A 275,355-nucleotide genomic window follows, 5' to 3' on the forward strand; every position below is an offset into this window, starting at 1 on the left:
CCCCTGAGCTCTTTACCCCAATCAACTTTGCCCAACTACACCCCAGGGGCTGAGAGGCCCTGGGCCTCTCATCTCCCTGGTATGTCTCCTGTGCACGCAGGGAGGAAACTCTGTGGAGGAGAGACTTCAGGCTCCTGAGGCAGGCACTCTGGGGCCCTAATTTCAACTCGGGCGCTCCCTAGTTGTGTAGTTTCTTTGGGTTTCATCTGTAAAACGGAAGCCACAGTACCTACCACCCCGGGTGAGGACGGAGGGAGAACGTGGCTCTGTGCCATTGCTGTCGGAGAGAGCACAGGAAACATTGGGCCACTCTCACCTGGGTATTCTCAGGCACCAGCGACTCCCCCAGCGCCCATTTCCAAGGAAAAACCTATGGCAAACCGAGCCCACATCATGGGTCAGGGGCGCCACTGGCCACCACACCCTTCCTCATCCCTTCTTCCCCTTTTCTCCCATTCACTCACCACTTCTCCTCAGGCAGGCCAGGGTGGGGCAAGGCCAGCCTGGCTCAGCACAACTTCCCCAGGCCCAGGAGCCTGGACAGGTCAGAGCCCTGAGGAGCAGCAGCAGCCACTCTCCTTGCTGCACCACATCCTTTCCTGGCAACCCTGGAGGATGCGAGTGCTGAGTGCCAGACTACCCAGGGGGAAACTGAGGCCCAGAGAAGGGAAGTGACTTGCCCTGGAATGGCGGATCTGGAATTGGACTCCGTCCCCACTCCCTGCCACCTCCTGTCTCAGCCCCAGCTCTATGGGTTAACATCTAGTGGGGCAAGAGAGGGCCAGGAAGAACTGTAGGGCACAGAGATGGGGGGTCCAGAGCCACAGCATCCCTGATGGAGGGGTGCCAGTGCCTCCTGCAAGGGCAGAGGAGGGCTATGTGGGCCCCCATGGCTGCTTGGGAGCACTTCGGCTAGTGCTCCTTATGGGGGGAGTTCAGGTCAATTCTCTCCTGTAGTACAGGCCTGCCTTCCAGGAGCTACAGGATGGAAGGGGAGAGGTCTAGACATAAACGGGCAGCGTGCACTGGACAGGGGATCAGGGCAGCTGGTGTTTAGGGATAACCAATCTCAGCAGGCAGAGACTGCAGGCGGGAGCAGGAGCAGATACCAGGCAGAGGAAACAGCAAAGCAAGAAGCAGGAGTGTGAAGGGGTGTGGGGAAAATAAAAGTCTGAAAAAGCAGAGGGTGGAGGTGAGGGGGAGGCCATGGGGGAGGCTGAAGAGGTTCATTAGTCAGGCCCCAGCAGAGCTTCAGCTGTAACCCAGCAACTGCTCTGCCTCCCAGATGGAGTGGGACCAGAAGAGGACCTGGGAGCCAGCCCCATCTAAAGACACAATCCATCCAACAAGATGTAAAGAACAAAACAAACAGAAGTGTAAGCCAGCCCAGGTCCCTCTGCCTTCTCTGGCGTCCTGGCTCGCCCATGAGCATCCTGCTACTCTGCCACCCCACCCCTCCAACCAGGGGAGAGTGCAGTGGAGAGCACTGAGCAAGGGAGAGGCTGAGTCCAGGTTGGAGGGTGGGCCAGAGAGAGGCCGCTGGGTGTTTGGTGTGGGAGGAGGGAGGGCCAGATGACCACTGTGGATGAGGAGGGGAAAGTCAGGCTGGTTCCTGGAGACCTGACCTGGTGACCAAGGCTGGAAACAGCCACAGAGCAGCCTGGGGAGGAAGAACTCGGGGCAGGCAGGTGTCCGCGAGGGCACGAGTCTGTGCTCGTTTCAGCTGGGTCTGACTCTTTGTTATCCTATGGACTGTAGCCTGCCAGGCTCCTCTGTCTATGGGATTCTCCAGGCAAGAATACTGGAGTGGGTTGCCATGCCCTCCTCCAGAGGATCTTCCCCACCCAGGGATTGAACTCGTGTCTCTTAGGTCTCCTGCACTGGTAGGCGATTTCTTTACCACTAGTGCCTAGAAAGGCCAGCTGGCAGAGTCGTCCGAGGTGCAGACCCTGAAGGAGCAGGACTGGGAGCGCGCGCAGCAAGCCAGCCTGCTGGCCGACGTGGCCCAGGCGTTGGAGAGTGACGAGGGCGTGTCTGACAGCAAGGGCGACAGGGTCACCCTCTTCAGCTCGGCCACTCAGCTGTCGCCCAGTGGGCAGGCTGATGCCGAGAGTCTGACTGTGATGCTGCAGGAGCAGCTGGACGCCATCAACGAAGAGATCCGGTTGATCAAAAAAGAGAAGGAAAACACGGAGCAGCCAGCTGAGGAGACTGAGAGCAGGGAGGGCAGGGGGAGCTTAGACAGCCTCCATTGTTTTAAATCAGTGAGCTCCCTCAACCTGCATCCTGCCTCCTCACGTGCTGACTCCTGCCCTCCCCGCAGTGGGCACTCCAAGCCCCGAAGGAGGCAGCACAGCCCAGCCCAGGAGGGAGACCGGCTGGGCATCATGACTCTGTTACAGGAGAAAGCAATGGCAACCCACTCCAGTACTCTTGCCTGGAAAATCCCATGGACGGAGGAGCCTGGACTGAAGCGACTTAGCAGCAGTGCCACCTGGGAAGCCCCGCCCATGAGGGCAGCTGCCAGGAAAGGGGAAGAACAGCTGGAAGGAATCTTGAGCTTCAGCTTGTCCCCTTCACACCCCCCAGGAGTTTGTCCTGCAGCCCCAGGGGAGAATTCTGATAAAGTTGTCAGATGGGAGAGCGCAGAGGCAGCTGGGCGAGGGCTGGGGCGGCCAGGTGAGGGCGCACGGCTTGGTTCCATGCCCCCTTCCCTCTGCTTTCCTTCCTCCTCATCAATGTCTTATCCCCACACTCCAGCTTGGAGACAGGCTCAGGGAGGGACCAAGGTGGTAAAACTAGAAGACAGGGCTAGGATTTGAATCTGGGTCCAACAGACCCAGTACCTGTGCTTTTCCCTCTCCAGCAGGGCTTGGCAAAGCTGAAAGCTGAAGCAGGGTCAGATACCAATATAGTGCAACAACGATAATAGTTTTGTTCCTTGAATATTTACCACATGCCAGGTGGTGCTCTGAGTTCTCTCTATGCATATTTAATTTCTTTAATTACAGCAAGCCTTTGAAGTCAGGATCATTATTTGACCCGTCTGGTGGCACTAGTGGTAAAGAACCTACCTGCCCCACAGGAGATTTAAGACACAAGGGTTCAATCCCTGGGTCTGGAAGATACCCTAGAGGAGGGCATGACAACCCACTCCAGCATTCTTGCCTGAAGAGTCCCATGGACAGAGGAGCCTGGCGGGCTACAGTCCGTGGGGTCACACAGAGTTGGACACAACTGAGCGAATTAGCGCGTACAGAGAATACAAGGGACAGAGGGGTGAAGTATCTGCCCAAGGTCACAAAGCACAAATTGGAACTCAGGTTGTCTGGGACCTGCTTCCGTAAATAACAGAAATGCATCAAACTGGCCCCAGAGTCCTCTGAGGAGAGTGTGAACTCCTTCTAGAGGAACCAGTTGTTGCTCAGGAATAGCCAGGGTTGCCATGCTGGGAAGAAGCTCAGGGTAGCCGGGGCAGAAACCAGGTGTCATGTAAAATGCCTAACTCTTCAATGTGGGAAACCCCTTTTAAGTTAAAAAAAAAGCCATTCTGATATTAATAACATCCTACCTGTTTGCAGGCCAGCTCTGGCCCACAGATGTGTGACCTGGGTGCTCCCAGGTAGAAGTGGGGGACAGAGAGGGATTTTCCAGCCAGGAGGGCAGGGGGAGGCTTCCTGGGAAGAAGACATCTGCAGACTTGTTTCCAGCAGGGATAGAGTGAAGGGACGGGTGGTGAAAGCTCCTGTAACAGGACCTGGTGAAAATGCTGCAGGGCCGAGGCAGGAAGGAACTGGGGATCAGTCAAACCCCAGTGATGGGAGGAAAACCAGACGCAGAGAAGCTGGCTCCCAGCCCTGCACTGATGGCAGCAGGAAGTGGCTTCCATTTAGGACTGGCTGAGCTGGAAGGGCTTACGGGGCATTTGGGTGGAGATGTCAGCAGGAAGTTGGCTATATGTGTGTTTGAAGCTGGGGAGATGTGGGAGGGAGAAAGGGCCCAGAACAGAGTCAGATAAGGGTAAAGACCGCCTTACATGTATAGATAATGAGGAAGCTGGAGGAGCTGCTAGGAAGGTAGGAAGACCAAGGGAAACCACTGCAAGAGTCATTTTGAAAGGAGGGTTTTTCTGTTTCACTAATGGTTGGGATTCCCAGAGAAGTCAGAATTGTGCACCCAGGGTGGGGAGTGAGGGAGGGGACACAGAGGATGGGATTGAACTCTGTAGCTACTCCCAGTGAGGCTCATAACCATCCACACCAACACCTCCTGGGAGAACCTGAAGCTCCATAGGTGCCCCCCCATCATTCTAATACACACGAAAATTTGAGAACCACTTCTCTGTACTATAAAATAGAACCCCATGCCCTGTCCAAGGTAGGGTGTTTCCAAGAAGAAACAGTTAACAATAAGGAGATCATCAGTTGCACAGGTAATCTCTCCTTTCTCAAAGAAAACAGCCAACATCGATATATCATTTGCCACATGCTGGTCCCTGTTGTAGACGCTGGAAATATATTAAGCTGATTTGACCCACATGGCAGGCACAGGAAGTAAGTCACTATTATTATCATTCCCCCCTCACTTACAGATGGAGACAAACAAGTAACTTGCCCAAAGTCACACAGCTAGTAAGTAACAGAAACAAGATTCAAACTTTATGCTCCTACCCACCATGCTCAACATCCAGGCTCACCCAGTGGGAGCTAGGGGTCTACTGGGAGTGACTGGAGGGTATCTGGCATAAGTCCTAGCACACAAGGTGGTTGGCACATGGTGGAAGGGGAGCCCAGGGCAGCCTGAGCAAAACCATGAGCAGGCAGTGACCCGGCTGAGGATGCCCAGCGTGGCCCTCCAGGCAGATGAGAACACAGCTCTAGTCCCAGGGGCTGGGCCTCAAACTGTCCCTTGAGAATCCCCCCAGGGCTCTACTCTGACTTTCTGCCTTGGGTTTCTTGTAGGTTCTGGCTGTCTCTGATGGAGGTAAGTGTCAAGTATAGAGAGAAGGCCTGGCTGGATTTGGGGGTGGGGGTTGAGGGGGGGTATATGTGGAGAAAAGTTGGGGATACCCCTGCCATTTGCTGTCTTTCCAGGGAAAGTACCTGAGATGGGATTGGGCCAGCGGCTGGGGAAGGCCGCAAGGCTCACCTGTCCCTGTCCATCCCCCTGCAGAGCTGAGCAGCACGACTGGGCCCCAGGGCCAGGGCGAGGGCCGAGGCAGCTCCCTCAGCATCCACAGCCTCCCCAGTGGCCCCAGCAGCCCCTTCCCCACCGAGGAGCAGCCTGTGGCCAGCTGGGGCCTGTCCTTCGAGCGGCTGCTACAGGACCCACTGGGCCTGGCTTACTTCACTGTAAGCCCTGGGGTGGGATAGGGAGGGTGGATGGCAGTGGCCACCATGGGGGGAAGGGCGGGGGGACATGGGAGAGGGCATGGCTGGAGTTCCAGGCTGGCCAGACTTGAACTCCTCTGTCGGCTTCCTCATCCAGCCTTTCTTTGGCGCTCATTGCTCTTCTCCCAACTGGGAAGTTTCCTTCTCTCTGCCTCTTTTTTTCCTCTATGTGCCTCTGGATCTGATCCCATCTGTCTGTTTGGCTTAGCCTCTGGGCCCTCTTTCTATCCCAATCTCTTTGACCACACCCCCTGACTAGGTCTCTGGGTCTCCACCTGCCTCCTCCTTCTCCCCATCCCCAGGAGTTCCTGAAGAAGGAGTTCAGTGCTGAGAATGTGACTTTCTGGAAGGCCTGCGAGCGCTTCCAGAAAATCCCGGCCAGCGACACCCAGCAGGTGGGGTGAAGGGGGAGCTGAGGCTGCGAGAGATGGGACCAAGCCCTGAGCTATGCCCCTGACCTTCTCCTGTCCGTCCCTGCCCCAGTTAGCTCAGGAGGCCCGTAACATCTACCAAGAGTTCCTGTCCAGCCAGGCGCTCAGCCCCGTGAACATCGACCGGCAGGCCTGGCTCGGCGAGGAAGTGCTGGCAGAGCCGCGACCGGACATGTTCCGGGCCCAGCAGCTTCAGGTAAACTCCAGGGGGCGGAGCTCTGAAGGGAGCTGGACGGAGCAGAGGCGGGGCCAGACCCAGGGGCGGAGCCTGAGCGGCAGAGATGGTGGGGGTGGGGTAGGGAAGAGAGCAAATCTGGATGCTGGGACTCCGCTAAAGGTAGCGGCAGGGCGCGGGTCAGAGGAAAGACGAGAGTCTACTGTGAAGGAGGGGCTGGGAGGCGGCGCCTGGGGCAAGGAGGGGCTCGGGGCTCGCCCCCAAAGTTGGGGATGCACCCAAGCCCCAGGGCCGGGTCTGGACCCTTGGCGGCTCGCTGAGCGCTCTTGGCGGCTAGCTGAGCGCTCTCCGCAGCTCACCGCCCGGTGCCGCCTCCGCAGATCTTCAACTTGATGAAGTTCGACAGCTATGCTCGCTTCGTCAAATCCCCTCTGTACCGCGAGTGCCTCCTGGCGGAGGCCGAGGGTCGCCCCCTGCGGGAACCTGGCTCCTGGCGCCCTGGCAGCCCCGACACCACGAGAAAGGTGCGCACGCGGGGCTGTGGGGGGCGGTGTCCCGGTACATATCTGCGGGGGTCGCTCACGGTCGGCCTGCGGGCTGGCGCCCCGCCCAGTGCCATTGCCTTCCGTGTGTCTTGCAGAAGCCGAAGCTGAAGCCCGGGAAGTCGCTGCCGCTGGGCGTGGAGGACCTGGGGCAGCTGCCACCTGCTGAGGGCCGCCCGCTCCGCAAGTCCTTCCGCAGGGGTGAGGGCAGAAGCGGGCCGCAGAGATAGCGAGGGCAGGAATCTGGGCAATTCTGGAGAATGCCCCCTTCCTCCTACTGGTCTTGCAGTCTAAGTCAGTGAAAATCGAAATGCAGGGCCCTGTGGACCCCCCCCACCCCCACTTCCACCCCGCCACGTTCCCCTGGTGGTTCCTAGAGCCCAGAAGTTTGGGAAGCCCTCGTCAATAGCGAAGCCTCCCGGAACCCAAACACCATCAGACCCCTGAAAAAGGGCTCCAGCAGAGTCCGCATGAGTGCGGAAAGGCCTCAGCAGAGGGGTGAGGAGAGGGGCCCTGTCCGGCTCAGTCTTCCTCTCCTCTAGAACTAGCCGGCGGGGCCGCCAACTCAGCCTTGCGCCGTGAGTCCCAGGGATCACTCAACTCCTCAGCCAGTCTGGACCTGGGCTACCTTGCCTTTGCCAGCAGCAAATCTGAGGTAAGCCAACTTTTAGGGGAGACGAGGTGTGGGCCCAGGTCACTGACTCTTACCCCTTTGAGTGGCCATCATCATTCATTGAAGTGGGACCACCAGCCCCACTTCATCCCCTACTTGATCCATATGGCCAATAACTCAGCCTCCTTACTTTCTTCCTGTCCTCACTGCTTTGGGCCCCATGCATATTATGGGTGAACTCTTCAGCCTGTGTGTGCATGTTTGGGTGACCAGGTGTATAGAGCGTGTGCGTAGCAGTCGGTGGGTAGACCGGTCCCTGGGGTGCCCATAGGCTTGGGTGAGTATACATGTATTCCCATGGGAGGATGTATCCTGCCTGCCTGCAAGTGTGCCCTTGGGCACGTGTGTGCCTGTGTGTGTCCCAGTGAGCTTACCTGTGTACCTGTCTTTGTGTCCTTGCATGTGTACACTTCCCTTGATATCTGCTCTGGATCAGAGCCACCGGAAGAGCCTTGGGAGCTCAGAAGGTGAGAATGAAAGCCGACCAGGGAAGTACTGCTGCGTATACTTGCCTGATGGCACAGCCTCCTTGGCCCTGGCCCGACCCGGCCTCACCATCCGTGACATGCTGGCAGGCATCTGTGAAAAACGAGGCCTCTCTCTACCTGACATCAAGGTCTACCTGGTGGGCAATGAGCAGGTGTGAACCTGGCCTGGTCTCCAACTCTAAATCCCTTCCTGATCCTGAACTGCGCCTGCCCCCCCCATTCCTGTCTCTGCTCAGCTGTGACCAGAACACCAATTCTATCTCTAACTTTAACCCATCCCCCATTCCTACCCCCTTCCTGACTCCAGCCCTCACTACAACCTTCAGCCCCATGCCCAACTTCAAATCAATCCAGCACCAATTCCTCACTCAAATTCAGATATCTACTCTTATCCCACAAAAATCCTGTCCCCATCCCATACCCATCCTGGTTTCCAGCTTCATTCATATCCAGAGACTGTGATATGAATGTGATATGAAGAGACTCCACTGCTGGAGCTGGGTTTTTCCCTGTCACCCCCAGACTTCAGACTGCCCCTTCCTGAAATGGCCATTTGGAGACCCCTCATTCCCTCCAGGAAAGCCCAACTTCATCCAGCTTATGAAAAATTTTCCTTTAGGTACAAACTAGCATAGCTTTAAACTTAAAGTAATCCATCTAATAAGGGGGAATCTAAAGGAAGGATGCTATATCCCAGGGAGAACTGTCAGAATATCATTCACCCAGTAGACAGTCCTAAGGCCCTGCCAGGTGTGTGAGCAGAGGGACCCAGGGTCCTCCAGGTCCAAAGATGGGAGGTGAGCCAGGCAGAATGTGATCAGGGAGGAGGAGCTGACCCTCCAAAGAGTTTCTGGGGCAAGATAGGCATTTCTAGGTGGTCCCAGGAGGCTTCAGGGAACAGGTGGTGGTTAATGAGGAAGAGTTTGCCTGACAGAGCTGTGAGGGGAGGACATTCAGGCAGAGGGGGATCTAAGAAGTGCTGGGCACATTCAGAGGCCTGGAGCACAGGAGTGTGAGGGCCACAGTGGGAGAAACTCTGCCCATTGTCTTGGCCACCCAGGCAGCCTCCACAACCCAGATGGGTTCTCATGTCTGCTAAATATAACTTCCCCACCCACACTCCACCTGTCCCTGCAGACAACACAGGCCTATTCCCTCCTTGGCTGGTGCAGGTCACTGGGTGGTGATCACTACCACTACTTTTATGTACCTACTGTGTGTCAGGCACTGGGTAAGATACTCCACATCCTTCTGGCTTCACAGGTGTCTTGGAGGGAAGAGCTCTTTTTTTGTTTGTTTGTTTTTTGCAGTGAGGAAACAAGAAGTGTTCTTAGTAGGTGGGAATGGAGAGAAGTGGACAAGTGTAAAAAAATAAAGACAAGGCCTGGGTGGCTGACCAAAGGTGGGTAGTGAGGGAGGAAATGCGTCCAGCTGGCCCGGTTAAGTTTCACATGCCTGAGGGACAAAGGGCAGCTGTCCAGGGGGCAGATCCTCACCTGGCTCAGGAAGAGGTAGTTTCTTCCAGCCCTTAAGCTGGCCCTTTTAACCAAGCAGCCCCATGACTATATCCTGCTTACCTCACCTCCATGTTTCCCATAACTCTGCTCCTTTTCCAAGTCTTTCCAGCATTCTTGCCACCCTTCTCCCTGGTCTGGGCCACTCTAGGCTCTGATCCAGCCTGATCTCTTACTCTGTCCGCATCTCTATGGCACACCCGACCATCAGCCCTTCCCTCTGACCCTTAGGGAGCCTCCATAGTGATCATGGAAGGACGTGAGAATGACCTGGGAGTGGGGGAGGGGGAAGGAGAAGGAATTCTGCGACTCTGCCCTTCTCCGTTTGCAGAAGGCCCTAGTCCTGGATCAGGACTGCACCGTGCTGGCAGACCAGGAAGTGCGGCTGGAGAACAGAATCACCCTCGAGTAAGTGGATCACCCTCGAGTAATCACACCTCAGCCGAGGGTCCCAGCACTCACTGGGGTCCCAGTTCGGGCTGCTGTTGTCCTGCCAAGTCCGGCCCCTGTACTAACCCCGCCTCCTAGGCTAAGGCCCCACCTCCTCCCATCGGTCCCACCGCCCCAGTGCAGGCTCCACCCCCTCTCGGGCCAGTCCCTGGTGGGTTGGGGGAGAGGCGCGGCGGGCTCTCCACCCTTCCGCAGCGCTAGGGTCCCTCGCAGGCTCGAGGTGTCGGCGCTGGAGCGCCTGGTGCGGATCTCGGCCAAGCCCACCAAGCGGCTGCAGGAGGCGCTGCAGCCCATCCTCACAAAGCACGGCCTGAGCCCGCAGCAGGTGGCGTTACGCCTGGTAAGCCGTGGGGCCGAGGGACCGGGGCGCAGCGGGGAGGGCTGCCTGTCCCGCGGGCTACTGACCTGTGCCTTCAGCCAGGCGAGAAGCAGCCGCTGGATCTGGAGAAACTAGTGAGTTCGGTGGCCTCCCAGAGGTTGGTTTTGGACACTCTCCCAGGTAAGGGATGTTGGCCCCGTGGCTTGGTTCTCCAGAATACCTCTGGCCCAAGAGGAAGGGGGTCCAGGCAGGAGGCAAACAGGAATTGTGGCGCTTTCTGCTGCAGGTGTGAAGATCCCTGAGGCTGGCGACATACCCCCCTGCCACAGCCAGGTGAGCCAGGGGCTGGGTGCCCTCCATAACCAGTCTCCCCTCCTGGTTATGGCTCCAACCTCACGTTCTCACAGGGTGGACCGCCTAGAATCCAGGACAAGGCCACCAACCTCCCTCCATCGTCCCTGAACTCGCTGGCCCAAGTGCCCAGTAGTATCACTGGAAAGCGGCAGACCTGTGACATTGAAGGTACGTTGGGCATGGTGGCGGCTAGGGACCAGAATGGCTGAGGACCATTGAGGGAGGGTGGCCTCAGAGAGCCTGGAGCTGAGGCAGGGGCCTGGATGTCACTGGGTTGGAACAGTGACCCCTGGGATTGAGGGACCAGAAGGGCAGGAAGGGAGCATTAGTGCTGGGTTTAGGGAGGCTGTGCCCATAGTAAGCCCAGTGGGTCTGTGGTGGGCCAGCATAAGTAGGTCTGCACCCATGGGCCCCTTGACTCTGCCACCACCCCCAGGCCTGGTGGAGCTGCTGAACCGAGTGCAGAGCTGTGGAGCCCATGATCAGAGGGGCCTTCTGCGCAAAGAGGACCTAGTGCTTCCAGAATTTCTGCAGCTGCCTGCCCAAGGACCCAACTCCCAGCAGCCTCCACCACAAGTGGAATCAGCAGCCCAGCCCAAGGGGAGCGCCTCGGACTCTGCCCTCTGACAGCAACCCAACAGTCCAGGCTGGCTGCATGGCACCTGGCGGGCCAAGCATGCCATGGGCCCGCTCTGCATGCCGTCTGTGCCATGAGTGTCCCTGGCCCCTTCCCGCCACGGGCAGGCCCGCAGGAAGAGGTGGGAGGGGTAGAGCGGAGACTCAGAGGAGTGACACCGCATAGCTGCCACCACTTGGTCCCTTAAGGGGCTTGCTCATCCATCCCTCGCTGCCAGGCCATCAGGGGGAGGTGGGCCTAGCCCCCAGTGCAGATGTGCCCAGTGCAGAGGGGTGGCATTGGCAGTGCCAGCCTCCCCACCGCATTCCAGGCCTCAGCAGGGATCAGGAGGAGGGGCTGGCCCTTCTTCCAGTAGTTGGTCTGAGTAAGGCCTGAGGGTGCAGGCAGGCAGCCCCTCCCTCTACCCAGAGACTTGGACTGTGCAGTTGGCTTGGGGCAGCTGGGTTTGTCCTGGATGTATGATATTGTTATTATAATAATTATTATTATTCTGCCATGAGGTGTCTTCCTTGTGTACCAGTCTACACTGTGCGCCGCCCCCACCCCAAAATTGCATTGCCTTTGTCACTAAGGTCAGTGCCAGGAAGTTCTTGGGGGCCTCAGGATGTACCCCCTGACTTCCTGTTGTCAGAGCCTCTCTTCCTGATTGCACTGAGCGTAGGGTGTGAGTGTGAGAGGCAGAGACAGCCAGAGAGAGGGAGGGAGGGACAGAGGAAGTGGGGGAGGGAGGAAAGGGAGAGAGGGGAAAGGGGAGGGAGGGGTAGGCCCTCTGGGGAGCTGTGCCTCTGCCGGGGTCCTTGTGCTGTTCCTAGGTCTCTGAATCTGAGTACAGTGTCTGGTCACTCAACTCCTTTCTAGCGGAGACTGAGCATGTCTCTGTAGACGTGGCAGTGGGCTCCTTTGGATTCCCTGAAGCTGTGGTGGCAAGGGCAGGTTCTGGCCCTACCTGCTTTGGCTCTTTGGTCTTCCCTGTCTCCAGGCAGCCGGGGAAGCCCAGAGCCCACCCAGGAGGAGAAGCAATGATCCCTTTTAACATTCTGTGATTCTTTTGGGGAGAAACACACTCTTTTTTAATTGAAGTATGGTTGATTGATAATATTATATTAGTTTCAGGTATACAGGAAAGTGATTCTGTTTTAAGTTTAAGGTATAGCAAACATAACAGAAGAGAAGTCATGACTATATAACTTGAATTATCATGAAGAGAACACAAACCAAGAGTGATTCCGTTTTGTTTTGTTTCAGATTATGAGATAAATTATGAGAATGGGATTAACAGGTAGAAGCTACTTAAGATAGATAAGCAACAAAGATTTACTGTATAACACAGGGAACTATATTCAAACCTTATAATAATATATAATGGAGAATAATCTGAGATTGATTGTTATATATTTATCTCGTATACAGCCAAGTTCTCTTATTAATTCTGGGTGGGGTTGTTTCTATTTGTTTTTGTTTTTAACTGGGTCCTCTTAGGGCTTTATAGACATTCGATATCATCTGCAAATAAAGGGAATCCTGTCTCTTTTTCCACTGGCATACTTTAATTTGACTTCTTATTAAAGCAATTTCAAATTTGTAAAAAGTTACTAAAATAAAAATAGTACAAGGAGCATCCATATACCTGCTTGTTCTAACATTTGCTCTGAGTGTGTATCCATGTGTGTGTGAGTGCTTGTTTGTTTTTTTAGCACTTTTGAGGGTAAGTTATGTCCAAAACTCTAGTGTGTACTTCTGAAGAATAAGGATATTCTCTTACTTGCCACAGTAGTTATCAACATGAAATTGACAGATACTTTTATCTAATCTACATTCTGTATTCCAGTTTATAAGATGAACTAATAAGGTCTCTTACAGCATTTTCCCCTCTAATATAGGGTTTTGTCTAGGGCCAGGTATCATATTTAATCATCATGTCTGTTTAGCCTCCTATAATTTGGAATCAGGGAGAACCCAGGAAGGAGAGCCCCAGCCTTCAGGCAGAGAAGCCAGACTCAATCCCAGTGTCTGTGATAGAGAAACAAGGAGACAAAGGAGCCTTGAAAAGGCACCAGGAGGAGCAAGGCGCACTCCTGACTACCTCAGAAAGGCTGAGCTCTCTTCCCCGCTCCAGTTCTTTACCCTCTGCCAGGGGGTCCCCATACCTGCCCCCTATCTTGTAACTGACTTTTTACTCTTGAAATTCCTGGGAGAGATGAGTGGGGTTTGCTGGCCTTTCTCTAGAAGTTGGATGCCATGATCTTAGTTTTTTGAATGTTGAGTTTTAAAACAGTATTTTCACTCTCCTCTTTCACCTTCATCAAGAGGCTCTTCAGTTCCTCTTCACTTTCCAGTAGTCATATATGGATGTGAAAGTTGGACCATGAAGAAGTCTGAGTGCTGAAGAATTGATGCTTTTGAACTGTTGGATAAGACTCTTGAGAATCCCTTCGATGCAAGGAGATCAAACCAGTCAATCCTAAAGGAAAGCAACCCGGCATATTCATTGGGAGGACTGATGCTGAAGGTGAAGCTCCAATACTTTGGCTACCTGATGTGAAGGACTGACTCACTGGAAAAGACCCTGATGCTGGGAAAGATTGAAGGAAGGAGGAGAAGAGGACAGAGGACAAGATGGCTGGATGGCATAAAGACTCAATGGACGTGAGTTTGAGCAAACTCTGGGAGATGGTGAAGGACAGGGAAGCCCGGTGTGCTGCAGTGCATGAGTTGGATATGACTGAGTGACTGAACCACAGCTCTAGAAGGTGGGTGCAGGCCTTCCTCTTGGGGCCTTTAGCCCTCTGCCCCCTCAGCCCATTTTGTTTGGCTGCTGGGGTCATCTCATGAGCCAGGCTTGGCTACTGAGTATGGTTCAGAAATGATCCTCTGACCCCAATCAGAATCCCAATCCTGGTCATTTTCTACTGTCCTTTGGGGGATTTGCAGAAAAGACATTCAGGGAGAGAACATGCGTGCAAATGAAACCAGCACAAGAAAGCAGGTCTGATGGATGGCAATTCTCGATGAAAAGGATCTAAACTCCTAAATTCACCCATCCACTCCTAGACTTGCTCATTAGGCAAGCCAATGCTCGTGTGTGTGCTCATGACTCTGAGTGAATTTCTAAGACTTACAACCATAGATGTCCCTCTTCACTGTAGGTCTCAGCTTACACACCTCAGAAGAGGTTTCCTGACCCCATTGTGCTATGGTCTAAACATTTATGTCTCCCTGAATTCATGTGTTGAAATCCCAGTCCCCAAGGTGACGGTATGTGGAGGTGGGGTTTTGGGAGGCGATTAGGTCATGAGAATGGAGTCCTCGTGAGTGAGATTAGTGCCCTTGTGCTCTTACAGTGCGATCCCAGAGAGCTCCCTGACCCCTTCCACCATACGAGGACACAGAAATTGGCTGTCTCCGACCTGGAAGAGGTCCTCGCCAGAAAACCACCATATTTGCACCCTGATCTTGGACTTCCGACCTCTAGAACTGTGAGAAATAAATGTTTGTGGTTTACAAGCCCCCCAGTTGCTGGGATTTTTTGTTAGAGCTGCCTGAACAGACTGAGAGTCTATATGAAGTGCTTCCCAACTGTGTGTGTGTGTGTGTGTGTGTGTTTCCTTTTTGGCTGCACCAGGTCTTAGTTGTGGCATGTGGGATCTGGTTCCCTGATCAGGGGTTGAACCCCGGGCCCCATGCATTGGGAGCACAGAGTCTTAACCACCAGACCAGCAGAGAAGTCCCACGTGCTTCCCAACTTTGTTCTCTACCAATTTATCCACTTTCCTTCCCTCACAGCACTCAGCCCACTCTGTAATGACCTTGTTTACTTATTTATACTTTGCTGACAGAATGATATATGTCAGCAGGAATCTTGTCCATCTTCATCACTGCTGTGTCTGCTTGGCCTAGTGGGCTGACAGATAATGCCGCAGCCCACAGATCTAGTCCCAGTGAGGAAGTCAGGGCAGCAGGGCAGTGGGGGTGCTGGGCAGGGGACCACATAGCACCAGGCTCACAGTCTGTGGCCAGACATGGAGGCAGGGAGGCAAGCTTTGTCCCTTCCCTGATCAGCTGCAGAACCTTGCTCATACTTCCCAGGGTCTGGAGCTTCTCCCTTGTGGCATTCTTCCACGTGCCCTGGGATAGAGAGGTGGGGACACCAGGTGAGAGATGGGATATCTTCCCAAAGTTGGAATATCCTGCAAGCCAAACCCACTCTCCTACAGACGTCCATCCCCACTCCCAGGGATGATGCCTCTTACTCTTAGGGACCAACAAGATTATCCCTTTAGAAAGGGGATCATGGCCCAGGCAGGAAAGCCTCCATAAAGGTCAGTCCCTGCAGGAGGAAGACTTCACATCTACCAAGGTCCCCAAGTTAGAGCTGCCCCATCCTTTATCTCATTTTGTCCTCACAACAAAACAGACTGGTGTGGATGACATCAGGGCTGCAGGAGGCCAGGTGACTAGTCCAAGGATCACACAGGGAATTGTCGCTGAAGTACTCAGTCTGTCTGATTCAGGGACAGACACCAGGGAGGGCCTGGATACCGTAGAACCCCGTTGGGGAGCCTGGGCTTTCTCAGAAGAGGACACGTTGTTATGGCTACTTTGGGGGGCATTTTGAGAATTTCTGTTAAAAACACGCAGTGTGTGACTCAGCAACACCCCTAGAGAATCCCTCACTTATGGACACAAAGGAGCCCATCCCTGCAGGATGGTCTATTGCCTGAAAACTGGGAAAAGTGGATGGGGTGGGGTTGGGGTTACACAACACGTGCGCTCCAATACCACACAGCAGATATAGACTTGGGTACAGCCTGTCCTGCTACAGAAAGTTCTCCAAGACATGTTATTGTTTGGTTAAAAAAAATGAAAAAGCAGAGCAATGAACATGGCACAATACCTTCATATAAACCACAAACACGCTAGGCACTTACAAGTGTACAGAAAGGAGAGGAATGTTCTGGAAGGATGCATATCAAACTCACAAAGAGATGGGAGGAAGACCAGGATGGAATAGCAGTCAAAGCAGACTTTCACCTTTAATTTGTTTTTAAAGAACACAATTAAAAATAATTATACTATCACGAAGCACTCCTCAAGACCACTTCTTTGTCACTGCTGGCCTGCCATCTCTTTCTCAAAAAGTGGTACCAAACTCTTCCTTTAGAATCTTCAGCCCAGGGGTCTTCTGCCCCCTCAGCCCATTTTAACCAGCTGGGTGTGTCCCTCTGCCACAGTCCCCTCATGCTCCCCTCCCCATCACACCCCTAGAGGCAGCCCTGAGCCCTCATTGCTCATCTCAGCCTGGCCAAGCCTCATCTACAGAGATGGGGGCAAGGAGCACCCACTGGTCAATCCCTGGGACCGTGTTTCAAAACCACTGCACAGACTCCTGGGTGGGTAACGCAGCAGAGCTGTTTGTCCTCATGTTACCAGAGGGGCAGCCCTGGGGGCAGTCAGCCTGTTCACCCAGTGCCCAGGGTGAAGGAAGGGAGAGAGTTCACGTTGGACCACTCTGCAGCCTCCACCACCCCCATCCGACAACCTTCACAGGCTGAGAGAGCAGATGTGACTTCAGGGATACGCAGGGTCCCTGGCCCATGGGCTCCAAGCCTCTAAGAGAGAATCTGTCTCTTGTCCCCTACTTGCCTGAACAGGCTTGGAGTATGGGATGGAAGCAGGGACCTTGGTTCTGAGCCAGGGTGGGGGCAGGGTAGAGGTGCTGGCTGCTCACCTGGAGCTGGGCTGCAAGTGCTGAGCTGGCTGCTGGCTAGTGCTCCAGGGATAGCCACCCCACCCCCAAGGGCAGTGCAGGGTACACCCATCAGGAGGCCTGGCCTGGTGGTCAGGTGACTCGGACTTCTGGGGAATTAAAGGCTGGAGTTCAGCTTCCACAGGGAAACGAAGACCCGGATAGGGAAGAACACACATGGTTGGTTACACTGAATCAAATGCAGCCAGATCTGGACACAGGCCCCTACCCCTGCACAACTGCAGGGGGTGCCGTTCATGTCCACCATGGTTCTGAGGGTCCAAGAAGAAGGGGCGTGGACATGTATATGTGTCCAGAGACTCCTGCAGGGACTAAGTGAGGAGTGCTCTGTGACAGTCTCAGCTCGTTCTCCAGAGAACTGGCTTGTGTGTAGAGAGGGACAGAAAGCCAAGGAGAAGCCCCACTGAGCGTCCGACCTCCAGGCTGGCCCGAAGTGCCAGCTGCCAGGAGGAAGAAGCCAACCAAGGTGGATGGATCGAGGTAACTCCACCAGCCGAGGAGGAGGCCACCATTTTCCTGCCTCATTACTGAGACGCTGAGGAACACAGAAGCTAGACCCCAAACCTAATGCTTGGAAGGTGGAACTAGAACTTGGGATCTGGAGCACAAAGCCTGGATCTGGGAACTGAAGCTCCGACCCAGAACACGGAGCCAAGAGCGGAAAGCTGAACCTGGCATTTGGATCTGAAATTGGAGATGAGGACTCAGAACCTGGAGTCCAGCGCCAAGAACTAGAGCCCGAAGCTTGATATCTGATGCTTAGAACTGGAGCCAGAGACCAGAACTCAGATCCCAGAGCCCACTTGGAGGCCAGAACCAGAGTGGGGACCCCAGAAACTGGAGATAAGCTCCACGTCCAGACCGTGGAGGCCAGGACCCAAAATCTGAAGCCAACCTCCGAGTTTCAGGTCTGGAAGCCAGAAGCCAGAGGCTGGGACCACCAGCTGTGAGTTCACAGCCTCCCATTCAGGCCTGTTCCTGAGGCCAGGAGGAAGGGCATTGGGCTAGGGACACATAACGAACAGAGCTGCAGGGGAAGAAGTAATTTCTGAGAAAAGCCCAAAGCGGCCTCAGCTCTTTTGGCCATAGACTTTGGCCTTGTCAGTCAATGAATGACTGGTGACTGGGCCACCAGGATTAATCATTATACGAGGCACAAATCCCCCAAACAAGGACACGGCATCCTCAGGCCAGCCACCCCTGCCCTGGACACAAAGGGTCTAATGCAGTCTTGGCCCAACTCTGGAAAGTGAGGCTCAGATGGAACAACATCTCTGGGCTCTGCCTGCTCTGTGCCAGGCAGCTCAGATCAAAATCCAGCTCTCTATGAGAGGCCAGTCAAGAGGGCCCGGGAGGGAGGGAACACTCTGTTCCCAGAAGGAGGTGACAGGTGACACCCTGCTGGTAAGAGTGGCTGCCTTGACCACAGATACAGAAATGAGGCATCCACGTGTGCGATGCACACTCATGCTGGGTCAGTGTGCAGTCTGGCTGGCCACACACTGGGTCGGAATGTTGACGCCCATATTTCCAGTGTACAGCTCTGTGCTGCCTCCATGGGGCTTACATGTTGGTTGAATGAATAAATGTAGAGGAGAAGAGGCACAAGTTCCCCAAACTGCTGATGGGAAACCCTGTTGTGGTCATTGAGATCCCCTCAAAAAGTCCGGTTCAGGGCTTCCCCGGTGGCTCAGTGGTAAAGAATCCTCCTGCCAATGCAGGAGACACGGTTCGATCCCTGATCTGGGTAGATCCCACATGCCTTGGAGCAACTAAGCCAGTGTATCGTGACTACTGAGCCTGTGCTCTTGAGCCTGGGAGCCGCAACTACTGAGCCTCTGTGCCCCAAAGCCCGTGCTCCACAGCAAGAGAAGCCGCTACAGTGAGAAGTCAGTCCACAGCAATGAGCAAGTAACCCCGCTTGCCGCAACGAGAGAAAAGCCTGAGCAATGAAGACCCAGGGTGGTGCGGTGCTCAGCCTGTCAGTCGTGTCCGACTCTCTGCGACCCCATGGACTGGAATGTTAGTTGTTCCTCCTTTGATTGTTGTCAAACTTTAGGTCCCGCAGAAAACTCACGTGAAGCAAACGGTGTGTATTTAAGGAGAAAATGAATCTCAACAGAGAACTGCAGAAACAGAGCTGGTTGCGCCGGATCCCAAGGCTCACACGCTTTCTGATCCACACACTGGCTCTTGGTACCACTCTCCACTCCATTCAGCAATTCGGCCACTCCTAGATAGACCTTTGTCATCCGTGTGATGAAATTCCGAGACTGTCACCTGTCCTATTCACGTTAGCTGCACTGTCTCTGCTCCTACCTCCTGCTCCTTCCCCTGCCCAGCACTGCCCGGGTCAGCTCTCCCAGGTCACTCAGTCTGCTCTGTTCTCACATTTCCTGACAGCTCAGCAGTATTTGATCATGCTGACCAGGGTGTCTCTTTCAAAACGGGGGTGATCCTGGCTTCTGAGGCACCTGCTTTTCTGCTCTTCCTCCTGGTCCCTACTGTACCTGTGTTCTCCCTCAAATGTGGGTAATCAGCTGGGTCTCTCCTCACTGTGCCCACTCTTCCTGAGGGCACCTTCATCTGAGGCCGTGCAGGCAGTAAGTCAAGTCACACCGGGCCCCGAGCTGTGGCCAGATGCTGATCTAAAGGCTAGCAGGGACAGGATTTAAAAGCAACAGGGGTGACGTGGTGAGACTGGCCTTTTGAAAAGTGGCTGGCAGTTTTTCTGCAGATTGGATTCGGGGGGAGCCATCAGACAGAAAGGCTTTTGCACTAAGCCAGCTGAGAAATGGTGGCCAGGACAGGGAGGTGGCAGAAGGATTAGGGAGCTCCCAGAAAAGGAAAATTGGGAAAATAGGGGGATGGATCTGAGACCAGGAGGTGGAGGTGAACACGTGTCAAAGATGCCTGCTCCAGGTCTGGGTCTGTGTCTGGCCCATGTGCTGCTCACTGAGGTCAGAACATGCTGGGGGCCCCATGTGGGGGTAGGAGCACGCCGTGTGCTTCAGACCCGCAGCTCCAACTGCTTGCACCAGAAACATCTCAGACACAGTACAGTTCAGAACAGACAGATCTTGGCATCTTCCCTCCAAAACTGCTCCTCCTGGGTGCCTCTCCTCAGTGTGAGACACCGACAACCACCCAGGCTCCAGGTCCAAAGGTCTAGGGAAGGCCGTGGCCGGAGTAGAGGTGAGCAGACAGGGTGAGACTCACCATTCAGGGGACACACAGAGTCTGTCACAGACAGGGAGGAGGCAGGCTGTGAGCAGCAGCTGAGATGAGCAGAGGGGCTGAGATGCTTGGGGGCTGGGGTGTGGCCACCTTCTCCACTGCTCTCAAGAGTCCCAAAGGCAGTTCTGATCACCTCTATGCTTTTGCTAGGGCTGTGGGAGCCCCATGCATGCATGCTCAGCCACTTCAGTCGTGTCTGGCTCTTTGTGAGCACATGGACTGTAGCCCACCAGGCTCCTCTGTCTATGGGATTCTCCAGGCAAGAATCCTGGAGTGGGTTACCATGCCATCCTCCAGAAGATCTTCCCAACCCAGGGATCGAACCCATGTCTCCTACATCTCCTGCACTGGCAGGCAGATTCTTCAGTGCTGAGCCACTGGGGAAGACCCAAGGAGCCCCACTCCCCCCAAAATATTTTTGGAATTGGTGAATGTCCACAGCATTTTGTAACTGTATCTCCTATAAGGCATTTCATTAGTAACTGCCTCCCCCTGCTAAACCCTGAGCTGAGGGCAGGGGAGATAGGCTTCAAAACTGTCAAAGGTCCAAACCTTTTTAAAAAGGAGATGTGCCTCCAGTTCATAAGGAGCACCTCGGATACCACTGCTCCTGCCTGGAGCCTGACTGGAGCAGGCAGGAGAGAGGACCACGCCTGTGGGTGGGGGTCCCTGGAACCCATGTGGGTGGGGATGTTTGTACCCAGACAACCTCCAAACCCATCAGGGCCTCTGAGCTTCAGGATGAATCCAACAGAATTCAGTAATAACTGTGTTTCCCTGGATAAGCAACACCCCTTCCATTCGTGCATGAATCCCAATCTTACCCAAATCACTTCCTCCAAGTAAGAGAGGTTCTAGAACACCCATAGGTTCAACATGTAAATTAGAGTTCATGACTGAATGTGATGCAGTTACTGAAAACAATATGTGTGCTGGGTGTAAAGACAGAGGAAAAGGCTCAGGACTTCCCTGGTGGCGCAGACAGTTAAGCGTCTGTCTACAATGCAGGAGACCTGGGTTCGATCCCTGGGTCGGGAAGATCCCCTGGAGAAGGAAATGGCAATCCACTCCAGGACTATTGCCTGGAAAATCCCATGGACAGAGGAGCCTGGTAGGCTACAGTCCATGGGGTCGCAAAGAGTCGGACACGACTGAGCGACTTCACTTCACTTCACTTTAGAATGTTAGATGAAAGGAAGCAAGATGCAGTCTTCTAGAGACAATCATTCCAAAATCAGCACAGGGAAAAAGACGAAAGGCAGTGTCTTAGACACCACAGTGAGGTTTCTGGGCAGCAGGACTGCTTTTATTTTCCTTTTGCTCTGAATGGAGACCCTTCTAGTAAGCACCTGGTGGCTGATTCCCTGCCTTAGTTCCTCAGAATCTTCCAGAACAAGCCATATGGCTTACCCTCCAAACCAGGGTACTTTGCAAAATGAAAGGGGACTGTGGGCCAACAATCATAACCCAGATGTGGCTGGGCAAACTGGGACTCATGATCACTCTACTCAAAACCAATCCCAGCCACGCCTCCATCCCCCTCACCCTCGTGGGTTCTCTGGCCTGAACTACCATGGCTGCAGTGTGGTGGTGCTGGGATCCAAAGGCAGGTTGGCCTGTTTCCTTGCTCTTGGTCACTTCAACAGTCTATTGTGAACTCTACGCAGTGGATGATCCCACAGCGCTCTGCAAATTAAGCACTAATATTAAAGAGGGAAGTGGACAAAAATGTCCCTCCTCCTTGAAGGAAAGCGCTGGGTCTGTGTCACCCTAAGATGTGTAAGATGTTGAGCAATCAGAGGGCTGTTGAGCCAAGAGCTGTTGACCTGGAACAGGGCTTAGAATCTGGAGAAGTTGGGGCCACTTCTTTGGCAGGGACACTTCAACCATCCTAGAAACAGTGAAAGAGGCATGAGAGCGTGAAGAGAGCAAACATGCTGAGCTCCTTTGTTCAAGGCACTAAGATGGGTCATTTAGCTCATTGGGTCCTACAGCTCCCAGACAAATCCATACTCCTTGCCATTTTCTAAATCCCTTAGAAGGGAATGACATGTCTCTATGTGATTATGGGCTCTCAACTCAGGCTTCCAGGTCCTATAAAAGGGAAAGAAACTTTCAAAGACTCCCTGCATTTCAGGGACCCCTCAACAGACCTCAGGTCATCATCAGCTTCTTGATCCAGAAACCCAGCTGTGATACACCTCCTCTCCCTCCCACCCCCCAAACACCAGCTGTTCTGCCCAAGCAGCTGTTCTGCTTGGGCAGACGATAAAGAATCTGCCTGCAATGCGGGAGACCTGAGCTAGATCCCTGGGTAGTGAAGATTCCCTGGAGGACGGAATGGCTACCCACTTAAGTATTCTTGCCTGGAGAATTCCATGGACTGTATATTCCATGGGGTCGCAAAGAACACAACTAAGGCCTAACTATTTCAGATTTCAATAAAAAGCATCCCAGGAGCACACATTCTCCTCTCGGTTCCTTTTCTTCCCACTTAGATTCAGACCTCATCCTTCATCACCTGGGCCATCTCATCACCCTCTTACCTGGTCTGTCTGCTTCCAGACTCACTCCCCTTGACTCATGCCATCCCTCCCACACCCAGAACCTCTCTCAAATGCAGGCCAGGCCCTGCCCCATTCAGGTAGGGGCTTCACGTTCTCTGGGGTCATATCTCAGATCTGGGGTCGTGGACCTCCCACGGTTGAGCACTACACAGCCGCTTTGAGGTTGTCTTCTGTTGTCTCCTCCATCACACACTCTCGCCCTTCAAACATCCCTAAGGATACCCAGAGGCAAAGCAAGTATACAGTGAGTTTAGGTTACCTCCTAGGGAGTACAGTCAGGCCAAGAATGAGGGAAAGAGGCCAGAGCCATGGCATCTCTGGGGACTCTGGGAATGAGGTGCCTGAGTGGCATCAGGGTCTCTGCCTAGGGACACGGGACCATCTGTGCCCTCCTTGCTGGTTCTGAGTCACAGCTCAGGCTGGGTATCTGTGTGGGAGAGGAAAGAGCCTATCCACAGACTCCCCCTGCAGAGCTGACGATTAGCAATTAACCAGGAGGAATCTCCAGGATGAAGTTAATTGGGGAAGAGGGGAGAGAAGCTAGGATTCTAGGGACTTTGCCCTTGACCCAAAGGTATAAAGCCAGGTTCTCCTCAGGCTCCTAGGGCTTTCCTGAGCTGCTGGGCAGGAGCTGAAACACAGAACACCAAGGTGAGTCCAGAGTCCCCACATCCCAATCCCATCCCTATCTTAGCAGAAAATGGGCCCATTGCCCCTGTCCTTACTGTGCTCCCATTTCCCATCCCCTCTAACATCTCAGTCCCAGCCCAGCCTGGCTCACTGCCTCAGAGTCTGCAGAATGGACTCATGCTCTTCCAAGGCTTGGAATTCAGCTCTGCATGGTCTCCAACCCCAACAGTCAGGACCCTTGGAATAAGGTTGGGGGTGGGGGGTGGGGGTGCTGAAGTAGATGGGGGTACTCCCACCCCAACAGCCACCAAGAACTCCTGGGGCAGTTCAAGGGGTCCTAAAGCAAATTGGAGACTTCCCAGACTTGGGGTCAGGGTGGGGACCCTCCTTAACTCAACCAGTCCTGGTTTGAGCCTCATACATGGCAGAAAGTCCCATCAGTGTTTGTTTATTGCTGGGGCGGGGCCGGGAAGGATACGGATGGATAGGGAAAGAAGTTCACTTGTGAGGGTGTACCTCTGGGACACCTCTGGTGGTACCTTCCCCTGTCATTAGAATGCTTGTTCCTGTTGCCACATTCCATCGATCTGAGGGATTATTTCATTGACATCTGTTTCTCTGCTAGACTTTGAGCTTCCTGGGGGCAGAAGCTGTATCTGTATTTAGCTAGCTGTACTCCAGCATCGAGCTCAGTGCCTGAGAAAGAGTAGATGCTCAATAAATACTTGCTGAATGAATGAATGAATCTCAAAATCTGTGCTGAGCACCTGTGTGCCTCTTTGGGTGTGTGTGGTGGTGGAGGGTGTGCTTCGCTGGGGGTGTGTTCGGGATCACACACCATGGGCGTTTGTGCAAGTGAGTATATGGGTGTGGATGTAGGGGGATGAGTGTGTGAGTGTGTGTCAGTTTCCAGGACACAGCAGTTGTCACTCAGTGTTGCTATGCCTCTGATGCGCAGGCCCACAGTGTGCACTTGAGATGATATCTTACGGAGAGAATCTGGGGGGCCGGGCTGTCTCCCCACTCCCAGTCCGTGGGGGGCACATGATGCATGGAGCGGCCTTTGCCTACGTGCCCAGCCCACAGGGTGAGTGCTACTCCCACCCCTGGACCCTGTTTGTCCTCTGTTGCATATGGTCCCACCCCGGAGGGAGGCCTCTAGCCCTCTGCCCAACCTCTCCAACCCTCCCTGGGACATGAGGCCTCAGGGAAATCCTGATCAGCCTCGTTCCCCAGTCTTGCACAGGATTCCAGGGACCTCGGCCTATGGCTTCCCGAGCGTGGGCCCCATGGCCCTCCCAGAGCATGGCTGCCCCTACGGGGAGGTTGTGGAGCACCATGACCCACTGCCTGCCAAGCTGGCCCTGGAGGATGAGCGGAAGCCAGGTGGGCCTGGGTTGGGGTGGCGGGGGTGTTGGCAGTCATTGGCAGAACTCTCTAGCCCCTGCACTCATGACGGACCATCTCCAGAACCTGGATTGATCCAGAAGCTGCGCCGGGCTGGTGTGACACTCCTCAAGGTGCCACTGATGCTTTCCTTCCTCTACCTCTTCGTCTGCTCCCTGGACGTGCTCAGCTCAGCCTTCCAGCTGGCTGGAGGTAGGGCAGAGGGGAGGGGGCCAGGGAAGGGGCCCGAAGCGTCTCGGCAATGCTGGCTTATGTTCCGCAGGGAAGGTGGCTGGCGACATCTTCAAGGACAACGCCATCCTGTCCAACCCGGTGGCGGGCCTGGTGGTGGGGATCCTGGTGACTGTGCTGGTACAGAGCTCAAGCACCTCCACGTCCATTGTGGTCAGCATGGTCTCCTCCGGCCGTGAGTTGGCCCCCCAGGGTCGCGGGCGGTGGTCGATGCTGGACCTGGGGCTCTGGGTGGGAAGAGCAGGAGATGGGGCAGAGGACAATGGGCAGTGCTGGCATCTCCCACTCTACTCTCCAAAGCGTGGCCTTGAGTTTCAGCCAGGAGGGGTGCCCAGGAGCCGGGAAGGGTGGCAAGTGGGGAGCACAGGCCCAGGAAGGCTCACCTCCATGTCGCCACACAGTCACTCGTTCCATCAGTTGGGAGAACAGAACCAGAGGAATCAGAGAAACAGAACCTGCAGGAGATACAGAGACATCTACGATTTATCGCAAGGAACTGACTGTCTGATTGCGAGGCAGGCTGGGCAGGCCAGAACTCAAGGCAAAAGCCGATACCGCAGGGCACAGGTGGAATTTCCTCCCCAGGGAAGCCTCAGTTTTGCTGTTGGGGCCTTTCATCTCACTGGATGAGGCCCACCCAGAATACTGAGATTAATTTCATTTCCTAAGGTCAACTGATTGTTGATGGAAATCACAGCAACATCTAGATCAGAGCTGCATTGAGTAACTGGGTACTAGCCAAGCTGACATGAAACTGACGTCACACTCGTGTACATATGTGCACACACAAGCACAGAGGCACAATTGCACATAGGACCCGTGCCCTAATAGACACGCACCCACACATAGTCACATATCCGCAGGGGCAGTACGCATATGTGAACGTCAGTTCACACACATGCACACAGCACATGGCCCTCGTGCCTGTGATGCCAAGGCTGAGCAGAGTCAGCAGCGTGGCAGGAATGCCTGCTGAGGCAGGGATGTGGGCAGCGGGTCTGACAGGAGGAACTGTCAGGGCAGGAGTTGGGTGGCCGCCCCTCCCAGCTCCTGCCTCCTTCTACCAGTGCTGGAGGTGAGCTCTGCCATCCCCATCATCATGGGCTCCAACATCGGCACCTCTGTCACCAACACTATCGTGGCCTTGATGCAGGCGGGAGACAGAACTGACTTCCGGCGGTGAGGGGGGAGTGGTGAGGGGCCTGTCCTTGTTGGGGGAGGGTGGTCCCTCATGCCAGGAGCCCCTAGTCTGAGCGTCCCCTGGCTCCAGCCTGCCCTGCAACCTGCCCTCCCTGCCCAGGGCCTTTGCGGGGGCCACCGTACACGACTGCTTTAACTGGCTGTCAGTTCTGGTGCTGCTGCCCCTAGAGGCTGCCACGGGGTACCTGCACCACATCACTCGACTTGTGGTGGCTTCCTTCAACATCCGTGGTGGCCGCGACGCCCCTGACCTGCTCAAGATCATCACGGAGCCCTTCACTAAGCTCATCATCCAGGTAGAGGCACAGCGGGTGTGGGGTAGGGGCCCGGGGGATTGTAGGACCTCACCCTCACACCCACTGCTCACACTGCCCACAGCTGGACAAGTCTGTGATTACCAGCCTTGCCTCGGGGGACGAGTCCCTGAGAAATCACAGCCTCATCCGGGTTTGGTGTTACCCAGACCCCACAGAGGTGAGTACTGGGTCCAGCCTTGGTGAGAAGACTCCCTCTTCAGACAGCTGACTGCTAGCATCATGGTCTGTTTAAAAGCTCCGTAGAGACCTTGGCCAGAGAAGGCAATGGCACCCCACTCCAGTACTATTGCCTGGAAAATCCCATGGACGGAGGAGCCTGGTAGGCTGCAGTCCATGGGGTCGCGAAGAGTCAAACACAACTGAGCAACTTCACTTTCACTTATCACTTTCATGCATTAGAGAAGGAAATGGCAACCCACTCCAGTGTTCTTGCCTGGAGAATCCCAGGGACAGGGGAGCCTGATGGGCTGCCATCTATGGGGTCGCACAGAGTTGGACACGACTGAAGCAACTTAGCAGCAGTAGAGACCTTGGCATCCTTTAGCTTGGGAGGACAAGTAGGGGGCACTTTTGCTGTGATACTGCACCTGTGGCAGATATTACTACACCTTCCCAGCCTCACACCGGCTTCAGACAGCCCTTGCTAATCAGAGTTAGCATGTCATTTGAATTAGCCTAAAGATCAGTTCTCAAAGTGTGGGCCAACGGCACACCTACCACCTGGGAACTCGCTAGAGAGGCAAAGTATCTGGCCCTTTCCTGCTACTGATGCTAAGTCACTTCAGTCGTGTCCGACTCCGACCCCATAGACGGCAGCCCACGAGGCTCCCCCATCCCTGGGATTCTCCAGGCAAGAACACTGGAGTGGGTTGCCATTTCCTTCTCCAGCCCTTTCCTAGACCCACTAAATTAGAAAAAAGAAATCTGGTGGAGTCCAGCAGTCTACATTTCAACAAGCCCACTAGTTGAAGAACCACTGATCTGGCTCAACCCTGCGGTTTCACAGGTAAAGAAATAGGCTCCAAGAGGCTAAGAAACCCTTTAGAGCTTGTTCTACTGCTTCAGGGCCCTGAGCATAGGTCTTGCAGTCTAGGGCTTCTCTTCCCATCGGGATCTAGGGAGTTGTTTAGTGACAGCTCTGTTGTGTTTGAGGGCCGAGGTAATGTGCAGAGGAGGTCAGGGAGAGAGTGCTAGAAGGATGTCTGGGAAAACCAGGACCAACAGGGAACCGGCCCAGGAGCAGGACAAGCAGGCCATGGAGACCTCACTGGAGACACACAGCCACTCGTACTGATACTGGGCTCCGTGTGCTGGAGACTGTAGCAGGCCTGTGTCTCCTTGTTCTGTGTGTTCTTCCTGCTGTTTCCTGGCTTGTCACGCCTGGGATGAGGCTCCGTTTGGATCAGTTGGACACTCATTGACTAGCCATCACACCAGGCTAACAAGGAAGCAGGCAATTACTGCACTTTCTCATTCAGCCATCAAAAAAGGAAAATGATTCATCAAAACCATAATCCATAGTATCTACTTCCCCTTGATTATGACATACAAGAAGTAACACCATCGAGAAAGAAAGACGAGGAAACAGCACAGCTCCTTCACTCCCTACTTGATGTTCCCGGACTTTATCCCAGCATGAACAGAGAACATTCTTTCAACCAGCCCTGCAAGCTTCCTTTGCATCTGAGTGGCACACAGCTCCAGCTCAGTGCTGAGTGTTCAAGGCAGTTCGATATCAAAAAGCCCATGCGGACAGCTTTTGCAGTGGCTTTATGACCCCACTAACACATCTCTCCTTCTCACAAGCACTCTGGGCACTCTCCAAGCTCTCTGAATCACTAAAATCCCCTCTGCTTCACTGCAAACACTGAAAGACCAGAGTCACACACTTTGATCAAAAAGCGAGCTGTGGAAAGGAGATCCTCGCTCACTGAAATCCCTGCCACCCACCTGCAGCCGCGTTCGGCCAGTCTCCCTTTGCAGGATGCAGACGGGGCCCTCACGCGATGGAACTCCCAGTGATGCTGGTGAGGCGGGCATGGTCCACCTAGAACCTGAGGTCCAGCGACCTAAGCGAGCTGCCCGGTTCCCTGTCTTCACACGTTCCTCCACGGCTCCCGCTACCACTCGCCCGTGCACTGGTTTCTCATCCCAGCCCTCCTGGGGAAACCTTTCCTCGGCAGCAGGGTCCAGATAGAATTTCCTTGGCCTGGAGAGTGGCGGGGGGTGGGAGGTAAGCTCCTGGTCCCGGCCCTCTCTCTGGGACAGTCCCCTCAAGAAAGTGGTTCACAATCATGAGCCATGGCAGCCCCTTCTACACATTTTTCCTTTGGCCACTGAGTCTCCCTGTGGCCCCTCCTGACCTGTTCTCACTGCCTCCAGCTTTCACCAAGCCAGGCCCAACCTCGCCTGAGCCAGCCTCCAGGGCACCTATGTGATCGGCAGTCTGGGATTTTCCAGATGGTGAAAGAAAAAGCCAGAGTTGGTATTCCAACAACTCTTGATGCTCAGGGGGTCCTGCCACTGTCCTGGGAATTACCTTCCTGTTTGGTCACCCTGTGGGTTGTCAACCCTACATGCATGGATGAAAGAAGTTTCTTCCAAAGACTTGCAACCTGGGAGGCAGGGATTATCACAACCCCATTTTAAAAAATGTATTTTCTTTTGGCTGCGGTGGGTCTTTGTTGCTGCACGTGGGCTCTCTCGAGTTGCGGTGAGTGGGGGCTACTCTCTAATTGTGGCCTGTGGGCTGCTCACTGTGGTGGCTTCTCCTGTTGCAGGGCATGGCCTCTAGGTGCACCGGGCTTCAGTAGTTGTAACTCGAGAGCTCAGTAGTTGTAGCTCAAGAGCTCAGTAGTTGTGATGCAGAAGCTTAGTTGCTTTGCAGCACATGGGATCTTAGTTCCAGGACCAGGGACCCAACCTGTGTCCCCTACCTTGGCAGGTAGATTCTTAACCACTGGACCAGGAAAGTCCCTCACAACCCCATTTTAAACAGGCTCAGACAGGTTTGTCCAAGGCTACGCAACTGAGGGGGGACCAAAGTCCTGGCGTAAACTACACCCCACACCCCTGAATCTCCATTTCAACTTCTCTTTCAGACGTATATCCTACCATATGTGTCCATTGCCCACTCTGCCTGTTGGGCATGAATGCCAGCAGGTGACCACAGCCACTTGGAGACCCTCCAGGGGTGATAGGTAGGGCTGTAGAAATGAATTCTCCTCTTTGCCACCAGATGGTGCCACTAGCACAGCACTCACGCTCTGCTTCCGGGAAAACAAAGACCCTGCTGCTGCTGCTGCTGCTGCTAAGTCACTTCAGTCGTGTCCGACTCTGTGCGACCCCATAGACAGCAGCCCACCACGCTCCTCCTTCCCTGGGATTCTCCAGGCAAGAACACTGGAGTGGGTTGCCATTTCCTTCTCCAAAGAAAGACCCTAGAACACCCCTTCTCCTGGAGGAGAGGCTACAGTACAGGCCAAACACTGCGGCTATTTCCCTGCCCGCCCCCCGCCAGGGTGGTGGGGGAGAATTCTTGGAGCTCACATCCCTCTGTGAACCTAATCTGGTGGCTCAGATGGCGAAAAGTCTGCCTGCAATGCGGGAGACCTGGGTTCAATCCCTGGCTTGGGAAGATCCTCTGGAGAAGGAAACAGCAACCCACTCCAGTATTCTTGCCTGGAGAATCCCATGGACAGAGGAGCCTGGCGGGCTACCATCCATGAGCTCACAAAGAGTCGGACATGACTGAGCAGCTAACACTTTCACATTTTCAGTTGCCAGAGGTCTCCTTAGTTCGGGTTGTCTCTTCAGGCACATGAATTCCACACTTTATTTTTCCAGATTTCTCACAACTAGCCCCTGGGGAGAAGTGGGCTGCATTATGGACTGCACGCTGCAGGCAAGGAAACCGAGGCTCAGAGAGGTTTCGTGTTTGGTCCAGTGTCACACAGCAGGGAGTGCTCAGCTGGTGTTTGAGCGCAGTTCTTTTCTTATCCTGCTTTAGAGAAAACAGGCTCAGTGAGGTGGCATGACCTGCGCAAGATAGTTAGGATAAAAAGCAGGACTGAACTCAGATCTGCCTGGTAGCAAACACCTGGCTCCCTCCCAGTTACCATCGCTTTTCCAGCCAGCTTTTGCAATCAAGCCCATCAGAGACCATTTTCTCTGATTTCTCAGCCTCTGGTTATGGCCGAGGCTTGGAGGTGACGCAGGGCTCTGGTATGGGTGCACAAATGAGTGTGCTGTCCCACTCAAGGGAGTACATGCCACTAAAATAAGCCCCGATTTAAAGTCATGTGCCATGAACAGTTCTTATCTCTAACAAGCGTGTGTTAGTCACTCAGTCTTGTCTGACTCTTTGCAAACCGCATGGGCTCTAGCCCACCAGGCTCTTCTGTTCATGGAATTCTCCAGACAAGAATACTGGATTGGGTTGCCAATTCCTTCTCTAAGGGATCTTTCTAACCCAGGGATCAAACCCTGATGTCCCATACTGCAGGCAGATTCTTTATCATCTGAGCCACCAGGGAAGACCATCTCTAACATACATCTTTTAAAATTACACAATTTAGAATAAAACACAAAGGAGCTGTAAATCCAAGTGCCATATCCCACTTGAGGCCCTCCCCCCTGCACCCAGGGAGGTCAGAGAGGGGTGAGCTGCTGACCCCCTAGGGAGAATGGGACCAGGGTCTATATCAGCTCCCACAGGTGGCAGAATGTGGTGACAGACGCTGTGGTTCTTGCATTTTGCTGGGGGCCCAAGGAGTTACCACCCCTTTCCAGGACCCAAGTCGTCCTTCGTGACATGGCTTTTCTGCAGCCAAGCCTGGCCCACTTTCTCCTTTCACTGACAGGACGCTGGGGGAAAGGTAAGGAGCCTCAGGTTGCATTTTTTAAAAAGAACTCCTTAGGGAATTCCCTGGCAGTCCAAGGGTTAGAACTCCACACTTGCACTGCTGAGGGCTTGGGTTCGCTTTCTGGTCAGGGAACTAAGATCCTACAAGCTGTGCCAAGAGAAAAAAAATTCCTAACTCAAGCAGGCTACAAAGGAGTGGTTCCCAGGTCAGACTGGCCTTCACAGAATTAAGTACATCTTGAAGCAGTTGCCAACATTTACAGATTGGGAGATTTTATCTAAATGTTCAGAGCTGTGGTTTCTCTTCTAAAAGCAGGCCCTTTGGCTGAGCTGGGCTGCATCTCTGGATGGTGACAGTGGCCTGGAGCTCAGCAGCTGCTGCCCCGTTAGGCCCAAGATGCTTCCCAACACCTCCACACACAGCCTGAGCCCCTCATCTAGGCTACCTGCCTGGCCCTGGGCCCTCTGAGTTAAGGGACCTTCCCAGGAACCCTCTCCTCTTCACTGACATTAGGTGGGGTAGGAAAGAAATATAGGGCCTGGGCCCTCTGCTCCATCCTCTCTGGATAAGGAATTGAAAACTCCAAAACTTGGGCTAGATGCCTGAGGGGATAGGATGGGGCAAGGGTAGCAGGGAAGAGGCGGGCACTGAGGCAGGGATTGACAATAAAAGATGGGAAAGGGAGAGTTTTCAGAAGAAGTGGGCCATGGCCAGCAGCATCTGGGGCCAAGGAGAGGTGGGAGAAGCATGGACAAGACACCATCTGATCAGGAGGCCCCTGCAGTCCCCAGTGAGAGCCAGATCAGTGAGTTGATGGAGTATACTGAGGGCGGACTTCAGCCAGATTCTCCTGTGGCAGGTGTTTTCACCCCCATTTCATCACTAGAGGAAACAGAGGGCAAGCAAAGCACCCAGGGGCATGCAGTCACAAGGACCACCTGTATCCTCTCCATCCCCCATCTCTCCCTAAACCCCATTTTAGCCCCAGTCCCAGAATGCATGTTCCTAAATTTGCTATGTCAATCTCAGCCATGAAATTAAGATGCTTGCTCCTTGGAAGAAAAGCTATGACCAACCTAGTCAGCATATTAAAAAGCAGAGACATTAGTTTGCTGACAAAGGTTCACCTAGTCAAAGTTATGGTTTGTCCAGTAGTCATGTATGGATGTGAGAGTTGGGCCATAAAGAAAGCTGAGCGCCGAAGAATTGATGCTTTTGAACTGAGATGTTGGAGAAGACTCTTGAGAGTCCCTTGGACTGCAAGGAGATCAAACTAGTCGATCCTAAAGGAAATCAGTCCTGAATATTCATCGGAAGGATTGATGCAGAAGCTGAAGCTCCAATATTTTGGCCATCTGATTTGAAGAACTGATTCATTAGAAAATACTCTGATGCTGGGAAAGATTGAAAGCAGGAGGAGAAGAGGATGACAGAGAATGAGAGGATTGGATGGCATCACCAACTTGATGGACATGAGTTTGAGCAAGCTCTGGGAGTCAGTGATGGACAGAGAAGCCTGGTGTGCTGCAGTCCATGGGGTTGCAAAGAGTCAGACACGACTGAGCAACTGAACTGAACTGACCTCTCCTCTTAATCTAGGTTCCTACTCCTATGCCCAGGGCAGAGGCCAACACCAGCCGGATGCTCAGAAATGCCACCCTGGAGAAATGTGAGTACCCGCAGTATGGGAGATGTCCAGCCCAGCAGGGAAGAGCCTGGCAGAGGCAAGGCCATCTTCCACCTGGCCACTGCTGCTTCCAGCCCAGAAGGACAGCTGTTGGCCAGCATAGCTCCTGGGCTGGGGTCAGGCTCTCATGTAGAGGTCGAAGGAACACGAGGCTGTGAGTTGAAGAGGGTGGCAAAGGTTGGGGGCTGGGAGCTGGATTGAGGGGGCAGCAGCTTGATACCACTCCCCCACCCCACAGGCAACCACATCTTTGTGGACACGGGGCTGCCTGACCTAGCTGTGGGGCTCATCCTGCTGGCTGGCTCCCTGGCACTCCTGTGCACCTGTCTCATCCTCCTTGTCAAGATGCTCAACTCTCTGCTCAAGGGCCAGGTGGCCAAGGTCATTCAGAAGGTTATCAACACTGGTGAGCCCCGAGCAGTGGGTGGGCAGGCCTCAGGACGGGCCTTCTGGATCTTGTTAATCCTTCCTCTGACTTACTGTGTGATCTGGGTAAAGCCCTACCATCTCTGAGCCTCAGTTTCCACATGTGAACAAAGAAGAGGTTGGACTGGGTGATATATGAGGTCCCTGAGATGCTGACAAGCTGGGAATCTGTGGCTGCTTCTGTTCTAGCAGGTGGCTCCAAAGGGATTCCCAGAGGCCATTGTTTGATTCAATTAACAAATGGTCATTAAGTCCCCTCTGTGTGCCAAGCACAGAGTGGTGTGAGGGATACAGAGGTGAGCCTCACAGAGATGGCTCTTGCCCTCAGGGGGCTCACACCACACATGGAAAGACAGAAAAAAAAAAAAAAAAAAAAGATCAAGGGGGGGATAAATTTAGATAAAAGAGAACAGTTACTGCCAAACAGAAAGCAAAAACAGCAAATAGAGTATGGAAGAGTTGCTTTTGATAGGTGGTCAGTGGCTTCTGTGCAGAGGTGACATTTGAGCAGGGACCTGCCTGTGAAGCAGTCAGACATGGCCAAAGAGCTTTTTGAGTGGAGGGAACAGTACATGCAAAGGCTCTGAGGCAGGACTTGGCTGGGCAGGCTTGTGGCACAGAAAGGTGGCCAGCCCTGTGGTGGTAGCTTGGTGAGTGAGGTGGACAGAGGCAGGGAGAGGTCAGCGAGGTAACAGGGCCCTGCAGGCTGCACTTAGAGCCCGGACTTTATCCAGGGCTATGGGGGCACTTGGGGGGTTGGGCAGTGACACCATCTGACTTTCATTTAAGCCTCATGTTGAGCTTTAGGGACCCCACCTGGCATGGGCAGAGGCCATACGACAAATGCTGGAATAAGGGGCATTTGTGGATCTTTGAGAGTTCAGAGGAAGGAGAAGCAAAGTCTGCATTGGGACTGGGGTCAGGGAGGGCTCTCCAGCGGCAGTGATATCCATGCTGAGTCCTGAGCATGAATATTTAGGAGTGAGGAAGCTATCCCAGGCAGAGGGAACAATGGAGCAAAAGTATGACGGAAGCAGGCTAAGAAGGGTCTTTAATCCAAGATCAAGGAGGACCAGGAGAAGCTGCCGCAGTTGAGGAGGAGACTGACAAGGTGCCACTTGGAAGCTGGCATCAGAGACCTCCTCCCCAAGAAACGTCCCCACCCCTCTCAATCCCCTCCCACTGATCCTACTCGACGGTTTCCTCGCAGACTTTCCCACCCCCTTCACCTGGGCCACAGGCTACTTTGCCATGGTGGTAGGGGCCAGCATGACCTTTGTCGTCCAGAGCAGTTCCGTGTTCACCTCAGCCATCACCCCGCTCATCGGTGAGTCCTCACACTGAGGCAGGGTTGGGTGGGGAGGGGCCGGCAGGGAAAGGACTGAAGGAGGGAGCTGGGGAGCCCATGTCCTCTCCTCTGCCCCCAGGCCTCGGTGTGATCAGCATTGAGCGTGCCTACCCGCTCACACTGGGCTCCAACATCGGTACCACCACCACAGCCATACTGGCTGCCCTGGCCAGCCCTCGGGAGAAGCTGTCCAGCGCTTTCCAGGTAAGCTTGGGAGAGGAGCCCTGCCAGAGGGAGGACAGGGCTAAGACTGGCACCTGAAGCCTGACCCAATGTAGACAGTGTGTACCAAACAGTTTTTGACTGCCTAGTAGGGGGCACCTGCTATGCCAGACTCTATGGAAAATCATATGGGCAAAGTATACCTGGTGCCACCGTCAAGACCTTAGAGTCTAGTAAGGGAGACATCACTGAGAACACAGTCAGACATGACTGAGCGAGTGTGCGCATGCACACATGCCAATCAATGAACAAGAGTCGGTGGGATTCACACTCTAGGGAAGGGGTGCTGTTAAGAGGGGGCCTGGCTTCATCTGGGGGATCAAGGACTGGGAGGCAGACAGCAAAGGGGTTGCTGCTCTAGGAGCAAAGGAGTAACTGATAAGCCAGGATGTTGCCCACTCAGGAGGCCAGGGCTTCTGAACCAGAAATCAGTATGAATCTTTCAGCTCCTGGATATGGATGGGATCTGCTGGGGAATTCCTGAGAAAGGGCTTAGTGGGAAGAAATGTGGAGAGTTTAGGGCCGTTTAGGGCAGTTATGTACCCACTGGTCCGGAAGTGTACCAGTGTTTCACTGGGGGCATGCTAGCCCTGAGTGCTGACTTTCCTGCTGCCCAGAGCTGGTGGTCCCGTCATCTAATCCTGACTCAGGAGCTAGGGCCATGCCTGCCTCCGCCCCTCTGCCTTCTCTCTCCCCTGCAGATTGCCCTCTGCCACTTCTTCTTCAACATCTCTGGCATCCTGCTGTGGTACCCCGTGCCCTGCACGCGCCTGCCTATCCGCATGGCCAAGGCGTTGGGCAAACGCACGGCCAAGTATCGCTGGTTCGCCGTCCTCTACCTCCTCCTGTGCTTCCTGCTGCTGCCCTCGATGGTGTTTGGGCTCTCCATGGCAGGCTGGCGGGCTATGGTAGGTGTGGGCGCACCCTTCGGGGCCCTGCTGGCCTTCGTGGTACTTGTCAGTGCACTGCAGCATCACAGCCCCGGGTGCCTGCCCAAGTGGCTGCAGACGTGGGACTTCCTGCCCCTATGGGTGCACTCCCTGAAGCCCCTAGACCGCCTCATCACCCGCGCCACCCTGTGCTGCGCCAGGCCTGAGCCACGCTCACCCCCACTGCCCACCAGGGTCTTCCTGGAGGAACTGCCCCCCGCCACACCCTCCCCCCGCCTTGCCATGCCCCATCACCACGATGCCACCCGTCTCTAGGCTCCAGCCCAGATGGCTGCCTGGAGCCAGAAGGAGCCTGTGTCTGAGATGCCCAGGGTGGAAGGGCAGAGGGGTGCGTCTGGGCATGTGCCGGTGCTTGTACAGGTCCTGGGAGGTCTCGGCTTGTGCGGCTGAGAGTGAGTGTATGTGCGCATGTGGGGGGGCCGCATGCCAACTGCAAGGTATCTGGGTATGATTGTGAGTCCTTTGCAGATGTATTTGGAAGCCTGCACTTGTGTCCCTGTGTACACACAACTCTGACTATGCTGGGTGGGAGTGAGGGTGAGTCTGTGTATGTGACCTACAGCTGTTTGCTAGGGCACAGATGTCGGTGCCTGATTTATTGCTTGAATTCTCACCCCCTCCCTGCCACCTTCCTTCCTCCATGGTACCATTCTCCTCATCCTCACCCAGGGTTTCTGCATCTCCGCTACAAGGCCCTTCCTAACACTGCCTGATTAAAAAGAAAAGAAAGAAATGAAACTCTCATTGTGCACTTGGAAATCTGCTTGTTCTCCATCTGGAGAGGAGGAACAGATCATGGTTTGGGGCTCAGCAGTACTGTCTCCCCTCCGAAAGAGACCCTGCTGTGCCCTGGGAAAGCCAGCCAACAAGCTCTCCCCAACAATCCTCCTGACCCTGCCTAATGAATCCAATCCACAATTCAAACTCCCTGGAGGCCCCTTGAGGGCTACCTTAAGGCAAGTGGAAGGAGGGCTCTGTGCACCTCTATCTCCCAACCCCAGCAGGCTGACCTCTGCTCTCTACCTGTCTCGCTCCCCTACTCTGAGATAAAATCAGTTCTCTAGAAACCAAGTGACAGGTGGGGGTGCCCATCAGGGCTACTGAAGGAAGGAGAGGGAGGGTAGAGACGGGCAAGAAATGCCATGCCCTGGGCCCCAGTGTGCAGCGGGCAGAGACCAGTCACTTTCTCTCCCATCTTTATACTCTGCCTTTGGGCAGTAAACCAGGCTTCATTTAAGCCCACCAAAGTTTTTCAATTCCTCCTCCCCCACAGGGCCCCCTGAACAGAGCTCTGCAGAAGGAGAGGTAAAGAGTGGGCAATGCCAAAGCTCCTCCCTCTAGTCCAGGGACATCTCTGGGGCCTTTGGACCCCAAAGGGGCAGGAAGACTGTAGGGCCCCACATCTAGTTGTGATGGTCTACAACACTTGCCTCCCCACCCCCACATCCACCCGCTTTGAAGTGTTGTCGAGGGATGCAAGGGCCTGGAAGCCAGAGAGCTGTTTTCCAAGCTACCAACCCCATCATGTTACCCATCCACAGCCCTTGCTAGTGCTTCCTGCTGGTGGAGGTGAGAAGTACATTGGCCCCAGCTTAGGGAGTGGTGCGGGAGGGTGGGGAGGGGACTTCCTTTAGAGTTTGTCTCACACAGACTTGTGGAAGTTTTGTGGGAAAGGATACTCAGGTCTGAGTTGCAGGGTTTGAGGAGGCTACCCGCTTATCAGCTTGGGTGTCCCTAGGGACCCTGGGGAGGCACCAAGGCCCTGGGACTCTGGCCTAGGGAGTTAGTCCAGAGGCAGGGCACCCATGGGAGGTCCTGAGATAGATAGAGCCTAGGAGACTGGGAAGCGTCTGGACTCATAATAAGAATCTCACCAGACACCCTTCTGCAAGGATCTAGTAAAGTACCTTCCTCATCGGCAATTCCCCCCACACCCTCTCACAACTCGAGTGTGAGTCTGCCACGCCCAGGTCAGACTTTATTCTGGACTGGCTAGCTGTCCCGCTAGGTGCCCTGCACGCGCAGCCCATGGATCAGCTCGTGCATCGTCTTGTTGAGAATGCCCCCATGCACGCCCCGCCGGCCCATGAGCACGAGCAGCGCCCGAGGCGTGTGGCCCACGCAGATGGCGCGCCCGTCCAGACCCTTCGTGCGCGCGTCCAGCACTCCGTCTCCCTCGGCCAGCAGGTGGTCTCGGATGACGCAGCAACGGCGGCCCGCCACGCACAGCCCCGCCTGCAGGAAGGTGCTCCGGTCTGGCCCGGTGAGCACACCCACCTCCTGCGGTGAGATGGCCGCCAGCAGGCCCCCAGGCCGCGAGGCCCACACGCAACGATTGTCCGAGTGGCCCACGATGGCCACGTCATCGATGCGCTGGTCCCGAAGCACTGCACTGATGTAACCTTTCCAGTCGCCCATTCCGGCTCAGAGTGCGCCCCTCGCTTCGCACTATCCTGCGTTGTCCAGCTGCGCCATGCGCCTAGAATGCCCAGGACACTATGACGTATTCAGGGGTGTGGTTATGACGTTGAGGTAACCGTGATGCCACACAGGGGTTGCCTACGCTGGAGAACAGGATGGGGGTGGGGCCGCGTTTGTACCTATCGCCGGATGCGGTTTTAAAGTTGGCCTGAAGCAATTGCACAGCAGTCAAAATAACTCTAAAACAACAACGAAAACAAAGCTCTTACTTAAATGGTCCATCAAGCACAGCATGCTGCTGCTGCTAAGTTGCTTCAGCCGTGTCCGACTCTGTGCGACCCCACTGACGGCAGCCACCAGGCTCCCCTGACCCTGGGATTCTCCAGGCAAGAATACTGGAGTGGGTTGCCAGTTCCTTCTCCAATGAGTGAAAGTGAAAAGTGAAAGTGAAGTCGCTAGCGACCCCATGGACTGGAGCCTACCAGGCTCCTCCGTCCATGGGATTTTCCAGGCAAGAGTACTGGAGTGGGGTGCCATTGCCTTCTCTGGTGAGTTTAAAAACAAAAAGAAAAGTGCCCTGTCTGGACAGCCAGACCGCTCAGGCCTGATAACCATTCAACCCTCAGAATGTGGTTCTCAGACATGAGGAGTATCAGAATCTCCTAGAAAGCTGTTAAATAGATTGCTGGGTCCCAACTCAGAGTTTCTTTCATCCTGTACTGTGGGATGTAGCCAGAGAAAATGCGTGTCTAACAAGTTCCCTGCTGAGGGTCCAGGAACCACACTTCGAGATCCACTGCCCTAGTGAGAATTAGGGCAGGGGTAAGGGGCTTCTACGGAGAAGGCAATGGCAGTACTCTTTGCCTGGAAAATCCCATGGACGGCAGAGCCATGTAGGCTGCAGTCCATATGGTTGCTAAGAGTAGAACACGACTGAGCAACTTCACTTTCACTTTTCACTGACTTCACTTTCACTTTTCACTTTCATGCATTGTAGAATGAAATGGCAACCCACTCCAGTGTTCTTGCCTGGAGAATCCCAGGGACGGGGGAGCCTGGTGGGCTTGTGTCTGTGGAGTCACGCAGAGTCAGACACGACTGAAGTGACTTAGCAGAAGCAGCAGCATCAAGGGGCTTCCAAGCCAGCAGCCTTAAGAGCCCACACCACTGTTTTAATGTTGAGTCCTTTTTTTTTTGTTTTTAATCTTTTGGTAGCGGCATGTAGGATCTTAGTTCCCCCACCAGGGAATGCACCCCCTATATTGGAAGCATGGAGTCTCAACCACTGGACTGCCAGGGAAGTCCCTAATGTTAAGTACCTCTAACCATGGTTCTCAACCTCCACTGCAGATAGAATCACCTGGGGAATTTTAAAAACACCCGGCCACCCACCCCCATCCCTAGAAATATTGATTTAGTTGACCTGAGGTGGATGTTGGGCATAGGTTCAAAAAGCTCCCCAAGGTGATTTGATGTACAGTCGAGGTTGAGAACTCCTGTTCTGTAAACTTAAAATATTAGTTTCATATTCATGGAATCACCTCGCACTGGTTTGGTATACAGTGTGGCTTAGTAAATGTCAGCTGGACGTGAATTTAAATATTGCATCAGATCTCAATAGATTCTCTTCTCTGACTGGGTCTGAAGAAGTTGAGTACCAGTATACTATTTTGGGTAAAGAATCTGCCTGGGTTCGATCCCTGGGTTGGGAAAATATCCTGGAGGAGGGCATGGCAATGCACTCCAGTATTCTTGCCTGGAGAATCTCCAAGGACAGAGGACCCTGACAGGCTACAGTCCATGGGGTTGCAAAAGAGTCGGACACAACTGAGTGACTAAGCACACAGCACATACTGTCTTGGCATTTCCCAACAGGACCTTGAAGAGCTGAACGTTTCAAGCAGCTTCAAAAGCACTTTATTGAGTGCCTATGCCATGCCTGGCCCCGGGCTGGCAGCGCTGGGGGGAATAGAACAATCCTTCCTATCCATAACCCCCTATCAGACATTCCAGAACTGCTGAGAAGGGAAAGACAGTCGCCGGGCCGTCACGAAGCGGTGTGCTCCCGAATCCAGGCTAGGTAGTTGGCCACGTCGGTGTACACACCCGGCTTGAAGCGGTTGCCGCAACCTGAGCCCCAGCTGACTATGCCTCGCAGGATGAGCTGGCGCTCAGGGGTCTCATCCTCACACACCAGAGGGCCTCCGGAGTCACCCTGGGTTAGCGACACGCGGCTCAGGGGCCTTGGCTGGGAGTCCGCCCTTGACTGGGTTGGGGAAGGGCGCCAAGCGGGGCCCCAGGCTCACCTGGCATGCGTCGGTGCCGCCCTCGAGAAAGCCAGCGCAGAGCATGCCGCTGGTAAAGGCTGCTCCATGCACGTCGGGGGCGGAACAGCGCTCCGGGTCAATGAGCGGTACCTGAGCCTCCTGCAGGAAGCTGGAATATTCCCCACCTGCGAACCGAGAGCACCTTCCTCACACCCCTCCAGAGTCCGCTTGACGCCCAGGACATGGACCTGGCTTTACCAGGCTCTTTCAAACCCGCTATAATCTCCTGTCTCCCTCGCAGCAAGCCCGGGAGGGACTGAGTTGCCTTTAACACAGGGAATGAGTTGCCTTTAACACCTATCTCATAGACAGGAAGCCAGAGAGGAACTGTGATGTGAATGAACCAGGAGGAAAGAGGACTGCTTCTGAACCCCACCCTCACTTCCCATCCAGTGGCTCAAAACCTTGCTCCCCATCCAACCCACCTGCGGCTCCATCGCGGGCCAGCGTTTTACTAGCCCTTGCAGCGCACTGCCCAGAGGGAATCCAGAGAAGATGCGGCTCTCCCGCTTCGCCACAGGAGTTCTGGGGACTCCCCCACTCCCCCGACAGTGAATTTCAAGCCGATGGAGCAGACTGCAGAGGCAGGGGCCCTGCGCGTCCCCACAACCCACCAGATCGGCCCCACCTGTCCACCTGCAGGCTTGTCTTGCCTACCCCGGTGGCCAGAGGCCTCCTTCCAACGGCTGCTTCCAGCCGTCCTGCCTACCCTCGAACTGGTGACCCCAGCCGGCCACCTCGCAGACTGCGGCTTCGGATTCGGCTGGGCGGGCGGCGCTACTCGGCAGGCACACTGGCTGAACGAAAGGCGACGGGTGCGCGCAGCAGCCGTCCGCGCTCTCCTGCAGGCGCACCAGAGCTAACCCGGGCGGGGAGAAGCGTGAGACCGGGACGCCCGGACTTCGAGCCCTGCCCACCCTTTCCCCTGATCACCGCGGGGGCTCCTCCACGCACCCAGGTCGTGCTGGTAGGTGACGGGCGAGAAGGCCTCATGCAGGCGGTAGTCCCGCACTGCCAGCGTCTGGCACTGCTCACAGCTCTGGTTGTGGCGGTCCTGGCCGAGCACCACGGTCAGCTCCTTCGGCTCGGGTCTGGGGACAGGGTCGGGAAAAGGAAGCGCGCTCAGAGCGGGCCACAGGCATCCTGTGGGAGTTCCCTTCTTCCGAACCCCCAAATAGGTTTCGGCTTCCTCCTGGGAAGCTCTGAAAGGGAGAAGGGGGCAAAGGTGGGCGGGGACGCAGAGAGGTAGGGCACGAGTTCGGGTGTTGCGGGAAGCTGAGCGCATAGGAGAGAGGCGCTAGACGGGTTCCGGGCGGGGAGCTGAGCTCGAGGACACTCGCCGGTTCTGCAGGCAGTGAGCCGCAGTCAGCACCCAACAGGGGGCGATGAGGCTGCCGGCGCAGAAATGTTGGCCCCAGTACAGCGCGGCGATGTAGGGGTGCGCCCCGGGGAGCGCCACCAGTCCTCCGACGACGCGGTTCCGCGAGGACAGCCATTTGCGGAGCCGCTGTCCACAGCCCCCGGGGCCTGCGCTGGCCAGAGGAGTCGGCTGTTCGGGCGGCGAGCACCAGCCTGTGGGAGGAGCCCAGGCTGAGGACCTGGAGACCCACGGTCGATCGGTTGGAATGCAGCTCGTCCTACGCCCTCTCCGCTCGACCCTTCCCAACTACCTGAAGTCAGGGATGGAAGCGGGGTCTGGGTCGTGGACTCAGGTTTCTGCACAGCCGACGGCGAGGGCAAGGGGAAATGCCCGTGCTTAGCTGCGTCCTGGCACGGTGCCAGGCGGCAGTAATTCCAGCTCAGTCGGTCGCCTTTCCAAATGAAGCACCACGGGCGGGTGTCGTTGTCCGGGTTCCTGTAACCACGAGGTGGGTAGGAGGCGCTATTTTGAACGTGAGAAGCCCTCGAAGGGCCCTGGAGCGAAAGGGGACCTCCAGTCGCGTCCCACGCGCGCACCGGCAGAAAGCGTGGTCGCCCAGTCCCCAGTTCAGCACTTGCTCTGCGGTCACATTCCAGTAGGTGGCCTCGGAGGCCCACGACTGACAGGGTGCGCCGGACAGCGTAGTGCCGGCCATGCCGCGGTAGCTGAGTCCGCGATCGCGGTGGTCGTAGCAACTCGCCCTGAGGTCTGGGGAGAGAGGAGGCTCCCCGCCGCTAGGTGATGATTTGGTCCCTCCCCGCCGCCCCCAGCCGCCCTCTCACCCACGGCGCCACTCCCCCTCCTCCCTCTCTGCAAGTCCTTCCCGCGTGGGGGTGGGGCTTCTGCTTCCTAGAGACCTTAACTCACCTACATCGCACAAACGTCCCGCGAAGCTAGGCGGGCATCGGCAAAGGCGGTGGCCCTCCGCCTGTAGACAGCTGCCCCCGTTGAGACACGGGTTGGTGCGGCAGACTGGGAGAAGGAGCACTCTGAGTCACCCCTAGGCCCAGAGACGGCCCAGAGAGCTCCCTCTTCCACTGGCAACCCACCCGGCCTCCGGCCAGCCTTTCTTCCTCACCTTCCGCTCTGGTCCCTGCCCAGCTGCCTACCAATCTACTCACCCTGGCTGGCCAGTGGCTTGCACTGGGCATGCGGACCCTTGCACTGGCACTTGACCACACCTGCTGGCTCAAGCCTATGCCATATTTCATCCTCGTGGAAGAACCGGAAAAACTGGGGCTCAAAGCACTTCTCTAAGGACAAAAGGAGAAGAGGGACCATGCCAAGTCTCCGGGAATCCACAGGACTTCTTCAGTGGGTCTGAGGCTGCCCCTGTTCCCCAGTGCCCCCATCCCTGGCCTCAGCATCTCCTCACCTTTCTGGCAGTGCTTCCCAGTGAAGTGATCTGCACAGATGCAGCGTGGGCCATCCGGCATGTTCACACAGGTCCCTCCCTTCTGGCAGGGATTGTGTTTGCTGCAGTGGTCTGAGACATGGACACAGAGGGAGAAAGAGCAGGGAGCCGGAGTCAGACAGATGGGGCCAAGTACCTACCCAAATGTGCTTGTCTTTTGACCTTGGCCCTCCAAGTTTCTAAGCCTTAGTTTACCCACCTGCAAAATGAGGCTACCCACTCTTAGAACTTCTCCCTCTGGGGGCGAGGGAGATAGGTGGGCCCAGAATCCCATGTATTTTGGGTCTGATGATACCCAGGAGAGGAGCTAGGGGTGGGGAGAGGGCCCTGGGTCACTCCAAAGGTTGTATGGCACCTTTCACTTTCTTGGGCTCCAGGCAGTATGCCCATCGTTGGTCCTTCTCAAAGTTGGGGGTAGTAGCACACCTGCAGAAAGAGACAAAGCTTAAGATGTGGAAGCGACCCAAGTGCCCATCGACAGACGAGCGGTTGAAGAGGGGGTGGCGCATACACGGTGGGATATGACTCAGCCATAGCAGAAGAATGAAGTGCTGCCATTTGCAGCAACATGGATGGGCCTGGGGAGTTAATATACTAAGTGAAGTGAGTCAGATAAAGATAAATATTATATGATATCACTTACATGTGGAAGCTAAACAAGAATACAGGTGAATCTATATACAAAATAGAAACAGACTCAGACATAGAAAACAAACTTACAGTTACCAAAGTGGAAAGGGAGGGGCTAAATTAGGAATATGAGATTAATGGAGAGAAACTACTATACATGAAATAGATAAGCAACAAGGATTTACTGTATAACACCAGTAATTATTTTCAATGTCTTATAATAACATATATACACATACACACACACACACATATTCTCCAGGCCAGAATACTGGAGTGGGTAGCCTTTCCCTTCTCCAGGGGATCTTCCCAACCCAAGGATCAAACCCAGGCTCCCACATTGCAGGGGAATTCTTTGCCAGCTAAGCCACTAGGGAAGCCCATGTATACATACATATATATATATATATATAAATGAATCATTTTGCAGTACACCTGGAACCAACACAATATTGTAAATCAACTATACTTCAATAAATGAAAGAGATGAGGTTTCCCTGCTTTGCCCAAGGGGCTAAGCTCACCTCCCCTGTCACAACCCCCTCTCTTCAAGCAGGGTTCCCTGGACAGAAGGGTGGGCAGAGTCCACAGAAGACCCCTGCTCCAACCCTTCCTGGGTAGTCTTACCAAGGTCGGGGGCCTGGCCGGCCTCTGTGGATGCATTTATGATACAGCTGCCGGTGGTACTGGAAGGGGAAGTGGCAGGGTTCCCCGGTGACAGTGAGAACTGCAGGGATAACACACTCTTTAATGCCTTTCCCCGTGCCCCCATTGACCAGGAACCACCCTCACAGTCTGGTTGGAAAAAAGATAGACCTTTGAAAAGACCTTCAAGACCGTGCGTGCATGCTATGGGGATTACCCAGGCAGGAATACTGGAGTGGGATGCCATGCCCTTCTCCAGAGGATCCAGGGATTGAACCTGTATCTCTTACGTCTCCTGTATTGGCAAGCGGGTTCTTTACCACTAGTGCCACCTGGGAAGCCCTACCTTCAAGACCACACCCTGCTTAAGAGTTGGGTTCTGGAGTCTGACAGCTGGAGTGGACTCCTGACTCCACCAACTACTAACTGGGTGACTTTGGACAAGTCTGCAGACCTCAGGCCTAGAAGACTGCTTGCCATAAAGCAGGCACTTAGTAAATACTTGCTGAATGTTGAAGTTACTTGACCATTCTGAGCCTTACTTGCCTCATCTCTAAAATGGCAAAAATAATACATAGTAAAGATGAAGGGTTTAGGTTTTGCAAGATGAAAAGAACTGTAGATGGATAGTGGTAAGGACTGCACAGCAGTATCATCATATTTAATACCACTGAACTGGACTTCAAAATGGTTGAGGAGGGACTTCCCTGGTGATCTAGTGGTTAGGAGTCCACCTTCCAATGCAGGGGATATGGGTTTGATCCCCAACCAGGGAACTAAGATCAAGATCCCACAAGCTGTGGGGCAATTAAGTCCTGAGTGCTGCAACTAGTGAACCTGTGCTCTAGATCACAAGTTCTGCAACTAGGGAGGCCCCGGTGAGCCTCAACAAAGAGCCAGTGCAGCCAAATAAATAAATAAATGGTTGAGGTAGAGCATTTTGGGTTATGTGTATTTTACCACAATGAAAAAAAAAAATAATGATACAGGTCTATTTGCACAGAAAGATATTCATAATTTTAAATAAAGTCAGTCAAAAACAGCATGTCCTATTTTTTTTAACAAGTATTTTTACATATGCATAAAAAAATAAATCTAGAAGGATATCGCCAAAATTTCTAAAAGTGGTTTTTGGAAGATAGTGGATTGTGGGTAACTTTTCCTTCTCTTCTATTTCTGTACCTTCTGGAGTTTTTACAGTAAAAATATTGCTATCATAATTTTTAAAAAATAGTACAATTGAGCTTCATTATTCAGATTCTGTGTTTGCTTATCTGCACGTCTCACTAAAATTTATCTGTAACCTCAAACCAATACTCAAGGTGCTTTCACGATCATTTGTGGATATGCACAGAGTGGTGAAAAATTTGAGTCACCTGAAGCGCACATTCCCAGCTAAGGTCAAATGAAGTGATACTCTGCTTCTTGTTCAGCTCCTACTGTAAACAAGTGTCCTTTTCACACTCTATTTAGTGCCACATTTTCAAATTTTGTGTTTTTGGTGAATGGTTTTGCTTGAAAATGGTTGCCAAGTGGAGTGCTAGAGTGTGGTCCAGTGTTCCTATGCACAAGAGGGCTGTGATTTATATTATAGAGGACAATTTCAGACTAGGTAAGTTTCATCCAGGTGTGAGCTAATAGTGCCACTGGCCATGAGTTCAATATTAATGAATCAACAACATCTATTAAGGAAAGTATCTTTAAACAAAATCACACATAAGGCAAGGTTATATATTGATGGTGATGTGAAAATGTAACCAGAGCTCACAGGAACCTAACCCTATATTTCCTCTAGAAGTAATGGCACGGTTTTTGCTAATTCAGTGTTCATGGTGACTTTATAGAATATGACTGCTAGGAATAATGAGAACTCACTGTGTATACTTCAGAGGAGTGTTGTGAAACTTAAATGAGATTGTCTGTAAAACACTGAGAGTCTGGCACATAGTCTGTGTTTGAAATACATTAGCTTATATTGTTAAAGGCATAGTGGCACTTGTGCTGAGGGCCAAATCACGGACAGGATAGTAAAGAAAGAGGGAGAGGCATCTGAGATAGACCTTTAAGATGCAAATGGAATGGGGAAAAAAAGCAAGCGAAAATTGCTCAGTTGCATTCAACTCTTTTCGACTGTATAGTCTATGGAATTCTCCATGCCAGAATACTGGAGTGGGTAGGCTTTCCCTTCTCCAGGGGATCTTCCCAACTCAGGGATTGAACCCAGATCTCCCACATTGCAGGTAGATTCTTTACCAGCTGAGCCACAAGGGAAGCCCAAATGGAATGGAGGACCTTAAGTTGGTGACTAGGCAAGGACAGAGCAGCTAAGTTGGGTCAGGCTAGAGGAAGAAGAGCTATTTGGCTGGGTGTGAAGTGCTGAAGAGAGGAGATGAGGTAGTCAGGGCTGGCTGGGCTGGGCCTCAGGGCCATGCTGAGGGACTGTCTCATCCCGCCAGGCCAGGCTTACCAGAGCAAGCTCTAGTTTGCAACTCTAGGTAAATATTTAGTGTCTAGAAGAATAAAGACAATAGGGAGCTAGGGGGAGATGGCAGATATCCCTCACCTAAAAGGAAACTTGATAATAAAAGTCAATATATTTTAAGCATTTACCGTGCACCAAAATGTGGGCTGAATGTCTCACCAGGATAAATGACTCATTTCTCCTTCTCAGCAACCTTAAGAGTTTTACCATTACCAGCTTGGTTTTACAGGTGGGGAAATTTAAGCTAGAAGAAGTCAAGTCACTGACCCAGAGCCACCCAGCCCATGAGTGATGAGGCTGGGATTCAGAAGCAATTGGGCTCTAAAGCCCTGCTCTCAATCCTTCCTTGTCCATCAGGGGCCCTGGCCTTTGTGTGGCATGCCTGATGCCTGTGAGATACATCGAGAAGAGGTAAGGATGACACAGGCCTGGGAAGCTGAGGAAGAAGAGCAGGTGCTGGGCCAGGCACTCAGATACAGCCCCAACCTGTCCTCAGGGAGCACACAGCTCACCATCACTCTGGGTCTGCAACACCCACTTGCACCAGACCCGACACTTGGCAGGCACCCAGGTCTGAATGCCAGCCGGACAACTCCGGGGGTAAGAGTGAAGACTGCCCAGGATTCTCCCTCCCACTCCAAGGGCCAAAGACTAACAATCTGCACACCGTCTCATGACTCATCCCTGTCCGAGGCTCTCTCTGGAGGTGGTCCCAGGCTACTTACCCACTGTGTGATCACTCTCTGTGAGCTTATGCTTCTTGGGGCCTTTCCAAGGTGGAGTCTATGGGGGAGAGAAGAAGACAGGGAATTTTGCCAGAAAGTCATTGCCTGCTCCTGTCCCATGCTAGTCCCCAGCTTCCTCTCACAGCCCTGAAACGCAGAGATTTCCTCCAAAGGCCCAGCCCCCTCTCTACTCCTCCTGTTGTCTCCTCAATTTCCCTCTCCCCCAGAAATGCAGGCCACATCCTCGTAGCCACCAGTCTGTCTATTCTCTCTCTCCTCTACTTGGGCTTTATGGGCTTGCCTCTTCTTTCCAAACAGGACTTCCAATCTCCTGGGCCGAAAGGTCATGGTCGGAGGCCAAAGCTGTGATAGGGACCCACAAGGACCATCCCATTGTAACCCTCCTGGTTCCCACAGTCCTCACCGAAACCGTTGACTCCAGGCTCACCAGCAGGGCCCCCAGGAGCAGCAGTGCCCTCATGGCGTCTGTCTGTTGGTCCAAGCACTTGACCAGGAGTCCAGATCAATAGAACTGGTCAAAGGTCCCTGAGGCCTGGGGAGCAGAGGTTGGTTGAGCTGCCCTTTTAGGCTGTTTATGGAAAGTCAAGCAGAGTTTCCTTGATGAACCCCTAAGGATGGGAAAGCTGGGAGCTGGTGGGTGGGAGTAGAATAATAAGGAGTGGGGCTCCCCCCCATCTTTCCCAGATAGTAGAACTGGAAGCAGGAAGAGGGGTTGCCTCATTTCCAGTCTTACTGGGGATGAGGAGGGTAAGGAAATCCAAGAGAAGCTCCCTACTTTGGGAATCTGAGAGTCCATGGGGAAGTATCTTGTTGTTTAGTTGCTAAGTCATGTTCGACTCTTTTGCAACCCCATGGACTGTAGCCCACCAGGTTCCCCTGTCCATGGGATAGCCCAGGCAAGAATACTGGAGTGCGTTGCCATTTCCTTCTCCAATGGGGAAGTGTGAGTATGATTTCAGAAAACTAGTCAATCTAATCACACTAGGACCACAGCCTTGTCTAACTCAATGAAACCAAGCCATGCCTGCAGGGCAACCCAAGACAGGCGGGTCATGGTGGAGAGGTCTGACAGAACGTGGTCCACTGGAGAAGGGAATGGCAAGCCACTTCAGTATTCTTGCCTTGAGAACCCCATGGACAGCATGAAAAGGCAAAATGATAGGATACTGAAAGAGGAACTCTCCAGGTCAGTAGATGCCCAATATGCTACTGGAGATCAGTGGAGAAGTAACTCCAGAAAGAATGAAGGGATGGAGCCAAAGCAAAAACAATACCCAGTTGTGCATGTGACTGGTGATAGAAGCAAGATCCGATGCTGTAAAGAGCAATAGTGCATAGGAACCTGGAATGTCAGGTCCATGAATCAAGGCAAATTGGAAGTGGTCAAACAAGAGATGGCAAGAGTGAACGTCGACATTCTAGGAATCAGCGAACTAAAATGGACTGGAATGGGTGAATTTAACTCAGATGACCATTGTATCTACTACAGAGGGTAGGAATCCCTCAGAAGAAATGGAGTAGCCATCATGGTCAACAAAAGAGTCTGAAATGCAGTACTTGGATGCAATCTAAAAAACGACAGAATGATCTCTGTTCATCTCCAAGGCAAACCATTCAATATCACAGTTATCCAAGTCTATGCCCCAACCAGTAATGCTGAAGAAGCTGAAGTTGAACGGTTTTATGAAGACCTACAATACCTTTTAGAACTAACACCCAAAAAAGATGTCCTTTTCATTATAGGGGACTGGAATGCAAAAGTAGGAAGTCAAGAAACACCTGGAGTAACAGGCAAATTTGGCCTTGGAATGCGGAATGAAGCAGGGCAAAGACTAATAGAGTTTTGCCAAGAAAACGCACTGGTCATAGCAAATACCCTCATCCAACAACACAAGAGAAGACTCTACACATGGACATCACCAGATGGTCAACACCGAAATCAGACTGATTATATTCTATGCAGCCAAAGATGGAGAAGCTCTATACAGTCAACAAAAAGAAGACCAGGAGCTGACTGTGGCTCAGATCATGAACTCCTTATTACCAAATTCAGACTGAAATTGAAGAGAGTAGGGGAAACCGCTAGACCATTCAGGTATGACCTAAATCAAATCCCTTATGATTATACAGTGGAAGTGAGAAATAGATTTAAGGGCCTAGATCTGATAGATAGAGTGCCTGATGAACTATGGAATGAAGTTCGCGACACTGTACAGGAGACAGGGATCAAGACCATCCCCATGGAAAAGAAATGCAAAAATGTAAAATGGCTGTCTGGGGAGGTCTTTTAAATAGCTGTGAAAAGGAGAGAGGCAAAAAGCAAAGGAGAAAAGGAAAGATAAAAGCATCTGAATGCAGAGTTCCAAAGAATAGCAAGAAGGGATAAGAAAGCCTTCTTCAGCGATCAATGCAAAAAAATCGAGGAAAACAACAGAATGAGGAAGACTAGAGATCTCTTCAAGAAAATTAGAGATACCAAGGGAACATTTCATGCAAAGATGGGCTCGATAAAGGACAGAAATGGTATGAACCTAACAGAAGCAGAAGATATTAAGAAGAGGTGGCAAGAATACACGGAAGAACTGTACAAAAAAGATCTTCACGACCCAGATAATCATGATGATGTGATCACTCATCTAGAGCCAGACATCCTGGAATGTGAAGTCAAGTGGGCCTTAGACAGCATCACTATGGACAAAGCCAGTGGAGGAAATGGAATTCCAGTTGAGCTATTTCAAATCCTGAAAGATGATGCTGTGAAAGTGCTGCACTCAATATGCCAACAAATTTGGAAAACTCAGCAGTGGCCACAGGACTGGAAAAGGTCAGTTTTCCTTCCAATCCCAAAGAAAGGCAACGCCAAAGAATGCTCAAACTACTGCACAATTGCACTCATCTCACACGCTAGTAAAGTAATGCTCAAAATTCTCCAAGCCAGGCTTCAGCAATATGTGAACCGTGAACTTCCAGATGTTCAAGCTGGCTTTAGAAAAGGCAGAGGAACCAGAGATCAAATTGCCAACATCCGCTGGATCATGGAAAAAGCAAGAGAGTTCCAGAAAAACATCTATTCTGCTTTATTGACTATGCCAAAGCCTTTGACTGTGTGGATCACAATCAACTGTGGAAAATTCTTCAAGAGATGGGAATACCAGACCACCTGACCTGCCTCCTGAGAAATCTGTATGCAGGTCAGGAAGCAACAGTTAGAACTGGACATGGAACAACAGACTGGTTCCAAATAGGAAAAGGAGTACGTCAAGGCTGTATATTGTCACCCTGCTTATTTAACTTATATGCTGAGTACATCATGAGAAACGCTGGACTGGAAGAAACACAAGCTGGAATCAAGATTGCTGGGAGAAATATCAATAACCTCAGATATGCAGATGACACCACCCTTATGGCAGAAAGTGAAGAGGAGCTAAAAAGCCTCTTGATGAAAGTGAAAGAGGAGAGTGAAAAAGTTGGCTTAAAGCTCAACATTCAGAAAACGAAGATCATGGCATCCTGTCCCATCACTTCATGGGAAATAGATGGGGAAACAATGGAAACAGTGTCAGACTTTATTTTTTTGGGCTCCAAAATCACTGCAGATGGTGACTCTAGCCATGAAATTAAAAGACGCTTACTCCTTGGAAGAAAAGTTATGACAAACCTAGATAGCATATTCAAAAGCAGAGACATTACTTTGCTGACTAAGGTCCGTCTAGTCAAGGCTATGGTTTTTCCTCTGGTCATGTATGGATGTGAGAGTTGGACTGTGAAGAAGGCTGAGCACTGAAGAATTGATGCTTTTGAACTGTGGTGTTGGAGAAGACTCTTGAGAGTCCCTTGGACTGCAAGGAGATCCAACCAGTCCATTCTGAAGGAGATCAACCCTGGGGTTTCTTTGGAGGGAATGATGCTAAAGCTGAAACTCCAGTACTTTGCCCACCTCATGCAAAGAGTTGACTCATTGGAAAAGACTCTGATGCTGGGAGGGATTGGGGGCAGGAGGAGAAAGGGACGACCGAGGATGAGATGGCTGGATGGCACCACGGACTTGATGGACATGAGTCTGAGTGAACTCCGAGAGATGGTGATGAACAGGGAGGCCTGGCGTGCTGTGATTCATGGGGTCGCAAAGAGTGGGACACGACTGAGCGACTGAACTGAACTGATGGGGAAGTGTATTCATTTTCTATTGCTGTCTAAAATTAACCACAAACTTTGCAGATTAAAATAATACCATAGTCAGTTCACAAATCTCTGGGTCTAAAGTCCTACACTGCGTGATTCAGTTTTCTGCTGTTTCACAAAGCTGAGTTCAAGGCTAAGTTCTCTGGAGGCTCTGGGGGAAAAAATTCCCTCCAAGGTCATTCAGGTCATTGGCAGAATTCAGGTTTTTTTTTTACATTTGTAGTAAGTGAGGTCCCTGTTTCCTTGCAAGCCATCAGCTAGGGGCTGCCCTCAACTGCTAGAAGCTTCCTGCATTTCTTGCCATAGAGTCCCTTCCATTTCCCAAGCCAACAACAGAGAATTTCTGCCATGTTGACTCTTTCTCACCCTTTGAATTTCCTCTGTTAGGAAGAACCCTGTCCCTTTTAAGGATTCATCTGATTAGGTCAGGCCCACTAAGGAAAATCTCCCTCTCTTAAGGTCAGCTGATTTAGGACCTTACTTACATATTCACAGCATTCTTCTACAGAAGTCTGTAGATTAGCATTTGATTAAATAACTGGGAGAAGGTATGTTTACACCGGGGTCTTGAGGGCCATCTTAGAGTTCTACCTACAAAGTAAGTAAATGATCCCATGGAAAAAATTACAAAAACTACTAAACCAAGAAGTGCTAAAATATGCAATTGGAGCACAAGGAAGGGAGATGTGTTCGGCATGTATTATTTTTCCTTCCTAACAGCTATTTATCTTGGTTCAGTAAGGATACCCTGATTTTTCCTTTGAAAACTATTCTTCCTTCATCCCCTCCATGAGTCTCTAGTGCTGCCCACTCTACCCTCAGTTCTAGGGCTGGGAGGTGTGGCCTAAGTCTGGCCAATTAGAGTATGGTATTTCTAGACCACAGGGATTGGTTCAGGGATAAACCATACACAAGTGTGGCCAATCGGAGTCAGCCCTGGGACTTTTCACCAGAACTTTTAGGATAAAGGTACTTTCTTCCTCTTGGAGTCCCTAAGAATGCAATCCTGGAGATGTTGATGGCCATCTCTGTCACGGCCTAGGGAGGTCCTGCCTGGGAATGAAGCAAATGTTTGACTTCTGAGCCCAGGTCATAAAAGGGATCACAGTTTCAGGCTTGGTCTCATGGATCACTCACTCTGGGGGAGGCCAGCTGCCATGCTGTGAGGACACTCAAGCAGCCCTTCAGAGATGCCCATGAGGGAAGAAAGTAAAGTCTTCAGCCAACAATCAGCACAAATTGGACAGCCATGTAGCCATGTGCATGAACACTTTTGACACGGGTATTGCAGCCCCAACCAGCATCTGACCTGCAACCTCATTAGAAACCTCAAGCCAGACCATCCAGCTAAGCAGCTCCTAAATTCTTGAACCTCTAAAGTTGTGAAAATCCTAGTTGATTTTTGTTGTTTTAAGCCATAAATTTTTGGATTATTTGCTACCCAGCATTTGATAACTAACACAGGTAGAGTGATTATTGATTATTTTATTTGAGAATCTGGATCCTAAAACTAGAGATAGCCTCAAGAATTCTCAGTTACAGGTACCAATTAAAACCAGTTTGAATGGACTTCCATCATTTTCAATCAAAGAAGTCCTGACTGATCCAAAGTAATTTGTGGGAAATGAAGTGAAGACAGAATGTAGCAAATTCTTGATTCTGATGGAAGAGAGGCAGGTCATGGAAGACTTCCTAGGACAGAAACACAGGGCAGGAATAAAGGCACCACTTCAACAATTGTTTTCAAAAGTGGAAGTAATGGCTAATAAGACCATGATGAAAGTGAAATCATGAGAGGTATAGACAAGCTCATTAAGGCGAAAGCACCTTCATCAGGTCTTGATTTCAGTTCCTGAATACAGTCTGTGACCCAGAACTGGTCCCCTACTGGCTCCTTCCATCTGATGAGAAACCAGCTCTCTCTTCAAATGGAAGGGGCCTTTTAAACACATCTTCACAAAGAATAGGGAGTCGCAGGTGGGAAAAGGAGAGAAGGGCTTCCAGGCAGAGCAAGTAAGACAACTTCACAGAAGCCTGGATGTGGCATGTCAGGTGAAGAATATGGTAAGTGCAGGCTGCTTTATATGGAATATGAGATGAGACAACCAGTCTGCTGGGACCAGAGATGGATATTCATGGGTATATGGATGTTCAGCATCTGTTCCCCCCTCCTCTTCCTCTTGTCTGCCAGTTTCTATTTGGGGTTGTGTGTGCATGCTAAGTTGCTTCAGGTGTGTCTGACTCTTTGCAACCCCATGGACTGTAGCTCACCAGACTCCTCTGTCCATGGGATTCTCCAGACAAGAATACCAGAGTGGGTTGCCATGCCCTCCTCCAGGGGATCTTCCCAACCCAAGGACTGAACCCACGTCTCTTAAATTTCCTGCACTGGCAGGCAGGTTCTTCACCACTAGTGCCATCTTGGAAGCTCATATTTAGGGTCACCCCACCCTATTGCCATCTACTCTTCCCCAGTATATATAGGATACATTTCTACCTGGGAGGTTTATCTTCCAGCATCATGTCTTTTTTGCCTTTTCATACTGTTCGTGGGGTTACCCAGGCAAGAATACTGGGGTGGTTTGCCATTCTCTCCTCCAGTAGACCACATTTTGTCAGAACTCTTCAGTATGATACATCCATCTTGGGTGGCCCTGCACAGCATGGCTCATAGCTTCAATGAGTTACACAAGCCCCTTTGCCATGACAAGCCTGTGATCCAATATGCTATTGGGGAAGAGCAGAGGGCAATTAATAGCTCTAGTAAGAGTGAAGCATCTGGGCTAAAGTAGAGACGATGCTCAGTTGTGGATGTGTCTGGTGGTGAAAGTACAGTCTGATTCTGTAAAGAACAATATTGCATATGAACCTGGAATGTTAGGTCCATGAATAGAGGTAAATTGGATGTGGTCAGGCAGATGGCAAGACTGAACATTGACATCTGAGGAATCAGTGAACTAAAATGGACAGGAATGGTCAAATTTAATTCAGATGATCATTATATCTACTACTGTGGACAACAGTCCCTTACAAGAAATGGAATAGCCCTCATAGTCAACAAAAGTGCCATACTTGGGGGCAGTCTCAAAAACGACAGAATAATCTCAGCTCCTTTCCAAGGCAAACCATTCAACATCACATTAATCCAAGTCTATGCCCCAACTACTGGTGCTGAAGAAGCTGAAGTTGACTGGTTCTATGTAGACCTATGATACCTTGTAGATCTAACACACACACACCAAAAAAAAAAAATGTCTTTTTCATCATAGAGGATTGGGATGCAAAAGTAGGAAGTCAAGAGATACCTGGAAAAAAAGGCAAGTTTGGCCTTGGAGTACACAATGAAGCAGGGCACACTGGTCATAGCAAACACCCTCTTCCAACAACACAAGAGATGACTCTACACACGGGCATGGACATCACCAGAGAGTCACTGAAATCAGATTGATTATGCTGTTTGCGGCCAAAGATGGAGGAGAAGCACTATACAGTCAGGAAAAACAAGACCTGGAGATGACTGTGGCTTAGATCGTGAGCTCCTTATTGCAAAATTAAGGCTTACATTAAAGAAAGTAGGGAAAACCACTAGGCCATTCAGATATGACCTACATCAAATCTCTTATGATTATACAGTGGAGGTGATGAATAGATTCAAGGGATTAGATATGCTAGACAGAGTGCCTGAAGAACTATGGCTGGAAGTTCATAGTGCTGTACAAGAGGCAGTGACCAAAAGCATATGAAAGAAATAGGAAGGCAAGAAGGCTAAGTGGTTGTCTGAGAAGGCTTTAAAAATAGCTGAGGAAAGAAGAGAAGCAAAAGGCAAGGGAGAAAGGGAAAGATATACCCAACTGAATGCAGGGTTCCAGAGAACAGCAAGAAGAGATAAGAAGGCCTTCTTAAATGAACAATGCAAAGAAATAGAGGAAAACAATAGAATGGGAAAGGCAGATCTCTTCAACAAAATGGGATATATCAAGGGAACATTTCATGCAAGGATGGGCACAGTAAAGGACAAAAACCACAAGGACCTGACAGAAGCAGAAGAGATTAAGATGGGGTGGCAAGAATACACAGAAGAACTATGCAAGAAAGGTCTTAGTGACCTGGATAACCACGAGGGTGTGGTTACTCACCTAAAGCCAGATATCCTGGAGTGTAAAGTCAACTGGGCCTTAGGAAGCATTACCACAAACAAAGCTAGTGAAGGTGATGGAATTCCAGCTGCACTATTTCAAGTCATAAAAGATGATGCTGTTAAAGTGCTGCACTCAATATGCCAGCAAATTTGGAAAACCCAAATGAAAAGGTCAGTTTTCATTCCAGTCCCAAAGAAGGGCAATGCCAAAGAACATTCAAACTACTGCACAACTGTGCTCATTTTACATGCTAGCAATGTTATGCTCAAAATCCTTCAAGCTAGGCTTTAGCCTAGTATGTGAGCCAAGAACTTCCAGATGTACAAGCTGGGTTTTGAAGAGGCAGAGGAACCAGAGATCAAATTGCCAACATTCGTTGAATCACGGAGAAAACAAGGGAGGTCTAGAAAAACTCTGTTTCATTGACCATGCTAAAGCCTTTGACTGTGTGGATGACAACAAACAATGGAAAATTCTTAGAGATGAGAGTACTGACTACCTTACCTGTCTCCCGAGAAACCTATACTTGGGTCTAGAAGCAATAGTCAGAACAGGACATGGAACAACAGACTGTTTCAAAATTGGGGGAGTACAACAAGGCTGTATATTGTCACTCTGTTTAATTCACTTCTATGCAGAGGACATCATGGAAAATGCCAGGCTGGATGAATCACAAGCTGGAATCAAGATTTCTAGAAGAAATGTCAACATCCTTAGATATGCAGATGATACCACTCTAATGGCAGAAGATGAAGAGGAACTAAAGAGCCTCTTGATGAGGGTGAGAGAAGAGAGCAAAAAGACTGGCTCTCTTTCACTCAGCATTCAAAAACCTAAGATCATGACATCTGGTCCCATCACTTCATGGCAAATAGATGGGGAAACAGTGGAAACAGTGACAGATTTTATTTTCTTGGGCTCCAAAATCACTGCAGATGGTAACTGCAGCCATGAAATTAAAAGGTGCTTGCTCCTTGAAAGGAAAGCTATAACAAACCTAGACAGCATATTAAAAAGCAAAGAAATCACTTTGCCAACAAAGGTCCATATAGTGAGAGCTATGATTTTTCTAGTAGTCATGTATGAATGTGTGAGCTGAACCATAAAGAAGGCTGGTTGCTAAAGAATGGATACTTTCAAATTGTGGTGTTGGAGAAGACTCTTGAGAGTCACTTGGATTGCAAGATCAAACCAGTCAGTCCTAAAGGAAATCAACCCTGATTATTCATTGGAAGAACTGTTGCTGAAGCTCTAATACTTTGGCCACCTGCAAGGAGCCAACTCATTGGAAAAGACCCTGCTTCTAGGTAAGATTGAAGGCAAAAGGAGATGAGGGCGGCAGAGGATGCGATGGCTAGATAGCATCACCAACTCAATGGACATTAGTTTCAGCAAACTCCAGGAGACAGTGGAGGAAAGAGGAGCCCATAGAGTTGCAAAGAGTCAGAATCCTGGGAGAGAGCACCCACTGACTGAGTTTAGGTCGTTAGTGTAGGGAGAGGGTGATCTAGTCCATTAGGCTTCCATAGTGGGAGGCGGTCACTGGAAATTACCCTTCCCTTACACAATAAGGGAGTTGTTCTTCACAACTTAGCAACTGAACAACAACTTCCCTATTGTGTGGGGGAAGGGTAATTTCCAGTGACCACTTCCTACTATGGAAGCCTAACGGACTAGATCACCCTCTCCCTACATTAAGGTAATCAGAGAGACCTAAACGGGGCCAACAGGCTCTCACTCCCAGGATTCTGAATCCTGAACAGCACACACAAGCAAGGATGGTGAAAAGTGCTGGGGTTGGAGGTCTGCCATTTCACCAACTGTACCCTGGCCAGATTGTCCCTGCTCCATGGTATAAGTCAGGATGCCTTCCAAAACCCAAGCTTACGTAGCAAGGAAATTTAAATTTATCATTTCATATCACAAGAGATCTAAAGTGGAGGGGCTCCAGGAACAGTGCTTTCAGTGGTTTAACAATGCCATCAAGAATCTGTGTTCTTGGCTGATTCACACTGTTGTGCAGCAGAAACTAACCCAACATTGTAAAGCAATTATACTCAAAAAAAAACAAAAAACAAAACCAAGTTCTTTTTTCTTTTGTTTACTATGGCCTTCAGTGTGCATACCTTCAAGCTGACTCCCTCATGGCCATCAAATGGCTACCACAGCTCCAAGAATCATGTCTAAACTCCAGCGAAGAAGGACCTTTCCTTCCATTAGATCATTCTTAGAAATGAGGAAAGTTTCCTCCCCAAAATTCCCAAGCAGACCTCCTCTCGTGGCTCAGTGGCCACAACTGGGTTATCTGCTACTCCTAACCAATCTCTAGCAAGGGTAAGGGGTTCTCTATGACTGGCTTAGGCCAATCGACCCTGGAGCCAAGTCAGGGGCATGCAGGTCAAGTGGCCTCAGGAACAGAATTGGGACTCTGCAAAAGAGTAAGAAATAGATATTAGGTCGACAACCACAATTGTAATTCCTACATTCTGGTCCTCTAGTGGTCCTTTATTCCTACTTATTTCCAAGTGTATTCCTTCTAGCTGATGCTATGGACCGTTGAAGGCATTCCCATAATGTAAATTCCCTTTTGTATAAGTAGCTAGAGTCATATTCCAATGCTTCTAGCCAAGAACTTTCACTCTCCTTTATCCCTCAAGTCTAACCAGCCTTCAAGTTCTGTTCGTTACACTGCCCACATATTTCTCAAAACTCTCCACTTCTCTCCATTCCTATTGTCTCTTTCTTTGACTTCCAGAAAAATCAAGGTATCAACTCTACTGGAACATAATTTGAGAACCTCTGGTGGACATCTGTCATTTCCCTTCTTTAGCATCCATTCTCCCTTTATCTAGCAAGAGCCCTCAATGTTCCTTTGGGGAGGGACCCATTCCCCCTTCCATCAAGTGGACAGAAGAAAGCTTACCCTTTCCCTCAGCTGAGGGTGGAGTGGACATGTGATCCAGGCCTGGCCAGTTAGAACACTGCCTCTTTTGGAAATCTCAGGATGCTTAGATCCTTAATTCAAGGAGGAATGTTTCTCATGTTTATTCATTCTAGTTTATTTTCATTTAAAATCTTTTTGGTTAAATTTAAGCTCTTTAGAAGTTACTTTTAGAAATTGAGACACATTACTAATACTGTAGGAATTGGCGAGGCCTTGATTTAAAATTTTCTTTGTACTGAGATTTCCTTTCAGGTGTATTTTGTAAAATGAAACATTAAATTTTTTGTTAACTTAATTTTTTTCTCAAAATAAAGACTTTTTCACAATTTAAAAAAAGGAACTACCTCTTTCTGTCCTCAGTGATTTGTTCAAAAGGAACACCTGACCCAAATCAAACAAATGAGAGGCAGTCCCAGGATTTTTTGAATTTTTTGATTTTTAGAATCAAGATAGAGTCTTTCTCTTTCTATAAAAGTGGCCCTGTTGGTAGGAAGTGAGCTTGAAGCTGCTGGCAGCCATTAACATCTCAAGAATGGGCTGAGATAAAGATAACACTTTAAAAGCTGAGTCAGAATATAGGAAAGACAAATTTTGAGTGATGCAATTTGAGATCTGAGATGCAATAACACTTGTAATCAGAACCAAGACTTGTACTTTTAAATTACTTAAATCAATAAATTTCATTTTTTTTAACCTTAGCCAGTTTTAGTTGCAATCAAAAACTCCTGATTCAAACAGGAGGTCATACGTTTTACCATCAAGTTCCTAAAACAAAAGAAAACAAAACCCCTAGTGATCAGCTCTGTAAGTCAGTACCCTAAAGAACAGAAGAACAATGACCTTGGAAGTAGGGACTGGAGGGAAAAAACAGCAATGAACTTGAATCGGGAAAACTTCAAATCCCATCTTGGCCACTGACCCCCAGTGTGATCACTGAGTCAGGAGCTCAGCTTTTCAGAACCTTGATTGCCAAACCTCTTTAGGGAGGGAATGGCACTCAGACCACCAAGCATGGCTTGTTGAGATGCTTGAATGGGGATTCATGTGAAAGGGCCAAGCCTGGTATTTTGATTGGGACTCAGTCTATAGGAGTTTACAAAGAAACTAGAAAGACTATAAAAAATAAACATAAAAAAGAGAAAAATTTTAAAGGAAGAAAAAAAGAAACTTTCCCATGTGGACACCTCTACCCCCACTTCAGCAGTTTCTACACACATGCCAGTTCCTCCTGAACATCTGGGTCCCTTATCAACTGCTTTGGATCAGAGCAGAAAGGTACTCAGGTCTCTATTTTCCCACAGCTGGAGCATCTATGGGATCAGAAGGGAGAAACTATTGAGTTCCTGCTCACAAGTGCTTGGATCCACACAGACGCACACAGACAGCGCTTCTTCATAGCAGGGACTTGGAAGGAAGATTTCAAGAGGTGGCAGAACTGCCTATTCAAAGACAAGTTTAGGGGGTCAGAAGGTACCCAGCCCACCATCCTTCATTCCTCCTTACTTAGTGGCATCATTTTTCTCCCAAGTGTTTAGGCTCTCACTGTGGAACCTTTGTACAAATGTTAGCCTCTCCTTCCTCCAGATGAGTGTGGCCTGTCAGAACTTCTGTGATGATGGAAATATTCTCTAGCCATTAGTCATGTGTGGCTACTGAGCACTTGAAAACTGGCTAGTGTGACTGAGGAATTGGATTTTTTTTTTTTAGTTAATTTAAATTTAAATAGCACATGTGGCCAGCGACTACTGTATTGGACAGCACAGCTCCACAGTGTGATAAGAGGGAGAGGTGTATGAAATATTGCTGGAGAGCTACATCGGCCCAGATCAAGTTGGGCCCTAATAGGCCATGCGAAACAGTTTGTGTTTTATTTATAAGTGTAATGGGAAGTGAATTAGTTATTTACTGCAGCTAATAAGAGATGACAAATTGCTCCCAAATTTAGCAACTTACATTACAAACATTTACAGGCATACTTCACTTTATGGCACTTCAAAGACAGTGCAACTGGGGGAGGATCTACTTCCAAGTTCATTCATAAAGCTATTGACTTCATTCTTCTTGATGGTTGGCCAGTTCCCAACCATGTAGGCCTTGCCATAGGTCAGCTTACTTGAGGGTGGCATTTCGTTGCCTTTCATCACTTTTACTGCTTTTGTTTTTCCTTTTGGGGGGCTGTGCTGGGTCTTTGTTATTACATGCAGGCTTTCTCTAGTTGCCACAAGCAAGGGCTACGCTTTGTTGCAGTGTGTGTGCTTATCATCATGGGGGCTTCTCTTGTTGTGGAGCACGGGCTCTAGGCAAACAGGCTTCAGTGATTGTGGTATTCGGGCTCAATAGTTGCGTTTAGGGCTTAGTTGCTTCATGGCATGTGGGAGCTTAGTTCTCTGACCAGGGATTGAACCTGACTCCCCTGCATTGCAAGGCAAATTCTTAACCACTGGATCACTAGGGAAGTCCCCTGATCTCCATTTTTAAAAAGATCATTTTGAAAAAAAAAATAAATAAAAAGATCATTTTGGCCATAGGTAGAGAATGGGTTGAAGAGTCAGATTCTGGGAATTGTGTGAGATATCTTCCCATCCTTATCCCATATCAGTCGCCAAGTCTTATTCGTCCCATCTCCATGATAGCTCTCAATCTGGTCACTTCTCTGCACCCCCTGGCCACCTCCCCAGCACAGGGTATCATTCCTCTCTCTAATGGTTCCTCTTAAAAGGACCTCCTGCCTGTCTTACTCAGGATGGTGGTGGTGGTTTAGCTGCTAAGTCATGTCCGACTCTTGCAACCCCATGGACTGCAGCCCACCAGGCTCCTCTGTCCATGAGATTTTCCAGGCAAGAATACTGGAGTGGATTGCCATTTTCTTCTCCAGGGGATCTTCATAACCCAGGAATCGAAGCCAGGTCTCCTGCATTGCAAGCAGATTCTTTACCGACTGAGCTATAAGGGAAGACCTTACTCAGGATACATGGTTCTCAACAATGAAACCAATTCTGGGTAACTTAGGCAGACAAGGAACTGACTGGGTGCTTGTTAAATCCACCTACCCTCCTAAGGCCGGGCTCAGTCTCCTCCCCCTCTTCTTCTACTGTCACCATAACGAACCCTCAGTTCAGTTCAGTTCAGTTCAGTTGCTTAGTCGTGTCCGACTCTTTGCGACCCCATGAATTACAGCATGCCAGGCCTCCCTGTCCATCACCAACTCCCGGAGTTCACTCAGATTCACGTCCATTGAGTCAGTGATGCCATCCAGCCATCTCATCCTGGGTCATCCCCTTCTCCTCCTGCCCCCAATCCCTCCCACCATCAGAGTCTTTTCCAATGAGTCAACTCTTCACATGAGGTGGCCAAAGTACTGGAGTTTCAGCTTTAGCATCATTCCTTCCAAAGAACACCCAGGGCTGATCTCCTTTAGAATGGACTGGTTGGATCTCCTTGCAGTCCAAGGGACTCTCAAGAGTCTTCTCCAACACCACAGTTCAAACACATCAATTCTTCGGTGCTCAGCCTTCTTCACAGTCCAACTCTCACATCCATACATAACTACTGGAAAAATCATAGCCTTGACTAGACAGACCTTAGTCGGCAAAGTAATGTCTCTGCTTTTGAATATGCTATCTAGGTTGGTCATAACTTTTCTTCCAAGGAGTAAGCGTCTTTTAATTTCATGGCTGCAGTCACCATCTGCAGTGATTTTGGAGCCCCCCCCCAAAAAAAGTCTGACACTGTTTCCACTGTTTCCCCATCTATTTGCCATGAAGTGATGGGACCAGATGCCATGATCTTCGTTTTCTGAATGTTGAGCTTTAAGCCAACTTTTTCATTCTCCTCTTTTACTTTCATCAAGAGGCTTTTGAGTTCCTCTTCACTTTCTGCCATAAGGGTGGTGTCATCTGCATATCTGAGGTTATTGATATTTCTCCCAGCAATCTTGATTCCAGCTTGTGTTTCTTCCAGTCCAGCGTTTCTCATGATGTACTCAGCATATAAGTTAAATAAGCAGGGTGACGATATACAGCCTTGACGCACTCCTTTTCCTATTTGGAACCAGTCTGTTGTTCCATGTCCAGTTCTAACTGTTGCTTCCTGACCTGCATACAGATTTCTCAAGAGGCAGGTCAGGTGGTCTGGTATTCCCATCTCTTGAAGAATTTTCCACAGTTGATTGTGATCCATACAGTCAAAGGCTTTGGCATAGTCAATAAAGCAGAAGTAGATGTTCTTCTGGAACTCTCTTGCTTTTTCCATGATTCAGCGGATGTTGGCAATTTGATCTCTGGTCCTCTAATGTCTGATGTGAATCACTTGCTTTGGATTTCAATGACCTGTTTGCAAACGTTGGAAACATGCTCCAGGCACTAGGGAACTTGGAGAGGAAATTTTGCCTCCTCTGATTTCCCTAATGGAGAGCAGGGCCTGCCTCTGCATTTTATAGGTTTCCTCCTAAAGTGGAGGGGCATTCAGAAGCTGGGCACCAAAATAATAGGTGTTTACATGACAGCCTAAGCCTCTCTCTTCTGACCCTTCACCCCACCCCTAGTATGGCACACAGTAAGCAAATATGATCAAACTACTTCCTGGTTTAACACACGCTGGACAGCTCCCCACTACCGTCAAAATGAAGTCTACACTCCTTGCCTAGCTTCCAAGGAGCTCCCTAATTCAGGCCTCTTTTGAAGGCCTGAGCATCATTTCTTACCCCCACCCCTCACCAAGCACACCCCAATGTGCACCTGAAACTCTAGTTCAGTGCTCTGCCCTAAGGTCCCAAATGTATAAGCCCTCACCACCTTCCTCAATAGAACTCTGAACGTGACCTGCCTCTTGCCAGAGCTCTTTCCTTCCCACACCAGTTACCTCTGAAAACTGCACATTCTCACTTAACTCTCAGGTCTCACTTGGACATGACAGCCTCCAGTGGGTGAGGTACCTGTCCTTTGTCCTACTGGCCACTGGTTTTCCTTCTTTCAAGGTACTTATCTTTATTCCCCAAAGTATCCTAGATCCATGCATTTCCCTGCATCTCCACTGCCACCTTCTCAGTCCATGTCATCATCCCGTCTCCTGGAATTCTATAGCCTCCCAACTGCTTGTTCTGCCTCCATTCTTGGCCCCTTGAAAGTCTACTAGCTAATCTTTTAAAAGGCTTTCAAAGGCTTTGAAATCTTTCAAAGGCTTCACATTTCATTTAAGAAAAACAAACTCTTCTCCATGGTTTGCAAAGCCTTCCAGGATTTAGTTAAATCCCTGCTCTTTCATTTCATATCAGACTTTTGGGCTCAGAAGCTACACAGGCCTTCTTCCTGTTCCCTGAACATAGCAAACTTACTCTAGGCTCAGAGCTTTGCACTTGTTATTGCCTCTGCTTGAAACTCTGTTCCTCTAGATCTTTGTGTGGTTGGATCTGCTCAAATGTCACACCCTGAGACCAATTCCCTTCACTATTTTGTCTTACTGTCTTAATAGCATTTATCATTCTCTCAGACCACCCCAATTATTTGTTTACTCATAGGATTACCATCTTGATCCTTCTTCTTGCAGGTAGGCAGAGAGACTGACTATCTTGCTGGCACTACTGTATTCCCCAGCTCCTGGCTCGGTGCCTGGCACGAAGTATGTGCTCTGCATTTTTGGATGAATGAATGGACAGGAACCAGAGAAGCCTAGTTGAATCTGTCTTGCTTTACTTGCAAGTGTGGGCAAGCCTCCGTTTCCTGGTGTGCGAAGTGAGGGTGGAGGGAGTAGGATGTTGAACTAGAAGTTGTTGATTAGCTGTAAAATTGCAACCTTGCTTTCTTCCTAGTCTTAGGCCTGAAGCCAGCCACTGGACCCCAGCTCCCCACCTGTATAATGGGTGTGAGCTCATTCCTGCGGCTTGGGGTGGTAGCGCTGCCTTATAAGGCAGCAGAGGCCGAGGGCGGGCGAAGCCGTGTGGGTGGAGAGAAATCACAACATCCGGCTGTGGGGGCAGGGCGGGGGCGCCAGCAGTGGGCAGGCCGGAGGCCGGGTCGCAACTAGCGAGGCCGCCAGCCTTCTCTAGGCCTCTCCCTGCCTCCGATGTGCGCCCTCGAGGAAGGGCCGACCCAAAAGCATACGGACGATATACAGACTTGTTTGAGGCCGCACTGCAGAAGGCCTAGGATGCCAGACGCATCCCCTTTAAACCCTGGAAAAGCCAGGGTGAACCAAAGGGACCACACCCACACCTAGTGGTCCAATCAGAGTGCAGTGCTGAGAATGACTGACCTTCGTTCCTCCAATCAAATACCCGGTATCTGGGGCGTGATCCAGAGATCCCACCTCCGTTGTCCCCGAGGAGGGCTCGACCCTAATTGGCAGTTCGGTATCCTACGAAGGTGCAGAAATTCGAACGTAGGGGCTGAACCCCGCCGCAGACCAACCAGGAAGAGGTGACGTTTTAGGTCCTGCCCGCCCTGTTCCTTTGAACGAATCCCTAGCTCCGGGGGCGGGGGATGATTAAGGGCTCGTCTAATGGGAAGACGGCGCGGGGAGCGCTCGCCCAGTTATTGGCCAAGTAAAGTAAACAGAAGGCGGGCCGGGGCGGGGCGTGCCGGAGCCCGGGTGGCCCCCGGGAGGGGGCGGAGAGTGAGCGGCGGGCGGCGGCGGCGGCCCGGGAGGCCCCGGAGGCCGCGGTGCGGTCACTGCGAGCCGATCCGAGCCTCGCCGATCGCCATCCGGCCCCGGCCGCCTCGCGCAGTCCTAGCCGGCGGCGCGGCCCGGCGGGCCCGGCGGCGCCGCAGCCCATGGAGCTCGAGAACATCGTAGCGAACACGGTGCTACTCAAGGCCCGGGAAGGTGAGGTTGTCGGGTGCAGAGAAAGCGGGCGCGCGGCCTCCGAGGTCGGCGGGGCGTCTCAGCCGCCCTATCCCCTAGAGCAGCTAGCTCCATGCCCCGCACCTCTCGCGGACACGAGCCCTTCCGGCCTGTGGTCCTTTTCCTCCGCACCTGCCCTCCGGGAGCCAGAGCCCAGGAAGGGGCGGGAGTCCGGCCGCCGCCCTCGCGGCGAGTAGGGTGGTGGTGGTGGTGAAGGGGCTATGAGAAGGAGACAGGAAGGAAGCGGGAAGGGTGGGACCTCAGCCCCGGGAGAGCCGCTTTGAGGCCTCTCCCAGGTGAGACGTTAAGAAGCTGCCTCAGGAAGGGGAGGGGGCAGCCAGCCTACCCCACGTGCCCGGGCCCAGATTCAACCTGGGTTGCGCCCAGCCTGGGCCGGCGCAAAGTTGGTGCAGGGTAGAAGGTTTGGAGAATGAATTAACCTAGGCTCTGCCAGAGCACAGCCCACCCGAAGTGGGGAAACTGCTGGTCATTTATGCTACGCGCATGACTGCCACTTACTCGGAACTTCAGGACACTGGGGACAGAAGGGAATGGGTAACAGTTTTTGCCCTTAGGACTAGTGGGGCAGATGGGCACAGAAATAACTGGAAGCTGAGTTTTGAAGGAAGGGAGCATGCCAGGCTGGTAGGACTGTTAAGTGCAAGGCCTGGCAGAGGGGGCCTGTCTGGTGAATGTGTCACTGAGTGCTTCACGTTACCAGACACCTGCTCTATGAGGGTCCTGGGGATGCGTAAGGACCAGACCCGGTCTGCCCTTCACCTGCCATTGTTCACCTCAGTAACATAATCACCGAACACCTACTCTGTACCCTGTCCTGTCCAGGGTGCTGGGGACCAGTATAAGAAGAAGACATTTCTCTTTGAAACACTAGGACAGGGAGGTCAGGACTCTTTGCTGGGCTTTCAGGCAGGTAGCGCCATCTGCATTGCCTCTCTGACTTCTTTTACTAGTGGGAAACTGAGGCTCAGATCAGGAACTAGCCCCCAGGACCCTGCAAGACGGATTGACTCAGGTCTAGGACACAGCATGTCCCCAGTGCAGCCTGTAGGAAACAGATGCTTTCTGGCACATCATCTGGTGCCCCCTGCCTGCCCTGTGCATGTTGACCTGGGGAGGTACTGCCTGGAAATGGGCATGGTAGGCTGGGTCCTCAGTGCCCAGAGCCTTCTTTATCTCCTGTCCCTTATCGAGTCCTGGGGCTAGGCCTTCCTCCCAGCCTCTGGGGGCATCTGCCGATTCTGTTCTGCCTCGTCATCCAGCCAGCCAGGGAGGAGGGGAGGGGAGAGCCTGGACAGGCCTCCCTCCCTAGGGCTGTAGCCAGTTCAGGCTTCAAGCCTGCTGAGAACACTGCCTTGCCTGGCCAGAGAATGTAGGCCCCTTCTGACAGGCTTCCTTACGCCATGGGCGAGGCATAGGAGATTATGACCAGACTAGGACCAGTTCCTTCACTGGAGAATCCTCACTCCAGCCTGGCCCTGGCCCTCCCACCTGTGTGACTCTAGACAAGTCTCCTCTCTCTGAACTTCAGTAACTCTTTTTGTGGCATGGTTGAGGATGGGACATTGAAAACTAAAGGGGAGGTGCTGACTCAGTTGTCACTGAGTTCTGGACCCTGGTCTATAGACTGAGTGCACTGGAATCTCTTCATAAGCTAATTGACAGCTTGGGCCTAGGCTTTTGCCAGTTTCTCAAGTGATCTGAGGCCCTGAGTGATTTGGGATTGCGTGTATTCAGTTGACACCTGATAGATGCCGGGCATGTTTGGGTTTGGAAAAGAGTTTGGCCGGGGGTCCTAGGGAGCTGGGTTCAAATCCTACCTCTGGGACCTCCAGGCTTTGTAACCTTGGACAAATTGATTCCCCATTTCAGGGCCTCAGCTTTCTCATAAAATTGAGCCAGGTCTGTCAGAGTTGTTGTGAGGATGAAGTGGGACAGCACTGGGGGGTGTGCACCCTCACTTAATCCTCCTTCCTTTCCCAGGCCCCCAGAGACATGGGAAAGGGTCCAGGCTTGGGTGGGGTGGGGAGGAGCCCCACTGACTCTGGTGGCACTTCCAGGACAGGATATTTGCATGTGACTCTTTGCTGCTGCCTTGATGTGGCTGAGAGGAGGGGGAGGAGGAAGTAACTGGTGGGGGTAGCAGGCGGATGGAGGGTTGGGTGAGGGACTTGCGGGGGTGGGGGAGGAGTTCCCCTTCTGGGGAGGCCTTGCCCTGGGTTGAGGGTGGGGGTCTGTTGCTCACTCACAGTGGAGCAATGACTGTGAGATGTGCTGGGTTCAGGCTGCGGGAGGGCTGCTACCAGGTTTCCCAATGGGGTACCCTGCAACACTTCCTCCTCTAGGCAGCTTAGGTCAGGGAGCCCACTGGAGGACCCAGCCTTGCCCCTTCCCTGCAAGGCGGCCCCTCCTACACCGCCTTCCTTCAACCAGGCTAGATAGAAACAAAGCTGCATAAACCATAGGGGAAACTGAGGCCAGGCAAGGGAAAGTGGTGGCTGGAGGTTGCCACTGACTTGTTGGAGCTGGGCCCCACCCCTTGCCACAGCTTTACTGAGTACTGGACACAGACTCTGTTAGTCATCCTCACAATACTTCTGGAGGACCTGAAGTACACATGGAGAAACTGAGGTTCCTAGAGAGCAAGCTAGGGACTTCTCTGGTGGCTCATATAGTAAAGAATCTGCCTGCAGTGCAGGAGACCTCGGTTTGATTCCTGGGTTGGGAAGATCTCCTGGAGAAGGGAATAACAACCCACTGTAGTAGTCTTGCCTAGAGAAATCCATGGACAGACCACGGGGTCACAAAGAGTCGGACACAACTGAGTGACTAACACAGAAGAGAGCAAGTTAGTCTGAAGTGTAAAGGGGCGATTCAAACCCAAATCTGTAAGATGCCAAGACTCGGGTCCCTTCAACCATGTTCAACCTCATGACCCACAGGCCACACCTGTCTAGCTCTCTAACGTGTTTTATGTATTTGGCTGCAGTGGTTTTTTTTTTATATATAATATAGGAACTATTATTTCGTGTCACAGTCCAGATTCCCAGCTGACTTTTAAAAGTCTGAAGAGTTGGCCACGCCGAGCTGGCATTCCTGCCTAGTCAGAGTCAAGCAGTCAGCTGCGGTTGTGCTGCAGCTGTCTCCGTTAGAGGGGTCCAGTTCCCACACTCCCCACCGCTCCCTGTTGTTTCCCATCTGGTCCATATTTACTGCACCTGTCTGATTCTGTAGGCATTTGAGCTGCTGCCCAGCGGCTACAGATGAGAGATCAGCTAGGTAAAATGAGGTGCCAGGACCAAGAAAGTAGGGGTAAGAATTCTGAGTGCCAGGCCTCCTGCCACCACTTCTTTTGCCTCTGATGCAGGGTCCCATCATAGGGGCCTGGAGCCTCCCTGGTGACTCAGCTGCCCTCTGCCATCTCTCAGGCATGTCCCGCACATCCCAGGACGTCTCCCTTCTGGGCCTGGACTTAACACAGTTTCCCCCACTATCATGTCCTTCTCTTCACTTGGGAGGGAAACTCCTACCTGGTTGGAAGCAGCTGAGGCTTGCTGAAGCTAACTGGAAACCCCACCTCCCACCCATGGCCTGGCCTCATACCCTTCTTGATTCTTCCATCCCTTCTTGGCTCTCCAGCCTATGAGCCCCTAGCAGGAGGGCCTGGGGTCCATGTGTATCCTGAAGCCCAGCAAGAGCATGTTGCATGCAGAAGGAAGGCCCAAGGGGCCTCTCAGAGTGGACTGGGCCTAGGCTGGACCCTGAAGGCCTCTGGACCACGCTGAGGGTGGCAGGGAGGCCAGCAATGGCAGGACTCAAGAACTAGCGCCTGTTTGCTTCCACAGGTGGCGGCGGGAATCGTAAAGGCAAAAGCAAGAAATGGCGGCAGATGCTGCAGTTCCCCCATATCAGCCAGTGCGAAGAGCTGCGGCTCAGCCTCGGTGAGGCCTTGGTTGAGACTGCGGAGTCGGGTGGGGTGCAGAGGCGAGGGAGTCCTGGTGTGCCAGGGGAGCCTCCCCTGAGACCTTGTCTTGGGCCAGAGGGTTGTGGGGGTTTCACGGAGCAGAGAGATGGAGGCTGCACCACCCAGCTGAGTTTCAGTTCCTGGGTCCAGGCTGGGTGGAGGGCAGAGAGCACACAGGACAGCAGCCGGTGGTGGGGGTAGGTGTGGGGAGGAGCCCCAAGTCAGATATGGGAGCAGTCTGAGGGAAGCTGCGGAAGAGGGGACCAGGCCTCAGGTGAGCAGGGCTCGGAGGACACAGCAGAATGTGCAGGGGGGCTGGAGTCAGCTCACACACTGACTGTCTGGGGCGGTGGGGGTGGTGGAACCCAGGCCTGTGCGCAGCCTTACCCAGCCTGGCCCTGAGGGTGCCCAACAAAGCCTTGACCAGCAGGGCCCAAGCCCCCTCTGACGGCCTGCACGTGGGCCAGGAGTACACCATGGCTGCTTCCACCGCTGGGAAGGAGGCCTAGCCTCGAACTCGCCGGAAGCCACAGCTTCCTCCCACACTTTCGCCAGGCAGGCAGCAGGTGTGGGCTGGGCCAGAGCCGGGCCGGAACCGCACAGACCACACCCAGCCCCAACCATGACGTATGTACAAGTAGTGTGAACTGGAAGTCAGCGGCCGGAAGTGAGGACCCGGCTCTGGAGCCACACTCCAGCTTGTGTGACCTTGGGGCTAATCACTCAGCCACCCTGGGCCCTGGCGTCCCAGGGCTACGATGGCAGTAACAGTGGTGTCGCCTCAGTGCTGTGGCGAGGGTTCTAAAGGAGACAGTGGCTGCCATACTGCAGGGCCGAAAGCTGTTGGCGGGGGCTCCGGGCCTGGCGGTGTGGACAGGAGTGCCTTGCCGGCAGGCTCCAAATCCAGGAATCCAGCAGCTCCCACCTCTGCCTGCAGAGCGTGACTACCACAGCCTGTGTGAGCGGCAGCCCATTGGGCGCTTGCTGTTCCGAGAGTTCTGCGCCACGAGGCCTGAGCTGACTCGCTGCATTGCCTTCCTGGATGGGGTGGTGAGTGCGGCCCAGCCCCACACTGAGGGTGGGCAGAGGTCCTGGGCCACATGTGTGTCCCGTCTCCTCACACCTGTTACTCCATCCAAACCCCAAGCCTTCTCTGCCTCCACCCCCACCCCCGCAGGCCGAGTATGAAGTGACCCCTGATGAGAAGCGGAAGGCGTGTGGGCTGCGGCTCATGCAGAATTTTCTGAGCCACACGGTGAGTTAGCGCTGGTGTAGGGATGAGGGTAGTGGACAGAGCTCAGTGATGGTGAGAAGAATGACTACTGCCTGTGCAGAGAGTGCCCCTGGAGCTACTCCAGGCTCACCAGGCGGCACCGTGGGCAGGGAGCCCAGGAGGGTGGGCTGGGGCACTGGGCCCAGCAGCTCTGCTTCACCATGCCTCAAGAAAAGCGGCAGAAAATTCAGCCACTAAGCAGGCTGTGCACCCCTGGCCACCCATCTCAAACCCGAGATCTCTGCCCTGGAGGTGGGCAGGTCCTGTGCTGACCTGTCTGTGGCATGTCCCCAGGGTCCCGACCTCATCCCCGAGGTCCCCCGGCAACTGGTGACGAACTGTGCCCAGAGGCTGGAGGAGGGACCCTGCAAAGACCTCTTCCAGGAGCTTACTCGGTAAGACTCTCCTTGCCCTCAGGCTGAGAACTGTGTCCTGAGGAGGGGGCTTCTGCAGACCCAGAGGGCTATGAACAGTGCAGCAGGTGGTGAGCAAGCTCAGTCTCTCACCCCAGCCTTGCCCTTGCTCTGTGACCCTGATCAGGTTGCCTCCCCTCTCTAGCATCCTGGGCTTTAGCATTGGATATCCATCTCCCCCGCAGGTGCGCCAGCAGGAGGGTTGGCCAAGGATTCTGCCTTTCAGGCTGAGCATATACATAACAGGGGGCCTGGCCCATCGAGGGGAGAATGGGGGGTGTCAGGTGCTGACCAGAGGCTGGGTCTTCTCGACAGGTTGACCCATGAGTACCTGAGCGTGGCCCCTTTTGCCGACTACCTCGACAGCATCTACTTCAACCGTTTTCTGCAGTGGAAGTGGCTGGAAAGGTGAGCTCCTTGAAGGCTGGCCCCCGGGTTGAAGGGGTTCTCATGGGTCTCAGGCCCCTGCTCAGCTAGTGTTTGCTTCTCCAACCCCTTGTCCACAGGCAGCCAGTGACCAAAAACACCTTCAGGCAGTACCGAGTCCTGGGCAAAGGCGGCTTTGGGGAGGTGAGTGGCCAGGCCAGACCCCAGCAGAGTGTAGAGGTGGGGTAGAAGGGACCCTGACCATCCCCTTACCCTCTCTGAGCCTATAACCCTCAGGAAGGCTGCAGCTGGTCCCCACTTGCCCCATCTATCCTGGCTACAGGTATGCGCCTGCCAGGTGCGGGCCACAGGCAAGATGTATGCCTGCAAGAAGCTGGAGAAGAAGCGGATCAAGAAGCGGAAAGGGGAAGCCATGGCACTCAATGAGAAGCAGATCCTGGAGAAAGTGAACAGTAGGTTTGTAGTAAGTACAGACAGGAGACCCCTCCTTTCCCCCATGGCCACACCGGCCCTCCCCACTCACTGGACTAAGACCTCTTCCCTCCCTGACCCGCCCCCTCCAGGCACCACTACCTCTCCCGCCCTCAGAGATGCCTGGGAGGGGCGGCTTTGGGATGTTGACGCCTGGCCTGGGAAGCAGGGTGGCCCCAGGGAGTGGCGCTAAGGATAGCTTTTGGGTGGCTGGCGCTTGCCCCGCCACCAGGCGTCCCACGGCCTCTGCTTCAGGGCTCATGTCCCCTTGGTCACAGGTGAGCTTGGCCTATGCCTATGAGACCAAGGATGCGCTGTGCCTGGTGCTGACGCTGATGAACGGAGGCGACCTCAAGTTCCACATCTACCACATGGGCCAGGCTGGCTTCCCTGAGGCTCGGGCTATCTTCTACGCAGCAGAGATCTGCTGTGGCCTGGAGGACCTGCACCGGGAGCGTATTGTGTACAGGTGCAGGGGCATGGTCCTCCCGGCCAGGGGCCGTGGCTCGGCTGGGGTAGAGGCTGCAGAGGGATGTTGGTGTGCTGGCACCGTCGTTGGGGACACAAGTCTGTTGGACCTTAGCTCGGGCTCCACACTCATCCACGCTCACTAGGCTACTAGGCTCAGCGTGGCTCAGAACCCAGACTCTGGGGTCTGGTTGACCCATGTGTGAATCCTGGCCCTGTTACCCCTATGTGGCCCTGGCCAGTCAACTCCCTGCTCACAACACCATTTTTTTCCCCTGGGAAGCAAAGATTTTAATTCCTGCCTTGCAGCTTGTTGTAGAGAATGAATGAGATAATGCTGGAAAGTACACAGAACACGGCAGTGGGGAGCTCTGCTTAGTACTATTACTAGTAATGGTTTTGGGCTTCCCTGGTAGCTCATCTGGTAAAGAATCCGCCTGCAATGAGGGAGACCTGGGTTCAACCCCTGGATTGGGACGATCCCCTGGAGGAGGGCATGGCAACCCACTCCAGTATTCTTGCCTGGAGAATCCCATGGACAGAAGAGCCTGGCGGGCTACAGTCCATGGGGTCACAAAGACTCAGAAATGACTGAGCGACTAAGCACACCAGGAGGGGGTGGCCCCTTTGGCTGTCTGGCCAGCTGAGCAGCATCTAACCCTGCCGTTCTCTCCTTGCAGGGACCTAAAGCCAGAGAACATCCTACTAGATGACCATGGTGGGTGCGGGGCCCCTAGGGGCAGGGGAAGGATGGGAGAGGTGTGCCCATCTGCCTAATGGGCCTCCCTGCGTCTCCACCCACATTCAGGTCACATCCGCATCTCTGACCTGGGGCTGGCTGTGCACGTACCCGAAGGCCAGACGATCAAAGGCCGTGTGGGCACCGTGGGCTACATGGGTGAGTCCGCCTGCCCCCGACCCACCAGCCTCCTGGGTCCTCTTGCTGTCATGTGTCCAGTCCCACCACTTCTGTTGGGAAATCTGTACCGCACGGAACAGAAAGAGCTGACGTTCCTCTTTTATATGTGAGGAGACCAAGACTCAGCCAGGGCTCCACACACTGTGAATCCACAGCGTTCACTCGCTTGCATAGTCATTGGGCCCCTCCTACTGACTGGGCCTGAAGGTGGCTACCGGTGAAAGACGAGGGCCTCACGCCCGTTTTCCGTAGCCCTGGTTCCTGCACTGCCCCACCTGCCCATGCTAGGAGTGGGAGTGCCCATCTGTGGTAGGGGCCGTGGCGAGGCCCCGAGTTCCCCTTGAGAGCGCGTGACACAGTAGACAGAGCTCCAGGTATGCGCTCCACCACCTCCTCATACGTCCAAGGGCCAGACATTCTGCTTCTCTCAGCCTCACTTTCCCTGGCTGAAGCCTGCTCCCAGGGTTGCCTTCAACCTGAAAGGAGGCGCTAGAGGCAAAACTCCCTACCTGCCCGCTCTAGCAGGCAGTCGACACCCAGCAAATGAGTTGCCATCTTCTTTCCTCTCTTTGACATTGAAGCTAGAGATTGCAAACTGATAGCCACACTGGGTCTAATTTGGCCTCCATCTGTGTTTAAATCAAATTGTCTTTGAAACAATTTGAAGTGGTCATCAGCATTTGATAACCCAGACAGCTTCATGTTAAAAATATGATTTCTGACTTCTCTTGAACGATCAGAAGACCTGACCCCCCCACCCCCACCCCACCCTGCAGGGCCATACCAGCTCCTTCTGGTGGGCTGTGAGCTCCGCTACTCCCTGTGGTCCCCACCAGGCTGCTGATGGTGCCTGCCTGGCACTGGCTGGTGCCAGTGGGTGTTTGAACTGATCCCTGGCCTTGACATGCGAGCTGGCCATTCCCAACGCCCCAGGGCTCAATTCTGCCTCCCGCCCAGTCTTAATTCCTGCTGTCCTTCCCAGCCCCAGAGGTGGTAAAAAACGAACGGTACACCTTTAGCCCAGACTGGTGGGCGCTTGGCTGCCTCCTGTATGAGATGATCGCAGGCCAGTCACCCTTCCAGCAGAGGAAAAAGAAGATCAAGAGGGAGGAAGTGGAGCGGCTGGTGAAGGAGGTGCCTGAGGAGTACTCCGAGCACTTCTCCCCACAGGCCCGCTCACTCTGCTCCCAGGTACAGCCGCCAGCAGGAGGCCCAACCAGCTGGGGCTGGGGCTGGGGGTACCTCTCTCAAGGATACCCTAACCGCCCCTGCCCTGATGCAGCTCCTCTGCAAGGACCCCTCTGAACGCCTGGGGTGTGGTGGGGGCGGCGCCCAAGAGGTGAAGGAGCACCCCCTCTTCAAGAAGCTGAACTTCAAGCGGCTGGGAGCTGGCATGCTGGAACCACCCTTCAAGCCTGATGTGAGTGCCACCCACTCCTGCTGAAGGCAGGGCCAAGCCCAAGCGGAGCTAGGGGCTCTTGGAGCATTGATTGGGACCTGCTCAGTGCAAGCATTAGAAAACTCAAGTGGGTTAACCAACCAAACAGTTCACCGGGCTCCTAAAAATGAAAGGCCCCAGAACAGGCCTGGCTTTTGGCACACTGGATCTGGGGCTTCAGCAGTACTGTGAGAATTCTGTCTTCCTCCTCCTCCCCACTACCTGCTTCCCTCTGGGCAGCTGTCCTCAGGGTATCAGGCCTTCATCCTAATAACTCGGCCACCCTGGCAGACAGAGAGTGCCTCTTTACTCATTGCCTGATTACTCGGATGCCCCTCAGCAGCCACATCAGGACCACATGCCCACCATGCCACTCAAGTGGGGAAGATTGGTCTCCCAAAGGGAAACCAAGATTCCTTGCCAGCAGGGGGAAGGGCCATTGGACTGGCAAAACATCCACTGCCCCCTGCACCTGGCAACGCTGACCTCCCATCTGTGAGCAGAACACTCCCCTCTGCAGAGTCTCACTCATTGACTGAGCTCCTCAGTGGGTCAGGCATCTGCTGGCAGAAACATCCTGGAGTCATCAGATTCTCAGTGCGAGAAGTCCAACTCAAACTTAGGCCCAACATGGAGGTTTGGGGTTCATTTAGCCAGAAAGTCCCAGAGTAGGACCAGCGTCAGTGTTTCACACTGTGTTGCCAGGACTCCACCTCTTGTCTCTGCTTGTCACCTGTTGACTGTTCTCCCATTGAATTCAAGCTTCTCAGTATAATGTCATAGGGAAGGTTCTGACTGGCCTAAATTAGGTCATGTGCTTGCCCTCACCTCATGTGTAAGAGGACTGAGTCCTGTGATTGACAGTTCACCAGGAACACAGGGGAAGAAGGAAGGTGATGATGGGCAGGCCAGATTGGTGGCTGTCAATCATGCATGTGATTACACATTCAACAAAGTATCTGAATGCCAGTATGTGCCAGATCTCAGAGTTCATAGTGTCAGTAGGACGCAGTCCTACCTTCATGGTCTAGTGGGAAGACATAGAAAAATAAGCCAGTAAGTGAAAAAGGAGTGGTGGAGGGGTGGGAGTATTTTTGGACAGGATGGCCTCTGAGTAGCTGATGGATGAGTATCAGTAGAAACCTAAAGTATGTGAAGGAGAGAGTTGTGCCAAGATTTGGGGCATGAGCATTCCAGGGAGAAGGAGCAGCCAGGCATTGAGGTCCTAGTCCAGGGACCAACCTTGAGAGGTGGAGCAAAAGTGGAGGCCAGTGTGGGCAGGGAAAGGGAATGTGGAGCAGGAGTGTTGAGGGGTGGGGACAGGTGGGGGCCCACAGAGCTGGGAGATGGGAGTGGGAGGCCCCTGCCTCCACAGGACTGCATCTTGTAGGTGGGGCTACCAGCGCCCAGAGGTGCTGGCCTTGCCATCGGCAGTTGAACTGCAAGCCTGACTTCTGCAGCCTGCCTTAGAGCTGGCTGTCCCACTCAGCTTGACTCCAGCTTCCCTGCACATGATCTCAGTTAATCTTGAAAATCACTGCCCTGGAGTTTAACTTTTTTAGAAGCAGATGAAAAGTGTGCTTGATGGTGATACAGGTTTTAGCAGCTTTATTGAGTTCACATACCATACAACTCACTTCTTTTAAGCATATAATTAAATGACTTTTAGCATAAAGATGCAACCATCACCAAAATCAATTTTAGAACATTTTCATCACCCCTCCCCCCCAAACACCCCCTACTCATTAGCAGTCATTCCTCATTCCCCTTCCCCTTGGCAGCCACTAATCTGCTTTATGTCTGTCTATATTAGCCTGTTCTGGACCTAATGTTAACGGGATTGTATCATATGTGGTGCCTTGTGACTGGCTTCTTGCAGTTTGCGTGTTTTCCAGGTTCACCCGTGTTGTAGTTCTTACTGGTTCTGCATTCCTTTTTTATGACTGGATAATATTCCATTCTATGAATATTGCATATTCTGTTTATTCATCCATCTACGGACATTAGTGTTGTTTTTGTTATGGGGCTCTGATGGATAATGCTGCTTTGAACATTCACATACAAGTTCTTGTGGGGACGTATGTTTTCATTTCTCTGGGACGTATACCTAGGAGTTGAATGCTGGCTCATATGGTAACATGTTTACGCTTTGGGAGAGCTGCTGACTTTTCTGAAAAGCAGCTGTATGATTTTACATGATGACGTTTTGACATCCTTAACAGTATGATTTAGAAAACAATGTAAAGATGAAAAAGGAAGTGGCCTTCTGGAGTGAGGTGCGCTCCTAGCAGGGGGCTAGGGGCACAGGGACTGTTGACTGTGAAGCAGGAGATGGAGTATGCCATTGGACATCCCAGGACAGAGGGACCCATCAGCTCCAAGCTCTGCATGGGGTGTCCAGCTGAAGGGGCCAGCTGAGATTCAGCCTGCTCTCCCCTTACCAGTTGCCCCCAGACAGCTGTGTACAGGCAGGGAGGTGGGGGGGCTCCCCATTACTGATTCCATACGGCACTGTGGAGACTGATGGACTGTCATGGGTCAGCTATGCAGCCTCCTCAGTCCGTGAGCAGTGAGGGGTGATCCCCAGTTTAGAGGGAAACTTGGGCCTCAGAAGTGACTGTCATGCTCAGGAAGTGCATGGGGCACTTTGATTTTTGAAGTAAAGTTGATTTATAGTGTTGTGTGTTAGTTTCTGCTGTACAGCAAGGTGATTCAGATAAGATATATATATGTGTTTATGTACATGTGTATACATACTTTTTTCAGATTCTCTCCATTGTAGTTTATTACAAGGTATTGAATATAGTTCCTCACACTATAGAGTATGACTGTGTTGTTTATTTATGTAATATATAGTCATATGTATCTGCTAATCCCAAACTCCTTATTTATCTTCTCCCCTTCCTCTTTGGTAACTGTAAGTTGTTTTCGATGTCTGTGAGTCTCTTTCTGTTTTGTAAATTAAGTTCATTTGAATCTATTTTTCTAGATTCCACATGTGATATCACTATATTTGTCTTTGTATGACTTACTTCACTTAGTGTGATGAACTGTAGGTCCATCGATGTTGCTGCAAATAGCATTATTTCATTCCTTTTTATAGCTCAGTAATATTCCATTATAAATATATATATACCAAACATACCACGTCTTCCTTATCCATTCATCTATGGATGGATATTTAGACTGCGTCCATATGTTATCTATTGTAAATAGTGCTGCTGTGAACACTGGGGGCACCAGGAAGCTGCAAGGGTCAGGGCACACCCAGCCCCAGCTCAGGGCTGAGTTGGTCTCCTGTGGGGTCTTCCTGTCTGACCACTGTCTCTGTTCCCCCAGCCCCAGGCCATTTACTGCAAAGATGTTCTGGATATTGAACAGTTCTCAACAGTTAAGGGTGTGGAGCTAGAGCCCACTGACCAGGACTTCTACCAGAAATTTGCCACGGGCAGTGTGCCTATCCCTTGGCAGAACGAGGTGGGGACCTGCCCAGCCGGTGGGTGGGGGGTGACCTCAGGGGCAGCACTCACAGCTGCCTGTTCTGTGGCAGATGGTGGAGACCGAGTGCTTCCAGGAGCTGAACGTCTTCGGGCTGGATGGCTCGGTTCCCCCAGACCTAGACTGGAAGGGCCAGCCACCAGCACCCCCCAAAAAGGGACTGCTGCAGAGACTCTTCAGTCGCCAGGTAATCCCCAGGAGTGTCCTACCTCAGCCCCCAGCCCAGCTCCTGGGATGGCAGGTGGGAGGCAGAGCTGGTGTCCGTATGCGGGGGAGTGGGCATCTTCCGGTCGTGTCAGCAGTGCCCAGGGTCTCTGGCCCCATTCCCACCTGTCCCCCACCCATGGCTGGGCTCATGGCCTCTTTTCTCTTTCCAGAGGTGAGCAGTGTGGGCTTCCTGTGGGTTGGCCTTGCTGCCCAGCCCCGGGGAGCCACAGGCAGCCCTTCCATGGCAGAGGCGAGATGTGGGCGAAAGAAGTCTGGTGCCCGCTCCCTACCCATCCTTCCCCTCCCCTGCCGTGCCCTGCACCTGGCACCTGCAAGCAGCGAGCCTTGCTTAGCCGTCTTGTCTCCCCATGCCCTGCATCCACCAGCCCCAGAATAGAGGGCCCTGGCAGAGCCTGGGGTCCACCTGGTCCCTCTTACCTCCAGCCTATTGCCAGCAGCCTCTGCACTGGTGCCCACACATGTCTGGCCTGAGCTGCTGCTCTGGGCCCCTCGTGGGGCATCCCCTCCTTGGAGCACAGCCCTGGTCGGCCCTGGCAGGGCCGGGCCAGGTAAAGGCCCTGGTGGCTAACTGCGCGCGCTCTGCCTCTCTCCCTCCATGTCTCCCCTGCCCTGCAGGACTGCTGTGGAAACTGCAGCGACAGTGAGGAAGAGCTTCCCGCCCGCCTCGAGCTCCCCACCCGCCTCTAGCCCCCAGACTGGGGCCCCCCCGGGCGGTTGGCGGTAGCAGCTACTGCGAACGCTGTTTACAGTTTTGCACAGTGGTCTTCCCCATTGTCCACTCAAGTCGTGGCCTGGGAGACACAGCCGGAGCTGTCCCCAGTGCCCTCTGCCCTGGAGCCCCTGGTCTGGCTGAGTGGTCAAGGCTTGGGCTGTCCCCTGGGACAAAGGTGCGTCCCTTCAGCTCTTGTCTGTGGAGCTCGGGGCTTTCTGTATTTATGTCTTTGTATGAATGTATATAGCAACCAGAACATTCTTAAGACTCACCCTGGAGCCGGCAGAGGGGCTGCTGCCGCACACTCCAGACACCTCAGGCCCGGCTTGGATGGGCAAAGTTGGGCCAGGCCAGGCCCCTGGGCCCTCAGCACTGTGCTTGCCACCGCCGACCTCTGAGTGAGACTCGTGCCTGCCGCTGCCGCCCTGGGTTTCGGCCTCCACCTCTGGGGCCCAATACTGGCCATTCTCAGCACCTGTCAGAGCTGGACCTGGGAACACTGGGTCCCCTAGGCCTGTGCCAAAGTGTGACTGGAGACTGGGCTGCCCCTGGGACCCCTCAGTCCACTGCCCAGGCTGTCCCGGACGGGTCTGCCTCTGCCTTCCAGCTCCCGGGACACCTCGTCCCCTGTGCTGGGCCCTGTCCTGGAGTCACCTCTTGCAGAACACCCCAGCCTGGGCCATAGGAAGGGAAGGGGTAGGGGTGTCACTGACCAACCCTCAAACATTCCAGACTCCCCTTGAAATACACACATGTGCCCAGCAATAATCTGCCCCTCCCTGTGTGTGTGTGTGTGTGTGTGTGTGTGTGTGTGTGAATGAATGAATGAAAGAGAGAGAGAGAGAGAAGGGGGCAGGCTGAGGCTGTGTGCCTGCATCCCAGCCCCAGCCCTTCCCAGACTGATGGCCCTCTTGGTCCCAGTGTTAACGGTAGTGTGGGATACAGGGCCCCAGGTTTTCCATATTTAAGGCCAATTTTTATTACTCGTTTTGTCCAATGTAAGCTGCCACATGTCTCTGTGAATACAGTCCGAGCACAAACCTGGCTAGCTGCCCCTGCCTGCCTCTTTCTTGGCCCTGGTGGTCCAGGGATGTCCTTGCTTCCCTGGCCCTGCTGGAAGTGGGAAGGGGTTGGAAGTGGGGCTGGTGGAGGCTGCCCTTCCACCAAGGCCTAAGGGCCTCAGGACTGATCTTAGGGTAACCTCTCCAAGCTCTGGTGGCCTTTGGGCTCCACCAGTTTCCTCAATGGGATGAGGCCTGAGGAGAGAAGCCTCGGGTCTCCACTAGGGTATGGGTCTGACTCCGCTTGTGCTGAAGAGGCAGGCTCAGCTGGCAGTATCCTCCAAGACCAAGGCGGCCTGCCCACCAGTTGTGGGTTTGGAGCCGCCTGTTGGGAACACCTGCTCAATCTGTCTTGTCTGGATACCTCCATGATTTGCCCAGGGCCCGTACACATGTATTAGAGCCATTCCTCTGCTCTGCTTCTGAACCAGGAAATGTGGCCAGGCAGAAATGCACACTGGTGATGCTGCAAGTTAGGTCATGGCAGAGGCAGGTGCAGACCAGCCATGTGGGCATCAGGGAGAATTCTCTGAAGGTAGCAGTTGAGCTGGGCCTAGAAGGAGACCTGTGCAGAGACGAGAGTGACAGCCTGTTGACCACAAGTATGTCCCAGGCTACACAAACTTGTTCCTGTAGCCTTCCAATGACTTCAGCCCCTGCTATAACCACCATAGTGGTTTGTTCCTGGCCTTTGGGCCAGGTACCAGTGCCACAGAGGCCACATGAGCTTTGCAGTTGGACAGCTCTGGGTTCAAGTCCCAGCCTGGCCACTTATCAAACGGTATTGCATAGACCCTACCCTTGTCTGGAAAGATTGGTGTGATTTCCCATTGCCTCACAGCATCTATGAAAGTTCCCGTAAATAGCCAGTCACCCTCCTGAGCCCTTGGGTCATCGGCAGCCCAGCTCTTGAGAGCGTGTGCCGCGTGCACCGCTGCTTCTGTTGATGTGAGGGGAATGGGGTAGGGAGAGGGCTTTGCTTAGCTAGGTCTTCCAGCTGGTGAGTGGCCATTGCAGGGTTGAGAGGAAGCGATTAAAGATGAGGAAACTGGAGGTGAGAGACAGGGGCCTGAGGCACAGCAAATTCTGTTGTGGGGGTTGAGGACTGGGTAGATAGGTATTAGTGTACAGAGGCCGCAGCCCAGCTCTGGGCAGGTGTGTGAGGGTGAATGAATGCCAGGTAGATGGGTAGGTCCATACCTCCTGATGGCGCTAGTGGTAAGGAATCTGCCTGCCAATGCAGGAGATGCTGGTTTGATCCCTGGGTCAGGAAGATCCCCTGGAGAAGAGAATGGCAACCCACTCCAGTATTCTTGCCTGGGAAATCCCATGGACAGAAGAGCCTGGAGTGCTAGTAGTCCAAGGGGTTGCTAAGAGTCAGACACAACTGAGCATGCATGCATGCAAACCTCCCACCAGACTCCCCTTAGGTAGGTAGGCACCTGGGGAACTTCTTGGCAAGGGTTCAACCCACCTTAAAGTTCTTACCACAGTGGATCCTTGGCAGAGGAAACTTCCAGAATCCCCTTACTAACAAGTCTTCGCTAAGTTCATCTCCCCATCCAGCTCTGTGATCAGAGCTGGGAACCCAGATGGAGATGAGGTCCCCCCTGCCAGCTTGGAACTCAGTCTGGTAGGCAAGCAGACGGGGGAACAGTGGGACCCAGTGTGATCAGCACTGTAGCAAAGATGACTCTAGAACTGCTGGGGCTAGGGCTGAGACTGAGGGTCAACACAAAGCAAGGGAGGAGGCCCCTCGTCACAAAGTTGTCCAGTTAGGACCCTCCAGGGTACAGAATCAGATGTTCCCGGACAAGGAGTCAGATGGGTGATCTAGAGCCTCTAGTGGGGCAATGGCTGGAGCCAAGTTCAAGGAGACTGCTACGCTGGGTTTTGAAAGCTGTGCTAGGATGTGGGGTCTCATCCGGAACGTGGGGGCAGTCCTGAAGGATTTTAGGTGGTTGTGTTAGGGTGTCTGCCTAACATGTGCAAAAGCACCCCATGTTTCCTTTGGGCAAACTCTGCTTAGTCTTCGTGGTTCAGATGGGACTGGGCTGGCATTTGCTGTATACACATAGACTTACAGCATGTGACCCAGGGGGCACTGTCAGGGATCTTTGGTTGCAAGTGACAGCTGTCCTAAAGCTAACTTAGAATGTGTTAAAATGGTATGAAGGAGCTGAGAGCACCAGGACTTAGGTAGCTCATCAGGTAGCACAACCCCCAGAAGCAAGATGCTACAGCCATGTTTATGTCTTTGGACTACTGAGCTTCAAATCCAAGGAGTCCAAATGACCAGGCTGGGAACTTGCCCACTGTACATCAGGGGCACCTTATGGGGGTGTGGTGAGTCCCACAGTGAAATAAGGGTACCCAAAGAAAAGGGAATGGATACTGGGTGACTGAACACATGCCCCTTCGCCTATACCTGGGTTGGTTCACCTCTGTACACTTGGCCAATACAAATCCAAAAGGAGCCTGGGGGGTTGCCTGCACTACTGACGGACAGTCAGTGTTCTCGGTTCCTCTAGCAATGGATGGCTTGTGTCTAGAGCTGTGGGGTCAACCTCACCACTACGTGGAGGCAGATTTACCTGAAAATGATGGAAACAGAAGAAAGCTGAGTGGAGAGAACAGATAAATGCCTCATTGCATTGCTAGAACACCTGGAACCAATTGTGACCATAGCTTAAAATCCCCTGGACATTCTAGTTACAGGGAAACTTACATACACAAATAGGCCTCAAGCCCATTTGTTTTGAGGTTTTGTCACTTGCAACCCAAAATGTTCTGGCCAACATAAGAGTAGAGGATGTTTTTTGGAAGACCACCCTAAGTGTGGAGGAGAATTTGGACTGGAAACAAACCCAGTTAAGAGGCTGGTGGACAGTCAGGATCAGACTCAGCCTAGGCAGTGGAGGCCCTGACTCAGCTCTGTTCCCTGAAGATGAACAGAGTCTTGAACAGAGTCCCTGGAGGCCAGGTGTACAGATCTAGCATGAGGTACTCTGTGTGCTACTTCTTACTAGACATGTGGTAGTGTGTGCTGGGAACACAGTGGGGAGGGCTGTGAGTTGGGTTGTTGTTCAGCTGCTCAGTTGTGTCTGACTCTGCAACCCCGTGGACTGCAGCATGCCAGGCTTCCTTGTCCTTCATCATCTCCCTGAGTTTGCTGAAACTCGTGTCCATTGAGTCAGTGATGCCATCAACCTCTTGTCCTCTGTTGTCCCCTTCTCCTGCCTTCAATCTTTCCCAGCATCAGGGTCTTTTTCAATGAGTCAGTTCTTCGCATCAGGTGGCCAAAGTATTGGAGCTTCAGCTTCAACATCAGTCCTTCCAATGAATATTCAGGCTTGATTCACTGGAAGGACTGATGTGAGTTCGGAGTGGACCATATATTTGTAAGTTGGAGATTCAGTGGGGTGCCTGCCTGGTCCAACTCTTGCCCAATGCGTGTGGTGTGTGCAGTGCCTGTCAGGATGTGACCGGGGCCAGGACATGTGTGTGTGAGGGTTCTCCATCTCAGCTGTGTGTGTGTCAGGGTTTTCCATCTCAGCTGCTTGTCTCAGCATACGGTGTGTTCGGCGGACGACGGCCTGCACGGAGTCTGCCAGCATGTGCCAGGTCCGGACAGCCTGTTGCCAGTTGTGTCTTGTGGTGTCAGCATTCCCTGTGCAGGGTGAGCCTGGCGCCCTTCCTGCTGAGTCTCGGATGCGGCAGGTGGGTTTCAGGTCCTCCGCCTTTCGCGCCCGGACAGCCTCCTCGGCAGCGAGTGACTGGGGGTGGGGGCACTCTGCTGGCTGCCGCGCGCGCGCACGCCGGACTCGGTACGCGCCGTGTACGCGCCCGTGCGCGCGCCCCGCGGCTCCAGCCCAGCGCTCGGAGCCGCCTTCGCTGCCACAGTCAGCTCCCTGGGGCCGCCGCCTCCCCCGGGTCTGGGGCTCTATCCGCGGGGCCCGCGCCGCTCGCCCTGAGCCAGGAGGACGAGCTCAAGGAGGATGCCTGGGCCCGTGAGTACCGCGGCGGCGGGCCGATCGGGTTTGGAGCGCGGGCAAAGGATGGTCCCGGGGCTGAGCCCCTCCCCGCGGGCGGCTCCGCTCCCTGGCCCAGGGTCGCCGCCTCGGACCCCCGCCTCGGCCAGCCCCTCCCCCAGCCCACAGCGGAGGGAGGGAGGGAGGGAGGGGAGAGGGAGGGCGCCAGTGAGCCGAGGAGCGGGGCGAGAGCCGCCGCCGGTTCGCTTGGAAACGGTTGCCACAGCAACGGGGTTGCGCTCCCCGGCAACGCGGCTGCAGGGCGGCGACGCCCCCTCCCCCACCTCACGAGGGGCCGCATCCCAGGGGAGCAGCGAGAGGGGGACTCGGCCTCTCGCGGTGGGGGTAACTTCGCCCCTCTGGCCTTGTCAGGATGTGCCTGCCTCCACAGCCGTCGAGGGTGGAGGTGGGGGGCGATCGGCCCCGTGGGCACGAGCTGGCTCCCACGTGGCTACAGTCGTCGCAGCAGGGCTCCTAGGGTGGCAGCAAACGTGGGGGCGGCCCAGCCACTGGTCCTGCCATGGGAGGAGGAGGCAAGGGTACGGGGTCCGTACCCCGCCACACCAATCCACCATCCCCTCCCCAACCCCCCGCCTCCCACCTCACCCTACTGCACCCACCGCCAGCGAAATGGCCTGCCACGAGTTGGGTGCTTCAGAGGCGACGGTCCCTACCAGGGGAGAGGAAACACGCTCACCTCCCTCCTCCTCATGGCCAGAGCATGTGCCAAACGGTAGCGGTAGCTTGGGCCCACGGTGGGTCTCCCTGCTCCTCTTCTCAAGCCACATTCTCCAGGGAGGGGTAGGAGCAGTGTGGGCAGGAGCAAAGGACACAGCTGATCCAGGGAAGCTGAAGCCCAGGCCAAATGGGAGCACCCAGCCCATTGTCTGGATCACAAGTGTCCCTTTCTTGTCTGAGCACAAAGCCCAGACTGTGCTGGGTGGCATGCAGGTTGGCCAGCAGGCAGGCCAGCGCCACATGGAGATGCCCTGTCCTCCAGGGGAGCTCCTCTGAGGGCAGAATGGCTGCTGAGTCAGAGGAAATGACCTCTGGCTCCCCTCCCAATCTCCCCTCCGTGGGCAGCTTGCTGGGGGAGAGAAAGGGCCCTCCTGCCAGCTCTCCCAGGCCTGACTCAGCAGATGCCAGCCCCGACCGCAGGCCTTGGACCCAATATCCCAGTGATCACAACCACCCTGGGGTCTCCTTTCCCATCCAGGGAGGTGTCCTGGGTGTCACAGGTGACCATTAGCTAGGCATTTGAGGCAAAGGTGCCCTGAGATGGGTGGTGTCCTAAGTCAGGCCTGAATCTCCCACAGGCAGAAGTGCCTTTGGAATTACTCACAGGCTCCTTTCATTCTGTTCCTGCTTTGTCGGAGACCTGTGTTGAGCGCTCTGCATCCATGATCTCCTTAGTCCTTACAACATTGTGCAAGGTAAGTTTATGATCCCCACTTTAGAGATGATGACTCCAAGGCTCAGGGAAGTGAAGTGACTTGTCCAAGGCTGAGCAACCAGTAAGTGGTGGAGCTAGTTTTCCAGTGTTCGTTTCTCTGCTGGCATGGCCCCTCTCTGCTGTGGTATTGCTTCATACATCTCTTGTGACCCAGGCAGAAAAGAACTGTAGAGCCTTCTAGAAGGGCTTTATTAACCTTCTTTCACATTCCTCCAGTGAGGATATTCCCTATGTTTTAGGTCTTGGTACCCCTTTCCTTTTTCCGGCAATAGCAGCCAGATTCTTGCTCCTCCAGATGCTCTAAAGCTACTGCCAGGCTGCCTCCTTCCCTCCCTCTCTCTAGTAGAAGTTGAGCAGTGAGGGCTACCTCAGTCCTCTGGAAATCCCTGAGGCTCCATTCCTTGGTTTGTGGGCTCTGTGGCCTGGTCAGCTTGTAACCTTGGTGGTAGCAGAAGGAATTTAGCAATAATAGGCCCATGCACTGCTGGGCCCTGTGGGTGCTCAGTCTAGCTCAGGGGTTGGAAACCCAAATGGCTCCAGGGCCCAGGTGGACTAGGGCACTAATCAGCTGCAGTCTACGTCACCATGTGAGAATGTGGATTTGGTATGACCAAGTTGTCCAATTTTCAAGGTGAACCAGAAATCCAGACATTTATGATAAAGTCTCCTGGTTTTTAAATGTTGACAACTAAGCATAATATTTTTTTAAAAAATGATTATGAGTCAACAAACCATGTCCATGAACAGTGTCCAGCCTGAGTCACAAGGCTGAGACCTCTGACGCATGGGAAGGTGATGGCAGTTTTTGCTGGACTACCTCTAGGCTTGTGTAGATGTGGCACCATGGCCAGTTAACACATTTGAACCTCTTAAGGCTGCAAGGTGCTGGCAGTTTCATTTATCAAGTGCAGCTCTGTATGCTGGTCTTGAAGTATTTTCACATCCCACATCAATTCTGCTCCTCCCTTGGCACTGCCAGGCTGGTCTCATCATTTCTGTCTTATAGGTGAAGAAAATTCAGTTCAGGCATGGGAATAGCTGGGATGGCTTTACACAGCTGGGCAGAAGGAGGATTTGAACCCAGGGCTCCCTGCTTGGTGTTCTGTGTGTTCACCAGGCAGCCCCTCAAAGAAGGGTATAATCCCCTCTGCTTTCCCCCTACTCCCCAACCCCGAGCTGTAGCCACCTCCCTTGGAGGGGCAGATCTGAGTAGACACCAACCCACTAGGGCCCCCATCTCTTGTCCCATTTGCAGTTTCCCAAGCTCCAGGTTCCTGGCCTGGTGCCAAGGCTGGATCACAGAGATGCTGCCTGCAGGTGAAGGTGTCAAGCCAGTACCTTGGCCTCACTGGGAATAACGTTCTGGCCAGCTCCATGCCTGGCTGATGGTGGCAGCTGGGATGGTTCCTGTCACTTCTTTCTGGTTTCAGTTCATTTGTCTTGGTGTGAGAGGAGTGTAACAATGTCACCAGTGCTTCCCTGAAATGACCTTCCTGCCAGGTTCTACAGTTCCCTGGATTTCATAAGCCCACAGGCTACGTGGGCCTGAAGTGGCCCCAGCTCCCTGCCTGTAGAGTGGGGATGACAGCAACTCCCTCCTGCCTTGGAGAAGGAAATGGCAACTGACTCCAGTATTCTTGCCTGGAAAATCCCATGGACAAAGGAGCCTGGCGGGCTACAGTCCATGGGGTCACAAAGAGTCAGACAGGACTGAAGCGACTTAGCATGCATGCACACAACCTTTACCTCCCAAGGTATGTAGTGGTAAAGAATCTGCCTGCCAATGCAGGAGACTCGGATTTGATCCCTGGCCCAGGAAAGATCCCCTGGAGTGGGAAATGGCTACCCACTTTAGTATTCTTGCCAGGAAAATTCTATGGACAGAGGAAAGTTAAGTGGACAGAGGCTGCAGTCCATGGGGTTGCAAAGAGTCAGACACGACTGAGTGACTGAGCACCCTCCTGCCTGAGGCAATGAATGTAAAGAGGTTAGCAGGGGACTTGGCATACGCAGGGAGGGCACGCAGGACAGGTGAGTGGTCGCCTTTCCTACCCCACCCTCATTCTATACACCACACTCTCCTCCCTCTCTCCTCTATCCCCTGGCCTAAATTCCTATTCCTTCACAGGACTAGCAGCTCTGGCCTCGTGTCCAGGACTTCCCCTTGTGACCCAGAGCCCCTTGCCTCTTTCTACCTCAGAGCCCTTGGTACACGTCTTAATCTCCTGTAGACTTTTCCATTTATTCGTGTAGATGTATGTATCCTCAGCTTGTTTATAAACCTCCCTGTGAGGGCTGAGAGCTGGTGATAGCATGGTTATCAGTGATGTTTTGGTGAATGGGCAGCATGTCCCAGGAATGAACTGGATGCAGACCTAGCTCTTGAGATGTTCCTTGTCAGACAGGTAAAAGACCAAACAGGTAACTGAACACCTCCAGTTACTCCTTCAACAAGTGGTTTTTGAGCTACCATATCCCACATGATGAAGACAGACATAGCCCTCGTGTTAAACACAGGCGACCACAGAACAGTGTAATCAATATCACTGGACTTCTCAGCCATCCCTGGGGGGTGAGGGAGCTGGAAGCTGACACATCCAGGGAGGTGACAGGTGAGACCAAGAGGCTGAGGAGCAAGTGCTGGGGCGAGAGCAGTGCGGCTGTGTTGCAGGTGGGTTCATAGAAGGCCTGGGGGAAACAGGCAGTGTGGAGAACGGCAGGCCAAGCAGGAGCACTGTAGGGAAGCAGAAAAAGTGGTGGCAATGGTAACGGAACCTCAGGTGAGAGAGGACAGTGGCTTGGCCAAGCCAGCAGTGACAGGGGGACAAAAGGGAGTGGACAGATGAAGACACCCAACAGTGAAAACAACAGGACTTGGCAGATGGTGTAAATGGTGGGCTCTTTGCGGAGATAAAAGACCCAGCAGCAGATCTTTGGGGTCTAAGGTTAGGGTGATGGAATTCTTTATGCAGAGGAACAGTGTGGGAGGTACACACAGCAGTGTGCCAGGCCCCAGAGACCATTAATCTGTCTGAGCAAAGTGTTCTCATCTGTCAAATGGGCAGAATGCTCACCCAGTTTATAAGGTGACTGAGAGGAAACTCTGCGGCATCCAGCCCTGGGGCACACACCTCTGTACCCCCCAGCTCTGAAGCTGTGGGCAGCAGTGCTCATGTTTGGGGGTGTCTCTAAGCCCTTTGCCTGGATTAGCTCACTATTCTCCACTGATGAGGAAACTGACACAACGTGGCACCCCCCGCCCCCCAGGCTCACTCTCATCCCCCCGCCGTGCTCCCAGTGAGAGTACGGCCTAAGAAAACCCTACAAAGCAATATACTCAGAAACCCCACAAAGAAATCAAGGTGGAATCCTGAAAAATGTCTAAATAACCCACAAGAAGGTAAGTAAAGACAATGAGGAGGAAACAAACAGAAAGCAAATCATAAAACGCAGACTGAAGGATGAGCCTGGCTGAAGGCTCTGCTCCCAGCACACAGTCGGAGTTGGGGATTTACTAAGGACCAGGCATGTGTCTGCAGGGGATGGAGAAGGTGAGCTGCTGTGAGCAACAGGCAGAGGGTCTGCATCTGAAGGGCTTCCCAGACCCACCAGGAGCATGCACAAGGCATGAAGGGATAAAGGAATAACCCTTTGGAAAGGCTTTGAGAAACCTGGCTTAGGAAAAGCCCTTGGAAAAGTCTGAATGAATCCTTTGACATTTATATAGTGGGCACCTACTGTGAATTAGATGAGATGTTACTGTGCAACTCCCTCTAGACCAGGAGGGACGTTCAGGCAGGATTCCTGCCGTCTGGGCCTGCTGGACCACCAGGATGAAGCAGCAGCCCGAGGCATCTGTCATTGCTCCCCTCCACACTGGGCACTGGAGTCAGTGTGAGGTCAGAGGGCCAGCTCAGCTGAGACTGTACACAGACTTTCTCTCTCAGAACCACAGTAGCCAAGTCTGTAAAATTCAGCGATAGTTCTGTCACCTGGCTGGTATTTAACTAAATAGAAGTAAAAATACCCGCCAAGGCCTGCCTACTGTGTGTCAGGGCCTTGTTCTATGCCTCTTTTACGATCTTACACGATCATACGTGATGGTCACGTCTTACATGATCTTCAGCACCACCTTCTCGCTGGGGGTCATATTCATTTGATAGATAGGCAACAGTGGCACCCAGCAGGTCTTGGGTTTGGCCTGTCTGTCCCCCTAATGCCCAATGAGCTGAGCTAGACCCCCTCAGGGCACAGTCCCTGTCCTTTGTTCCTTATTAACCCTAGAGCTGCCATTCCACCTCTCCTTCACCCTATAGCCTTTTCCCACTCTTGAACTGAGGGCTGGTTGGCAGAACTACAAGTTTTGGTGAGAAGGTACAAGAAGGTGCATTTTGACTACAGGCTGGCCAGCCTGGCCAGTGTCTCCACAGGTACCAAATCTCCTTACTGAGTGCTCATACATACTTATTTACATTTCACTCATCATTTAGGGGAAAGTGTTTCAACACAGACTTTGGATTCAGAGTCAGGCTAAATCCTAGCTATAGCTGTGTGACCTCGGGCAAGTCATTTCCTTTTCTAAGCCTGTCTCATCCATCAGATGGGCATGACCCCCACAGTAGGAAGGTGGTATTGATTATGTAAGATTATTCTGCATGGAAGAAGTCTAAAATGAGGCTAAACACAGCAGACAGTCCTTGGCATGTATTTCTAATTCAGCTAAACTCCATCACCTCCAGCCCCAGAAGTGCTTCTGTGACCCAGAGCTGTTCCTGCCCTGCAAGCCAAGGAGGCACCTAGTTAGTGCCAGCTTCCTCAGAGCATTCCTGAAAATTCCTGTGGGCTCAGGAAAAGGAGAACAGATCTAATTAACCCCCAATGACTGGCAGCATCCTGTTTTTATCTGGGCTTCGTCACCATGGCAGCCTCATGGTGGGGTTGTGAAGGGGGCGGGTGGAGCTATTGTTCCTGCCGTCGTCTGTTCTGGAATGGAGGCCCAAGAGAAAGGGACTGGCACGGGCACCAAGGGGCACATGGCACAAAGCAGCCATGGAGTCAGACAGGAGCCATCTGGGGAGAAGGGTGGGGTATACTGGGCGGCCTGGCTCCCCGCCCCCCCCCGCCCCCCCCCCCCCCCCCCCGCCCACACACCGCCCCGGCTTGCCCTCAGACCAGTCTAAGTTTAATGTGGGGTCCTCAGCTTGGGGCTTAGGCCCACTGTGACACCCAGAGCTGAATACATGTGTGCCTTCGCTGGGCATGCTGAGGATGGGGGGCGGGGAGTCCAAAGAGACCCACAAAATAGCTCAGGAGGCAGCGCTCTTAACACCCCAGGCTAGGGTTTTGTGGCCAGTCTTGGATTTAAATTATGGAACCATCACCTGCCATCCACACAGCTCCTAATTGTGTAAAATATGTAAAACAGGAATTTTTCGTTACCCCAAAAGGAAGAGCTCATTCCTGTTCTGAGGCGGTGGTGAACAGTTGCCTGCCACTGTCCCTCCAAAGTCAGGGCTCCCCTCCTACATACCTCTTACAATGCGAGGTTCCCCTCTCAACCCTGGCTGTGGAGAGGAGGTGGAACTGGAAGTGCCCATCTGGAGTGATGTGGGCCCAGGCGGTACCGATTACTTGAGCTAGTTTTCCTACCCTCTGCAGAGAGGGAAAGGAATTGGGGGAAGGGACATGGCGGCCTAGAGCTAGAAGGGCAGGGCCAAGTCGGGCTGCGCATGGGTAGGAGGCTCGGGAAGTGGAGACGGGGATGGGATTCAGCGAGCGGAGGCGCTTAGAGAAAAGGAAAAGAGGGAACGGCCCACGCTCGGCGGCATGTTCGGCTCAGACAAAGACAAGCTGGTAGCACGCAGTAGGCACTAAGAACCGTCTGCCTGATCCCCCCTACAAGAGCTGAGACAACCAGGAGGCCGCGGTGCAGGCCGGAATGTTCCAAGCTCTGGGCAGCCAGGTTTGGGAGCGGGAACAAGGTCTAGGACGCCAGACGTTGCCAGGTGCGTATGCACAGGCTGAAGCTGGGCCCCGGCGGGTTGCTCGTGGGGCCTAGGAGGTGAACCACCTTTTCCGCGCCGCAAAGCAATCGCGCAGTGGCTCCCCTTCCGCGCCCTGGGTGCCTGCCTATGGGCAGACTGAAGCCCTTTCGGAGCTGGGGTATCCTGCACCCGCGAGATGCGAATGGCGAATCTCTCAGGAACACTGAAGCCGAACCTGGCCTTCGCGCGCCCCCTGCTGACCAGCCTGGAATCACCTCGGATGGGAGGCGGCGGCTGCGGCGGCCCGGTCTCAGATACGGGAAAGCCCTACCGGGGAAACCTCGGGCGTGACGTCATCCCTGGTGACGTCACCGGGCCCCCGCGGAATGCGGGGGTTCCGCAGAGGAGGCTTCCCCGGGATTGCGCAGGGCACCCGCGAGAGCAGGGAAGTCGTCGGGGGCTGTAGCGTTCCTTCACCGCGCCCTGTGTCTGTCCTACAGGTTCCACGCGGTCCCGGGTGAGGCCCGCCAGCGCGCCTGCCGGCGCCATGGGAAGAAACCGGAGTCGCTGCTGCTGCTGCTCCCCGCCGGCGCGCGCACGACTTGAGCCCAGCTGCGGGCAGCCCCCGGCCGCGGGTCCTCGAGTGACGCTGGCGGCGTCTGGGAGCTTGGCGCGGGCCCGGGGCCACGTCGAGGAACCCATTGTCCAGTGAAGCAGCCGAGGACCCGCCGCCCGCGCCGCCGCCATGGTTATGTCCCAGGGCACCTACACGTTCCTCACGTGCTTTGCCGGTTTCTGGCTCATCTGGGGTCTCATCGTCCTACTCTGCTGCTTTTGCAGCTTCCTGCGCCGCCGCCTCAAACGGCGCCAGGAGGAGCGGCTGCGTGAGCAGAACCTGCGCGCCCTTGAGCTGGAGCCCCTTGAGCTTGAGGGCAGCCTGGCAGGGAGCCCCCCGGGCCTGGCGCCCCCGCCACCCCCTCACCGCGGCCGTCTTGAGGCGCCGGCGCACGCCCACCAGCACGTGCACGTGCACCCGCTGCTGCACCACGGGCCCGCGCAGCCACACGCGCACCCGCACGCACACCACCACGCGCTTCCGCACCCGCCGCCGCCGCACCTATCCGTGCCGCCCCGGCCCTGGAGCTACCCCCGCCAAGGTAAGTACCGCGTGCGCCAGGGGGCGGCCGGGCTCACTAGGGTGGGCGAGGCCTCGGCAGTGGGAGGGCTCGCTGCTGTTCCGAGGGGCTTCCACGGGACAGCCTCTCCAGCGAACCTAGGAAGAGGGAGCGGGCTGGGTCTGGGGTTGGCCGAGGCTTCTGCGGGAGGCTGAGTTGGCCTCACACCCGTGGATTACTTCCCACTCCACAGCGGAATCGGACATGTCCAAGCCACCGTGCTACGAAGAAGCGGTGATGATGGCCGAGCCGCCGCCGCCCTACAGCGAGGTGCTCACGGACACGCGCGGCCTCTACCGCAAGATCGTCACGCCCTTTCTGAGCCGCCGCGACAGCGCGGAGAAACAGGAGCAGCCGCCGCCCAGCTACAAGCCGCTCTTCTTAGACCGGGGCTACACGTCGGCTCTGCATCTGCCAAGTGCCCCACGGCCCGCGCCGCCCTGCCCTGCGCTCTGTCTGCAGGCGGACCGCGGCCGCCGGGTCTTCCCCAGCTGGACCGACTCAGAGCTCAGCAGCCGAGAGCCACTGGAGCACGGAGCTTGGCGCCTGCCGGTCTCCATCCCCTTGTTCGGGAGGACTACAGCCGTATAGAGGGCGCCCGGCGTCCCGAGCCCCACCCGCGGACTCCTGGCCTGATTGCGGGGCTTTTTAAATGCTTCTCTTGGACTGCGGGGGGTGTGGGGGTGGGGCGGGAGGGAGGGATTTCTTACCCCGTTTGTTACATTTTGAGGATAATAAAGGTGTGTGATCTGGTTTGGTACAAGCGGAGGGGGCACCCACTGCTTGCGGCCAAGGTTCTGGTGGCCAGGTGTGGCCGGCCTCATCGGCCCCAAACTAACAAGCTGTAGAGCTAAAGCTGAGGTCAGCCTGCTCCAAACCTTTGGTTGGTTCCCCGAAGAGCCTCATACCCCCACTTTCCTTGGGGCCTTAGTGAGGGCGTCCTCTTAGCTTTGAAGGTAGTAAGAGTTGGGAATGGGATCGGGGCAGGCAGCCCACCACAGATCAGCCCCTGGAGGCCCGGAGCAGCAGGCCTGAAGGGATCTGGATTTCTTTATTAACAGACATGAGCACGACCTGTTACAGAAGTTTGTGCTTTCCAAAAAACAGTTACTGAACGTGAAAAAGGAACCCAAGCAAAGAGGGAGGAGTTGGAGAGGGGCCACCCATAGCCCTGACCTGAATCACGCCTAGGGCCTCCAGCCTGGGACCTGCCCAGCAGGAGGGGGCAGGAAAGGGCCGGGAAGCTGAGAGGCCCCAGCTAGGCCTGCTTCTCTTCCTTTGGGCCAGGTGGGGAAGGGTCAAGAGAAGGGTGGGGAGGGGTGTCCCAGGGAGCCAGAGCCCACGAGCCATTTATTGCCATGTTTTAAAATTCGTGCAAAATATCTGAAGCCCTGGACAGAGAATACAAAGTGATATTTTTTCCAAGAAACAGAAAACTAGGAAAAGAGGTGGGGGGAACATTTTCCCACCAGAACTTCCCCCCCCCCACGCCAGGCCCCAAGCAAGGTGAGGCCTCCACCCCGGCCAGGTGAGTGAGCAGGGAGGACTAAGAGCTACAATCTGGACCGGGTGGGAAGGGGGTGGCATTTGCAACAGCGTCTCAACTACCAACGGGAGGAAAACCAGTCAACTGTACAAGTCTCCTATCAACTTAAAAAAAAAAAAAAGAAAAGCTGTAAAAGAAGGGCCCTGTGGGTAGGGATGCGGCCAAGTTCCCAGCCAGGGCCAGAATCCAGAGTGGGTGCCAGGCGGAGCTGCTGCGAGTGCAGGCACTGTGGACCATCTGGCCAGAGACGGGGGCAGGTGGGCGGCCTTGGCGAGGGCAGCCTAAGAGCAGGCACCACTGCTAGTCACCACCCTCGAAGCCCTCCTCCTCTTCCGGTACTGGGTCTGCATCCCAACAGGTGATGTCGATTTCTATGATGTGGGGAAGGGAAAGGAGTTAGGATGGCTCAGCAGATCATGCCTGTATCCATCCCAAACCCAGCGAGCTGTCCCAGCTGTGTATGGGGGAAGGACTGCCTGGCCACACTTGAACGCAGCACCCCCACCCGAACTCCTCTCCATCATCCATCCCAGCACTACCTGGAGGCTTGTTGTAGAACACAGGAGGCGGAGCCTTTGCACATAGCTCTTCTGATTGGACAAACTCCTCCTCCTGTGATTGGCTGAAGTACCCCTCACTGGCCTGAAGGAGAAAAGCTCCAAGTCACTGGGCCCCACCCAGCAGGACTAGGGCTGACCTACCAGGCCTGAGCTCGTTTCCCCAGCAACCAGTGAGTCCATCAGTGGTTGCCAGGGAAACACAGATGGCTACCCTGGGAATAAAAGCAGAGCTGGCCCATGGAGGGGAAATGAAACAGCTTCCCCCCAACAATGTGGGCCACAGAGAAAGGGGGCAGGGTATTGTTGCAAGCCTGAGGAACCAAGGGTCAGCCCCCTGCTCCAGCCCTGACTACTTCCCCTCCCGTCAGGTAGCCCCAGCCCCACCTGGGTCCCCTCCTTCTGGGTGGTCTCGCCATTGGTCAGCAGGTGGGGCTCTGGTTCCAGCTCTGGCTCCAGCTTCTGATCCAGCTCTTCTAGAGCTGAGGGCAGAGTTGGAGCCTGGGGGGCAGCCAGGGGCTCCCCTTCTACTTCCTCCCCTGGGTCACAGAAGGTGGCTGGCGGCTCAGGCAGCTCATCAAAACTGAGAAGATTGGCACTGCCTTCTCCTGCTGGCAGCAGTGGCTCCTGAGCCACCTCATCCAGCAGGGGCACCTCTGCCAGCATGACTTCGGCACCTGAAGGTGGTGTGGGGGCCTGAGGCTCAGCCTGGGGTGCAGAGGCCCCTTCCCCATTGCCTGGCCACAGGTCAATGAGGCTGGCAGCGGCAGGGGTGATGGTGTTAGCAACAGCAGTATCAGCAGCGGCAGTGTCGGTTTCAATGGCATCAGCTGCTGGGCTGTCGGCTGCAGAGGCTCCAGCCATGGCAGGCTCTAGAGAGGCAGCCAGGTCTGCCTGCTCTGTAGATGCCATGAACATCAAGTCCTCCTCCATGGGGCTGCCTTGGCCCTCGGGAGGCTCCGAGGCCTGAGGGGACTCCTCCAGGGGGCCAGCTCTGGCCTGAGGGGCTCCTGCTCTGGCTTCCTTGCTGGTCTCTTCACTATCCAGGCTGAGGCTGGGCTCCTGGGTCTCTGTTGAAGCAAAGACAGAGGAGACGTGTGATCAGCTTCCAGGAAAGGATGCAGGCCCTGGGCAGCCACCAGACAGTATCCTGCTTACCCACTGATGAGTTCAGAAAAGAAGGCCTCCACTAAGACTTCCATGAAGACTGCCTTCTAACGCCCACTGGCCCCTGCTGCCCCTTTACCCGCAGTCTTTAAACTGCTCAGCAGCCCTGGAAGGAAGGCCGTCCCCACTCCAGGGAGACCCTGAGGTCCAGAGAAGGCAGGTCTGACCAGCGCTTGTCCCTGCCCCAGCCACTTTCAGGGCCATAAAGGGGCCACTTGGAGTTCCCAGTCCAGGGGCTAGGGACCCTCACATACCTTGGGCTGCTGGGGGTGGCGGCGGCAGTGGTGGAGGCTGCGAGGACGTGACCTCATCCAGGGCCCGCTCGATCTGCTCAGCAACAGGGGTGGAGGCCGTGCTGGAGTCAGAGGGGCTCCGGGCAGGGAGAGGGGTAGGTATCATCCTCCGGTGGCTGTCCAGGTGGCTGCCTGTGGGACAGAAAACCCCAAGCTGATCAGTGAGGGCCAAGGAGCCAGACAGAAACAGGACTGTCCAACTTGGGGCCTGGCCAGCCCCTCCTCTCTGGAGTCTGGGTGGGGGCTGGGAGCTCCCCAGGCCCCCAGGGGCTAGACCACAGCTCTAGACCTTGCAAGCCAGGCCCCCGGAGGGCCAGTGCCCCTTCAGGGCCAGGGGAAAGAAGCAGGCAGTACCTGCTCTGGGGATAAGCGCCAGAGATCAGTGGATCAGGCTGGGGGAGGGCAGGGGGGCTGCTGGGAAGCGGGGCCCTCCGTACCCCCTCCCGCAGAGGCCTGGGACTGCTACCTACATGGGAGGGAGGAAGAGAGGTTTGGGGTGCGGTGACAGGTGATATAGGGAAAGGGAGTCCGTGGAGGGGAGGAAGAGGAAGAGGAGGAGGAGGAAGGCCCACTGTCCGATGCCTTTATGAAAGGGCAGTACGGACGACCTGCCAAGAGAGACAGACAGAGAGAGAGAGACAGAGGACAAGAGAGGGTCAGTCTCCCCCACCCCCATCCTGAGGCCTCACCCACCCCCAGGCTGGCCCTGGATGTCCAAGCTGCCTTCAGCCAGGGCGCACATTCAGCCAAGCGGGACCAGAGCCTCAGGCCATCAGACCACTGCCACCAGCACCAGCCACACATAGCAAAGAGCCTGATACATCACGATGCGGCCAGCCTCCCAGAGTCTGGGCAGCCCAAGCCCAGGAACAGCCTGCCCCACCCCTAGAGCCCTAGCACTTGAGCCAAGCACACAGAAGGGGCAAGCAGGCCAGCAGACAGGGAGCAGAAAGGTGCTTCAAGGAGAGGTGGAAGCCATACAGGGAGAATCCAAACAGGGAACCTGGAGTACAGCTCCAGGCTGCTCAATCTCAGGACAGGACGAGGCCCCACTCCCCATGCACCTGCAGTTCTTCAGATAAGACAAGTTCAGTCCCAGGAGGGCCGCTCACTGCAGCCAGGGGGTTCCCTCAGCCCCAGATGGCCTCTAGCACCACCCACTGCTCAGACCAGGCCCTGCTCAAGCCCTTCTCGGCCCTGCCACCTGGAGGCGGTGGGTGGAAGCACATGTGATGCTTGGCCTTGCCTTCTCCAAGGGGCCCTCGGGCAAGGAAGATCCCAAAGAGGCTCAAGACCAAAACCTGAGGAGTGGGGGTTGGGTAAGGGTGTGGGAGCTGGGACTACCTGGTCGGTGGTTGAAGGGTGAGGGCACATCGCAGCTGCCTGCGGAGGCCGAAGCGACTCTTTCCTGCTGCTTAAAGAACTCCCGTGGATTATCAGGTCGCTGGGCAATAATGGCTGCTGCCTCCTGGGGGCACATGGACAGTCAGGCCAGGCGGGGCCTGACTGAGGCACCCAGGCCAAACTCAGATGCCTGGTCCCCCCCACAGTGCTCACCTCTACCTCTGACTCTGACTTCTTCATCTGGGTCTCTTCCTCCTCATCCCGCTGGTCACCCTGGAAACCAAAGGGATGGTGTTCTGAGCACCCCGCCCCCACAGGAGCTCTGGGCTTTCTTACAGCCCACTTCTTTCACTACCAAAAACCACTTTCACGACCCAGTCCCACAGCACCTTCTATCTGCAAGGTCCTCAGCTGCCTCATCTCCAGTCCAGACAGGCCCCTGGGCACCCAGGGCCATCCAGGAACACCCCCACCTTTGTAGCTAACTTTTCTCGAACCTCTTAACCCAGTACCTGGCTAGCCACACCCCCATCCGTGCAGCCTGAATCTTGGTATCATGACTGAGGCTTCACTAGTCCCCTGCCTCCTTGCTCTTTCCCTCTATTTCTTTCTCTATAGACCCTGAAATTATCTTTTCAAAACATTAATTGCCATCACTTAAAAATCATGAATCTGCCTGCAATGCAGGAGACCTCTGTTCAATCCCTAGGTCGGGAAGATCCCCTGGAGAAGGAAATGGCAACCCACTCCAGTAGTCTTGCCTGGAGAATTTCATGAACAAAGGAACCTGGCAGGCTTCAGTCCGCGGGGAAGCAAACAGTCGGACATGACTAACTATTACTCACTCACTCAAAAACCAAGTTTCTTACTGAAATCAGGCTCTTCAGTTTCTTTTGAAAATGCCAACAGCCCTGGCAACACAGGCCTGTGTGCCCCAAAGCAGCTTTCAACTAGAGTTGCAGTGCAGCAGCCTCAGTTTGCCACAGTCCCCACCACTCCCTACTACCCTTCACTTGCTGTTTTGGGACTGCAGCCCCAGGAGTAAAGATAGGTGTGTGAGTCCTTGGTTGGGCCTCCCCTCTCCCTGCCTGATCCAGCCCATCATCTCTCCCAACATTCCCCTCCTGCCCTGACTCCCACACCCCCTGTGAAATGCAGACATCAAGCCCTCAGCACAATGGAGTTGTAGGTCCTGTAACATGTGTACAACTTCCCAACTCTCTGCCTTGGCAGAGGAAATGAATCTCTCTCCCCATGTGCCTGACCCCCACCCTGGGTCCAGCTCTTCCTGCTTCCGGCCTCAGCTTCGGCACAGCCTCCTGGGGAAGGGGCCCTTGGCCCATTCAGGTCATTTCCTTCCCTGGGCCCCCATGAGGTGTTCCAGCCATATACCGATCACACTGTGTCATAATTTCCTGTTTCTGGATCATCTCCCCACCCTCTGTGGGTGACACAGGATGAAAACTTATGTATGTGGGTGAGTGGTCAGCCTGACGTTCAGTGGTACCTGTTTCCTCAGTTGACCTCACCACGCCAAAAGCCTCAAGAGGGTTGTCACCCTAACCACCACTTCTTGTCTCCCAGAATGAAGTCTAAACTCCTCTTCTGACCTCGCTCTCTCCTCCCAAATTTCCAAGGGACTCCAGTCAAGCTCTGTCTTTCCTCAAAACATACATCCCAGCAGCCTCTGCTGCTATGCCACCCCTGCCTAGTGCCACAGGACTAGGTTCTCAGCCTCATTCAAAAAAAGCACCAGAGGCAGCTTACCACAAAAACCTTAACTACCAATACTGTGAGAAGCACGGAAACAAATCAGAGCTGGGGGTAGGAGAGACATCACCACAGTAATCGGAAAGGTCAATGGTGCTGCTGTGCTTCAGCACCTTCAGATAAATAAACTCCTAGTATCCCAGGCAAAAACGGAACCCACATAAGGAAGGCAATTCTTATCAGAAGGGAGAAAGCAGAGTACCTTGTAAGTCAAAAGAAAGCATTTTACGGTTGTAAATTCCAAAGTTTCTTGCGGGAGACCTTCCTCAGGGGACCTGAAGTTGCAAGGTCACCACAGTGACCTGTTAAAATGCCTACTGTCACAGTTACAGGAGCCATGCTTGGAGGGCCAGATGAGACTATAAAATAATGGTGTGACGCTGTAAATCCTTGCCTGGAACACTGGTAACTGGTGAAGATAAGCGATCAAGTCAAGGGTCACTAAACTATTGTTTCTACTTTTGTGTGCACGTGTATGTGAGATTTCCCGTAAGTTTTTTTTCCCAAAAGACTTTGCTCTGAATGGATCAACAAAATCTGGTATACATGTACTATGGAATACTAATAGTTTTCAAAAGGAAAGACATTCTGACACATAGATGAAGCCTGAAGATGCTATGCTAAGTGAAATAAGCCAGTCATAAATGGTAAAATAACTGCGTGATTCCCCTCATACGAGGTACTTAGTCACATCACAGACACAGAAAGCAGTTGCCAGGGGCTGAGAAAGGTGACGATGGGGAGTTAGTGCTTAACGGATTCGAGGTTCAGTATGGGAGGATGAAGAAAATTCTGGAGACAAACAGAGGTGACAGCTGTACAAAATAAATACACTTAACGCCATGGAACGATACACTTAAAAATGGTAAAGATGGTACCTTTTGTGTTATGTACCTTTTGCTGCAGTTAATTCATCAGCTAATTGTATAAGAGCCTTGCTCATCTTGCTCTCCACCATATTTCCAACACCAGCACGTGGCAGGTAGCAAGTTTGCTGAATGAATGACTTTGGAGCTTACTACCCACACATTCTTTCCACCCTCTAGAGGCTAATGAGTGGAATGATCTATAACAGCCATTAATGCCAGTGCCTGAAGGACTGTCCTGCCACCTCCCTCCCAGCCTCCTGTGGGTGTGAGTTTGAAGTCTGCTTGAGTCCCCATGGCCCAACAGCTACCCACCAGTCTCAGTCCAGACGACTACTGCCTACCTCCTGTCCCAAACTGTACCATGCTCAGCAATTAATGATCTTTGCTATTTCTCAAATGTAAAATTCAATTCAAAGCGTGAAGATCTGTCTCCACTGTGGTTGTGAAAGGGTCAATCCATGATGATCCTAGGGCCATCCCAATGTTTGGAGGGTCACCCAAGTACCCCTGGAATTAATGCCTGCCCTAAAGGAGACACTACACATACTTGTATACAGATGTTCAGAGCACCAGCCCAGATTCTTTCAGTGGCTCTATAGCATTACTACAATGGGGACCAGGCCTCAAGTCCCATTAAGTACAGGAAGCATGGCTAATGTACCTTGAGCCCCTCAAGTCCTGCTGGAAGTAGGCAGGAGGAGCCTGGTCAATGAGGGTTTGGGTCAACATAGATTTTCTCTTTTAGTCTAAACTTCTCCAAAGAGATCTCTTCCCACAGCCAGGGGACAGAACCCCACATGATCAGGGGTCAGGCCTGACATGGCAGGACATCCCATGCTGATGCAAGGGTACCCTGAATGCACAGCACTGTCCCCAAGACTCTGACTATCCCCCAAGGGACCCAGTAACTCAGGTACCATCCCCACTTCCCTGACCAGGAAAGAGAAACTGTGGACTAAGAACTTACAAAGATAGATTGCTCCTTCAACCGCCTCTTGGCCTCCTCAGCCTCTAAAGTCTGTTGTTTCCTCCTGGAATGAAAGTTGCAGGCGAGCCCTTAGGACTGGCCGACGTGGGGCCGTGGAGGTGGGGGTGGGGGTGGAGCTGGGGTCACACCTGTGTTCCTCAATCTGCTGCTCTCGCTCCCGATATCGGCGCTCCCGCTCCTCCTGCTCCTGCCGCTCCTGCTCCATCCGCTCTTGCTCAAATCTGAGTCTCTCATCCAGGGCCTTCTTCCGCTCCTCCTCCTTCCTCAGTTCTTCCTCCTTCTGCAGCCCCCCAGTGCCAAGGCAGTGCAGGCCCTGAGCTTGTGGCCCGGCCCACCCCACCCACATCCCTGACCCAGGCTTCTGTGAATTCAGGGGCTTTCAGTGTGGGGAGCACATGGGACAGGCCCTGCTGTTGAAGGGAGGGACTTTAGGAGAGGAGCCAGAGCAGCCCTGTGGGGTCAAGACAGGGAGGAGCCACCCAGCCAGCAGGCCAGGGTCGGGGTCTGCACCTTGGCCTGCTCCCAGAATTGCTCGCGGTTAAGCCGCTTCATCTCCACAGCGGCATCAGTCTTCTGATAGGTGGTGCCCTGCAGAGTTCAAGGGGCCTGGTGTGAGTGCAGCCCACAGGCCAAGTGCTGGGGAGCACCCCTCTGCCCCCCCCACAAAACACTGAGGACCGAGAGGGGACTGGCCAGTGGAGCGCCAGGCAGGGCCAGCCCACCAGAGGTGCACACTGACCACCGGCTCTGCATTCTCGTCCTCACGGAGCCGTAGTCGGTGCAGCACAGGGCTGGAGAGCCGCGCCAGCCCATTGGAGAGCCGCTGCCCAATGGCGCCTGCATCGATGTCCTCCACGCTACTGGCATTCACGATCACGTCGACGCCCTGCCGTAGGAAGAAGGCAGGTTCAGGCAGCCAGTCCCCGTGCCTGTCGCCAACCCCCACAAGCCCTGACCCCACACGCACCTGGAAGAACTCGGCCACCTTAGCCACATGGCTGGCACAAGCACATTTGCGGGCATCAGGTACATCCTCACCAACCTGCAAAGTCACAGCAAAGGAGATAGGGAAAGGACAAGAGTTAGGGGCAGGCTGAGGCCTGGAGCTCTCTTCCCGCAGCATCAGTGAGTGGAGAGGGTTGAAGGAGAACAGTTCTGGGGCCCTCAGCTCCCCTCCCCAGCCCACCAGTGCATACCCAGTTGATGAGCACGTATTTCGGCAGAGCGGCCTGGGAGTCCTTGACACTGCAGAAGCCATACATCACCCTCTGGTTCTCAAAGTGGCCGGAGAGCTCCTGCAAGCCCCCATCTGGGGGAATCAGGAGGGTTGTCAGGCCCAATCTCCTGAACCCCTCCCCCACAAAGGGCCTGGAATCCAAAGCAAGGACTCCTCTCATGGGCTCTGCAGACACCCCCAGAGATCTACAAGTCCCACAGTTCTGTGCTGGTGTGAAAGAGACAGCAGGCAAGTACGAGTTTTGCCTTTTAATCCCCCAGGACCTTGGAGAACTGAGGATGTGTTCTTCACACATCAAGTCTCACGCGGTGCTAGCACCCACTGAGGTAAATTAAAACCTTTTTGGGCTCTGGAGAAAGTGGGGTGATCCGGGCCATCCCTGTCAGGCCCCTTCCCACCTAGCTGTGTGACTCTGGGCAAGTCACACTCCTTCTCTGAGGCTCGGTCTTTTCATAATCAAACAGGAAACCAGTCTCCCTCCCTCCCCACCCTAGGGATCTTAGGGATGATTGCAGGAAGGACACTTGCCAGACAAATAATGGTCTGCTGGACGCAGGCAAGCAAGCCTAGAAGTGGCCTGGAGCCAGACGGGTGGGGAAGAAAACAACCCAACCGGAGGAGGGGGCGGGAGGAAGACAAAGGAATGGCTGGAATTCTTACCTCCTGATGCTGCAAGCTTGAGGTCATCTGAGCCATCCTCATAAGTGTACAGAGCCCTGGGGAGAGGGAGGGGTGGCTCGAAGAACTGTCAGGGCCCAGGCAGCCAATTTTGGGTGGAGATGGCTCTGGGAGGGTAGGAGGGACACAGAGGGGGCAGGACAGGAGGGGGGATTCCAGCCTAGCACTTAAGCCTTATCACCATGACAACAGAGCTAAGCACCATTTCAGGCTGGAACTCAGTGGGGGACAGTTTAGGATTTGATGGAGGGAGGCTCGGATCAGGTGGAAAGCAGGCAGTGGGGAAGGAATTGCTGGCCAGTGGCTCGCTTTCAGTAAGTCAGTGTGCTGTGTCCTCGGAGCCCTGGCCCTAGCAGCCTGCAACCCAGCCAGTGGTGTGAGATGGAGATTCCAAGGCGACGGGTTCCTTGGTTACCGTTCCCTGGCTACAGCTCCTCATCCCCCATTGGTGGTTGCCAGGAACCTACCTGGCGCGTGCCTCGGTACCCACTGCCCCCTCCCCCCACAACAGGGGGGGCAGGGAGAGAGAACCTGGCGCTGTTCAGCTCTGGGCATCCCCCTGGTAACCACGGCAACCCAGCAATTGGCACGCGACTGGCCCACCCAGCTGCATTCTCCTGAACACAAAGGACCCTGGGGACACACCCTCATCCTCAACCTCAGACTCTCTGAAATGGGATGAGGTCACCATGGCCACTCTTGCCTGGACTCTGGCCTTTGGGCGGTGGCGCTTTCTTGGCCTTCCAGACCTAGGCTGCCTCTGCCCTAGCTGAGGTTCTCGTCTCCGGGGACTGCTGGCCTTTCCTTCCCTCTCAGCTCCGGCAGAGAGCTGACCCAGCGGCCTTCCTCCTCCCTAGCTTTTTCTCCACAGGTAGGAGTGGCTCAACATCCATTTTACACAAGAGAAGAGAGAAATGTCTCCTTCCCGGGACCCACTTGGAGGAAGACCGGCTTGGGGCCAGGAAGAAAGGCCGGAGGGGCAAAGAGGCTCAGCCCCTCCTTCAAGCTCCCTTTCCCTGACCGCCAAGGCAGGGTGCTGGGAGGAGACCAGCGAGATGCAGAAGAGAAAGCGAGCTAGGAGAGGAGGCAGAAACGGAAGACAAGGGAAGGGAGGGACGCGAAGGGATGGAGAGAAAATGAAGGCGCGGGGAGGAGAAAGGGGTGGGAAGGAAAGAGGGAGGAGGGAAGAGGGCGAGAGGGAGGAGAGAAGAGGGCGGGAGAGAGGGAGGTGGGAGGAGGCCGGAAGGCCTGGTCCAGGCCCAGCCCCATGAGGTCAGCACAAGTCACTGCCAAATGGGCCCCAGCCCCTCCCTGCTTCTCAGGATCCCTTCCCTCCTAAAAGGGACACAGGTGGGCTGTGGGGCCAGAAACTCCCCGTCCAACTGTTGCCTGGGCCCCAACCCTGGCAGCTGCCTTCTCCACACAGCTGTCCCACCACCTGTCTGGCTGCCCTAAGCTGCCACTGCGAACAAAAGGCCCTCAGAGACGAAGGATCTGCCCCTTTGCATCCCGCAGCTGGGAAACTGAGGCAGGACTCCACGACTCTGGTTCCCAGACACTGCACTAGCCATCAAGTCACACTTCCCCGGCGTGACCTGTCAGACTCTCCCAGGCTCTCTGTGGCTCTTCCCAAGAACAAGTGTCCTCCCCTTCCATTCTTTACTCCTTGTCTACCCACCTTCAGTCACCTTTCTGTGCTGCAGCCCTGGCCCTTACCTGGTGAAAACCATAGCTAAGTTCAAAGATTTCAGCAGGCCTTCATCCCTGAGCTCCACCCGACCTGCCTTTCCAGCCAGACCTCCGTATCCAAACCATACACTTGGATCACACTGGATGGGTCCCTGATGTCCAGCACAGTTCTGGGCATTTCCCACCCTAGGGCCTTTGCATATGAGTCTCCCTTCACAGGAAGGCCAAATCTGCTTCTCCATCCCATGTCCACCCCTGACTGAAATCCCTCAGGGACCCAATGCCAGCTCCCCAGGAAGCCTTGCCCTGCACCTCCCTCCCCAGGGTGCTTACCACACCCCAGCAAGGATGGGAAGAGGCACCTGAAGCTGCCTGGGATCTCACTAGACCTGTGCTTTGGGTGGGTTGGAGCTGGTGAAACCGAAAGGGGGTGGGAGGGAGGGAGGCAGGAATCTCCACCTCCAACCCCTGGAGATAGACACTGTTCCAAACCGTAAGCTTCGTGAAGGTGGGACATTTAACTCAGACTTTCAAGACAGCACAGAGCAGCTCTAGTTGGTATTTGCCATCTAAAAACCATCTCAGCCAGAGAAAGTGGACCGGGGTGAGTGGAAGATGGAATGTAGCAGATCCAGGAAGATTCTGGGTTGAGCTGAGGATGGGGGCTGCAGGGTAGGTGGATTCCTCAGGACAATTACACTCTCAGGATATCAGAACTGGAAGGGCCTTGAGCATCCCGGGTATGGCAGAGCCCAACTCCCTCTCCTGCTTGTCAACAGGAGCAGGGACTCGTGTGGTCATACAGTGAGTCAGGTCACGTCCAGGGTAACACCAGTTCTCACTACATAATCTGCCTTTCCATGGTCCCCTGCTCCCAGCCTCAGGCAGCAGTCTACTCCAGAGTAAGCCACCTGGGTGTGACCTCCCCGACCCTTACTCCCTACTCAGAGGAGGGCAGTGCCAAGCCCCCTTTTGCCCAGATGGTGATTTTATCCAGCACACCCTCCTCCAGCCTCAGTGCAGGGTCTGCTCCTGAGTCTGGAGACCCCACTGTACTCTGGCTCTGTGCTGGGTGCTAGGGGCCCTCATGTCCCTGAAGACTCTCACATTCTTTCTACCAAATGTTTATCTGGGCCCTTGGGAGTGAGCAAATGTGTGTATGTGCGAGGGTGCGTGTGTACATCTGTGAGTGTACCACACACAACCCAGATCGGGGCGGGGGGTGGGGGGTGACGCACGCCAGTGATGAATAATAACTCGCTTGAGCCACATGGATGCTGCTGGGTGGTGGGAGCCCAGGCCTCCGCTGAGCAGGATGCGGGCCAGCAGTGGTTGTGGGAGCTCCGCTTTTTGGAAGGTGGGGGGAAATGGGGTGGAGATAGGCAGCACCCCCAGACTGAAGAGCATTCTGAGGTGGGTTGCGCCTCTCTCCAGGCACGGCCCATATCCCATGGCCGGCTCCTCCACCAGGCCAAGCCAGCCACTTGCCCTCAACTCCTCCCATGATCTCAGCCCCCCTGGGACAGGGCTGGGACAGAGGGTGGGCTGCTTGCCTGCTTAGCCCATCTTGGCCTCTCCTGTGACTGACCCGCAAGACACGAGCGCTTGCTTGTCTCCCTCGTCCATGCCTCCAGGCCTGGCTGCCCGCCAGTGCTGCAGTACTGTGGCATGGATGCCTGGCCATCTTGTCCCCTCCTCCAGCCCCCAGGTCAGTGTCTTCCCAGCATGAGGGTGAGGCCAGCCCAAGTGTGGTCCCTCAGATCTTCCTTCACTTTGTGTTTCCTGCTTGCCAAGGGGAGAAAAGGCCTAGGGAAGAGAATGGGCACTTGCCCCAGGAGAAGAGTATTCCAGGGAGATGACGGTTCCTGAATGGGGCAGCATGGACCCCCTTGGCTTTTCTGCCACTCTGGGGACTCCGGCCCCAGAGCAGGTGGTCCGTCCCCACCCACCACCTAGGGGGAGACAACAGCTGGGGAGGGGAGAGAGGGCAGCCCAGCTCCTCCCCATCCCCGCAGTAGCTGAGAGCCCCTTGCCACTGGGCCACCAGGCCAGGGGCTCCGTGGATCTCCTCACCCCCTCATTCTTCTCAGAAAACTCCCTCCACTCTCTCCACAATGGTCCGCCTGGGGGCTCCCTCCCAGGGACCCCACTTGGCACTCTGGACAAGCAGTTCAGTTCCTTTGGCACGTCCCAGCCTGGGTGCCTAGTCCCTGCACGCAGGGACTAGGGGAGAAGACTCAGCCCTGCCTCCTCGACCCCCAAGGGGCACAGGAGGCACTTGGCGGCGGTGGCCGTGTGGCAGTGAACGTCTTTCCATCACACCCCAACTCGGAGAGGCCCCCCGGTGGGCGGGGCGCCCCGGCCCCAGCCCGCTCCGCTCCGCTCCTCCCCCGCCCTAGCTTTTCCTTTGTGCGGTGGCCGGCTGGGCTGGGCCGGGTAGACAGCTCTGGATCTGCCGGTTCGGTCCCCGCCCGCTCGAAGGTGTCGAAGGTGCCCTTGGCCTCCCGGTGCACACCTGTCCCACCCCGGGGCCCAAGGCGAAGAGGAGGGGGTGGAGGAGCAGTTCTGCAAGGCCAGGAAGCCCCAGGCCACACATCTGGACCCTGCGTCTCTCCAGCCTGCGTCCAGCCACCAGCGTTCCCACCGCGCGGCTGGGGCCGCCTCCGGGTGCTTGGGGACCGCGGGTGCCCCGCCTGGCCCGGCCCGGCCCCTCCCCCGGCGCGCACAAAGGCAGCTCCTCCCTGGCCCTCGCGGGCCGCTGCAGCATTTCGGGGTCTCCTCCTCCCTCCCGGCTACGGGGCGGCGGGGCCGGGTGGAAACAAAGGCGCGGCGGCGGCGGCGCGGGGACAAAGGGGCTGAGGGGCGGGGGCGGGGGGCTCACCAGTCGGCCGCGCTCTCCTCCCGAATCACCTCTTCGTACGCCGCCAGCAGCTCCAGGCGGTGGCCACTGAAGCTCACGCCGGCCATGCTGCGGGCCGGACCGAGGCCGAACGGACAGACGCACGGACGGACGGACGGAGAAGGAGGGAGGGAAAGACGGAGTCGCCGCGCCGCCGCCTCGGAGCCTCTGCAGCGTTGCAAGCCGAGCGAGCCAGCGGCCGGGGGAGGGGAGCCGGCCGGCGGGGGGCGGGGGGCGCTGGCTCCGCCCGGCTAGCTCCCTCCGCGCGCTCGGTCCTAGCGCCGCCCCGGCCGGGCCCTGGGGGAGGCCCGCCCCCCCTTCCCGGCCTGCCCCGGGGCGCCCTCACGCCCCTCGCCCCCAGCCCATGCGCGCCGCGCCCAGGCGGCTCTACCACTCGGCACCCAGGGGCCGTTCTTCCCACGTCCCAGTTCTCCCATGTGGGGTCCCCAGCCACAAACCTTAGGGCCTCGGTTCCCGCCCCCCGCCTTGATCCCCTTCTCCCCATCCCCACCTCACCAAGCCCTATCCAGGCCCAACTTCAGCTCTCTTCTTTCCAACTCCCTGTCCCAATCGCAAATCCATTCCATTCCAATCCGGCCCAGCCCCACTCTGTCCTTCATTGATCTCCCTCCACCCTAGCCTCACCGCCATCCCTGGTCCATCCCAACCTATGTCCCCAACCCCTGGCCCATCTGTAGCCCATCCTCATTTCTTTCCCCTCCCAGCACCAGCCCCACTCCCAACCGACCGTATGCTTGGTGCAAACCCCTACCCATTCGTCAGACCCCAGCTCTACCTGCACCTTCCTTATTCCAGCCTAAGCTGTTCTTCTTCTGATCTTTGTTCCAACCACACCCCTCCACCCCTGCCTCCTAGACCATTCTCGGCTTCCTACTCAGACATTCCCAACCTGTAACTCATCTCCACCCCACTCTATACTGAACACCCCTCCCCCACCAGCTGCCCCCCCCCCCCCCCCCGCCCCGCCCGGAGCCCTCTTAAGTGAGGCCAGCCTGGGAAATCCTTTGCCTTCTCTCCCAAGCCTCAGGTCTCCCAGAGGAATCCCAAGTAGAGTTCTGGAAGCAGCATCTAACCCCAGACTCCCAGGGCAGGGCTTCTCCAAGGACTCTCTAGGGCCAGTCCCCTGGCACCTTTAGTTCCCAAAGCTCTGAGCACAGAAAACACTGGGGCCTCAGAGGAGTCTCTTGCAGGGAAGTGGGCACCACTGTCAGGGCCTCCTGCAGCAGCTCTGCTCCTGTCTAAGCTGGGCTCCTGAAACCCTCTGCAGCTCTCAGAAGCCTTGATCACCACCTGCAAAGCCTCCCACCCCTGTCTTCCCAGAGGAGGTGGCAGAACCTGAGCAAACTTTTTCTGGTCCAATCTGGGGGGTGGGGCTGGGCCTCAGAATTCTGAGCTGTGTAACCAAGCAGCTGGACCAAGAAGAGGAAAGAAGTATGTACATTGATCTCCAGTAGTGGATCCCAGCACTTTGGAGTACAAAGAACCCCTTAAAACTCAAAAGATTCCACAGGCCCCCGCCTGGGGAATTCTTAGCACTATGCCCCTGGACCCCTGGTCCTGTCAGTTTCTCCAGGGCCCCTATTTGGAGCAAGTCCCAAGCAGAATCCGTGAGATTCTAGGGAGAGAGGAAGACTCCACAGCGGGGCTGAGGGGTGCCTGGGAAGGATAGGTTGAGGGATCTCAGGCCTCAGTCCCTTCCTGCTTCCTTTGACTTTTTCCAGCTTTCATTTCCCCATCCCAAAGCCCCCTCCCCAGCCTCCTGCTCAGTTTCACATCCAAAACACAGAAGCCCTACCTGCACCTGCGGGCTGTCTTTCTCAAATTCCTGCCTCCCCCAGCCACCTACAAATTCTAGCCACACCCACTCTTACCTCTTTGCCATCTATATTTTTAAATAAACTTTTAATTTTAGAACAGCTTGAAATTCACAGAAAAATTACAAAGATAGTACAGAGAGTCCCCATATGCCCCATGCCCAGTTTTCTCTATTTTCAGAGGAGCAAGGAGGTTCCCTGCTCATATTCCCTGGAGCCCACCCTTCACCCCTTCACATCATCACCATCCTATAATTTATCTGTACTCTGCCTCCTTCCCGCATGGTCTCTGGCACTGCTCTGGCTGAGGTCACCAGGGACCCCTAAATTGCCAAATTCATTGGCCCCGTTGTAGTCCTCAGTTTCCTCAACCAGTGGGAACAGGGTGACTAATGATCACTCCCTCCTCTGCAAAGCCCTGAAACCCACATGCTCAGCCATGGTGGGTGGGTGCTGGGTGCCTCCTTGGAGGCTCTCCCACCAGAGTTTTATGTCTACCACTCCCAGCACTGATCGCCCTTCAAGTCTCTCCCTCCCCAAGATCCTGACCTTGTCCCCTTTCCCAGCTGCTCCCCCTGCCCCCTCCAGCACTGGGAGGCTTGTCCAATGGCTTCTCAGTCCCCAGAGTGGAAAAGCTAAGAAAGGAGGATTCACATCCCAAAGCTGGTCATTTACTGTGTGACCTTGAGTAAAATGCTTTCCCCAAGTTTCCTCTTTGATAATGTGTTGTGTGGATAAAATGTGATAGAGTGAAGGCTTAGAAAGCAAAAACCCCTCCCCTTCCTCCTTGCAGCCCCACCCTCCCACACCCACCTTTGTGCAGCCCCACTCTCCCACGCCCATCTTCCTGCTCTGTGCTCCCCCACACCTCTCAGATAAGGCTTCAAGGCTGACATGTAGGTTTCAGGACTTTTTCAGTACCTGGAGCCTTCTCTGCCCTCCCCCTGCCTCTGCAGGTTCCTACCAAGCATACCTGCAGAAGTTTCGCCCTAATCATTACAATGCTCCCATCGCTTTTCAGATCTTGCCTCTGGCATGGGCCCAGCCACTTTCACCATTTAGCTCTGCTCCTGAGTTGCACAGACCTTGCTACAGTGTGACTTTAGACTCCTACTTGACCTTTCTTGTCTCGCTGTAAAATGGGAATGATAATGATGGTATCCACATCATAGGATTTGTTGAGGATTTAAGAAAAAAGTATCTAGAAAGCATTTAAAATGGCAGCTGCACATAGTAGATGCTATTGACATGTTGGCTATCATTACTATTTCACAAATGGGAGAACCGAGGCTCAAAGAGGGGCAGTGACTCGCCCTGTAAGGCAGAGTGGCAAAGTCCGTATAGAAACCTGTCTACCCTGCATCCCTTCAGCATAGCACACACTCTCCCTGCTTGTCCTTCTAGCACCTGTATTTCTACATCCAGGGGGCTAGCCTGGCCTGGAAATTGGTCAGAAGTAGCTCCTGAGGCTATAGCTGTGGGGCCAAGGGAAGGAGTCTGGGGGCAGGGATCCTGAATGTGGAGAGTAAGATGTCTGCCCAGCGCAGTGGACATCCATGATCAGCCATCCCTGCCTGTCTTCCAGTTGATTTTCCAGTGCAGGCTCCAGAGAACAGCATGTGATTCAGGCCAGTGGGTCAGAACCAGTGGCTGCTTCAGAAGTGGACACATGATCCCATTAAGTCCAATGGGTATCAGCCCTGGGACTTTTTGCTGGAACCATCGAGAATCTCTGGTGGGCTGCTGAGCTGGCAGGATGTGGGACTAGAGCTGGCTGAGGGGCATTTTTGCTGATAATGGGATGAGTTGCCTGAGACTAAAGCCAGAACTGAGAAAAGGAGGGCAGGGACTCAGCCTCCTGAAATCATCCTGACATCCTTGGGTACTGGATCCTGCTGTGTCTGAAGCCATTGACCTTTTCAGTTAAATGAGACAAATTATCCCTGTTTTTTGCTTAAACTAGTTTGAATTGCAGCTGAGAGTCCTTCCTAGTTGACCCAGTCTCCAAATAACAGTCATTTTTGTCAGTGGCAAGAGACAAGGGTGAAAACAAAGCTGACCTTCTAGCACCCCCAGGTCCTGAGTGGGAGAACTTAGGCTGGTCCTGGGAACTTCCTTGGCTATTCAGGGCTGGTCCCAGCCTCTTGAGTTCTCTGCACGTTCCCAGAAAGCTGCCTCTTGCCCCCCAGAACCCCCACCTTGCCCCACTTTAGGTCCCAGCTGGGGAGGAACTTCTCCTCCAATCTCAGGTTTGGCTTTGGATTCAGGCCAACTCAGGTTCGAATCCCAGCCTCCGTGGCTGCTCCATGAGTGTGCCGTGGGCCTAGGCCCCCAGTCCCTAGCCTCAGCTCCCTTCCTGTAGCAGGACCTTGTGTGCCTTGTGAGTGTTCCAAGGCCCACGTGGGGCCCAGCACAGAGAAGCAGCATCAGAATCGAGAATCGTCAGTCCTTCCCTGTGTACCCTATTCTCCACCGCCTGTTTCCCTGCTGATTTCAAATGAGTGCAAGCCGCTCAGAACTGGAAAAAGCCCCTCCCTGGCCTGCTGTCTCTCCAGTTGCCCACTCAGCCCCCTGCCAAGGGCTCTGCCCCCTCGGTTGGGGGGACTGCACACTCCCAGGGCGCTAATGACCCCCGTGCCGGGTACAAAGACATTTCCCAGTACCCTTGGCCTCCACCTGTATAGCCTTGCACCTGAAACTTGAGAACACAGTGATCCCTGCAGCTCTGTGCTGGAGAGGGGTGGGGAGCTGGGAGGTGCAGTGGGAAGCAACTCCGCCTTTAATCTGGGAAGCACGGACTAGACCTGGGCTGCTGGGTAGCTCTGGAGAGGTCACTTTCCCTTTCTGAGCCTCAGGTCCCTCCTCTGAAACATGCCTTGAATGACATCTCTTTTAAGCATGTTTTAATGATTAAATGACATCTAAGCGATTTCTCTGTGGTTCCAGCAGAGAGGTAGCTGTTCAGAGCAAGTGCCCCATGCTTGTTTTGACTTCCATCTAAAAAGCTCCGCTTTCCTGAGATTCAGTCCCCAGCTTTCTCCTCTTCCCTTTACTCTCCCCTTACATCTGCCCTCAAGATTCTTCAACCACCTCCCCTTGGCAGGAGCCTTCAAGCTGCCTCCTCCACCCCTCCTAGCAGCTCAGCTGACCACAGCTGTTAGAGGTTCTCAGGGCCCACCACAGTCAAACCTTTTAAGACAGCTGTCCACACACTCTCATCGACTCACTCTCTACACCCTCCCCTTCTTCCTCCAAACCTGGCACTGGCCCCAGCTCTCAGCAAAACTGATCCAGCAAACGTCACCTTGTTGCAAAATGCCATGGGGACTCCTCAGCCTTATCTGCCTGGCTGACACTGCTGGAAACACTCCTGCCCCCACCCCGGGCTTCCCTGCCCACGCTCCCTCCCTCCAAAGGCTGTGGTCCTCCACTTCTGGTGGCTCCTTCTGCCTTCTCTGCCCTGCCCTGTGATGTTGCTGCTGTTCCCCATCTCTCGTCTTCTCTAGGCTGGGGCCCTGGCCATCGTCACACTAGATTTGGTCCACGGTATATATACATATTTTTTAATAAGATTTTAAAAAATCTTAGTTGCCAACACTGAAAAACCAAATTTCACATAAAAGTGTCAATCTCTGGATGTTGTTGGTAAACTGGCAGGTCTGGCCACAGTTCAGCATTCCCACACGGCTGCCCCCAGAAGGCTCCCCACAGACCAGCACTTAACCATCTGCCCCTGTGCTCTTGCTGGCTTGTATCCATGGAAACCAAGGATGGACTGGGAGGTCTTCATGGTTCAAGAGAAGAGGGAGAGAGTACATTTCCTTGTGGAAGTGAGAGATACTCTTCACTGAATATGCCAGGAATGTCTATGTTGAAAGAAAACCACATCCTACCCGCTCTACTCATGTGACCTGCCGGGGCCCCTCTCTGAGCATCTGTGATAATGGTTGAATATCTGCCATAACTGCCCTGAACTCACTCCCAAATTTAATCCAAGGTGTATCTAGACTTGAATCTTCAGCTGCTTCCTGGATTTGTCTCCTAAATGTCTTGTAGGCACCTCATTCAGTCATTCAACATTCACTGGGTACCCACTGTGTTCTAGGCAGTGTTTTAGAGTCTGGTAAGATATCATGAAAGTGACATGCAAAGTCCTGCACTCCTGCTCCAGGGGTCCTGGAGAAGACACAACACAGAGGCCCTGCTCTTCTCTTAAAGGGAACAGGCCCGAGTACCTGTTGAGAACGCCAACTTCAGATGTGCTATAAAGTTCCTCATGCCAGCAAGCCCTGAAGGACAGGTGGCTATGGGGGCACCATGCTCTCCTGGTCTAGCTTGGGCCCTCTCCTCAGTCCCTCTCCAGTTCAAGCCTGGAATGGAAGGAATGACAGTCCCCTTGGGGTAGTGGAGGTCACCAATGGGATGCAAGAGGCCCTGGGGAAAGATGGGGCCACCGCCAGAGCCTCCAGGTTTGGAGGCAGCAGGCAGAGGCGAGCTCTGCAGGGGCATCCCTGGAGCGTGGTGCTTAGCGCCAGCCAGTCTCAGGATGGTGTGCCCAGATTCAGGCCTGGCTGCTGGCCGGGCTCGTGGATCAGAGCAGTGCAGCTCTGGTCAGGTCTCCTAAGCTTTCGTTTATGAGACTAAGTGCAGACACCCCACAGGGCTGCTGCGTGAGATAATGGGAGGAATGACTGGTATACTCCGGGTGCCCTCCTTCCTCTTCTCACTTCTCACCCCCCACATCTCTACTCCAGGCCTGAGACCAGTCACTGCCATGTGGTTTGATGCTCCTTCCTTCCCAGCCTCCTCACTGCCCCTCCTCCCAGCCTCCCTCCTTCCGCTTATCCTGCTCATGGCTCCCAGAGGCTCTTTCTACAACACAAATCTGAACATTCTGTGCCTGGCTCTCCCCACCGTGCCCTCAGGAAGCAGTCCCAGCTCCTCATCCTGGCACTTCCAGGACTAGGGGGCTGCCTTCTCCAGCCCCCTTTCTTTGCCTGCAGCATACGATGGCAGCAGCCCCTCTGGACCCCCACTTGGGTGTACCATTTTCCACGTTACACCCCTGAGGATGCCCCTCCAACTCCTCTTCTCTGACTGCCAAGCCAAGCCAGACCAGGCACCTCCAACTTCTGTGGGTCCTGGGCCCAGCATGTGAGATTCCCCTTTGCCTCCTCCTGCTGACCGTGAATCCTCCTTGTCCCCATCATAGGTCTACCAGGATGGTCAGCCCTGGAGAATTTAGTCTCCAGCCTGCTACAGGCCTCAGATCCCACCTTTCTTGATGCACGGGGGAGGCACACACACAGCTAGAGACAGATTTATTGTAGCACTGGACGTGAGCAGGGGCCGGTGTGGCCAGCACCAGTGTGTGAAGGTGGTGGAGGGAGTAGGGGAGGTGAAGGGGGTGGGGCCTGGGGGACCCCAGGCTCGGGCCAGGAGTCAGGGTCAGGGCAACTTTTGCTAGCCCTACCCAGAAATCTGGAGCGATGGTTCCAGAATCAGCAAACCCCTCGAGCTGGGTAGGCTGGGGTGGGCAGCAGTGGGTGGGAGGGGCTCACACGTGGGAGAAGGCGTGGCTCTTGCAAAGGGGCTTGTCCTTCTTGGAGTAGAAAGTCTTTCCTTCCAGGTTGATCTGACATATCTGGGAACAGCCAAGGCGCAGTTAAGAGGCGTAGCAGCAGAGGGCCATTCCCAACCTCTCAGGAATCCCAGAGGCAGGAGTGGAAGGGAGGCGGGTGAAGAACACAGGGCTCTGGGGACAGGGCCTGGGTCCAAAGAGGGGTACTCACTGCGCACACGAAGCACGTATCATGCCAGCTGAAGCCCAGCGCCTCCAGGAAGCGGTCCCCGGCATCGATCTTGAAGTCACAGCCTCGGCATTTTGTGCCAAACATCTTCTCATAGTCTGGAGACGCAGAGAGAAGCCAAGTGGAGGGGGGACTTGGGTTCCCCCCTGCCTGCAGCCCGCCCTCTCCGCCGGCCCAGCCATACCTGGCTCGCAGTAGGGGGCCCCCTCCTCCATGTAGAAGGCCCTGTTCCGAATGGGCGCCTTGCAGGCCGCGCAGGTGAAGCAATGCACGTGCCAGGTCGTCTTCAGAGCGTGCATGACCTCCTGAGGGGGCAACAGCCGCTTGGCAGCTTGGCACCCTCCTCTTCAGAGCCCGGGACAGAGGCAGACTGGCTGGGGCCCCTTCCTTTCCAGATAAATGTTTGATCTGCACACCCACTGCTCCCACTCTCTCTCTCCAACCCCAAGGCATCCCTGGGGACGTCCACTGTGCTGTGCCGTGCTTAGTCACTCAGTCGTGTCTGACTCTTTGCGACCCCATGGACTGTAGCCCGCCAGGCTCCTCTGTCCATGGGGTTCTCCAGGCAAGAACACTGGAGTGGGTTGCCATGCCCTCCTCCAGGGTATCTTCCAGACCCAGGGATCGAACCTAGGTCTCCCTTATTGCAGGCAGATTCTTTACCATCTGAGCCACCAGGGAAGCCCATGAGTACTGGAGTGAGCAGACTATCTCTTCTCCAGGTGATCTTCCCAACCCAGGAATCGAACTGGGATCTCCTGCACTGCAGGAGGAGTCTTTGCCAGCTGAGCTACCAGGGAAGCCTGGTGGCTGTTCACTATGCTATATCTGAAGTTCTGCTCCCAATCTCCACACACTCCGCCTTGCATATTCCCACAGCGTCTGTCTCAGTGGATGGTGACTCCATCTGCACGGGCCAAATTCCTTGCTTTGTCCCTTATTTCGGGTCCACTCCGAAATCTGGCCAGACTCTCCTTCAAGATACATCCGGATACTGGCCACTTCTCACAGCCTCCCTGATGTGGAATGTGAACCTTGGGCACCTCTGACCTGGATGAGTGCATAAAACTGGCTTCTGTGCTCCTTCCTCTGCCCCTGACAGCCTGGTATCAACCTGTGCCTGGCCAGCTTCTCCTCTGCTTGAATCCCTGCCTAGTCTACATTGCTCTGAGCAAAGGGCAAAGCCCAGGAAAAGGCCCAGAGGCCAGCAAGACCGGCTTCCGTCCCTCTGCTCCCCCCACGTGGCCTCTTGTCCATGGTTGATACACCGGGCACACCATCTTAGGGCTTCCCACCAGCTGCCCCCTCTACCTGGACTGCTTGGCCCAGATATCTGCTAGGCTCAGCCCTCACCCTCTTCAGGATTTTGCCCAAAGGTCACCTTTTCCTTAAGGCCCACGCTGACACGATCAGCTCATATGCCAACCCCTCTTCCCAAAGCCATGCTTCCAATAGCTTGAACCGTGCACTTTCTTCCCGTACTAACGTGTGTGCGTGTTAGCAACTCAGTTGTGTCTGACTCTTTGCGACCCCATGGACTGTAGCCCGCCAGGCTCCTCTGTCCATGGAATTCTCCAGGCAAGGATACTGGAGTGGGTTGACATTCCCTTCTCCAGGGGATCTCCCTGACCCATGAGAACCTGGGTCTCTGCATTGCAGGAGGATTCTTTACCATCTGAACCATTAGGGAAGCCCCCCATACTAGCATACTACCAGGTAATTTACCTCTTGTGTCTCTTGCTTATTGTCTGCTCTCCACCGCCTTCTTCCCGATCTAGTATGAGGTCTCGGAGGGCATGAACTATTAACATTTCTGTTAGCTGGTATATCCCAACAGTGCCTGGCCCATGGGTAGGCATCATGAGTGCTTGTGAGCTAAGTTAACCTGCTCTACTGGAGGCCTGACAGAGCAGAGGCCACAGGTGGGCTGAGCTCTCCCTGGGGCCAACCAGGTGAGTAGCACTCACTCCTGGAGCAGGCAGAAGGCAGTGTGGAGCCCCAAGGGATGTCAGATTGTGGGTTCAGCCAGATCTTAGCTGGGTGGCTTACCCAACAGCTTTATCTCCTCATGACACTTGGTTCCTTCACTGTTGAACTGGGAACCTGATCCCAGCTTTGCCGGGTTGCCATAAGAATGGTCCCACATCTGAGGCCAGGGGTACCAGACCCGGTGCCTGCCAAGGCCAGGTGGCATACACAGTGGGGCAAGGTGGGGACTGTGTCATGGGAGAGCACGTGTTCCGTGTGCAGGGGGGGTGCTGACCGCTTCATTCAGGAATGCCTACAAGGCTCAGGTTGAAATCCAGGTGTTAAAGTCAAATCCAATTTTTCAATATTGGCTATTACTTTAAAAATGAAACAGAGGCTTCTCTCGTGGTCTGGTTAGGAGCCTGCCTGCCAATGCAGAGGACACGAGTTCGAGCCCTGGTCCAGGAAGATCCCATAGGCCGAGGGACAACCAAGGTTGTGCGCCACAACTACGGAGCCCTCAAGCTGCAGCCACTGGAGCCTGCGTGCCCTAGAGCCCGTGGGCCACCGCAGGAGAGGCAGCACAGCCAGCAGCCTGCGTACCACAGCTAGCGAGCAGCCCCTACTCCCTGCAACTAGAGAAAGCCCGCGCGCAGCAACGAAGACCCAGAGCGGCCAAAAATAGATAACTAAACAAGTTGGGAAAAAAAGACTTCCCTGGTGGTCCAGTGGTTAAGAATCCACCTGCCAATGCAGAAGCCACAGGTTCAATCCCTGGTCAGGGAAAATTCCACACGCTGCAGAGGTAGCCAGACCCATATGCCACCATCTACTGAGACTGTGCCCCAGGGCCCATGCTCTGCAGCAAGAGAAGCCAACACAGTGGGAGGCCCATGCACCTCAACGAAGAGGAGCCCCTGCTTATAGCAACAGGAGAAGGCTCTCGTGCAGCAGTGAAGACCCAGCAGCGCCAAAAATAAATACATACATTTTAAATAGAAACTATGAAAAAATAATAAGGAAAGAAACAGTGTGGACAAAGCAAGACATAAGTATGCGGAGCACCTAGCTCTCAGCTGGCTTGTCCGTGCCCACTATAGAAACTGTCAAGGGAATTCCCTGGTGGCCCAGTTGTTAGGATTCACCGCTCACTGCTGAAGGTGCAGGTTCAATCCGTGGTTGGGGAACTAAAATCGCACAAGGCGTGTGGCACAGTCCCCCCCCAAATCTGTCATTTCTCACATATACCTCACAACCAGCCTGGCCAGGAAGTTACTGCCACTCCCATTTTAGCAAGGTCCAGAGAAAGTGATCCGTCCCAGATCAGCGCTGGGGGAAGGAACTTGGCTGTGGGCCAACAGGACAGGGTCTCGGCAGGAGCATGGGGAGCCCGGAGCTGGACCCAGTGGGCATGTGGACAGGGAGGCAGGTCTCTGAGCCAGTTCTCCATATCCACCTTATGCCCAAAGCTTCCTACATCTGTCTGCCCTTGCCGTCCCATGACCCTAACCCAGGGCTAGCAGTTCCGTTCCCCTCCTCGAGTTGCCTCCCCCTGCCCCCAGGGAAAGCACAGTGAGGCACATCTGACCTCAGCGGTCCCCAGCTCCGGAACCCCTGACGTGGACCCTGCCTTCAATTCCACCTTGTCTCACACCCTCCCTGGGTGTTGCCTTGTGACACAAGCTGTTCCCTCTGCTTGCAGCATTCTCTCCTGACCCTTGTCCAAGCTAATTCCTACTGATGATTAAGTTCAGCTTAGAGGCCACTTCCATTCACTCCTTCAAGTGTTAAGTGACCACCTTCTATACACATGTTAGGATGTAAGTCGCTCAGTCATGTCTGACTCTTTGCGACCCTCTATCCATAGAATTCTCCAGGCAAGAATACTGGAGTGGGTTTTCATGGCCTCCTCCAGGGGATCTTCCTGACTCAGGGATCAAACCCAGGTCTCATGCATTGCAAGTAGACTCTTTACCAACTGAGCCACCAGGGAAGCCCTTCTTATATATGAGGTACAGCATTACACATGAGCAAAAGAGCCCTGGTCCCTGCCCATGAATTTCACACTGGAGAAGAGATGGGACAAAAGGACTGGAGGGCAGTAAGCAAACACTGGGGAGCCTGGCCAGGTGGGAGGGTGGGTATCAGGGAAAGTGCCCCTGAGGAAGTGTTATTTGAATCCCAGTTGAGAAGGAATGAGGTAAAGAGAGTGCTAAAGGGTATTTCTAGCAGCGGACAGCCCATGCAAAGGCCCGCGGGGAAGGAAGCACTGCGCTGGCAAGATGCAGCTGCCTGTGTCACTGCAGCACCGGAGTGACGGGGGCTGGTGGTGACTGCTAAGGCTTGACAACAGTCTTCCAGAGGGTCCCCAGAGTAAGACACATCCCCTCTAATGTGTCCACCCCATCCCCCAGAGTTCCCCTCCAAGTCTGCTGAATCAACCAGATGGTCCTGTGTTTCCCCATGCTCTGAGCTCTAAGAGCCTGAAGCCCATGGTAAAGTGGGACAGTTAGGTTCCTGCCCATCCCCCCCACCGACCCTGCTAGAGGGTGTGGTCTGTCAGCCCCCTTGCAGCCCCTGCAAGAGGGGAAGCTGAGTACCCCTGGGCCACATGTGGAACCACTGGGCTGGGGCAGGAGCAGGGCTTGCCACCTTATTCTGGGCATACTCTAGGACCCAGGAGCTAGTCAGGCTCTGTGAGCCTTGCCTCGGTATCTGCAGCCTGGGCATTAACTTTGTCCACCTAGAACTGGGGCAGGGCAGGACGAGAGTGCGATGTAATGTAGGCGAGGCTGTCAGTGAACAGAATGCTAGGGCCTTGATCTATGGGAAGCAAATCCAGATGCCAGCTTAAAAAAGGTCCCGGGGGGACTTCCCTGGTGCTCCAGTGGTTAAGAGTCTGTCTGCCAATGCAGGGGACACTGGTTCAATTCCTGGTCAGGGAAGATCCCACATGCCATGGGCCAACTAAGCCCGTGTGCCACAACTAGTGAGCCTGTGCTCCGCAACAAGGGAAGCCACCTCAACGAGAAGCTCATACACCACAACTAGAGAGTAGCCCCCGCTTGCTGCAGATAGAGAGAAGCCTGCATAGCAATGAAGACCTGGTGCAGCCAAAAATGAATAAAAAAATAAAAAAAGAAAGGTCCTGGGTTGCAGCCCATTCTGATAGAACAGTCCAACACGGTATCCATTAGGTTAGTGGGGAAATGACTGTAATCTTGGGCAAAATGTCCTCATCTGTAAGATGAGAATAATCAAACTGACTTCATAGTATAATTGTGAAGCTGGGTGCCCACACATAGAAAATGACCCACAACACAAAACTGTGATAATATCCTTTCTTCCCTTCTACTCTACTGATGGAATCCTCACTTTTTGCTGGGCACATAGCTGTACAAAGTGACATTTCCCAGCCTCCCTTGCAGCTTAGTAATGTCATAGCCCACTGAGTTCTGGGCTATGGGATGGAAGCAGAAGGGCTGGATGGCACCCATAGCCCAATCCAAAAGGAAACCAGTCCTGAATATTCACTGGAAGGACTGATGCTGAAGCTGAAACTCCGATACTTTGGCTACCTGATGTGAAGAACTGACTCATTTGAAAAGACCCTAATGCTGGGAAAGATTGAAGGCAGGAGGAGAAGGGGATGACAGAGAATGAGATGGTTGGATGGCATCACTGACTTGATGGACATGGGTTTGAGCAAGCTCCGGGAGTTGAAGGACAGTTCCCTGTCCTTCCCTGACATGCTGTAGTCTATGGGGTCACAAAGAGTTGGACACAACTAAACTGAACTTATCTTCTAAAGATGGCTCCCAAGAACCTTCCACTCCTTCTTCCTTTTCCAATTTCTTGCTGAGAAAAGAAGCGAAGCGAAGGCAAAGGAGAAAAATATACCCAACTGAATGTAGAGTTCCAAAGAATAGCAGGAAGAGATAAGAATGCCTTCTTAAGTGAATAATGCAAAGAAATAGAGGAAAACAATAGATGAGAAAGACTAGAAATCTCTTCAAGAAAATTAAGAGATACCAAGGGAATATTTCATGTGAAGATGGGCTCAATAAAGGACAGAAATGGCAAGGACCTAACAGAAGCAGAAGAGATTAAGAGATGGCAAGAATATACAAACTGTACAAAAAAGGTTTTAATGACTCGGATAACCATGATGGTGTGGTCACTTACCTAGAGGCAGGCATCCTGGAGTATAGTCAAGTAGCCCTTAGGAAGCATTACTATGAACAAAGCTAATGGAGGTAATGGAATTCCAGCTGAGCTATTTCAAATCCTAAAAGATGATGCTACTAAAGTGCTGCACTCAATATGTCAGCAAATTTGGGAAATGCAGCAGTGACTAGAAGACTGGAAAAGGTCAGTTTTCATTCCAATTTCAAAGAAGGGCAATGCCAAAGAATGTTCAAACTACCACATAATTGTGCTCATTTCACATGCTAGCAAGGTAATGCTCAAAATCCTTCAAGCTGGGCTTCAACAGTATGTGAACCAAGAACTTCCAGATATACAAGGTGGATTTAGAAAAATAGAGGAACCAGTGATCAAATTGCGAACATCCGTTGGATCATAGAAAAAGCAAGAAAATTCCAGAAAAACATCTACTTCTGCTTCATTGACTAAAGCCTTTGACTGTGTGAATCACATCAAACTGTGGAAAATTCTTAAAGAGATGGGAATACCAGACCACCTGACCTGCCTGCTTAGAAATCTGTATGCAGGTCAAGAAGCAACAATTAGAACCATACATGGAACAATGGACTGGCTCAAAATTGGGAAAGGAGTATGAGGTTGTATATTGTCACCCTGCTTATTTAACTTATATGCAGAGTACATGATGCAAAATACCGGACTGGATAAATCACAAGCTGAAATCAAGCTTGCTGGGAGAAATATCAACAGCCTTAGATATACAGATGATACCACCTTAATGGCAGAAAGCAAGGAGGAATTAAAGAGCCTCTTGATGAAGGAGAAAGAGGAAAGTGAAAAAGCTGGCTTAAAACTCAACATTCAAAAAACTAAGATCATGGCATGCGGTCCCATCATTTCATGGCAAATAGACTGGGAAAAAATGGAAACAGTGACAGACTTTATTTTCTTGGCTCCAGAATCACTGTGGACAGTGACTGCAGCCAGGTGTTTATTAAAAGACAGATGCTTGCTCCTTTTTAGAAAAGCTATGATGAACCTAGACAGCATATTAAAAAGCAGAGACATGACTTTCCCAACAAAGGTCTGTATAATCAAAGCTATAGTTTTCCAGTAGTCATGTTCAGGTGTAAGAGTTAGGAGAAGATTCTTGAGAGTCCCTTGGACAGCAAGGAGATCAAACCAGTCAATCCTAAAGGAAATCAACCTTGAATATTCATTGGAAGGACTGATGCTAAGGCTGAAGCTCCAATACTCTGGCCACCTGATATGAAGAGCTGACTCACTGGAAAAGACCTCAATGCTCAGAAAGATTGAAGGCAGGAGGAGAAGCAGACGACAGAGGATGAGATGGTTGGATGGTATCACCAACTCAATGGACATGAATTTGAGCAAACTCTGGGAGATAGTGAAGGATAGGAAAACCTGGTGTGCTGTAGTCCATGGGGTCATAAAGAGTTTGACACCACTGAGCAACTGAACAGGAAGCCAATTGGAGCATGGAAATTTTGCCTGAAGCTCAAGAGGTATCTTGGACTATGAGTGGTTAGTAAGTCAATGCTTAGATGTCAGAGAAACAAGATACAGGAGGCCTGGATCTGCCTACATGTCCCAAACTGCCTACTTCTCAACTTCCTTACATGAGAAACAGCTGTCATTATTTTTTCTGTCACTTGTGGTCAAGGCAATTATCACTAATATGACCATTACTACGGAGCTCTCTGGGCTTCCCAGGTGGTGCTAGTAGTAAAGAACCCTCCGGCCAATGCAGGAGATGCAGGAGACACAGGTTCGATCCCTGGGTTGGGAAAATCCCCTGGAGGAGGGCGTGGCCATCCACTTCAGTATTCTTGCCTGGAGAGTCTCCATGGACAGAGGAGCCTGGTGGGCTACAGCCCATAGGGTCACAGAGTCAGACACGACTGAAGTGACTTAGCACACACACATGCACAGAGCTCTCTGGCCACATGTGGACGCTCTGCCCATGGATCCAAAAATAGGGAGACGCGTGAGTGCTGGAAGACCGCAACGCCTGGTGCTGCTCTGGTTTGGCCGTCATGCTCTGCAGCCTTGGGCACTTTCTGTCCCTCTCTGCACTTCTCTGCCTGTTTTCACACAGGCACAGCTGAACTCCCCTCAACTGTCACCCTGCCTGTTATGTTCCTCTTTCCTTAGGCTGCTCACCCTCGACACTCTTGGGGTCCCCTTCCTCTGTGTGAGTTCCTGGGGGCAGGACCATGCCTGTCTCATCACAGGGTATTCCCAATGTGGGGCACACTGTCCACAATGAATGGGAGATGGTAGATAGGGCATCACTCTCAGCCCATAGCATGTGCTGATCCAAGTCCCAAACCCAGCTCCAGGTGGCAGCTAGGCTGCCCTGCAGGAGACCAGGCCAGGCTCTGCTGCATATTTAGACTCAGTAGGAAGAACAGGATTTTTTTTTTTAAGAATACGTTTTTATATATATATTATTTCTTTGGCTGCATGGAGTCTTAGTTGTGGCACAGGGGATCTAGTTCCCTGACCAGGAATTGGACCCAGGAATTGCCCTGCATTGGGAGCGCAGAATCTCAGCCACTGGACCACCAGGGAATTACCAAGAATAGGGTTTTGAATCACAAGTTTTTGAACCTAAACTTCTGCCTTTGCAAATCAATAGTTCTGTATCGTCAAGCCTACCTTTAGAGATCGCGTTTTTCATACGCATTCGCATTCAGGGCAGCAGACTGCATTAGCCTCTCAAAAGCCAGTCACAACCCCCTTTGGCCCTCCTCTCTTATAGAGAACAGTAGCTGAAATACTGGATTTGCCAGCTGCCCTCACTGGCCCAGGTGCTCATACAGTAACAATTCCAACAACTGAGATAAAGATGCAAGTTCCTGGTTTTTCTTCCCGAGTCAAAAGGCAAAACCTCATTAAAAGAAGCTTCCTGCTCCTTCCCTCTTCTTCCCACGTGCAACAAGAATGTGAGCCTGGGGCTTGAGCAGCCATCTGGCAACCATGATACAATAAACTCGAGGACAAAGGCCTACAGGCTAAGGATTTCAGAACTAAAACACAGGAAAAGCCTAAAGCCATCCCTGAGCTGTTCTTCTACCCCTGGCATTCTTGCAATTGAAGTAAACATTACCCCTTCTGTTTCAATCTCTATTACTGAAGCTGAATGCAATCCTAACATAGTAGCCATCTCTTGTTTTGGCCTGACTAGCACTTACCTCCTCTCTTGGGGTAATGTCACCCTGGTTTTATTTTCAAGGAACCAGTCCTGTGATTCAGGCAAGGCCACCAGATCCCGTTCCAGAGGTGGGTGTCACCCAGGCCTGGCCAACTAGAGTCACAGGGCTTGATTCAGAGATGGGCATGTGAAGCAAGCCAGGCCAACGAGCATCAGCACTGGGACTCGATGCATCAGCTGGCACAGGGGTGCTCTCTTTCTCTGCAGTGCTAACCTGGGAGATGCAACCCTGGAGCCACTGATGTAGCAGCATCTTGCCGCTTTCTATGGAAATGCAAGCTGGGAACAAAGCCAACACAGATGAAACCAGAGGCAAGTGCAAGACTCCTGACGACCTGGATCTGCATTCAGCTGGGCCAGAAGTTAGCAGCCCTCAGCCTTTCTGACTACTGGCGCCAAATCTCTCCTGCTTGAGCCCTTTAGAGTTAGGATTTAAGTCACCTGTAAAGACAATCCTGGCTAATGTAAAGTAAGGTCAATATAGTAGCCCAATTATGAGGCTGGTAAGGTTCCAACAGGGTCCTGCAGGGAGAGCCCCCCAGCCCAGGAGCTGCTCAACACTCCTCAACGCTGAAGAGTCAGGCTTGCCCTCCCAGCACCCCCGCCAGCTGCCAGCCCCACTCACGCCGGTGATTTTCTTCTTGCACTTGGCACAACTGGGTGCATAGCGCACATCGTAGCAGGGTGGGCAGAAGATGGCCCCCTTCTCCTCGAAGAAGCCACCCTCTTCCAGAACCTTCCCACACTGGCTGCACACAAACTCCTCAGGGTGGTACGCGTGGCCCAGCGCCACCAGGTAGCGGCCCCTGCAGGGGAAAGAGAGGGCAATGAGCGGGAGTGGGTGCAAATGAAGTCGGGGTTCCTGGCCAGCACCCCACAGGGTTTACCCCACACCCATTATGAAACCTTGAAGGGAACATTCATTCTCTTCATCTCCAAACAGGGAAGCTGCTGATGCTGCTGCTAAGTCGCTTCAGTCGTGTCCGACTCTGTGCGACCCCATAGACAGCAGCCCACCAGTCTCCATCCCTGGAATTCTCCAGGCAAGAACACTGGAGTGGGTTGCCATTTTCTTCTCCAATGCATGAAAGTGAAAAGTGAAAGTGAAGTTGCTCAGTTATGTCCAACTTGTAGTGACCCCATGGACTGCAGCCTACCAGGCTCCTCCATCCATGGGATTTTCCAGGCAAGAGTACTGGAGTGGAGTGCCACTGCCTTCTCCAAAGAGGGAACAGACAGGCTTGAAAGGTGACTTGCCTAAGATCAAACAGCAAGACAAAGCTGACTATTGTGGGACTTCCCTGGTGGTGCAATGGTTAACAATTTGCCTCCCAAGACAGGGGACACGGGTTCAATCCCTAGTTGAGGAACTAACATCCCACATGCCTCCGGGCAACTGAGCTCATGTGCCACAATTAGAGAGCACGTGCATTGCGACTAAGGTTCCACGTGCTGCAACTAAGATCAGAGGCACCCAAATAAATATTTTAAAAAGCTGCACTGTTTTGATGACAGGAGGTGAGGGAGAAGGGTAGTGTCAGAAAAGGGAGGAAGGTGACACTGGGTGAAGACTGCTGACTTGAGCTTAATAAATTGAACCCAAGGGGTTGGTGTCCTGGGGGACAGCAGGCCTGGAGTACCTGCGAGCCCTGAAGACCAGTGGGTACTTGAGCTGAGCCTGGTGCCCACTCTGTTCTGCTGGCCTGTTCCATCTATGCTGGAGAGGGACCCGGCCATCCCAGATAAATGGGGATGTCTGAACGAGGGGGTGCTTTCCAGAGCTTAAGAGCTGACAGGAGTTGACAGCAGGGCAGTGCCTCGTATGAGAACTAGGAAGGTTCTGGGGCCTGACACAGATCCGATTCTGGGGGCTGTGGGACTCTGCTGGGCCCTGGGGAGCAGCGCAGAGAGGGAGGAACTTGAGAGGCTTAGCAGAGAGAAACCAAGTGAGCAGGAAGGAGAAAGGCAGAGGGGCTGGGAGCAGGGAGGCCATTCCTGGCCCAGAGAGCAGCGAGTCTAGGGCTGCAGCTTGGCTATGTCGTTGGCAACCCCTCCATTTTGCCAGGCCAAATGTTGAAGAGAGGCTGAGCAGGGGGCAGCTGAGATGAGTAGGGAGACAGATGGGAGGAGCAGTGGTCAGAAAGGGCTGGAGTTCCAGTTCAGGAAAAGACCAGGGTAGGAAGGAACGGGGCCACCCACCGGATGACCTTGTGGCACTGGTGGCACACGGGAGTCTTGCCGTTGCTGCCCCCGCCCCCGCCATGGCCCCCTCCAGCGGCGGCCTGCACGATGGAGGTGCGGTTCTGCATAGGCGTGGGTGTGGCTGGCTGGGTGTGCCGGGTCAGCACCGTGCTGGTCTTGTCCGGGGCATAGCGCTCAGCAAATGCAGGGTCCACAGCCCAGGGTGGGCGGCTCGTGGGACTGGGGGTGGTAGGGCCTGCCAAGGCCAGGAAAAGTGGCTCCATGGGGGTGCCCAGGGACACCACAGGACAGTGGGGAGAGCCTGGGGCAGCTTGGAGGGGCCCGACCCCCATGCCTCTGGAGGTTACCCGCCCTTCCCCATCAAGCCCACGCTCTCTCACCAGGCCAGGGTTCCTGGGGTGTAGCTGAGGCTGGGGTTGGGGCTTCCGTCCTGGGCACCTGGCTGTAAGATCTGTCATTCAAGGCCCTGCACGGCCGAGGCTCCTGGCATGGCCCCACCCCCCAAACTTGGTCCTGCTGGCCCCATGAGAGATGCCTGGGTACATGACAGCAGAGGACTCCAGGTCCCCCCAGGGCAGGGATGGGTAGGGCAATTTCTCCTGGCCAGGTTCCAGCTGGCTGGTCTGTCGCACAGGGCTGGGAGGTGAAGCAGGGCTCTCACTTCTGGGGCCGCTCGCGAGGGTCCTTCTGATGGCAGGGGGCCCTTTTGCTGAGTACCCCCACCCACTGAGACCCATACTGGCAGGGCCCACACTGGATCTGAACCATCTAACACCCCTGACCCCAAATGCAAACCAAGTCCACAAAGATAAGAGAACAGAGGCAGAGAAAGCAGGGCTGAGAATGTTTATTTTCATGCCCAAAAAGCCAGCACAGACCTGGCAGACAGCAGTACCACAGGGCAAAGAGTGAAGGCAGTGGTGTCAGATGGAGCCGGGCCCTGTGCCAGGAGGGCAGCTGGGGCCAGGACAGCAGGAGGCTCAGTCCAGGGGCAGAAAAAGGATGGGTGAGGCAGGCAGAAGCTGGAGGCGCCAAGGGGAGGTGCCCTGGGGCGGAGGAACAGCAAGAAAGAGGCAGAGAGGGCAGCCGGCCGGTGAGGACCAGGCTACGACTGCACGTTGAGCACATGGGCAGAGCGCTGGTGGTGCCAGTCCCGGAGGCGGGTGTAGCGTGGGCTCTGCAGCTCCAGGACATACTTTTCCCTGAGGGGTAGAGAGAGAAGGAGAAGGAAGTGGAAGGAAGGAGAGACGGAAGGGAGGCAGGGAGGGAGGACCAGAGGAAGGAAGGAGAACGGATGAACCCGGCTAGGGATGGCCAGGAGCAGACAGGGCTGGAATGGGAGAGGCCGGAGATGAGAAGGAGGGGCTGCAGCTTGACCTGTTACCTTGATTTCTTCAGGTGCTCCTCATCCGGGTCTTGCACTGAGAGGGCAGAGGCAGGCATTGACCAAGAGCAGACAGAAGGCCACCCCAGCCCTGAGCCCTGGTAGAGGGTGCCGGAGCAGGCTCCAGCTAAGTCTGGGTCCGGGCTGGGGACCAGGAGCAGAGTCCGCCCTTCCCTGGGCTGGCACTTACTGAACTCGGTGCCCGTGAGGTGGGCAAGGATGCGGAAGGAACGGGACTGGCCTGTCCCAGGCCTCGGCCGCCAGTCCTCCGTGTCCTCCATCAGCCGCTGCTTGCTGGCATCTGGCACCAGCGGTCGGAGCGGCTGTCTGTGGGGAGGGTGTGGCTCAGAACCTCATGCTGGGGTGGGCAGCAGGGGCGGCCCCTCCCCGGACTTGATATAGGTGGGCTAAAGTGAGGGGAAGAGGGCAGGGCAAGGCCAGGGCCCTGCTGGGTGAGGGGTGGGGTAGGGAAGTGAGAGGGGAGGAGGGCAACCAAGGTGAAAGGAGGGCAGCCAGAGTGGGGAGGGGCCACCACCCAGAGTGCCAAAAGGAAGGAAGAGAGGACAGGCAGAGGGGGCTCACTGACTTGTCAGGGGTCTGCACCTGTGAAGGAAATAAGACAGATGGACAGATAAAGGTACAAAGAGATAGACAAGGGGAGGAAGAAAGATGGCAAGGGGTCAGAATAGCCAGGGGGAAGGCTGCACTGAGTGTCTGGGCTCAGTCGGCCAACATCAAATCCCAACCCCAGGCTACCACCGAGGAGGCGGCGGCACGAGCCACACCCTCGGTGGGGCCCTGTGCCTGCAGTACCCGCCCCAGCCACCAGGGGTCGCTGTCGCACGGTTCCGGCCAGGCTGGGGCGCAGCACAGGCAGAGCAGCAGCGGGCAGCCGGCGGGCGTGCGGTGGTGGAGACACGGCGTGGACGGGCAGGACAGACGTACCCATTCTGCTGCGGGGCGCTGTCTGCGGGCGGGTTCGCCCCGAAGGGTCGGGCCGTCTTGTTGAGGGAGGCGCTGGGTGCAAAGGTGTACCGCGGGGGGTCCGCGGCAGGGGCCAGGGCCTGGGCAGAGACAGAGCGGGGAGGGCGGGCAGGGCGGGAGGAGGCGGGGACTCTGGCCAGAGGGGGGCGTCCCCTGGCACGAAGGGGCCAGCGGTGCTCCAGCCCTACCCCCACACATCTGGCCTGAGGCTCCGGGGAGGGGGCGACTCAGGTTTCAAGGGGCCCATTTGGGAGCAATGATCTCAGCCCACGCAGTCCGAGGGCGGGTGGGCTGGTGCAGCTTGCAGCACAGGCCGGCGGGAGAGAGGGAAGGAGGCAGGCAGACAGACGGATGGACGGACGGACCGACAGGCAGACATGCATGGTGCTCTGACCGTGCGGCAGTCCCTGGCCCAACTCCCAGTTCCCAGACTCCCCAGCTCTGGCGTCCACCCTCTACTCCCGGCCAGGGATGGGAGAGTACCAAGGCTGCACCAGGGAGGGCAGGTGAGCCTCGATGTCCAGTCCCACCCCGCCTGCTGCCCGCATATCCCAAGCCCATCCCCTACCTTCTGCGGTTTGCTCTGAGCAGGCTGAGCCCTAGAAGAGAAGGGGAATGGGTGATAATGGACCACGCCCAAGGGCACGCCCACCTGCCAGGGCGGCTCAGCTCAGGCTTACCTGCTGAGGCTGAGGCTAAGGCGCTCCCCGCAGGCACGGATCTTGTTCTGGGCTTCGATGTGTGTGAGGCCCCCCGCGTTCTCGCCATCAATACTCAGCACCCAGTCACCCACGGCCACGCCAGCCTGTGCAGCTTTACCTCCAGGGGTGAGCTATGGAGAGATGGAGGGTCATGGAGGGCCACGACTGCAGACCAAACTCAGGCAAACAGCAGCCAACCCTGCCCTTCCTCAGCTGCCCCACTCGCAGAACCCAGGGGTCTCTTCCTTCAATGTGTTTCTGGACTCCTGTCGAATACTGAAGCCATCTGGGAGGGGGTGGGGCTCCCTTGAGCTTCACCATCACCTCAAACACGCCGCTTACACATTCATTCACCTCCAGGGACCCTCCTCACGGTTCAGAAGCTGCTGACATCAACACGCAGCCACCTTCTGGCTAAAACACAAGTGTCTCAGCTCCAACCAAAGCTTTTGAGGTCCCTGCTGGCCTCTTGCCCAGGCCATTCCACCCACCAGACCTGCCCTCTGGCTGTGCATGTGGGCATGAAGCGTGCATGTGTGCTTGTGGTATATGCGTGAGCTGAAACCATGAAGATGACTTCTGCGAAGTGGTGGGCTTTGGCGAAAACAGAGTGGAATGGGCTGCCTAGGGCGTGAGAAGATCCAATTACTTATGAAGACCTCAAGTGCTGAAAGAAGTGTTCTCAAGGTTAGGAAGCACCAGTTTTACGGCCCAGGGTCGGGTATTTCTCAGGGTCTTGATACAGGTGACTCTGAAGAACCCAACTGGGCCCTCCCAGCCCTCTGGCCTAGCGGCAGCAACACAGGCAGAACCAGCACTGCTGTTCGCAAGTTTAAGCCCACAGGTCTGCCTGGCTACCTGGCAACGGGCTTGGCCTTGAGCCGGCTTGCGGGGAAGTACTGGGAGGTAGAATCACACTTCACAAGTTGGGGAGGTTTGCGGAATACAGGCTGCCTGTGACCCCATAAGGCTCCTCAGGTGAGCTGATGCTCAGAAGGAATTCAGGCAGGAAGAGGAGGTAAGAGGTTCCAGAGAGGTGGCAGAGGGATCAGACCCAGAGACTGATGGCACTAGGGCAAGAAGGGAAAGCTCGGTTTGATGGCTCTACCTCATGCTTCAGAAGTTAGAAGGGCAAGATAGCTGGGTGGCCCTTTCTTTACTTGCTAAGTACTAACAGCAGTTTACATTTATCGAGTACCTAGTATTACCACATACCGAATCCTCCAAAAACCCTGTGGAGGAGAGTCTGGGAATATACCTATTTTATACATGGGAAAAAGAGAGGTTAAGTAACTTGCTTCTAGTTGCCTAGCTAGCAGCTCAAGAGGCAGGCTCAGGCTCCACCCTATTAGGCCACCTCTGTTGCGAAAAGTAAAGTGAAAGTGTTAGTCCCTCAGTTGTGTCTGACTCTTGTTAACCCATGGACTGTAGCTCCTCTGTCCATGAAATTCTGCAGGCAAGAATACTGGAGTGGGTTGTCATTTCCTTCTCCAGGGGGTCTTCCCAACCCAGAGATCAAACCCAGGTATCTTGCATTGCAGGAGGATTCTTTACCATCTGAGCCTCCAGGGAATTGAGAGCTGGGGCTCAGAGGTCAGCCCTCTGAATGGAAAGATTCTCTGACCCTCAAGCTGGCTTTGGGGCTTGGATCCCCTATCTTACCTCTAGTTCAATCCAACCCCTTATAATAGGCATGGGGGAGTGATGCCCTTGAGGGGAAGTGACTTACTCAAGGTCACAGTGAGTCAGTAGAAGGGAAACCTGGTCTGGCCACTCCCTACCCACATGGCTGGCTCGGGGGAAGTGTGGGCTAGCCCACGGAGGTGGGAGTCTCCGGTTGAGCTGGAGCTGTTGGCTCCCAGAGAGGGGATGGGGAACTGGCAACTACTTCCTTCTCTGGGATGAGGAGGACACAGGAGGGACAGAGGAGTCAGAGGTGGAGACAGAAGCAGAAGAGACCTGGGGATGGGGGGCAGCATGTGTCTGGAGAGAAAAGCAAGGAGGCCCAAGGGACCAAGGAGAGGAAAAGCCAGGGGGCTGGACACCACACGGAGTAGGGGGTGAGTCAGCCTGAGGGCTCCACTGAGCAGCCCAACCCCCAAGTCCCAGACGTTACCTCATCTCCCAGGCCTGGGCCTCCAGCCAGCCCTAGCCCCTCCCTCTCCTCCTCCATGCTAGGGTCAGGAGAGAGGGAGGGGGCCCAGCCCAGCTCCGAAAAGACCACCCTCACTCCCACCCACCAGGGCCTAGGTCCAACTCCAGGGCTGGGCTCAGCCAGTGGCCCCACCCACATGCTGGGGCTGCTAACAACAGAGCCCAAGCTCAGAGTGCCCCCAACAGGCCACATCTGAAAGTCCATCCCTTAGGCTGCTTTGTTGCCCATCCCCACCAATGAATAAACTGAGGCTCAGAGGTCAGCCAAGCTCCCAGCCACACTGACCAGCACTTTCTCAGGAAGTGGAGTATAGGATGAGTTCCCAGAGACGGCAAGGCTTGAGTATTATGTATGGGCTGGGTGTAAGTAGTAGGGAGATCAGTGCCCTTAGCTACCTTGCTGGCAGAGCAGCTTCCAGGAAACCCCGTGGAAGGGTCCCTTGGAACAGTGACTGCTTGCAGGTCCTGGCCACCAAGCCCAACTACAACAGACTCTACCTTGGGGCCCCCTCAAGCTGGGATCTCTAGACCCCTCCAGGCTGTGCCTGCCCTGGGCTTCATGCCAACAGCTGCCCACCAGGAGCCTGGGTGTGCCTCTCTGGTCAAGGGGATATGGGGACAGAAATCCCCGCCCACTCCTGACCCCCAGACTACAGTCAAGAGACACCAACCCAAGGGCTGGCCTCACCCTCTCAGGGCAGGCACTTTGTTCTCCGAGTCCCACAACTGATCCCACAGTTGTAGCCACAGCCTGATGATCGGCTGAGGGGCCCACTGATGGGGTTCAGGGTTCCAGGCCTAGGCCAGCCTTCTTTAGTTCTGCAGACTCCAGCCACCAGTTGACTATCCCAGCATGGGGCTGCATTCTTGGGCTTATAAGGCAATCCCCCTGCCACAGGGAGGAGCCAGCCTCCAGCTCCACCCCCACCAGGACAGGCTCTCAGGAGTTGAAGTCAGAGCCCTAGAGACCCAAAGACCACTGCATCCTGAATGGAACCAGTGAATGGGATAAAAGTCCTCACCTGGGCTGGGGAGAAGCAGAAGCACCTTATCCACCCACAAAAACTGCAGGCCATCCCTGTGTTTGAAGCCCCATGCCTGCTTTGCCATGGAACCGATGAAAGAGTTCCTTCAATGAGTCTTGAGTTATCTCATCTGAATAAACAGGGTGGCAGTTGCTATTCCTTAGGTGGCAATGAGGATGAAGTGAGCTCCTGCAGTCAGAGTGCCCTCCCAGGGGCCTAGCACCAAACATTGCTCCTCAAGCAGTTTATAGATACTTCTTGGAGACTGCAGGTTCACCTCCTGAAGAATGGGCACACTCCTGAGCCTAGAAGGTGCAGTGTAGAGCTGTGGAAGTCTGAGGGCTGCTCCCTTCCCAGTATCTACCGAGTTGGGAGTCCTTGTGGCAGATGCCCACAGCTCTGGACCTGGACACCTCCTGGTCTGTGACGTCGGCTCATTCCTGCTCAGACTCCTCCTGCCGCCCACTGGAGATCTGAGCACCCAGAGACCCCCAGAGGAACCCTTCCCTCAACCTAGGCTCACCCGGGAGATGGAGAGGGGTACATTGAAGTCCTTGCCCCCCTGCAGCCGGAAGCCCCAAGGTGCTGGCCCCTCCAGCACCACCTTGAAGGAATCCATAGTGCTGCTCCTGAGAGGAGAGAAAAAGTGAGTGATGCACAGTGGGTGCACAGGCAGGCCCTACTCTGGACACCAGCCTTGGACTAGCGCCAGACAAGCACTGGCAGACGCTGAGCACACCCAGGGGGAGGGTAGGCGGGCACCCTGTTAGGTCGCGCTGGGCTGCTAGCTGGCAGACTCACTTTGGAAAGACAGGGGCAACCCCCCTTCCCCAAAGGACTGGGGCGGGGGGTGAAGGGAGCCCGCATCCACTCATAAGGTTCCTCTCACCCAGGAGTGGACAGCAGGACTACTTTGGCATGACTTCCTTCCCAGCCAGTCTTGAGCCTTGGTCTGGACAGCAATGCCAGTCCAGGGCCGGCACTCCTCTCCCCCGCCCCCAGGTCCCCACAGGCAGGCCTCGGCTGGAGCCTGCTCGGACTATATAAGGCGTGTAAACTGACACTGTTCGGAGAGAACACGGGGGCTTGGGCCGCGAGGGGGAGGGGTGCGGAGGGAGGCGGCTGGAGCGAATCCTAGCCATTCCAAGCCCAGTCGAAGCTACTGAGAGCCAGGGCAGGACCCCTGGGAGCGCTGGGTTCTGGGCGGGGGCGAGGCCCCTGGAGGGAATGGTGGGGGCTGGGACTCCAAAGCATGGTTAGGAAAAAGATTTATCCTGCAGCCCAGTGAGGGTGGTGCCTCCCACACAGGACTGCTACCATCCCAACGTGACTCAGTTTCCCCCTGGGCCTCCGCCTGGGCCCCAAGCACTGGCCGAGTCCCAGGCGCAGGAAGCGGCGCAGGCGCCAATCAGCCCCGCCGCAGCCGGCTTCGCCGCAGGAAGGCGGGGGCGGGGGTAGGGGCGACGGCCCATCGGAGGAACTGCAGAGCTGGCTACGACCCCCAGCCCCCTCTGTGGTCCCCATTAGGCCTCTGCCCCCCGCCTGGTCCGGCCCGAGATGCCCCGCGCTGTCCCAAGTACCTCCTGGGCCCCACCGGGGCGCTGCTCCGCGGCGGGCTCCAAGGAGCCTCGCTGGGATCCGCCGCCCGAGTTCTGACCCCGCCCCCGCGGCTGCCATCCGCTTTGAGCCCGCGTAGGGGGGCGGAGCCAGATGCCCCGCCCCCTCCAAAAGTCGCGGTCGCCCGGGCAGTGGGAAGCCCTACCCAATCCTTCCGCCCCACCCAATCATCAGGTCCCATCTAGCTTTGGGCTCTAAGACACAGCCCTCCTTGGTCCCGTCGGTGGGGCGGGGCCTGGACGGAGTCTGGGCGGGGTCTCGGCTGCTGGACACCTAGTCTGGGAGCCTAACCCTCCGCTTTCCTGGCCCTTTGCGCCTCCAGCTGGCTGAGTGAAAAGAAAGTCTACTTGGGAACCAGACAGATCTGGATCTGAGTTGTCTGTGAACCTTAGTTTCCAACTCAGAAAAATGGGACAATACTACTCGCTTCACAGGGCCGTCGTGAAGACAGGCACAGTTTGCCGTAAGGTACAGCCATCGGAGGCTCCAGAATTTCTAAATAGGACGGATTTGGTGGAGAGTTGGTGGAGGGGGGGGACCTCGAGGTGGGCTTAGTTGAGGAGGACACGGGGGAGCATGAAGTTGTTTGCAGAACATTCCACCGAAGGCAGAAAATGACAGTCGACACAGGTGTAGGGACCCTTGGCTCTGGCCCCAATCGTTACTCATTCCTGACCTGTTCCTACCGCCGACCCCTCGCAGTCAGCGGCCAGCAGCCCAGCGACCCCACCTAAGTGCTGACTGTCTTGATGAGTTATGTCCTGCTACCCGCTCCAGAACCGGCAGCGCCTCCATTGAGGGTGTCAGAGTCCCCACTTTGACCCAGTGCTCAGCCCAGGCGGCTAGCTCAGGCAGCGGGGGAAAGTGAGCAGGGATCCAGGTTTGCGAGTGAGTGAACAGATGTCCACGCCTCAGGGGATGGCCAATGCTGTTCTCCCCTCTCCACTATTATCATATTTCATCCTCTTCTGCATCAGTCCCTTCACTACATAAACTGATGTAAGAGTTCTCATCTTTAAATAAATTTTCTCTTGATCTCACAACACTTTTCAGCAATCTCTCTCTTATTCTTCTATTTTTCCTGAGGGTAAAATTCCTTGGAGTTGTCTATTACCCTTCCTCCCCGTTTTTCCTCCCATTCTCTCCTGAACTCATTCAGTTAAGCTCTTGTCCCCACCAGTCCTCTGAATTAATTCCCTCTTCAAAAGGTCTCTAATGATTTCCAGGTTATTCAATCAATGGTGATTTCTCAGCTTTCCTCTTTTCTTACCTAGAAACAGCTCTGGTCAGGGTATACTCCCTCTTCCCCGTGGCTTCATCCTGTCCCACTGACTGCTTCTTCTCCACCATCTTTCCTCCTGCCCTACTGAATTCTCCTTCTCCACCTCCTTTTGCAGCTCCTCATTTGCTTTCCAACATGGTCATCAGCTCTTTCCTCTCTACATTCACTCTCTGGGACCCCATTCTGTTCTGTGACTATCAATAACACCTATATGCTAAGGACTCCCGACTTATATGTCCGGATCTGGCCTTCCCCAACAAATCCAGACTCCAGTATCCAACAGTCTGTCAAGCCTAGGATGTCTATCTCAAATCATCATTGTTGTAGTTCAGTCGCTGAATCATGTCCAGCTCTTTGTGACCCCATGGACTACAGCACACCAGGCTTCCCTGTCCTTCACCACCTCCCAAAGTTTGCTCAAACTCATGTCCATTGAGTCGGTGATGCCATCTAACCATCTCATCCTCTGTCATCTCCCCTTCTCCTCCTGCCTTCAATCTTTCCCAGTATCAGGGTATTTTGCAATGAGTCAGCTCTTCGCATCAGGTGGCCAAAGTATTGGAGCTTCAGCATCAGTCAATTTAAACTTGCAATTTCTCCACCTCCCTAACTCCTTCCTTCCTTTGGTAAACTAAAAAAAAAAAATTTTTTTTTAAAGAGCAGCATTATTCATCTGCCTGGTCCAGTAAAAATTATGACGTTTTCCTTCCTTTATTTTCTGTCTCATACTTCAGATTCTGCAAATTCCACCTTCAGCATTTGTTCCACATTTGGCTTCCATGTATGTCCCTGCCACTTCTCCCATGTCTGGACATTTTAACGGTCTCCTAATAGAGCTCTCTGCTACTACTCCTACCCAGTCCAGAGTTCTTTCACTGCAGCAGCCAAAGTCCCCCTAAAGCAGAGATCACATCAAATCACCCTCGGCTTTTAGCATTCCAGTGGGCTGGTATCACACTTGAAAGTAAAGTGTTTCAGATGTACATGACACTAATAAACTGCATCCACCAAGACACAATAAACTGGGTCACTCACCTCCTCATTCACTCCATCTACTCGTCACTTGGCCTCCTCAGTGTTCCTCCAACACAGCAAAGGTATTCCTGCCTCAGAGCCTTTGTATTTGCGACTCCTTCTGCTGAAACACTGTCTCCCAGGCTCTCTCACTGTGTTCAGGTCTCAGCTCAGATGTTACCTCCTTTCTTGATCATCCTATCTGAAACAGCAGCCCCCGACACCTCACCTGCATAATGCACGAGTTCCTTACCCTGCCTTATTTTCTCCCTATAGCACTTACCACCCTTTGACATTGTATAAAGTGTTTGTTTCTTCATTGCCCTTTGTCTGCATTAGAAAGTCAGTCCTATGAGAATAGGGGCTTGTCTGACTTGTTCACCATCTCCGCAGTGACTGCACACAGCGGATATGAATAAACAGATAAAGGAAGGATTGAGAAAGTGAAACAGTAAATGAGGAAAGGAAGAAGTGGCAGCCTGGGGCTCCAGGCAGTCCTCTAACAGGGAGAGCCAGGGATCCCATCCGTCGGGCTCCTGCAGGGCTCAGACCTAGATAGAGCCACGAGAGCTCCCTGCACAGGCAGCCGCTGGGTAGGGAGGAACAGGCCGTGGGCTAGGTCACAGTGCCCCCTGGTGGTCAGGATACCTGTAGCTCCAGGGCCAGGTCCCTAGATGTTTCCAAAGACTTTCTCTTCTACTGTCTGATTGGAACCTCATAAAAATTGCCATGAAACAAAAAGGTTTAGATTTGTAATTAAAAAACGCATGCCCAAACAACAAGAACCTACTGTATAACACAGAAATTTATATTCAATATCTTGTAATAACCCATTATGGAAAATAATTTGAAAAAGAACATATAAATGTATGCAAACATATATATACATACATATATATATAACTGAATCACTTTGCTGTATATTTGAAACATTATAAATCAAATCAACTACTTTTCAATTTAAAAATGAATATACACTGAAAATAAATTTTAAAAGAACATTCAATTGCTTAAAATAGAAAGAAAAATCATTCTATAAATTGTGTTGGAACAATTGGTTATTGTCTAAAAATAACAAGGCTCCACCTCATGCCATATATAAAAATATATCATGTATAGATTAAAATCTACTTTTATGGGACTTCACTAGTGGTCCAGTAGCTAAAACTCCTTGCTCCCAATGCAGGTGGCCTGGGTTTGATCCCTGGCCAGGGAACTAGATCCCACATGCTACAACTAAAAACCAGTGCCATCAAATAGATAAGTAAAAATAAATATTTGGAAAACTAAAGTAAAATCTACTTTTACAAGTAAAGTTATAAAAGTATTAGAAGACAGTTTTAAAAAGAAGCATGCCAGACCAAGGACCCAGAGTCCTGGATTCCAGTTCTGGCCAAGATCTTGACTCTCTAGGTAACCTCAAGTGTGTCCTGGCGTTCTGTGAGGTGGCAGGAGCTGACCTGCTACTGTGGGGCCAAGAGGTCATTGCTGAAGGTACCCTGACACCTCCTAGCCTCAGCTTGCTCTGTTACAAGCAGCCTGATCAATCATGGGAAGATTTTTGCCTGTCAGGAGGACCGTCTGTAAGTAGGGCTAAAATGTACCTCTCAGTGTTGCCAGCACTTTTCTGGGTTTTGTCCTGTGTGGCGACAAACACCGTGGGATAGCACAGACTGCACCTCCCCACAACCCCCCTTCACACACTACATTTGGAGATCCTTTTAGACACCTAGAACTCGTGTGCAGTTGGAATCTTAAATCTGGATCTCAGGGGTGAGATTGACAGGTCATCAATATTTAGATGGCCTGTGAGATCTGGAGACCACCTTGACTCACTTAGGACTGTGGTTCTCAGCCTTCGGTGCAAACTACAATTATCTGGGGAGCTGAAAAAGTGGAGCCCAAGGCCTGCCTTGACAGATGAAATTTGAGACCATGGGTGTGGGCCGAGGCATCGGCATCTTAAAAAGGCTCTACTTCAAGCTTCAACAGTAATTGAACCGAGAACTTCCAGATGTACAAGCTGGATTTAGAAATCCAGAGGAATCAGAGATCAAATTGCTAACACCTGTTGGGCCATAGAAAAATCTAGAGAATTCCAGAAAAAGATCTACTTCTGTTTCATTGACTATGCTAAACCCTTTGACAGTGTAGATCACAACAAACTGTGGAAAATTCCTAAAGAGATGGGAATACCAGACCACCTTACCTGCCTCCTGAGAAACCTGTATGCAGGTCAAGAAGCAACAGTGGAACCAGACGTGGAACAAATTAGGAAAGGAGTACGTCAAGGCTGTATATTGTCACCGTGCTTATTTAACTTATATGCAGAGTACATCATGCAAAATGCTGGGCTGAATGAAACACAAGCTGGAATCAAGATTGCTGGGAGAAATCTGAGAAATAACCTCAGATATGAAGGTGACATCACCCTTATGGCAGAAAGCAAAGAGGAACTAAAGAGCCTCTTGATGAAAGTGAAAGAGGAGAGTTTGAAAGTTGGCTTAAAACTCAACATTCAAAAAGTGAAGATCATGGCATCCGGTCCCATCACTTCATGGCAAATAGATGGGGAAACAATGGAAACAGTGATAGACTTTATTTTTGTGGGCTCCAAAATCACTGCAGATGGTGACTGCAGCCATGAAATTAAAAGATGCTTGTTCCTTGGAAGAAAAGCTATGACCAACCTAAACAGCATAATTAAAAGCAGAGACATTACTTTGCCAACAAAGATCTGTATAGTCACAGCTATGGTTTTCCCAGTAGTTATGTACAGGTGTGGAAGCTGGACCATACAGAAGGCTGAGCGCCAAAGAATTGATGCCTTCAAACCATGGTGTTGGAGAAGACACTTGAGAGTCCTTTGGACAGCAAGGAGATCAAACCAGTCAATACTAGGAAATCAATCCTGAATTTGCATTGAAAGGACTGATGCTGAAGCTTAAGTTCCAATCCTTTGGCCACCTGATGCGAAGAGCCAACTTGACTGCAGAAGACCCTGATGCTGGGAAAGACTGAGGGCAGGAGGAGAAGGGGTTGATAGAGGATGAGATGGTTGGATGGCATCACTGACTCAATGGACATGCATTTGAGCAAACTTTGGGAGGTGGTGAAAGACAGGGAAGCCTGGTGTGCTGCACTCCATGGGGTCACAAAAAGTCAGACATGACTGAGCAACTGAACAACAACAGGTGATTACGTATGCAGCTAGGGTTGAATTACACTGTGTCTGATGCCAAAGTCCCGCACAGAACTCAGGCAGGGAAGGTGACAGAAGAGTCTGGGAAGGAGAGACCTGTGAGGAGGAAAACCAAGTGAAGACCACATTCCAAGAAGGGGTGTGGAAAGCTGCTGAGAAGCAAGGAGAGTCTAGATCACAAGGAGAGTCCAGGTGGCTTTTGTTTGGGGAAAAAAGAAGGTTGGTGATCCTAATAAGAGCAATGGAATGGAGTTGTGGAGACCACCAGGAGATTGGATTTGGTTGAAGAGAGAATGGGAGGTGAGAAAGTGGAAATGAGAGTAATCAACAACTCTTTTGAGGAATTTCTCTGCGAAGAGGAAGAGAGAAATGGGGAGGTGGCTGAAGGAGAATGAGAGGCCGAGGGGAGGTTTGTTTTAAAGAAATTATAGAGCATATTTTTGTGTGGCTGGAAATGACGATGATGATGATGGAATTAACAGGTCAAGGAGAGAGGGTAGAGCTCCGCTTGCCAAGCCATGGGGAAGTGAGAGGAAGACGGGAGCAGACACTCTTCTGTTGTAGGGCAGGAGGGAGACCGGTGCAGATATAGCTGCTCTTGTAGATGAAGCAGAGGGAGGTCAAGGATGCTCACTGCTGTCAGCTACCATTTCCTAAGTAGAAATGTGAGAATGGTCAGGGATGGAGAGCAGAAGCTATGAGAGCCTTGAGGAGGAGAAAAGTAGCCACTGTGGGGTGCAGGATCTCTGGGCACCATGGAGAGCCTATCTATTTGAGGTTTGAGATCACATCGTTAAAGAGAGCGCAATCAACCTGGTTATGGGAATTTCTCATATGGTGGCACAGAGAATTGGGTTCACCTGAGGCTGGGGACTTTGCCCCAAAAATAGGACGGAAGGAGAGGGGAGCAGAAGGCAGAATCCAAGTAGGGCAAGGATGAGATTATGGACTGGAGTAGTGCAGATAATGAGAAAGGGGTCAGTGCAGGTCAGCGAGAATGGAGAGCAGCCATATAGGCAACACTAGAGGAAGTGGGCCAGAAGGAGAGGAGGTAGCCAGCGGCAGACGCTTGAAATAAGACAGTGTCACTGTGAAGTGACAATGGAGCGTCACCATCATGAAGATCGGGATGTGTCAAAGGTGTGAGCAGCTGAGGTGGTGCTGAGGTCAAGGGTCCAGGAGGCTGGGTCTTTGGGGGCACTGATGCTTGTATGCATGGAGACCCAGGGATGGTGACAGTCCTCCCAGTAAGGGGAGGACAGTAAAGCAGCCAATGAAGTCTTCAAGAGACTCCTTATCTCCTTCTGGAATGTGGACTCCTTGAAAACAGGACTGTGGCTGTCATGAACATGGCCATGGGTCCTCAGAGCCTGGCACAAAGTAGGCATTGGTAAGACTTGAATGAACGCATATCTGGTGTATATGGTCTTTATCCTTGACGGCTAAGGAAGAGACTGAGGCCAGGGACTCCCCAGGAGTGTCTGTGCATTTTTGAGTCTCAGCGGAGACTGTTTTGGGTGTGCACATCTTTGAAGTCTCTGCCCCCTGCCCCTCCCCCACTCCCACTCCTCCCCAGCTCAGGCTTTCCGGTCCCTCAAAATCAGCCTCCACACAGCTTTCCCTGGTCTGACTGTGTCCCTCCACTGAGGATGAGACCCAGCTCCTTGTAGGATGATCAGGCCTCTCATGTGTGGCCAACTCAATCTCAAGCCCCTAGGAACCCTCTGGTTCATGCTCTTCCCTTGCTCTCTACAACCACCATGCCTGCCTTCAGCCTGGAAATCTCCAGGGCTCACTGCCAGCCTGGTGAAGCCCTGCCTCCCCTTTACGCTCAATTCAGAGGGTACATCACCCATCAGCAAGCCTTATTTCTCCCTCTGCCCTACTACTGTCTGAGTCACTTCCACCACACAGGACCACATGGAGCTGTAATTATCTGCATTCCACTTGCCTGCTCCAGTGGACTTGAACCTACTGGTGGCAGAGGTCAGCGCTGGGTCACATATGCCCCTGGAACCCAGCACAGGGCACTGGTGTTTGCTGTAACCTGTGTTTGAGGATCTGTGCGGACCTGGGCATACTACTGCCGGGAGCCTTGCTGTCCTTAGTCGCTCAGTCATGTATGACTCTTTGTGACCCCATGGACTATAGCCCGCCAGGCTCCTCTGTCCATGGGATTCTCCATGCAAGGATACTGGAGTGGGTAGCCATGCCCTCCTTCAGGGGATCTTCCCGACCCAGGGATCGAACCCAGGAATCCGGCATTGCAGGTGATTCTTTACCATCTGAGCCACCAGGGAAGACCTTAGGGAGGAGATAGCACTGTGGGCCGCGAGGCTGGACACAGAGGAGAACTAAAAAGGCTTTATTGCCAGCAAATCTGTACACTGTACATGGGGGATGGGGTGGGGTCCTCCCCAGGCCTCCTACCTCGTCACTCCAGGCTAGAGTGAGTGTGAGGGTTGCATCCCCAGATGTCTGTTGTCCCCCCTGCCCTCTTGTCCCAGGGAGAGTGCCCTCCTCTCTTCGGGCGGCCACGCCCAGTGCTTCAGGGTCGGTCGCAGGGGGCCGGGCCCTTCTTTCGCTCTCGGCTCAGAAACGTCACCAGCTTGGCCTTGAAGCCTGAGTGCGCACCCGGGCGGCCAGACCCCGCGGCCTCGTCGCCGTTATCCGCCAGCTCCAGCTCCAGCAGCCGCCGGTACTGGGCCTCCAGGCTGCTGTCGTGGGCCGCGCCGGGCCAGCCCAGGTCCTGGCTGTTGTGGTAGATGGGGCTGTCCGGGGAGCTGCCGCCGCCCTGGCCCTCTTCCACCAGCTCCCGGCAGGCGGCGTCGGGTGCGCACAAGTTCTCGTACAGGTGTTCGGCGGCGGCGCTCGGGGGCCCGCTGGCCCGCTTGCACACGGACGCGTAGAGCACTGCCGGCGGCTCCTCGGAGACCGCGGGGCCCAGCAGCGGCGGCAGACTCTGTGGCCCGGGCTCGGCCGCGCGCATCTTCCGCGAGCCCGGCCCCTCGGGCCGCCGGGGCCCCTCCCGCAGCTCGCCTGGAGGCTCCAGCGAGGGCAGCGAGGTGGCCCGCGGCAGAGGGCAGGGCCGGGGCCCCGGGAGCCGCTCCCGCTGGCGGGCGATGGCGGCGGCCACGGCCCCGCACAGGTCGCGCGCGCGGGCGCTGCTGAAGGCGAAGAGGCCCTCGCCCGAGTCGCAGCGGCGGCCGGCTTCAAACGAGAACACGCCCTGGGCAGGGGGCGGCACGAGGAGTCAGCGGTTTGAGGAACCGCGCGCCACCCGCCACCCTTCCCTGCGGGACCAGCGGGGCGGCAACCCAGCACCTCACCTTGTCGGAGCCGAACTTTCGCAGGAAGCAGTAGGGCCAGGTGTAGAGCGCCTGCGGGTTGGCTGGTTCGCTCAGCTGGATAGCGTCCTGGCCCAGCCGCAGGAGGTAGGGCCCCTTCAGCTGGCAGCGGGTGGCTGCCTCCGTCCTCTGCACCACCACCGGGAACTCACCCACTGCAAGCACCGGCCGTGAGGGCCACAAGCACACTCCCGGGGTGGGGTCCCAGAAAGCTTCCCGCCCCGGGTGTGCTGGGGCTAAAGCTGCCTCTGTAAACTCTGCGACTTACCTTCCTGCCAGGAAGAGTAGATGGAGTTCTCCTCCATGGGGACCAGGCTCCTCTGCCGGGCATCTACCTCCCCAGATCCTGAGGAACTGTCCCCCGTGCCCTAGGGAATGGGACAAAGTTAGAGGTTGGTGCCTCTCCTCCCCATCCCATATCCTTTCCCTGGGGTCTGTGATGAGCAAGGGCACCCAGCAACCTGAGTGCCAGTCCTAGTTCTGCCTGTGACACAGTGCAAGGCCCTGGGCACCACTCTGAGCCTATTTCCCCACCGGCTGCCCCTTTTAGGGTGCTGAGAGCTGTAAAGCAAGGGCACACATGAAGATGTCCTCCATCGCTCCTGAGGTTGGCCAGGGACTGGGCCAGTCTGTCTGTGTCCCTGACACCTTGGAGCAGTAAAGGGGTGGGAGCATCAAGGGTGGGACCCACGAGTGAATGGCCACCGTTCCTCCCATCTTTGACCTCTTTCTCCATCTTCCCCGACGTTCTTCAGGCTCTGACCCTGAGCATCTCCATCATGACCACCTTGGCTCATGATACCTTGTGCCATGCCATGCTAAGTCACTTCAGTGTCCGGCTCTTTGTGACTGTATGGACCATAGACCACCAGGCTCCTCTGTTTGTGGGATTCTCCAGGCAAGAGTACTAGAGCAGGTTGTCGTGCCCTCCTTCGGGGATCTTCCCAACCCAGGGATTGAACCCAGGTCTTCTGCATTGCAGGTGGATTCTTTACCATCGGCGCCACCAGGGAAGCGCCAGGATACCATAGCCAGGGTCAAATGCAATGGCTTCCCACTGGTCTCTTTGCTCCTGTTTATTTACCTTTTTTTTTTTTTTTAATCAAAAGAATTGTGGTGAAATACGCAGCATAAAACTGACCATTTTAACCATTTTAAAGTCGATGGAGATGTAATTCAGAACTTTTTCATCACTTCAAATGGAAATCCTGTACCCATTAAGTCTTTACTTTCTATTCCCTCCTCTCCTCAGCCCTGGCAACCCGTAAGCGGCTTTCTGTAACTATGGATTTGTCTATTCTGGGTATTTCATGTAAATGGAATCGCACAGTGTGTGGCCTTTAGTGCCTAGTTGTTCTGACTTAGCATGTTTCCAATGTCCACCCATGTTGTAGCATGTATCAGTGCTCCATTCTTTTTAAGTAATGTTCTGTTGTATGGATAGACTACATTCAGTTTATCCATTCATCCGTTGATGCACATGTGGGTTTGCATCGTTGGGCTACTATGAAGAACGCTGCACTGAAGATTCTCATGCAAGTTTTGTTTGAACACCTGTTTCAGTTCTCTTGGGTCTACGCCTAGGAGGAGAATTGCTAGGTCATATGTTAACTTTGTTTAATTTTTGAGGAACTGCCACTCATTTCCTTTTGGCCCATCAGAGACCCTGCAAAGCTTTAAAAACTCAGTTTCTGGGTCCAACTCCCCAGAGGCTTCTCCTCTTGTGTAGAATAAAAGCCCAGACTCCACAAGTGGCCCAAGGCAGGTTCAGTTGGCTCCCACCAAGTTCTCCACCATTGCCTCCTCCTGGGTCCCCTCTCCCTTCTTACTCTGTGGCCACACTGGCCTTTCTGCTCCTTGAACATCAAGCTTTTCCCTGCCTCAGGGCCCTTGCCCACGCTGCTTTCTCTTTTCAGGAGCCTTCTCAGACCGGTGTTGAGGACGCTCTTTCTTCAGATCTTTGCCTGGTGGGTTATTTGCCCTCTCCTGAGAAGCCTTCCTGGACCATCCTGTCTAACATCCCCCCACTCACTCATGGTCCCACTCAGCCTCTCATATTCTCCATAGCATGCATGGCAATCTGAGATTTGTTCTCTGGGCTTCTGGGCTGTATCCCAGGCTTCTAGGTGCTTGCCGAGTGACGGGACGTGAACGAGCATGGAGATGAACAAGGTGTGGGTGAAATGGTCTTCCCGGCCCGCCCCTGGATGCCTTACCCACCTGCCCTGTGCTCACCGGGAAGGCCAGCTGACAGATGGGGCCCATCCATGCCTGGCGGTGCTCTGCGGCCAGTAGGTGGCTTCGCTCCGTGGTGGTGAGCAGGAAGGCACCTGTGTCCCGGGGGCAGCTCTCACCATCAGCCGGTAGCACAGAGACGCAGTCAGCCAGGCGGATGATCCTCCGTTCTCCCCGCCGGCCAGGCCCCGCAGACCTGTCACCTGCTGGCCCTAGGCCACCATCCCGGACCTCCCAGCTCTCTAGCCGGGCCACGCCTGAGGGGCCTCCTGCATAGAGTAGACCCCATACCTTCCGCCAGGACTTCTGCAGGAGATAAAAATGGGGGAGATGACCCTCAAGTGGCAGTTCCCAACCTGCAGCAGCTCAACCCCACACAAGCCATTCAGCCAGTGCTCCTGGCTACCCAGGGTGGCCTCCGCCTCCCCACTCCTCAGGCCACGTGAAAGCAAAGTGTTGTCCAGTCGTGTCCGACTCTTTGTGACCCCATGGACTGTAGCCCACCAGGCTCCTCTGGCCACAGGATTTTTCCAGGCAAGAATACTGGAGTGGGTTGCCATTTCCTTCTCCAGGGGATCTTCCTGGCCTAGGGGTTGAACCCAGGTCTCCTGCACTGCAGGCAGACTCCTTACTGTCTGAGTGGCTTTTTTACCATCTGAGCCACCAGGGAAGCCCAGGATGCCTTGCCAGAGCTGGCATGGCAAGGGGTACAGTCTGTACTTGGAGTCAGTCAGCCCCCACATCTACCCCCACAATTTCCCAACTGTGATCCCCATAAGCACTAGTATCTTCGTCTCTCAAAGGTCATGAGGGGGGGCTTCCCTGGTGGTCCAGTGGCTAGGACTCCATGCTCCCAGTGCAGGGGCCTGGGTTTGATCCCTGATCGGGGAACTGGATCCCACATGGGGCAAGTAAAACATCCTGCACGCCACCACTGAGACCCAGCATGGCCAAATAAATAATAAAATAAAATACTTAAAAAAACAAATGGTTATGAGAACGCACAAGGTTGGGGCTTCTACTGGGTACTATCTAGTGGCTAGAGCAGACCACCTGCACCCCTGCTTTGTCAGTGCCCCCACCGCCTGCAAAGAAAAGGTCAATTAGGCCATGGGGCAAGGGCTGGGGTGGGAGGGAGGCCTCGGTCTCATGATGGCAAGGAAGGAAACATGCAAATAATTCCGAGCAAAGGAAACAGACGGTTTATCTGCCTGGGCAGCAGCTGCGGCTGAGCTATGGGTGTGCAGGGCCCGCGACCTGAGGACAGGGCTGGGAAGAGCTGAGCCCTCTTGGGCAGGATGGAGCTGCACTTTTAGGGGCTCCTCCAGCTCAGCCTCCAGCCCTCTCAGGGGCCACAGTGCCACTGGTAGACGGGATGGAAGGCTGTTGGATTAGCCGCTCCCTCACCTCTGCTCTGCCCCATTGGTGGCATTACCAGCTCCCTGCTCTTGGCTTCCCACCTGTAAATGAGGCAGGGTCTCGCTGAGGCTGAACTTCTCCACACCCAGGTTGGACTCCCCACCCTGACGCCTACCCTCTTTCTCCCAGTCCTAGTGGCCTGTCCGAGTCTGGGGCAGAGGCCCACTACCTGTCCTAGGCGGCCACCTGGCAGCCAGGGTCCCCACCTTGCCGAACTTGATGTGCTGCTGGTAGAGGATGCCGTCCTTGACGGGGGTCTCCAGAGGCTCCATGGCGCGGCCGGACCCAAGGCCGCCACTCCGAGGACCTGCAGAGACTGATGACGGGTAGGAGGGGAACTCCTCACACTTCCCCTTCTGGCCACTTCCCCCTCCCTCTGTCCAGAGCGGCAGCTGCAGGACTGGGGGAGGGGAGCCCTGCCTACACCATAAAGGAGCTAGAACGGGGTGGGGAGGGCATCCCATATTTCTCCCTTGGGGTTCCAGGTATCCCACTAGGGCCAGGCAGGGACCTCAGACCACCTGAGGGCAGATGATCCCTGCCTGTTCCGGTCAGCTGGGTGTGAGCTTCTGACCCCAGGCTGGCTCCCGAGTCATGAGCTCCGACCCCTCCCCCATCCTGGGGCAGTTGTGTACCCTGGGTCCTGGCATGCCCACAGCCTGGTCCCCACCTCAGGACCTTACTCTAGCCAGATGGGCAAACTCCTTGCCTTCCCATTCAAGAGTCCTAGTTGGTCGGCCTGTCTTTGTGCTGGAAAACAGTTCTAACAATCACTTGGTCCTCTCCATTTCACAGCTCCTGTCTGTTGCCAGCCTTGGCATCTTCCCATTGAACCATGGCCCCACCTGGGCCCATCAGGCCCTTTCTGCCATGCCCAAACAACCCATCCCTCCCCTTCCTAAACACTGCCTGGCTCCCAGTGCCCTCAGGTCTAGCTTGGACTCCTGGGCCCAGCACTCGAGGAGGATTCTCTCCTCTACCTCCCCACGCCTGGCCCCTTCAGGGCACCTCTCACCGTGCTCCTCAGGGCACTGGGCCTTCTCCCTCTGGCCTTCTTCCTCCAGGAGGCCTCCCTTGACCACCCCACGCTATCTTGAGAGCACAAAGGCCCCAGCCCTCATGGCACGGCCCCAGCCACGTGAGTGTGGCACGCCCCTGCAGAGTTCCCTGGAGATCTCACGTGCTTTTTTTTTTTTTAAGCTTTGCTTCTTACTGGGACTCTTTCTAAGCCTTGCCTTGCTGGAGGCCAGTTATCTGAGCTCTGCATATGAATCTGAATTCTGGAGACAGCCTTGTGTCATTTATCCCGTGCCACTTCTAGGAAGCAATGTGTGAACAGGCCAAATACTGTTTGGGGGTCACATGTGGGTTGTGTAGCTTCTCAGGCAGGAAATCGAGGGCCTCATTCACCTGGCTTTGTGCCCATTATGGCCCAAGCAGCCCCAGACACCATGTCCTTTGCATTCTCATTGCCATTTCACCGATGAGGAAATCAACTCAGAAACATTAAGTAACTTGCCCAAGGCGACACACCAAGTGGCAAACAGGGCTCGAGCAACGGCTGTCCCGCTGGGATAAGCGCGTGGCCTGCGCACGGAGTGTCTGGCGCAGAGGAGCTGCCACCAGGGCTCTTCTTCTATCGACCCCTAGCAAGAAATCCTGGCCCCTTTGCCAGCAGTCCCGAGACAGCAGCCTGCATTTATTCATGGCTGTTATTCATGGCTGATCTGTCTGTCCCACTCACTTGTGAACTTCCCAGAGGGCATCTGTCTGGCTCACCTGGGTCCTGAGCCCAACACATAGCTGGGTCAGTGGGTGCATGTGGCCTAGGTGGCAGTCCTATGGCATTTGCTGCCCACTTGGCAAACAGCAGAGGCCTTCCTACTGGGAGCCTGCGTGGGCAGGGGGCCTGAGACATGATGTCTCCAAAGGGCCTTAGGAGAAGCCCTGGGGAACTTTACACACTGACAGGAAGAGGGAGGCTGGGGCAGGCCTGGAGGTTATAACAGCCAACCAGAAAGACCAGAAACCCCAATCAACCATTTTCCTTTGGTCTATCAGGGTGGTCCTTCTCTGAGTCACAATAGAAGAAATTTACCCTAAGCCTCCACAGGAGGCCCCAGGCAATCAGCTCCTTTCACAGCTCAGTACCAGCAGGTTTTGGCAGTGGTGGTGGGAAATACCAAGGTCCAACCTCAGAAGGGCGCTGGTGGTCAGTGGGTGAGGCCTGCCCAGGGAGCACGGGGCAGACAAGGTGAAACACAGAGGCTGAGACCAGAAAGGCTTGTGCTTTAATGGCAGCTAGGGTAAAGGGGAGCAAAAATAGTAATTCTGGGGGGCATGGGGAGCAGGCAGCCAGGTCCAGCCTGGCCCAACCCAGGCCAGCTGAGCCGAGGTTGCTGTCTTCTTGTCCACAGGGCGGATGTGTGTGTGTGTGTCTATGTGTGTGTGTTGGGGGGGCAGTGGTGGCGGCTGGAGCTCCAGGGACAGAGGCCCCTCGCGGAGGAGGGGTGGCAGCCAGCTCAGAAGTCCATGGAGCTGTGGGCCAGGTAGTCCTTGCGGCCGATGTTGCTAACCTGCTTCGTCTGCATGGCTTCGAGCTTGGGGCAGTCGGTGATCCGATGACCCAGGCCCCCACAGAAGGCACAGCCACGCTCTCCTGCGGGAATGGGGTACCGGGAGACGGAGGGTCAGCACGATGACAGGGCCAGTCTCCATACCCCAGATCTTGGGCACCCCCATCAGACCCCCAGTCCACCAAGGGGCAGCATCCACTTGTTCCGTGGTGTGCTCGACTGCCCCCACCAGACTAGGGTACTTCCACCCCGCGTCACCTCCAATCTCCAGCATGGACTCGTCCCCACAGTGCAGGACTTGCAGGACGGGTGGAACCTTCTGCTTGGCCTCCAGCAGCAGGGCTTTGAGATCCATCAGCACTGACTCATCTGTGGGGATAGTGGGGAGTCTTCAGGTCCAAGCCTGGGCCCTGCAGCCAGAACCTGAGTGGTCACAGGTGGAGGACCCAGGAGACGGCTTCGGTGGTAGACTCACCACAGGCCTTGTTGATGAAGGTGGTGGCGATGCCTGTGTTTCCTGAGCGCCCAGTTCGGCCAATACGGTGCACTGCAGACAGGGAACAGAGCATGTGGCCCCCTCTCCAGGGGCTGGGGCCGAGCCCTCAACCCCAGCCGCCCAAATACCCCACCATAGTTCTCGATCTCCTCGGGCATGTCATAATTGATGACGTGCTGGATGGCAGGGAAGTCCAAGCCCTTGGAGGCTACATCTGTGGCCACAAGTACATCCTTCTTGCCTTCCCGGAATGCCTCAATAGCCTTAGTCCGTTCCTCCTGGTCTGGAAAGGGTCGGGCAGGAACTGTTAGAGCGACAGCAGTGGTCTGGGGAGGAGTGACAGGCTGTCCAGGTAGGGGAAGGGATAAGATGAAGGGCTGCTACGGGGGTGGGGTCTGTGCCTAGGACATCCCACCCTGACCTTTGCCCCCATGGATGGCAACAGCCTCCACTCCCTTGAGCAGCAAGTACTCATGGATGGCGTCCACATCTGCTTTCTTCTCTGCAAAGATGAGCACCTGTCCGGAAAAAGCCAACTCTGGTCACAGGGGCTGACTCCTGGGTGCCCCCTGTTACATTCCCCTTGCATGCTGCCCTCCCGCCAGCCTGGCTGGCAGCACTCACGGGTGGCGGTGTCTTCTGCAGGCACTCAAGCAGGTACACCATCTTGGCTTCCTCCTTCACGTATTCCACTTCCTGCCACCACCAGGATCAGGTCAGGTGGTCCTGACAACAGACTCACCAGCCCTGGCCCTGCCACAGAGAATGGGTCCCCAGTCCTGGCTGGGAGGTGACCAGAAGCCTCTTGCCAAGGGCGGGGCACTATAAGAAGGCTTCCTGCTAAGGGCCGAGACTGTGAATGAAACCCTCGCTGCCCACCCTGCTCTGATCAGTTCCCAGGAGACTTGGAAGACCCTGCCCTCCCAGGTAAGGCTGCCTAGCAGGTACCTGGATGACATCCAGGCTGGCGGCCCCGGCACGACCCACGTTGATTGTGACAGGCTTTACCAGGGCGCTCTTGGCAAAGTTCTGAATCTTCTTAGGCATGGTGGCGCTGAAGAGTAGGGTCTGTCGCTGGCCCTGAGGAAGACGTGGACATGTGTGGGCTGGGGAGGCTGAGCGGCTGGGATAGTGGGTGTTGAATGTGGTGTGTGTGGAGGGGGGGAACGAGGCGGGAACGTCCCGGCCAGGTGGGGAAGGGCACCTTGAAGTAGGAGAAGATGGTGCGGATGTCCCCCTCGAAGCCCATGTCGATCATGCGGTCAGCCTCGTCCAGGGCCAGGTAACGACAGATGTCCAGGCTGACCATCTTCTTCTGCAGCAGATCCATGAGGCGCCCAGGGGTGGCCACCATCATATGCACACCACTGGGGACCAAGGGCGACACTGAGGCTGAGCCACCTGCTCGACCTTACCTAGAGGCCAGCAGCCCGCTCTGTTCTGCCTTCCAGTCTCCTTCCTGTTTCTCATCGCTTGTCCCTCCTTGTCACTGCCACCACCTTGCTCTCCAAACAGAACAAGGCTCTCCTGAAGAGCACTACAGCCTTCTCTGCTAGACCCCAGCCATGTGTTCACTTCTGCCTCACACACCCGTCCCCCTGATCACTCCTCTGCCCCTAGGAGGACTGACCTGAATTTTCAGATAGTTTCAGCTTGTGCTTCCACAGGTCCCTTTGTAGGCCTCAACGGGATCAGCTTCCTGGTACACTGAACTCATCTTTTCCATGTTTGCATCTTCCCTAACTAGCAATGCCTATGAAACAGGGACTGGGTTTGGCCTGTCTGTAACCCTGGACATGTAGTGATGTGATGTCTGTCAGGAACTGCACTGTGTGGAAAGGGCACAGGCCCAGCCACACCCCAGAGCCTCAGCCTCCTTGATAGATCACACTGGACAACCCTGATTGTCCTGGACATCCCAGGCCCTCCACCTCTCTGCCCTCCGCCTGGAATGCCCTGACTCCTTGACCTCCCAGATGCCCCTGTTCCATCTGCTGTGGTCCCAGAGTACTTTAGTACCTTCCTCTGTCCCAACCCACCTCCTCATTAGACTGGGGGCTCCTTGAGGGCTGAGCCTATGGGCAGCCTCTGCAAGGCTCTGCTGAGTAGCTAAAGCAAAGGATCTCTTGGCTTGTCAAGGGGTTCTGACGAAGCCCGTGGGACAGGGTGACTTGGACTCACTGTCGGATGGTCTCCATCTGCTCTTTGACGGACATGCCCCCGATGCAGAGGGCGCAGCGCAGGAGTGGCGAGCTGTCTTCCTGCAGCAAGCGGCAGTAGTACTCCAGGATGCCGTGGGTCTGTCGGGCCAGCTCCCGCTGCAGGTACAGGGGCAGCGGCTGGCACCAGAAGGTGGCTCCCTCCCTCGTGTACCCTGCCCTCCAGGCCAGCCTCTCTTACCGAAGGGCAGATAATGAGTCCATAGGGCCCTTCACGCTTAGAGAAAGGTAACCTTTTCTCTTGTTCCAGGCAGAACATGATGACGGGCAAAGTGAACACCAGTGTCTTGCCTGAACCGGTAAAGGCTATGCCTATCATGTCGCGGCCAGAGAGACTGGTGACAGAGAAGAGAGGCCGGAGGGTCAGGCTCGGTGGGAAACAAAGACTCTGCTTCTCACCCAGTGGCTGCTCCTCCCCGGACTGTCAGCTTCACACTCACATGGTGGGAATTCCCTGGATCTGAATGGGTGTTGGGTGGTGGATGCCCTTCTTCTTCAGGCCTCTCAGGATGGCTACAGAAAACAGCCTGGCTTCATTTTTGTGTTTCACAGGATACGAGACACAGCCCCCTAACGCCTGTAAAACTGGCACTATGCCCCTCACGTTACAAATGATGAGACTCAGACAGACAGAAAGGCAGACACACAAACTTGCCCAAGGCTTCTAGGCTAAGTGGAGGCAGGATTCACACCCAGTTCTGTTTAAGGCCATCATTACTTGCCCTCCAAAGCTCCCTAATGGCAAAGGTTACGAAGTATGAACAGCTCAATGACTGAAAAAGAAGCATAAAGACGAACTCTTCCTTCTCCACTGCCTGGACCTGATGCAGCAGCTTCTGGATTTCGGTGGGGGCCCAGGGTGCAACCCCACAGATGTTTCACTATTAAAATGTGGTGTGTCTCATGATCACAATGCGGTACTGCAGACTTCCCTGGGGGTACAGTGGATAAAAATCTGCCTGCTGATGCAGGGGACGCGGGTTTAACCCCTGGTGTGGGAAGATTCCACATGCTGTGGAACTAAAGCCTGCGTGCCACAACTACTGAGCCTGCGTGCCACAAGCAGTGAAGCCCGCACGCCGCACCTTCTGAGCCCGCGTGCTGCAACTACTGAAGCCTGAGTGCCTAGCCTATGCTCCACAAGAAGCCTGTGCACCGCAACAGAGTAGCTCCTGCTAGCTCCAACTAGAGAAAGCCTGTGCGCAGGAACGAAAGACCCAGCACAGCCTGTATGCATATAATGTGCTGGTGCTTCCGGCTCCCAGGTACCTGCAGGAAATTTCATTTCCTTGAAGCTCTTAATGGGTGGTGGGATGCCATCGCCTTCCACCAAGATGTGGTACTTCTTCCGGACACGTTCATGCCGCTCTTCAGACATACTCAGGACATAACGGGGTGGTGTCCAACTGTGGGTGGGTGACAAGGGTCAAGACAGCCCCTGGGCACACCTGGCTTTGGGGTGTCTCTTCCAGTCTCAGCCACCTACCATCCCAAGTAAGAGGAATCAACTGCAGTCAAGAAAGACGTACCTAGTTTTGATTGGATCGTCGTATGTGATTCCCTTAGCCATCTCCTTCACTGACATCAAAGCTGAGGAAACAGATGTGGCTCAAGGCTGGCTCCTGCTTCCCAGAGGCCAGGTCCCTTGAAATGGAACATGCCTAGGGGTGAGGGAGGAGGCTCAGTTCACCTCTTCTCTGCCCTGGCTACAGCCATACCTCGACCTTCGGCCACACTCTCCAGGATCTTCTCCTCTTCCTTCAGCTGCTTCTCTTTGGCAGACTCCTTGCGGGCTGACAAAAGAAGCAGAAGGTGTCAGAGAGACACCAAAGCAGTGCGCCACACTGAGCCTCCGGCCTGCTGCCCAGCCCACCTTCAGCCTTCTCTTTGAGATGCTGGTGCTGATCCAAGAGACTGACGTTGGACTGAGGACCCAACGGGATGTCGTCCTCATCTCCTCGGGGCTCGCTGCCGCTGTCCTGCTGCTCCTCTTCCGCAGCTCCCTTGCGTCTTCGCTGCAGCAGCTTCTGGAGCTGAGGTTCCACCAGTGCCCCTCAGAGCCAAGCCCAACGCAAAGTGCGGCATCGGGCCCGGGGGCCTGCGTCAGGATTCTGGCCTTTGGGAGAGGGTCCTGTGCTCGGAGGCGCAGAGCTGCCCCACTCCTCGGATGAGATTGCCAGTTCCTCGTCTGCCTGGGGACCACGCTCCCGCGTACTGACACCTCACTCCGCGGACCCGGGGCCACCCCCATCGCATCGCTAAAACCCTATCTCCTGCCCTCACTCTTCTCGCGACCCACGGCCCTCACCAGTATTTGCCGGCGTTGTCGCAACGGCACGTATGGCACGTAGTCCTCGTCGTCCTCATCCTCTGCCTCAGAGCGGCTTCCTGTGGCAGTCGCCTCGTCGGTACGAGCCCGCTGCAGACACACACGAGTCAGACCCGGACCCCCGGCCTTTACCTTCGCTCTCCACCCGCGCGGACCCCAACCTCTCTCCCACCTTCCTCTCAGGTTCCGATTCCGCCATCCTTTGCTGCACGCATGCGCGCCACAGTAAAACCCCGCCCCACCTATATGAGATCCAATCAGATGTAAGGAAGCGGACGTCGACACCTAGCAACGACCTCTGAGTGCCGGATCGCGCAGAAGGACAAATTTTCTCCTGAGCGTCGGTCGCGCGGTGCTGTGTCCCCGCCCACTGTAGGTGGCTACGCAGCTGTTGCCGGGGCTGAGGGCGAAAGCCTCAGGCAAGACATTGTGTGACTCTGCAGGATTTCGAGCACGCGCTGAAAGCTCAAACCGAGCCGGGTAGAAGCGTGGAAACCGCCGTTCCCGAAGAGGGAGGCTTGCCGGCTGCCCAGCCTCGCCCAGGGCGTGACGTCACTCGGCACGCCCCCCCGCTAGTGGACACTGCGCCCTCTCGTGGCCGGGGAGCTCAGAGACCAGGCTAGCTGGAATCCTGACCCGGACTCTATCCAGCCCCTATTAACCCGCACCGGCCAAGGCAGGTAGGGCAGGATGGGGCTTGCAGAATAAGCTGACTGTTGAGAATACTGCTGGTGTTATCTGTGTGAAACACCTATGTTCAGAGTGGCGAGATAAACAAAACGATGGCTGTGGTTTTAAACTGAGGGCCTGTATATGTACGCAAACGATTATTATTGTAAATGCCGTAATAGAGTAACTGGGGAACCAAAGACTTCGAGGAGACCTGGATCTGAAGTTAGAGGGAAGTGAGGAATCTCAGAGCTGCTGGGAGGGCAGGAGAGGGAGAGGCTTCCTGATACAGGGGCTAGCAGGAGTCAAGTTCTGGCCATGCCCAAGTTTCTCAGTGAACAAAGAGATGTGGCCCGTGTAGGGTAGGGTAGTTAAGAGTTAAGGCTGGAAAGGTAGACCCAGAGTGTGCAGGGCTGACTGTCAGGGTAATTTCAACTTTTAAAGAGGATAGGTTAGTGCTGTTCTTCTCTTCCTTTGTATGTTAAGAGTGTGGACTGGACATTGTGCGGTGTGAAAGTGTTAGCCGCTCAGTCATATCCACCTCATTTGCAATATTGCTGGTTGTACCCCTCCATGCTCTTCTGTCCGTGGAATTCTCCAGGCGTGAATACTGGAGTGGGTTGCCATTTTCTTTGGGGAACTTCCCGACCTAGGGACTGAACCTGGGTCTCCTGTATTACAGGCAGATTCTTTACCATATAAGCCACCAGGGAAGCCCAAAGAGATTAGGTGGAGAGATAGATAACTGGTCTTAAGAACTCTCCTAAGACACAAAAAGTACCACTTTTGGAATTAGCATAAAGGCAGGCAATTGGCAACCCATTCCAGTATTCTTGCCTGGAGAATTTCATGGACAGAGGAACCTGTCAGGCTAGTCCATGGAGTCGCAGAGTTGGACACCACTGAGCAACTTACACACACACAGGGCAAACTGTAAAAAAGTGGCTTCTCAGCTGGAATGTGATGGACTAGGTGGTATTTGTAAGAAAGTGTTATTTCAAAGAGGGAAACAAGTGAGTAAAAGTTAGGAGCCCTGAGGGTGCCAGACCTCGCTGGAGACTGAGGTCATCAGGTGTGGCTGGAGTGTGCCAGAGGCAGGAGCCAGACTTGAACAACCCTGAACACCATTCATAGAGCTCTTTTTCTGTGGGAAAGGGCTTCTCTGATAGCTGTTGGTAAAGAATCTACCTGCAATGCAGGAGACCCCAGTTCAATTCCTGAGTCAGGAAGATCCGCTGAAGGATAGGCTACCCACTCCAGTATCCTTGGGCTTTCCTTGTGGCTTAGCTGGTAAAGAATCTGCCTGCAATGTGGAAGACCCGGGTTCAGTCCCTGGGTGGGTTCAATCCCCTGGAGTAGGGCATGGAACCCACTCTGGTATACAGTCCATGGGGTCGCAGACTCAGACATGGCTGAGAGACTTTCACTTTCTGTGGGTAAAGCGGCTGCTTGATCAGATCTGCAACTCTGCAGATGAAGCAGAATTTTTCATAGCTGTGACAATTCAGTTGCAGAGCAGGATCCCAGTGTAAAAGTTGAAGGCGAGAAGCACAGGTAATAAATATACAAAGAGAGGTTTCACAGAAAAGTGGCCACACTTCCTTGAGGACTGGCCAAGGGACCAAGACTTGTGAGCCGGTGGTCAATGCTGTTTCGCCTCTTTGGAAGAAGTGGTACTGCTAGCCCAGTATATGTGTGTTTGTTGCAGGGTAGAGAAGGGTTCAACCTGGTGGGAAAGGAAGGAGTGGTTTTGGATCCTAGTCCTAACATTCCAAAGACCTGTTGGTGAAGGTGTAGCTGCTGCCACTGTCACTCCGCACAGGAGCACAAGCTAAGAGCTGTTCTAGTAGAGAAAATGACATTGGAGGTGAGGATTTGGGACAAAATTGTGTGTGAGGCATTTCTGGCAAAACTATTATATTAAAATCTGAATTCACAAACAAGATCAGATCTGTGGTGGGGAGCAGGGGATGAAGTAGTTTGCTTTACACAAGAGTGCATTTTTAACACTCAAGTACTTTGGCTACACATCCATGCCCATTGTAAACTCAGGTCCAACTTATAAAACTCCATCTTTACTTTTACCCCCACCTTGCCCTGACAGCTTCAATCATCCAGGCTACAGGTACGCACACAATCCACAAGGCCTCAAGACTTCCTGATAGCTTCTCACATTAGCTGTGCAGAGACCAAGTCCTAGCCCTCCAACTCGCCCATCCTGGAGGGAAGGAAACTGAGCCACAGTGTGGGGAAGGGGTTGCTCAGGGTTTCCATACTGGAGTCTTATTAACAGGAGGAGGGGGCACAGATGCTACCGTCATACAACCTATGTTTTAATCCTGTGTGTGTGTGTGTGTGCACGCACACACGCTGTCATGTCTGACTCTTTGAGACCCAATGGACTATAGCCCACCAGGCTCCTCTATCCATGGAATTTTCCAGTTATAAAATACTGGATCATGTTGATGTTTAACAGAAAACAATAAAAGTCTGTAAAGCAATTATCCTTCGATTAAAAAAAAAAAGAATACTGGAGCAGGTTGCCACTTCCTACTCCAGGGATCGAACCTGAGTCTCTTGCATCTCCTGCATCGGCAGGCCCACTGCACCACCTGGGATCCTAGTTGGCCAAACTGAGCTCAGTAGAGTCTCTTTGCTGTCAGTTGGCTTTAATTCCTCATCCGTAAAATGGGCTAATAGTTCCTCTTAGCACTGCTGACAGAATTAAGTGGAATCGACGCCAATCTCTTGAGGCAGCATGTGCTCAGGAAAGTTAATGACTAAGGCAGACTACAATGTCTCTGAGTACATCCTTCACCCTCACGCCCCACCCGGATGAGTAAACCTTCAATCAACACACCGACTCTGTGTCCAAATGTTGCTTTATCTTTCGGCAGGAAAGATTTTCACAGTATCAAAAGTAAAGAATTGAAAAACAAGTAAAACAAAAACAAAAAAACCAAACACAAAAAGAGCAGTGTTGGGCCAGCAGTACCATCAGCCCCCAAGCCCACTGGCCAGCCCAGCCTCCGGGCTCTGAGTGTGGAGGCTGCGTAGCACCAGGAAGCGGCTCTGCGGAGGTCCTGAGGGGCCCCAGCATGAACAGCATCTATTCAGCTTTTGGTTGGTCCAGGATGGTGGAGCGGGGAGTGGGGTCTTGGGCAGGTAGGTGGGGATGTGATGGAGAAAACTGTAGACCTTCGGCTGGCAGTTGGGGTCTCAGGACACCCTTAAGAAGCTGGTTCTGGCAGGGGCTGATAAAAGAGAAGAGTATGGCCACACGGTGAGAAATGGCCCCATAGCAGCCTCCCTGTGCTGGCTCCGAGTCTCCACAGGTCCCCATGGAGGCAGAACAGTTGCCTGCTATTTCTGCCCATTGGGCTAAAAACACTGAACAGACTTTCCCTCCCCATCACCTCCAGCAGAGGACGAAGGTTAAGACAGAACCCCAGCCCCACTGAACATGATCCTAAATCTCAAGGAATGAGGACAACACTTGAGGAACCCAGGGCCCCCTGCTGTAGGCCAGGGTGGAGGAAGAGCCCAGCCTCTCCCTTGACCGTGGAGAGGTCACCTATGCTCTCAGACTCCTGCCTCAGGATCCAGGTGCCTGGCCCAGGCTGGATCCCCAGCCTGCACCAGCAGTGCTCTCTCACACACTCAGGGCTCACAATTAAGGCTACGAGAAGGGTGGAGAAGGTTAAAGGAGGGCATTTACTGGTGGGGAGCACCCCCGTCTTGAGAAAGAGATCAGTCAAGAGGGAGTGAGAGAAGATGGCTGGATGAGGCTTCCTACATGATAGGGGCACTGGGCTGGGGAAGGCAGTGTGACTTGTTTTCTCTCAAAAGGGGCAACAGATGAAGGTGCCTGGGGTTCTGGTAGCTCCTGGCTCCTGTGGAGGTGGTGAAGAAAGGCAGGATGGCACCCTGACTCTGGCAGAAGCCCAGGCCCACAGAGCAGAGGAGCTGAGGCGAGCCTGAGGACTGTCCTGACTCTGGGTTAGTACAGACATGACCAGCCTACAGGGAGCCCATGCCTGGGTTGCCTGGGAAGCAGAGGTTAGTGTTAAGGGTCGGGGGGATTCTGACTCAAAAGGGGACTCAGGGACTCTGTCAAGGGTCCAAGAAGTCTGCTGCCCTGGCACTGGGAAAAGGAGGAAGGGACAAGAGAGGATGTCCTCCTGAGGGGTGAGCTCAGCCCACCTGCCCGAGCTCCCTATTGCCTCAAAGGCAGCTGTATGCTTGCCAGCCTGAGAGGCCCGGCCCTGGGCACGCATCTTAGAGTGAACTATGACACTGTACAGCCATTAAGCCCCAAGCCCAGGACCAAGGCCTGCCAACCAGCCAGTCTTCTCTTCTGCCCTGAGGGTTCCCAGCCCCACTGCCTTCTCAGTTTTCTGTTTTTAGCCTAGAACAACATCTGATATGTCAATATTTCAGATAAAAAGACTGTGCAGGTGGCTGGGAGGGGAGGCCAGAGCCCAGCTAGGGGCCAGGCTCTTCTTCCAGGAGGAGCTTCAGTACCGCTTTCCTGGTGGAACCCATCCTGTTTGAGGAAGAGGGCCCACCTAGCCTCTACGCCTAAATGACCTCCAAGGCCTTGGTCTAGCGGGACTGCCCTCTCACTGTTCTCTGGGGGCTGGGTCCGTTTTGCATGGCTTCAGCTGGGAAGCACCTTGGTAGCCTGCATGGAGGAGCCAGACCAGGCCAATGAGATTCAATCCTGAGGCCGATAATGTCAAGGGTGGGGGCAGCCCTCTAAGGCCCATGGCCCCCTGGGCGCTTTGGGAGGCAGCTGGTGAGGGAAGTCAGAGGCCTGGCAATGACACCCCAGGGGATGGCAGTGCTGGAAAGGCCCTTCAGGAACAGGGACAGGAGGGCTCTCAGAAGAGAAGATGGGGCCGGCAAAGCACCAGGCCAACTCCCTATGCCCCAGGGCACGACACAGCCTGGCAGCAGCACAAAACATGGCAGAGCGTGGGAAGACGTGGTGCATGAAACAGAGGGGTCTCGATACCTCACTGAGCTGTGCTGGGAGTGGTTTTCTTGAGGCTGAAGTTGGTCCAATTCACTGCAACTTTCTGACGCGTCTGCTTTGCAGAATCCAGACAGAACCTGTCGGGTTTGGGAGATGCCCAGGCAGTGGGTGGGGTGGGGGCACAATCAAGAGGTTCTCTCTTCTCCCCACTGGACCCGCTTCCAGACCTGTAAGCCCTGGCCACTAAGGAAACCAGGGCAGCTCTGTACAACCCCTCGGACTCCCAGGTGTCTGGGCCTAACAGTATGGGGCTGCCCGATGAGGTGCCCACACACCTAAGGGGCCATGTGTGAAGAGAGTGGCCTGCCTTAGCATACAGCTGGCCTCCTCACCCTGGATTTTACTCTAGCTAAACTGGGATGCCTTGTTCCTCCAGGATGGTGTATTTCTCCTGCCCTCAAACCCTTTTCATTTTACCTGGCCCACTCATTCCTATTCCTCAGGTTTCAGTCTGGTTACTGCCTCTTTGGGGAGGGCTGCCCTGGCCACCCCATCCTTCAGCTTGGCCATTCCTAGGCCCTAGCCCCATACCTTTACTCCTCTAATAGCTCTTATCACTGGATTGTACATATATGGCTCTCTGCCACCACCTAGATAAGACTCTGCCCCCAAAACTCAACCCAGGCAAGAACAGAGAAATGCACGTGAATAAAACTGGAGAAGGCCCTCATTCTTGGGGCCTGACATCCCTCTTTCTCCCAGTCCCTTGCACCTTCCCAGATGATCCATCCTGGCTACCTGTGTCCCTACCGGGGCAGGGTGCGGGGGCTGGAGTCCACCATGAGTGGGACAGCAGGCAGCCTCACACCTACCTCTTGAAGTACTCCACCTCCCGGTCAGTCTCATCCATCTCCACCCCATCCATGTCCTTGGGCAGGAACACATCGTCTAGGAAGACATAGCCAGGAGGGCTCAGTGCTCACAGCAGCCTCTGGGTCATGCTCCTGGGGCAATGCTGCTCACATGTAAGGACTGCCCTCCACCCCATGGCCTGGCTGGGTGGGGGTCGATCAGTCAGTCAGTTCCTGGTGCACTCACCCAAGGAGGAGGCTGACTTCTCCTGCTTGTTGCGGCTCCGGCGGCTGCGGCCCTTGCCCTGTGGCAAGCTCTGCGGCCTTGCTGGGCCTGGGGGCTGTACAGACTCCTGCTCCAGAGGCCGTGCCTTGGCTTCACCTGGCCAGTTTCGCCAAGAGCTGCCCTTCTCCTTGTCAGCTTTGGGGCTGTCAGCCCAGCCTGGTCCTGGTTGGTTCCCCTGGCCCCCTTCTCCAGCTTCAGCACAGCTGTCCACTCTGGGAGGCTCCGGGGCCTTGCTTGGCTGCTTGGGACTAGGGGTCTGGCCCTTGGCACTGGGAGTCTCAAGGCAGGCTGGGGACTGGGAAGCTGGGCTCACCTCACTCTTCTTGGCCTGACTACTCTGTCTCTTGCCCTTCCGTGGCTTCCCACCTGAGGCCACAGGCTCAGGCAGCTCCTGCTTGCAACCAAGGGCCTGCTTTATGCTTGGCTCCTCAGAGCTAGGGTTACCTGGCTTGGGTGTCTTGACCCAGATCATCCGGGAAAGGCTGGGCACCGTGTTGAGTCTCCTCACTAGCCCATTCTCAGGGATGATACCAGGAGGGGGGCCCTTCACCTCTGTCCATGGTGGGTGGGGACTTCTCATTTCTGCCCATGGTGGGGCTGGCTCTCCTGGAGCTTGCAACACATGGTTCTGAGGGGAGCCCAAAGTCAAAGGGGATAGGTCAAGGTTAATGTCAGGCCTTTGCTCTGAGGAGCCACTGGGGTTTGAGGGGGCTAGACTCTGAGGTTTTGGCTCAGTGGCCCCTTCCTTAGAGAAGCCATTGCTGTCCACGCTGAGCTCACACATACTGAAGCTGGCACAGATGGAGTCCTTGACGGTGTTCTTGATCTCCTGTAGACGGCTGTTCAGAAAGCTGTTGACCCGATCCAGCTCCCGATCGGGCCACGCCAAAAGACTCTCCCTGGCAGGCCTCAGCTCCCGGCTTCCAGAAACACTACGATTTGCTTGCTTCAGAGCTTCCGCTGCCAACTGGGCCTTCTCTTTTTCCTGCCAAGACAAGAGGTAGTTTCAGCAGGGGCTTGGCAGCTGCCAGGCACAGTGTGACACCTGACACGTCTGCCTTCGGCCCAGCTTTCCCACGAACTGGCTAGAAGCAAGGGCCTGGCAATCCCGGCCTGTTCATCCTACAGTAACCAGGATGAAATGCAATCAGACAGGTACATGTCGTGGGGATGGAGGCAGTTACGCCAACAGAGGGTAGGGTTTTTACAGCTTGTTCATCCAGGGCCCCAGAATCAGTCCTAGGGCCTAAAAAGTTTATAGGATCTCAAAAGGGATAGGATCTCCCTCTCAGGCATAAGCTGAAGCAATTCACTCACTTGCTGAGTCTCAGTGGACTTATCTGCAAAATGGGGACAGTATTCTGGAGTGAAAACCAAAGTGGGGATATGTGTAAGGAAGATTGCTACTGTGGAGGCATTCTCTCCAATTCTGCAGGTGGCAGGAGAAAAAAAGCCATGACAACATGGAGGTCTTTCAAGAAGGAAGATGTGGAGCCGTGAGATACCATGGTAGGTCACACTGTTCTGGGTGGCTGGGAAATGTGTGTGTTCTCCTGAGGCTGCCTATGGGTGCTACTGGAGAGGGCCAAGTTCCCATAGGAAGGCTACTCGCTGCTTAGTTGGCCTCAAGGAATCAAGGGCACACCTAAAGCATGCCCAGTGGCAGACAAGGGGCCACGAAAATAGGTAAAAGCAGCCCCATCGCCCACGTGAGGACCAGGAGGCTGAGGGAGGCTGGACTCTGCCACCCAGCATCGACAGCCAGATCGGGAGAGTGAAAGCAAGACTGTGGGCTGAGTCACCCCACCCGTAACCTCTGGCACCAGCTCTGCCCAACCTCAAGGCATCAGCAGGCTGAGGGGGCATTTAGAGGGAGACAGGAGACAGTTTTCAAAAGCCACTGGGAATGAGGTGGTAGTGGTGTGCTAGGGGCCAGATGACTTCATTTGGGAATGGCAGGGGAGGAACAGGAAGTTATGCCAGACGAGGGCTTGCATCACAATGTCAACTTAAGGAGGGTGACCCTCTGCCCCAGGGGGCATACATTTATTCTCTCATCTTTTTAACAGGCTGGTTCTATTGCTGACTAGGGCCACAACTGTGGGACCTTGGACAAATCACTTATTCTCCCTGAACCTTACGATCTCCATTTATAAATTTTGGGGAAAAACAACCAACCTATTTATGTCACAGTGTCACCATGAGGATACCTCAGTGGGTGTGTGTCCCCTTCTCTGGGCAATAATCAGGCTGTAAGCCGTGGAGTTCAAGGCTACAGGAAGAGCTCTGAGGCTATGGTGATGGACAAAGACCTGGAAGGCCCTTCACTTTGCTCTTCTGTGTCAGAACAGCTCTGCTTTCATTTGTTAGGAACTGAGGGCCTGAGGACAATTTCAATTGCAGAAAGGACTTTTGCTGCTATACAAGTGTGAAACGACTGGTGTAGAGGGAATGATGTGGAATCGTGTATAATTTTGCAATGAGAGAAGGAAAAAGCATGGAACCACACATTTTCGCTATGTACCAAAAGCCCGGTGCCTTCCCATGTTGCCACATTTAATCCCCACAACTGCCCTCGCTGTGTCATTACCCTCAGTTTACAGATGAGGAAACTCGACTTTGGAAAGAGTTAAGGAACTGATCCAAGATTACATGCTAGTTAAGTGGTGAGTCAGGAAAGCATGCCCAGGGGTGATCTTCAGAAGTTCTTATGTTTTTCAGTATCATTTGACAATCATTTCTTGACCTGTGACCTTATATGAGGCACTGGACTGGGCTCTGGGCACTCTCTGTTCACTGATTTGAGTCTGCTGGGGGAAATGGACGTGCAAACAGGCTGTTTAATTCTGAGTGACAGTGTGAAAAGTGACAGGGGGAAAAAGCACAGAGTGCTCTGGGGACCCAGACTGGGCCATCAGGAGGTGCTTCCCAGAGGAGGCAATATCTCGCTGAGCACTGGGTAAGCGGGACTATCCTGGGAAGTGTGAGACAAACATATTCTAGATAAAAAGTAGAAAAAAGGCTGGGAAATGAGGACACGCAGAATATTTAGGGAATGCAAATACTTAGCAGGCAGCTGGAGCACAGATTTCTTTTGGGTGGAGTAGAGTGGGCTGGAAGGCCACAGGGGCAGACTGAGAGATGAAGCTGGCAGGCTAAGCAGGGGATAGAGCCTCAAGAGCCCCGCAGGCCATATTTGATCCTAGATTTGAGCCTATGGGCAATGTTCCCTCACTGAAGGCTTTTTAAACAGTGCCAGAAGGGTGGAAAGAAGTGGATGGTGTGAGCTGCTGGAAGGGGTCGCATGGCCAGGACTGCTCGGCGACGGGTTGGGGAGAGAATGAGGAGTCATGAACACATCATCAACCATCACTACTGTTCCTGCAGCAACTACTCTGTTCACTCTGCCCAACCTTTCTGTGCATCACTCCATTTCATTTTCGCAAAAGCCTTGAATTTTAGGTTCTACCATTATTCTCATTTTACGGAGGAAGAAACTGAGGCTTAGAGGTTAAGTGATTTGCCCAAGGTCATACAGCAAGTACGGTAGAGCCAGGTTTCAAACTGGTCCAACTGCAAGGCCTGCTGCTTGCCATCACCACGATGCAGTCCTCCCCAGATGGCATCTGGGGCTCTGGTTGAGGCAGCTGGGTGGCTGGTGGTGCTATTACCTAGACAGGCAATGGAGAAGGAAAAGTGGGCTCTTTTGGAGAAAGGTGACAAGCTCAGTTTGGGATACGCTGAGTTTGGGTACCTGCAGAATGTCTGTGAGGAGGTACCCACCAGTGGGAGGATATGTCACTGGGAAGTGCAGGGGGAAACAGGGAGACATGACGACCTGGGAGCAAACACTATCTAGATGGCTCTCTCCCAGGGAGCTGTCTTTAAGGGGGAGGGCCAGGCAGAGGAAGACGTGCTCACAAAGGAGACAGGACAGAGGGCAGAGAGGAAGTGAGAAACACAGAGAATGTGGCCTCCCCTTTCCCTTTCCCTGCCCCCACTTAAGTGAGGTTGGAGGGGCCAAAGAAAACTTTTGAAGAAGAGAACAAAGGGTGAGATGCTGCCTGGCGGAAAAGAAGACGGACAGGAGAGAAGGACTTGGCGACAAAGAAGTCACTAGTGGCTCTATGGAGGAGTGGAGGTAGCAGACAATTTGCAGCGGGCTGACAGGAGTAAGTGCAGATGAGGAAAGAGACCGGGGTGGTTAAGAGAGGCTGTACGCTCAAAGGACAGTTTGCTTTCAAAAAACAGTACTGGGCACAGTGAGAGGCTGAAGCCACACAGCAGGAAGTGGTATTAGACTGAGGAGGCAGGAAGGACAGCACAGGCTTTAGGTAGGAAAAGGACTAACTCTTCCAGCAAGAAGAACTCTGCAGGACAGTGCCTCTCCACTGGCTTTGAATCCTTGTTCCAACAGGAAGTGAGTTATCTGCCAAAAGGTACGGTGGGGGTGGGGAGAGCCTGGCAGCTGGAGCAGATGGAGGTCTTAAAGGGGCTGGGGTGAACGGAAGTGATGGAGTCAGAAGACTAGAGACCAGCAAAGTGGGGGCTCAGGCAGGTGGGAGACTGCTTGGCCAGGGTGCCAAAGACAGAGTCAATCTAGCACCTTCCTCAAGGTGTAGGAGAGAGGCAGGCTGGGGCTGAACCCAGGACTGTGGTTTTTCTAAGTGGGCATAACGGAAGGATAATGAGGAGCTGAAAGGACTGGTAGGAGAGTGAATGAATGATACTCAAGGGATCTCAACCGGTCTGAGAAAGGAAGGAAGACACGTGACGGTCTTCAGTGGATGAAGAGGGGTAGTGGCGGGAGGTTACAGATGACAGACCCAGGGTCGGTTTCAAAGGAGCGAGGGTTAGGACGTGGACAAGTCATGGCCGGAAATGGTACAAGGGAGCAGAAAAATGCCCAGCTTCATCTGTCTCCCCAGGTGGGTAGTGGGTGGATGCCTTTTGTGGTGGAAGCTGTGTTTTCGGTGGATTGCAGTTAAGTCTGGGAGGTGACGGAGGGGTACAGTGGAGGAGGCTGATGTATACACAGATACTGGCCATGATCACTAGTTACAGGACGTCAGGACTGCCTCCTCTGTGTTGTATCCTGGCCTCTAGACTGGGTGGGGCAGGCAGTTTCTGAACTGTGGATAGAGAATGATAAATGGCAGACGAGAGAGAGGTGCGAGATGCAGCCACAGCATAGTGGACGTTACCTGAGGAAGCCTGCGGAGGAGGAAACATCTGAACTGGGCTGGGAGGAGGTTTTTAGAAGGGAAAGGAGGGGGCAGAGGTGACGGAGAAAGGATATCCAGGCAGAAATTTATGAAAAACATACCAGGCCTGGGAACTGTGAAGTGTGTTCCCTGGGACCTAACTGGGAACCACAGCCTTGGGAGGCCAGGAAAGGCCAGAGAGACCACTTCTGCCCACTGCACACTTCTGGCCAGGCAGTGCTGGCAGGGAGACAGCAAATGCCGACCACTTTCTGAAGGCAGTGGTGAGACCCTTTGGTTTACTACTTCAGGGTGCAGGAAGGGGTCCTGGTTTGTCCTTTGGGCTGGAAAAAGATGGAGAAGCACTGCTGTTTTCCAGAGCACCGGGGCTGTTTGACCACCCAGGACCTGGAGCTAGCTGGCTGTCAAACCCATTCTCTTCAGCTGCTGAGCTCCTGAGTATGGCACTGTGCAGACACAGCTGGGGGCAGGCAGGCTAAGAGGTAATGAGGTGGCAGGGGACGAGCCATTAAGCTCTGCTGCTCGCCTGGCGGCAGGGCTGCCCAGGAACAGCTCCCCTGGTTCTGTCCTCGGCCTTCTGGGAGGAGTTCACTCAGTCCTCAGGATGGGTCATTCCCATGGCTTCAATTACATCTCCATGCCAGCAACTCCCAGCCCCACATCGCCATCTCCACTCGGACCTCTCATGAGAATCTCTGAGTCACTGTGCCCAACTGAATTCCATCTTCTGCCAACTCCACCTGTGCTCAGCAAGGCATGCCATCCTGCCGGCCACCCTGGCTGACTCTATCATCTCCTTGTCCTGAAATCAAGAGGTCGCCTGCCTCCTCTGAGAACTCCAGCTCCCCTGCTCTAGGCCTACTATCGGTCACCTCTCCCTGGCTCTTGGCTCTCTGGCCTGGAGGATCACTCCTTCAGGCTACCTTCCATATTGCTACACAGTCACCTTGGGAGGCACATCTGGTGAGTGCACTGTGTGATTAAAGCCCTTGGGTGAACCCCCCTTGGCTGTCGGATCAAGTCAGAGCTGTGGAGCAATACCATTCCCTCACTTCTGCTATCTGCCTGCCTTCTCCTGGGTGTGAGCTCTGGCTTCAAAAACTGCTGTGGATGTGCTATGCCCGCTGCCAGGAGGGTCCTCCTGATGAATCTGTACTCACTCTCTACAACTCAGCTCCCCAGGCAGCCTGGTGGTCCGGCCATTTCCAGTGCCTCAGGCAGGATGGGGGCTTCCCTCATCCCAGCACTTGTTGCACACTAATGTGCTTGTCCAGTGTTGTTTCTCCACTGGACTGAGCTTTTCCAGGGTAAGAAGCTAACTGCATCATATTTGGCTCCAAGCATTTGCAGAAGTGTTTGCTGAATGAACATCTGACTGACTGACTGAACAAGTCCTAAGCTTTGAGGAATCCAGCAAGCGGCTTCTGACGCCAGGACTTGTTTTTCCTCCAATCACTGGCCCCCTGGCTCCCTTACCCCAGTGCCTCCCAAACCCATTCAGACCTTCTCAGAGAAGAGAGCCCTGCCAAGGCCTTTGGCAGCCAGCACTGTTCATGCCCGAGAAGTCCTGGGGGTTGGGGGTGAGGGAGTCCTCGGGGAAAAGAGGCGGTAGAGCTGGGCTCCCCCCACACCCACCTTCTTTTTCAGCTTGTGCCGGGCCCGCTTGGCAGCCCTGGCGCTGTTGGGGACCTTGGGCTCCGTGCTGTTGATGAATTCCAGCAGCTCATCCACATCTCGGTGATCCACGGCGGGCTCCCCAGGGACCCCGCCCAGGGCGCCCCCCTTCATGGGCAGCTCCTCTTTGCGCCTGGTCAGCCTTGAGCGAAGCTTCTCTCGGATCTCGGTATAATTCCGACTCGTCGGGGCAGCGGGTGGCTGGGGGAGGGGAGGTGCTGACGTTACACCCTGGGCCTGGGAAGCCCGGAGCACGCCCACCCGCAGGCACCAAGCATGTGGTGAGAAGCAAGACAACTGTTCTTTCTACCACAGCCACAGAGGCCAAATGGCTTCACCCTCCGCCAGGCTCGGAGCCAAGGCAGTGGTGGGCGGAGGAGTGGGAGGGAGGCAGCAGTGTTGCGAGCACACTGACTTGGGAGCCAGGAAAGCAGGTTTGAGCCCAGGCTTCGTCACTCGGAAGCTGTATGACCTTGAGCAGGTTCACTGAGTCTTTGTAAGCCTCAATTTTGTCATCTCTAAAATGAGGATAACAACTTCTAGCTCAAAGGTGACCAGCAACATAACTGCTTGAATTTCTTCTGCCCTCAACTGCTCTCCCCTAGCCAGAAGCCCTTTCCTCTTCACCTTATGAGACTTCTGAACTGCTTTCTTCCCCTGTCCAGAGACAGCCTGTACTCTGCTATGAGCCTCCTTCCTGGCGCCATCTGTGCTCACGGCCTGTCCCCTGGCTGGCTCCCACACTGGGGACTGAGAGCCTTGGCTTCCATTCTGCCTTTATCACGCACAAGCCTTCACTTCTCTGTGATTACGCACGTTACGTATACATACTCATCAGAATCATAGCTTTCCTCTGCCACTTTCTTTCTTTTTGCCTAAGGAAAAAAAGTCAGTCTTAAGAGAAACCATGAGAAGAGCAAAGGTAGCAAACCTGAAAAATCTCTACCTCATCCATATGCCGTGAGGCTCTAGCAAGCAGGCGCTGGCGAGGACTCACAGGGTCCAAGCACAATTATTAGCTCCAAGAGCAAGGGGGGCCCCGGAAGAGCAAGGGACTCCCCTGGCTCCCCTCAGCCGGCCCCCAGCCTGCTCTGGCCTGGGAAGGCTCACTCACCGCATTGTGGCCGAAGAACTCACAGTAGCAGCAGTCACAGAACTTCCCATCTCGCTGGTGGGTGGAGGATGAGGTGCAGGAGCTACGCTCCGAGCTGCTGTCCTCTTCCTCGCCCAGCCCCTCGTCTGCCTCGCACGGCTGGGGAAGCTGGCACGTCAGGCCACTGTGGGTAAACTTGTGCCCCTTGCACCCAGGGTCCCTGCTGAATTGGGAGAAAAGACAGGCCCAAAGGTGAGGAAAGGCAGGGCAGGAGCACGCTGTGAGGAGCCTGGGGAGCAGCCCCCCCCCCCCCCACCATCTTCACCTGCCTCATCCCACAAAGACCAAGGCAGGCAGACAGAACGAGCCTCTTGTAAGAACAAGGCAAACACTCTCACTGTTCCTCAGGGACCCCCACAACGGCACTGTTCTGGAAAAGCTCCCTGTGCTTCCCCTCCCCACGTCTACCATGTGAGCCTTACCTCTATCACACACTACAGTGACGATCTGTTCACCCATCTGTCTTCCAGAGCAGAGTATGGACTCCCTGAAGATATGGACTATGCCACTTCTATTTTTGGGTCCCAGTGTGTACCATCACAAGCCTATCCACAGTAAGTGCTCAGGAAGTAGGTGTCTGAACAGATTAGTGGGCTGATGGTTCCTTGGAACATCCAAAGGAGGCCAACGTCCTTTCATTCTCTATGGTTCCCCCTACCCTGACACTGTGGTTTTGCTTTTGGCCATACCATGTGGCTTCTGGGATCTTAGTTTCCTAACCAGGGGTTGAATCCGGGCCCCTGACAGTGGAAGTGACAGTGGACCATGCTCAAAGGTCCTTCTGATTGAGATCGCACCACTGCACAGAGCTGCCTCAGCCATGGCGTCTCGAGGTTAGGAAAGTAAATGTGCCTTGTGGGCCATATTTTGAGCTACTGTTTGTGCCAGGTATTGTATACAGCAAATCATTTCTAACAATCCCCCAAACCCTGCAAAACAGGTTTTGCCATTCCCACGCTGCAACAGAAGAGACCAAGGCTCAGAGTGCTTTACCGTTTTGCCCAAAGAGCAGCTAGGACTCACCCTAGCACTGCACTGCTCTGCTCTGCCTCTGGATTTCAGGAAGCATCCTGTAATATGGACTAATTTCCCAGGGTAAGGAAGAGACACGTCTGAAAGGTCCCAGAATTCGTGCTAGAAGAGTCAGAGTCCTGGGCTGGCCTTCAGCAGTGGGAGCGCTCCAGGGCTGAAGCCAAAGGGAGCCAGGAGGAAGGGTGGGGCAAGGAGCAGCCAAGGAGGTTCCCTGGGGCAGGAATCATTATCAAAGTACTCAGAGGACTTTCCTGGCGGCCCAGTGGTTAAGACTTCACACTTCCACTGCAGGGAGCACGGATTCAATCCCAGGTTGAGAACTAATTTCCTACATATTGAGCAGTGCAAAATAAAAAGGTGCTCAGAGAAGCTTAACCTCAACTGACCATTATTCATCTACTATACTAGCACAGTTAAAAATTCCTAGTGCTTTAATACTGATGGTTACATCAATTTAGAGACCCCTTGGGAAAGCAATTTTTCAATATGTATTAAGAGCCTTTCTCAATAAAATAAAAGCAAAAAATCCCTCATAGCCTTTATACTGAGAACTTTTTTCACCGAGAGATCTATTCCAAGGAAAAAAATCCAAAAGAGTGAAGAGCTTTAGGCAAACACATCGTTAAGAGACATTATTTATAATGTTAAAATGCTGGGATGACCTAAATGTTCAGCAACTAGAGAAGAGCAAAGAATTTCCCAGCCTTTAAAGCTGAGGTTCAGAAGCCATGTGGGAACCTAACAGCACTAAGTGAAACCGGACGACAAAAAACCGCAGACACCACTACCACATGGGAAAGCTACTCAAGAGAAACCTGCTACAAGCGCTGTATCGGGGTGATGGGATTTTAGAGCGGACAAACAGAAACACATCCTCAACACTCATCTGATTTACAAAAAGGCAGATCTTCTCCAAAGAACTGTACCTTTCAAATATATATTAAAGCACACTTTCTCAGTACTTAAGAGTTAATTCTAGGAATCTACTTTAAGGACAGAACTCCTGACATTTGGGTGCAAGGATGCTTATTACAGTCTACAAAAAAAATCTACAAATGCCTGAATATCCAGGAACAGGGTAATGATAAATTATGCCACAGTTGTACAATAAAACATGTGGCCACTGAGAAAGTTTTTGAAGAATTTTAACTAGGGAAATGATGATGGTATAATGTTAAAAAGTAACCACACAAAAATAATACAGAATGTGACCTCATTTTGTTATGGATATATAGAAATGTGAAAAAAAAGAATATATAATGTGGTATTAAAGTTTATCTTTAGGTTGCCAGGAATTTTTTTCTTCTCTCATGTATTTAAAATTTTGACATTTATAAATTTCCCAAGTTAAAACAAACAAACAAACATTTCTTTCATATCTGGACAAACTATAGAAAAAACATAAACAGAGTATACCCTTTAACTTCCACCCCAAAGTTTTCCCCAAACTCTTAAGTTCAAGTTGTCAGGGAGTTTGCTCTTTGTGCCACTCACCTGTGAGTGCTAGGGAGCTGCTGAGAGCTGGGTGGTGGGAGGAGGGGCCCGCTGCAGTGCCCACTGCAGTGCCCACTACAGGGGTGGCTGCAACCCGAGAATGGAGGAGGCATCTTCAGGAGCGGCATGCTGGTGGAGGGAAGGTGGGGGCTCTGACATGGCCCTGGGGTGTGGGGAGCAGCAGCCACGGCAACAGGGCATTCTGCCACGGCAACAGGGCATTCTGAAACCTGGGCAGGGAAATGCACTGCTGGGGTGGTGGGCAGCAGGTGCGGGTGGGGTGGTGAGCCAAAAGATCCGGGGTGAGATGGGATCAGCGGCGCTGGCTGGGGGTGGTGGCCGGTGGGGCTGTTAGGTGGAGCAGTGAGGTCTGAGTGCCGGTGGTGCTCCGAGATGGGGAAAACCTCACCTGTGGGCGGATGGGGGAGAGAGGTGTCAGAGCGGGAGCCCAGATCCTGGGAAGGAGGCCCAAGGGCTCGCTGCTGCAGCAGCCTGCTTACTGTGGCCAGAGGCAGCATGCCTGGGCACAGTCTCTCAGCATGGCAGACCCATGAGCTTTTGGAAAAGCCAAGCGGTAACTTGGGCTGGAGAGATTTCTCGGCAGGCAGCAGCTGGACAGGCTGAAGATGGCCAGGCCTGAGGGAGAAGGCACCAGGAAGGCCAGTCCCATGCAAGGTCATAAAACCTCTGCTGGGCATAAACAGGGGTTGTATGTTCTATCTTTGAGTGCTTCTCTAGGACCTGTCTGACAAGGCTCTGCTTCTGGGCCACGTGCATCAAGGCAGCCAAGATATGCCAGACTTTTGGGTGGCCCCAAATTTCAGAGGACAAGTGGGAAAGCGCTTTGATGACTCTCTCTGGCTCATGCACCAGAATAACTGCAATTATGTATCGCTCCCTCACAATTCTGGGGGTAGCACCCCTTTGAAGAACTAGGTCCTCCATTTAAAAGTAGACAGTAATTCATATTTACGAAGTACAGCAATAACTCAAGATTTTTTCTTTGGGTTGCTAAGCATTATCCCAGGGTCTAAAAAAGGCTTACACAGCTGCATAACTGGCTAATAATCAAAGCAGCTCACACTGCCAATCTCGTGTGGATGGAAGTGCAGTGCTTTTATAAAAGCACCCAACCCTTGGTTGGAAAAGAGGAGACACTCAGGCCCTCCATGCTGCTGCAGCAGTCAGGTGACCTAATTCCTTAAAGGCCCTTGCAGACTTTACTTTCTCTTCAGCCAATGCTTACCAGGTCCCCTCTTGGATCCAATGGGAACAGTTATCAGAGCCAATGCCAGCAGTATTTTTCAAGTTCAGAGTCTTGGGGAAAGGATTCCTACCAAGATAGTCAAGGGCTAGATTCCCTACTTGGCTTCCACCAGAACAGCTCCACTTTTATTTAATAACCGATCTGATTTGTTTGAACAAAATGGTTAGGAAAACACAACTCTCTCCATTTATGGAGAGAGGTCTCTTCTAAGCTTGGAGACTCACCAGGGATTGTAGGAGGGCTCCCGAGCGAGCCACCTGGCATGGCCCCACTGGAGTGCGGGGAGTTCCAGAGGCCCGAGAGCTTATGTGCTGACAGGAACGAACTAGGATCCCAGTCCCCTGAGTTCCCATGGCAGGAGGAGGACGATGAAGAGGAGGACGAAGAGGAATGAGAATCACCCCCACAAGACTGTGATTTGCAGGATGTGTGTGACAAGGAGATCTGGGGAAGAAAAAGGCTCATGGTAAAACACTAAACCTCAGGGCTGGCCCTCTGCTGCCTTGGCTTCCCCTGGGGCACCCCCCACCAACTGTGGGAATGGCCCAGTTCCCACAACTCCAGATGCAAGGGCAAACACGGGCCAGGCCTTTGCCAAGAGGGGCTGCGGTGCTCCCCGTGAAGTGAAGTGTGTGGATGTGATGAGAGAGTCTGGTAAGTGGCAGAGACTGCCTGTCAGCTGTGGCCTTTGGGGAGTCCTGAGAGCTGCCAAGGAGAGGAAAAAGGTCTTTAAGCCAGGAGTCCTGAAGCTGAACTGATTCTGGGTTACAGAGAGGGACCGAGGGGAATAAAAAATGAGGAGTCTGACCTCTGTGATTCAGGAGATGGCAGTTAGATGGCTCCCGGGCATCTTGGAAGCCTTCTAACAGAGGTATTGCAGACCCTCAAACTGACCTTTGCCTTCCATGTCATACTGGTTGGTTTCTGAGCTGCCACAGAGCTGACGGCAGCATAGTCACAGGGAGGGTCAGGATCTCGATCTACCAGTGCCTCCAAGCCGGCCATCACACGGTGCACTGTCCTTGGGGGCTGGTGGGCTGCCTGAAACCTCTCTTTTCTTCCCCCAAATGTGGACCACAAGCTGCTAATGCTGTATGGGTGCAGCCTCTTTGGCACCTGGGCGGAGGTGCTGCCTGAGGACAGCCACTTGAGCACAAGGCAGCCACAGCTCAACAGCCTGACTTCTCTGGGCAGGCAGCACTCCTGCATTCGGGGACCCCTTCTCAGCGGTTACCTACCGCCACTGCATGTTCTCGACCTGTCTGCCTTTCATCTTCCTCCATGCTCTTTCGGCAACTCTGGCAGACCCACAGAGGCATCTCGCCTAGGAGATTCTTGACGAGCTTTGGCATGAAGTCAGGGGGCAGCTTCTCACCCTGCAACACCAGTCCATTCTGGGAAGGGCCTTCTTCCCAGCCTTTGCGTTCCCGGTGACACAGCAGGCAGCAAGTCTGCACAGACTGGCTGGTGGTAGGGGGAACCTGTCCAACAGACAGAAACAGGGTTTCCCAGAAGGGGAAAGGCTCTGCTTAGAAACAATATTAACAATACTGATGACATCACTTATTATGTGCCAGGCACTGGGTTAGGCACTTTATTTACCCAATTTTACCCTTGTAAACAGCTCTGCAAACTGTTATTATTCTTATCTTTTTTTTTTTTTAAAGAAGAAACATTTCAAGAAGTCAAATAAGTTGCCCAAGGTTATAGAGTTAGTGAGTGGTTGAACCCTATAGGATTTGAACCCCAGTGAGGCTGACTCCAAACTCATGCTTAAATGCCCTAGTGCCCCAACGTCTCCGGATCTTGAAGGTTAATGAGTCGGCCCTTCCTGCTGTGGCATGTCTGGGAGAGGTCACAATTCTTGGGCTGTCTGTGAAGTCTACAGACCAATTCTCACCTGAAAGGAAAAAAAATGCTTTCAGTTAACGCAGTTTGGGAGACCATGTGGGTTTCCCAAAGAGCTGCACAATTCCGTTAGGATCACAGGAGCATTCTGGAGGAGCCAGTCAAAGAGTATCAACTCAGCTGAAAACCGAGCTGGAGGGTAAGGCAGACCTAGGGGCTTCTGAGTGGCAGGGAGGTGCGGTAAAAAACCCCTGGGCTTTGGGTGTCAGACTAACATGAATTCTAATCCCTCCCTGACCACAAATGAGCTGGGTGACCTTGAGCAAGTTATTCAACTTCTGATTTCCTACCTACTGTGCAGAGTTGTTATGAGGTGGGGTGCATAAACAGGTAAAGTGCCTAGCCCTGTGCATGTCCATAGTACAGTCCCAGTATACAGTCATTATTATTATTATTTTTCCCTTTTCCTTCTAGGACAAACCTGACCTAGAAATGTAAGTCTACAGGTTTTCTGTCACACTGAGGGATAGTGACTTGAGAGACTGTGTCTAATGACCCCATTAATGGCTTTCCTATATCCTGCAACTTTGCACTGTAGTCCCTTCTCACTCAGACAGTCACGTCACTTTCTTTGGCCAACGAATGTCGGCAAACATGCTGCCAGCATGAGCTTGAAAAGTGTGTGTGCATTTCTACGTGCTCCCTTGCATGGCTGGACTTGCTTGCTCCTGCACCTCTGCCCTGCCACGTAAGCATGACCAGGTTAGCTGCTGGAGGGATGTGAGACCTGTGGGGAAAACTGAGTCTTCCCAGCTGACTGGCCAGTAGATCAGATACATGAGTATAGCTGAGATCAGCCAAGTAGGCACCAATCAGCAGAAACACCCAGTCAACACCCGAGAGACTCATGACAAATAATAAATGGTATTGTTTTAAGCCACTAAGTTTTGGGGTGGTTTGTTGCACATAATAATTAAGCTTCCAAACTTACCCACCACTAGGCAAGACGTATTTGCAGAGGCCTAAGCAAAGGAATAATACAAGTATCACTTTCATCCTACCAATAAAATAAATGGCATCATCTTTTTCAAATAAAATCACCTTCTCACAATAAGTTGGCATCAGGGTATCCTTCAATTTGTAATGTTACAATTACACCGACCTGGGCCCCTGGCTTCTAGAAGAAGAAAGGAAACAAACAGTGGCACCAGAAGCACGTGTGTTTGAGCCTGTGCGTGTGCTCAGTCGTTCAGCCATGTCTGACTCTCTGCGACCCCGTGGACTGAAACCCACCAGGCTCCTCTGTCCATGGAATTTTCTAGGCAAGAGTACTGGAGTGGGTTGCCATTTCCTCCTCCAGGGGATCTTCCTGACGCAGGGACTGAATCACGTCTCTTGGGTCTCCTGCATCTCCTGCACTGGCAGCGAGATTCTTTACCACTAGCACCACCAGTAGCATACTGAAACATGTGGGGAATTACAAGGACCTTGGGAACGAACATCAGAGAGAAGGAGAAAGAAATCTTACATATGGAACTCATGTGAGATGCTGCCTAAAGTCTGTGCCAAGGGGACAGTTCAGTGAGCAAGTCAGCTGCTTAGCAGCAGCTATAAAAGAAAACAGCATTCTAGAACCCATTTGTGGTGAGTGTCACATGGTAAGGGTAGAAGGCTGACAGAGAAGTTAAGGTAAAGGAGGCCTTTCTGAGACATGCACCCAGGAAACTTTCCATAGCTACAAGATGCCACAGTATTAATAGCTCCAGGAGGAGGAGGTAAGGCCAATGCCCAAGTCCCTTTCCCTGCGAGAAAGAGTAAAGTGATTGTATTTTCTAGGCAAACACCAGGATGTGCAATTTTACTACAATAGAACTTCATTTTCCAGTGTTAGGTTCGAGTTATTACAGAAGATGAAAATCTTGGGTGAGTAAAATAATTCTTGAAATTTTTAATGTGGCCTGTAAAGTACAGTATATATGGTTTTATAGGAACAACCAAGAATGCAAATGTACAATGTAAATGACAATGTGTAGTGTTATTTGCTGTTTTCTTTTAAAAGTGAAACAATTTTTATAAGGTAAATATGTGACCTGTGTGACTGTACTTGATGTTAAAGTACTTGTGGGAGGTGCTGAGGTGTAGAAGAAACAATACTGGCTTTGGCGTTAATCCTGGGCCTCTCCATCATTTACCACCTGTATAATGTTGGGCAAGTTCTACTTACTCCGTGCCTCCCCATCTATAAAATGGGATTAAGTTCTGACTTGTAGAGTTGGCTGTGAGCATTGGGATAAAGCACCTAGTCCAGTGCCAGGCATATATGCTACTCAATATATGGCACTAATTGTGAACATGATGGGAGCAATAGGAAAAAATATTTAAAATCAGGACTAGGGTTGAAAACATAGAATATACAGTCACTGTATTTTATGAGAATGCAAGAGTCTCTCATATGTAATGAACTGAAGGTGACATTCAGGCATCTTAACCTCTGTCCTCACTCCACTATGTAATTCCTTAAGTTCCCCAAATATTCCTTGTGCTCTCCTACATCACACCTTTGCTAAAGGGGATCCTCTGCCTAAACCCTTCTTCCTCCCCTTACCAATAGGTAGATGAGCAGGGCTTAAATAAAGCCCAGTCTAGATCCAATCTCACTCAAGCTTTCCTAGAGATTCCCTCTTACAATTCACCTCTCTTTCCCATTTCCATACCCCTGCAGCACATTGGGCCTTGGTGACAAGATTTGTGCCTTCTACTTAACTTATTTACCTGTATCTTCTGTCCCTTCTACTAGGTTGTGCTCCTAGAGGGCAAGTACCAGGTCTGATTCTTGTCTGGATCCCTCACGGTACAGCACAGGGCACAGGCTCAGCTGGGCGTATAGTGGCTAAGTCAGATTTGTTAAGTATCCTCATGGCAATACAGCTGGCAGGCAGTTTGGTGAGACATTGCTTGAAATTGTTGTTTCCCATAGTAAAAGGCTGTCTTCCCACCCTGGACCTCCAACCAAATGGTTCCAATCACAAGTGTGGAAGACTGGAAGATTGCTGGAAGACTGTATTCCTCAGGGATTACAAGACTGCTTATTGATGGAAATAATGTGACTTTCCCTAGAGCTGAAATGGTACATATGATAAATAAGATTAGCCATCAATGGAAGTGAATTTACAGGGCAGGCTGTCTTTCTAGTTAAAGGAAGAAACACAAGGCCTGGGAAGCTAATTAAGTACAAACTGAAGCAGAGATGATACCACCTATGTTGCATAAGGTTGCCCAGAGGATTAAGTGACATTAGAGATGCAAAGCACTTAGCTCAAAGGATCCATACAGGAGGTGCTCAATCTACTATCTAGGCTCCTGGGCTGGTCTATTTTTTTGGTCTGTTCTTAGTAAGTCTACACTGGAAACTAGCTTATCTACTGTCCTGAGTTTGATATATTGGATTCTTTCTTTCTAGGCCTAGGAAGTTTTAGGGGGCCACCCTCAAAGTTGTCTTAACTCTAAGCCTTGGTGCCTATCTCTGGGTAAAATTCCCAGTGGAGCCTGTGGACTGTTCTCTCTGACATTTTCATCTCTATTTTAACTGCCAGAGGGTATTGAGAATCCCAAGCCCTGGAGATATTATATACAGTTAATACTGTCAAATTTTCGTTTTGGCAGAAAAGCTCTTGGTTTACAGTTCCCTTTGACTGCAATCTCCTGCCACTTTCCAAATTCTTGGAAATCGTGACCTTGTATGCCCTGTAGTCAATTCAGGCTTTCAACTAGCTGCTCTCAAGCTGTACTTTTTAGCAGCTAGCGCAATTTTACAGTAATCTCACATGAAGAACATGATCAATATATGTTTATCAAATGAATGAAAATTCCAACCATGTTTCTTCATCAGAAAGGCTGTTGGAATTGATTCTTCAACCCAGCGACCCTGGGCAACAGCTAAGTATTCCTTCTTACCTCAGGTTAAATTCAGAGCCTCTCCAGATTCCAGTCTAGCCTTAGGTAAAAGATGGAGGAGCGAAAGGAAAGGTTCTAGGAGTTCTCTAGATTTGGGATCTGCTATAAAAGCTCCAAGATAATTCTGCTTCATTCTCTGGGCAAACCCCCAATCTCTGGACGTGTGGAGTTACTCACATGGGGTATCTGTGCTATAAGCATATCTCCAGAGCTCTTAGGGAGCCAGGACCCTAGACTGTGGCCACTCCCAGCCCAGGGGGCTGGCATGCACACCCATGAAAACTAGTACCTGTGCCCTCATCTGACCAGGCCCATGACTTTTCTGTTTTTGTCTGAGAAGCATTACGCTAGGACTTTCTAGTTTTTCCTGGGAAAAAAGAGATAAAGTCAAAGGAAGGGAAAGCCAATTTTTCACGGAGCATTTTTACTACAAAGAATGACTAACTGACAAACTATGGTTATTCAAACTTGGGTATTGGCAGACATTTTCTCAGAAAATGAACAAAACAAGCCTATCACCCCCAAGGAAAACTATTCTGTTTCTGTGGTCAATGATAAAAATTCAAGTTTTAGGCGAAAATTAGAATTTTGAAAAAGCTGCATCCACAACCATGAGCTTGACAGCTTCCCAACACTTAAGACTTTATGATGAAATTGATGGTGATATTAGCAAATGCTATTTTTTGATATTATAAAATGAAACAGGAAAACATCTGGAAGATCTAGATAACTCAGTGAACCTATTTTTCCAAATGATCAAAGCATGATGCCACAGAGTCATGCACTGGTATAAAGTCCACCCAAAGTGTTAGATGAACCAACCGATTTTACCATAAATGAGTATATAGACTTTATTGCTGTTCTCAGATTCCATATTGCAAAGAATAATACCAACAATCATCTGAAAAGGCTATCAAAATACCTTTCTCTTTTCCAACTATGTATCTGTGTGAAGTTAAATTTTTTTAAAAGCATAATTCCATCAAGATAATGTACTGCCAACAGACTGAATACAGAAGCACATGTGTGTAGGCACACTCAGCTGTGTCCGACTCTTTGCGATCCCATGGACTGTAGCCCACCCGGCTTTTCTAGCCATGGAATTTTCCAGGCAAGAAATACCGGAGTGGGTTGCTGTTTCCTTCTCCAGGGGATCTTCCTGATCCAGGGATTGAACCCACATCCCTTGTGTCTCCTGCATTAGCAAGTGGATTCTTTACCACGGGCACCACCTGGGAAGCCCCAAAAGCATGTAAGAGAATCTAAACTTTTCCTATTAAGATAGACATAAATTTGCAAAAGTGAAAACAAGACCATTTTTCTCACTTTTTGGGAAAATTGTTATCTCTAGTTTTAAAATTGTTATTTATGGTAATATGATAGCTCTAATACTGTTATTCTGAAACGAGTGACCAAATATTTTTAAGCTTTCTCAACTTTAATACTTCCTTTGGTACATTTCAATAGTTTAACCAACAAAAGCTCTTCTGGGTCCTCCAAAATTTTCAGAAATGTAAAAGGTTCCCAAGACCAAACCCTTTGAGAACAGCTGATGTAAAGTATCTAACAGTGCCTGTCAGCCAGTGGGTGTGCTATAAGCAATAGTGATTATTAACAATCATATAGCAGTTCATGGTATATCTGAAGAGCTGTTTGGGGTCATGAGAAAATTTTGCACCACAGCCTTTCTGGCCACAGTTTGGGAATTACGTGTCACTAGGCCAGATGGCTATCAAGGACCGCTCTTGAAGCTGGATCTAATTTCTAAAACCAAACCTGCCCTCATTTCTTTCATGGGTTCCTTTTATTCCCAAGAGTTAGTATATGTTTATAGAGGATTCCCTCAAGACACAGTGCTGTATCTACCCAGGAGCCCTGTGACAGTTTCTAAACTCTATTCAGAAATGGCCCAACTCCAAAAGCCTCCTTGTCACCAAGGCAGGCAGAAGACAACAGTTAAAAGTCCCTTCCAAAAGCAGAGAAAGTGATTAGTTCCCCAGCCCAGTCATTGCCATTCACTCTTCCATTCATTCCCTCATTCAACAAACATTCTCAGAGCCTCTACCTGGTGCCAACCATTGTGCTAGGTGCTGGGAAACAAGAGTTCCTGCCTTAAGAACACATGCGTAAAACCAGGCAGGTTCATGCACAGGGTTGTCTATGCTCCCAAACTCCCAGGATGCCTCATATTTATTTTGGATAATCAGGCAGGAACACATATTAAAATAATATACAATTATAATCAGTAAACAAAATAATAAATATAAACTAAAAACCACCAATTAGGACACTGGGATTCTCTCCTTAAGGTTAAGCTTGTAATGTGCCTTCTCACGTATCTGTCCAGTTTGAAGATTTCTTTCCTTGACCTCCTCATTCCTACCTTGGTCGCTTTTCATCTCGGCTCCTTTTTGGTGGAGCTCACTACCCTCACTATGATACCCTTTGGCCCGCGGCATTCATAATGTGGCCCCAGCTGATCTCTCCATATTCCATTTCCATGCTTAACACCCTGAGCCATAGGTTGTATTTGTACTATTCCTCAGATACACCGTGCCCCATCAAACCTCAGCTTTGTTCCTCAGGAAATTCCTATTTATCTCCTAAGATCTTGGTCAAAGGTTGATGAAGCTTTTGCTGGACCAGGCTAAATAGAGTTCTTTTAGTATAGCGTCTATCGCATTGTGCCATAGACACATATCCTCTGCCCACTCCCAAACCCCTGTAGAATGGGAGCTCTTTGGGGGCAGGGAGTGGACCCTAGCCATTTAAATGGGTCCAGGAACTAGGCTTGGCTTGGGCCTGGCACATAGCAGGCATTCACTGAATAAATAAACGATGTTTAAGCCATCTGGCTTATGTCTCAGCTGCTCTACACAAAGGAAAGGAACTAAAACACAGCCCAACTAGCCCAACATACTATGCTGAACAGGCATGGCTGCGTCACTCCAGGTCACTAATGGGAAGGCATCAGTGCTAAGAATCTCAGACCATTCTAATGCTGGCCATCAGAGGTGTAGTTAATTCTTAGGAAGCCAATACAACCACACCTCCGTGCCCTGAGCTTTCACTCAAACTCCCACTCAGGCTGTTGGCTCAGGTCTTTCCAGGAGACAGGACAGTAGTTTCACAACATAAAGTCAGTTTGTGGAGAATTCTCTCTGGCTGTACAGGCTGAGTCAAGGATAGAGCAGTGAGTCTCTCTAACCCCAGTGGCCCTCTACCTGTGAAGGCTAGTTCACCTGTTGAACCTGTTTCCTGGGTGCAATCAGTTATGGGAAGGCCTAAACTCCTGCTTATTTACCTGGAATCTCAGGCAAACCTTATTACCGACTACTCTGTAATGGCAACAGAGTTCTCATGGGTGGAAGAGAATGACCTTTGAAGACAGACTGTTGAGTTCAAATCCAAGTTTGCCATTTTCAGTATGATCTTGGATTATTACTGAATTTCTTTGAGCCTCCATTTCCTCATTTATGAAATGAGAATAAAACCATACTTCACAGAGTCGTGAGGACAGAAGGAAATAAATTATGTAAAGTACCTGGCCTGGGCCTGGCACACAGTAGGTGCTCAATACCCGTTAGTTTCTTTCCTCTTCTGTCCTGGAAGAAATGACAGGGAAACTTACTAAGTGAGACTTGCCCAATCCAAAGTTATTACTTGAAGCACAGGACAGAAGACTAGACAGATGACCTTCAAGGTCTCTTTAACCCCCCCAGTTCATGTTCTCTGGCTACAACTTTGTAATAAGAACCTTCAATATTTCTAGGCCCTTCTTTCTGTCTGAATTTCTCTATATCTGTTCACTTCAGAATGGTGGGGGAAACCACAAAGGGAGCTGGATAGTGAAGAGTCTTGGGGAGGGAATGAAAGAGAGGTGGCCTATAGGACAGCACCATGCTCATCCATCTTGCACTTGGAAGGATGAGAGTGGGAACATGGGCACAGAACTGAAAGGTGCAAACACAGGGTCCTTCCGAGGACACAAGCATTCTTCTCCTCAGTTCTTTTCTGCTCTGCACATTCTACCATGAAGAACCATGAACCACTCCTTTCTACAATATTCATTCCCTTTCCCCAATTCATAAAGTGTATCTTCACTCACACTGTCCTCTTTGCCTCTTCCTATTGAAGCTCAGTTTGGGTATTACATTCTCCTAAGTCTACAGGCAAAACAAACTGTGCTTTGCTCTGTGTTAGGGGATGCCCTAACACTTTTTTTTACATGTCTCCTGAACAGAGGTTATCATGTGTACCCCGATTGTCAAAATCTGTCTTCTCCATAGCACTGTGAGCTTTTCAAGGGCAGGGCCTGTACCCCATGAGTCACTGCATTCCAATTGTTCAGCAGAGATGGCAGCACATGTTTTGATACACAAAGAAAGATTAGCAGTTGGAGAATATGGACAAATGGCGAACTGGAAAAAGTTTGCCTTTTTTTTCCTTTAAAAACTAAGGCTGCTCCTTCATCTGCTTAGGGAAAAGCTCTCTCTTTCCCCAGGAAGCTTCATTCTTTAAAGAATACTTTAGGCCTCCACAGAGATCCCCATGGCACCCTCAGTTAAACAGTTCCCAGACCCAGCCACACATCAGAAATCATCTGAGGCAATTTAAGAACAGGTTACTGGGCTCCAAACCTAGAGACTCCAGGGCTGGGATAGGGTCTAGCAAAGCACAGGGGATCTGATCATTAGTTAGGTTGGGGTGCGAGAGAGGTAGAATCAAGCAATCACAGTTGCTTCTACTGAAAATTACTTCCTCCCACACTCTCATTCACTTTCCCACATCTTTGTTTGACTCCTCATAGCCTATAGATTAAAGCTCAAACCTACTAAACTTTCCAGTCAGACTTCTCACTACTCACCATGAGTTGGGCAGTTCTGGACTCTGGGTCTTTGTCTACACTGCCTGCTTTGCCTCACCTTCTCTGGAGGACCTTCTACTTGACCTTGAAGCCTCAGCTCCAAGAAGCCTTTTCTAGACTATCACATCTGTGCATCCTCAAAACAAAGCGCTATAATAATCATAGCTACTACATGTGTTCAGTGCTCGACATTCAGTGCCTGTTGAACCCTAGTTTGAGTCCAGTATCACTGCCATTTTATACACAGAAAACCAAACAAAAGGCTGAAGCACTTCTAAAGGTGTGTACCAGGATGTAGAATTTGACTCAACTTAAGAGGAAGTGATGCTCCTCTAGCTTAAGTGTAATTATTACATATATGTTCTTTAGACCATGAGCCCCTGTGGGCAGAGACCATGTCTGATTCACTTCTATATTACCAGCTAGCCCAGGACCCAGCACAGACCAGGAGTCTATTAGTGTTGCTAGAATAAATGAACAGCAGGTTAGGTGAGAGGAAGGCTGGGCACAGTGCATGTGTAATGGGCCTGAATGAATGAGTGACTGCCAGCCTGGCTTAGCAGTGCAGGCAGTAAGAATAAGGTGCCAGAAACCTAACGTTTCTTTTATTATAGTTTAACAGCCACTCACTGAACACATAAGAACCATGTGCAATAAATACTCCAGAAATGAATTAAGAACATAGCCCAAGCTCACAAAATTCTAGGCTTAGTAAGTGAAGGTGGTAGGATATTAATAGTACACCTAACAATATTACACTTAATAGTTCTGGGAAATTTTAAGGAAATTTAAAATTTTAGGAAGTTTTAATCTTCAAAGGTCTTTTGGCATTTCTACATGGTGAAGCTCTACTGGTTTACAAAGGAGCAGAGGTGAGAGGGATCTCCACTCAGCATTATCTCCTCCTACCTGCATTTAAAATGGCTAGGTGGGCAGTGATTTTAAGGGGGAAGTCTCAGGGTACAGGGATTATCTCATTCATCTGTGTGCTCTGAATAAAGGCCTTGGCACAGAGGTTAATACTTGCTGAGTGGATTAAATATAATGAGATGATTTTAATAAAGATACTGACTGTCATCTGCTCCTGTCCCATGAGGGAGTAGGTTTAACTCTGAGCAGCGGTGGAGCCATGTCTCTAGAGTTCCTTTAAACTAGGCTGGGCAAAGTCCCACGGGAAGCTGTAGAGGAGAGATGGAAGGACAGGATGCGCTCAACCCCTACCAACGCCAGTTTATAGTCTAGCGAGTCTCCTGGGGGTTTACTGAGTGAGTGTGCACCTTGACTGCAAGCTGAGTGGCCCAAGAGAACTAGAAGCAGCTAGTGGGGCCGGCAGGTGAGAACACTCAGACTTTGGACGGCCAAACGGCTCCTGCCACATGCCACATCCAATTCTAGCTCTGGCATGAGCAGCACTAGATGCTATGTGGGCTGCTCCACATTCTCTTGTGAAGCTGCCTAAGAGTCTTAAAGACGGGAAGAAACATGCCTAGAGTAACAAGGCTAGGAGACTGAGCAGGAAGCTCACCCCAAGTCTGTAAGATTAAATACTATGTCTCTCTGCCTCCTTCAACTGCTTTGTAATTCGTTTTTCCCCTCTTCACTAAGAAGGCTATAACTGTTTTAGTCTTCTTATGGGGGGAGAAAACAAACAAACAAGGATTTGGGTTTTCAGTGAATGTATCAATGTTGTTTAGGGGCCTAAACAATTAGAAGAAAAGGCTTTTGGGATTCCAATTAAGTTCAAGGTCCTGCATTTAAATGCATACAAGTTACAAAAATAAGCAAAGGAGATTGGATGGAACCAGAGAGGCCTACGAGCCTTAACTCAGAGAAAGCAATGCTCTTCTAGTCTTACCATGACTGCTATATACATGTTCTCTAGACCAAATGAGCCCCTTGTGAGGAGGGTCCACAGTTGATTCACTTCTGTATACCAGCTAGCCCAGGGCCTGGCACAGATCAGGTGTCCTTCATATGATGAAGAGGGCAGACACTTCCCAGAGACTGCAGATGACTAACTTCTGGAAACATGGGCCTAGCAGTACCAGATTTTTAGCAGCAGATGGCACAAATCCAGTTTTGTGGGAAATTGATTTTTAAAAATACTGGCTCAAATGAAAACAAAAAACAAAACATGTGATTTGGGGCATTAAACCCTGTGTGTAGACTGAAAGTGATCCCATTCTCCAGCTTTGGCTTCAGTGTGGCATTTGACACTGACTTTCACCTTACCCACTCTAAGTGCTTAAGACAGGGGACTAAGTGGTGGTGGGAGCCAGAGGTCCTCGCCAAAGGTATGCCTGCGGGCAGAGCAAGGACTGATCCCAATTTTTTCAGCAGGTACTTTTCACCAAGGCACAAAGGCCTGCTTCTGGCACCCAGAACCCCCTTCCCCAGCAAAAACAGGGCTCAATCAGAAGTTTGTTCATTTGTTTCACCTATTACAGCTACAGTTAAAAAAAAAAAGTCTTGCTAAATACCCCACAGTACACAAGAAGGTACTTTATGAGGCGGTGGTAGGTGTACCTATAGTAGGAGTTTTTTGGGCAAATGTTTAGTTTCTCTGAGTTTCTGTTTCTTCATCTGAAAAATGGGATTAACAGTATTTATATCTTCATTCATTAGAATTTATCAATCACCAGGCTTGGTGGTACAATAGTGACTGACTTGGTTCCTACACTCTCAAGAGTTTACAAAGCAAAAGCAGACTAATAATTATATCAATGGTTAACTCATCACATTCGTGCTAAATGCTGAGGAGAACACAGGGGTGGTGGGAAGGTATGTAAAATGCTTAGCATAAATAAATGAATTAACTGAAAGGTCAAGTAGCGGAGTAGGTAGGAATCTATCATGTTAAAACTGCGACCTAAATAAAAACTGAATGGTTATGCCATCAACCAAACTTTCTGGCCATGAATACTATAGGCTGGTTAAGTGGCAGGGGACCCTGCATGGTAAACAAGAGAAGACAACAGCTCCCTGACTCTCCCTTCCCTACCTTCCTCTTCTGGAGAACAGCACTCCCAGGGGTCCAGAGAAGGCTAGAGGGGGAGACAGCTTCAGGGTGCGAAGTTAGACTAGGCAAGGGTGGGGTCCAACTTGAGTTCTCAACTTGAGGAGTCCTTTGGAAACAGTCTCAGCCCAGGGTAGGAGATGGGGATGAAGGGGGGGCTTATCACACTCAGTAAGTGGTGACATCTTCATTAATTAAAAATCTTACTATGATCTAAGACACAAAGGAGACAGTATAAAAACTGGGTTACAGTAATTTCGGGTTCTCAACGGATTCATTCTCTCTCATTCACCTAATTATTCCTACTTTGTGTCAGCAAGGCCCAGGGCTAGGAGTGGAGGGCTGGGGACAGACGGCATGATTTGTGCCCCTGTGGAGTTCACCGTTCAGTGGGGGGAACAGACACATCAACAGACTATGTCATTGTAGAACAGGGAGTGCTACCAGAGGAGAGCATGGGGGGCTGTGGGACAGAGGGGGCACCTCACACAGCTGGGGAGGTCAGGAAAGGCTTTCTGGGAATGGTACCCCAAACAGCATCCCCACTCACATGCACAATTCCAGAGATTCTACTAGAAGGCTGTCAAGAGCCATGCCTTCAGGCTGCACCAGCCTCCCAGAGTCCCCTGCTGCCCGATGCAGTGTCTGCAGAGCCAAACGCATCTTCCGCCACGCCTCATCCTCATCCGGGGCTGCATCCGACCCTCCAAGACTCCTGCAGGAGCCTGCCTTCCTCGGCAGACTCATCCAAAAAACCAACTCAAAACTCTTTTGTCAGAGCAAGCTTAGGGCGAGCCACCCAGCCCCAGGTGCCACAACCCCCCCAGAGCAACTGTGGCTCATGCCACCCCAGCTTTGCAGTGAATACTGGCAGGGTACCTCCTATTATCTCCTTTGCTCAAAAGAAAGTGACCTTCTTCCAGGTGGCAAGCTGGAAGCCTTGGAGAGTCCTCCTACTGCTCATTTTCAGCAGGATTCGCCAAACCCAAGGATCTGAGGGTTTGGGTGGACTACCTCGTGGGTCGGGGGTATAGTGGGGAGAAAGAGCAGGCTTTGCTCGGTTTCCAACTCAGTACAGAAGCCCCACCAAATAATTCTAGGCAGCCTGGCTGTCTGCTTCAACTGCTCAGCTGGGCAAGGCGCAGGGCGCGGGGAGGGGGGGGGGCGCCCTGGAGACAGATGCTGGGGGCACAGCTGCTGAGGGAGCAGCGAGGGGAAGGGGTGGAGCTGCTCCCGAGGGGGTGGAGGGAACAGGCTGCAGCCTTCCAGGGCCCAGAGCCCCGACGTGGCCTGTGGGTGGGTGGGGAGCAGGTGGGCCCAGGGAAGGTGAAGGGCACAGAGCTAAGCTGTGGCCGTAAGACTGGGTGTGCGGCCAGAAGGTATCCCGGGGGCGGCGGGAGAGGGCAGGGAGGCTGGTCTCACTCAGAACCGGACGGGCCGTGCCTCGGCTTTGGACCAAAGGGTCCAGGCTCACTCCCGCCTTGGGGGAGAAAGCCTCAGCTCTGGCCCTGAGGGTTAAGGTTCTGGCCCCAGCCGGGAATGGTCCATCCCCAAGCCCGTCCCAGCCCCACTCCGGGGAGGTGAAAGAACCCGAGCAGCCAGACTCGCCTCGCTCGCTCCTACCTGGGGGCCGGGCGCCAGCTCGGGCTCGTCCTCCTCCCTAGGGTCGTCGCGGTAGGGCTCCGCCGGCGCCTCCGGGGGCCCTGCACCCGCTCCCGCTTCCAGGCTCGGCGGCGGTGGGGGCTCCGGCGCCTGGGGCTTCTGCGGCCCCGTGGCCCGCGCCCGCTCGCGCCGGCCCGCGCCGCCGCTCGGCCTGCTCCGCCTCCGAGTCATGCTGCTTCTCGCGCCGCTCCCTTGCTCCACTCGCACCGCCGCCGCCGCTCCCCACACAGGACAACAGCCAATATGGCGGCGCCCGGCTCCCCCTTCGCCGCTGCCAGCAGGTCAGAGGGCACGCGGAGTCCGCGCCGCCGCACTAGCCCCCGAGGCCGCCTGCGCCATTTTGCATAAGGTCACTACCCGGAGTTCCGCGAGAGAGTAAACCTGGTGAGGAAATGCCCTCCTCATTTCGGGATTCCGGGGATGAGACCTGCGCCAGGAGGGGGTGTGCGCTGTAGTAACCGTGCTGCACGGCACCGGGCGCTTCAAAACTGGCTGTTAAATGGATGAGTGAATGTTAGTAATATTAGTAATTTCTATAGTGCTCCGCTACTTTCACAGCTGTGACTTGACTTCTCGTACCTACACGACCTGGCAGGTGCTATAGCTCCTATTTTGCAGCGGAGAAAACGGGGGCTACAGAAGATGAAACGGTTGCTCAGCATCAGCCAGCCAGAACTCATGGGCTTGTGGACAGCCTGAGCTGAATGGGACGAAGGGATTGTTTAGATCCTTATTTTCAGTGTATGATCCTGAAACGCACGGGGAGTCCAGCGTTTGGTGCTTAGGACAGGGAGACTCAGCTCCTCAGTCAGGTGGAAAGAGTGGATGCTGAAATACACAATTACAACAAGTGTGATAAAGATGAGATGACTCGGGCACGTACTAGGTCAGTGTTTCCAAAAAAGTATATGTGTGTGTGGGAGGATTCTGAGTGATATCAATGGAACATTAAAAAAGTGTAATGATTATGTATTTAATTGTTTAAAATGGGATGTTTACTCTTTTTTGAATATGTGACATGCACGTAGAACAAATTTTTCAAAAATAGTGTTGAGTGCAGCTTGTCTCATGCAAGGGTCAGTGGTATCCTGAAACTTATGGTGGTTATATGTAGAGTTGCTGTTGCTCCATCAAGGGCACAATTTTGACATTGGCCCGACTTAGGGAGTAAGGGCTAAATGGAAGGCCCTGGAGCTCTCCCTAACTACCGAATGAAGAAATAATACTTCATCTCGTTATAGGGATTAGCACCATCGTCAAAGATTTGAAAGATTCAGGGTGATTCCCACTGTATCAACATTAACTCTTCAGTTTGGCCAGAACAGAAGATAGATGGCATTTTCCCCGCATTTATTTATTTTCATTGTGGTAAAATATGTGCAACATAAAACTTACTGTGTTAACCATTTCTAAGTGTACAGTTCATTTGTATTAAATACATTCAAATTGTTGTGCAGCCATCACCACCATCCATCTCCAAAACTCTTTTCTTGCTAAACTGAAGCTCTATACTCATTAAATAAGGTCCCATTCTCCTATCCTTACAGCCCCTGGCAACCAGCATTCTACTTTAAAAAAACACAAAAAACCTTCCCCTTTTCCCTACACTGCAATGTCTAGTAACCATTGTTCTACTCTCTTTTTAAGAAAATATTTATTTATTTATTTGGCTGTGCTGGGTCTTTGCTGTTGTGCAAGCTTCTCGTTGCAGTGGCTTCTCTTGTTCCAGAGCAGCGGCTGTCCCTCCTGGACTCCAGAGCACAGGCTCAATCGCTGTGGCACACAGGCTTAGTTGCTCTGAGGCATGTGGGATCTGCATTAGCAGGCAGATTCTTTACCACTGAGCCACCAGGGAAGCCCTATGAATTTAGATTTTTTTTTAAAAAAGTATTCCACATGTAAGTGAGATCATGCAGTGTTTGTCTTTTTGTGACTGGCTTATTTCATTTAAAATGCCTTTCAAATTTCATACATGTACAAATGACAGAATTCTCTTCTTTTTTTAAGGCCAAATAATATTTTTTATATTTATTATATATACTTTTTGTATATCCTTATATATATATACTCATATATATATGGTATATACTTACATAATCCTTTATATATATACAGATATCTGTCTGTCTATATCACATTTTCTTTATCCATTCATACTTCAACAGAGAAAATAGATGGTCTTAAAAAATGATCAAGCATTATGATGAACTCATTCTGGTAGGGAACCCAACTGAGGGACTTCTTCAGAGTGGTCATTCTTGGAGCAGACCAGCACAGTTGTTGACCCACAATGATAGGTCAGGTCAGTGCTTTTTATTCTATACCAAAGCTCAGGAATAGTTTGTATTCCTCTAGCAGGGGCAGGAATAGACTTTTACTGTCTCGCTTCAGGGGTGTGTCACTGTCTGGATACACTCAGCTTACAGGAATTTTTGACCAGATCACCATTCCAGGGGATATCAGGCTAATATACTGTGATACTGATGACAGTTTCCAGATGGAGCTTGAGAACAGGAAGTGGTGGATACCCTAGATGATTTGGTAAGCACACAAATGTGTGCCAGAGGGCAGATAACAAATCCCACAAATACATAGGGGTCTGTCTACTCAGTGAACTTTCTAGGGTTCTGGGGTGTATTGTAATATTCTGCACCAAATAAAGGACAAATTGCTGAATACCACACTCCTGACCACTAAGAAAGAGGTATACTACTTTGTGGACTTCTTTAGACTTTAGACTTCAGTATAAAATATACGAAATTTAGGTATATTCAGTTCAGTTGCTCAGTTGTGTCCGACTCTTTGAGACCCCATGAATCACAGCACACCAGGCCTCCCTGTCCATCACCAACTCCCGGAGTTCACTCAAACTCATGTCCATCGAGTCAGTGATGCCATCCAGCCATTTCATCCTCTGTCATCCCCTTCTCCTCTTGCCCTCAATCCCTCCCAGCATCAGAGTCTTTTCCAATGAGTCAACTCTTCACATGAGGTGGCCAAAGTACTGGAGTTTCAGCTTTAGCATCATTCCTTCCAAAGAAATCTCAGGGCCGATCTCCTGCAGAATGGACTGGTTGGATCTCCTTGCAGTCCAAGGGACTCTCAAGAGTCTTCTCCAACACCACAGTTCAAAAGCATCAATTCTTCGGCACTCTGCCTTCTTCACAGTCCAACTCTCACATCCATACATGACCACAGGAAAAACCATAGCCTTGACTAGACGGACCTTAGTCGGCAAAGTAATGTGTCTGCTTTTGAATATGCTATCTAGGTTGGTCATAACTTTTCTTCCAAGGAGTAAGCATCTTTTAATTTCATGGCTGCAGTCACCATCTGCAGTATATTATTTTTACCTATTACTGGATCACTTGAAAACTATCAACTTTAGGGGGGACCATACAAGGAGAGATGGTTTTCTTACTGGATCAGGCTTTAGGATAGATGGTTCTGCCTTTCGCATTTTATGTTTGGGCATTGGATTTTGGAGCAAAGTTATGACCTCCTGCAACAGTTATTTTCCTTTTGAGAAACATTTGCGTAGCTCCAGGAGTCTGTTGAAATTGGATGCCTGATCATGGCACAGCAGGTGACCACATGACCTGAGCTACTGTGGTATCTGATCTACCTAGATATAGAACCAGGGATGACCAGGCCTCACTCCTTCATGAAGAGGACATGACATACACGGCTGGGATCCTGCAGGCCTTAAAGGCACAAGCAGGTTGCCTGAGCAAGTTGTTTCCTCTTCTGCAACTGATGTGCTACTCCAAGAGAGTTGTCTGTAATAGGTTGATTAAGGAAGAAGAACCTAAAGCCTTGTTTATAGGTGGCTTTGCACATTATGTTGGCTACTGCTGAAAGCGGAGTGCTAGAGTCTTCTAGTCTTCCTCCGAGAAGGCCTGAGGGACCTAGAAAAGGGAAGTGTGCCCAGAGTCCCCATAGTGAAGATGCACGGGTTCCTGGCCATTGGTTCATGGTATGGTCTGTTGGTCAGGGACTTGAAAGGAACCAGACTAAAGGCTTAGTGATGAGAAGTTTTGAGGAAGATAAATGTGGATAAACTGCCCAGAATGGCTTCAGAGCCTAGGATTATTTGTATGCCAGATGAATAGTCACCAAAGGGTCTTACTACAGAAGAACTTCTTAGCAGCTTGGTGGGCAGTTTGGCTCCTTCCCTAGCCCTATCAGGACTGGCTCGATGGGTTTATGAGAAAACTGACAGAGTATTACGAAATGCTCCCTCCCTCAGCTGACCTATTCTCAGTGCTGAGCCCAATTTGCAAGCTTTGGGGAACCAGCCTGAGCCCCCAGGCAGAACCTTACTTTGAGGGAACCAGCTTGCTATCTCCTGGCAGGGAGCTTACATTAGACTCTGTATTAGTCAGTGTTGGCTAACTGCTGTAACAACCGACTCAATATGTCAGGGGGTTAATACCATAATAGCTTAGTTCTTGTTCATGTCACAGTCCAAAGCTGGATGAAGGGGACTTTGCTTCAGGCTGTCGTTCAGGGGTCCACTCTCTGTCTTGTGGCTCTGCCCTCATCTAGGTTCTCTTCATTCAAGGAGAGGATGGGAAAGAAGGTAGAGCAAGGGTTGCATGGGTTGTTTTTATGAGCAATACCCATTAATGACTATACATCACTTTCACTCATTCTGTTGGGGAGATTGCAGCCATGTGGCTCCACCTAACTGTCATCTTTCCCTCCCACTCCATCCCTCTCCCCAGGCAACCACTGATCTGTCTCTATAAGTGTTTTGCATTTTCATATAGCATGCACTTTGCTTTGTTTGACCTCTTTCCCCTCAGCATAATTATTTTGCAAATTATCCATGTTGTAGCGTGTATCCTTCTTAATATTTAAGAGTCTCATTCCTTCTTAATACTAAGCAGTATTCCATTGTATGGAAGTACCGCAGTTTGTTTATTCACTCAACATTGATGAATAGTCATGACAGATCTTTCTCATACATTGAATTAACTTATTATACTGCTCTGAGAACTGAAAGAAAAAAATTTTTCTTCCTTTTTTTTTTTTGACTGCACCATATGGCATATGGGAATCTTCCCCAGCCAGGGATCAAACCTGCATCCTTTGCACTGGGAACACAGAGTCTGTAGGCAAACAGCAAATCAGCGGAGATGGCGGTGGTCAGGCTCTCTCAGCCCACGCCCTCTCGCTCTTGCCCTGTGTTTTGTAAATCATGATTAGGCAACAGCTGAGATCACTTATAGCACTGCGCATGTGGCTCACAATGTACTCGGTTGGCCACGAGCTACTTCTGTTCTGTAAGCATACATAAATTCCACCTGAAAAAGCCCTTGCAGCTACCTTATGGGTGTGTTATGGTGGTAAGGCTGTGTTATGGCTGTGTCCACTGGGTCAACCATGAGAAGGGAGAACACAGCATGTCTGCTGCTGCTGTGCCAATCTGGAGAGAATAAACATGTCTGCAGTTCCTATGTCTCCTTGCGTTTTCTTCCAGCTTCCCCACTCATGCTACACCTACCATGGGTTCAACAAACAGTGTACACAGTGAGATACAGCAAGACAATTGGCATAGTCGGCAGGATCGGCGAGACAGTCTTAACCACTGGACCACCAGGGAAGTCCCAGGAAGAAAATATTTTTAAAGCAAGTATGCAGGATACTAAAATCACATCTTTTGCAACTGCTTAAAGTTATATATATATATTTACAGGCTAACTTAGGAATGTGTGAGAGCAGAGCCAGCTTCTTCTGGGTAACCTGCACAGTCACTCAAGACCTCTAATTCAGGAGGGCTCTGAGCTTGGCTTAACAGTCTGCCAGTACTTCTTGAATTGCTTCCTATCCCCCACTTCCCCCCGCCCCCAGCCACATTAAACAGCATGTGGGATCTCAGTTCTCTGACCAGGGATGGATCCTGGGCTACCTGCAGTGGAAGCGCAGAGTTGTAAGTATCCACTAGACCACCAGGGAAGTCCTTTGAAATTCCTAATAATGTTTGAGCAAGGGGCCCACATTCTCATTTTGTTCTAGGTACTCCAGTTTATGTAGCTAGTCCTGTGTGAAAGGGTATGTAGTTTTAAAAACTGTTTTTGGGGAGCAGGAAGCAAGCGGGAAGCAAAAGTTTGCAGGCCACTGACCGCAACCATCAAGTCTATAAGAGCTTGGATTTTCGAAACATAAAATCCAGGATGGTTTATATGTTCTCCTACTTTCCACTTTCCAATAAAGTAGTACTTTATTCCTACTTCAAGGCAACCGTTACAGAACCAGGTGCTTGAGTGGAGAGGAGGAAAGGGAAAATGATAAGGGTGATGCCAACCAGATTACCATCTCAGCATAGTGCCCCGTCTGCACAGGTGAGGTTGGGCATCATGGGCCTCACAGAGGTGTGTGTTTCAGGCAGCCCCAGTGCAGTTCCTGAGCCCCATCCAGCTTGCCACCCTCATCCTGTGGCTGTATTCTGGGAGGAATTTGTCAGATCAGGGTGCCTTCCTCTCCTTGAGTCCTGGAGTTGGGCCTTGCCCACCTAAGGAATTTATTAACCATTTTTGAGGGAGGTAACTAATTCTCCTTTCTTTTCCTTCAATCCTCCTCCCTCTACACTTGAGAAGTGCCTTTTTACTCTTGGGCAGGAAGGCCTGGGACAAACCCTTCCCACCACCCCAGAGAGGAAGAGAGATTTAGAGAAAAGGACATAAGACTGAGAGGACGAGAGATGGGATCCAGTGGGAAATAATCTCGAATACCAGGGTGAGGACTGGACCTTCTGTGAGGGTAGTGGAGCTTAAGCAAAGGGAAAGAATAAAACAGGAAGGTCCAGATGAGATACTCATGGAGGCAGAACATTTGAGAATTTGCCCTGACCTCTTCCAGGCCCTATGGACTAACTTAAGTGACTGTTGTGCAGAAGTCTGAATGGGGCGATTTTGAGATACTTTTTCTAGGAAGTAAATAGTAAATTGCTAGTAAATACATTGCTTTATTAGAGTAACCAGTAATGGCTCCTGATCATTAAATAACTGGGCAAGAGCAGTAGAACCTATGTTATAGGCTATGAGAAAAGAACATCAAAGGAAGGAAGGAAAACTTTGCAGACAGAATTGAAGACCTGAATTTGGCTGGGGCATTTGGGAGACAGGTATCTCAGAGGGGACAGAGACTTCTTCCCCACCACTGCATCATACATCAGACCTCCAAGTCTTGTTGATTCTGCCTCCAAAATATTTACTGCAGCAAGGAGGAAACTCTGTTCATAAATTCACCTGTGCAAGAAATATAATTATGGACTTCCCTGGTAGTCCAGTGGTTAAGAATCCACCTGCCAATTCAGGGAACATGGGTTTGATCCCTGATCTGAGAACTAAGTCCAACATGCCGTGAGGCAACTGAGCCTTCGCCACCCAGGGGCCTGTGCTGCTTTAGGGCCAGGGCTGGGCAACAAGAGGAGCTGCTGCAGTGAGAAGCCCTCGCGCCACGACAAGAGAGTAGCCCCCGCTCGTGACAACTAGAGAAAGCCTGTACACAGCCAACAAAGACCCAGCATAGCCAAAAAAAGGTAATTAAAGTTTTCTATAACTCAATTTCTGCTTTGAACTCCCATTCTGCTGGAGTGGCAAAACCTAAGCTCGGCTAATTGAGGGTTTTACCCTTTCCCTGGGGTTGTGTTTAAGGCCCTGGAGCCTTATCTAGTACTCAGTTGTGAGTGAGAGAGAGAGTGTGTGTGCGTGCATGGTTGCAGGCTGAGCCTAGTTCTCCAGGACATCTATTCACACAGGTGCTCTTGGTGGTGTCATTGGTTCCCATTGGCTGCTTGTTTTCACTCACATGTCGGTTAAAGACCTGTCAGTTACAAACTGGAACTTGCCAACAAACTGTGGAAAATTCTTAAAGAGATGGGAATACCAGACCACCGTACCTGCCTCCTGCGAAGCCTGTATACAGGTCCAGAAGCAACAGTTAGAACCGGACATGGAACAACAGACTAGTTTAAAATTGGGAAAGGAGTACGTCAAGTCTGTAATATTGTCATCCTGCTTATTTAACTTATGTGCAGAATCCATCATGTGAAATGCCGGGCTGGATGAAGCACAAACTGCAATCAAGATTGCTGGGAGAAATAGCAATACCCTCAGATATGCAGATAATACCACCCCTATGGCAGAAAGCAAAGAGGAACTAAAGAGCCTCCTGATGAAAGTGAAAGAAGAGAGTGAAAAAGCTGGCTTAAAACTCAACATTCTAAAAACTAAGATCATGGCGTCTGGTACTATAGCTTCATGGCAAATAAATGTAGAAACAGGGATGGGCTTTATTTTCTTGGTTTCTAAAATCACTGCAGATGGTGACTGCAGCCATGAAATTAAAAGACACTTGCTCCTTGGAAGAAAAGCTATGACAAACCTAGACAGCATATTTAAAAGCAGACACATCACTTTGCTGACAGAGGTGCATATAGTCAAAGCTATGGTTTGTCCAGTGGCCATGTATGGACATGAAAGTTGGACCATAAAGAAAGCTGAACACTGAAGAATTGATACTTTTTAACTGTAGTGTTGGAGAAGACTCTTGAGAGTCCCTTGGACTGCAAGGAGATCAAACCAGTCAATCCTAAAGGAAATCAACCCTGAATATTCATTGGAAGGACTGATGCTGAGGCTGAAGCTCCAATACTTTGGCCACCTGATGCAAAGAACTGACTCATTAGAAAAGACCCTGATGCTGGGAAAATTGAAGACAGGAAGACAGGGGGACGACAGAGACGGTTGGATGCCATCACCGACTCAATTGTCATGAGTTTGAGCAAGCTCTGGGAGATGGTGAAGGACTGGGAAGCCTGGAGTGCTGCAGTCCATGGGGTCACAAAGAGTCGGACACTGAGGGACTGAACAACAAGGGCATTTGCCTTCTGCCTCTGCAGAGACTGAACCTTGGGCTGCTGCAGCTGTTGACCTTCAGCACCCCCTACAGGAAATTCAGGGTGGAGACTGAGGCACTCTGCTCCTGGGAAACTGGTGGAACAGGTCTTTGGATAGTTAGATATTTTCAGGAATGGATTTCATGATCCCATTCTTTGCATCTCCTCAAAAGGCAGAGGAACCAGAAATCAAATTGCCAATATCTGCTGGATCATAGAAAAAGCAAGATAGTTCCAGAAAAACGTCTACTTTTGCTTTATTGACTACGCCAAAGCCTTTGACTGTGTGGATCACAGTCTTAGTAATTTACCTGAGAAGGAAGCTCACCTTGCTACGGAAGCATTAATTTTCTTGCAGATGACAAAACTGTCTCCTTGAAGGAAATAATATTCTTCCTGGAAATGTAATACTGCCCTTTCGGAAGCCATAGCCCTAGGCCATCACATAACAGGTGTTTGACATTTCCTGGGCTGGGTTCATCTATAGAACTGGCTTCACTGGGGAATATTAGGTCTCCCATGAGGATTCTTCCAACTTCCGCTTGATTTTCTTTGATTTAAAAGGATCACTCAGATGAGAGAGCATCTGTGTGTTTACAATTTGTCCTATTGAAGAATAATTTATTTATTTATTAGGCCTTTGTTAGCACTCCATGTCATAGCTTGACTTGGTGATGGGTAAAAATTTAGAAGAAAAAGATACTATTCTTGGCTGAGGAGCTGTTGGTTTAGAAAAGGGAGCACAGAGAGACAAGGCCATTGAGTGCAGTGTGATAGGGGCTGATATTCCGAACACTTGTTGATGTGGGAGTCCAGGGGGTCTGGGAAGATTTTATGAGGGAGAGAATTTCAAAGTGAGCCTTCAAGGGTGTGTGGGCTTCCTTAGTGGCTCAGATGGTAAAGAGTCTGCCTGCCATGCAGCAGACTCAGGTTCGATCCCTGGGTTGGGAAGATCCCCTGGAGAAGTATTTTTGCCTGGAGAATTCCATGGACAGAGGAACTTGGCAGGCTACAGTACATGGGGTTGCAAAGAGTTGGACATGACTGAGCAATTAACACTTTCACTTTCCACTTTCAAGGGTGTGTAGGATTTTTGTCATACTGATGGGGGTAGGGGCTGGATAACTCTTCAGTCAGAGGGAATTACCACTGAAAAAAGTTCGAAAGGGTGTTCAAAGTTTGAAAGTGTATTTGATGTTTCTTGAATAATATAGTGAGAAGCCCCATGAAGTCCGAGCATGGAGGTGAGAATGGTCTTGCAGGAGAGGTGTGTGCTTTCTTCTACTGTTTATGGTGAGTGACTGAAGGGTGTGAGTCTAGCTGGCAGGTGGTATGAGAGTACAGGGTTTGAAACGAGGCTCTGGATTGGGAGGTACTGTGGTGGAATTGATCCTTGTCTAGTTTGTTGCTGTCATTTCATCAGGGAGTGCAAACTCAACATCTGGAGGCTTGGGCTCTAATTCTTTTTGAGCCCCAAATTCCCCATGAACTGCAATGGGCGCTTGTATTTGAAAGTTAAGAGCAGTGTCTGCTTATTTGCATAGCCTTTTACAAGGAGACAACAGCTACCATCTGCCAGGTGCCTTTTTTTTTTTTTAGTTATAATTTTGAAGCAAAAAATATGCAAGGAATATCTTTATACACGTATGTAAAGATTAAAACACTTTATTGTGAAATGCAACATACATAGATAAGAATATAGAAAAGGTACATTTTCAGTTGAAAGAGGAAATGATAGAGTGAATAGCCACATACTCAGATCTCAGGTTGGGAAATAGACTGTTACCAGAACCATAACTACTCTTCAGTGTGCCTTCCCCACAAACCACCCAAGGTCCCTAACCTCCTCCTAGCCTCACTTACATATGTCTTCCTTGCTTTTCTTTGTGGTTTTACTCCTTACTTATGTACTCCTAAAGAATGCATTGCACAGCTTTGAAAACCAGAGGAACCAGAGATCAAATTGCCAACATCCATTGGATCATCGAAAAAGCAAGAGAGTTCCAGAAAAACATCTACTTCTACTTTATTGATTATGCCAAAGTTTAGACTGTGTGGATCACAACAAACTGTGGAAAATTCTTAAAGAGATGGGACTATCAGACCACCTGACCTGCCTCCTGAGAAAGCTGTATGCAGGTCAGGAAGCAACAGTTAGGACTGGACATGGAACAACAGACTGGTTCCAAATTGGGAAAGGAGTACATCAGGGCTATATATTGTCACCCTTCTTATTTAACTTATATGCTGAGTACAGCATGAGAAATGCTGGACTGGATAAAACACAAGATGGAATCAAGATTGCCGGGAGAAATATCAATAACCCCAGATATGCAGATGACACCACCCTAATGGCAGAAAGCAAAGAACTAAAGAGCCTCTTGATGAAAGTAAAAGAGGAGAGTGAAAAAGTTGGCTTAAAGCTCAACAGTCAGAAAACTAAGACCATGACATCCAGTCCCATCTCTTCATGGCAAATAGATGGGGAAACAGTGGAAACAGTGACAGACTTTATTTTTTTGGGCTCCAAAATCACTGCAGATGATGACTGCAGCCATGAAATTAAAAGACGTTTACTCCTTGGAAGAAAAGTTATGACCAGTCTAGGTTTCTGCTTTTTAATAGAGACATTAAAAAACAGAGACATTACTTTGCCAACAAAGTCTGTCTAGTCAAGGCTATGATTTTTCCAGTAGTCATGTATGGATGTGAGAGCTGGACTGTAAATAAAGCTGAATGCTGAAGAGTTGATGCTTTTGAACTGTGACGTCGGAGAAGACTCCTGAGAAGGAGATCCAATCAGTCCATCCTAAAGGAAATCAGTCCTGAGTATTCATTGGAAGGACTGATGCTGATGCTGAAACTCCAATACTTTGGCCACCTGATGTGAAGAACTGACTCATTGGAAAAGACCCTGATGCTGGGAAAGATTGAAGGCGGGAGAAGAAGGGGATGACAGAGGATGAGATGGTTGGATGGCATCACCGATTCGATGGATATGAGTTTGAGTGAACTCCGGGAGTTGGTGATGGACAGGGAGGCCTGGCGTGCTGCAGTCCATGGGATTGCAAAGAATCAGACACGACTGAGCGACTAAACTGAACTGAACTGAAACCCATCTGTGGAAGGAAAGGGCAGTATGGCCACTGTTTGTTGAAGCCCCAGAGGATACACTGAACAGAGGTTCTGAGGCATACCCTTGGCTTCAGTTTCCTTAAAAGTCTCTGAGGCCCTCCTCAGGGAAGTTGGTGGGCAAGATCATGGGTGGAATTTCCCAGAGAGAGAAATCCCAGCTGGGAAATCCCACAGGTCTCTGGAGTTTGCAGGCGCTGCACATCTTACAGCAATGAGATAGAAGGAAGGGACTGTTTCTATGTGGTGGGCTGAGCATCCCCCACTGCTGCAAGCAGCAAGGCATGGTAAAGAGCAGGAATGCTTCCTATGGAAACAAGTACAGTTGAGACTCACGACCAGCTCAGCAGGCCGCATGTCTTCCAGTTATACCGGTGGTGCAATGGAAGAGGGCACCCAGGGATTCTCTTTCAATGTTCTATCGGGGATTTCCATCACTTCTCTCCTTGTTGGATCTTCCGGTTCTTCTCACCCATCTCTTCCTCTTTCTTGTTTATCTCTTTTGTTTTTGTGGAGAACATCACTGTAGCCTTTCAAGGAAAGGTACTTAGGGGTCAATTTTTCAGACTTTACATGCCTGAAAATATCCCTATTCAACTTTCCCACTTGATTACTGAAGGGTTGAAAGTGTTAGTTGCTCAGTCATGTCTGACTCTTTCCGACCTCATGACTTGTCCATGGAATTCTCCAGGCAAGAATGCTACAGTGGGTTGCCATTTCCTTCTCCAGGGGATCTTCCTAACCCAGGGATTCGACCCAGCTCTCCTGCATTGCAGGCAGATTCTTTACCATCTGAGCTACCAGGGAAGTCTAGTTACTTGGTTACTGGTTTGTCTTGAATATGAAATTCTAGGATGGGAATAATTTTCTTTCAGTATTTTGAAATAATTACTCTCTTGTCCACTTGGTTGTGGATAAATCTAAAGCCACTGTAATTCTTGATCTTTCTGTGCGTCTCTTTTTTCCCTCTTTTCTAGCCTTTGGAATCTTCTATTTGTCCTCAATGTTCTGGAATTTCACAGTAGCTTTCCTTGTTGTGGGTCTATAGGTTTTTTCAAGGGTTCTTCCAACTTTTAAAAGTCAAAGTCTTCAGTTCTGGCAACATTTCTAAAATTACTATTTTAGGGGATCATTGACTATTTTTCTCCTCCATTTTCTCATTTAGATCATTGAACTCCTGGAGAATTTCTCTTATTTTTCCCATCTTTTCCATCCCTTTTCTTTGTCCTCCTTGTTGGGAGAGTTTCTCAGATTACCCTCCAACTCTTACTTTACATATTTTCCACTTAGATGCTGTCAGATTTTTAATTTCCAAGACCTATTTTTGTGTTCTTCTAAATCTTTATTCCTTCCTTCTTTTCCTCCATCCCTCTCTCCCTCCTTTCCTTCCATCCTTCCTTTTTAAAAATAGCATTGTTACCATTTTAAGGATATTTAATTTTTTAAAAAGATTTAAAAAAATCTCAATTTAAAAATTTACATGCAGTAGTATTCACTATTCGGGATGTGTAATTTGAAGGTTTTTTTTTTTTTAAAAAGTCTTTATTGAAGTTATTACAATATTGCTTCTGTTTTATGTTTTGGTGTTTTGGCTGGAAGGCATGTGAGATCTTAGCTCCCTGACTGGGAATGGAACATGCACTCCCTGCATTGGAAGGTGGTCTTAACCACTGGACCCCCAGGGAAGTCCCCTGAAGAGTTTTAACACATACATAAAATATTCTCCCTGTATAATGTGTTCCCTCCAGATTGTTTTTTTTCTCTTAAGTGTGTTCAACATTTTTCTCAGATGTCTAGTAATTTATGACTCCCTGCTCATGATTAAGAATGGGGACTAACCGGGGACTTTGAGAACATAGTGGGCCTTGCCAATCGGGAGGTTCACAGTGGGTGATGACATGAGCCAGTTGTTGGGGGTCAGATTCCCCAAGTGAGGAGCCCTCTAGGCTCCTGCTTTCAGCGTTTATATGTTTTTGGTATTGCCACCCTATCTTATTCCTTTAAATATTTTCTTTATTATTTATTAGCTTAAGATAGTATCTAGTTACTATTGTGTTGGGAAAGATGAGAAAATCAACATATTTGTACTATCTGTTACCATTTCTGCTTCTCCTTTACCGACTCTACTGAAGACAATTTCTTCGATTATTTTCTGGAACCAAAATCGCTGCAGTTGTTTGTAGTTCAGTTGTACATGTGAATGCATTTAGCATGCTAAAGCTGAAGCTCCAGTACTTTGGCCACCTCATGCGAAGAGCTGACTCATTGGAAAAGACTCTGATGCTGGGAGGGATTGGGGGCAGGAGGAGAAGGGGACGACAGAGGATGAGATGGCTGGATGGCATCACTGACTCGATGAACGTGAGTCTGAGTAAACTCCGGGAGTTGGTGATGGACAGGGAGGCCTGGTGTGCTGCGATTCATGGGGTCGCAGAGTCGGACACGACTCAGCGTCTGAATTGAACTGAACTGAACTTGTTGCCGTCATTGCTAGTTTTTCTGTTCATCTTTGGCTAGAAATGATCTTTTAAGAACAAAGCTTTTCAAACTTTTATGTCCTTAAGATTCAGCTGGAAATCCTAAGACTCAGGTTCAGTAGGTCTGAGAGATGTTCTTCACTTGTTTATTTATTGTTCCACTTTCTTTTCTCCCCCGCAGTATAGACTCTTTGCCTATTCATTTTGTGGTTGACTTCTTGGATGAGCTGTTTTCATAAGGATGGTGTTGGGGAGGGCCCAGGATATTTGCATTATTTCATGGGACATCTCATAAGACAAGTGCGTGTGACTGAGGCTGCTGACCTTTCCTCCTCTGAGCTGACCAAGAATGGCAGCTGCTACTGTCTCCCGTTGAGCCCTTCCTGCTCCCCATGTTGCCGAGGCAGCCATTTGCCAGGTCCTTCATGTAACCTCCTCTCTCTCTGAGCACCTTCTCCTTCTACTTTACTGTATCCAATGTTCTTCTTTTGTCCCAACTCCCACCCCAAGTAGGCCACCCACCTGCGTGGGTCAGTCCCACACTGGTCCTGCTATAAAGGTTTCCCTGGATGGATCACTGTTCTCTGCCCTCAACAATTTTTCTCAGTTATTTTAGAGTTTGGAGTTTGAGGTTTTCCTCATTTAATCAAAGACAGAAACCTGTTATTTCTCATTTTCTTTGCTGCTTTTGATGGATTTGGGAGAAAGAGGCAGATAGGAAGTCGACAAATAATTTCGTATACGTAATTTCAATAAAAGAATGACCCAAAGTAAATGCTTGGGAAAAAATAATGAAGATTAGCACACCCTTCCTTACTATAAAATGCAGGCAAACTTGAATACATATAAATTTCTGTATTCAGCTCAAAATCTTTCAGAGGTATCCCCTTCCCACCCACTCTTATGACAGTAAAAATAAATGTCTTGATGCCTCTGAAACCAAATTTCAACTGTATTCTATAGCTCGTATTTCAAGTCAAACTATGCCAAACATCGCTCTGCATTTGGAGAAAAGTCAGCCATCTCCATAACGTGGTAGCAAACAGTTATCTTACAGAAAGGCAGAAATACTACTTTACATAAAGGAGTAATCAGTGTAAAACACTTGTCGCAGTGTTTGCTCCTGTCTGAAATCAACATTGGGCTCTTCTCTCTGCCTCATCTCCTTCTCAGTTATAACTGGGGTGATACTGTTTTTGGAGGAATGGAGCTCTTCATCAGGACTGGGCCCTTAGTCACTGGGACACTCATCTCCCACCTGGTACCGCTGTTGTTGGCGCCTGCCGGTCTGTGTCTAATTGCCTGTGGCCTGGGCCCCTCTCTCTAGAGCACTATGACCTGGGGGTGCCCAAAGTTCTTTGAGAGTCTGCTCAGTTCAGTTCAGTCGCTCAGTCATGTCCGATTCTTTGCAACCCCATGAATTGCAGCACACCAGGCCTCCCTGTTCATCATCGACTCCCGGAGTTCACAAACTCATGTCCATTGAATCGGTGATGCCATCCAGCCATCTCATCCTCTGTTGTCCCCTTCTCCTCCTGCCCCCAATCCCTCCCAGCATCAGAGTCTTTTCCAATGAGTCAATTCTTCACATCAGGTGGCCAAAGTACTGGAGTTTCAGCCTCAGCATCAGTCCTTTCAATTAACACCCAGGGCTGATCTCCTTTAGGATGGACTGGTTGAATCTCCTTGCCGTCTGTCACGCGAGTGTATGTTCCTCGATTCTTTGTCTCATCACAACAAAGATTTGGAGTGACGGACGTTAAAGCCCCCTCGGTGTGTCACAGCTCTCAGGTCTTAGATAGACCGTGTTATAGCTCTCAGGTCTCGAATGGACCATGTTATAGCTCTTTGACAAATCAGTGTTACAGCTCTATTTTATTTAGAAGACAGCAGGAAAATCCCTCTTCGAAGCATGAGGGCACGTCGATCCAAAGACACGAGGAGAAGAGCGCCCCAGCGCGTGGGAGAGAGAGAGAGCTAGCTTTGGCTCTTCTATTTATCTGTTTATCTCTCCCTGGGCCTGTCCTATGTAAATTGGGCCAGCCAGGAGTGTTGTTTGTTTTACCTGAGGTCCTAACTCCGGTCCTTGGACCTTCTTTTGTTTCATTTTCGCGGGCTTTCCCCTTCCTTGTCTTGTAGCCACCGCCATTTTGGACTCCTTTTCCCTGTTCTACCTACCTAACAAGTCCAAGGGACTCTCAAGAGTCTTCCTCAGCACCACAGTTCAAAAGCATCCATTCTTCGGCACTCAGCTTTCTTCACAGTCCAACTCTCACATCCATACATGACCACTGGAAAAACCATAGCCTTGACTAGATGGACCTTTGTTGGCAAAGTAATATCTCTGCTTTTGAATATGCTATCTAGGTTGGTCATAACTTTCCTTCCAAGGAGTAAGCGTCTTTTAATTTCATGGCAGTAATCACCATCTGCAGTGATTTTGGAGCCCCCCAAAATAAAGTCTGACCCTGTTTCCACTGTTTAGAGGCTGGTAATGTTACAAGTCCAAGGTCGTCTGTTCGCCGCACAACAGGCCAATGAATCCAAGACACGAGGGGTTGGGGCAAGAAAGAGACAATTCGGGGAGCTGTCTGACCAAGAAGATGGCAGGCTAAAGTGAAGTGAAAGTCATTCAGTCATCTCCGACTCTTTGTGACCCCATGGACTGTAGCCTGCCAGGTTCCTCTGCCCATGGAATTCTCCAGGCAAGAATACTGGAGTGGGTAGCTGTTCCCTTCTCCACAGGATCTTCCCAACCCAGGAACTGAACCCAGGTCTCCCACATTGCTGGCAAATTCTTTACCATCTGAACCACCAGGGACACTCCAAAATAACCATCTCATGGGGGCTGGATACCAGGTTCTTTTATAGATCAGAGATGGCAGGGAGGTGAGGAAGCCAAGTAAAAAGGCCATTCATCTTGCAAACATCTCCTAGAACAGCAAGCCTCAGGCAGAGGATGTGTTCATTTCTTCCTTCCTGCCACAGGTGGACAGGATTCTGAACAAAGGCACTTTAGTTAAGAGTCAGGCAGAGGGGCAGAGTTCTCTGAGGCAAACCATTCTGTATGATTCTAATAACAAAAGCAGTGAAAAGCAAGTCAAAGAAACTGTTCCAACACAGAGTCAGAATTGGCTTCTGTGCAACAATAATACCTGAAGTCACAATGCCCAGGGCTCTCAGCCTTGTGCTTTCCAGTTCAGCAGAGCCAGTTCTCCAGGCCATCTGGTCTCCGTCACCACTCTGCTTGGTGTTCACCTACCTGCCCTTGTGAAACAGCTCCTACTGTCCTCACGGCAGCCTTTTCACAGCCTCCTCCTGCCCCCAGCTTCGCTGTAACCTGGCTCCCCTCCTCTCTTGCCCCTCATTCTCCCTTAGCCTGAGCCTCCTGGTGCAGAGCCTGCATTGGAGTGTCCCAGTGCTGCTGTCCCATCTCTGCATGTTGCCCTGTTGCAGCCCTGTTTGGGCGTATCACCCCTCACCATCACTGGGAGTTCTAGGGCTGTGGCTTTTAGCTTCTGCTCCATGCCTGGGAAATTTCCAGGCCCACCCTACAGTGAAGGGTTACTTCCGTGCCTCCTCTGGGTGCCCAGAGCACACCAGTCACCCCCCAATATGGCACTGACTCCTGGACATAGTTCTGTTTATGCGATTGTCTCTCCAAGCCCCCAGAAGCTCTTCTCCTAATAGAGAGTGTTAGTCATCTGTACCTCATTGTCAAAGTTAGGGGCAGCTTCTTGTTCAGCGCTAGTCTGTTTTAAGAATAAACAAAAGACTGGAAGGTAGGGACATAGAAAAGGAAGCACAGGCTCTGCTCTCCTTTCCTGCAGTTCATCGGGCCTTTTGTCCAGGATGGAAGGCATTCTCCATCTGCCCGTCCCACTTCCTTGCTTCTCCTTCCTCCCTCCAAAACCCTCAACTTCCAGGACAAGTCCTCCAGGCCTGCATCCAGTTCTACTTTTCCTTTCTGTTTAGGGATGGAGACTGGAGGCCTGCATGGCCAGTGGCAGGTAGAGGGCAGATACCCTCTGAGCTGGGCAGGGTGTTCTTGCCTCCCTCAGTGCGAGGCGGGTCTAGGAGGCTTAGGTGAGATTAGTTAAGGGTGCCTTGGTGCTGAGCCCTCAGCCTTGCTCTGCAGCCTTCAGCAAAGGATTTGACTACTGACTCAAGGCAGGTAACTGCTGTGTGGAGGAAGCATCAGGTGGGCAGGGATGAGGCTCCTGAGATAGTGAGGTGTCTTGCCTCCCCTTTGGCGAGAGGCTCTTTGGGGCCCAATGAGGAAGGAGGCCAAGCAGGGGCCTGGGAAGAGCTGGAGAGGGAGCTTTGGGAGCCCGGGTTAGGATTCTGTCTATGCAGGGGTTCATGACTGCCTGCTGTCAGTTCTTCTAGTCCCAAAGTCACAGACAGAGGGAGGAGAATATCTAGGAATTTTCCTGGAACTGGAAAAGAGTGTGTGGTGGTCGAAGAGTTGTGTTTAATCAGGTCTGATTCATTTATCCCTGAAAACATACACAAGTAAAGAAATATAACAGTGGATTTGTTGTAGCCATGCATTCTGGGAAACAAACTCACTCAGAAGGACAATGCTGGTAGTGGAGTGCAGTTTATTACACCGGCGGGCCCAAGGCAGAGTCTCCTCTTAGCCAAAGACCCCAGCTAGTTTTTGTGAAAACCTTATATCCCCTAAGTGTACGTGCACAAACCCACCTCCCCAAATTCCCTGACAATCAAAGTTAACCCGTGATTCATATGCCTTATGGGGAAGGCAATGGCAACCCACTCCAGTTCTCTTGCTCATGAACGGAGGAGCCTGGTAGGCTACAGTCCATAGGGTCTCGAAGAGTTGGACACGACTGAGCAACTTCACTTTCATTTTTCACTTTCACGCACTGGAGAAGGAAATGGCAACCCACTCCAATATTCTTGCCTGGAGAATCCCAGGGACAGAGGAGCCTGGTGGGCTGCCGTCTATGGGGTCACACAGAGTCGGACACAACTGATGCGACTTAGCAGCAGCAGTAGCAGCATATGCCTTAAGCCTAGGTAGTTAACAGTGGACAATTATCAATAGGCCTGTGGTCATACCCCAATAAGCATAATAGAACATATGATTCTCTTGAGTTACACAGACAATTAGGGTATTCTTTTAGCAATGGAGAGCCCTGGGGCTCTTCCTTCCGGGGGCCTGGTTTTCCAGTTGGTATATCGTTTCCAGAGATACTGGGCATATAGCTCAAAGTCCACAGTCCAGCCCACGATGGAGTCCTGCTTTCAAGATAGAACCTGTTCTGTTTCCTCCTTTAGACTCACAGGTACCCATTCTCTAGACTGAATAATTACTGATTGTGCTTTATTTACTCTGTCACTTTTTTTTTTGGCTGAAATATTTTAAGGCGAATCTCGGACATTTTTGTCATTTTACCTCTAAATACCTTGGTATGTCAAAAATATGATAGTTACTTTCATACCGTAGTGCCATTATCATACTTAATGAAATTAACAATGGTTCTTTGGTATCAACTAACATTAGTTCATAGTTGAATCTCTTTGGTGTATTTTTGCTATTGTTTGGTATGCAAAGCCCAACATTTGGTTGTGATATCTCTTAAGTCTGTTTTGATGGACAGTGCTCTCCCTTTTATTCTGGGTCAGTGGCCAGTGGTGCTGACACTGGGTGTCCTGTACACCCATGACACTCTCCATGGCTTTCAATCTGTTTGTCTGTATAGCTGATGGTTTTGCTGCCCTGCCCAGGTTCTCTTTCCTGGCACACCCAACTTTTGGCTACAGGGCTACAGTGAATGCGGGATGCTAAGGGTTCACAGGGGCCTTCTACTCAAGGGGACTGCTGCTAGAAATTTGTCAACCTGAGCTCACTCTCCTCATGGCTCACAGACAAAGACTGACAGGGGTGCTGAAGCCTGGGCTTCCTAGATAGCTCAGTGGTACAGAATCCACCTGCCAATGCAGGAGACACGGGTTCTATCCCTGGATCAGGAAGATCCCTTGGAGAAGGAAACAGCAACCCGCTTCAGTGCTTTTGCATGGCAAGTCCCACGGACAGAGGAGCCTGGCGGGCTACAGTCCATGGGTTTGCAAAAGAGCTGGAAAGGACTTAGCGACAAAACAACAGCAACAACTGAAACCTAACTTTCTGACCTGAGGTGGGACAGTACTGTAGTGGTGCTCGTGTTCTAGAGCTTTCCGGGAGATTAGGCAGAGCCTTGGCTTCAGCTGAAAGCACTTTTGCTTTTTCTAAAAAATTAATTTATTTTAATTGGAGGATAATTACTTTATAACATTGTGGTGGTTTTTGCCATACATTGATGTGAATCAGCCATGGGTACATGTGTGTTCCCACCCTGAACGCCCTCCCACCTCCCTCCCCACCCCATCCCTCTGGGTTGTCCCAGAGCACCAGCTTTCAGTGCCCTGCTTCATGCACTGAACTTGCACTGGTCTTCTATTTTACATACAGTAATATACATGTTTCAATGCTATTCCCTCAAATCATCCCACCCTCGCCTTCTCCCACATAGACCAAATCTGTTCTTTACATCTGTGTCTCTTTTGCTGCCTTGCATATAGGATCCTCATTAACATATTTCTAAATTCCATATATATGCAATAATATATTGTATTGGTGTTTCTCTTTCTGACTTACTTCACTCTGTATAATAGACTCCAGTTTCATTCACCTCATTAGAATTGACTCGAATGTGTTCCTTTTCTTAGCTGAGTAATATTCCGTTGTGTGTATGTACCAGAACTTCCTTATCCATTCGTCTGCCAATGGACATCTAGGTTGCTTCCATGTCCTAGCTATTGTAAACAGTGCTGCAATGAACACTGAGGTACACGTGTCTCTTTCAATTCTGGTTTCTTTTTTTGAAAGCACTCATTTTCTTAGCTTCTTCCCCTGTTCTACTCTGCCTCTCTCACTTTCCTGCAGGTTTCTTTTGAGAGCACTTGCTCTCAAAAAGAGAATCCTAGGGTCAAAATCTGCTCCTGGGAGACCTATTTTCTTCCTTACAGTGTGATTTAACTTTTACTTTGATTTCTTAAATACCTACAAATGGAAATACCTTCTAGAAGCCTAATTAGAGCCAAGTTCGACTCTTTATAGCAAGATAACCTCATCAGAAGTCTGGTCAGCATATTGGAACCTGGAGGCATAGGGAATCAATGAGTTTAGTCTGATCCCTCCATTGTGAAGTTACCCATCAATCTCTCAACCAAATGCTTCACCCATCGGTTATTCCTTTACTCAGTTACTGCAGTAGGGGTGGCAAGGAGGTTACTTTTCTAATTCTTTTTCTAACATCCTTTCTTCCACATTTGTTACCTGCAACATTTCTATAGGGAAGAACTTTCCTTTATCAATGAAAGGTATTTGGCTGTCCTGGAATGCAGTTTATTCAGGAAAGGTTAGTTTCTTTCTTGATGATTACCAATGCTCAGTAAAGAGGTGATGCCCATTGTTTCCTGGTTCTATTACCATTATTACTCAAGTCATTGTGTAGTCCAGTATCATAAAAATGTTTAGGTTTTTAAAGACAGAGATAAAATTCATATAACATAAAAGTAACCATTTTAAACTTTTAAAAGTATGCAATTCAAAGCTTTTTAGTATATTCACAAAATTGTGCAACCATCATCACTATCTAATTCTAGAACATTTTATTACCTAAAAGCAACCCCACCCATTAAGCTGTTAGTCCTCATGACTCCTCAGAAACCATTAATCTGCTTCCTGTTTCTATGGATTTGCTTATTGTGGGCATTTCATATAAATGGAATCATACAATAAGTGGCCTTTTGTGTCTGGCTTCTTTCCCTTGGCTTAATGTTTTCAACTTTCACCCGTGTGTTAACATGTGTCAGTTCTTCATTATTATTCGTTCACTACTGACTAATAGCACATGGTGCAGATATTTCACATTTTGTTTATCTGTTGATCAGGTGATGCATATTTGTTTGGGTTGTTTCCTTTCTTTTTTGGCTATTAGGAATAATGCTGCTATGAACACTGAGATACAAGTTTTTGTGTGAACATATCTTTTAAATTGTCTAGAAGTAGAATTTTTGGCCATGTGGTAACTCTATGTTACTTTTTTAAGGAGGCTGTTTTCCACAGCCTCTGTTCTGTTTACATTTTCACCAGCAATGTGTGAGGGTTCCAGTTTCTCCACACCTGCATCATCATGTGTTGCTTTACCATTTAAAAAATTATAGCCACTCTGATGAGTGTGAAGTGGTATCTCATATGGTTATGATTTGCATGTCCCTGATGCATCGGAGAAGGCAATGGCAATCCACTCCAGTACTCTTCCCTGGAAAATTCCATGGACGGAGGAGCCTGGCAGGCTGCAGTCTGTGGGGTCGCTAAGAATCGGGCACGACTGAGTGACTTCACTTTCACTTTTCACTTTCATGCATTGGAGAAGGAAATGGCAACCCACTCCAGTATTCCTGCCTGGATAATCCCAGGGACAGAGGAGCTTGTTGGGCTGCCGTCTATGGGGTCGCACAGAGTCGGACACGACTGAAGCGACTTAGCAGCAGCAGCAGCAGCAGCAGCAGCAGATGCATCTGGACTGGACTGAACTGAACTGAATGCATCCGGTCCCATCACTTCATGGGAAATAGATGGGGAAACAGGGGAAACAGTGTCAGACTTTATTTTTTTGGGTTCCAAAATCACTGCAGATGGTGATTGCAGCCATGAAATTAAAAGACGCTTACTCCTTGGAAGGAAATTTATGACCAACCTAGTCCATAGGGAATAGTCCTTGTTCCCTCTTGTGGCAGAAATCTTAAGCTTCTCTCTATCCTGTAAGGCACCAGACCAGAGGCTGACAGACTCCCTTTTGCTTTTCGAAGGGTAGAGCTAAAGCTCAAGCTTGTGATCTCTCCCTGGCCAGCAGATTTAGGCCAGCTGTCTACACACGCCCACCGTTTTCCACCTGAACTTATTCTCATCGCCATCAGGCGTGCATGCAGGGAGGTAAGACACAGGGTGGAGGTGTGTAGATGAGATACATGGACCATTGGCAGTACATGTAAGTCATCTGGGGAGAGTGTGTCCTCAGCAGCTTGTGGGCAGACTTCTAAATGGAGTTCGTGACATTCAGTAGGATCCATGTCCCTTTAAGGTCCTCTGAGAATCCTATCTGCTCTCTCCCAGCCTCTTTCCACCCCCAGTCATGTAGCTCACAACTCAGTACTCTGGATGGAACAAGAGAGAAATGGCTTCTTTGGCACGATCCCACAGTGCTGGGGAAGTTAGGTGCTCATTCACACACTCTCACTTTAACCTGCAGGAGAAATCACTGGCCAAGGAAATGATTCCTTGGCAATGAGGTGTGTCAGTTTGGAGGACAAGTGATGCAGGTGCAGTCAAACTGTTCCTCTTAGCCTCTCCAGTGTGTTCAAATGTATATTTTTCTGCTCCAACTATGTGCTGGAATTTCTCTTCTGGAAACCTGGACTTCCACAAAATCTCTCATATCTATGAGTGATTGTCTAAGACAGTGTTCTTCAGGGAGAGAGGCCCACTCCTTCCTCATAATCTTTATCATGCCTCCTGGATATGTACAGCTGTCATTTTCTCATATTTATGTCAAGTCAAGTGTTACAAAACAGCTCCAAGCTCCTTCATCCAACTAGTTTGCCTATCCAATATATCCCAAAATTTATATTACAGAAACTGTGATACTGATATTGTTGTCAAATAATTTGGAAAAAAATTAACCAAAAAAAGATAAACAATATATTTTCAGGTCACCCATCTGCAGCCTCTGATAACAGCCTACTTCTAGTTGTCTAACTTGCAGTAAGTGTATTCTCCCTTTATGGATCACTGCCTTGTTGTGACAGAGGGGCTTGCATAACTCAATGAAGCCATGCTGTGCAGGGCCACCCAAGACAGACAGGTTATAATGGAGCGTTCTGACAAAATGTGATCCACTGGAGAAGGGAATGGCAAACCACTCCTGTATATTTGCCGTGAAAACCCCATGAGCTGCAGAAAAAGGCAAAAGATATGACACTGAAAGATGAGCCCTCAAGGTTGGAAGGTGTCCCATATGTAATGGGGAAGAGCAGAAGACAACCGCTAATAGTTCCAAAAAGAATGAAGCAGCTGGGCCAAAAAGGAAATGACGCTCAGTTGTGGGTGTCTGGTGATGAAAGAAAAACCCAATGCTGAAAAGAACAGTATTGCATAGGAACCTGGAATGTTAGGTCCACAAATCAAGGTAAATTGGATGTGGTCAAGCAGGAAATGGCAAGAGTAAACATTGACATCTTAGCAATCAGTGAATTAAAATGGATGGGAATGGGTAAATTTAATTCAGATGACCATTATATCTACTACCGTGGACAAGAATCATGTAGAACAAATGGAGTAGCCCTCATAATCAACAGAAGAGTCAGAAATGCAGTACTTGGGTGCAACATCAAAAATGACAGAATGATTTCTGTTCGTTTCCAAGGCAAACCATTCAACATCACACTAATCCAAGTTTATGCCCCAAACACCCAAGCTGAAGAAGCTGAAGTTGATCAATTCTATGAAGACCACAAGACCTCCTAGAACTAACCCCCAAAAAGATATCCTATTCATCAATGGGATTGGAATGCAAAAATAGGAAGTCAAGAGATACCTGGTGTAAAAGGCAAATTTGGTCTTGGAGTACAAAATGAAGCAGGGCAAAGGCTAACAGAATTCTGCCAAGAGAATGCACTGGTCATAGCATAACAGCCTTTTTCAACAACGCAAGAGATGACTTTACACATGGACATCACCAAACGGACAATACTAAAATCAGGTTTATTATATTCTTTGTAGCTGAAGATGGAGAAGTTGTATACAGTCAGCAAAAGCAAGATCTGAAGTTGACTGTGACTCAGATCATGAGTTCCTTATAGCAGAATTCAGGCTTAAACTAACAAAAGTGGGGAAAACCACTAGGCCAGTCAGGTATGACTTAAATTAAATCCCCTGTGAATATACAGTGGAGGTGACAAATAGATTCAAGAGATTAGATCTAGTAAACAGAGTGCCTGAAGAACAATGACAGAGGTTCATAATATTTATTGCACAGGAGGCAGTGAACAAAATCATCCCAAAGGAAAAGAAATGCAAAAGTGGTTGTCTGAGGAGGCTTTAGAAATAGCTGAGGAAAGAGAAGTGAAAAGCAAGGGAGAAAGGGAAAGGTACACTCAACTAAATGCAGAGTTCCGGAGAATAGCAAGGAGAGATGAGAAGGCCTTCTTCAATGAACAATGCAAAGAAATACAGGAAAACAACAGAAGGGGAAAGACTAGCGATCTCTTCAAGAAAACTGGAAATGTCAAAGGAATATTTCATCCAAAGATGGGCACAATAAAGGACAGAAATGGTAAAGACACAATAGAAGCAGAAGAGATGAAGAAGAGATAGCAAGAATACTCAGAAGAGCTATACGAAAAAGATCTTAATGACCCAGATAATCATGATGTGGTCACTCACCCAGAGCCAGACATCCTGGAATGCAAAGTCAAGTGGGCCTTACGAAGCACTGCTGCCAATAAAGCTAGTGGAGGAGATGGAATTCCACAGAGCTATTTCAAATCCTAAAAGATGAAGCTATCAAAGTACTGCATTCAATATGTCAGCAAATTTGGAAAATCCAGCAGGACTGAAAAAGGTCAATCTTCATCCCAATTCCCAAGAAAGGCAGTATTAAAGAATATTCAAACTACTGTAAAATTGCACTCACCTCCCATGCTAGTAAGGTTATGCTCAAAATCTTTCAGGCTAGGCCTCAGCAGTACGTGAACTAAGAGCTTCCAGATGTTCAAGCTGGGTTTAGAAAAGGCAGAGGAACCTCAGAGATCAAATTGCCAACATCTACTGGATCAGAGAAAGCAAGGGCATTCCAGAAAAATATCTACTTCTGTTTCATTAACTAGCTAAAGCCTTTGACTGTGTGGATCATAACAAATTGTGGAAAACTCTTAAAGAAATGGGAATACCAGACCACTTTTACCTGCATCCTGAGAAACCTGTTTTCAGGTCAAGAAGCAACAATTAGAATGTTATATGGAACGACTGACTCGTTCAAAATTGAGAAAGGAGTACAACAAAGCTGTGTATTGTCACCCTGTTTATTTAACTTATATGCAGACTACATCACGTGAAATGCTAGGCTAGGTGAGTTACAAGCTGGAATCAAGATTGCCAGGAGAAATATCAGCAACCTCAGATATGCAGATGATACCACTTTACAGCAGAAAGCAAAGAGGAACTAAAGAACCTCTTGATGAAGGTGAAAGAGGAAAGTGAAAAAGCCAGCTTAAAACTCAGTCTTAAAAAAACTAAGCTCATGGCATCTGGTCCCACCACTCCATAGCAAATAGAAGGGGGAAAGGTGGAAGCATTGACAGATTTCCTCTTTTGGGCTCTAAAATTACTATGGATGGTGACTGCAATTAAGAAATTAGAAGACAGTTGCTTCTTGGCAGGAAAGCTACAACAAACTTAGACAGTATATTAAAAAGTAAAGACATCATTTTGCCAACAAAGGTCCGTACAGTTAAGGCTACAGTCCATGGGGTCGCTAAGAGTCGGACACGACTGAGCGACTTCACTTTCACTTCTCCCTTTCATGCATTGGTGAAGGAAATGGCAACCCACTCCAGTGTTCTTGCCTGGAGAATCCCAGGGACAGGGGAGCCTGGTGGGCTACTGTCTGTGGGGTCGCACAGAGTCGGACACGACTAAAGTGACTTAGCAGCAGCAGCAGCATGGTCTTTCCAGTAGTTACGTATGGATGCGAAAGCTGGACCATAAAGAAGATTGAGCACTGAAGAATTGATGTTTTCAAATTGTGGTGCTGGGGAAGACTCTTGAGAGTCCTTTGGACAGCAAGGACATCAAACCAGTCAATCTTAAAGGAAATCAACCCTGAATACTCATTGGAAGGACTGATGCTGAAGCTCCAATATTTTTGCCACCTGATGCAAACAGCCGACTCATTGGAAAAGACCCTGACACTGGGAAAGATTGATGACAGGAGGAGAAGGGGGCGACAGAGGATGAGATGGTTGGATGGCATCACTGACTCAATGGACATGAATTTGAGCAAACTCCAGGAGATGGTGAGGGTTAGGGTAGCCTGGTGTGCTGCAGTCCACCACGCTGCAAAGAGCTGGACAAGACTTGGTGATGCAATAGAAAAGTATATTCACTTTCATCTGTTGTTTGATCTAACTTTCTTCCTGTTTTCACCATGCTACACTTATCTTCCCGATTCCTTTCTTTTTCAAAGTCTTTGTCTTACAGTATTATATATTCATGGGTACTGGATTATATGTTAAATTATATTGAAATCCTTTATACATTTGCATCTTTATAGGCTCCACTGCCCCAAACTGAAATTTCTTCTCTATTCTCCCCATATGCAAACCATTTATCTTTCCATGTTTTCCTTATATACTGTTTCCTTTATAAAGATCTTGGCATCCCTCTTCCTATTCATCCATCCATCCACCCAGGTCTCACCCCATACTGAATTCTGAGAGCTCTGAGTACCCCATTTGTTAGATCACCTGGAATCTAATCATATGTGCATGTCTTGCTCTCTGTTGTGGGTTGAATGGTGATGCCACAGAAGATATGCCTATGTCCTAATCCCTGGACCCTGTGAATATGAGCTTATATGGAAAAAAATTCTTTGCTGATATAATTAATTCAAGGACCTTGAAATGCCATCATCCTGGATTACCTTGGTAGGTCCTAAATCAAATGAAAAATGTCCTTCCAAGACACAGAACAGGAGACACAAGAGGAGGAGATGAAGGCATACACAAGCTAAGGGATGCCTAGAGCCACCTGCAGCTGGAAAAGGATGAAGGATTCTCTTCAAGAGCCTTTGAGGGGGGTTCAGGATTGGGAACTCATGTACACCCATGGCAGATTCATGTCAATGTATGGCAAAACCAATACAGTATTGTAAAATAAAAAATAAAATAAAATAAATTTAAAAAAATAAAATAAAAAATAAAAGGCAAAAAAAAAAAAAGAGCCTTTGGAAGGAATGTAGCCCTGCTGACACCTTGTTTCTGTACTTCTGGCGTCTAGAACTGAGACAACAGACTTTTGTTGTTGTTGGTAATTTGTTAAGGCAGCCACAAGAAACTAGAAATTCAAATGACCAGCTCTTACCTCTTTGTATGTGATCTTTCCTCTACCTGGAGAAAAGTAGCCAGAACAGAGAAGCAGAAACAGAAAAAAAGAACACCAAGAACTGAGTTGAATTAGCCCCATTTCAGAATGACCCATCCCTTACTAGCTGGCTCTCTTCTCTAAATCAGGGACATGTGCCATTTCCCCCAGAGAGTGACTGTGAAGTTTCCACGTGGAAACGGATGGGGAGGCTGACACGAAGAAACCCCTTTCCATTGTGTGTGCAGCTCTTCCACGCGCTCATTCACTGCTGCTGTTTTGTGACTTGTTTCTCTGTCGAAGTGACAGGATAATGTCTCAACTATGTGGGCAGAGGACAGAGTCCCTCTGAAAAGTGTGCGGTCATTCTAGGGTTAATCATGAGGAAGAGGCAAGTCCTAGACATGAAGTCATAATTTGGAAAGCAAGCTGCAGGCAGCCTCTCTGGAGTTGGGATTTTGATATAGCGGCCTCCTTTCAGTTTCTCCAAATAGCCATGTTCTTTTTGTTTTAGGCTTCTGTATTTGCTATTCTCTCTAGCCAGAACATTCTTTCCCCAGCTAACGTCTATCCTGAGTCTGAGTTCTGAAAAGCACCCTTCTATGACTAACTAGATTAGACCAGGACCCTTGAAATACTGCCCTTAGCACAATGCCCTCCTCCTCAGAAGCATGCATCACCCTTGCATCTTGTTCAGTATTCTGACTCATTTGGTGTTACACTGCAGGTTCCATGGGCAAGAATGTGCCCATCTAGGTCACTTTCCTTCCCCTGCACCAGAGAGTAGAGCACCCTCCCCATCCCCATCCCCACCAACTTCAGATGAGGGAAGTGAGCCTAAGGTCACATTCTATGGTTAGAGTTATTCTCCAGTGGTCCCTGCCCCCAGCCTTCAGTTAAGCCTCATTCATATTTTCTGAGGCCAACTGTGGCCAGATGCACAAGTGAGCAACACCCCTGAGGCTTGTAGTCACCCTCAGGATTATCCTAGGGGAGGGTGAGTCTCTGTCAGGGGCCAGGGCTATCACAGCCACCCCTTCCCATTGGGAGTGTCTCTTATTAATACTCCTGGCCTTGACAATTTGGACGTGAATTTATTGAAATGCCAACCAGTGAAATTCTTTATAACAGAAAATGTCAAATTCACATGAGAGATGACTATGGTGCAACAGGGCCACCAGCATAGGACTCGGTAAAATGTGGACTAGATCAGGCAGAAGCAATGGGGGGCATCTATACCTATGTGCCAGGGCTTCCCAGGTGGTACCAGTGGTAAACAACCTGCCTGCCAATGCAGATAGACATAAGAGCTGTGGGTTCTGTCCATGGGTCAGAAATATCCCCTGGAGGAGGGCATGACAACCCACTCCAGTCTTCTTGCCTGGAGAATCCCATGGTCAGAGGAGCCTGGCAGGCTGCAGTCCATAGGGCTGCAAAGAGTTGAACATAACTGAAGTGACTTAGCATGAACGCTTGCACACCTGTGTGCACTTGTGAAGGTTGAGTTACGGGAGATGCTGAGTGTAATGGAAACAGTGACCTGGAACTTCAGGCATCTCCTGGAAAGATAAGCCAATGGGATCACAGAGAGACAGAGGTCAACCGAAAAAAAGCAGGACCACAGAGGGGCGTATCAGATTCCTTGAAGAGCCCAGCAGTCCAAGTAATTGGAATAAGGTGGCACGTGAGCCTGACTAGAACCCAGAGAGAGAAGATGCAGTGGGCACACAATCACCAGCAGCACTCAGGTTACCCAAAAGAGGGGCCCAAATTGGACTTTTATAGAAAAGGTTCCACATGCTGCTAATGCTTCTGGGATAAAAGCATTTTTCACCTCATCCACTTTGGGATCAATCTCCCACCAAAGCCTCACATGTTAAACATCTGATTGGCCACATAGAACGAATTGTAGCATAGGAGGCAACAAATGTTTAGCTCAGAAAATTGGACAGTTATAATTTATATTTACTCCTATTTTCTCCATCTCGGGATAGTTCACTCATCCTAATTAACATGGGAGTGGGGATAACACTCACCACCCTCCTGCTCAGCTAGCAGCTCCTCCCACCCATGTGTCTCCAGCTGGAAACTCATTCCCTCCCAAATCCCAACTGAGAAAACCAGCTAAAAGAGATCCTCTCTCCCCCTGCCAGTTAACAAGGAAATCCCTCAGGGTTGGGAAGGATGGGAGAAGTCAGGAGACAGACCAGGCCAGACCACCTCCCGTCGTTCAGCAGCAGGGGATTGACTGGAGGCCAGGCCTCTGGTCTCTGAGGCTGATTTACACCAACTTCTTGGCTTTAAAGAAGCTCTTGAGGCACTGCATCTGCCAGGTGCCGGTGGCCACAAGGATGAGGGTCTGCAGGATGGACCACCACAGCACCCTCTGATTGGTGCTCTCTCTGGTCTGCCGGAAGTGCTCCTCTCGCCGCTGTGAGAAGGGGAGAAGGAGGAAGGCATGTTGCTAGAACAGAACTGACCTCCAGGGGAAAAGCTGAAAAAGCCACTCCCTGGGAGGTTACACGTCTGCTGTCCCAACTGGGCCCAGCCTCGCCCTCTGGTATTCCTGCTCCTTCTGGATCTTCTCCACCTGCTCTACCAGCTGCTGTATGCGCAGATGCAGCAGGGTCAGCTTGTCATTGGCCGCAAGTTCCGCATAATCATTGGTGTGTTCACCTAACTGCATGTCCAAGTGAATGGCCTGAGGAGCAGAGGAGCCAAGGGTTGGAGGTCAGGGAGCACCTGCAGGAAACCCAGCTTCCACACACTAGGCTGGGCCTGACTGAACTGAGCAGTTCATTTCCTCACAGTGATGTGGGAACAGCCCTGCTCCAGGTGCCAAAATCCCAGATCAAGGCCCTGCTTGCATGGAGTTCCAAGTCCAAAAGACAGAAGGGACTGAAAAAATGTGCAGAAAAACCAAGGTGTGACTCAGTGTTTGAGACAGCCAGCTTCTAGGAGATCTGTGTCAGTGGGAGGTGGTAACGAAGAGCCTGGGAGCATTCAGCTGCTGGACAGCTCTGAATCTCACTTTAGAAGCTTGGGCTTCATTCTAGAGATGGCAGGGGGCCTAGGGATGATTTTAAGTCCAAGTGGTTCCCTCCTGGGTCCCCTCTCATTCTTCAGGAACTGTTCTCTGTAGGCTTACTTCATGGAAAGCCTAGCCCTCATCAAGAGGCACCACCTACAGACCCCTTCTCACCCCAGGGACTGAGACACTGAGGACTGGTGACGTTCCCCTCCATACTCACCAGTTTGCCATCATAGAAGAGGGCGAACTGGCTGGACTTGAGATGAAGGCAGACCTCGTGCTCTCCTGGTGCCTGGGAGGTGAAGGTGAAGCTGCCCCGAGGGCCTGGGGTATCCCAGGTTCTGACCCTCACTGGCCAGACCAGGAAGGAGGACGTGAGAGAAAAGGCATCGGTCCAGGTTCGAAAATCTCAGATCCCAGCACTGCCAATACAGTACAGTACTGTGCAGTTTGCAAACAGCGTGGCCTTCTTTGAGCCCCCCTGCCTGTGAGGAGATGGCCCCTCCTCTAAGAAACGGAGGGCTAGGGAGGACTAGGCATTGACGCTGGAGACCGCGGAGGGCAGGGGTCGAGGGTAGGGGTCGGGTGAAGGGGGCGGGGCTGCATGGAGTCAAGGCCTGCCTCACTTTGTTCTCAGGGTCCTTCACAAACACGAACAAATTGATCCACTGTGGGGAAGGCTGGTACTTTTCCATAGCAGGGTCGTATAGCTCGGTCTTGTAGTTACCTAATGGAGAGGCAGCCTGGATGCATCTCCCATCCACAGTCAGATGCATCTCCAACCACAGAGCCCACCAGGGACTTTTGGTCACGGGGTGGTGGTGGGCGGAGGAACAGGAAGGTCTGGTCTGATTGTGGGGCCTGACCACAGCCCTCTGCCTCTCTCTTCCCCTCTCCAACCCTGCTTTTCTGCTGTTACCGGATCTGGATCAGTCTTGCCTCCTCCGTGTCCCCAACCCCTGCACAGGCAATGGAGAGGGTGCTTTGACCACACAGCTGTCAGCCTGTTTCCCATCCCTGCCCTCCCCGGGGCCTGAGGTGATCCCGCGGGCCCCATCTCCCATTCCCTCTCAGGGCTCTGGGTTGTGGGTAGGGCAAAGCCGGGACTGGCGCGCGCACCTATGACCTATGACCACGGTGCCATCGAGGATCTCCTGAATGAAGCACTTCTCCTCCAGCTCACGGGCCTTGAGGTAGAACGCGCCCCCGCCGCCCGCCAGCGCCAGCAGCTGCCACAGCAGCAGCGGCAGGGCCAATCCGGCTGCCCTCGCTCGGCCCCATCCCAGCCCGGGACTGGCGCGGGGCCCAGGGCCTCGTGTCCCGCAGCCCCCGCCACTTTCCCAGGCGAGTCGGAGGGTCTCTGCGTCCCGCCTGCGGAGACTGCGAGCTAGCGCACAGACTGCGAATCCCCGGAGCGCCAGCGCGGCTCCGCCCCAGGCGCGTTCCCGCGAACCCGCGTTGCAAATGGGCCACGCGAGCTCCCAGCCTGCCAGTAAGGCGCTCTAGAACGCTTTCCTTGCCTTACCTCGCTTAATGCTCGCAGAAACCCAAGGAAGCAGGGGCTCTTAGCGCCATCTTGTTGATGTGGTAACAGCCGCAGAGAGAGGAAGGAAGGAGACTGCCCTCTGAAACTTGCAGAGCAGTTGCCAGAGATGGGTGACTGCACCTAAACCTCAAGGAGGTTAGAGGTGATGGCAGACGGAATGGTGAGACAGAATGAGAACTGCACACAAGCCCTGTGGAATTCAGAGGCTGAGACAGTAGTTCAGGAAAGGGAGGGAGAAATGTCCCTTTTATGGAAGGGTAAGTTTGACTCAGGGCTTCGCAGGTGGAGCAGTGGTAAAGAATCTGCCTGCCAGTGCAGAAGAGGGAGGAGACACAGATTCAGTCTCTGGGTCGGGAAGATCCCCTGGAGGAGGGCATGTCAACCCATTCCAGTATTCTAGCCTGGAGAATCCCACGGAGAGGAGCCTGGTGGGCTACAGTCCATAGGATCGCAAAGAATCGGACACGACTGAAGCGACTTAGCAAACACGCAAGTTTAACTCGAGCTCTGAAAAATGGTTAAATCTCCCTGAGCAGCGAGGGAGCAAGAACCACTTAGGTGGAAAGACCTAGAATTACCTAGCAGCAGTAGACAGGTAAGATACTAGAAAGTTTATGGGAGAGAGGAGGTAAATTGGGCCAAATCACTGAGGGGTCAGGAGCTGCCAGGCCCACTTGCACAGGTGGGACCCTTTATCCAGTGGGACCAAAAGAAGAGACTGTGGGTGAGCCTGCGGAGTGAAAGAAGGCATCAGGAATGCAACTGGAAAAGGAAAGGGAATATACAACTGAAAGGTGTGGGAGAATGGGGCCAACATGACACGATAGGGATCCAGGAATAGCAAATCTCAAGAATTCCAAAGCTCACAGTGCCCTGAGTAGGCAGTGTAGACCCAAGCGTCAATATAAAGCAGTAATCTATCCAAGTGATGGGATGAAGTCCTCCACTATCTCGTACTTGGTAATAATACATACTCATTGGTTTATTCAGCAGTATAAAATAATGATGAAAATAATAATATTCTTTTATTCTTCTGTGCCAGCCACTGTTTTAAGCACTTTTAAGTGTATTAACTAAATTAATATTTTTAAAACTTTATAAGGTAGACTCTAATGGGATTCCAATTTAACAGATGGAGAAGCAGTGGCAAAGAAAAGTTGAGTAATACTTGCCCAAGGTCATCCAGCTGATAAGCAGCAGACATTTGCTCACACAAGCTCTGGGCAAGACCTTACGATGCATACCGGACAAAAAGATGAATAAAACCTGTCCCCTTCCCTCTAATAGCCCACTGAAAAGCAAAGGATCAATGTCAATACAGTATTTTAAGATTAATGATATGTTTAAGTTACCAGAAATTGTCCCCTCACTTCAGCAGTGTGGCTCGTTGATAATTCTAGGGGAAAGTTTTTGTTCCTTCATTGGGAATGGTCTTTAACAAAACTGGCAGATGCAAGTGTTAACAAAGGCAAACACTTTAGAAAGGTCAATTAAGACAACAACTGCAAAGCATCAGTTGGATTTAGAAACTAGTTGTTCACAAAGGGCATTCACCAGGAGCTGGGAGCAGGGATGATGATGACTCAGGCTTTGGGAGACTGAGTGAGGTGCTGTCCACGGTCCTGAATCGTGATTGCCGGTACCATTGTCTGCCTTTAAGGACTGGTTGGTTTTGGTTTTTGTTGTTGTTTTTATATAAAATTTCCAATCCCTCATGAACCAGTGGTTTTGTAAAACAAAATTTAAAACAATGAAACATTATGTGCTTGGATGTCACATCAATGTTAAATTTTCACCAAAGTTTCTAAACGCTCAATTTCTGTATTTTACTTCTGTGAAGATCTATAACAAATGCTAATGGACCAACACTGGCCCACAGTGAGTAGTACTGTTTCATAGCCAGTGGTCAGACTGCCCACAGAAGTCTTCTAAAGAGACAAAAGTGTAAACTTATTGGGGCTGCAGAGACATGCATGTAAGAAGACAGCACACCAGCAAGATTTCAAAGTCAAGAATTCTGATGTTGGAAATGGTGACGTGATTTCCAAGTGGCAAAAGTATTGTTTTGATGATAAAACCTGTTTTTAAGTGATGACAGGATTGAGAATATAAGAGCAGTGAGGGATTCTCCCACTTGACAGTGATCTCATTCCACACTGCCAAGACCACTGAACCTGGGTGTCATTTGTGAGATTAAAGGAGATATTGGGGGAACTACATCTACTTGCCCTATCTGGGGTTCCCCCAAGATCTAATCTCTGCAGGCCCCTACTACGCACTGTGCCCTTTTTAAGGGATGTCCAAAACCCCCATTGCTGCCCTCTTTTCCACTTGCCTAATTCCTATTCACCCTTTCAAGTCTCAAGCGCAGCGACACTTTCTTAGGTGTTTCTAATCCTGGGTTCCTTGGGGCCTTGTATTAACCATGTTGAATTACAGTTGTTCATTCACACTAAAGTCCCTTGGGACTGATGGCTAGAAGGGATAGAGACAGGTTTCTGCCACAAATTTATCTCTGTGCTTGCCAAAGCCTAGCAAAAATCCAGGAACAGCATGATTGTGTGATGGATGTTTGGTTAGAGAAAGGGAAGAGAGATGAAGGAAAGAAAGAAGAAAAGTATGGAGAGAAAGGAAGGGGAATAGAAAGAGGAAAAAGAAAGAGAAATTGGAGAGATAAAGAGAGAAGAGGGAAAGGATGAAGGGGAAAAGAAGAAAGAAAGGATGAAGGAGGTGGGAGAGAAAGAAGGAAGAAGAGCAATAAGAGTCATAAGCACTGGAAAAGCCAAAATCTCCATATCTGATGCCTGGCCTTTCTTGTGATGTCCCCTTCTCATTATTCCCATTAGGCGTCTCAAGCTGAGGATGGTGGGGGTGAAGCTTATCAGGGTCACAGTGTCCTGCAGCTTAAATTGGAGCTTCCATGCGCAATTCTGCTCTGGTGTTGGGTGGATTCTGTTAGTTTGCTGGTGACCTCCACTTCATCCCCAGGATACCACAGTGCCACTGTCCCTTCTTATAGTCCATTGGCCTCTACTTTCTTCTTCCTCCCTTGCCTGTAGGAAAATAGTCTTTGTTTCCATCTCCACAAAGGAATTTCCTATGCGTTTTCTTTCCCTGTGCTTTCTGTCCCAGAACACCTAGGCACTGAAGGGCGGGTATGTGCTGAATCCAGGGACATCAAGAACAGTATCACTCTGGATCTGGAATCAACTACACTTCTTGATTCAGATACCCCCTGCTCCCAGGCTGACATTGATCCCTCTGACAGAATTCTTCTACTCCTGGTGAGTTTTCTCACTGTCTTCCTTTCTAGTCCATCTTTCCTCAGGGATTCGGGCAATCCATCTCACAGGTATGTGTCTGGCTTGGTCCTCCCTCCTTCCTGCACTGCAGGGGTTCCTACAATGAGGGCAAATCAAAGGGAGTGGCTGCGCTGTGTCTTAGTCCCTGAGAATCGGGAAGCCATTGATTCCAGGACTCAGAGGACAACTAGAGGTAGTGTGGCCAAAAACAATATACTTAAGTAACACACTTAAGTCCCAGCTCTACTCCAACCAAAATGTCATTATACTTTCTTTCTCAGAGTAAAATGTTTGCAGCATCCTCAAAGTTCTCCACCACCTTCCAAACATCTTTTCTGGATGATTAAAGAAATGCACAGACTTGGCTGAGGTACCAGGGCTTCTCTCTGGGCTCTGTTTTAACCAAGAGCAAACCCTCTCCCCTCATGCCTGAGGCTGTATAAATGAACCTGGACATGGGATGCAGCTTTCTCAGACATCGTCTACTGCTCATAACCCTTTCTATCAAGTTCCCTAACTGGTAACCACTCCTGCCCTTAACTGAAGACTTCCTCTTCAGTCTTTCATACAAATGGGAAACCCCATTCTTTTGGTTCAAAGATCATTCATTGTCTGTAATGAGATAGAGCCCAGGGGAAAGGTGGAGGGAGGAGAGAGGAGGAAGATGGCAAATGCAGACAGTGATACTTCCTTACTTCCAATTTCTCCCTCTTTCCTCTCCTCTATTTTCTCCTCTCTCTCCCATAGCACTTCCCACCTCTCTCTTCTGTTTTTAAAATGTAGGTTTTACTATTCTTTAGGCATGGTGAGGCCTAAAGATAGGAGAAGATTGCTATTGAAAAGATAGTTTGGGGACTTCCCTGGCAGTCCAGTGGTTAAGACTCTATGCTTCCTCTGTAGGGGATGCTGGTTCAATTCCTGATTGGGGAACTAAGATCCCTCATGGACCTTGGTGTGGCAATAAAAAAAGAAAAGAAAAGAAAAAGAAGAAGGATGAAAGAAAGAAAGAAAAGATAGTTTATTACTCACAGTTCTCAAGAGGACTGGTTATACCACATCATGCGGGGCCACATGGGGAAACACCAGGGTTGGTCAGGAGGCAGGAGTGAGGGGAAATCATGGGGAAAAGCTTCTATTGTGGTTTCCATGGGAAGTGGGTGATTGGTTAGTTTGAATAATTTCAGCAGTCTCTGCGGTGTTTTGGCTTTCACTGGTTGTCTGACCATGGGGTGATTAGGGCAGGAGAAAGACTAGTTTGGCACATGAGAGTTCAATAAAGATGGTGGTTGAGGGCGGGTGGTGGTGGTGGTGCTGATACGGGCTTTGGATTAGTTCTTTTGCATCTGAAAGATGCCCTCTGAGTGGAGTTCTTTGCTATTTCTAAGAACTGGCTCACCCTGGGAGGGGCAATGAGGGGCCAGATGCCAGAGCACCTAGGACCACAGAAAATAAGAAAATATGGTTAATACATTCCCAACCAGAGTCTGCACCACTGAGTCTCCAAAAGGTCATGGCAGCATTCTCATCCCAGCTACACTGAAGGCTTTGCAAACTAGGAGATGGAGGACAGAGTGGAGAGGCAAGAGTAGAAAGGTGGGTCACAGTCCCGTCTTCTCTGGGACTGGAGTGGAGCAGATTGGGGCTTAGGTTAAGAGGAAAGTAAGACAATTGGGTTTCTGCTGCTGCCACTGCCAGAATACTGCTGGCAAGTCCCAGTAAGGACTGGGTAAGTCCCAGTTATACCCAATCTGGTAAGCCCCAGTCATGTTTCTAGTTTTGAATAACAATTTCAAATGACCTAAGGTGGGTTCTGGTCTCCATCCTTCTCCGTCCCCATCCTTAAAACTAGGATTCAACATTCTGAACTAGCTCTCATTGGTTGATTATATGAGCTTGTGCCTTGCTTCCTTTCTCTGGTGCTCAGATTTTCCTACCCTTAGGGCTGATCCAGATGAGGGCTCAGCCACTGTGCTGCTTGCTGCATGCTGCAGAACTCTCTGCCTCTCAGGGCTTATGTCAATCACCCCATCCTACAGTCCCAAGTGTGTAGATACTTGTTGGTTGAATAGGCACTGCCGCCACTGGAGAGGAGAAAGGGAACCCCAGGACTGCTCCCTGAGTGTGGGAGAGGTGGCACCTCCTCCTGGGGGAGTTTCTGTAAGTGACTTATCGTGCATGCATGCATGGGAGCATGGAGTCTTAACCACTGGACTAGCAGGCAAGTCCTTGGATATACATAGTTGAACATTCATATTCTCCTACTGCTGCCTTCTTTACTTTCCCTGTATTATTTAATCCCGTATGAACGTTTTCCTTGTTACTGTTCAGATTCCCATCTCTGAGTGCTCTCCAAGCTGTAGCCCTGGATTTAGGAAACCTGTTTGGGACATGAAGCCTATGTCCTGCTTTGACTATGTCAGTGCTCAGTGGGGAAGATTTCCTGCAAGACTGATAAAGGTCTGGATAGAAACTGTTTACTTTTTCTACACTGCTATAGAAACCGAAATGTGCCAAGAGTTGTCTACTTCTTGATAGTCCAATTCTTAATGTGAAGACTCTGACTTAAAGAACTCAGAGGAAACCAGTGGAACATACCAGAGAGTGTGTCAGACTAAAAGCACAGAGCCAGGTGACAGCATAGCTTGGGAAGTATGACATGTGTGTGAGATGTAGAGATATTCCTTTCCTCATCTCTCAAGAAACTTCCTGTGACAGCGCTTTAGCAAAACTGAAATTTTAAATTTAACCATGGTAAAAGATTGAAAGATTTCCTTCTAGAATCAGAAACAAGGCAAAATGTTTATTCTCACCACCTTATTCAGCAGCACCTCAGAAGCTGTAACAGCTGCAATAAGGCTGAAAGAAGAAATGAAAAGCATGCAGATTGGAAAGGAAGAAATAAAACTATCCTTATTTGTAGATGACTTGATTGTACAGATGGTAAATCTCAAGGAATCTACAAAAAACTCCAAGAACTAGCAAATGAATTTAGCAATTTGCAAAATATAAGAGCAACACAAAGAAATCAAGCACATTGCTATGTATTAATAATAAACATAAACCAAAATTTAAAATGTAATACCATTTACAATTATGCCAAAGGAGATTACTCAGGTAAGATCTAAACAAACCATGTACAGGATCTGTGTGCCAAAAGTTACAAAATCCTGATGATAGAAATCAAAGAAGACCCAAATAAATGTAGAGACATACTGTATTTGTGTACCAGAACACTTAGCATAGTAAAGATGGCAATTCTTTCCAAATTAATATTCAGGTTTAACACAATTCCTATTAATATCTCCTGAAGAAGGAAATGGCAGCCCACTCCAGTGTTCTTGCCTGGGAAATACCATGGACAGAGGAGCCCAGCAGGCTGCAGTCCATGGGGTTGTAAAGAGTAAGTTAAGTCGCTCAGTCGTGTCCGACTGTAGCCCACCAGGCTCCTCCGTCCATGGGATTCTCCAGGCAAGAATACTGGAGTGGGTTTCCATTTCCTTCTCCAAGGGGTTTTCCTGACCCAGGGATTGAACCCAGGTCTCCCGTATTAGAGGCAGACACTTTAGCCTCTGAGCCACCAGGAAATATAGTGTAAAGAGTAGGACACGACTTATCAGCTAAACAAAAACAACAATCAAGATGATAGTAATAAAGGCTATGTGGTATTGGTAGAAAGATAAACAAATAGCTCAATGGGACAGAACAGAGAACCCAGAAATAGACCAACAGAATCCATTCTGATTTTTGCCAAAGATACAAAGCAGTTCGATGGAAGAAAGATACCATTTTTTAAAAAGGACTTTATTTTTTAATGCAGTTTTAGGTTCACAGCAAAATTGAATCAAAAGTACAGAAAGTTCCTTGCCCAGAGCATGCACAGCCTCCCCACTGTCAACATCCTGCACAAAAGTAGTACATTTGTTATAATCAACTAAAGTACTTTGACACACTATTTCCACCCACAGTCTATAGTTTACATTAGGTGTTACTGTTGGAACTATGCCTTCTATGATTTTGGACAAATGTATGATGTCATGTATCCATCATTATAGTATCACACAGAATAGATTCAATGTTCTAAGAATTCTCTGTGCTCTGCCTATTTATCCTGCCTCTACCCCTCACCTCACTCTTAGCAATCATTGATCTTTTTCTTTTCTTTTTTTTTTAATATTTATTTATTTGGCTGTGCTGGTTCTTAGTTGCAGCATGTGGGATCTAGCTTCCTGATCAGGGATTGAACCCAGATTCCCTGAGTGAGGGGCACAGAGTCTTAGCCACTGGACCACCAGGGAAGTCCACAACCACTGATCTTTTTATTGTCTGTAGTTTCCCCTTTTCCAGTGATAGTTTATGGTGAACAATGTCAGATTCGTGATCTCCGAAGAAGAAGATTAACTTTGGGACCAGGGACCAGGCTTGATCACTCAAGAGCTTTTGTGTAACAGAGTTTTATTAAAGTATGGAAAGGGACAGAGAAAGCTTCTAACATAGACATCAGAAGGGAGGTGAGAGTGCCCCCTTGCTGGTCTTAGCAAGGCCCTAGATGCTCCTTATTGCCAAATTCAGAATTAAATTGAAGAAAGTAGGGAAAACCACTAGACCATTCAGGTATGACCTAAATCAAATCCCTTATGATTATACAGTGAAAGTGAGAAATAGATTTAAGGGACTAGATCTGATAGATAGAGTGCCTGCTGAACTATGGAATGAGGTTTGTGACACTGTACAGGAGACAGGGATCAAGACCATCCCCATGGAAAAGAAATGCAAAAAAGCAAAATGGCTGAGGAGGACTTACAAATAGCTGTGAAAAGAAGAGAAGTGAAAAGCAAAGGAGAAAAGGAAAGATATAAGCATCTGAATGCACAGTTCCAAAGAATAGCAAGTAGAGATAAGAAAGCCTTCCTCAGTGATCAATGCAAAGAAATAGAGGAAAACAATAGAATGGAAAAGATTAGAGATCTCTTCAAGAAAATTAGAGATACCAAGGGAACATTTCATGCAAAGATGGGCTCGATAAAGGACAGAAATGGTATGGACCTAACAGAAGCAGAAGATATTAAGAAGAGGTGGCAAGAACACACAGAAGAACTGTACAAAAAAGATCTTCATGACCCAGATAATCGCGATGGTGTGATCACTCACCTAGAGCCAGACATCCTGGAATGTGAAGTCAAGTGGGCCTTAGAAAGCATCACTACGAACAAAGCTAGTGGAGGTGATGGAATTCCAACTGAGCTATTTCAAATCCTGAAAGATGATGCTGTGAAAGTGCTGCACTCAATATGCCAGCAAATTTGGAAAACTCAGCAATGGCCACAGGACTGGAAAAGGTCAGTTTTCATTCCAATCCCAAAGAAAGGCATTGCAAAAGAATGCTCGAACTACCAAACAATTGCACTCATCTCACATGCTAGTAAAGTAATGCTTGAAATTCTCCAAGCCAGGCTTCAGCAATACGTGAACTGTGAACTTCCAGATGTTCAACGTGGTTTTAGAAAAGGCAGAGGAACCAGAGATCAAATTGTCAACATCCGCTGGATCATGGAAAAAGCAAGAGAGTTCCAGAAAAACATCTATTTCTGCTTTATTGACTATGCCAAAGCCTTTGACTGTGTGGATCACAATCAACTGTGGAAAATTCTTCAAGAGATGGGAATACCAGACCACCTGACCCGCCTCTTGAGAAACCTATATGCAGGTCAGAAAGCAACTGTTAGAACTGGACATGGAACAACAGACTGGTTCCAAATAGGAAAAGGAGTACGCCAAGGCTATATATTGTCACCCTGCTTATTTAACTTGTATGCGGAGTACATCATGAGAAACGCTGGGCTGGAAGAAACACAAGCTGGAATCAAGATTGCCGGGAGAAATCTCAATAACCTCAGATATGCAGATGACACCACCCTTATGGCAGAAAGTGAAGAGGAACTAAAAAACCTATTGATGAAAGTGAAAGAGGAGAGTGAAAAAGTTGGCTTAAAGCTCAACATTCAGAAAATGAAGATCATGGCATCTGGTCCCATCACTTCATGGGAAATAGATGGGGAAACAGTGGAAACAGTGTCAGACTTTATTTTTTTTGGGCTCCAAAATCACTGCAGATGGTGACTGCAGCCATGAAATTAAAAGATGCTTACTCCTTGGAAGAAAAGTTATGACCAACCTAGATAGCATATTGAAAAGCAGACACATTACTTTGCCAACAAAGGTCCGTCTAGTCAAGGCTATGTTTTTCCAGTGGTCATGTATGGATGTGAGAGTTGGACTGTGAAGAAGGCTGAGCGCCGAAGAATTGATGCTTTTGAACTGTGGTGTTGGAGAAGACTCTTGAGAGTTCCTTGAACTGCAAGGAGATCCAACCAGTCCATTCTGAAGATCAGCCCTAGGATTTCTTTGGAAGGAATGATGCTAAAGCTGAAAGTCCAGTACTTTGGCCACATCACGAGAAGAGTACTTTGGCCACATCATGAGAAGAGTACTTTGGCCACATCATGAGAAGAGTTGACTCACTGGAAAAGACTCTGATGCTGGGAGGGATTGGGGGCAGGAGGAGAAGGGGACGACAGAGGATGAGATGGCTGGATGGCATCACTGACTCGATGGACATGAGTCTGAGTGAACTCTGGGACTTGGTGATGGACAGGGAGGCCTGGCGTGCTGCAATTCATGGGGTGTCAAAGAGTTGGACACGACTGAGTGACTGAACTGAACTGATGCCTGCAATGCAGGAGACCTGGGTTCGATCCCTGGGTCGGGAAAATCCCCTGGAGAAGGAAATGGCAAACCACTCCAGTATTCTTGCCTGGAAAATCCCATGGAGAGAGGAACCTGGTGGGCTACAGTCCATGGGGTCACAAGGGTCAAACATGACTTAGTAACTAAACCACCCACCACTGAGAGTTGAGTATTAAAGATTCCAGCTATAATTGTAGAACTGTCTAGTTTTCCTTTCAATTCTGTCCATTTTAAAAAATTTTTATATTTTGGCCGAGCAGAATGTGGAATCTGGTTTCCCAATCAGGGATTGAAACTGTGCCCCCTGCGTTGGAAGTCTTAACCACTAGACTGACAAAGTCACCAATTCTGTCAATTTTTGCTTCAGAATTTTGATGATCTATTATTGGGTATGTAAATATTTATAATCATTTTATCTTCTTGCTGTATCAAACCTTTTATTAATATATAATTGAACCTTTTATTAATATATAATATATAACTTTTATTAATATAATAATAATTATATATTTAATATTATTAATTATATATTAATATAATGTTTGTTTCTTGTACTTTTTTAAACTTAAAATCTATTTTGTTTGATACTAGTTTAGCCACTCTTGCTCTCTCCTGGTAACTATTTGTGTGGACTATCCTTTTCAATTCTTTCACTTTCAAATCTGTTTCTGTCATTGTAGCTAAAACGAGTCTCTTGGGAATTCCCTTGCAGTCCAGTGGTTAATCAGCCGGTAAAGAATCTTCCTGCAGTGCAGGAGACCCCGTTCAATTCCTGGGTCGGGAAGATCCCCTGGAGAAGGGATAGGCTACCCGCTCCAGTATACTTGGGCTTTCCTGGTGGCTCAGATGGTAAAGAATCTGCCTGCAATGTGGGAGACCGAGGTTTGATACCTGGGTTGGGAAGAGTCCCTGGAGAAGGGAAAGGCTATCCACTCCAGTATTCAGGCCTGGAGAATCCCCATGGAGAGAGGTGCCTGACGGGCTACAGTCCATGGGGTTTCAAAGAGTCAGACACAACTGAACAACTAAGTACAGCACACCAGTGGTTAGGACTTGGCGCTTTCACTGCCATGGGTCAGGGGTCAATCCTGGTAGGGAAACTAAGATCCCACAAACCCTTTGGTGTGGCCAAAAATAATAATAATAATAAAATAAAATATTCTCTTGAGTTAGGCAGTGGCAGGGAGACACAGGTGGGCCCCACCAGGCCAGTTGAAGGAATGGAGGGCAAGCGAAATCCTGTACCACTGCCCCAGCCCTCAATTTGGACCTGCCAGTGGTGGGGACCCTGGTTCTTCACCCAGTTCCAGCAGCCCCAGAACCTGTCTTCAGTCCTTCCAAAGCTGCAGTGCCAACCCACACTCTTAGCAAAGACAGTTGGTAGAACTCAACAAAAATCCAGTGGAAGGCTTTTCAGCAGGTTTGATAGATGACTATGATCTCTGTCAATGGAGAAGGCAATGGCACCCCACTCCAGTACTCTTGGCTGGGAAATCCCATGGATGGAGGAGCCTGGTAGGCCGCAGTCCATGGAGTCGCTAAGAGTCAGACATGACTGAGCAACTTCACTTTCACTTTTCACTTTCATGCATTGGAGAAGGAAATGGCAACCCACTGCAGTGTTCTTGCTTGGAGTATCCCCGGGACGGGAGTGCCTGGTGGGCAGCCATCTATGGGGTCACACAGAGCTGGACATGACTGACACAACTTAGCAGCAGCAGCAGCAGCAGCAGCAGCATGATCTCTATCAATGGGAAATTCTTACTATTGCTCTCTCTAAAATAAAATTCACTATATAAATCTGGTGCCCAAATGTTGATAAAAATGGTGAAACATGCATTGCTATTCTTCACAAGCCTGAAAAAGATAAATATGGCTATGAAAAACCCAAGGAACGCTGGCTGCCTATTCCCACTGTGGAAACCATCATGATTAGTGTTATTTCTATGCTGGTAGACCCTAATGGAGACTCATCTGCTAATACTGATGCTGTGAAAGAATGAAGACAGAAATGGTGAATTAAAATGGAATGTTGGGGGACTTTCCTGGTGGTCCAGTGGCTAACACTCCATGCTTTCACTTCAGGAGGCCTGGGTTTGATCCCTGGTCAGGGAACTAGATCCTGCATGCCACAACTAAGACCTGAAACAGTAAAATGAATTAATTTTAAAAAAGGAAAGTTGCCTGGTGTGTAAAGAAGAGCCAAGAGACTGATTTTGAGTGATATTTATTCAACAGCTGTAACTTCACTTATTTCAGAGACTCCAGTTGAGAAACATAGCACTGTTTTCCTTGCACTCTACCCACCTATTGCTGGACTTCTGTTGTAACAAGTTGGCAAATAACAGCTAGAACTGGGCTGCAATAAAACATGCCAGTATCAATGTTGACAAGAGCTTAAAAAGTGCCAACTTACAGATAATTATGCATTTTGAATTCTAATTAACTGCTTTAACCTTCAGGAAGAGTTGTAAAGACTTGTACATAGTACAATATGATCCAGATAGCATACATGTGTTTATGTACATCCACAAATATACCTTGTACCAGATAATGTTTCTTGTAGTAGAATAAGAATCACGTAAATTCTGAAAGATTTTAGCAGGTTTTCTTTCCCTGTTGTTTTTATCAGTTTTAAAAGATTCCTTAAAGCAGGTCAGATGAAAAGCAATTAGGACTAAAAGTTTCCATTTAATTTCTTTTTTAAAAAATGTATGGGAATATTTATTTACATATTTCTTGAGGCAAATCATCTACAGTAGTAATTGAAAACAGTTCTAGCAGAATTGTGGAATGTCTATTTACAAATGCATTGGACAAAGCAGTAGTTACAAAAATCTCAGCCTTGGCAGGATGATGGATCAGGCAGAGAAATAATTATTTCCATATCTATAATTAAAACACATATTTTTGAATGTTTCCATCTTCAGTTCAGTTCAGTCACTCAGTCATGTCCAACTCTTTGCGACCCCATGGACTACAACACGGCAGGCCTCACTGTCTATCAGCAACTCCTGGAGTTTACTCAAACTCATGTCCATCGAGTCGGTGATGCCATCCAACCATATCATCCTCTGTCGTCTCTTCTCCTCCTGCCTTCAATCTTTTCCAGCATCAGGGTCTTTTCCAATGAGTCAATTCTTCGCATCAGTGGCCAAAGTATTGGAGTTTCAGCTTCAGCATCAGTTTCCTTTATGATGGACTGGTTGGATCTCCTTGCAGTTCAAGGGACTCTCCAGAGTCTTCTCCAACACCACAGTTCAATAGCATCAATTCTTTGGCGCTCAGGTTTCTATATAGTCCAACTCTCACATCCATACATGACTACTGGAAAAACCATAGCCTTGACTAGATGGACCTTTGTTGGCAAAGTAATGTCTCTGCTTTTGAATATGCTGTCTATGTTGGTCATTACTTTTCTTCCAAGGAGCAAGCGTCTTAATTTCATGGCTGCAGTCACCATCTACAGTGATTTTGGAGCCCAAAATCACTTAAACATCTTAACATAATATGTTTCCATCTTAAACATAATAAAAAAAATTCAAACATGTGGACCAATCACTGCTGTGAAGCATCATTGTCACGGTTTTACCCACAACGTGCGAGTCAGGCACTGAGAGAATATCTTCTCAAAGGAGCTGGAGTTACTTTCTCCCAATTGCATGTTGATTTACGTAGATTTCTCAGGACTTCTTTCTGAACATTAATCAATGATATTTCTTACATTTGGTGTATAGACTAGAGAAAGTCATTTGTAAAGTGTTACAATACTACCTACTCCAAATTAACTTCTCTGGTAGCTCAGACAGTAAAGTGTCTGCCTACAATGCGGGAGAACCGGGTTCAATCCGTGGGTCGGAAAGATCCGCTGAGGAGGGAAATGGCAACCCGCTCCAGTATTCATGCCTGGAAAATCCCATGGACCGAGGAACCTGGTAGGCTACAGGCCATGGGGTCGCAAAGAGATGGCTTGACTGAGTGACTTCACTTTCACTCCGAAAGTAGTGAAACTCCACTAGTAGGTGGGATGAAAGAAAACGGTTTCACAAATTAATTCAAAATACCCTAATAATTCTATTTTGGTTTATAGTATCTCAATTTTAGGAGTAATATTATCAACTTCTTGATTACCTGTACAGATGGATGGGAAAAAACCTCAGGTCTATAGATTGCAATGAGTAATGCAAAAACTTTTCAAATGCATTCATCTGATTGTTTTCCAGAATATCTATGTTTTGTTATATAATAAATATTTTCAAACAAAATCAACATGTTTTAATTTCCTTTAAACCATCCAGGCTTCATTAAACTCTTTTCACTTACTAAACTTCTGTATCTTCTTTGTTTTGACATACTCTTCTTTGCTCTTATCTCTTCTGTATGTCAGGAAGTTTTCATTTAGTTTAATACTGAACTACTCAATAAGCAGCTACTTGATTTTTTTTTTTTTTTGGCTGCATCACCTGGCATGTAGGATTTTCGTTTTCCGACCAGGATCAAACCCGTCCCCTGCAGTGGAAGCCCGGAGTCCCAACCACTGAACCACCAGGGAAGTCACAACTACTTGATTTTTAATGATGACTTCAGAGGAGTGGTCCTCACCAGGTGCTTTATCCCTTTTATAGTTATTTGCACCCATCTCTTGGAATGGACATAGTAATAACATTTTTTGTTGTTGAGAGCTCTTTTCAGTCATTATCCCTAAGAACAAAGAAGAGTTGGTTCTAAATTCAATTCAGATTTAAAATTATTAAAATTTACCCCAAACAATACAAAATTTGGTTTTATTTTTGCCCTTCAGTTACCCAATGTGAAGTCTGGATGAATAAAGAACGCACAGCTATAGCTTTCTATTTAACTTCTATGTTTGCCATTTAAAATGCTGTTTACCCTCAAACCCTTCTCCTTCTTCATATTCCTTTGCCTCTATTCTATATTGCAGATTTTTTTTCTCACCTATTGTAAAAGAAATTGTGATGTCTATTTTCATGCAATTTGATTTTGGAATTTTGTCACCTGATGTAGTGAGTTCTTCCAAAATAAAATTTTTCCCAATAAAATTTTAAAAAGTAAAATGAAATAAAATGATCCTCTTGCAAATAGCGTATAGTTGGGTTGTGTTTTTTACCCATCCTGCCAATTTTTGTCTTGACTGAAGAGTTTAATCTATTTACATTTAATAAATTACATTTAAAATAATTACTTTTAGCAGCAGCAGCAGCAGGAGGGACTTACTTCTGTCATTTTGCAATTATTTTCTATTTCCCTTATAGCTTTTGTTCCTCATTTCTTGTGTTTACTTCTTTTGCATCACTTTTTGTAGTGAAACATTAAAATTCCTTTCTTGTTTCTTTTTGGGTACATTCTTTTCTTTTCTTTTTTTTTTTTTTTTTGCCATACCTTGTCACACACGGGATCTTAATTCCCCAGTAAGGGACTGAGGCTGTGTCTTATGCAGTGGAAGCATGGCGTCTTAACCACTGGACTGCCAGCAAAGTCCCTGTGAATATTCTTTAGCTCTTTTCTTTGTGGTTACCATGGAAATTATATTTAACATCCTAAAGTTATAACAATCTAATTTGAATTTATACTAACTTACCTTCAATAACATATAAAAACTCTGCTCCTTTAACAGCTCTGTTCTCACCCCTTTCAGTTGTTTATTACAAAATTTTATCTTTATACATTGTAATGGTTATTTTTTACTATAAAAAGAAACTAACAGTTGGTGCATGCAATAAGCTGAATAAATCTCCAAAAATTATGCTGAGTGAAAAAAGCCAATCTCAGAAAGTCACATACTGTATGATTCCATTTATATAACATTTTTGAAATGACAAAGTTATAGAAATGGAAAACAGACTAGTGGTTGTCTGAGCTAAGAGGGAGTTAGGGGTAGGGTAAGAGGGTAGGGAAGTGGGTGTGGCTATAACAGGACAACATGAAATATCCTTGTGGTGATGGAACTACTGTATCTGGACTGTATCAATGTCAATATCCTAGTTGGGATATCGTGTTATACTTTGCCAAGAGGTGATGGGACCAGATGCCATAATCTTCGTTTTCTGAATGTTGAGTTTTAAGCCAATTTTTTCACTCTCCTCTTTCACTTTCATCAAGAGGCTCTTTAGTTCTTCTTCACTTTCTGCCATAAGGGTGGTGTCATCTGCATATCTGAGGTTATTGATATTTCTCCCAGCAGTCTTGATTCCAGCTTGTGCTTCATCTGGCCTGGAATTTCACATGATGTACTCTGCATATAAGTTAAATAAGCAGGGTGACAATATACAGCCTTGACGTACTCCTTTCCCAATTTGGAATCAGTCTGTTGTTCCACGTCCAGTTGTAACTGTTGTTTCTTGACCTGCATACAGATTTCTCAGGAGGCAGGTCAGGTGGTCTGGTATTCTCATCTCTTTAAGAACTTTCCACAGTTTGTTGTGATCCACTTTGATGTAGTCAATAAAGCAGAATAGATGTTTTTCTGGAACTCTCTTGCTTTTTCAATGATCTAATGGATGTTGGCAGTTTGATTTCTAGTTCCTCTGCCTTTTCTAAATCCAGCTTGAACATCTGTAAGTTCATGGTTCATGTACTGCTGAAGCCTGGCTTGGAGAATTTTGAGCATTACTTTGCTAACATGTGAGATGAGTGCAATTGTGTGGTAGTCTGAACATTCTTTGGCATTGCCTTTCTTTGGGATTGGAATGAAAACTGACCTTTTCCAGTCCAGTGGCCATTGCTGAGTTTTCCAAATTTGCTGGCATATTGAGTGCAGCACTTTCACAGCATCATCTTTTAGGACTGGAAATAGCTCAACTGGAATTCCATCACCTCCACTAGCTTTGTTCGTAGTGGTGCTTTCTAAGGCCCACTTGACTTCACATTCCAGGATGTCTGGCTTTAGGTGAGTGATCACACCATTGTGGTTATCTGGGTCATGAAGCTCTTTCTTGTATATTTCGTCTGTGTCCTCTTGCCACCTCTTCTTCTGCTTCTGTTCTGTTAGGTCCATATTTCCTCTGCTTCTGTTTTGTTAGGTCTATCTTCTGCTTCTGTTAGGTCCATACCATTTCTGTCATTTATTGTGCCCATCTTTGCATGAAATGTTTCCTTGGTATCTCTAATTTCCTTGAGGAAATTTCTACTCTTTCCCATTCTATTATTTTCCTCTATTTCTTTGCATTGATCACTGAGGAAGGCTTTCTTATCTTCCTTGCTATTCTTTGGAACTCTGCATTCAAAAGGGTATATCTTTCCTTTTCTCCTTTGCCTTTAGCTTCTCTTCTTTTCTCAGCTATTTGTAAGGCCTCCTCAGACAACCATTTTGCCTTTTTGCATTTCTTTTTCTTGGGGATGGTCTTGATCACTGCCTCTTGTACAATGTCTCAAACCTCCATCCATAGTTCTTCTGTCTATGACATAGGGATTCTGTCTATCAGATCTAATCCCTTGAATCTATTTGTCACTTCCACTGTATAATTGTAAGTGATTTGATTTAGGTCATACCTGAATGGTCTAGTGGTTTTCCCTAATTTCTTCAATTTAAGTCTCAATTTGGCAATAAGGAACTCATGATCTGAGCCACAGTCAGCTCCCAGTCTTGTTTTTGCTGACTGTACAGAGCTTCCCCATCTTTGAATGCAAAGAATATAATCAATCTGATTTCAGTATTGACCATCTGGTGATGTCCATGTGTAGAGTCTTCTCATGGGTTGTTGGAAGAGGGTGTTTGCTATGACCAATGTGTTCTCTTGTCAAAACTCTGTTAGCCTTTGACCTGCTTCATTTTGTACTCCAGGGTCAAATTTGCCTGCTACTCCAGGTATTTCTTGACTTCCTACTTTTGCATTCCAGTCCCCTATAATGAAAAGGACATCTTTTGGGGGTGCTAGTTCTAGAAGGTCTTGTAGGTCTTCATGGAGCCATTCAACTTCAGCTTCTTCAGCATTACTTGTCAGGGCATAGACTTGGATTACTATGATATTGAATGGTTTGCCTTGAAATGAGCAGAAATCATTCTGTTGTTTTTGAGATTGCATCCAAGTACTACATTTCAGACTCTCTTGTTGACTATGATGGTTACTCCATTTCTTCTAAGGGATTCTTGCCCACAGTTCAGTTCAGTTCAGTCACTCAGTCATGTCCGACTCTTTGTGACCCCATGGACTGCAGCACACCAGGCCTCCCTGTCTATCACCAACTCCCAGAGTTTACCCAAACACATGACCATTGAGTTGGTGACCATCTCATCCTCTGTCCTCTTCTCCTCCCACCCTGAATCTGTCCCAGCATCAGGGTCTTTTTCAATGAGTCAGTTCTTTGCATCAGGTGGCAAAGTATTCTTGCCCACAGTAGCAGATATAATTGTCATCTGAGTTAAATTCACCCATTCCAGCCCATTTTAGTTCACTGATTTGTAAAATGTCGATGTTCACTCTTGCCATCTCCTGTTTGACCACTTCCAATTTGCTTTGATTCATGGACCTAACATTCCAGGTTCCTATGTAATATACAGCATTGGACCTGGGTATTGTTTTTGCTTTGGCTCTTTCCCTTCATTCTTTCTGGAGTTATTTCTCCACTGATCTCCAGCAGCATATTGGGCACCTCCCGACCAGGTGAGTTCATCTTTCAGTGTCCTATCTTTTTTGCCTATTCATACTGTTCATGAGGTTCTCAAGGCAAGAATACTGAAGTGGTTTGCCATTCCCTTCTCCAGTGGACCACATTTTGTCAGAACTCTCCACCATGACCTGTCCACCCTGGGTGGCCCTAGATGGCTCATAGTTTCACTGAGTTAGACAAGGCTGTGGTCCATGTAATCAGTTTGGTTAGTTTTCTGTGATTGTGGTTTTCAGTCTGTCTGCCCTCTGATGGACAAGGATAAGAGGCTTATGGAAGCTTCCTGATGGGAACTTATAACAAATGTTGATACCTCAGTGAAAGTGAAAGTCACTAAGTCCTGTTCGACTCCTTGTGACCCCCATGAAATATACGTGTCCGTGGAATATACATATCAATGGACCACAGAGCCCATGGATTCTCCAGGCCAGAACACTGGAATGGGTAGCCTATCCCTTTTCCAGCAGATCTTCCCGACCCAGGAATCGAAATAGGGTCTCTTGCACTGCAGGCGGATTCTTTACCAACTGAGTTACCAGGGAAGATTGGGATGTCTCTAAAAAGCTTAGCTTTAAAAATACCTGTAAGTATTATCATAAAATGTTATCATTTGTTAATTCTGTAATTATTTGTTAATTCTGAGTGGTGGTTACAACAGCAGTAACATAGCATGTAGTTAAAACAGCACAAAGAAAAACACAAGCAGAAGCAAGCCCAGAGCGGCAGATCCTACTTCCCAGGGAAGTCAAGCATCCTAGGTGAGGCTCCTGTCCCTTATCATAATTCGCTTGCCGACTCAAAGTACGTTAGTTTCATCATCTGTAAAACAAAACAAACTGATAATCAACACCAGTCACTGGGCGGCGATGAGAGTTAAAGGGGAAAAAAATCCAATTCTGCAGCTCTAACTCGGCCCTAGATAGGAGCTGCGCCCCAATCAGGTACTGCCGCGCCGCGGCCTTGGAGCGTCTGGGATTTGTAGTCCACCCGGCGGAACTCGCTGTCCCGGCAGCTCCCGCGGCGGCGGCTGGGCTACGTGGCGCGGCAGGCTGCGCCTGCGCGGGCAGGTGGGGCAAGATGGCTGCTGAGCGGAGCTTGTGGGTCGTCGGGCTCTGCCCTGGGTCCGGGTTGGGTAGGGTCGTTCGGGTCCTCCTCCTACTGCTGTGGTTTGCGGCCCGCGGAGGCGCGCTGTACTTCCACATTGGGGAGACGGAAAAAAAGTGCTTTATTGAGGAAATTCCGGACGAGACCATGGTTATAGGTACGGGGGAAGGGAGAGACTTTTCAGCAAGACCGCGGTCTTGGGGTGGGGGTGGGGGGAGTGCGGGAAAGTCATGTCTTCAGAGCCGGGAGCAGGCTGCCTCGCAGTGCCCTGGCCACCGTGGACCCGGCGCCACCTCGCGCTCCTCAGACTGGGCTCGCCCCACTTCCCTCCAGGAAACTACCGGACGCAGCTGTATGACAAGCAGCGAGAGGAGTACCAGCCGGCCACCCCTGGGCTTGGCATGTTCGTGGAGGTTAAAGACCCAGAGGATAAAGTGAGTCGGCCCCGCCGAGCCCCGCACCCCCCACCACGCTTTGCACTTGGGCGCCAGATCAAGCAGGCACTGGTACTTCCCCTCATAGTTTCCGGATGTGCTAAACTGGTTAAAAAAAAAAACAACAACAGTTGGTACTGTGGGAAGAACCTGCGTTTTCACTCCAGTCAAACCTTGGGCTGTTTCAGTGCTAGCTGCTTCTTTCAATTTGTTACTGATCTCAGTGTGACCCCGCCAAGTCAGTTGCTTTCCCTGAGCTATTTTTCTAGTTTGTGAAATAGAAATTCATCCATCTTACAGATGTGATGGGTGGATTATTTGGGGTGCTGGAAACCAAAGAGCTTTATTGACTCTAAAGCTGTGGCGTATAGACTTTAGGATATCAAGGAACAGGGTACTTTCCAACAAGAATGAGCAGCTTTTAATTTGACAAATAAGGATATTAAACCATATCCCAAACCAACTAAACAAAACCGTTTAGCTGTCACCTTTCACTTACAAGAATCACAGTGAAAGAGTTGAAAGGGCATGAGTTATGAATAAAGTAAAGAGCTTTCCAAGAGTGGCCACATGCCAACTTCATGTCAGTCTCTTGACTCTTTCTCCAGATAGCTCAAAGGCAAGTTTTTGGCAACTGCTGTTAAGCAGCATTGGAACTTTTAGTGTTGTGGGATGTCTCTGCTTGTCAACTTTTAAGGCACTTAGAGCCGTAAGCACCATTCAGCTTGCTCAGAAGGTAAAGTGTCTGTCTACAATGCAGGAGACCCAGGTTCAATCCCTGGGTAGGGAAGATCCCCTGGAGAAGGAAATGGCAATCCACTCCAGGACTATTGCCTGGAAAATCCCATGGACAGAGGAGCCTGGTAGGCTACAGTCCATGGGGTTGCAAAGAGTCGGACACGACTGAGCGACTTCACTCAATGCTCATTGAAGTCTCTGCTCTCCAGGTTATCCTGGCCCGGCAGTATGGCTCTGAAGGCAGATTCACCTTCACCTCCCATACCCCTGGCGAGCATCAGATCTGTCTTCACTCCAATTCCACCAAGTTCTCTCTCTTTGCTGGCGGCATGCTGGTAAGTGGACCCATGTTGGATGTTTTCAACCTATAGCTCATCAAGACGGGGAACTGGTGGTACTGTAGGTGACTATGTCAGATTTTGTGTCTCTTAATACAGCTGAGTTTCCAGTGAACATTAAGGGGGTGGTTGCAGAGCTTTCTGTATATGCTTTGGTGAGAGCATCAGCCAAGGCTTATTCTTGCCTTTGGGCCTAGAGCCCCATAGGGCCAGATACTGAGGAGGCCTCAGTCAGTGTTGGCTAAATGAACAAATGAAGAAAGGTGGGAAGATCAGCTGTTAGGCACTGGCAGGAAGACAGAGCAGGGCTACCTGATTCTCCCAGCCTTCCTTATCTTGTCTGTCTCCAGAGAGTTCACCTGGACATCCAGGTAGGTGAACATGCCAACGACTATGCAGAAATTGCTGCCAAAGACAAGTTGAGTGAGCTGCAGCTACGAGTGCGACAGCTGGTTGAGCAAGTGGAGCAGATCCAGAAAGAGCAGAACTACCAGCGGGTGAGTGGCTGGGCCAGGAGCCGTGGGCCTCTTCCCAGAGGCTGCCCACTGGCTTAGCCAGGAGTTGCACATCAGATTCATTATAAATCCAAGGGACTTCTGTGTCTGTGCTGCACTGCCAGCCTAAAAGGTGGGATGGGTATTACTAACTCTACTTTGTAACTGAGAAGACAGTCTCTTAAGAGGCTGTCATTGTCTTATTAGGAGCCACACAAAGTGACAAAGCAGGAATTGATACCAACACCTGGGGTGTTCTTTCCATGCTTCTCAGTGCTCCCAGGATTAGGGGTTTCAAACTCGCTTGTGTCCCAGAGCCCGGCCTGTACCATGAATGGATCTGTGACCGTAAGGACTGGTAGAATAGCAATCTATCTAAATAGGAAGAGCTGCTGTTGTCAGCTGAGGACAGCATTGCAGAATTGCTCGCTCAGGTTTTAAGAGATACTTAAGAGGTCCAGGTTTTGGGGTTTTTTTATGTAAAAAATTCTGAGTTTTAAATGTTGTCTAAACATTGTGTGAGCCTACAAAATACATGTGTGGGGTCAGTTCAGCCCCTGGATCACCAATTTGCAACCTGTGCACACAGTATGCAAGGAGCAGTTTGGGAGATCCAGGCAGAGGGCTCAGAGCAAATCCATTTCTGAGTGTCCCAGGACAGCTCTGTCTGATAGGGTAATGCTACAGCCACTTTACCACTCCTCCAGGCATCACGGTAGGACCAGGTGAGGGCTATACCTGACAGATGAGCCAGTGGACCTGGGAGAAATGAGTGGGTTACCCAGGGGCATATGGCTGGTGAGGATGAAGACAATTCGTTCCCAGGTGGGATGGTTTTTTTCAGACACTTGCAGCTGGAACCTGAGCAAAGTTAGTTGGTCCTGGGGCATCCTCTGGAGAGGGAACCCAGTGGTTCTAGTGGCCCCAGATGAGGCCCAGCCAACTCAGGCTTCTCTTCTGTTTTCCCTTCCCACAGTGGCGAGAGGAACGCTTCCGGCAGACCAGCGAGAGCACCAACCAAAGGGTGCTGTGGTGGTCCATCCTACAGACCCTCATCCTTGTAGCCATTGGTGTCTGGCAGATGAGACACCTCAAGAGCTTCTTTGAAGCCAAGAAGCTGGTGTAGCCATCCCAGGCTTCCCAGGCCAGCCTTCTTCCCTGGCTGGGGAAGAAAGGACCTCCTGGACTGACTGCTCTCTGGCAGGAGGACTGGTTTCCAGCCATGGGTATCTGGAGGGGAGAGGGGCCACAGCCCAAGCCGAGGGTAGCAGCTTGGCTGGCTAATACTGATCAAGTGGTTGGGTAAATGCCTGCTCCCTCCCCTGGGCCCTTTGCAGTAATCTGGTGAAGCCACCGGGAGCCCTACTGACACCTCAGAATCACAGTGTTACTGATCAGGGATGTGAGCCTGTTGTCTGGGGTGACTGGGGGGAGGGGAGGGGGTGGGCAAGCCAGTCTTTCTTTGCTAACTTGGAATTTTGACCAGGTTGGGGCATAGCTGTGATTCCCTGCCACCCAGGAAACCTCACTATTCCCTCCTAGGGCCTAGACCCAGCCTGCTGATCCGGGGTGTGTGTCAATTGAGGGTGGGGTATAGGGAGTTGCAACGTGGGAAAGTAGCCCTGAGGTTGACCCCAGGTTCTTTACGTGGTTGTTCTTTTGGGGACTAAAGAAACTGGGGTCAGGCCAAGCAGAGGCCTTGGTGCTGGTTGGGGATGGGGCCTGCAGAGTCTTAGTTACTGATTTCATTTTCAATAAGTCTAGGTTTGTTACATTGGTTTCCCAATAAAAAAAAAAAATTGACTTCTTGTCCAGTGTAAAGTTACTCTACTGCCAGTGGGCATAGCACTGTAGGGTGCTGGAGGGAATGTCGAGTTTTTCCAGTGGGCAAAGCACTTGACATTCTAAGACGAGTACCCACCTGTGGACTTCATTTCTTTCATCCTCTCCATACCTTCTAGTGGCAGTGGGTGGTAGTCTTGCCCAAAATCATACAACAAGTAAGTTGTGCAGTTGGTGCTAAAATCCACACCATTTCTTCTGTGCATTTGCCATCTCACCAACCTTTCCAAAGCAGGAGGACAGAATTGTTCTGGTGCTTCAAAAAAGTGCCCAGTTAGTGAAGGTAGTGTGCACTGATCAGAGGAGTGCAACACGTGTGGGGAGAACAGGAAGCCCTGGGCTGGGGGCAAGAGGAAGGTACTGATGGGCTTAACCAATAGCATGGAATCTCAACAAGGACTTAAGAGACGAAGGATTCTGATAAGGCGGACAGGGGTGATTGAAGGGAACAGAGGCAAACAGCTGGTGTGGAGATAGGCATTGTTTCAGCTAGAGTTGAGGGGGCAATGAGAAAGCTGGAAAGGAAAGTTGGTTAGTATTAGAAAGTTGAATCCCAGGAAAGAGATTTGGACATTACCAAGTGTTCAACAGAGTTTTGAGTATTAGAACCTTATGAAAATAAATACGAGGAAGGTTAATTTCCTTGTGGCTCAGCCATAAAGAATCCTCCTGCCAGTGCGGGAGATCTGAGTTTGATCCCTTGGTCGGGCAAATCCCCTGGAGAGGGAAACTGCACCCACTTCTTGCCTGGGAAATCCCATGGACAGAGGAGCCTGGCAGGGTACAGTCCATGGGTTTGCAGAGTCAGACATGATTTAGCGACTAAACGACAACAATCCAACAGTGTGTAATGAGATGGGGTGGGAAGGCAAGTTTGGGGACTAGAACTGCTAGGAGCATGTAGTCTGAACACGTTCTGCCACCTAGACCTTCACATTTAGGGAGAAAAAAAAAACAGCTTTAAATGACAGAAAAACTGTGACGATAGTTAACCTCATTACTGACGTCATTCAGTAGTATGGTATATTTGTTAAAAATGAATTAACCAGTAGGGATGTGCTCAGTCGTTTCAGTCATATCCGACCCTGAGCCTGCCCACGGGGTTTTCCCAGGCAAGAATACCAGAGTGCGTTGCCATTTCCTTCTCCAGGGTGAACCAATAGGCATAGTCCATGCTTTATGCCCATTTCCTTAGCTGTTACCTTGTGTCTTTTTTGTTCCAAGAGCTCATGTAGGAGGTATTGTTGTTACATTTAGTTGTCTTTTCTCATTGGACCCTTCTTGGCTGTGACAGTTTCTCAGACTTCCCTTGTTTATTGACTTCACAGTTTTCAGGAGTTCAGGTATTTTGTAGAATTTCTCTGAATTGCAATTGCTCTGATACTTTTCTCATGATTAGATTGGGGTCCTGGGTTTTTGAAAGAGCACAGAAAGAAAGTGTCATTCTCATCCCATCATATTAAGGGTACTAATTATCGACATGACTGGATATCACAGTTTAAAATTAGTTAAGGGGCTTCCCGGAGAAGGCAATGGCACCCCACTCCAGTACTCCTGCCTGAAAACTCCCATGGACGGAGGAGCCTGGTAGGCTGCAGTCCATGGGGTCACTAAGAATTGGATGCGACTGAGTGACTTCACTTTCACTTTTCACTTTCATGCATTGGAGAAGGAAATGGCAACCCACTCCAGTGTTCTTGCCTGGAGAATCCCAGGAACGGGGGAGCCTGGTGGGCTGCCGTCTATGGGGTCACACAGAGTCAAACACGACTGATGTGACTTAGCACCAGCAAGGGGCTTCCCTGTGGCTCAGTGGTGAAGAATTTGCCTGTCAATATAAGAAACATGGGTTCAATCCCTGATCTGGGAAGATTCCACTTGCCAAGGAGCGACTAAGCCCACGTGCCACAACTATTGAGGCTGTACTCTAGAGCCTGGGAGCCCCAACCACTGAAGCCCGAGTGCCCTAGAGCCTGTGCTCAGAACAAGAGAGGCCATTGCAATGAGAAACCTGAACAACACAGCTAGAGAGTAGCTCCCGCTTATTATAGCAACCAGATAAAAGGTCAAGCAACAACGAAAGCCCACCACAGCCAAAAAATAAAATTAGTTTTAAAATTATTAATTTGGATTTATACATGAAATCTGATTTCTTGAGGTAGATCTAATACTAGAGAGGCTTCATTCTGAGATGACAACAATTAGCTGGATTGAAGAGTCCCCTTAAGGTAACCTTGTACTTTCCAGGCCAGTCCCATCTCCCAGTTTCCATCATTGGCCTTACCTGACTGGTCTCTGCAGGGGCCACCCTTGCTTTTGTCATCAGCTAAATCAAGGCTGGATTTGTCAAGGTTTTAATATAAGGTACGGTGACCTGGCAGAGCTTAGCAGGAAGGGACCAGTGGGTTGTATGCTGGGTTAAAGGGAGAAAGGGGGCTGCTGGGAATAATTAATTTCCTATGCATAGTGAAGTCCTCTCAGAACCAGTAGTTGAGATCATAGACTGTGCAACCAAACTACCTGGGCTTATATTCTGAACTACCTCTTCGTGCCATAGTTCACTCGTTAAAGAGGGCATAAGTACAATACACATAAAGACAGAGATAGAAGTAGTAAAGAATTTGGAAAAATGACCGGCACATAGTAAGAACTCAACTGATGTTATTAGCTATTTATTAGAAACCTTAAAGTTTGCCTGGAAGAACAGAGATAAGTCTAATAACTTTCCCGTTCTCTTTTCCTAGGTGGAAATCTGGCCCAGGCAGGGGCTAAGTTCCCACTGTTGACAAGGCCAATATGGGAAGTCAATTTTACTCCCTTCTTCAGTTCTCAACTCAGCTCCACGAAATACTCCTCCCCTGGATGACAGCTGTCATTTATATAGCATTGATGATTGTGTCCATCACTGTACCAAGTGTGTGCTTTTCTCCTTTAATCCTCACAGCAACCATATATACCAGGAACTGCCCCAAAACACAACCAAACTAGGAGAGTCAGGTTTCAAATCCAGCCAATCTGTCTTTAATACCAGTCTCCAAACTACTACTTGAGGTAGTAGGCTGAACGCAAGACAGCCTTGAGCTTAGCCCTGCCCACCTCCAAGCTTGTTGCGGACAAAGAATTTGGAAAAATGACTGGCACATAGTAAGAACTTAGGGTGACGGCAGGACTACTCAGACGCGCTCCCCGCCTTCCCCTGGGAAGAGGAGGAAGATGCAGATTATCCCAGGGCGCTGGTTTGGAAATCTGGAGTTTAAATCCAGTCCCAGCCCGTTGACTTGAGCGCTCTCCCGGGCCTCAACCTCTTGAGACCTCCAGCGGTCCCCGGAAGGAAGTTACCAGTTCAGGCGGTTGCGCGTTCACGTCTTCCTTCGAACGCGGAACCTTTGACACCACAGCTTCGGGGAGCAGACGGCGTAGACGGAGCAACGGACCCAACGGACCAAGGGGCGGGGCGGACGGGCTTAGGCGGGGCGGGAGGCGGAGGCGCCGCGTAGGCCAGGGAGGCCGGGCTGGCCCGGCTTGGTAGCTCTGTACCCATGTGCCGCCGCCTCCCCGAACGATGTTCCCCTCCCGGAGGAAAGCGGCGCAACTGCCCTGGGAGGACGGCAGGTGAGCTCGGCGGCCGGCCCGGTCCCCGTCCTCCCGGGTGCCAGTTCTTTCCGGGCCACCGCGAGGACTCTAGGAGCCCGAGGCCGTTGGGACTCCGTCTCTGCGGGGCTCTCTGAGGGTCTGTGTTTCTCTTTGGGGGTCTCTCTCTGTATTTGGGTTTCTGTTTCTCTCTGCGTCTTTGGCTCTACCAGTCTCCGTCACTCAGCAGGTCTGTATTTCTCCTTTGATTTCCCTTTGTGAGTTTCTGTCCCTCTGTGCGAGTCTCTCTCTTTATGAGTCTCGGTGTTTTTCCATTGACTTCAGTTTTTATGCGGGTCTTAGAGTCCGTTGACCTTTCTCAGTGGATCTCTTGTCTGTCCTTGGTTTCAGAAGGTCTTTATTTCGTATCTCTGGTCTCTGTCTCCCCCATCACATGCCTGTAGCGTCAGACCCTACACTTGTGCTTCCCCATTCTTTGCTGAGCCCCCAGAAGAATACACCAGACAGAAGCTCTGTGCTCTGCCTTGCTGGCCACTGCCTAGCTGGGGCTGAGTTCTTCTCAGACTTAACGTTAGTTCATTTCCGGTGCAGCTGTACTTGAATGTGGCCTGCCCCATGTGTTAGGTGTGGGGTTGACCCAGACCTTAGTTAGTGGTTGTCACTAAAGCAGGATGGGGATGAGCTGTTTGCCGTTAAGATTGGAAGGGACGCCCAGACTTCAGTCTCGAGGTGTACCCTCAAGTCTTCTCAGAACACATGGTAGTGGATCTAGCCTGGTGAATGGCACCTCTTTTCCTGTATGTCTGTTAAGTTTGCCCAAAGGTGTCCAAAGACTTGGGAATATAGTGGGCACAACTCTTTATCTTTGGGAATTTTTCAGACTTGCTGTTGAAGTAAGAAGACAGGAATATAGTAGAAAGCCTAGACTGTGGATTTAGGCCTGGACCAGAATCCTCTTTAATAGCCATGTGACCAGAGCCAACTTAATCTTCCTTCTCAGCTCTTCCATCTCTGAAACAGGGATCATAATATCTCTTCTGCAGGTCTATATGAAGATATAAAGGAGATCACACATATTTAGAAGTCTTGACACTATGCCTGGCACAGAAAATGTGCCAGTTATCTTCCAGTTACTTTTGCAGTTTGGAGTTGCTGTAATCAGAGCAGCTGAGTATTCAAACCTGTGTCACTAAGATTTTTGTGAGGGAAGAAAGGAAAGGTTATGGAGAATTTCCATTTCCTAATTTCTTCCTAAGAATTTTAGGAAGATAACCATATTCCACAAAACTTTACTGGTGTCACTTCATGCTTTTGACAAAGGGGTACAAAGATCCATGCAACAGATGCATACTGAGGTAGCAATTAAGAGTGTTGGCTCTGGAAACAGTCTGTCTGGGTTTGAATCACCCTCTTATTAGCTTTGGACACATACTGATGAAGGAGGCAAAACCTCATCTGGTCTGCCTCCCCACCTCCAGGAACAGGGTGGCCTGGGAGCTGCTGAGACTGCAGATCTGGAGTTTGCCACCAGGTGGCACCAGGAGCAATTGTCAGTGTTATCTGTCCTGAGGAATTGGGATTCAGCTCTGAATTCAGTTGTTCAGTGATTTGGGCCCTTGCAGCACAGGAAGAGAGTGTCCGGGGGAATGTGATCCTAGTAGGAAGGGAATGCTGGACCAAGGGGACAGAAGGTGAAAGTGCATGGAGTGCCCAATCCATGCCATACCCCTGGATAATGGTCACTGCTTCTTCTCCCGAAGGTGGGATATTTCCTCATGTCCATCTCCCCGCTCTCTACCCCATCCCCAGCAAGAGCCCAGAGGGAGAATCTATAGAGGTTCCAGCCGTCCCAGGCCAATAGCAGGATTGGCCTCTGCTCTTCCCCAGCGGAAACCCCCACCACATGACAATGGGGGGTAAGTCAGAAGTCCTGCAAGGTTGTCTTGCCATGCTCCCTCTCTGCTGTGTGTGGGACCTGGGCCTGGCTTCAGGGTTGCTTCCAGTTGGCAGTTGTGCCTCTGGAGAGAGACAGGAGTTTGTCTGGCTTTAGTGTGTGACAAGCATGCCCTGAATGCTTGATCCCTTCCTGTAACTCACTTAGCAAGCCCTCTGCTGTATGACTTGTGCTAAGTACACAGCTATGCATCTGATTACCTGTGAAGAAGACAGGCAAGGACACAGGTGATTTCAAAACTCTTAAATGCTTCAAGGAGGGCAGTACCAGATACTCCAGGAACACAAAGGAGGGAGTATGTATCTCAGTCTGTTGTGTATGTGGGCCTAGGGGGTGACCGTGTCGCCATGACATTGGAGTTTGGCCTTGAAGGATCAATGGGGTGCTTCCAGGCAGATGATATAAGGAAAGCCATTTTAGGCAGAAGCAGCAGACTCTGTGAGGGCTAGAGCAGGAAGGAATATGGAGAGTGGCGAAACTGAATTGCTCAGTGTGTAGCACTGGGTGAGTGGCAGGAGCAACTGGAGATGGGGCCAGGTTACAGAGGGGTTTGACTGTCAGATCACAGAGTTTGCTCATTATCTTGTAAACAGGAAGATCATCCATGATTTGAAGGGGTCAGAACAGGGCAAGGACCAGGTGAGACTTGAACTAAAAGGTAGGCAGTGTGTGAGGGAAGAACAAAGGGTACTTAGGAGGTAGAATCCATATGCTATGGTAGCTAATTGGTAATTCTCAGAGATTATAAAGTAAATTGCTTTGCTGATTATTTCAGAAGACAGGAAGCTGCGATTTTCTTGGATTCCTTAGTTCCTTCACTGCCCTCAGGAACTTCCAGAGAGAGGAGCAAAGAAACCAGATGACTTCCATCCATTTGTTTTTTTTCCCAGAACTACCCCAGAGTGTAAGGTATTCTGTTGTTTTTCCACCTTCTGAAAGGTGCCTGGGTGCTGTTCCCAGCCCTCAGCTTTCTTTCCCTCTTCTGTTTCTCATCTTTTGTCACATGAGCTGCCCTGGACTGAAGCTTTGAGATGCATTCTGTGAACTGCCTCTGTTGGTTTGGGCCTCACATTGGTTTGGGGACAGACCTGATCTTCCCAGAGTGAACAGTGGTCTTTTCACTGGGGCTGAAACAGTAAAACAGCTTCCCTCTTTGGGGGAGCTTTCTGGTCTGAGAAGTAGGATGAAGCCCAGCTTTCTGATGAGGGTGAACCTGCAGGGGAACAGGTAGAAGGCAGTGCGTGAGGTCTCTAAGGTGGGCTTCCGCCTTTGGCTCGACATGAGATGTCGTCTTGGGGAGGGGCAAGTGCAAGGGACAAGGAGTCTCTTCCCTGCCCTCGAGCAGCTCTTGGTCTGATCTGGACTCAGGCACAGAGAGTAAGAGAGCATCGAGCAAGTGGCGCAGCTCCCAGACCTGCGAGTGTTTGGAGGGCCTCCTGGAGGTGGGGTGGCTCAGGCTGAACCTAGAGCTGTAAGCCGGATTCTGATGCATGATAGCAACACAAACAAAAGCACTAAAGTTGCTTCTGCACTAATTACCAAGCGCTGACCAGTCACCTGCGCCTTACTTGTGGGAAGCCAGAGGAGGGTGTGTTCAGGACCTTGGCTCACCTTGCCCTTCTGACCTGCTCCTTGTTCTTGTCCCAGGTCCAGGTTGATGCCTAGTGGCCTCCCCCGGAAATGTTCCGTCTTCCACCTCTTTGTTGCCTGTCTCTTACTGGGCTTCCTCTCCCTGCTCTGGCTGCAGCTAAGCTGCTCTGGGGACGTAGCCCGGGCAGCCAGGGGACAAGGACAGGAGACCCCAGGCCCATCCCGGGCCTGTCCGCCAGAGCCACCTCGTGAGCACTGGGAAGAAGATGAGTCATGGGGCCCCCACCGCCTGGCAGTGCTGGTGCCCTTCCGAGAACGCTTTGAGGAGCTGCTGGTCTTTGTGCCCCACATGCACCGCTTCCTGAGCAAGAAGAAGATCCAGCACCACATCTATGTGCTCAACCAGGTGGATCATTTCAGGTAGGGACCACCTCCAAGCCGGCACCCGCTCACCTGGGCCTCACCTTGCCCTGGTCTCTCCCTTGCCTGCTCCCTTTCCCGACAGCAGTCCAGTACCACGTAGCCCAGGCCCGTGAAAGGCCACCCGGGGCAGAAGCAGAAGGGTGGGAGGTGCTCGACCCCTCTCACTGGGTGTGATGGGAATTTGTGGGGAGGGTTTGGGACTGGGGAGGCCCTGGATCTGGTTTCCATTTTACAAAGGTCCCTGTGGCTCCTATTTGTGTACTAGGCCATACCAGGGCAAGAAGGGGAGTGAGAGACCTGTTGGGCAGGCTTTGCCCTTATTGCCATGGCAGACACGGTGGAGAGCAGCAGTGTGGAGGAGGTGCAGGCAGGGCTTGCTGGTGGATTAACTGCAGGGATTAGGGAAAGAGAGGGGTCAAGGGCATGGCTTTAAGGTTGTTAAAAATCTGGCATTAACTTAAAAGCCTTGCCCTCACCAAAAACTGCTCCCCGCCATGATCACAATCCATGCATTGCACAGCCCACCCCCACCTCCTTTTCCTCCAGCTCACTCCGCCTGGGGAACATACTCCAGCAGTTCTTGGAACACGCCAGTTCCTTTAGTTCACGATCCTCCCAGTGTTCTCTGCCTTCCTCCTGACCAGACTTGACTACAACTGAATCCCTGATTTCCCACCTGTCCCTGACCTGCTTCTCCTGCCCTCTTCCTCATTTTAGGCGGTGGAAACTCCACACTCCCAGCTGCTCAGGCCAGAAGGTGCTGGGGTCGTCCTCTACTCCTGCTCTCTCACACAGCACATCTAGTCCACCAGCACAGGTGTCTAGCGTCTGCCCTCCTATCGTCGCCACTGCTGCCTGAATGAAGGCATCATCAGTTCATGCCTAAATTATTGTAGCAGCCTCTTAACCTGTCTCCTTGCTTCCACCCCTCACCTTCCAGGCTTTTCTTATACCAGCTAGAGTGGTCCTGGTGAACACTGAGCTACTGCTCATGGTGCCTTCACTCTTGGCCCTTCAGTGGCTTGCCATCTCATCCAGGGTCAAAGCCCATGTCCTCCAGGGACCTGTCACCCTCTGACCTCATTCCTGAAAACCTCACTCACTCTGCTTGACCACATTGCTGACTGCTCCAGCCTCCAGCCTTGGGAGTCATTTTCCCCTCTGCTCGTATCCCCATTCCCGTGATTTCCACAGGGCTCGTTCCCTCAGGCCTTCAGGTTTCTGCTCACGTATCACTCTGTTAGGCTGGCTCTCCCGGACCACCTCGTCTAAAAGGACAGCCCCTACCTGCCAGCGTGTTTTATTCTTCTCACATTGCTTTACTGTTCTCAACATTTACCACTCACTGGCTTGTTGCATGTTTACTCAAGTTTTTTTTTTCCTTATTAGAATGTCAGCTCCTTGAGGGCAGGGCTTTTATTTCTCACTGCTGTATCTCCCGTGCTCTGAGCAGTTTCTGGGACATGGTAGGTGCTCGGTAAACATTCATTAGATGAGTGGAGGAGCAGCTGGGCAGCCCTGTAGTGAAGTTGGCATCGAGCTGGAGGGCAGCATGGGTACTGGGGTCTGTTGCGTGGAGGACAGGCTCTCACGTAGAGGCTGGGGGAGAGCAAGCTTGCTGCCCCCCTGCCCAGCTTTGGCACCCTGCACAGGTTCAATCGGGCAGCACTCATCAACGCGGGCTTCCTGGAAAGCGGCAACAGCACAGACTACATCGCCATGCACGACGTGGACCTGCTCCCTCTCAATGAGGAGCTGGACTATGGCTTCCCAGAGGCTGGGCCCTTCCACGTGGCCTCCCCAGAGCTCCACCCGCTCTACCACTACAAGACCTACGTTGGTGGCATCCTGCTGCTTTCCAAGCAGCACTACCAGCTGGTGAGGCCTGGCATGCCTGCTCTGCTCAGAGCCAGGCAACACCTACCTGGATGGGGGCTGTGGCCAGAGGAGTGGCAGTTCTGGGGGCCAGTTGCTGGAGGATCCTTCCCAGGGCCAGTGGGGGAGCCCAGGGCTAGCTAGAGGCGTGAGAGAGGAGCAGGACCAAGCATTCCAGTTAGGGAGGGTTTCTGCCTCAGGAGCAGAACCCTCATGTGAACTAGCTTCAGAAGCCCTGTTCTTTGCCTCTCAAAATGGAAAAGTCTGCTCAGCCTATCAGACAGTTGTCACCAGGACATCATTTCACTTTCCATCTCTCAGCTCTGCCTTCTCTAGACTGGATTTACTTTGAGACATTTGCAATACAACATAGTGGTTGTAGCTGCAACCTACATCTGTCTAGGCCCAAGTCCAGTGGAACATGGAGCTCCTTTTTCCAGCAGCCCAGACAGCAGTCCCACAGCTGCTCCATGCTGGCTTTTGATTGGCCTGCCTTGAGTTATGGCTAATCCCTGTGGTAGGGGTGGGAGTGGGATGGTGGGGTGGGAAGAACTGAGTGGCTTAGACCCCCATCTCTTGCTCCTCTGTTCAATCTGTGGCTGAAGCCAGCTTAATGTAAATGAAGCCTGAAGTCATGGCAAAAATAAATGTCTGCCATCTGACTTCAGACACTGTCTCTTTCTTCCATACAGAGGAAGAGACAAGGGCAGAGAGACCCTCAGGAGAAATAGGAGTAGGGGACCAGGCAGAAATAGAGCAGGAGCTGGCACTGTGCCCATCATCAGCTCTTAGAGGTCCCCTCCCAGCAGTCAGACATTTTTGAGAAACTGTTCATCTCACACAAATCCAAGGCCCCATTAGAACAGGCAAAGGAACCTGGGGTATGCTGACTGTTCCCCACTGGTACCACAGAGGTTGTAAGAACCAAAAGCATCTGAGTGTCCGTTCATAGGAGGAGGAGGAAAGGGGGCCTGTCCTGGCCCCACTTGGGCTTGAGACCCCCAAGTAGGAGACCAAAGAGCATCCCTGGGAGGATGGGGCAAATGACTCTGCCTGTCTTTGTGTCAGTGCAACGGGATGTCCAACCGCTTCTGGGGCTGGGGCCGAGAAGATGACGAGTTCTACCGGCGCATCAAAGGAGCTGGGCTCCAGGTAATGCTCCCCCACCCCCCAACCCGCCACTTCCTCAGCCATCATGGCAGTCCTGAGGTTCCTCTCTGCCTTCAGATGAAGTTCCTGGGGCTGGGAGATGGCACCCTTGGTTCTAATCCCAGCCCTGCCCCCGACTAGTACACCTCTCTTAAAGAATGGGAATACAGGCCCCTGCCTGTGGGCTGTTACCTAGTGGTGAGGGCCAGGGCTCCAGGAGAGGCAGCCTGATCAGCTTCCTTTGGCCTCCTTAGCTTTTCCGCCCTTCGGGTATCACAACGGGGTACAAGACATTCCACCACCTGCATGACCCAGCCTGGAGGAAGAGAGACCAGAAGCGCATCGCGGCTCAAAAACAGGTGATGGCTGATCTCTTGATCAGGGTGGACAGGTGATGGCTGATCTCTTGATCAGGGGTGGACAGGTGCTGGCCAGTCCCTTGATCAGGGTAGGTATGTGGTATATGGGGAACCAGCGGGCCCAAGGTTTTCACCAAGTTCTCATTGTGCCCAAATGGTCCCATCCTCCCCTGCTTGGCCCAGGTCATTGTGGGCATTCTGCTTGGGCACAGGGCCCTCTTCTGGTGGCTGCCATCGCCCCTGGGCCTTGTGGGTCAGCCAAGATGTCAGAGGCCATTTAGGCTATGTGTGTCAGGTTGGGTGGGGACAAGACTCAACTGAAGGTGCCAGAATCCCAGGCAGACCTGGGATACAGGAGTCCACATCTCTCAAATATCTCTCAGAGCCAGATTAGTTGAACTAGAAAACACTTGGTCTCCTGCTGATGGGGATGTGCAGCCATGGGCAGGAGACTTCCTGTCTCTGAGCTTCCCTTTCCCCTCTGTGGGCATCATAGGACCTCTGATGACGAGATCATGGGGGATCAGTGGACAGCTGGCACCTACAAAACCCTGAGTACATGCTCTCTCCCCCCTTCCTTCTCAGGAGCAGTTCAAGGTGGACCGGGAGGGAGGCCTGAGCACAGTGAAGTACCGAGTGGATTCCCGTACAGCCCTGTCTGTGGGCGGGGCCCCCTGCACTGTGCTCAACATCCTGCTGGACTGTGACAAGGCCGCCACCCCATGGTGCACATTCAGTTGAATTGGCTGGACAGTAAGGGAGCTTGTGCCTACAGGCCACACTGCTACTCACGCCCAGGACAAAGCCTTGGCCCAGGCCCAGCTCCAGTAGGACATGGAGTGGCCTGAAGCAGTGGCCAGCCAGCCACATGTTTGCAGCAACCTGGCTCCCAAAGGCAGGTTTGAGCCAGGACAGGACACACACAGGGTGCCTGGGATGCTACCAGCAATAAACAGTGATGGAGAGAGGCTGGGACATGGCTCCCAACTGGGGCTCTCCACCCTGCCTTACTGCTTGCCTTGCCCCGCCCTACCCTCCTTTGTGTGCTGAGATCTGCAAGTTCCTCCCTTTGGACTGCCTCGTGCAGAGATACAGTTTAGAAGCCAGGCCACTGATGTGGGTGGCCAGGGCCATCAGGAGGGTTAAAACTGCAGAGACCAGTGTGCAAGCCCTACAAAGGGAGCAGCTGAGACCAGCTCTGGCTGGCTGTCACCGTGCAGGAATGTGGGCCTAGTGTTGCCAGATCTTCTGATTTTTCAAAAGAAACTAGAATTCTGGATTCTTGAATGAAATTGGTTAATTTTTTTAATTGGTTAATTTTTAAATGATGGCAGCTAATTCAAACTTTTAAAAAGTATGGCAGGCCAAACCTGTGGCTGAGGGGGAAGGGAATGGGGCAAAAGAAGACATTTTTCTTTGTTAAAAGCTGGCAAGGAGTTGGGGCAGGGCTGGGGACGATGAGGCCAGGGGAAGCTCAGGTGGGAGAGAAGCCCAAGATACAAGGTCCCTGTTCCCTCCCTCAGCCCAAGGGGTGCTTCATCCCGTCTCACTAAAATGGACGGAAGTAGATCACAAGACTGGAGTGAGCGTAGTTGGGCTACATTGCGGAGACTCATTCAGTCATCGCTTGGGAAGGGAAGACCGTGTTCCTGAGGTGGGAGGAAGATGAGAAGTAGAATCCCCGGAGTGTTCCCACAGTGTGAGGAGAGATTACTGATGGTCATCGGAAGCAACAGAGAGGGAGGGTGGGGAGCCAAGGGAGATGGTGGAACCATCTGGAGGGAAGCCCAGGGCCAATGAGAGAGGGAAGTGAGGGACCCTGAAAGGTAAATGACTCCTTCAAGGCATTTGACTGCAGAAGATTTGGGGCAGAAGTTGGAAGAGACTGGGACCAGTTAAGGTTAGTTTGTTTAACAATAAACAGGATACCTGAAGTGCCAAAGGAAAGATTGAGGTCCCCAGATACAGGAGGGTAGATTGAGCATCTCTACTCCAAAAAGGCTCCTCCTCCAATGGTGGTCTTCAGGTTATTTTGTGCAGCTGTGTGGGTTGTGCACTTACAACCTGAGCATAAACCAAGAGATTTCAGCAAAGAGGAGTGGAGGGAGTGAAGAACTTCAGGCTCCATGTAACTGGTGAGACTTAGAAGAGAGGGTCCTTGGGATTTTAAATTGACCTCACCCAGCAATTCAGCTTTACTTACTGCAGTGAAGGGCAAACAAATCTTGATGACAGTGCAAGGGTAGTAAAGGGGCTTTCTTGACTTGAGGCCCAGGGGAGGGGAATGGTGCACTTTCTGTATGCTGGTCTCCTGGACAGCCCTGACTGTGTTATCTTGGACTTAAGTCACGAAGCCTTTTGGAGTTGGAGTAGGTATGACTGCCCCCAGCTCTATACTCACCTGGCAGATAAGAAGACAAAAAAGGTGGGGGACTCGTTCCTTTCCACCTGCCCTGAGAGGTGGGATGAGCAGGAGAAGAGCAGGATCAGCCAGCTCAGCCTGGGCTGGGTGCGTCTCTAACCCTGCACTCCCACGCTCTCACGACCACCACTACCACCTCCATGATCCAGACAGCAGAAGGCACCCCAGGCCAGGCCTGATGCAGCTGTAATCTTCAGCCCACCCTCACTCCCCATCTCGGGACTCCCCTAAACCTTTCTGGGAGAGCAGGAGAAAGCTAAGAGGTGGTCAGTAATGAAGAAGCAGAGAACTCTTCCGCCGCCTCAGCACCTTGGCAGCTCCTCTCGAGTGGAACAGGCGCCCCAGCCTTGCTGGTCAGTATGTGACTGATGTGAACCCAGGATATAGGAGCACCTGGCACATGTTTCGCCTGTGATTCTATGATGACAGCCGGCACTTGTTGAGCATTCTCACGTACAAAATTTAGTACCCTGGGTTATTTCATGTAGGTCTTCACCTAGGAGCTGGGCCCTGTTTTATTAGCCTGTTTTATAGATGAGGATGGTGGAGCACAGAGAGGTAAGAAACTTGCCCAGGGTCACAAGGCTGGTAAGTAGTGGAGCTTGGGATTTGGATCCCTGGAACCTGTCTTCTGAGCAGGAAAAAAACTGGAGAAAATCTAGGTGATTTTGGTTTGGCAGTGAATTTTTAGATACCAAAAATATGATCCATGAAAGAAATAGTTGATGTTAGACTTTTATTAAAACTTAAAACTTCTGCTCTGTGAAAGCAACTGTTAAGAGAATGAAAAGACAAGCCATAAACTAGAAAAAAAATTTGTAAAGCATGCCTGATAAAGGACTTGTACCCAAAATATACAGTGAGTTTTAAAATTCAACAGTAAGATAAGAAAAACCCAAGTAAAAAACAGGCAAAAGATCTGAACAGACACTTCATCAACAAAGATACGCAAATGGAAAATAAGCATATGAAAAGATGCTCAACATAATTTGTCATTCATTAGGGAATTGCAAATTTAAAACAACAATGAGACACTAATACATACCTGTTAGAATGCCTAAAACCCAAAAAACTATCAAATGCTGGTGAGGATGTGGAGCGATGGGAAACACTCACTGTTGCAGGTGAGAATGCAAATGATAAACTCATTTTGGAAGATGGTATGGCAGTTTCATACAAAGCCGAGCATAATCTTACCATATCAGTGAGCTTGCTGCTAGGTACTTTCCCAACTGACTGAAAATTTGTGTCCTCACAAAAACCTACATGTGAATGTTTTATGGCAGATTTATTTGTAGTCACTTAAGTACAAGAAGTGACCAAGATTTCCATCAATATGTGAATGGATAAAAAAAAAACTAGTGGCACATTTATACAATGGAGTACTATGCAGCACTAAAAAGAAATGAGCTACCAAGTCACAAAAAGACGTGGAGGACCATAAATGTGGCTGAGTGAAAGAAACCAGTCTAGAAAAGGTATGTAGAGAATTCCCTTTTGGTCCAGTGATTAGGACTCTGGGCTTCTACTTCAAGGGGCATAGATATGATCTCCGATTAGGGAACTAAGATCCTACAAGCCCTTTTGTGGCGCAATCAAAAAGTGAGCCTTAATGTATGCAAATTTTAAAAAAATTTAGGAGGTAAGAGGATCACAGGAAGGAATGCACACTGCGGCAAGAAAATCTAGCTGCCTTATATTACAAAACAGCCTCACTGAAGAGGATGTGGGAGAAGGTGCTGACCTAACACTGGGAAGTACGCAGTCTGTAAGACTACAGTCAAAAAAGTGCGTGTGTGCAGGATCCTCTAGGAGTTTCCATAGGGATATGGTATGCTTGCTAATTTGGAGAAGGAAATGGCAACCCACTCCAGTGCTCTTGCCTAGAAAATCCCATGGACGGAGGAGCCTGGTGCAGGCTACTGCCCACGGGGTCACAAAAGGTCGGACACGACTGAGCGACTTCACTTTCATGCTTGCTAATTTGCTTCAGTCATGTCTTGACTCTGTGGTCCTATGGACTGTAGCCCACCAGGCTCCTCCATCCATGGGGTTCTTCAGGCAAGAATACTGGAGAGCGGGTTGCCATGCCTTCCTCCAGGGAATCTTCCCAACTCAGGGATCAAACCTGTGTCTCTTACGTCTCCTCCATTGTCAGGTGGGTTCTTTACCACTAGTGCCACCTGAGAAGCCTTGGGGGTTGGGGTATGGTATAACAATTCTGCATATTAGGATTGAAGAATTAAGTGAATGGATGGTGGGAGCCAGTTTTCTTACTATAGGAGTTTTTTAGCAAAGAGCAGAATGCTAGAATGATTCATGTGATGATGGATTAAAGTTTAATAAATCAGTATGAATTTGCATTAAACTTAATTATACATAGAAACATTTATAGATGTGTGTATACACAGGTATCACACATGTATATTTCCTTGTTCTGTCAGCTAAGAGGACCTGAAAGCAATGGCACTCCAAGAGCAATGAGCATGCTAGTGCTCACGTCATGGTTTCATTCTCCAGTGACAGGAACCACGACTGCTGGGATAAATGGTTGAGTCAAAGGCTAGGGTGGAAAACCTACAAGATGAGCCCGGAGCATCTTTTAGTTTCAGAAAGTAAGGAAATGTTTTTTTAAAATTGATGGGGGTGAGTGGTTGCTTCCCTGGTGATCCATTGGTTAAGATTTCATCTTCCAATGGAGGGGGTGCAGGTTCAATCCCTCGTCAGGGAGCGAAGAACCCACATGTCTCATGGCCAAAAAAACAAAACATAAAACAGAAGCAATATTGTAACAAATTCAATAAAGACTTCATAAGTGGTCCACATAAAAATTCTAAAATAAAATTTTTTTAAAAATTCAGAGTATTGTCAAAGGAACACAGGAGCCAACTTAAAGGGCTCTCAATGGCCAAAACTGGGACAACTGAAGCAAAAACAAAGGAATGTGGGGTTATGACCCAATGTATAAAATAAATACACTGATAAATGGGAGAAGAGAGAAGCATCTTATGCAGAATTATTGCACATAATTTACGCAGATGCTCTCCCCTTAAGGAAAGGGAGCATGACTACCTGTTGTTTAAGCTGTGGACTGCTGATAGTGACTTCCGTCCAGAGAGTACAGTGTGGAAACGTGTGTGTTGGGGGAGAGTAACTCTAGAATGGAAAAACAACAAACACTACCCCAGCCAGGTGATCAAGGACACCACCGACAGTGATAAGTGATCTTGATCGTATTACCCTTGATATGTTGTAATGAAAGTGATACTTTATGTCAGTGGTCTTCCTTCCCCAAATCATAATCCGAGTCTAGTCTTAAGAAGGTCAGCAGGACTTCCCTGGTGATCCAGTAGTTGGAAATCTGCCTGCCAGTGCAGGGCACACAGGTTTGATCCCTGGTCCAGTAAGATTCCACATGCCACAGAGCAACTAGGTCCATGTGGCACAATTGCTGACACCCAAACGCTCTAAAACTTGCGCTCTGCAACAAGAGAGGCCACCGCAATGAGAAGCCCACAGACCACAACTAGAGAGTAGGCCTGCGCTGGCCGCAGCTAGAGCAAGCCCACACAAAGCAGCGAAGACCCAGCACAGCCAAGTGAAAAGAAAGGAAGGGAGAAGTAGCCAACACACAGCTGGTATGTTTTTCTTAAAAGTTTTAAAAATAACAAATTCCAATAGATTGTATCTTAGAAAACACCTGACCAGTGCTTCTCAAATTTGTTGAGGTCATCACATACGAGAAAAGTTGGAGAAACTGTCACAACCAAAGGGAGCCTAAGAGACATAACAGTAAATGTAATATGGCATCTTCAGTGAGCTCTTGGAGCAGAAAGAGGACATTAGGTAAAAACAAAAATCTGAATAAAATACTGTTTTAGTTTTAAAAAAAGTATTAGTATTGGTTCGGTAATTGCTGTGTAATAAAGGTACCATACCAATTGAAGTTGTTGATAATAGGTGCAGGTAGATGGGCACACAATAATATCTGCAATTTTTCTGTAAATCTAAAAATGTTCTTTAAAATAGTATTTTTCAAAAAAGAGGAAACAAAGCTATGTGGGGGGAGCCAAGAGGGGGCCGCTTTTGAAAAGCTGAAGTCTAAGTAGCCCTGGTTCATGGAGGTTGAGCAGGGGTAGTTTCAAAGGCACATGCTTTCTTCCTCCTGGTTTCTTCTACTTGCCTGTCTAGTCCTCAGTTCCAGCCCAGGTTCTCCTGTGAGTCTAGAGTTCAAACAGAGAGGCTTCAGGCTGCAGCCTCTAAAGACTGCAGCATCTAAAGACATTTTTGGTTGTCACAACTGAGATGATAATAGGCATGTAGTTGGTAAGAGGCCATCAACGTCCAACATCTACAAGACAACCCCACCCCCAACAAATAATTATCCAGCTTCAAGTTCTATAAGAGATGGGAATACCAGACCAGCTTACCTGTCTCCTGAGAAACCTGTTTGCAGGACAAATAGCAACAGTTAGAACTGGACATGGGACAATGGACTGGTTAAAAGTTGGGAAAGGAGTATGTCAAGGCTGTATATTGTCACCCTGCTTATTTAATTTATATGCAGAGTACATCATGTGAAATGCCAGGCTGGATGAATCCTAAGCTGGAATCAAGCTTGCCAAGAGAAATAACAACCTCAGATATCCAGATGATGCCACCCTAATGGCAGAAAGTGAAGAGGAACAAAAGAGCCTCTTGATGAAAGTGAAAGAGGAGAGTGAAAAAGCTGGCTCAAAACTCAACATTCAAAAAACGAAGATCCCATCACTTCATGTCAAATAGATGAGGAAACAATGGAAACAGTGACAGACTTTATTTTCTTGGGCTCCAAAATCACTGCAAATGGTGACTGCTGCCATGAAATTAAAAGACGCTTGCTCCTTGGAAGAAAAGCCATGAGAAACCTAGACAGCGTATTAAAAATCAGAGACGTCACTTTGCCAACAAAGGTCTGTCTAGTCAAAGCTATGGTTTTTCCAGTGGTCCTGTATGGATGCTGGGCTTCCTCAGTGCAGGTACTTCCAGATCAGAGGGGTCTTCCGTGACCTGAGGGTAGAAGGGACAGCGGCTAAGTCAAAAAAGAGAGACTATCATTTTTCCCCCATTTAAGCGAGACTATCTAATTGGATTACTCACTTGGGTGATGTTTGGTTCCAGAATTTCGGGACAAAGCGCAGGAGGCTTCTAGGAAGAAGCAGCAGCAGGAGAGCCCAGAAGCTTCAGACAAGACACAAAGCAAGGAGTACTGGGGGCCAGCAGAAATGGCTGCCCTGTGGACACTGACAGAGCATCCACGGGCTACAGGACAGGACTACTCCACTTTGAGAAGAAATCTTGTTACTTTGGGTCTGGAGCAGGGCCAGTACCAGTCCCCTCGGAGGTTAAGGACTCTTTAGGAAGCGCAGCCAGGCAAGTTTGAGATGGCAGAATCCCCCAGAATCTACAAACCATTAAGACGAGATGGTGGGTCTGTTCTTAAGTATTGGATTTGTTACTTTCACTAGCAAGCCAGTTGCCAGCTGCAGGGACTCCTTGAGGCTACGTTGCAAGTCCCATCACCTCAGGCCATGGCTGTGAGAGAGTAGGTCTCCTTTGCACCCAGAAGTAGGTTGGAGGCTTAGCCCTGGATTGAACTGGTTCTTCTCACCTTCCCATGCTCTTCTGGGAAACTCTCCATCCAGCATGCAATCCAAATGCATAGTGGAGTTTGATGGCAGAAGAGGAGAAGGAACCATATGAGATACTGTGGTCAGCCCTGACATTGAGTATATCAGGTGTAATAACCAGGTGTAATGTCTGGGTTAAACCAGAAAAACAGAATTAGTAGGAGATATATTATTTATATATATGTGAAATTGACTCATGTAATTCTGGAGGCAGGCAAGTCCAAAGATCAGAAGGGTGAGTCATCAAGCTGGAGACCCAGGAGAGCTGATGTTTTTATTTCATTCTGAGTTCAAAGGCCTGAGAACCAGCGAGCCAGTGTTGGAGTTCCAGTCCAAAAGCTGGCAGGCTCAAGACACAGGAAGAGCCAGTGTTTCAGTTCAAGTCTGCAGGCAGGAAAAAACAGGTGTCCCAATTCAAAAGCAGCCAAGCAAGAGGAATTCTCCCTTACTAGGGGGAGAACTTTCTGTTAGATTCAGGCCTTCAACTGATTGGATGCGGCTCACCCATATTAGGGAGCGCAATCTGCTTGATCAGTCTGCTGCTGCTGCTGCTAAGTCACTTCAGTCATGTCTGACTCTGTGCGACCCCATAGATGGCAGCCCACCAGGCTTCCCTTTCCCTGGGATTCTCCAGGCAAGAATACTGGAGTGGGTTGCCATTTCCTTCTCCAATGCATGCATGCATGCTGAGTCACTTCAGTCGTGTCCGACTCTGTGTGACCCTATGGACAGCAGCCCACCAGGCTCTCCTGTCCATGGGACTCTCCAGGCAAGAATTCTCCAGGTTGCCATTTCCTTCTCCCGCTTGATCAGTCTACCAATATAAATATTAATCTCATCTAAAAACACACTCTCAAACACACCCAGAATGATGTTTGACCAGAAGGTCCTGGCTCCCTATGGCCTAGATCAGGTCAACCCATAAAATTAACTGTTACTTTGGGATTCCTGAGCTACCAGCTCTGCCGGGGAACTGGTGGATCTAGTAAGGCAAGGTGCCTTGTCCACCTCATTGGACCTCACCCTACTCATCAGCAATCTCTCTTCCTTGAGCAGACCTGAAAGGAAATACAAAGTTTCTCTGCATTTTTGATTTTGGCAGCCATGAAATTGCACTTTGCTCAAACTCCTACTATCAGAGTCCTTAACTGGCTGAGGGCCCCAGCTGCCAGTTAAAATCCATCATATGCTTTACTGAGTGCACACCTCCTGTGGGTTGCTCTAGTCCTCCACTCAGAAAGGACTCCTTTTTTGGCACCCAAACATCTCTCTCCCTCTCACTTGTGGTCAGACTTCCATGGAAATATGACAACTCTCCCTACCTCTTCTGGCTCCCTCCCTATTTCAGGCATTTTCCCCAATAAAATAATTGTGCAGTTAATCATCTCTTTGTGTCCACTTGTCCAAGGATCTAGACTGACACACTGGCTTCTCCTCCTTCAAAGAGGCAGCGTTATCTAGAAAGAGCACATGTTTCAGAGTCAGACAGACCTGGACTGCGACCTAAACTTCCCCCACTTACTTGCTGTGTATCATCTTATTTGAGTCACAATGTCTCTGAACTTCAGTTCAGCCAGAGTTGTTGAATGATTAAATAATATATTAAAAGATAAGAAACTTGAAGTCCAAATTTCTTTCTGTAATTTAATATCTCAGTCTATTTGGGCTGTGATAATAAAAAATCATAAATTTTTTGTTGTTCAGTCGCTAAGTCCTGTCTGATTTCTTGTGACCCCATGGACTGCAGCACACTGGGCTTCCCTGTCATTTACTGTTTCCCGGAGTTTGTTCAAACTCATGTTCATTGAGTCAGTGATGCCATCCAACCATCTCATCGTCTCTCACCCTCTTCTCCTCCTGCCCTCAATCTTTTCCGGCATCAGGGTCTTTTCCAACCAGTCGGCTCTTCCCATCAGGTGGCCAAAGTATCGGAGCTTCAGCTTCAGCATGAGTCCTTCCAGTGAATATACAGGGTTGATGTCCTTTAGGATTGACTGGTTTGATCTCCTTGCTGTCCAAGGGACTCTCAAGAATCTTCTCCAGCACCAGAGTTCAAAAGCATCAGTTCTTTAGCACTCAGCCTTCTTTATGGTCCAACTCTCACATCCATACATCACTACTGGGAAAAAAAAATAGCTTTGACTAGATGGACCTTTCTTGGCAAAGTGATGTCTCTGATTTTTAATACGCTGTCTAGGTTTCTCATGGCTTTTCTTCCAAGGAGCAAGCATCTTTTAATTTCATGGTAGCAGTCACCATTTGCAGTGATTTTGGAGCCCAAGAAAATAAAGTCTGTCACTGTTTCCATTGTTTCCTCATCTATTTGACATGAAGTGATGGGATCTTCGTTTCTTGAATGTTGAGTTTTAAGCCGGGTTTTCACTCTCCTCTCACTTTCATCAAGAGGCTCTTTTTGTTCCTCTTCACTTTCTGCCATTAGGGTGGTATCATCTGCATATCTGAGGTTGTTGATATTTCTCTTGGCAAGCTTGATTCCAGCTTGAGATTCATCCAGCCTGGCATTTCACATGATGTACTCTGCATAAAAGTTTAATAAGCAGGGTGACAATATACAGTCTTGACATACTCCTTTCCTAATTTTGAACCAGTCCATTGTTCCATGTCCAGTTCTAACTTGCTTCTTGACCTGCATACAGGTTTCTCAGGAGACAGGTGAGGTGGTCTGGCATTACCATCTCTTCAAGAATTTTTCACAGTTTGCTGTGATCCATGCAGTCAAAAGCTTTAGTATGCAGTAAAGCTTAACCAACAAACATTTATTTCTCACAGGTCTAGAGGCTGGAAAGATGAAGGTGCCAGCAGATTTGTTGTCTAGTGAGGGTCCTCTTCCTGGGTCATAGGTTGTTATCTTCTGGCTGTGCCCTCACGTGTCAGAGGGACAAGGGAGCTCTCTGGGCCCTCTTTTATATGGGCACTAATCCCGTTATTCAGGGTCCCACTCTCGTGACCTAATCACTTCCCAAAGGCCACCATCTCCTAATACCATCACATTGGGGGTTAGGATTTCAATACACGAATTTTGGAGGAGGGCGACACAAACATTCAGCCTATAGCAGTTAGCTACGAGTGCTGCGCTACCACTGGCAATTTCGATAAATGCACCATGGCTATGTAAGACATTAACCTTAGGGGGAGGTGGGCAAGGGGTCTGTAGAAACTTTCTATAACATCTTTATAATTTTCCTATAAATACACAATATTCCCAAAGGGAAAGAAATTAAAGATGTTACAAATGAGCAATGTAGTATTTGCTCAATAAGTGACAGAAGCCTGCCCTACTGTTCAGGCTGGCAGAACTGAGAACTGCCTCTGCCACTGCATCTGCCCGAGCCATGGCCCCTCACCCACAAGTAAGGTTTGGTTGTGGACTCCCCAAGCTGCGATATTGGAAAGAAAGAGTATCGTTTTATTTAATAGAAAGGTCACTATTTGGTTGTCTGATAGTTCAGCACAGAGTATTTGCTCACCTAGGAAGGGAGGAAGAAGTTTGTCCTTGATAACTATGCCCAGTGTCCCTGCATCACAGGGGCCTCCCTGACTCCCATTCTAGAGTTCACAGGCATGTGTCTGGACACATACGCGGAAGTCCTGTTTATTGTCTCTCCTCTGCCCCCATCCCTCTAGAACATCGTCCTCCTGGGTTCAGAGCTGAGGTGTCCCTATTATAGCCTCAGTGCCCAGGATGGTGCCTGCTGCCTTGTAGTTTTTATAGAATTGAAGTTCCCTGGTGTGGGTTCCAGCCCCCAGGTTCAGCCACTGTTTTGGGGACCTCCTCTCCCCTACAGGCTGGTGTCTTGTTCTCCTATCCTGCCCTGAAGACCTAGCGCCACCCTTCCCCCATACCTGGGCTCCCTCTTTGTTCACTGGCTCTTTCCACCTGTCTGCCAGCAGCTGCCACGCTCCCTGCCAGCCTTAATTCTGCTTCATTTAGGCTCATTTGTACCAATTTCCTTTTAAAGAACTCCCCTGAAGAGCAGCACCTGTTCTGGGAGGCCCAGCTCCCTTTTCCTAATCAGCCCAGGGCCTTGTAGAGGAGGCACCCCTGACATGGCACTTTTCTCCCCTCTGGGAACTAGCTGGAGCAGAGCCCAGTTCGCAGGCCCAACAGCAGGTATTTCCTGGGGAGCCTCTGCCAGGACAGGAGCAAGCCTGGAGAGACTCAGAGATGCTCAGTTCCTGCCGGGCTTGTGGTCGGTAGACATTCTGCGAAAATTCTGAATTTAAGAAGACGGGATGCCCAAAGTGCTATAAGAGCTGGCCCCCCTCCTGAGGCGAGTGTTCCCCCCTCACAGCTACAACGCACCCATGTCCTCACTGCGGGGCTTTACACCTCAGACTGTCCTGAGGGCTACAACCCAGGATGAGGGTCTGTTCTACTTGGGAAATTGGAGTGAGAAGGAAGTTTGGGAGAGGTGTCCTTGCCCCAGGGAATATTTTCATTTCACCCTGACAGCTGGCAAAACCAGAAGTCCTCATCGACATAAATTTTTGCCCAACCAGAACTCCCCTTTCTGTGTAGTGTTCTAGAATCTCGTCTCAGCATGAGGAGACCAGACTCTGCTAAGCACATTTTCACATCCTCCTCTCGCTTCTGTGCTGCAGAAAACTCATTAGCACATTTAATTCCTCTTGGTTTTCACAGAAATGAAACCAAAGCGGGAAGTGGGGGAGGCAGAAACAGAAGGGCCCAGGAGACTCACCTGAAAGAGGAGACATTCCTGGGGCTGGGTCAGCCGGGGTCATAGGATGAACTCTTGCCTCAGCTAGATGAGGTCTGAGTCCCATCTCCACCATTAATTCACTGCAACCACAGGCAAGTCGCTGAATCTCTTGGAGCCTTGGTTTGCACATTTGTAAAGTAGAAGTTTTAATACCTGGCTGCTGAGAATAAATGAGGCAACATCAGTATCTGGTATAGTACATGGTATTTGATACATAAGGAGTACCCAATGAATAGTAGCTTTCATTACCATTGAAAGGCTTCAAAACAGTGAATGAGGTCACCTTTATCTTTTTTTTAAATTATGTGACTCTATGTGAAATCTCTGGAATAGGTAAATCTATAGAGACAGAAAGTGGTGGCCAGCAACAGCGGGAGAGGGAATGGAGGGTGATCGCTGATGGATATAGTTTCTTTTGGGGATGATGAAAATGTTGTAAATCTGATGGTAGTGATGATATTGTAACTGTGGATATGCTTAAAAGCCATTGAAATATATCCATTGAATGGGTGAATTACTTTGGCCACTTGATGCAAAGAACTGACTTATTTGAAAAGACCCTGGTGCTGGGAAAGATTGAAGGCAGGAAGAGAAGGGAACGACAGAGGATGAGATGGTTGGATGGCATCACTGACTCAATGGACATGAGTTCGAGTAAGCTCTGGGAGTTGGTGATGGACAGGGAAGCATGGCGTGCTGCAGTCCATGAGGTCACAAAGAGTAGGACACAACTGAGTGACTGAACTGAACTGATGTGATGGGTGAAATATATCTCAATAAATCTATTACTAACATGCATTTGGATGACACATTAGAGCGATGAAAGACAAAATATTAAAACTTTTAAAGTAAACTTGTTGCTTTCTTTTTGGATTGGAGACCACTTTTATCTTAGCTCAGAGAGTGTCACATTACCTCATTATGTCCACAATTCTAACCTAAAAGTCTACTGGATCTTGCTGAGGATCGGGAGGACCTCACAGATAGGCCTTGTAGAGAGATGCGGGCCATTTCCACAACTACACAAGAGGGACGGGGCCTCAGACCTTGAACTCACGGACTTTTTTTAAAGACAGATCTTCTAGTATTGACCTGTTTGGGGCTGCATTGGGTTTTAGTTGCGGTATGTGGGCTTCTCACTGTTTGTGGTGTTCAGGCTTAGCTGCCCCATGGCATGTGGGATATTAGTTTCCTGACCAAGGATTGAACTCATGTTTCCTGAATTGCAAGGCAGATTCTTAACCACTGGACCACCAGGGAAATCAGGAACTCACTGACTTTTTAAACTAAATGCTATTAGCTAGACTGTCCTCCCGGAGAAGGCAATGGCACCCCACTCCAGTACTCTTGCCTGGAAAATCCCATGGATGGAGGAGCCTGGTGGGCTGCCATCCATGGGCTCGCACAGAGTTGGACACGACTGAAGCGGCTTAGCAGCAGCAGCAGCAGCAGCAGACAGTCCTCCACATAACATTTGTATTGGTCTAGATTAAAAAGCAAAACAAAAGCAAACCCTCCACAACAACAAAGAAATGTGTGTTTTTGGGGCTCTGAGAATGTCGCACAGAGAACTGGGGCTGTGTTCCAACGTTATAGGTTTCAGAGTGTGTCTCCTCCTATGTAGTCTCTATCTGGGAGTTGATATGGAGGTGGCTTTCTGGTGCAAAAGAAAGTTGATGGCAAGAGTTGAACAGAAGAAAAATGTAGGGCTTAGAATTAAGTATTGCATTAAGAAAGTAAACTAAGGCGAATGATCTAGAACACATTCTAGATTCCCAAACTAAAGCAACGGTCCTCACCCTGGCCACCCACTAGAATCACCCGTGGAGCACTAAAAATGATGGTGCCTGGGTCCACCTCCAGGGGTTCTGATTGAGTTGGTCAGCATAGTACCTGGGTCACCAGGATTTAAAATCTCCCCAAATAATTCCCGGGAGCAGCCATAGTTGAGAATCCCAGGTCTAGAGTGTTCTAGGCCTCAGTTTCTTTGGTCCAGGAACATATTTATAAAGGATTGTGGTAGGTGGGACAGGGCAAGGATGAGCTCCCTCCTCTATGGGAATACTGCACATTTCAGAAGACATGTTAGTTGTGTATCAAACAGCAGGACCCTAATGATCCTTGGCCCGCAAGTCTTCTGCCTGTCTTTTGTCTGTGGAAAACTTTAATCAAAGAATAAGTTTAATTAGAGAAGTGAGAAATGTGGAAACAAAGAGAAATCCGAGAAGTGAGAAATGTGGAAACAGAGGCGACTAAATAGTAATAATGCAGTCAAGGCATAGTCAAGGACCTTCGTTCTTTCTCAAGGGCTGTAGATAATATTCTGAACCACGTCGTGTGAGCTGTCTTATCGATACCAAAACCCCAGGTGGAGAAGTTAGCTACATGGTGACCAGACTGTACCCAGGACTTGAGCTGCCACAATTCTGAGAATTGACTGCAGAGAAATGGGAACAAGTGGACTCTGGAACTGAAGATTAACGGTATCTAAAACAATCAAGAGATGCTGGTCAGACCACTGATGACCAATTTGAAGACGACTGTTAGAGATGATTGTGCTGTTTTTGTGTGTGACCCCCCGCTCCCCCCCCCCCAACCATCTGTCTATAAAAGCTCTCACCCCTGCTTGTCAGGGGTGGTGAATCAGCCTTTGGACAGACGTCTGCCATCCTCTCCCCCCAGTTGCCAGCATCTGACATAAAGCAAACTTTCCTTTCCACCAACCTGGCCTGTTTATTGGCTTTGGGGTGGTAAGCAGCCAGACCCTCCCACACATACCTTTTGGTAACGTGTATAAGGGCCAGTCTTTACCCAGGAATGGAAGTGATCAAGTTTAGTTAAAGTAGGAAATGTCATGGCTCCAGACAAAAAGCCTAAACAGTGAAGGCAAGACTGGTAGCAATCGTGGAGGGCCATGTCATAGCTTAGTGGCTTTCATGCCCCACTGTAGATCCAGAGGGTGTCCTGGAGACAGGGACCCCAGGGAGGAAGGGAGTAGGCTGGAGGGGCACCAGGCAGCATGTTCTGCTGGACTGCTTTGTTGCCTTGGTCTCAGAAAAGCTCCAGTCCTGGGCTTCCCTCTCCCTTGAACATTTTAGGGCCTTTTTAGGAGAGGGGATCACTCCCCTCACCAAGTCTGGGGGTTCCATGGAAGTTGGCAGGGCAAGGGAAGGAGGGAAGGTTGAGTTGGACTTTGAAATGTGGGTGAGCTCTCTAGCAGAAGTCATCAGGGTGTCTTGGAATGTCACTTGGGTGGGATGTTGGAAGTCCAAGAAGTTCTTCTTTGGTGTTCCAGTATTTCTTTCAGAATCCTCTATGATGCTGACTGGTTTTAAAAAAAAAAAGGAAAAATATTCAAGTCAGAAGTCAGTGGATTGGACTAGAACAAAGATCTCATAAAAATGATCTCAAGAAATGATCAGTAGTCAGATCCGGCCAATGCATTGCTGCTAAGTCGCTTCAGTCGTGTCTGACTCTGTGCAACCCCATAGATGGCAGCCCACCAGGCTCCCCCATCCCTGGGATTCTCCAGGCAAGAACACTGGAGTGGGTTGCCATTTCCTTCTCCAATGTATGCAAGTGAAAAGTGAAAGTGAAGTCGTTCAGTCGTGTCCGACTCTTCGCAATCCCATGGACTGCAGCCTACCAGGCTCCTCCGCCCATGGGATTTTCCAGGCGAGAGTACTGGAGTGGGGTGCCATTGCCTTCTCCAGGCCAATGCACTAAGAGCTAATAATTTGTATTGAAGGGGGCCACAGAGACAGGTTGATTTGTTTCCAGTTACTCTTTTCTACTGTGACAAGTGAAAAATAAAAAAATTAGCAGCAACAACTGCGACTCATAGAAGTCAAAGATGGTAGTCTAAAATGGCCTTCCCAAAGGATAGATGCATGAGTGCATGTCCAGCTCTTTGTCACTCAGTGGGCTGTGTCCTGCCAGGCTCCTCTGTCCATGGGATTCTTCAGGCAAGAATACTGGAGTGGGTGGCTTTTATCTTCTCTAGGGGATCTTCCCACCCAGGGATCAAAACCTGCATCTCCTGTGTATCTCCTGCATTGCAAGTGGATTCTTAGCCACTGGGCCACCAGGGAAGCCCCCAAAGGACAGGTGGTAATCTCCAAATTGCCGGCAGTTAATGAAAGGGGGGCTGCTTTACTGGTGCTGAGAATGAGTGGGAAAAGGTTCAACAGATTGTTGGCACAGAAACGTATAGAATAAATTTTGGCCCTGAATCCAAAATGAGGCTTCTCTCTCAACTGTAAAATTAAAAAGAAGAAATTTTCATTATAGTGTTTGGTTTGTATTTACTCCTGTGGAAGCTTTTACTGAGGTTATCAGCCATTCTGGGGGAAATGATTGTGGGCATAATGAAAGTTACAATGATTACTACACTTTTTTTTTTTAAGTTAGAAAGTGCTTCTATTGCTTAGAAAATCTCAAACATTCTGGACTGAATTCTTAAAATGTATGTCAGTATACGCTCATAAAAAACATAAAGTGAGACATTTATGTAATTAAAAAAATTTAGTAGCCACATTGAAAAATATATAAAGGCACAGTTGAAACTCATTTTAATAATATGTCTTACATAACTTGGTATGTCCAAGATACAGCATTTCAATATAAATCAGTGTATACATTTTCATTAATGCAGTATTGGAAATGACACATATACCTAGCACATCCACCACAGAACAACAATATCTAATAGGATGCAATTCTAAGGCGAAATGTAGTCCTACCAAAATAGTATATTGCTTCAGCTTTTAAATTAACATTAGAAGTTCACTGCAGTTTGTGAAGATAGATTCTGAGCAGCCACCTTTTGGTCATCAGTATATAATGAGCTTCCCAGGTGGTGCTTGTGCATGGGTGGTCAGTCGTTAAATCGTGTCCAATTCTTTGTGGCCCTATGGACTGTGGCCCACCAGGCTCC

General features: G+C 50.9%; 13 protein-coding genes and 2 long non-coding RNA genes across 74 annotated transcripts in view; 7 read left to right on the forward strand and 8 right to left on the reverse strand.

Annotated features, from left to right (window-relative positions):
• RGS14 (regulator of G protein signaling 14) overlaps positions 1-14,480 on the forward strand; it is a 17,348-nt gene extending 2,868 nt beyond the window's left edge. The window contains exons 2-16 of one of the 3 annotated variants that reach the window (XR_011257278.1): positions 4,962-4,983; positions 5,173-5,351; positions 5,693-5,785; positions 5,874-6,017; positions 6,377-6,520; positions 6,637-6,739; positions 7,081-7,193; positions 7,648-7,851; positions 9,545-9,621; positions 9,877-10,003; positions 10,081-10,162; positions 10,269-10,315; positions 10,390-10,504; positions 13,281-13,723; positions 14,315-14,480. Coding sequence is in view for 1 of the 3 variants with exons in the window: in XM_069591781.1 (XP_069447882.1) it covers positions 4,962-4,983; positions 5,173-5,351; positions 5,693-5,785; positions 5,874-6,017; positions 6,377-6,520; positions 6,637-6,739; positions 7,081-7,193; positions 7,648-7,851; positions 9,545-9,621; positions 9,877-10,003; positions 10,081-10,162; positions 10,269-10,315; positions 10,390-10,504; positions 10,773-10,963 (1,641 nt within the window). In the remaining 2 variants the exon portion in view is untranslated. Of the gene's footprint in view, positions 1-4,961; positions 4,984-5,172; positions 5,352-5,692; positions 5,786-5,873; positions 6,018-6,376; positions 6,521-6,636; positions 6,740-7,080; positions 7,194-7,647; positions 7,852-9,544; positions 9,622-9,876; positions 10,004-10,080; positions 10,163-10,268; positions 10,316-10,389; positions 10,505-10,772; positions 11,468-13,280; positions 13,724-14,314 lie in introns of those variants that run through there. The other 2 variants (XR_011257277.1, XM_069591781.1) reach the window with 2 other exon arrangements.
• Positions 14,481-23,065: 8,585 nt separating this feature from the next.
• SLC34A1 (solute carrier family 34 member 1) lies at positions 23,066-36,560 on the forward strand. 3 transcript variants are annotated; one of them, XM_069591783.1, is made up of 14 exons: positions 23,066-23,195; positions 24,133-24,261; positions 24,411-24,560; positions 24,645-24,773; positions 24,844-24,987; positions 25,880-25,991; positions 26,113-26,308; positions 26,391-26,486; positions 32,794-32,863; positions 33,120-33,287; positions 34,518-34,634; positions 34,735-34,859; positions 35,579-35,785; positions 36,497-36,560. In XM_069591783.1, the coding sequence occupies exons 2-14, from the start codon at positions 24,153-24,155 to the stop codon at positions 36,542-36,544; spliced, it is 1,671 nt and encodes a 556-aa protein (XP_069447884.1). In that variant the 5' UTR covers positions 23,066-23,195; positions 24,133-24,152; the 3' UTR covers positions 36,545-36,560. The 3 variants fall into 3 exon arrangements, with proteins under 3 accessions (XP_069447884.1, XP_069447883.1, XP_069447885.1); XM_069591782.1 differs by having other exon boundaries at positions 23,079-23,195; positions 35,579-36,560; XM_069591784.1 differs by lacking the exons at positions 32,794-32,863; positions 33,120-33,287; positions 34,518-34,634; ... (1 more) ...; positions 35,579-35,785; positions 36,497-36,560 and adding exons at positions 27,218-27,335; positions 28,712-28,998 and having other exon boundaries at positions 23,079-23,195.
• Positions 36,561-37,803: 1,243 nt separating this feature from the next.
• On the reverse strand, positions 37,804-38,325 carry PFN3 (profilin 3). The gene has a single exon (XM_069591788.1). The coding sequence runs from the start codon at positions 38,243-38,245 to the stop codon at positions 37,832-37,834; it is 414 nt and encodes a 137-aa protein (XP_069447889.1). The 5' UTR covers positions 38,246-38,325; the 3' UTR covers positions 37,804-37,831.
• A 1,817-nt stretch (positions 38,326-40,142) lies between these two features.
• Positions 40,143-65,573, reverse strand: F12 (coagulation factor XII). 2 transcript variants are annotated; one of them, XM_069591785.1, is made up of 15 exons: positions 65,427-65,573; positions 48,316-48,444; positions 47,892-47,949; positions 44,667-44,766; positions 43,765-43,835; positions 43,371-43,481; positions 43,117-43,248; positions 42,863-42,967; positions 42,532-42,703; positions 42,246-42,430; positions 41,916-42,147; positions 41,530-41,666; positions 41,285-41,434; positions 40,555-40,700; positions 40,143-40,463 (listed from the first exon to the last, which is right to left on the reverse strand). In XM_069591785.1, exons 2-15 carry the CDS (start codon positions 48,370-48,372, stop codon positions 40,296-40,298), a joined length of 1,824 nt encoding a protein of 607 aa, XP_069447886.1. In that variant the 5' UTR covers positions 48,373-48,444; positions 65,427-65,573; the 3' UTR covers positions 40,143-40,295. The 2 variants fall into 2 exon arrangements, with proteins under 2 accessions (XP_069447886.1, XP_069447887.1); XM_069591786.1 differs by lacking the exon at positions 41,285-41,434 and having other exon boundaries at positions 65,427-65,538.
• A 176-nt stretch (positions 65,574-65,749) lies between these two features.
• Positions 65,750-80,847, forward strand: GRK6 (G protein-coupled receptor kinase 6). 7 transcript variants are annotated; one of them, XM_069591795.1, is made up of 17 exons: positions 65,755-65,996; positions 69,878-69,973; positions 70,934-71,046; positions 71,174-71,251; positions 71,564-71,664; positions 71,998-72,090; positions 72,189-72,252; positions 72,392-72,532; positions 72,819-73,009; positions 73,689-73,726; positions 73,817-73,906; positions 74,910-75,118; positions 75,210-75,347; positions 78,705-78,842; positions 78,916-79,050; positions 79,241-79,242; positions 79,707-80,847. In XM_069591795.1, the coding sequence occupies exons 1-17, from the start codon at positions 65,945-65,947 to the stop codon at positions 79,813-79,815; spliced, it is 1,788 nt and encodes a 595-aa protein (XP_069447896.1). In that variant the 5' UTR covers positions 65,755-65,944; the 3' UTR covers positions 79,816-80,847. The 7 variants fall into 7 exon arrangements, with proteins under 7 accessions (XP_069447891.1, XP_069447890.1, XP_069447896.1 ...); XM_069591790.1 differs by having other exon boundaries at positions 65,750-65,996; positions 79,241-80,847; XM_069591789.1 differs by lacking the exon at positions 79,241-79,242 and having other exon boundaries at positions 65,750-65,996.
• A 3,843-nt stretch (positions 80,848-84,690) lies between these two features.
• On the forward strand, positions 84,691-94,270 carry PRR7 (proline rich 7, synaptic). Of its 2 annotated transcripts, none has more exons than XM_069589552.1 (3): positions 84,691-84,874; positions 92,833-93,489; positions 93,701-94,270. In XM_069589552.1, exons 2-3 carry the CDS (start codon positions 93,078-93,080, stop codon positions 94,096-94,098), a joined length of 810 nt encoding a protein of 269 aa, XP_069445653.1. In that variant the 5' UTR covers positions 84,691-84,874; positions 92,833-93,077; the 3' UTR covers positions 94,099-94,270. The 2 variants fall into 2 exon arrangements, with proteins under 2 accessions (XP_069445653.1, XP_069445655.1); XM_069589554.1 differs by lacking the exon at positions 84,691-84,874 and adding an exon at positions 92,023-92,353.
• Positions 94,271-94,539: 269 nt separating this feature from the next.
• On the reverse strand, positions 94,540-108,872 carry DBN1 (drebrin 1). 5 transcript variants are annotated; one of them, XM_069589549.1, is made up of 15 exons: positions 108,527-108,836; positions 103,939-103,994; positions 103,238-103,350; positions 103,009-103,083; positions 102,781-102,927; positions 102,552-102,629; positions 102,170-102,321; positions 102,021-102,084; positions 98,628-98,687; positions 98,415-98,538; positions 97,541-97,678; positions 97,032-97,202; positions 95,998-96,680; positions 95,593-95,695; positions 94,540-95,424 (listed from the first exon to the last, which is right to left on the reverse strand). In XM_069589549.1, exons 1-15 carry the CDS (start codon positions 108,610-108,612, stop codon positions 95,354-95,356), a joined length of 2,121 nt encoding a protein of 706 aa, XP_069445650.1. In that variant the 5' UTR covers positions 108,613-108,836; the 3' UTR covers positions 94,540-95,353. The 5 variants fall into 5 exon arrangements, with proteins under 5 accessions (XP_069445650.1, XP_069445651.1, XP_069445649.1 ...); XM_069589550.1 differs by lacking the exon at positions 108,527-108,836 and adding an exon at positions 107,238-107,391; XM_069589548.1 differs by lacking the exon at positions 97,541-97,678 and having other exon boundaries at positions 108,527-108,872.
• Positions 108,873-115,683: 6,811 nt separating this feature from the next.
• PDLIM7 (PDZ and LIM domain 7) lies at positions 115,684-135,803 on the reverse strand. 4 transcript variants are annotated; one of them, XM_069589556.1, is made up of 14 exons: positions 135,590-135,668; positions 134,533-134,638; positions 130,810-130,961; positions 130,698-130,728; positions 130,091-130,617; positions 129,732-129,748; positions 129,336-129,472; positions 129,146-129,182; positions 128,142-128,203; positions 127,759-127,996; positions 126,185-126,365; positions 116,374-116,494; positions 116,172-116,287; positions 115,684-116,023 (listed from the first exon to the last, which is right to left on the reverse strand). In XM_069589556.1, exons 5-14 carry the CDS (start codon positions 130,325-130,327, stop codon positions 115,937-115,939), a joined length of 1,233 nt encoding a protein of 410 aa, XP_069445657.1. In that variant the 5' UTR covers positions 130,328-130,617; positions 130,698-130,728; positions 130,810-130,961; positions 134,533-134,638; positions 135,590-135,668; the 3' UTR covers positions 115,684-115,936. The 4 variants fall into 4 exon arrangements, 3 of the variants coding, with proteins under 3 accessions (XP_069445657.1, XP_069445658.1, XP_069445656.1); XR_011256988.1 differs by lacking the exon at positions 129,732-129,748 and having other exon boundaries at positions 128,142-128,963; positions 130,091-130,209; positions 135,590-135,803; XM_069589557.1 differs by lacking the exon at positions 129,732-129,748 and having other exon boundaries at positions 130,091-130,209; positions 135,590-135,694.
• Positions 135,804-143,473: 7,670 nt separating this feature from the next.
• DOK3 (docking protein 3) lies at positions 143,474-149,274 on the reverse strand. Of its 10 annotated transcripts, none has more exons than XM_069589589.1 (6): positions 149,141-149,274; positions 148,332-148,441; positions 146,707-147,012; positions 144,740-144,839; positions 144,454-144,626; positions 143,474-144,353 (listed from the first exon to the last, which is right to left on the reverse strand). In XM_069589589.1, the coding sequence occupies exons 2-6, from the start codon at positions 148,395-148,397 to the stop codon at positions 143,673-143,675; spliced, it is 1,326 nt and encodes a 441-aa protein (XP_069445690.1). In that variant the 5' UTR covers positions 148,398-148,441; positions 149,141-149,274; the 3' UTR covers positions 143,474-143,672. The 10 variants fall into 10 exon arrangements, with proteins under 10 accessions (XP_069445690.1, XP_069445685.1, XP_069445692.1 ...); XM_069589584.1 differs by having other exon boundaries at positions 146,692-147,012; XM_069589591.1 differs by having other exon boundaries at positions 148,332-148,432; positions 149,141-149,263.
• Positions 149,275-150,394: 1,120 nt separating this feature from the next.
• Positions 150,395-156,303, reverse strand: DDX41 (DEAD-box helicase 41). Its single transcript, XM_069589581.1, has 17 exons — positions 155,918-156,303; positions 155,725-155,835; positions 155,290-155,449; positions 155,135-155,209; positions 154,946-155,006; positions 154,686-154,822; positions 153,857-153,929; positions 153,598-153,751; positions 153,379-153,515; positions 152,402-152,564; positions 152,146-152,277; positions 151,822-151,893; positions 151,619-151,715; positions 151,331-151,480; positions 151,177-151,248; positions 150,960-151,070; positions 150,395-150,784 (listed from the first exon to the last, which is right to left on the reverse strand). Exons 1-17 carry the CDS (start codon positions 155,942-155,944, stop codon positions 150,648-150,650), a joined length of 1,869 nt encoding a protein of 622 aa, XP_069445682.1. The 5' UTR covers positions 155,945-156,303; the 3' UTR covers positions 150,395-150,647.
• Positions 151,559-154,329, forward strand: LOC138440318 (uncharacterized). Its single transcript, XR_011256989.1, has 2 exons — positions 151,559-153,859; positions 153,969-154,329. It is a non-coding gene; the product is annotated as an uncharacterized lncRNA (long non-coding RNA).
• Positions 156,304-159,278: 2,975 nt separating the features above from the next.
• On the reverse strand, positions 159,279-190,000 carry FAM193B (family with sequence similarity 193 member B). 21 transcript variants are annotated; one of them, XM_069589574.1, is made up of 12 exons: positions 189,683-189,991; positions 188,610-188,801; positions 183,721-183,781; positions 175,613-175,855; positions 174,599-174,818; positions 173,108-173,236; positions 170,543-170,744; positions 169,390-169,629; positions 162,491-163,514; positions 162,265-162,340; positions 161,432-161,529; positions 159,279-159,668 (listed from the first exon to the last, which is right to left on the reverse strand). In XM_069589574.1, exons 6-11 carry the CDS (start codon positions 173,233-173,235, stop codon positions 161,433-161,435), a joined length of 1,767 nt encoding a protein of 588 aa, XP_069445675.1. In that variant the 5' UTR covers position 173,236; positions 174,599-174,818; positions 175,613-175,855; positions 183,721-183,781; positions 188,610-188,801; positions 189,683-189,991; the 3' UTR covers positions 159,279-159,668; position 161,432. The 21 variants fall into 21 exon arrangements, with proteins under 21 accessions (XP_069445675.1, XP_069445665.1, XP_069445671.1 ...); XM_069589564.1 differs by having other exon boundaries at positions 173,108-173,516; positions 189,683-189,961; XM_069589570.1 differs by having other exon boundaries at positions 173,108-173,516; positions 175,750-175,855; positions 189,683-189,890.
• A 29,521-nt stretch (positions 190,001-219,521) lies between these two features.
• Positions 219,522-223,076, reverse strand: LOC138441759 (uncharacterized). 3 transcript variants are annotated; one of them, XR_011257429.1, is made up of 3 exons: positions 223,004-223,076; positions 221,699-222,437; positions 219,522-220,878 (listed from the first exon to the last, which is right to left on the reverse strand). It is a non-coding gene; the product is annotated as an uncharacterized lncRNA (long non-coding RNA). The 3 variants fall into 3 exon arrangements; XR_011257428.1 differs by lacking the exon at positions 223,004-223,076 and adding an exon at positions 222,598-222,913; XR_011257427.1 differs by lacking the exon at positions 223,004-223,076 and having other exon boundaries at positions 219,522-221,148.
• A 19,603-nt stretch (positions 223,077-242,679) lies between these two features.
• Positions 242,680-246,606, forward strand: TMED9 (transmembrane p24 trafficking protein 9). 2 transcript variants are annotated; one of them, XR_011257279.1, is made up of 6 exons: positions 242,699-242,956; positions 243,133-243,233; positions 244,181-244,306; positions 244,660-244,806; positions 245,780-246,097; positions 246,243-246,606. XR_011257279.1 is itself a non-coding variant. In XM_069591806.1 (5 exons), the coding sequence occupies exons 1-5, from the start codon at positions 242,773-242,775 to the stop codon at positions 245,927-245,929; spliced, it is 708 nt and encodes a 235-aa protein (XP_069447907.1). In that variant the 5' UTR covers positions 242,680-242,772; the 3' UTR covers positions 245,930-246,606. The 2 variants fall into 2 exon arrangements, 1 of the variants encoding a protein (XP_069447907.1); XM_069591806.1 differs by having other exon boundaries at positions 242,680-242,956; positions 245,780-246,606.
• A 1,561-nt stretch (positions 246,607-248,167) lies between these two features.
• B4GALT7 (beta-1,4-galactosyltransferase 7) lies at positions 248,168-258,878 on the forward strand. 9 transcript variants are annotated; one of them, XM_069591803.1, is made up of 9 exons: positions 248,168-249,009; positions 249,390-250,257; positions 252,046-252,152; positions 252,966-253,094; positions 253,838-254,200; positions 255,856-256,081; positions 257,147-257,230; positions 257,482-257,586; positions 258,172-258,878. In XM_069591803.1, the coding sequence occupies exons 5-9, from the start codon at positions 253,848-253,850 to the stop codon at positions 258,325-258,327; spliced, it is 924 nt and encodes a 307-aa protein (XP_069447904.1). In that variant the 5' UTR covers positions 248,168-249,009; positions 249,390-250,257; positions 252,046-252,152; positions 252,966-253,094; positions 253,838-253,847; the 3' UTR covers positions 258,328-258,878. The 9 variants fall into 9 exon arrangements, with proteins under 9 accessions (XP_069447904.1, XP_069447899.1, XP_069447903.1 ...); XM_069591800.1 differs by lacking the exon at positions 248,168-249,009 and having other exon boundaries at positions 250,106-250,257; positions 251,997-252,152; positions 252,966-253,099; XM_069591799.1 differs by lacking the exon at positions 248,168-249,009 and having other exon boundaries at positions 250,106-250,257; positions 252,966-253,099.
• Positions 258,879-275,355: the final 16,477 nt, after the last annotated feature.

This window comes from Ovis canadensis, chromosome 5, assembly GCF_042477335.2.
Source record: "Ovis canadensis isolate MfBH-ARS-UI-01 breed Bighorn chromosome 5, ARS-UI_OviCan_v2, whole genome shotgun sequence".
Taxonomy (NCBI): Eukaryota; Metazoa; Chordata; class Mammalia; order Artiodactyla; family Bovidae; genus Ovis; species Ovis canadensis.

Coding starts and splice junctions, on each gene's coding strand:
- B4GALT7 (XM_069591796.1), top strand. CDS start 250,208: ATGTTCCCCTCCCGGAGGAAAGCGGCGCAACTGCCCTGGGAGGACGGC. Junction 254,201..255,855: donor AACCAGGTGGATCATTTCAG/GTAGGGACCACC, acceptor CACCCTGCACAG/GTTCAATCGGGCAGCACTCA. Junction 257,587..258,171: donor GCATCGCGGCTCAAAAACAG/GTGATGGCTGAT, acceptor CTTCCTTCTCAG/GAGCAGTTCAAGGTGGACCG.
- DOK3 (XM_069589582.1), bottom strand. CDS start 148,589: ATGGGATGCCCTCCCCACCCCGTTCTAGCTCCTTTATGGTGTAGGCAG. Junction 144,627..144,739: donor CTACTCTTCCTGGCAGGAAG/GTAAGTCGCAGA, acceptor CGGTGCTTGCAG/TGGGTGAGTTCCCGGTGGTG. Junction 144,354..144,453: donor GAAAGTTCGGCTCCGACAAG/GTGAGGTGCTGG, acceptor CCCCCTGCCCAG/GGCGTGTTCTCGTTTGAAGC.
- FAM193B (XM_069589558.1), bottom strand. CDS start 189,892: ATGACTCGGAGGCGGAGCAGGCCGAGCGGCGGCGCGGGCCGGCGCGAG. Junction 174,819..175,612: donor GTCGAGAACATGCAGTGGCG/GTAGGTAACCGC, acceptor TTTCTTCCCCAG/ATCTCCTTGTCACACACATC. Junction 163,515..169,389: donor GGCACAAGCTGAAAAAGAAG/GTGGGTGTGGGG, acceptor TTGTCTTGGCAG/GAAAAAGAGAAGGCCCAGTT.
- PRR7 (XM_069589552.1), top strand. CDS start 93,078: ATGGTTATGTCCCAGGGCACCTACACGTTCCTCACGTGCTTTGCCGGT. Junction 93,490..93,700: donor CTGGAGCTACCCCCGCCAAG/GTAAGTACCGCG, acceptor CCCACTCCACAG/CGGAATCGGACATGTCCAAG.
- SLC34A1 (XM_069591782.1), top strand. CDS start 24,153: ATGATATCTTACGGAGAGAATCTGGGGGGCCGGGCTGTCTCCCCACTC. Junction 26,309..26,390: donor TCACTAAGCTCATCATCCAG/GTAGAGGCACAG, acceptor CACTGCCCACAG/CTGGACAAGTCTGTGATTAC. Junction 26,487..32,793: donor GTTACCCAGACCCCACAGAG/GTGAGTACTGGG, acceptor CTCTTAATCTAG/GTTCCTACTCCTATGCCCAG.
- GRK6 (XM_069591795.1), top strand. CDS start 65,945: ATGGAGCTCGAGAACATCGTAGCGAACACGGTGCTACTCAAGGCCCGG. Junction 69,974..70,933: donor AGAGCTGCGGCTCAGCCTCG/GTGAGGCCTTGG, acceptor CTCTGCCTGCAG/AGCGTGACTACCACAGCCTG. Junction 73,010..73,688: donor CGGGAGCGTATTGTGTACAG/GTGCAGGGGCAT, acceptor CTCTCCTTGCAG/GGACCTAAAGCCAGAGAACA.
- TMED9 (XM_069591806.1), top strand. CDS start 242,773: ATGGCTGCTGAGCGGAGCTTGTGGGTCGTCGGGCTCTGCCCTGGGTCC. Junction 243,234..244,180: donor TTAAAGACCCAGAGGATAAA/GTGAGTCGGCCC, acceptor TCTGCTCTCCAG/GTTATCCTGGCCCGGCAGTA. Junction 244,307..244,659: donor TCTTTGCTGGCGGCATGCTG/GTAAGTGGACCC, acceptor GTCTGTCTCCAG/AGAGTTCACCTGGACATCCA.
- DDX41 (XM_069589581.1), bottom strand. CDS start 155,944: ATGGCGGAATCGGAACCTGAGAGGAAG. Junction 152,565..153,378: donor CAGATGGAGACCATCCGACA/GTGAGTCCAAGT, acceptor CTTGGTCCCCAG/TGGTGTGCATATGATGGTGG. Junction 151,894..152,145: donor CCAGCCTGGATGTCATCCAG/GTACCTGCTAGG, acceptor TGGTGGTGGCAG/GAAGTGGAATACGTGAAGGA.
- PDLIM7 (XM_069589557.1), bottom strand. CDS start 134,628: ATGGATTCCTTCAAGGTGGTGCTGGAGGGGCCAGCACCTTGGGGCTTC. Junction 130,210..130,697: donor CTCAGAGCAAACCGCAGAAG/GTAGGGGATGGG, acceptor GTCTCTGCCCAG/GCCCTGGCCCCTGCCGCGGA. Junction 116,495..126,184: donor GCAAGAAGAAAATCACCGGC/GTGAGTGGGGCT, acceptor TTGCCCCCTCAG/GAGGTCATGCACGCTCTGAA.
- DBN1 (XM_069589550.1), bottom strand. CDS start 107,329: ATGGCCAGGCATCCATGCCACAGTACTGCAGCACTGGCGGGCAGCCAG. Junction 102,322..102,551: donor AATTCTGGGAGCAGGCCAAG/GTGCAGACCCCG, acceptor GGGGGGCTGCAG/AAGGAGGAAGAACTGAGGAA. Junction 97,679..98,414: donor ACCCTTCAACCACCGACCAG/GTAGTCCCAGCT, acceptor CTCTCTTGGCAG/GTCGTCCGTACTGCCCTTTC.
- F12 (XM_069591785.1), bottom strand. CDS start 48,372: ATGAGGGCACTGCTGCTCCTGGGGGCCCTGCTGGTGAGCCTGGAGTCA. Junction 43,482..43,764: donor GGAGCCCAAGAAAGTGAAAG/GTGCCATACAAC, acceptor TCCATGTCTCAG/ACCACTGCAGCAAACACAAT. Junction 43,249..43,370: donor TGGGAAGCACTGCCAGAAAG/GTGAGGAGATGC, acceptor TTTTGTCCTTAG/AGAAGTGCTTTGAGCCCCAG.
- PFN3 (XM_069591788.1), bottom strand. CDS start 38,245: ATGGGCGACTGGAAAGGTTACATCAGTGCAGTGCTTCGGGACCAGCGC.